This window comes from Mytilus californianus, unplaced genomic scaffold (assembly GCF_021869535.1).
Source record: "Mytilus californianus isolate M0D057914Y unplaced genomic scaffold, xbMytCali1.0.p SCAF_4, whole genome shotgun sequence".
NCBI lineage: Eukaryota > Metazoa > Mollusca > Bivalvia > Mytilida > Mytilidae > Mytilus > Mytilus californianus.
In genome coordinates, this window is record NW_026262690.1 from 102,336,359 (window position 1) to 102,600,576 (window position 264,218).

At 32.4% G+C, this 264,218-nt stretch overlaps 6 protein-coding genes and 2 long non-coding RNA genes across 8 annotated transcripts; 4 read left to right on the forward strand and 4 right to left on the reverse strand.

Annotated features, from left to right (window-relative positions):
* Positions 1–26,317: 26,317 nt before the first annotated feature.
* On the reverse strand, positions 26,318–50,598 carry LOC127698946 (E3 ubiquitin-protein ligase synoviolin B-like). The gene is made up of 14 exons (XM_052202723.1): positions 50,417–50,598; positions 48,741–48,833; positions 48,074–48,226; positions 46,760–46,808; positions 44,543–44,646; positions 43,385–43,511; positions 42,377–42,476; positions 41,844–41,909; positions 40,368–40,627; positions 39,204–39,275; positions 35,828–36,013; positions 35,039–35,216; positions 32,207–32,331; positions 26,318–31,158 (listed from the first exon to the last, which is right to left on the reverse strand). The coding sequence occupies exons 1-14, from the start codon at positions 50,567–50,569 to the stop codon at positions 30,965–30,967; spliced, it is 1,860 nt and encodes a 619-aa protein (XP_052058683.1). The 5' UTR covers positions 50,570–50,598; the 3' UTR covers positions 26,318–30,964.
* Positions 50,599–70,682: 20,084 nt separating this feature from the next.
* LOC127699041 (uncharacterized) lies at positions 70,683–76,023 on the reverse strand. The gene is made up of 4 exons (XR_007981038.1): positions 75,948–76,023; positions 75,471–75,560; positions 72,682–72,844; positions 70,683–71,002 (listed from the first exon to the last, which is right to left on the reverse strand). It is a non-coding gene; the product is annotated as an uncharacterized LOC127699041 (long non-coding RNA).
* Positions 76,024–92,845: 16,822 nt separating this feature from the next.
* LOC127698992 (speedy protein 1-B-like) lies at positions 92,846–98,630 on the forward strand. The gene is made up of 3 exons (XM_052202787.1): positions 92,846–93,634; positions 96,336–96,603; positions 97,082–98,630. Exons 1-3 carry the CDS (start codon positions 93,479–93,481, stop codon positions 97,135–97,137), a joined length of 480 nt encoding a protein of 159 aa, XP_052058747.1. The 5' UTR covers positions 92,846–93,478; the 3' UTR covers positions 97,138–98,630.
* LOC127699035 (uncharacterized) lies at positions 96,262–100,401 on the reverse strand. The gene is made up of 2 exons (XR_007981030.1): positions 99,225–100,401; positions 96,262–96,576 (listed from the first exon to the last, which is right to left on the reverse strand). It is a non-coding gene; the product is annotated as an uncharacterized LOC127699035 (long non-coding RNA).
* Positions 100,402–102,669: 2,268 nt separating this feature from the next.
* On the forward strand, positions 102,670–130,772 carry LOC127698965 (carboxypeptidase O-like). The gene is made up of 7 exons (XM_052202750.1): positions 102,670–102,726; positions 109,990–110,691; positions 115,024–115,125; positions 119,519–119,691; positions 120,835–120,927; positions 127,738–127,833; positions 130,538–130,772. The coding sequence occupies exons 2-7, from the start codon at positions 110,001–110,003 to the stop codon at positions 130,700–130,702; spliced, it is 1,320 nt and encodes a 439-aa protein (XP_052058710.1). The 5' UTR covers positions 102,670–102,726; positions 109,990–110,000; the 3' UTR covers positions 130,703–130,772.
* A 16,414-nt stretch (positions 130,773–147,186) lies between these two features.
* LOC127698942 (E3 ubiquitin-protein ligase TRIM71-like) lies at positions 147,187–151,177 on the forward strand. The gene is made up of 2 exons (XM_052202713.1): positions 147,187–147,303; positions 148,609–151,177. Exon 2 carries the CDS (start codon positions 148,640–148,642, stop codon positions 150,656–150,658), a length of 2,019 nt encoding a protein of 672 aa, XP_052058673.1. The 5' UTR covers positions 147,187–147,303; positions 148,609–148,639; the 3' UTR covers positions 150,659–151,177.
* Positions 151,178–169,192: 18,015 nt separating this feature from the next.
* On the reverse strand, positions 169,193–225,480 carry LOC127698993 (protein stum homolog). Its single transcript, XM_052202788.1, has 3 exons — positions 225,082–225,480; positions 178,392–178,565; positions 169,193–170,168 (listed from the first exon to the last, which is right to left on the reverse strand). Exons 1-3 carry the CDS (start codon positions 225,257–225,259, stop codon positions 170,098–170,100), a joined length of 423 nt encoding a protein of 140 aa, XP_052058748.1. The 5' UTR covers positions 225,260–225,480; the 3' UTR covers positions 169,193–170,097.
* LOC127698980 (retinol dehydrogenase 16-like) lies at positions 205,444–213,689 on the forward strand. Its single transcript, XM_052202767.1, has 4 exons — positions 205,444–205,777; positions 209,181–209,442; positions 212,312–212,475; positions 213,330–213,689. The coding sequence occupies exons 1-4, from the start codon at positions 205,450–205,452 to the stop codon at positions 213,539–213,541; spliced, it is 966 nt and encodes a 321-aa protein (XP_052058727.1). The 5' UTR covers positions 205,444–205,449; the 3' UTR covers positions 213,542–213,689.
* Positions 225,481–264,218: the final 38,738 nt, after the last annotated feature.

Below are 264,218 nucleotides of genomic sequence, written 5' to 3' on the forward strand. Positions count from 1 at the left end.
GGTTGTAACTTGACAATAAACACCCTATGAAGGAACTTTGAATGAAAAATTATTTTACGCCAACTCTAATAATGTTGGTATAATAAAATGACATTTATAAACATAAAATTAAAATATGGTAAGAACATGTCTTATTTTTAGATTTTATAAGTATACAATTCTGAAAGCTGATATGAAAAAAAATCAAGTTTGTTTTGTATTTTACAAAAGATAAATTGGATGAATTAAGTTTTATTTGTATGAGATAAGCCAACAAACATATTTAACAAGTTAGTGAGACACTTTTTGATCATATCAGACTTATTACTTATTGCATGAGGTCTTAATCAAAGACATTGTAGATGTAGTTTTTTTCGCATAAGCTTGCATTTCTCCGTCAAGATATCTTTCTTAAGCTCAGTCCCACTTTACGCGCAAACAACATTTAGTTGGGGTTTATTCTACTATGAAATCAGTGTATGTTTTGGTATGGAAATGCAATCAAGTCTAAAAAAATACAAATAAAAGAAATAAACTTGAAATGTTATTAACCGAACTTACTTATATTTCGGTACCCATGCACACTTAAAGCATTTTCAATTTTGCTTTCCGAAAATACAGAAACATAAGATTGACATAACAGCTGCAGTCTTGTAGTTGATAGCTCCATACCTATATCAGTGTATATAAAGTGCGAATCCAGTTAGTTCATTTTCACTGTTGTATGCGAGTATGTCTATTGTAGAATAAAGGATGATGGGAAAAACTGCGTTTGTTTACTTTTTGAAAATACAAAATAATTAATTTGCATATATGTTTTAACAGAATTTCAATAGAATATAAATTTTTAATTTATAATAACAGGATTAAAGTCCAAAAAGTGTAATTTAAGCAGCAGAATCCATAATATTAATTTCTGAATGCGATTCATTTTAACTATAGATGCGATGAATTATCACTGTAAGTGCAATCATTTCTGATGTGGAATTTTTGGAGGTGCGATGAATTTTCATTGTCGCTTTACATGATAATTCGACATGCAACGACTGAAAATAGTTTTTAAATGACTTTAATATTGGTGATATTTACAATTTAAAATGCAAGCTAGTCGTAGATGCTTACTTGAATATACACGGGTATAACCACGTTCATATCATGCATATTCAAAAATTGTTGGTGTGTTTGTTATTAGCTTGTCATGGATCCGAAAATTTACTGGAGCAGAACATCCATGAATATAACGTATTTCTACGATGAAAAGTTAAAGAACTCGCTTAAAAAAAGCTTTGAAAATTTGTCACGCCGTGTCATACATATTTCACCCATATTGATATCTACAACGAACCGTATTAAAGAAAGTTAACAAAATACAAAGAGAATGAATCGTACAGTGCCAAAATTTTGAGGTCAGTTTTTGTATATGTCTTCAAATAAAATTAAAACAATGGATTTTTCATTCGTGTTATGTATTTTTAACAACAACAAAGCACAAAATACACGGTCGCATTCAGTGTAAGAGCCAACCAACTATGCTCTATTTGTAATTTAATCAAGTTTGAGTTCCACATAGTGTTTGTTTCGCGATGTTTGTAATTCACAGATCTGTCTATTTAAAATAGTCACATGGTGTTCATGTAAAATAAATGATATACAATGCTGCTGTTTTCATAAACATTGAATACTTAACTGAACAGTACATCAATTAGTCTTTGGTGAAAATATAAGAACGGTCTATCTACCAACATCGCTTCGCGATGTAGCGATTAACGTACGGAATCAACTGTACGGCGGTAATACCCCGTGGTATAAAACCATATAAACATGTAACAATAAACTGTTTTCAATATTTCTTTGTATTCTTACTTTGCGTATTTGCTTATTTGTAACACCGACTTATAAGAAATTCAAACATATTTAAGGTGACTCGACTGTTGCCAGTGGCGTAGCCAGGTTCTTCGTGCAGTGCACGCAAAATCTGTCGACAAGGGGTCTTGGGCAAAGCCCTGGTAAGTGGCAGGGGGCGAAGCCCCCCGGAAGCTCAGAGAATTAAGTAAACACCAAGAAGAATTTTGTTGTTGGAAATTTATCAGTTCTGTCTAATTTTCTTTAGAATTATGTGTAATGACAGGGTCTAGTTATACCTCGATAAACGGACAAGAGTGTTCAACTGATTCATTGACGACAATTTATTTATAAACCAGTATAATGCTGATCTACTAATTTTCCTATTGAATATGCAAAAGAAATCGACGGAGACAATCAACCTTCAAAGAGTGATGCAAACAATAGGATTATATGTAGGCTGTAACATAATAATAAAGTAACTATGAAATAGATAATATCATTGGCTTAGTCATAGGCCCGATACTGGTTTTGGCCGTTATGACGAGACCAAAGCTGTCAGCTGATCACGAAAAAGTCAATACAAAAAGGTGCACCAATAAAACCAATAGTTATGCATTTTTAAGATTGATTCGTATGCGGAAAAGGGAGTCTGAAGAACAAATTATACCGACTCAAAACAATCCAATTATTAAAGTTTGCTTGACATGCCGATAAATGGGAATAAAAGGAAATGGTTACACGCAAACGAGACAGCATTCCATCGACATAGATGGATAAAAAGGTCAAACGATATTAACAAACGTCCTTCAACAATGGACAAGTGTCTAAATAATATATACGTAACCGGCCAGAGCAACAAAGGTGTGAATAAAATTTGCAGAGACTATAAAAGATCTGTCATTGACACCAAATTTCGAAAATGCCAATATTATAAAGATAGAGTGACTTGCTCACTTCATCTTGGTTAAAGCACATAATCATGAAGCGATGTGAAACGAACATTTGAAACCTGTATCTTCCATTTTTTTTAATGTGAATTAACGAAATTGTGGTGTATATATAAGACACAAAAAAATAATAAAAGACGTCTAGGGGTCAACATCTGTTTTTTAACTTGTTAACTGATAAGTGATTTGCAAATAACAACAATTTACTGGTTTCATTTATGCAAGCAACATTTTTCTTTGTTTGGTATTATCAAATATGTCAACAACTTCTTTCAAATCAATTTCAAAATCAGCATGAATGTGCAATAGTGTTGGAGAAAATAGCCGTTCTTGTCCCATTGTATATCTAAGATAGGTTTTAACCCGTTTCAGTTGCAGTTGTTGATGGCATCGTAGGAAGAATATTACAGTATCTTTGTTTGTCGTTTGTCGTTTCCAATGTTTCACATAGTTGATCTGGTATCTCTGAGGGATAAATATTCCAACGATTAACATTTCTTTGGAACTCGAGATGCTCATTGGCGTGATATATATACGCAACTGATCTTAACGTTTTAACTCTTTATCATTCTGTGGAATTAGAAGGTGGGCGAGAAACCTTTCCTCTGAATTAACCGGTCAATCGATCTCTAAATTCGTTTAGAAGATGATAAAATAACTGATATAACTGATGGTAAAATATGGAAAAGTCCGGATATTCTTATAAGTACCGATGAATAAATTGTATTTATCAATACTCCCCCCCTCTCACACTCTTTCTCAATCATTCTTTAAAAAAATCTATAATTTTTTTTGGGCTTGTTTGTTAGTGTACGCAAGTGCGTCGTTGCGTCAATAGTAGCTACGCCACTGGAACTTGCTCGAACTTCATTTACTGTATACACAATGGCATGATAAATATGAATTATCCAGTCATCTAAGCGTCAACTGTTTGTACAAAATGAAAACGTTTCCATTCATTCAATCGTGAAATGAAGATCGTTTTGTGTTTGCTCAATCTTAATTACAATGCTAAGGGCAACATTTACATAATGAAAGCAAGCAAGCCAACCACACCTTTAAAACTTTAGTATTAGTATGCGATGTACATTTAGACCGAAACAGAAACTTTGCTTTTTCGGTGACGTGGATTGGATTAACTGTCCAAGATATATGTATTTAATGATGGCGTGTCATAGGAAAGGATAAATTTTATCCTACATATAGATCTGGATCTGGACAAATTATTCGAGAAAATAAAATTGACTATATTAATAATTAGCAATATATACCATTTTAAAGGAATTTATTGATATATTACCTCAGACTTTCACTCACTAAGTTTCCATATATAAGCAATCCTTCTGACTTCATAAATTTTGTAAGAGAGTCGGCTGAATTAAGAACGAAAGCCTATTAGGGTCACAAAAAAAATATTTTTATCTCGTAATTACGAGAAAACTATCGCTATCGCGTAATTACGAGATAATCATTGTTTTATCTCGTAATTACGAGATAATTATCGCGTAATTACGAGATGAGATTTTTATCTCGTAATTACGAGATAATCATAGTTTTATCTCGCAATTACGAGATAATTATCGCGTAATTACGAGATAATTATAGTGTAATTACGAGAAACTATCGCGCAATTACGAGATAAGAAGCTGTTTTATCTCGTAATTACAAGATAATTATCGCGTAATTACGAGAAAACTATCGCGTAATTACGAGATAATTATCGCTTAGTTACGAGAAAACTATCGCGTAATTACGAGATAAGAAGTTTTTTTTATCTCGTAATTACGAGGTAATTATCGCGTAGTTACGAGAAAACTATCTCGTAATTACGATATAAAAATTCATTTGGCCAAGTAGATTAAGAGGAGAATGATTTTTGTAAAAGATTAGAAAAATTTACTTTAATTGCAGAAATGACTTTAAAGGGCAATAACTCCTTAAGGGGTCAATTGACAATTTTGGTCATTTGACTTATTTGAAGTTCTTTCTTGGCTAAACATTTTTGCTGCTACAGTTTATATCTTTCTATTATAATATTCAAGATAATAACAAAAAACTGAAAAATAATCATTAAAATTACCAATTCAGGGGCAGCATCCCAACAACGGGAAGTCTGATTCGTCTGAAAATTGTTACCCTGTCATATTTGCTCTAAATGCTTTAGTTTCAGAGATATAAACCACAAACTACAATTCCCCCCCCCAAAACCCCATGTTCTATTTTTAGCCATGGTGGCTATCTTGGTTGGTGGGCGGGGTCTTTGGATACTTTTTTTTTATACTAGAAACCCTAAGGATGATTAAGGCCAAGTTTGGTTCAATTTGGCCAAGTGGTTTCAGAGGAGAAGATTTTTGTAAAAGTTAACGGACGACGACGGACGACGGACGCCATGTGATGGGAAAAGATCACTTGACCCTTTGGGTCAGTTGAGCTAATAAAAAACGGCGTTTTATCAGGTGCCCCAGAAGGGTAATCATGATCTGTATATCATATATATAAATATATATATATATATATATAATATATATATATATATGTGTGTAATTTTATCTCGTAATTACGAGATAGTTTTCTCGTAATTACGAGATAATTTTCTCGTAATTACGCGATAGATATCTCGTAATTACGCGATAATTATCTCGTAATTACGAGATAAAAAATGATTATCTAGTAATTACGCGATAGTTTTCTCGTAATTACGCGATAATTATCTCGTAATTACGCGATAGTTTTCTCGTTATTACGAGATATTTATCTCGTAATTACGAGATAAATTATTTTTTTTGTGACCCTAATAGGCTTTCGTAATCAAGACTTTATATAACGAAAATTATTTAATTTCCTTCTCTGAAAATGCATCGCATGTACAATAGAAATGAATCGCCCTACAGTGAAAATGAAAGTCTAGTATCATTATTCGATAGTAAACATGAATCGCATAATTAAAACAGCATAGTGGAATTTGTTTCAATACCAACAAGCTGAATAACAAAACAATTTAACAACAATAATAATTATGTTAAAAGGTATGGCATGGTATTGGTTGCAAAAATTAAATATTTTTCATTTAAATGCAATATTTTTTTATTTGAATGGTATATTTTTTTCATTTAAATGCAATATTTTTTATTCAAATGGTATAATTTGTCATAATAATGCAATATTTTTTATTCAATTGGTATAGTAGTTTTTTATTTATATGCAATAATTGCATTATGGGAATTTTTTTGACGTCACAAGGTCAAATTTGCAACAACGTTTGTGATTGGTCGGTAATTGTTTGGATTTCTCCACTTTCTTTCTAAACATGAGTGACCAAGTATTAAATAAACGCGTCGGAATATCGCCCCTCTAACTAAATTTGGCGTTCATGCGAGTTCGTGCACTGGCTGTTAATGCCAATAATAATTATTAATTTGAAAAGTAATAATAATTAATTTGACACACAACCTGTTCATGGATAGAAAGAGATGCCTGCGTGCATGGCAAAAACGCCTCAAATGAAAACCCTTTCTGAAGAAACTCCCCTCAGTCTACACATTGAAATGAACAATTAAAAAAAAACAGCTAGCAGGCAAGGCGTTTTTTTAAAACATATTAATAGGGCGCGTTTGTTTGTTCTTCGGTAGTGAGCCAGAAGAAGTCCATTTCTGTTTTTTTTTGCATTGGGAAGATCTTCTGCTCTCTTCCAACTCTTCTTTTTTTATAGGTTGTTTAGAAGGCAGAGGCACATAACAAATATGGCGTCGTTTAGTCTAAATGACATTAATAAATTTATGAATGCAGATATATTAGAATGTGAGCTGTGTTATAAACGTTTTTATGGTATGTCAGCCTTAGTAGGACATCCCTGTCAGTGGCGTAGCTACTATTGACGCAACGACGCACTTGCGTACACTAACAAACAAGCCAAAAACAAATTATAGATTTTTTTAAAGAATGATTGAGAAAGAGTGTGAGAGGGGGGGAGTATCGATAAATACAATTTATTCATCGGTACTTATAAGAATATATATCCGGACTTTTCCATATTTTACCATCAGTTATATCAGTTATTTTATCATCTTCTAAACGAATTTAGAGATCGATTGACTGGTTAATTCAGAGGAAAGGTTTCTCGCCCACCTTCTAATTCCACAGAATGATAAAGAGTTAAAACGTTAAGATCAGTTGCGTATATATATCACGCCAATGAGCATCTCGAGTTCCAAAGAAATGTTGCTCGTTGGAATATTTATCCCTCAGAGATACCAGATCAACTATGTGAAACATTGGAAACGACAAACGACAAACTGCAACTGAAACGGGTTAAAACCTATCTTAGATTTACAATGGGACAAGAACGGCTATTTTCTCCAACACTATTGCACATTCATGCTGATTTTGAAATTGATTTGAAAGAAGTTGTTGACATATTTGATAATACCAAACAAAGAAAAATGTTGCTTGCATAAATGAAACCAGTAAATTGTTGTTATTTGCAAATCACTTATCAGCTAACAAGTTAAAAAACAGATGTTGACCCCTAGACGTCTTTTATTATTTTTTTGTGTCTTATATATACACCACAATTTCGTTAATTCACATTAAAAAAAATGGAAGATACAGGTTTCAAATGTTCGTTTCACATCGCTTCATGATTATGTGCTTTAACCAAGATGAAGTGAGCAAGTCACTCTATCTTTATAATATTGGCATTTTCGAAATTTGGTGTCAATGACAGATCTTTTATAGTCTCTGCAAATTTTATTCACAACTTTGTTGCTCTGGCCGGTTACGTATATATTATTTAGACACTTGTCCATTGTTGAAGGACGTTTGTTAATATCGTTTGACCTTTTTATCCATCTATGTCGATGGAATGCTGTCTCGTTTGCGTGTAACCATTTCCTTTTATTCCCATTTATCGGCATGTCAAGCAAACTTTAATAATTGGATTGTTTTGAGTCGGTATAATTTGTTCTTCAGACTCCCTTTTCCGCATACGAATCAATCTTAAAAATGCATAACTATTGGTTTTATTGGTGCACCTTTTTGTATTGACTTTTTCGTGATCAGCTGACAGCTTTGGTCTCGTCATAACGGCCAAAACCAGTATCGGGCCTATGACTAAGCCAATGATATTATCTATTTCATAGTTACTATATTATTATGTTACAGCCTACATATAATCCTATTGTTTGCATCACTCTTTGAAGGTTGATTGTCTCCGTCGAGTTCTTTTGCATATTCAATAGGAAAATTAGTAGATCAGCATTATACTGGTTTATAAATAAATTGTCGTCAATGAATCAGTTGAACACTCTTGTCCGTTTATCGAGGTATAACTAGACCCTGTCATTACACATAATTCTAAAGAAAATTAGACAGAACTGATAAATTTCCAACAACAAAATTCTTCTTGGTGTTTACTTAATTCTCTGAGCTTCCGGGGGGCTTCGCCCCCTGCCCCTTACCAGGGCTTTGCCCAAGACCCCTTGTCGACAGATTTTGCGTGCACTGCACGAAGAACCTGGCTACGCCACTGCCTGTAGGACGATAAGCTGGATAAATATAAGAACTACACGGACAATAACAGTTAAGGGACTATTATTTGATATTCTAGGGATGGGATTTTGATTGATTGGTGTTTAACGCTACTTTCAACACTTGGGCTATACCGTGGTGGTCAGTTTAATTTATAGATGAAGGATGGGGAAGGGAAGAGAGGGCATTATTATTCATTTTAATCTGTCGCTAATCATGCCTATTTTTCAGCTCTTATACCAGGCAACCATATTCATATATGAAATCCTTCTGTCCCCCACCCCAACAAATAAATAAATATCAAATGGTTTTCCTCTTATTTAACACAAGTTTAAATTGATTGATTGTTTGTTGCTAATTTTTAACGCCCAGTGACAAATATTTCATGCTTGTTCAGGAAAACACGAGTTTAGAAGTCAGGTATATAATATAAAAACGAAGAGGTGGGATATGATTGCTAATAAGGTTACTATCCACCGGAGTTCAAATATGAAGTGGATGTAAGCAATTGTAGACAATCGTAATGCCTTCAACAAGGACAAAAACCTATTACTGTAAAGTCGTCTTTAAAAAGCCCGACATGAAAAGTGTGAACAATTGAAACGAAAAACTAAAGGCCTAATTATACATAAGTCGAAACATGAACCAACGACAACCACCAAACTACAGGCTCCTGACCTGGGACAGGCAAATGAAGAATATGGCAGGGTTAATATAAAAACGAAGATGTGGTATGATTGCATATGAGACAACTCTCCAAATTACACAGAAATCAACAGCTATAAGTCACCGTACGGCCTTCGACAATAAGCAAAGCCTACACCTCATAGTCAGCTATAAAAGGCCCCGAAATCACAAATGTAAAATAATGCAAACGAGAAAATTAACGGCCGAATTAATGTACAATAAAATGAACGAAACACAAATATGTATAACACAGCGACAAACGGCAACCACTGAATTACAGGCTCCTGACTTGGGACAAGCACATACATACAGAATGTGGCGGGGTTAAACATGTTAGCGGGATCCCAATCCTCCCCCTAACCTGGGACAGTAGTGTAACAGTACAACAACATGTTTGTGAGCACTCAACCCATCCCGAAGCTCTGACAGTGGTGTAACAGTCCAATAAAAGAATAACCTGCACTAATCAGTTGCAATTAGATTAACTCAAAAGATCGGTAGGAGACACACAAAAAAACCCTAATATTAAGACAATAGATACAAAGGACCGGTATAAGAGTATTTGCAATTACTGGAAGTTTGCTCAAAGCTAATTACAACTAGTACTGAAATAAATCTTGTTCTCCCAGACTGAAGTATCAATCAGTACACAACGCGCGGCAAAGGATTTATCAAAAAAAGGAAAACAGTCTGAGAAACGTCTGGTTTACGTTGTATATAGATAAAAGAAGATCATCCAAGTCATAATATGTACATGTAAACCATTATAGGTCAAAGTACGGTCTTCAACACGTAGTCTTTGCTCACACCGAACAACAAGATATAAAGGGCCCCCCAAAAATGACTAGTGTAAAACCATTCAAACGGGAAAACCAACGGTGTTTAATCTATTTAAAAATAAACGTTATACATGCATATAGATCCATAAATAATGAAAGTTTTTGAAAAGTGGTGGTCCGAACGTTTTGACCATCGAAATTTTGAAATAGAAATAATAGTTAGGACCAGAAGATTTTAACAGCCAGTGCAGAACTCGCACGAACGCCAGATTTAGTTAGAGGGGCGATATTCTGACGCGTTTTTTAATTCTTGGTCACTCATGTTTAGAAAGAAATGGAAGAAATCCAAATAATTACAGACCAATCACAAACGTTGTTGCAAATTTGACCTCATGACGTCAAAGAATTTCCCATAATGCAATTAATGCATATAAATGAAAAACTACTTTACCAATTGAATAAAAAATATTGTATTTGAATGACAAATTATACCATTTGAATAAATAATATTGCATTTAAATGAAAAAAATATACCATTCAAATAAAAAAAAATGCATTTGAATGACGTATTAAACCATTTGAATAAAAAATATTGCATTTAAATGAAAAATTATACCATTCAAATAAAAAAATATTGCATTTAAATAAAGAAATATACCAATTAAAATAAAAATATTGCATTTCAATGAAAAATATCAAATTTTTGCAACCAATACCATGCCATAAAAAGGTACATTTTTCTGCAAATGCAACGTAACTGCTACTTTGAAATCTCTTGCACGCTCTGTTCGTGAACTATTCTTAATATTTATCTATTTGTGTATCAATTTTGCACCTGGATGGCTGTAGGCGCGATGAAAACCCGTCCGCATTTCATACCTATATCATGAATTTATAAAAACAGTACACAATATATATTATTTCTTATTTTTTTCAAATTTCACGGATTTGTCGTCTGTTTATTTATCATTCTACATCAGAAATTCATCACGGATACAGTAAAAATGACATTTCAGGATTCGCACATTACATACACTGTATATATGCTTGCAAGTATAACAGCGAAATTTTCAAACAATTTTAAATATAAAGTAAGCTGTATTTAAATACGTTTTCTGAGGGGCTAATCGTTCATCAGTTTAATAATCCTTATCTCTAAAAGACCTTTCTTATTTCTTTTGCTGTGTCTCATTGTTCTTCAACATTTGCGGAAATATAATACCTTTTTTGAATGTTGGACCGAAATTTTCATTTTGATTTTGCCGCTCATTTTATTTTTTATTGTGGCATATCATATTTTATTCATTTCTAAGTAGATGAACAAGAAGGATTTAAATAAAGTGAAGGGTCCAATTTTCACCAAAGTTATACGATTAGGTACGATTTGTATTCTTCGATTATCAAAAGAAAATTATTTTTTTATAGGCCTGTCTGACTATCTTCCCGTTTGCCTCTTTGCTAGATAAGCAGTGTCTTCTGAATTCCCCGTTTTTCATGTTTGTTGCAGTCGTTGATTGCTACATGTACATAATATTCTATCTTAACGTATCCATTTTTAAAATGCGGATCCAGGATTTTGAAAAGGAGGCTCTGATAAGCCAACGTTTGGAGTGATACTTGAAAAAAGTCTATGCATACACCATATAATCATATAAGAAGCTCAATAAAGGGCCCCATTCCCTGGGTCCCCATAAATCCGCCTCTGACGTTTCATTGGTTTACAATATTGTCCATACCTAGGATTGATTAGTATCTTGTATTCCCATACAAAAATCTTCCTTATCTTGTATTTTCATTCTGAATTGTTCCTTATTTGATATTCCCATAAAATATTATTCATTATTTTTGAATGCGGACGAAGAACAGTGTCTTTTCTCATCTCTTTAAACACAGTTTTGTTCATTACCTTATATTTCCATGTAGATTTGTTCCCTTCCTACATATTGTTTCTTAACTTGTTTGCCCTTACGAAATAGGTATTGATATTGTAATCCCAAGACAAAAATGTTCATAGCCTTAATGTCATATTTATGATTGTTCAATACCTTTCATTCCCATACAATATTATATTTATACCTTGTATTCCCATACACTAATAGTATATTGCTCCTTATACTGTATTCAAATTCTCTATTGTTCCTTACCTTGTATTTACAATATTGTGCCTTGTTTTCCCATTCATTATTGTTCCTTACCTTGGATTCCCATTCACTATTGTTCCTTACCTTGTATTTACAATATTGTGCCTTGTTTTCCCATTCATTATTGTTCCTTACCTTGGATTCCCATTCACTATTGTTCCTTACCTTGTATTTACAATATTGTGCCTTGTTTTCCCATTCATTATTGTTCCTTACCTTGGATTCCCATTCCGTATTGTTCCTTACCTTGTATTTACAATATTGTGCCTTGTTTTCCCATTCATTATTGTTCCTTACCTTGGATTCCCATTCACTATTGTTCCTTACCTTGTATTTACAATATTGTGCCTTGTTTTCCCATTCATTATTGTTCCTTATCTTGGATTCCCATTCCGTATTGTTCCTTACCTTGTATACATATATTTACAATATTTTGTGCCTTGTTTTCCCATTCATTATTGTTCCTTACCTTGGATTCCCATTCACTATTGTTCCTTACCTTGTATTTACAATATGGTGCCTTGTTTTCCCATTCATTATTGTTCCTTACCTTGGATTCCCATTCCGTATTGTTCCTTACCTTGTATTTACAATATTGTGCCTTGTTTTCCCATTCATTATTGTTCCTTACCTTGGATTCCCATTCACTATTGTTCCTTACCTTGTATTTACAATATTGTGCCTTGTTTTCCCATTCATTATTGTTCCTTACCTTGGATTCCCATTCACTATTGTTCCTTACTTTGTATTTACAATATTGTGTCTTGTTTTCCCATTCATTATTGTTCTTTACCTTGGATTCCCATTCACTATTGTTCCTTACCATGTATTTACAATATTGTGCCTTGTTTCCCCATTCATTATTGATCCTTACCTTGGATTCCCATTCACTATTGTTCCTTACCTTGTATTTACAATATTGTGTCTTGTTTTCCCATTCATTATTGTTCTTTACCTTGTATTTGCAATATTGTTCCTTGCTTTGTTTCCTATTCACTATTGTTCCTTGTCTTGTATGTGCGATGCGCCATTATTAATAACAGCAGTTGTTGAGGGGTTTGAAATGCATGTGGAAAGGGATGAATGTGAATTTTGATCAAAGAAATAGTAACACAATATTTCAATGACGCGTATTTTTTATCATTTGATAAGTGGCTTCCCATGTATTTTTGTTTTATCCTGGACTGTTCGCCATTTTTAGAAACCGTATTTCATATAAATAGATTTTTTTCCAAAGTCCATCCCATTTGAAGCCAACTGGTTGGTTTAATAATAGAAGTATACACCACACACAAATTTTTTCTCGAGAATTCTCTATAAAGTTTAAAGAAACGCGTCTATTGCAAATCAGAACTTATATCACAGTTTGTCGTGTTGGAAATGCAGCATATTTCATGCCTAAACCCATGGATGGATTGGATCTAAGCATTCCACACTGACGTTTTGGTTGTTTTTGTTGGTCTTCCAAACAGGAATATACTTACACCAATATACATGAAATTTATACACACATATCCATACTATAATTATGTGTGTATTAACAGTACATGCAAATGGTACCGCAAACCAAGAACACAATAAGAAAAAAAGAAGCAAAGAGGTCAACAAAAATTAAGAACTCAATAAATTTGACTCTAAATCGGAAGGTAAGCCATATTTGCTCTCATTAAGAAGAATTATGACAATCGTATTTAAAAAAAAATCGTATTTAAAAAAAAATAAATAATGCAACAGGTCAGTTCTGTATAATCATTTTTCATTATTATAGTGTTTGTGTGTGTGTATTCGGCAATAAAACGTTATTTACTTCCGAAGCATGTTTGCTTAGTTCAAGAAAATGTATATCAACTGATCAAATGGAGTGCGTGTATTTCTAGTAATACTTAAACAAACTACCATGGGTTATTACTTTGTCTTTAACACAATGCAATACGTTTTTTTTCCAAATTGTACCAACCTATATATGACAGTGAAAAGGACTGCGATGTGATTTAATGTTGTGAATTCTTTGATATGCATTTTAATTTGACTGGCAAATTGGTGGTCATTTGACGGTCAAGGTTCTACTCATTCGTTCTCCTACCTATTGAATTACTTTTTAAATTACTATTTATTGTTCAAATAACAAAACAAAGGTTTAGGAAAATCGCATTAAAGTTTTCCATGGTATTATTTGATAAAAAAAAATGTACAAAGTATATGGTATAGTTTTCATTGATTCACGCTTTTTGTGTGAAATTTCACACTGTATGACAGTTAACACCCTGTTTAACGATTGAAACTGATCGAAATGTACAAAATACGGACACTAATTCAACGATTAAGGTTTTATATATTCTTTGTACCTCTTTTTCTACAGTTCGTTTCATAGTTTTTAATTATCTCAGCGAAAAAAAACTCGCTTCATTAAATGTATATCGAAACATTGAACTAAGATATAAGGGAAAACTATGTACGATATCGACATTAGATACTATTATTTTGATTACTTAAAAAAATGATTAGTCTTTTTAACATTTTCACAGCAGATCTAAGCATGATATTACACACAACTTGATCGATTCTGTTTAGATGTGGGTTGTACATACATGTAGGATGAAGAAAGTTCTGTCAGTAAGACTATTCGCAATAAGAATATTAAAGAAAGTAAAAAAACCCAGATATAATCATGGCTTACAGTACGAACAACCAAGAGAGAAACTTGATCATAGAAACGTCAAAGCATCGAAAACACTTAGAGCTGCTGTGACATTTATAAAACAGTAACTTAAAATAAACGTAAGAGACGATTAAAGCATTAGTAATTTGTTCCATTACGTAAAATCTCAAACACTGATAACTCTTTCATGATTTAATTCAGGTTTGAAAATCCAAGATTAGGATAAATTGCTTTGACTAAAAAAGGAAATTCCCTTATAGTCAGATTTTAGAGTACTACGCTTTAAGATAGATATACCATGGACTGTTGGAAGACAACACGCAGTGCAGAAAGACATTTTACACAAGATATATATATCGATTAAGAAAACATAGTGCATCGGGAGGATGGGGGCAATTGTTACGATCAGATGGGGGCAAAGATAACGAAAGGGATGGATTGAAACAACTCAAATAAAACAGGCTTAGTCTCCAGATGCCATTTGGTTTATGTGTCGTTGGGTGGCTTCTTCATTGACCCATATTTCCTTTTACAAATATTAGAGTGTTGGGAGAAGCTGCGTCAACTTGTTGTCAAAATAATAGGAGAGACTGCTATTTAAAGATTATCGACACCTTGTCTGACCGGCATGTATATAAGTTCCAACTGTGAGAATCACTATAACGCAATGAAGATTCATAGCAGAGAATCATAACCAGAAGGCAACAGAGAAGTCTATGGAAGAATACATCACAGAATCGGTCACAGAGGGAAACAGAGTAGTCTATAGCAGAACACATCACAGAATCAGTTTGTAGAAGGAAACAGAGTGGTCAATGACAGAACACACCACAAAGGAAACAGAGTGGTCAATGGCAGAACACATCACAAAATCGGTTACAAGAAGGTAACAGAGTTGCATATACTAGTACTAGTAGCAGAAAACACCACAGAATCAGTTACCAGAAGGAAACAGAGTAGTCTATGACAAAACACAGAACACAATCAGTTACCAGAAAGAAACAGAGTAGTGTATGGCTAAACACATCACAAAATCAGTTACCAAAGGCAACAGAGTAGTCTATTTGCAGAACACAAAACCAGTTAACAGAAAGAAACAGAGTAGTTTATGTACTCGTTTGAAGCAGAATTTTACTCGTATGAAGCAGAATTCATTCAAAACCTTCTAAAAGACAAAAAGAAAAAGCACCTTGCAAAATTCCTTAATTTTACTTTCAGATATATTGATGATGTCCTATCACTGAATAACCAATATTTCAGTCAGTACTTACATCTCATATATCCCAGTGAACTTGAAATTAAGGATACTACTGATACTAGAAGGACTGCTTCATACCTTGATCTTTTCCTCAATATTGACACAGATGGACGACTTCACACTAAAATCTATGACAAACGGGATGATTTCAACTTCCCAATTATCAATTTCCCATTTCTCAGCAGTAATATACCCTCTGCTCCGTCGTATGGTGTTTACATATCTCAATTGATACTTTAAGCTCGTGCATGTTCACACTATACGGACTTCATATACATGAGTGTGCTCCTTACGCAGAAACTGCTCCAACAGAGTTATGAGGAGGAAAGATTAAAAATGACACTCCGTAAATTTTATGGACACCATCGCGAATTGGTTGATCTATACGATGTGTCTGTGTCTAAACTAACTTATTACATTTTTACCACGTCTTAGATTGTGGCTTAACATTTATGTCGTCTGTCTTCTAAGTACCGAACGTGACCTAATCCCGAATATGACTATTTTGCCGAGTGTGAATTTGCATTGCTATACGGCGTGTCTCGGTATTTATACATCCAACATTCATGTATTTATTTATGATGTTTCTGTTGTGGTTTCGGTTGGATATTGTGTTATGTCTTATCGATTTCACATATGTCTTATTTGTCAGTATAGTCGAGTTAATTTCCATTTTCCATGGATACAGCATTGTGTTAGTCCAAATAATTATAACGTCGTCACAGCATTTATTTAAAATAGCCTTTCAATACCGTCATAGTCATGATAATTGTTTGGACTAGTATTGTGAAAATAATTTTTTGAATTTCAAGATTATACATTCGTTACAAAAATACGTCACTGTTTGTGATGTCCTGTGCTGTCGTTAATGGAAGAAGTTCGTTGAGATTCTGCGGTTTACATTTGTAACGACTATTATATTATTTATTTGTGCGTTTCTCTGTGCTGAGTGTTCTTGCGTTTGTTTGTGCTGTATTTCTGTCACCTAGTGTTGTCATTTTAGCGATATTTTTTAACATTGCCATATAAGCGGGAGGTTTGTCTAGCCATAAAACCAGGTTCAACCCACCATTTTTTCTTAAAATGTCCTGTACCAAGTCAGGAATATGGCAGTTGTTATCAAATAGTTCGTTTCTATGTATGTTGGCGTATGTTTTTGTTGCACTTCAGTGTTTCTGTTGTTCCATTGTTTTCCTCTTATTGTTGATGTGTTTCCCTCGGTTTTAGTTTGTAACCCGGATTTGTTTTCTCTCAATCGATTTATGACTTTTGAACAGCGGTATACTACTGTTGCCTTTATTTATGGCAGAACACATCACAGAATCAGTGTCCGGAAAGAAACAGAGCAGATTTTGGGAGAGTACATCACATAATCGGTTACCAGAAGGAAACAGAGTAGGTTATGGCTGAATACAACATAAAATTAGTTATTAAAAGGAAACAGAACACATCACAATATCAGCGAAACCTTTCGAGATGACATGATCTCTATATGATTTAACACGGACTGTTTCTTGCCATTAGAAAAACGACGGGTTCTACAAATGCAACAGAACAGTTTACCTTTTTTTGGCCCAAACTCATTTATAGTACCCTTAATTAAAACAATGAACAACATATACGATACAGGTGACGATGATTTGGCTTGGTTTATAAGAAAGATATGAAAATCATTAAAAAGATCAAGTAGTAGAGTATATGTTACGAATCAGAAGACGAATACACATAGAACTTGGTGATTTGGTATAGAAATATGGTCAAATTAGTCTCACCGACTGGGAGTAAAACCCTTGCCAAAGTGGAGTGTCCGTTTTACTGTGCAGGATATATACATCTGCAGCCACGTCAGGACAGAATGAGGACGTAAAATCTAATCCCTCTTATATAGAGAGTGCCACGCTCTCAGCAGTTAAAGGACCATTGCAGCAACTCTTTGAGGGGTCCTTTGAGAGGTTACTTGTTGCGAGGCAAAATTTCTGCCCCTATCCAACATGTCATTGCTCTCAACTGGCAGTCCAAATTTACCCTCCTCTATCCATGTCCCACCTTGCAGAAACTACCAATAGTTTGAATTCTTCATAGTTTCTCGTGCTGAATATCATGAATAATTGTCACTGGACACTAAGCAAGCATATAACTTATTACTTTGAGAAGTTAAAACAAATGCTACAAATGAATTGTTTTATTTGTCTAATATTTTGTTTTTGCAATTGAACCAAACATATTTATCCGATAGAAGTTCATTATTCTTGAGTGACGAAAAAAGATTTTTTTTTATCCTTTTGTGTTAGTACTTGTCGTGTCTTGTCTCATAAATTCTGTATGTGTCAAAGCATGAATACAATTCTTGCAACTCTATTAAACGAATTGACGATTTAATTGAAGTTTTACTTTTCTATATTGTTAATTCAATAAACTAAAGAAATAGAAATTGAAAAAGGTTAATTATGATGCAACACTTCAGTTGGAAAATTACCAACGTCTATAAATACGATAGCTGATTTATGCAATTGAATTGTTCATTTAAATTAATAGTGACATATCATGCAAGGAGGTAATTGTGGTGTTTGCGTTCATTTCTTTATTGCACTTTAACGTGCAAAAAAATGAAAATTACTTTAATTGCTGAACTAGTAATTTTGTCGTGTTAACACTTTAACCATCACTTTTGTTGTAATATATCTAAAACTGACATTTTAGCTTAGCGAAGGCAGACATGTTGACGTTTTCATTATATGTTTTAATCTGATAGATTTGTTTGTTGCAAATGAAATTATATGATAACAGGAATAAAACTGTTTACTTATAACAGAAAAAATAAGTTAACTTTAATGGGATTTTTTTTATAATTTAAATGAAATTACCCTAATCGTTTACTTTAGGTAATTTTATGTCCTCAGACCGATTCTATTCAATGTAATATAAGTACCTGATTTACATTTTAGTAAACTCTTGCAGTCTGATCAGAACCAAAATCGGAAAAAGACTTCCATTGACCGCCCAAACGAAACAAACAGGAACGTGAAATAAAGTAAAGAGTTAATAGTCAAAAATATAATAATAATATAGAATAATATTCATCAGGTACGCTCGAGACCAGATGTATAAAATAGCAAGAAAATACAGTGGTAGTAAAAAAACATGTATAATGATTTTTGTGTGGACAAATGTGTTTCTGAAATAACCGCCATCAGGCACGTTCGAAAGAGAGTTTGGAAAGTCAGTTGTAGAGCGCAAAATCAAACAAGAGAATCAAGAGAGACTTTGTCGCTCACGTGTATCGTTTAACAGTAGCCACTTTCTGGTAAGAATCATCATTAAAGGATATTAACCCTGTACAGAGTTAACTGGCAATTTTAGCCATGTTGACTTATTTGTAGATCTTGTTTTGCTGTTTATTTTTGCTCTTTACATCTCTATCTATCTAGTATAGTTTTCAACATAAATGGCAAAAACACATACAATTGGTAAAACTCGTCATTTAAGGGCCACAACTCCCAAAATAATATATTGACGATTTCAGCAATATGACTAAGAGTAGATCATGTCTTGCTGATCATTTTTGCTATTTAAAGTCTCTATCTGTCTATCTATTATAGTTTTCAAGATAATAGACACAAACGCATTTTTGCTTTTAAAGTTTCTTTTTATCTATTAAAGTTTTCAAGATAAAAGTTAAAAAGCGAAAAAATGGTAAAATTCGTCATTTAAGAGCAATAACTCCAGTTTTGATGTAACCGGATAGAAGATAGATCTCAACATTTTAAACATTTCCACCCCTGTTAGATTTTTTCTATTGTGGTTTTCAAGATAGTTGACAAAACTTGCATTTAACCCTTATGTTCTATTTTTAGCCATTTGTTTCATATTGGTTGGAAAGGTAATAGGACATAGTTTTTACACTAGATACCCAAAGGATGATTGAGACCAAGTTTGGTTCCAATTGGCAAAGTAGTTTCAGAGTAAAGAGTAGAGGATTTTTGTAAAGGTTGACGACGGATGTCAAGTGATGAGAATAGCTCACTTGGCCCTCTGTGCCAGAGGAGCTGAAAAAAGGCCTACACTTTACACCCAAAACTCCACAATGACAACTTTGCCACCTTAGCTTTAGCCCAATTACGTTATATAAAACTGTATGATTAGCGATTGATAACAGACTGATGCCAGCAAGAAAATTGACTTTTTGATGATTTTTTTATTTCTGATCTTTGAAATAAGATTTGGACAAGCAGGACCACCATGGATAGAGATACGTATGAGAACAAGAAGGCATATAATGTGTATAGACCAACATAAATAGATACATATGTGTAAAAACAGCTATATTTTATATCATTATTCTCGTGTCTTGGCCAAGGCAGCTCTTTTCATTGACAAGAGAGCGCATGCTGAAATGTCTCATCTGCTTTACTTGTCATGATTAAATTTATGTTGAATGTCTGTAATATAAGGGTTTTACTTCCAGTATCACATAAACTTAACATTATCAATGATCCATGTAATTGAGGTCAAGGTCAGATGAAACCTGTCATCTAAGAAACATGCAACCCATGAAAATTAACATTGACCAATGAATCATGAAAATAAAGTCAAGGTCAGATGAAACCTGCCAGACAGACATGTACACCTCACAATCATACCAAAAACCAATTTTAGTTTATCTTTTGCTTATAATATCTGAAAAAAAACCACCCGAACAAAACCATGAAAACTTAACATTGACCAATGGACATTAAAAATTAGATTAAGGTCAGATGAAACCTGCCAGACAGACATGTACACCTTTGACACATCATTCCAAATATTGTGGCCCTATTGCTTTTAGTATCTAGGATAGACCAATTGGAAAAAATTAACATTGACCAATGAACGGTAAAAATGAAGCCAAGTTCAGATGAAACCTGCCAGTTGGACATGTACACCCTACAGTCATCCCATACGCCAAATATAGTTCACCTATTGCTGATAATATCTGAGATACAAACTTGAATACAAAGGTAAACCTTGATCACTGATCCATGTGGTCGAGGTCAGGTAAACCCTATCCGATGGACATGTAGACCTTGCAAGGATCCCATATACCAACTATAACTATCCTATTACTCATGATAAGTGAGTATTTCACATAACGAAAAAAACTAGTTTTTTTAATAAGCAGCTACTGAACCATGAAAATGAGGTCAAAGACAGTGGACATGTGAAAAACACAAACTTTATAACATAAGGCATCTGCATACAAGGTATGAAGCATCCAGGTCTTCTACCATCTGAACTAAAAAGCTTTATACGCCACCACCGTTTAGTAGTCACTACATTGTATGTCTCTCAATGACAAGACAAAAATCTTGAGTTAATTGATCTTAAGTTATACTGAAATAAAATTGAGAATGGAAATGGGGAATGTGTCAAAGAGACAACAACCCGACCAAAGAGTAGAAAACAGCCCAAGGCCACCAATGGGTCTTCAACACAGCGAGAAAATCCCGCACCAGGAGGCGGCCTTAGGCTGGCCCCTAAACAAAAATGTGTACTAGTTCAGTTAAAATGGTCGTCACACTAAGCTTCGAGAGTTCCAATGTCCCCCGCGTTGCACATATTTTATATTTCCAGGGGCAATAACTAAAAAAAACATACTTTTTTTTGTTGTTTTTTAAAACAAGTTATAAATAAAAAGAGTGCGCGGGGGACAAACAAGTTTTTTTTATTGTATACTCAATATTTTAAACAGACTTTCAAGGGCATTACTTATCGTATACTAAAAGTTTTATAAAAAAAAATTGTACCCTTGAGAGCACCAAAGAGGCCATTTTCCATTTAATATTTCCAAGGGTTATATATCTTTTTAAAAAAGTCGATCGTCCACCATTATAGAACTTGTCCGAGTCATTGCTGATATTAACCTATAGTATAAGTTTTATAAAAAAAAACTGGCAAGAATTGGACCCGTGAGAGCGCTAATGAGGTCATTTTCCATAAATTTAATATTTGCAAGGGTCATAACTCTTAAAAAAAGTCGATCGTCCACCATTATAGGTACGAGATATTGCTGATATTAACCTTTGATATAAGTTTTATAAAAATCCGGCAAGAATTGTACCCGTGAGAGCGCTAACGAGGCCATTTTCCTTAAATTCAATATTTCCAAGGTGCATAACTCTTTTAAAAAAGTCGATCGGCCACCATTATAGAACTTGTCCGAGACATTGCTGATATTACCCTATAGTATAAATTTTATAAAAATCTTGCAAGGATTGTACCTGTGAAAGCGCTAACAAGACCGGTCCAACGGACGGACGCCTGGTATTTCCATGTCCCCCGCAACGTGTTACGCGGGGGACGAGAAACATAGAAGACTAACAAAGGCCAGAGGCTCCTGACTTGGGACAGGCGCAAAAATGCAGCGGGGTTTAACATGTTTTGTGAGATCTCAACCCTCCCCTTATACCTCTAGCCAATGTAGAATAAACAAACGCACAGCAATACGCACAGTAAAACTCAGTTTAAAAGAAGTCCGAGTCCGATGTCAGAATAGGTAACAGAAGAAACTAAGCAAAATGACAATGATACATAAAATAACAAAGGACTACTAGAAGTTACTGACATGCCAGCTCCAGACCTCAATTAAACAGATTGAAAGATTATGTCTTCATCATATGAAAATCAAGCACAATCCCTCCCGTTAGGGGTTTAGTATCATACCATCATAAAATATATGAGAGGAACATAACCCGTATCATGCCAACAACTGGTTTTAGAACAAATGTATTTATGTCCGATGCAAAGACCCTATGAGTGAATCAATATTAATTCCAAAATATGTCATCTTTAATGACCTGACAACAGTATCGTTTACTATATCCCTTCTGAATAAGTCTGTTTAAAGGTTTGGTTAGCTTTTGAGGTGAATGACGACATTTTTGTGCTTTGTATAGAATATTACCATGAAAGATTGGATGTGAAGTACCTGAACGTATAAGATGTCTGCATGTTGATTTATATTTATGAATGATGTCCTTGTACCGATGATAAAATTTAGTAAATGTTTAGGCTAGTTTGTGATATCGAAAACCCTGGTGTAATAATTTTCAGTAATACAGAGATTTCTTTCGTCAAAATCAAATACGTTGTAACATACACGAGCGAATCGAACAAGTTGAGATACTAGTATATAAACACCATAAGGTGGTGACAAGGCAACGTCACCATCTACAATGGATAATTAACAATAGGAAATGAAAAATCATCTCTGTTATCGTAAATTTTGGTATTAAGCTTCCCGCTAAAGAAAAAAGATATCAAGATCCAGGAAAGGGCAGTGTTCATTGTTAGTATTGGCTTTTTTTTAAAGAGCCAATATATCATCCAAATATCTGAAAGTGTTATTAAATTTATGTATCAGATGTTGTTTCGATGGGTCTTTGCTGATTTTAGTCATAAATTATAACTCATAACAATACAGAAACAGGTCCGCAATAAGTGGTGAAGTTAGTCCCCATTGGAATTCCGATAACTTGACGATGTACGGAATCTCCAGAGCAAACAAAAATGTTATCTAGTAAAAATTCAAGTTCAGTTATCGTATCAAAGCAGGTCCAATTGACATAGTTCCTTTGTTTGTTGTCACTAAAAAATGACCAAAAGAGTTTGAACATATATATTTGCATTCTGACTTTTTAAATGCCCATTTAATTAGTTGTGTGATTTTTTTCTTAGTGAGATTATGAGACAAAGTGGTATATAGGGTAGAAAAATCAAAACTCTGAATAGATTCGAAATCACCAATATAAGCATGCAATTTATCAAGTACATACAACGATTTTTTGACACTCCAAAAGTAATTAAATCCACTATTTTCAAAGGCCTTATTTGAACAATTTATTACAAGGTTTTTGATTGTACCAAGTGTACTAGTAAGTAGAATAGACAGATTATTAGTGGAACAATGGCTTGAAGACGAAATAAATCTATATTTGTAAGGTGTTTTGTGCAGCTTCGGATGTAAGTACATAGTTGGAACATTCAGTGTATTTGGTTCTGCTTGTAAAGAGGTAGCTTGCGTTTGTTACAGATGTCAATTTCCGAAAATGGAGTCAGTTGGAATGTTGGTGAATTCGTGATTTCCTTTTGCAGAACCTCAATGTAAAATTTACGTCAAACAATAATGATATTATTGGCAGCCTTATCAGCCGGGACAAAAACAAATTCCTTGGCGAGTTCTTTTAGCTTATGTTTGATACGAGAAATAGGGCTATTATGGTTGTTGTTAGGAGTAAAATGTTCTTTAAAATGTTTAATACGAATATCATCTATGTTCATTACTGTATTAAAAAAAGAATCTAAGGATTTTTTGTCAGCTTTTTCTCGTTTTTTGAAATGTTTATTATTTGGTTCCTAATTTTAACCATCTAACATAAACATGGTCAGTACATTACCACCAATTGGACTTAGTGATCACGACATCGTCTATGTAGAATCTGACATCTGGTTACGCACGGTGAGAGAAAAACCTAGAAAAATACTAAAATACAACAAAGGCAACTGGAGTAACATCAAGTCAGATCTAGAAAAAAATCAGTGGAAAACAACATCCCACACAAGTTTCTAACATACAAAAACAGACTACCTTGGATTCATAACAATCTCAGGAAAATGATAAATAGAAAAAATAAATTATACTTTAAGATGAAACAAAACATCAAGTATGCTGACAAGTACAAACATCTTCAAAAAACCAAGTACAAACAGAACAGAGGGCAGCATACTGGGGTTATATTGAAAAAATGATATTGGACCTATCCATAAATGAACCCGACCAACAGTGTAACAGTCAGTCAAAACCTATTCTTCATAAAAACAATGTCGCTCCCCTGAAAAAAGGACAGTTAATTACAAACACAAAGCAAAAGGCAGACATCCTCAACACACAGTTCCAATCAGTTTTTACAACTGAATCAAATAACAGCATTCCAGACAAAGGTCCAAGCTCACACCCCGCGATAACACCACTAGAAATATCATTACCTGGTGTCAAGAAACTTCTACATAACATAAACCCACATAAGGCAAGTGGCCCAGATAACATCAGTGGCAGAATATTAAAAGAACTCAAAGATCAATCTGCTATTCTCATACCATCAGACAGTAGAACCCACAAAAATCATAATTTCACTTTCAGACACATTTCAACCAAAAAAGATACATATAAATTTTCATTTTTTCCATATACCATAACTCAGTAGAATTTACTGCCAATCCATACAGTCGCTGTCACTACAGTCGACACTTTCAAACATTCATTTAATTTATTTTTAGCCTATGTACATAGTTTTAATCTCAATTTTAAAATATTTATGCACTCAAAATTCATTTTCAATTATTTTTGTGTTCTTGTAAATATATTATTATGTAGGCCACGCTGCGCAAAACAGTACATAATCTTCAGATCAATGAAGGACTACAGAAGACCTAAAGAAGAAGAATTTTTATGGTGATGTTGTTTACCAAGCCCGGAAATTTAGATACGATCTGGGTAATCTTATCAATCCTTTAAATAAACTTATTCTAAAAGGTTATCAATTCAACACTGTAATTATATCTTTTAATATTCACGTTACTACAATCTGTCTATATCTATTTTTTGGCATTTCACAAGGTCAAGTTTTTCTCTGAAGGTTAATGACATCTTTACACAAAATTCACTGGATGTTGAATGTGTACTGATTGATATTTTAGTCTTAGACAGATGATTTTTATATTAGTTGTTATTGGCTTTGAACTAGCTGTCAGTTACTGTGATTACTCTCAGATCTGTACTTTGTGTTTTAAGCCATTTTCAACTGATCTTTATAGTGTGTTCTTATGTTGTACTGTTACACCACTGTCCCAGGTAAGGGGGAGGGGTTGGCACCTTCAAACCTGTTTAATCCCCCACATTCTATATGTGCCAGTCCAAAGTCAGGAGCCTGTAATCTAGTGGTTGTCATTTTTTGCTGTTTCTCCTATTTGTTTATAATTTATAGTTTGTTATGGTGTTGTGCCATTGCACCATTAGCCCAGGTTAGGGGAGGGTTGCCGCCTTCAAACATGTTTAACCCTGCCACATTCTATATGTGCCTGTCCCAAGCCAGGAGCCTGTAGTTTAGTGGTTGTCTTTGGTTATGTCTGTCCTATTTGTTTTACGTAAAAATTTTGGTTATAAATTAGGCCATAAGTTTTCTCATATTTTTCATGTTGGGGCCTTTTATAGCCCATTATAGGGTATGAATTTTTCTCGTTGTTGAAGGCCGTACGGTTGCCTATAATTGCTTGCATCCACTTCATTTGAACTTTGTTGGATAGTTGTCTCATTGGCAATCATACCTCATCTCCTTATTTTTATATGAATTACAAGTAGTTTTTCTCCTAAGATGTATTAGTAAAGATGGTTAAGAAGCAAAACCTTCATCAACCAAATGCATGCTACATAATTTTCAGCATGTGGCAAAAATTACCAAAAGTTATATCTAAATTTTCCTTTTATTCAGCAATATACTTCATATCTTTACATTCATAAATTATCAGAAACAACTGACTACCTTATAGATCCAGCATGATAATAATGAGATGATCACAAGCCCTGACCATCACCTTTAAAATACAGGTAAAACCATAACTATCATCCAATCCAATCATTCAATAATGACTATTACAGTTTGTCTGGTTTATAGAATTACTTTGAAAGTAAAATTATTTAATTGGTAAAAATTGTGGCTTTTATTTGTTAATGAAACCACCACAACATTTCTTATGTAATACATCATCTCTATTAAAACTGTTTTGGAATAATTTTTAAATCACAAAGAACTCAAAATATATTCCACACAATAAACAACTACTAGCAAACTCTCATTTATAACAAACTTTATATATATAATAATAAAGGAACCTCTATTTCACACACACACACACACACACACATATATATATAATGTCACACATACATGAACATTCTATAATGGAATGATAAATGACTAGCACCTCAATGATCAGCTATACATGAACACTCATTTAAAAGATCAGAGATACAGTACAGTGCATGGGTGCAAGTATAAATGAAACGGAGATCTGAAAATAAAGGAATAACTAAATGTTTGTAAAGAAAGAATTATACAGAGATAAAATTTAAAAAAACCAGGAAAATCTTGCATATAACAGAAAAGACAGGATAGTTTTGACCTTTTGTTTTTTGTTTCTCAATTTCTTATTAAGCAATTACCTTCATTATCTGACATGTTTAAACCCAAAAATTTGAAAAGCTAAGATATATAAGTACTCTGTATATTGTCAAATATATATAGAATTCAAAAAAGCATACCGTATCTGGCAATAAATTATTCACACAAAAAAAAATTTCAAAATATTTCATATAACACACAATTCTCTTTAGAAAACTTTATATAGGTAGGACAAACTGTATATCTGCCTATACAATCCTTATGGGCATGTTTTGATAGTTTTGATGTACTTCAGCTTTTTAAAAATTTTTTTAATATCTTTTGGTAATCACTTATTTCGCAATTCCATTTTTACCACAAATGTTGAATGTACTTACGAAGTAAAAATTACAGTCAGATCCCACACAACACTTTTAACTTTTAAAAAAATGAGATCATGATGAGTAATACAATAAAAAGATTGAAGAAATAGTAACCGAAAAATGTATGTCACACTTATTTTGCTGACATTTTGGAAACCAATACTCTATTCAAATAATAATAGTCTGCAATAGTATATGAAATACATATGACATGTGCTTTAATATGATATACAATAAATAATTATGAAATGTAACCATTGTCAGATACTATTAAAATGATATCTTAATAAGAGATTTAAGGTTTATAGTGAAATTTAAGTAAGTATTGACTTAAATTTCACCTGATATGCTACTGAGGAACAGAGAAGACACAAATAAAACCAACCAGTATCACACTAGGTATGTAATCAATATCTACCAGCAATTGGCAAAGTGTTATTACATTAATTGCACTAGATTTGTTTCTATATTAACAAGGAATCGAACACACCTTACCTAAAACTCATAATTATAAAATAAACTTTGACACTATGGTACGAAAACTTGAGCATATATATTTCTATGCAAAATATAGTTAAAAGAGTTCTTGACTGATCAAACATTAATGGTAATGGTTACTAGTCATTAATTCTCTCTTTGACAAAGTTTGTTTGAAATAATGAAAACAAATATAGTTGTATACAAATGAAATGACAAAATTCATTCCTTACACTATCACTTTTAACATTTGCACCCATTCATCAACAAGTCCCTTGTACAACATGTGTAATTAAATGTGAAGGAACTTATTTGAAAAAAAAAGTACAACTTTTGACGCAAAAACTGTACCATTCAACACAAACAAGTGTATCAAAAGGGTTTTAAAAAATGTTAAATTTTTAGTATGAAGGACTTTAAATAAAATGTGCTATGGTTAATATGATTCCAGTATTAATTAATTAAAATTTCATTACAATCACCAAGGATTTATATAGTCTCACTATACAATTCCATGCAATCTCCAAGCAATAGGATTGGATAAAAGATATTGCAACTTATATTAAGTCGTCTCCTTACATATACAATACACATATATGATAACAGTAAAACTAAAAAATAATAAAGCTTAATTTATAGAAAGCAAAGAAAAAGAAGTCACGCACTGATACAACCAAAGAAAATCAAAGTAAGAAAAAAAACCCAAACAAGACAAAAGACAAAACTGCTGACTTGTTAAACGGAATGTTTAAATCGTTTTGACTGTTTACTGAAACAACGAACTTTTAAATTTTTTTTAGAGTTAGTTATGTAATTATATGTGCATCTTTTCCAAACAATTGCATTACAAAATCAATGTGTATGTTCATATTCATAAGATCATTGACCAGAGATATTCTATGGTTGTAGTATAATGATCAGAATGGTTAACCCTTAATTTTTTGTTTTAATTGTGAGATAGTTTGTACATGTCTTGTAGTTGGAATTAAAATATTTCATATTCTGACAGTAGATGGTATAAATAACTTTTCAGTTATTTGTAGTCTATGTCTGGATTACAGTATATATGTGGACATTTCATCAAATTATCTTATACATTATTTTGTTAACTCTTATTCAATGTGGTTTATCTAAAAATTGCTGTTAGTAAGTTGTTGATTTTCCCCATGTTTGTTAATTTGCTTAAACATGTTTCTGTTTTAAATCTGTTACATCCAAAGGTGGCGGACACTTATAAAAATTGTTTGTCAATCACTTTTAAATTAGACCAAATGTTATGTATGATAAAACCTACTATGAAATTTGTTTTTATTTTCTGAATACCGTTTACCTAAGTCTAGTTAAGACAATGTAAGATTAATATTGCAGTAATATTTGGGACAAATAAGGGTCTTATTGCCCCATCTCCTTTATTAAAACACTGCAACAAGAGTGCATGATACACCCTAATTGTGAATATTGAACTTATTGCAAAAATAAAATGGGATATTTAGACAACATTTAATCCAAAGTAAACAAAATGGCTCAGTAGAAAAATGTGCATGAGGATACCCTAAGGTGTACAAATATTATGTCAAATATGACTGTTGAAAGTTCCATAAACTCTGGAATGACAAACCAGAAAATTTTCAAAATCTTTAGCAATTCTATATTTACCAATCCCAACAAGTGTTGAGTTTGTAGTAATTTGTTCCAAGCATGAAATTAAAAAAATGCCTTTTATCTATCTGACGGTCAAAGTCCCATAACTCTGGAATGATCTATTGGAAATTTGTTTAAATCAAATGGTTTATCATTTTCACCAATTCCAACAATTAAGTTGTCAGTAAATCAATTCCAGCAAACTAAAGTCATGGTACAACATGTAAACAATTTACTTTTAATCTGACAAATTCTTGTAAATCTAGAACGACAAACCCGAAAACTTTAAAAAATTGAATGGAGCTTTTTTTTATCAATCTAAAAAATAATGTAAAGTTTTAAGGAAATCAATCCAGGCATACTTGAGATAGTGAGTGATATGTGAAAAATCAAAAGGGAGCTTTCTTCCATCAATCTGAGTTATTGAACAAAGTGATGGTGGAAGAACAGATGGACTAACATTGGTAAACCATATAACATCCTGTCTTAAACTGGTGTATAAAATTCCTTTGTGGACACTTTTTATTGGGGAAACTCAACTCTCACTCAAATTTCTACCATGTAAACAAAGATATAATGATATCATCATAAGTACACTAAATCATACACACATGCAAATGTAGGTAAAGGTAGGTAACTAAAATATTTTCAAATCAATGTTATATACATAAGGAGATTAGAGAGGTGAATGGTTTTTAAGAAATGGTCTTGTCAGTCATTTCCAACTGATTTTTACAGTTTGTTCTTGTGTTGTGTTGTTATACCTTTGTACCAGGTTAGTGGAAGGGTTAAGAGCTCTTAAAATATATGTTTAACCCTACAACATTCATGTGCCTGTTCCAGTTCAGGAGAGGAGCCTGTAATTAAGAAGTTATTGTTGGTTGCTGTCTGTTATATCTGGTTTTTTTTCGTGTCTTGGTTTGTCAAAAATTAGGCTGTTGGTTTTTTCATTTGAATTGTTTCATATTTAGTCTAGTGGTTTTTTTTAATAACGGACTATACAGTATGGGTTTTGCTTATTGTTGAAGGCTGTGAGATGACCTATAATCCCTTCAATCCACGTCATTTGGACCCTGTTGGATAGTTGACTCATTGACAATCATACCACATCTCAATATTTTTACATTGTCTGCACAATTATACTAAATCCAGAGAGACATACAAATAAGGATAAATCTATGCGCCAAGCAACATTCATGACAGAGCAAAACAATATGCTAATTAGATGTACAGAGATCAAGATAAGCATCTGCATTTTACAAAATATCAATGCACTTTTAGCATAAAGAAAATTTCTGCTAAAATTTTGGTAATTCAAATAATTTCTGTTGTATTCAATATTTGCACAACTTAAACATAGCAAAATAGCTTTTTCAGATGGATAGTTTTTTGTCATTTCAGGCAAGGTGTGTTCCTGGTGCATGGATTAACATTGAAGCTAGTCATTGTTTTAGTCTGTGGCTGCCTTCTCTTTTACAATATGATTATTAGGACTAGGTTGTGAAAACTTTTCTAATCGTCTTCGTCGCACTTCATGTTGTTCATCCTCATGTTCTTCTTGTGAAGGATCCTCCCAGCTGGGTATCATTTCTTCTGTTGGTGGAGTGTAGCCTGTAGCTCCTTCTAAATCAGATAAATCTTTATCTGAAACAAAAACAAACTTGAATTGTGACAGATATTACAAAAGGATACCCCTTGCCCTACAATACTATTAGTATATTGAAGTATAAAGTAAATTCAATTATCCCTCCTTTAACACGGGAGACAGATTATTTTCCTTCACATCTTCAGGTAGTGATCCCCAACTATGTAAAATTTATCAAAATTCTAGATGTTTAAGAGGCATTGCGCTGGACAATGATAATTTCAACTTTTATGTCAAGAACAGAACAAGCTTTTATCATAATTTATCTTCACATAGATAGTTCAAGTAAATTTGGGTATTTTGATTCATAATATGAAGATTTAACAGTTAATGAAGATAGTTAGGGACATTTTTCTTCACTTCTCAAAATCAAAAGTTTTTTCAATTGTTTCTTTGTTGGTAAATTCATTTCTGTTACTGGTTTTATTGCCCTTTTCAATAATATACTTTTTTTGTTAATACTTGTAATCATTTTACTATGTCAAATTGTTTATTTCTAGTGCTTTTTAATATGTCATTACCTCACAGGCCACTTGTTTTTAACATGTATTTGCAAGTCACTTTATAAGATTTTGTAATGAATGCAACAGTTAAAAATCAAAATGATGTTAATGACCTAAAATTGCAAAAACCACAGGAATTGACAATGCTATATTCCATTTTGAGAAAAGAAACATAACCTGAAATTGAAAAGTGTTTTTAAATCAAGAAAAAACATGGGTATACCATCCAGGTTTTTAGATACAAGTCTGAAAACTTTAAAATTAATTTGTTTGGATATTTTCACTGTGCACATTTCATCAGAGCTGCTCGTTTTAGACTTGTTTTCAGTCCTTTTTGCTACTGATATTGTTGCCTGCTGCCTGGATTAAGAAGTGTCTGCTATATGAACAAAAATTTTATAGAGATATGTGTTGAGGAGTCCTGGACTCACATTATGAGCAGGTGCACATTTTATGGAGATGCAGTTAGACAAGGTTTGACTGTATCAATATATTTCTCATTAACTTTACTTACATTTAATAAATAGTTAAAATCTGATCTTACCTAAATCCCTATCATTATTTACTACTGGTGATGATTCTTTAGATTTCTCTCTACTAGATGAAGCTTTATTTGTATCTGTTGGTGTATTATTACTGGGTGTACCAGATAAATTAATATTTGGTATGCTGAAAGAAAAGAGAATTTTTCTTTAAATACAAGTGTTTCATTTGCAAATCAGAAACATACAGCTACTAGATTGTTATAAGAGAACAGTGGTCCAAAGAATGTTTCAATCAGCATTCATTTTTGATTTCAATCCAAATATTTTTAAGATAACTTATTAATATCCATTTTGAACTGCATGAATGAAGGTGCTTAAGAGACAAGTCAATTTCTTAAAAAAATAATTTTAAGGCATATAAGGCCAATTAAAATTAATTGATAGATTTTCATCCCCGCCCGCCCCTCTGAAATCGTCCTGCCCCGATTTTTTTTATTTTACGATTTCCGGACTTTGTTCATTTCCGTTACAGATAACCGGCGATAACTTCACTTCATTCAAAACTTCCTGTTTCAAATTTGGTTTTCGTATTTCTTCGAGGAATATAAGTCTACATATTCGTATGCTCAATGATGACAACATTATCTTCTGAGAATATAGATTGATTACTAGAAGGGCATGAAATATTTGGGTTACGAGTAATAGGCAGTGCCCTTAAGAACGCTAATCGCGGTATGTCACAAATTTCAGTGAATAGAAAACCGTGGATATTTTTTATTTATACAATGACTTTGTGTCAGATAATTTGGACTGTGAATGATATCCAAAGCCCAAGAATCGTGGAACGCATTGGTACAAAAACATGACTGGAATAAAGTTATTGACACAAGCACGAACAAGTGCAATTTATGACCGTATATTGAAAACAAAGAGTCAACCAACGTACAAAATGTATTATAGCAAGCCCTTAGATTAACCCCAAGGCTGTCATTTTTGTTGACAAACAGCAAACAGCCTCTGTCCCCAGCCCTTCAATAGAGTCATTAAACAACTTTTTCTTTTTGGTTCAGTTCATGATTTGAATTGTAATTACCATGATTATATTTTCACCTTGCAAAATAATCTTAAAAGCATCAACCCTAGTATTTTCAACACAGTTTGAGTTTTCATTTCACTCTGTACTCATGATATTTGATTGATTGTTGATTGTTGGTTGCTTAATGTCCAGTGGCAAATATTTCATGCATTTTCAGGACGAGAACAAATTAACAATAAATACAATAGGTATGTCCTGTAATAGAGGCCTTTCGGAATGAAGGTCGGGGTAAATTTGGACTGCCAATGGAAAATGAGGGTATAATGGATAGGGGTAGAAATTTACCCTTGCAACAGGCCACCTACGAACCCCTCAAAGAGTTGTTGCAAGGGTTCTTAACGTGCAGAGAGCATGGCACTCTCTCAACAGGAAGCATCAGATTTAACATTCTCATTCTGACCGGACGTGGCTGCGTATTTGATACATCCTGCACAGCCAAACGGACGCCCCACTTTGGCAAGGCTTTTACTGCCAGTTGGAAGAAGACCTGTAGTGACCATATTTCTATTCCCCAGTCACCCTTGGGGATCATATTTGTGTTGCATACCAGTGCATATGCTTCATTAAATGAGCACTACAAATCATAGCTTAGAAAGCAAAACAAATTTGATCTAGATAGCCTAAAAGAGAACATTTCTCCATGTTTTTGCTATTTACTAAAAATAGGTTTCTAAAGCGGCAATTACATGTAGAACAGTGGTTGCCAATCAGAAATATTAATTTAAGTATTTGAAAAATAATGTAGAATTCCATTACATTATATACATGATATAAGCTCATTATTATCCTTGTACATGAACAACACGTCACAAAAAGGTTTAGAGGGAAATAAAAATTAAAAAATATTATTCTCCCACCCGCCCCGTTTTTTCAAAAATCTGGATGAAAATCTACTAATTAATTTTAGTTGGCCTAACTTCCATAAAATTTTTCAATAGGGTTCAATATTTCATATGATTGATAAAAGAGAGAAAGTGCTTACATGCAATTTTCATATGATTTATATTTACAAAGAACATAACTATCATAAAAATATTCAGTCAGCACTGGTTTTAGGAACTCCATCAATATATTGGTAATAAAAATATACACATAAATTTGATCAAAACCTATAAGGTATTGAAAGTGTTAAAGCACCTTTGATTTAGTTTAAACGTATTTTATTTGCTAAATATCAGCAAAATGGATGAGGCACATGATACTTATGAAGTCTTCTGCATTATAACTTTTGCTCACAAATTTTTCACAATTTGTTCTATATAAAAAAAAATTCTTCAACACTGGATTGTAATTTAATCTATATTTTGTTGTGTCTTCGTTAAAATTATCCAAGAACAATTATTCACATGAAATAATATTTTTTCAAAGGCTTTCATAAACATTTTGATTGACATATGTTTGTTGAACTCATGTAAAATATTGTTAATAATAACATTTATAAATTTTTAATTATCAAAATCAATCAATGTTAGTTTGAGAGAAGGTTAGAAAACTAGAACCAATAAATTTTGTTATTAGAGTTATGTCCTTATGAAAGGCTGACAGACTCGATGCCTCATCAAGGACTAAAATTCTGTGTTATCTCTATAATTAAGTGTGCTTAAAGAGACCGAATCCATGCTGATATCTATGCACCTACACATAAAATATTTTTCACTTAATATCATACCAAACTGACCAAAATAACAAAAAATATTTGGTAATCTAATGTTCATTTTAAAATTTTTTGAAGATCTTGTCCAAGCTACTTATTACATAACTACATGTATGTCTGCAGACATGTAAAGAACTGTACCTAGACTGTGATGCTACTGTATTATATTGTTGTATCAGAATCATAGCACCATCTAAAAGACACTGTATATCTCTAAGCCATTGTATTCTGGCTTCAACGTTTTGTCTTTCTTGGCCTTCCATAACTTTTAATTCTTCATCTGTTAAACCTTCAGGTCTTGTAGGTGGTAAAGGCATTCCTGAAAAAAATTATGCAAGATATTTAAATAAACTAACATAAAAAGATGTAATCCACATAATTGTTCAACAAAACAATGAATATTTCCCAAAAGGTAATTAATAACAATTAAATGAAATCAGACAAAACTAGTTGGTTTTTGCATGAATTTTGAAAACAAAAATAAAATCAGCCTTATGTGTGAGATATTATTTTACAAATCCAAAAAAACAAGTTTGAAAAGAGCAGGATACAAGGAACTTGGTGCAAACAAAATATTTTAAAAATTTTGACAAAAATTTAATGCTTGCTATTTTTCTGGATGCAATATTTTTTAGCTTACTGTATTGTCAGCATGACGTGATTTGAATTTCAGCCAATAAAATATTAGTGTTTATATGAATTGAACACCTACTGTTAATATATAAATGTAAATGCAATATAGCTGTAAACAATAGTGTATCAAATCAAATCAAGTGTCAAATGATACCTGTTAGTTGTACAGTGTGAATAGCAGCATGATTGATCTGTATTCATAGTTTTCAACTGACTTCAACCTTTTATAAGAGACGTTGATGATTTTGTATTTTTACTGTAGAGAAAAACATCAATATTGCTAGTTTGACATATTACCTTGACCACTATATGGCATAAAAAATGGAAACATTGGTGGCATGAAGGGTGGCATATTTGGTACTGATGTGGGTGGTGTTGTGGAGGGATGTGTTCCAGTGGCTGATACTGTAGAAGTTCCACTCCCTGGAGTGTTAGGTGTGGTTGGTGTAGCTGGGGTGCCAGTTGTGGATGCTCCAGAAGTACCTATAAAAATTAATTTATCTGCTTATAACAGTAACAAAATTTGACCAGCACATTTAATCTGTACAAATTTTTATTTATGATATTATTCCAATATCAAGAATTGAAATATGTTTGCATTGAAGCATCATCTAATGTGGACTGATACATTGATTATACAATTTAATGGAATAAATAAACTGTTAACACAGATATATGTCTCGCCTTTTTGTACTTTTGATAATGCAAATGTTGAAATTAAAATAGCAATACTTTAACATGTAAGTTATGCAAATATTCAAAGTCAATGAACCATGACTGAAGGTACATGTCAAAACAATCTCCATGGAAATGAGATGTGCCAATGCTAACACAACTGCATACCAAATACCATAGACTTATCATAAGTCGTTCTCTTTCAAGAAGCCTAAACACAAACATTGACTTGTGAACTATGTAAAAATTTCAAAGTCAATGAACCATGATGAGGGGGTGGGGCTATATAATCTCCATGGAAACGAGACTTGCAAATGCCAATAATTTTGCATACCAAATATCATTGACTTAACATTAGCAGTTCATCTTAAACTGGCCTAATCACAAACTAATACATGTAAACTAAGCAAAAGTTTCAAAGTCAATAGACCATGACTGAGGGGGCAGGGCCATATAATCTCCATGGAAATGAGATGTGCCAGTGCTAATACAACTGCATACCAAATATCATTGACCAACCACTAGTGGTTCACCTTAAACTAGACCTAATCACATTGTTGACGCCAGAAACAGCATACCTATGTTTTGCTTTTTGACTCTGTCAAGGCGAGACAAAAAAAATGTTAATAGTTTAAAAACACTACATGCTTTTTTTAACTACCAGCCATGTTGGTTAAACAGCAAATATCTTCAGACTTTATGGTAAAAGTATTTATACACACTAATTTTGTTTCATAACTAACTTTAAGAAATGAAACGTTTATGGTCCCATCTTTTTTTTATCTTTAATAAGTGTTTGCCATCCTTTTTAATGCACATATAGTGTAACAATGTTACTGCCCTATTTAGGTTTATTCACACCCTAAGTTTCAATATTTGTAGCTTTTAAAACTTGGCATTCAGCATACAACAGTTTAATACATGTGTTGTGCGTTCCCAATAGGGATCTTCCTGTTACTTCTGTCAATGGTATGAAACAATTCTTGGTTGATTGCCTACCCATTTGTCACTACTTAACATTGGCAGAATATGGAATTTTTTGTGTGACAAACTCATTACGGTTCTTTTCTAGTATCTGCTGTGTTTATTTTAAATTATGGGTCGATCAGATCATGCATAATGCTTGATAAACTCCCTTTAATATGTCACTTTCTTTAAGAATTGCTATTTTAGAGTTACCAAACCTTGGGTTTAAAGCATGTCTGCTTGATCAAACTTTAAGAAAAAAATAATGATTATTTAAAAAAAAAAACATTTGCTGTCCACACTAAAACTAGAACTGCCTTGGAGCAAGGTAAATATCCCTGCTAGCCCCAAATATCTATTTTATTCAATATGTTTTTTAAAACTATGTTAGGATCCTACTTATACAAGTTCAGGAACATCTAAGGGAACATGTAGGAGGAGTTGCATATAAAATGTGCATATTGAATAGTATCAAAAATTTATATGTACAAAGGAATATAATTCTGGAATTTATCAACAATTCAGGATGTCTTACTAATAGGCACATCTTACTATTAAGATCTTTCAATCTGCAAAGTTTTGTGTTCATCTGGTGAAGCTTGTAGTAGCAGCTGCTTCCATTTAGCGCATACCAAATACTATTAAAAATTCGTAAGGGTTCCGCGGAACCCAGTGTCTCGCCTACTTTTGCTGTTAATAGCAGGCTCAACAAAAATGAGGAAAAAAAATAATAACAATATTACATTCGATACAATCTTTTGATTGTAAGAAGCTTCTGTCCCAATTTGGTAAAAATCCAGGATAGTTTATGAATCTAATAAATGTTTTAAATCTTTAACTGCAGACTGTATGTAATGTTAACTGGAAGAAAAACTAAGTCCATTTATAAGTAAAATACTGATAAACAGGTACAAAATTTTTAAAAATTTCCTTCAAGATACTAGCTTTTGATCATAAACAAGCTTCTAACCAAATTTGGTACAAATCCAGGATAGTTTAAGAAAGTTATTAAAATTTTAAAAACTTTAACCACAGAGTGAATGTAATGTTAACTGGCAGAAAAACTAAGTCCATTTATAAGTTAAATACGGAAAAAATGGAATTTTGTTTTTTACAAATTTACTTCTGGATACTATCTTATGATCATAAACAAGCTTCTGTCCAAGTTTGGTAGAAATCCAGGATAGTTTAAGAAAGTTATTAAAATTTTAAAAACTTTAACCACAGAGTGAATGTCATGTTAACTGGCAGAAAAACTAAGTCCATTTATAAGTTAAATACGGAAAAACAGGATTTTTTTTTTACAAAATTTAATTCTGGATACTATCTTATGATCATAAACAAGCTTCTGTCCAAGTTTGGTAGAAATCCAGGATAGTTTAAGAAAGTTATTAAAATTTCAAAAACTTTAACCACAGAGTGAATATTTGTGGACGCCGCCGATGACTACGACGCCGACGGAATGTAGGATCGCTATGTCTCGCTTTTTCGACAAAAGTCGAAGGCTCGACAAAAATGGCTAATAGTAAAGGGGCATAACTCTGGGATTTGTCAACAGAGCCGGATGCACTACTTCATGTTCTTTATAATGTGTAAAGTTCCATGAACATTTAATGAAGCATATAGGAAGAGTTGAGTTAATAATATTAAATTTTCTAAGTTCAGGTGGTATATTCCATATAGTCTAGGGAGAAAAATCCTTCATGCTTTAAAGTTGACATACCATTATCTGTAATTGTACAAAGTTGATTTGGTCAGAAGATTCGAGCGGTAGTTTGGAGATAGGGACAGACAGACAGGACACTTCCTGAATACCCTAATCTTTGTTTGCAGGAGTTTAATAACCATATTTTCATATTAATCCCCATCAATGTCATGAAATGGTTCAAAAATGCACTCATGTTTCAAAATTATTGAACAGTAATTTAACATATTTAAATTAACTTTGAAATGTTGATGAATGAACTAGAAAAAATATGAGTTCTTAGCCTAAAATAGATTTTATTAATGTTAATGACGAGACATATTTTACCTGGTTGTTGTACAGGCTGTTGCTGTGGTGGCCATCCTGGTATAGGTGGCATACCTGCAAATCCTTGAAATACTGTAAATACAAAGTCATATTTTCGTCACTCAAATGGTCAGTTGCCATATACATGTATATAAATACACTAAATAACAATTAAAAAATATTCATAGAGAAAATAATAGGGAGACCCTTGTAAGGCCAATTAAAATTAATTGATAGATTTTCATCCCCGCCCGCCCCTCTGAAATCGTTCCGCCCCAATTTTTTTTATTTTGAAAAATTTACGATTTCCGGATTTTGTTCATTTTCGTTACCGGTAACTGTCGATAATTTCGTTTCATTAATAACATCCTGTTTCAAATTTTGGTTTTTGCATTTCTTTGTATGTTTGATTCGTTATACATGTATATACATGATAGAACCTTATTATTAAACTTGCATATATGAAGAACACGTCACAAGAGCGTTTCATATCTAATAAAAAATAAAAAATAAAATCCTCCCACCCACCCCATTTTTTTCAAAAATTTGGATGAAAATCTACTAATTAAATTTACTTGGCCTAACAAGTATTTCATTATTAATGAAACAATTTTAATTCATTATTATTCATTTAATTCATTTTTTGGATGAAATTCAATAAGACAGAACCCAATATTAAATGCTTTCTATATATAGATACCAAATTCAGTACTATCCCAATATTAAATAATAACCAAAAAAAAGTTGAACTAGATCACTAACGATAACCCATTATGAGTATTCTGTTAACAGGCAGTTAACGAATGATGGTTACAAAAACACATTACAATGTGAAGCATGCTGTCATGAAGATAAATACTACATGTTAGAAAGCTCTGATTCATAGCTTTTGAAAAAATATGACAAAAAATTCATACATCGCCATTACGAGTAAGAAAAAAATCTTTCCGTAAAAAGATAATAATGACGTCAGAAACAGAAGATGAATGAAGCACAGACAATGAAATCATAGTAAAAAATAATCTCTGGATTAGTTTATACATAATTGCTTAACAAATATTATGAAAAAAATCCAGGTAAAAATTGCTCATTCAGAAATGTAAATGTGTGAATTGTTTACTGCCCAAGCAAAACTGATAATAACAAATGAAGATTTCAAAGGATAACAATAATAACAATCCTTACAGTTTTGTGGCATTTGTGGTTGTTGAGGTTGCTGTTGTTGTGGTGGTGGTGTTTGTGGCACTTGCTGTGGTCTTGGAGCTTGTAGAACATCCATTCTACATGTTGGACATGTCTGTTGTCGTTGGAACCATGATCGTAAACAGCTAGTATGAAAGATATGGTTACATGGAAGTTTCTTGCTGAATTCAATCATGTCCTCTCTACATATAATACAAGTATGATCTCCAGCTTGTAGTTCCTCTGCTGTGGCATCTGGATAACTGAATTAAAAGGACATTTTAAGCATTTAAAGACCATTCCTATATAGCTTGCAAAATGAATATATATTTCATAAAGGGTTCCATGGAACCATGTGTTTCATTTGTGATTACTGCTATCAGTGTCAAAGTGTAATGCTGATTGACAAAATAAGTCCATTTATCAGTAAAATATAACAGAAGGGATAAAAAAGCAATTGCCCCGGGTGCTATCTCTTGATTACGAAGAATCTTCTGTAAAAGTTTTGTAAAATTCAAAAGAGGTATGAAAAGTTATTCAAGTTTTAAAATCTTTTTCAGACTGTACCTTAATGGTGACCAAAAAAAAACAACTAAGTCCATTTATTTGTTGTACAATACGTAAAATTACAAAAAAATTAGTCAAAATTTTACTCTAGATTGTTATGATGAAGTTTCTGTCAAAGTTTCCTCCAAGTTGAAAAATGGTTTGAAAATGGTTATCAATTATTTACATTGTTTTCAACCCTAGACAGAATCTTTATGTTAAGTCCATATATCTGAAAGTGAAATATGAATGAAAAAAATAATGCAAAAGTTTGATCTTGATGCAAACAAATTTGTCTATACAAGATATAAAAGGTATAACAGACCAGGGCTGCCAAAAAATCTTTGAGCCAGCCGGACATTTTTTTGGGTCTTATCCCGATGTTAATCCCTTAAGACTTAGTAACAACAGGCAACCATAGTAATCAGTTGGGCATCATATAGATTATGTTTGTCACAAAAATGATATTTAAATTGATTTTTTATTTAAATTGGATGTTCTGGCGTTAACTGTTAAATTGACAGTGCACCATTCAAAGTATCCAACATCAGCGTACTAATTTCTGCCTTAGACTCTTTATTTGTGCAAAATTACGCTGTCAATAACTTCACTTTTGTTTTTAAAAAGTACATTTTCCTAATACCTGATGTTGACTTGACAATGGTAAAACACGGCCCAGAAATGGATACGCAGAATCCGTGTACGTTTACAAAGCACGACTGAGTTTAAGTAGCTCTTTCCACGTTATTTCTTCAGGAAAATACTTGAAATGAACGTTAGATAAAGGCATCAATGATATTTTTAGCATTTTTGAAAATTCAGATGCATAACTAAATCTCACACCTGCGCACATGCGCACGAGTGTACTAGTTCAAACAACATGGTTCTATTTCTGATTAAACTTCAACAGTGAGTGATTTTTGTGTGACTTACAGTGTGTTCATATTTCTTATGGCTCTCCTCGACATAATCACATCATGTAAAGCTTTCTTAAATCCCCTGAAAAAAAGTACATTCAGTTTCAAAATTCATCCATATAATGTATGAAATAAAATACTGTCACATTTTTTTTTGGCTAAAACACAACCTTTATGAGGTAAGTCAAATAACATCCCTTACATAAGAGTTTATATCTTTCTTTTTAAAACATAATGTATATAGACATTTAATTTTTCGTTTTGTCATAAATCAGGCTGTCGGTTTTCTTGTTTGAATTTTGTTTCACATTTTGTCATGTAATGGCCATTTATAGATGACTATATTGTATGGGCTTTGCTCAGTGTTTAAGGTTGTAAGGTGACCTATAGTTTTGACATCCACTTTTTTGGACTCTGGTGGATAGTTGTCTCATTAGCAATCATACTGCATCTCCTTATTTTAAAATAGTTCCTTCATCAATATGAATCACTTACAAATATAACTCTAGATGGCAATACTAATTAAAACAGCAGATAATGTTAGCTTACCTAAGTGATAAATACATTGGTCTGATAGCAAACAATGGGAAAGTATGCACTTTTATCATGATCATCATAAATGCCATGTACAATACAACTTTAATAAAACCTAGAATAGACAATAAAGCTTATTTAAAATGTTTACATTATTATTCAAAACTTCATTAAATTTGTATATCTATTATTATTTCATCAGTAAAGATCATTTCGCTATCAATGCCTTTCTTCAAACTAATTACTATAGAAACTGAATAACCATCCTTTCCAGATTACGAGGTGTCGTTCTCCCTTAAAGTAAAAAACTATTAAGTTTTCTGTTGCTTTTGATTAAAAATTGTTTTGTCATCATATTACAATAGTATTGCTTATCTTTCTAATTTGTTCATATCAAATGTAAAATATCTATAACCAGAAATGCTCAAATTCATTTTATTTTTTTAGACAGATGATCCAACACAGAAGTTGAAACTTGTATGTTATATTGATTGCTGGATAAATTGGAACAATTAATCAATTTATATGTTTTCAACAAGAATTAATGCAATATTGCACATAGCACTGATACTGATGTCCTTCAGAGAATTAAAACGATTATCTATTAGTTGATTATATCTTTTTTTCTAATCTTACTTACTCCTCTTTACATTACGTCTTCATTATAGATATCACTTCATCTATTATATTAGCTGATAATCTTTGATTATCTCATCTCGGTTCTTAAAGTTCTCCTTTGTTCATGAGAGAGGTCAATGGAAGATTTTATATATTGTTGCAATATCATTTACTTTAAGCATACAGTACTATTCTATTCAATTTTGTTTAAACATTTTGATTATTTTCACTCTACATCTAGTAAATGTTTTTGTAAAAGGTCTCTTACAAATTTCATTAAAGGTTCAAGATATCAGAACTGCACAATCTTAACACACTGCATTACTAGACTGTTTGTAATATCCATCCACTGCCTTACAAGACAGTACATAGTAAAGTGAGCAATAGAGTGTTAACAATATTTACCTAATACAAGTTCTGTATACAACAAATAAACAGCTTTATTTTCCCATGGGTTCTCATTCTGTGCATCTAATGTGTGTAATATATACTTCACAAAAGCCATAAATAATACTGTCAGAAGTATAGCATACTGAAATTGAAATATGAGTACATTATGTATCACAGTTACATGCATTATTCATAAAAGCTGCAAAGAGAACTACATAATGTACTATCATCATAATTTATAAATTATTTAAAGATCTATTAATTTGATTGAATTATAGGTTATGATTATTGAAGGAGTACATACATGTATTTCATTCTTGTTGACTTTTGTCATGGACTATATTTTTTACATCTACATCATTGAAAATAAAATCAATCAACTTTTTTTACATGAAGGCCACTTTTAAAACTGAATTCTGTAAATTAGTAAATTATTGCAGGGTTTTTATTAATGCGAATAATGCGACTGATTGAGTATAGCAATAATATGAACACACATTCTGATATCTGATACATATATCTGTACCGGTATGCAGATTGTATTGAAATCACATTAATTAATCTTGCATTTTTGTCCATTCTTCAAAAATCGCAATAATAAATGCACGCAATAATTTGTGAATTGACAGTAATAAGGAACATTTTATGAAAAGAACTTTAATCATTTGGAAGCTACTCACATGACTTTTTTTACTGTTGAAAGTGTATCGTATGACAAACAACAGTTAGCTTACAGATTGTATTAATTTATATTAAACAGCACAGCAATTGGGTTTTTCAGACCCAATAGCTTTAGGAAAACCTTGGCTGCTACTCACAATCCAAATGTTCTGCAACCAAAAGGTGCCAATCTTTATATATAATTCCTCAGAACAAAAATTTTCTGGATCAGGGATGGTGGCCAAAATTAATTATGCTAAAAACTGGAAAAAGTGAACCAAAACTGACGTTACAACACATAATGCATAATCATAATAATCTGAGGTGTCAAAAAGATATTTTTTGTGTATTAATAGTAATATCACAACTATATTTGAGTGAAACTTGTAGTAGTTTGGCCTGAATAAAAAAATATAAAAATCTAAGGACCAATTTTTAGCCTTTCATGAACCTCCTTTAACATGTTTAAACCCTTGTACAGAATTCAAAGACTAATTTCATATGAACTATTACCTCAAATCCAAACACAAGTTGGACAGAAGCTCCTTTCAATAGAGTACTATAGTATGCATGGTTGATAAAATACAGATCTAATATCCCCAGCAATGTAATTAAAGCTGAAAAGAAAAGACGATTGTTTATAAATGAAAGTCCAATGACTTAATACAGTTGCTATACATATTCTCCACTCTATTAATTTCTATAGATCAGAAATCACTTCTACCCTGACTGAACAGATCGATGTTCTGTTAAACAAAAGGTAGAGAATGATATTGGTTTCGATTCATCTTATTAATATCTCAATACTAACATTTAACGATTAGTTATGAATGATGATCTCAGAGATTATCCTTTTTAAATAGAGCCTTTCTTATTGACATCAGCATTTAAGCATGACTGATCAGATGAAATTTATTTCTGTTCAGTAGATTCTGAGAAAAGTGCGACAAAAAAAGTTTGAAGTTCATTGAACATATTGAAAAGATCAATATATCGGCAAACAGGAAGTAGGTATCTGACAATAAAATGACCAAAATATTAAATTTGTATGATTTTATATCTTATGTTGAGAAATAAATATAGAATAATGGCATTTTTGTTTTTGATACTGACTTTATCAGCAAGAATATCAAGCGAGCCTGCTAGGGAGAGCTGATATTCCAGCTACGAAGTCAGTATCAAAAAATAAAATGCCATTATTCTTTTTATCAGCAATTTGTCTTAACTGTATGCTTTTTTGGTTAAGAATATGAAGTAAAATGAAATAATAAATAAAAATACTTTTACGCATACAAAAAGTTGGAATAGTTGTTCGGTTGTATGAATGAAGTCGTGTGCATTTCATTGATAAATTGATGCAGATGGACTTGAGCACATAACCTTACTGAACTGATACATGACGTCATTGCCTTATATTTTCGAGTATCAAGTCCTGTCCATGATCTTTAAATATTAGGCAGTAAGATCAATGGGAAAATATACAAATTGCCGATAATATAAAACACAACCCTTTTCCAAAGAATTATTCACATAGTAAGTTTATTTAGTGTGTATCTATAAGCTTGTTAAATTGTTATTGGCACTGCATGTAGTGTTTGTCAAATTAGTTTAAATCTTCCTGAAATCTGCATATTTTTGCTGAAAAAATCTGAAACCGTCCTTACGATGTCACTTAAAGGACATCAAATTTAATTTTGGGTTTACAAACCTAAGCTGATGTCCATATTTTCTGAAAGCCATTACTCTGAATAGTCAAGTAAAACTAGAGTGTACAGACTCCTTTCTGTGAATGATTTAAACAAGGTTTTTTTATAGGTAGTTTTCCTCCTAAGGAATATTGCATTTGTCCAATATAAAATTTATTTAAAGTTTGATTTATTCTTTCAAAATTATATACTCATATAGCTGACAACCACTAAGGTTTATGGTTCGCATACACTAATTTCTACTGCAGCTGTTAAATGAGTTGAAAGTATACATGTATTTATTAAAGTTGAGCATACACGTGTTTTCTATTATGTAAACAATCACACGTGATTGTGTGTCCGCATAGTGGCCATCTATTGGTGTTTATATTGGATAAACAGGTTTGTGTTTTAAATATATGATATTTCGGATTGGTCAATATTTGTCGCGTTGCGTAAATATATTGAGTATGATATTTGTTATGTAAATAGCACGGGATTTTTAAAGCGCGAATAGTTGTCTTGTTTAAGTAATTTAAGATATATGGTCATTCGAAGCTCGTATACCGTTCAGTAAGGCAGCTTAGTTTAGGTTAAGACCCCTCTCCCCCCCACCCGGATTAAGATGCTTGTATATTTGAAATGTTTTCACGCATAGATAGATAGATATTTATACTATCAGTAGGACATTGTTTGTTTGATTATTAAGATTTATATGTATATATGATTTCTGATTTTGTTTTTCTATTTTGTAGGCTGTTGTGTACTACGCAGCGGTGTTGCCGATATCATGACATCGGGACTCAATATTTTGTTTTAATAAAATTTAACAGTAAGCTGCACATGCTGGCGAGCTATTCCTATGTAACAAGTGTTTGTTTTTATTTTATAAATACTTTATATGCGTTTGAGGTGACGAATTAGAATATAAACATAATTACATTTACAAGTATGGCTTTGGAACTTGATAAAACAAACTGAAATAGTATTGTCAAAGAATGTGTAATTACTTTCATTTAAAATCAACTTTCAGCTCAATACTTACTTATTGCCCTCAAATGAAACAACAACGAAATAACAGGACTTCTTTCCATCTGTAAATATATATTAGAAGTAATCATTTCATGAATAAAATAAGTGACAGTGAAATAGAACAGATTTATTTGGTGAGCTAGAGTCTGTAGGTGGCCTTTAGCAAGACTATATAGATTTATTTGGTGAGCTAAGAGTCTGTAGGTGGCCTGTAGCAAGACTATATAGATTTACTTGGTGAGCTAAAGAGTCTGTAGGTGGCCTGTAGCAAGACTATACAGATTTATTTGGTGAGCTAAAGTCTGTAGGTGGCCTGTAGCAAGACTATACAGATTTAATTGGTGAGCTAAAGTCTGTAGGTGGCCTGTAGCAAGACTATACAGATTTATTTGGTGAGCTAAAGTCTGTAGGTGGCCTGTAGCAAGACTATACAGATTTATTTGGTGAGCTAAAGTCTGTAGGTGGCCTGTAGCAAGACTATACAGATTTATTTGGTGAGCTAAAGTCTGTAGGTGGCCTGTAGCAAGACTACTGTACACCAACTTATTTTCGCGAGCGATTTATTTTCGCGAGTAGAAAAATAACGCAAATATAAATCGTCGCGAATATGCAAGACTTGGATCCTTCCTTCAAGGAAATTAGAAAATCGTGAAATTAAATAGTCGCGAAGTATTCTAGAAAGGGTAAAACGCGAAAAAAAGTATCCGCGAAAATAAGTTGGTTTACAGTATATAGATTTATTTGGTGAGCTAGAGTCTGTAGGTGGCCTGTGGCAAGACTATATAGATTTATTTGGTGAGCTAAAAGTCAGTAGGTGGCCTGTAGCTAAGAGTCTGTAGGTGGCCTGTAGCTAGAGTCTGTAGGTGGCCTGTAGCAACACTATATGTATATGTTTGCTCTTATAAAACATATCCTTTTTTCAAGTGGAAGTCCATATTTGTGTGCCTTCCAGTCTGGTACATCCACTGTTCGATGTAAATTATTCTCGTCCTAAATTTGCATGACTTATCTCCAACTGGACAATAACCAAATAACAATCAATCCGTCAACCAATGAGATTGAATAAACAATTGATTAAAATTTATTAAACTCCAATGAACTTTTTACAAATACAATACTGTTATACTGTTATTTCTAAATATAACTGTGAAATATTGAAAGAATTAAAAATTACATTTCAAAATTTTGAACATTGTTGTCATCAGAGATTGATTTAATTAACTGTTATGTATATAATGTCATGTTTGCTACCAATTCCATTTATATGTTATGTATAAATTATTTATATAGTTTTATAGTAATCTGACTTTTCCACTGTGATACTTACATAATCTATTCTGTCCTCTGCTAGCCAATGGAAACACTTAAGAAAAAGAAGTATGGTAAAAAGAGCTACAAATCTGGGACTAAAGTCATCTCTAAATACTGTGAAGGCTAGACAGGTTTCTGTTACAGCATACCATGACCTCTCAATTAAATGCTGAAAATAGATAAACAAACATTGTCAATGCCTAGCACTGATAATGCCTAATCTATGAAAAGTCAAATAAGAGTATAATAAATTGCTTTGCTGAGCGCAGCTGGATACGACCGCAGAGGTCCAACCCTGAACAGATGGGGCAAAAATGGACACAATATTCGCGCTTGATACAGGTCTGAATTTGGATTGTAATTAAATATTTGACACATAAAAGGTTTCTGACACAGAATAACTGTAGTCAAAGAACTTAGAATTGGTTATATGATTTGAATTTATATTCAATTTTTTGCTTTTGTGCAATGTGCAATACACTTTGCTGTTGCGAATTGACCCCCCCTCCCCCCACACAAAAAAAAAATGCGTTTTAGAAATTTTTCTCTATTCTTTTTAAGGCATTTTGGTTATAAAGCTTCCAATCTACATGAATTTTATCCACTCTGATTGACTTGACTTTTGGCAATGATTGCTTAGTTCAGAAAACCTCAGAGTTTTACTTCAATGATTTAATTATTACCTCCATTTCAGCAGGTCTAAGCTGACCAAAGAATACTTTCCTCATCAGTTTACCCATCAGTATTACAAAGACAAAGGCCTGAATATACAACATCTGCAAAACAAATAAATGCTCTATTATTAGTATTTACAGGGTATCAAGCTCAGGAAATTTAAAAATTGTATATATATATGTGTGTCTAGAAAAGCATGCATATCAGCATCCTGAATATAATTGGAAACAACACTTGTCTAAATGTTTTTATCAATTCATTTTTTCTGTATTGAATTCAACCATTTTGTCAACATTCTGTACAAAAACTTTAGGCATTGCACAAGATCATGTCTTCCTGCACTTTTCATGATTTTGCTGCAATTGATACATGCTAGGTTGTACAATGGCATGAGGTTTATATATCACCAGGTAAAGTAATTTAGCTTGCTAGCAGAAATTGCAAGCATTCTTTGATATGGTACATGTAGTGACCTGCATTTTTGTTGCCTTGCTTATTACCAGTTCAGTGGTTTTTTTTTAACTTTAAACAGGTTTTTTCTCTTGGTCTTTAAATGTACTGTTTGTATACTCAACTGATTGAGGTTGCTGCTGCATTTGCAAACAGGCAGGACAGAATTATTTATTGCTCAATAACTAGTTTTACTTTGCCTGTTTCAAGTCAGGAACCCAAATAGATAGTTTTCGATTGATATAATTTCAGTAAAAGTTGTTTCCCTTTGCAGCCATGATGGGAGGTCAACAAGCACAAATTCTTTAAAAAATCAACAAAATTCTTCTTAAGCTGACCACCATGACCACTAGACATTAGTAAGTTGTTTTTCTGAACAATCATTATTTGTTTAAAACTTGAATAACTAATAATAACGATCTAGCAAGAATCTGTTATCCGAGCTTGTGCCACAGGTTTTAATTCAGATAGTTAAAACAGAAATGAACCAGTTTGCACTCCAAACTGGAAGCCAAGGATAAAATTCAATTTATGTCATATTGAATAAATGTGCTTCGCCGAGCGCAGCTGGATACGACCGCAGATAAGTGAAAAATATCATCTTGAATGAATGAGATTGATAGTTTAAAAATATTTGACCAAATACTGCTACCTATTTTACATGATGGAGACTACATATACATGTATATAGAGTCTCTTTAATTTTTGGCATCATCATATGTTTCAATAGACAAAAGAAGGCCCTGAAACCCCAATGGTGTGTGATATCATACCTCTAATTTGCTTCTACAGATTCTCATACTTTTATACACAGTGTTAGTGGTTGAACTGATTAAACAAATAAGACACTGTCTCTTTTTAGGTATTGTTTGGATTGTTTTCCCCATTAACCTACATCCCTTATCTCCTAAAATATACCACGGTTTGTATTCATTACAGATTTTATTTTTAGTTTCTTTCTCCATTAACAGTTCATACATTACATGTTTATAATACTAATAGACATATTTATCAAATTTAAAGGATATTATCTGGACTCTGTGGTTGACGTTGCTACTGGAACGAACATATGTCATATCCATTTTAGGCAGTGCCTTGTTCATCCAAAACGACAAAAGGTACATTGCCTTTTCGAGATTATAAAGAAACTGAGAGGGAAGTGTACAGTGAAGTGTCAATTCAGGTCGACTTTCAACAGATACATATCAAAAAGAGAGGTTACAGTTTCACTTACAGCCATGCTTGGGTTCGATTTGGTAATGTAAACAACAGAAGGATAAAACTGTTTCTTTTGATAGTAGGCATTTCCAATTACTGCTCCTGTAAGAACAAAACTTAACCCCGTCAACAAAACCGTTCTCATTTTCAAAACATTTAGGTTTGACATCTCATCACAAAATGGCGTTTGAAATTAGAGTAAACTCTAGATGTACTCCAAACAATATGAACAATTCCGAAGATATATGAATTAAGTCCCTTTGACAGAAAGGCTGATTTATCAGCTTTTTAAAGTTACTTCCCATTAGTGTGTCGTGGCTATAAATTATTGGATTTGTAACAATATGTATTAAATGAAATTGGATTGCCACGTTCGTAACGCGATGTTTTGTATTATACTTAATATGCTCTGATGTGATAAAATTGAGATGACACGTGCAACGTGACATCACGACTGTACAAACTAGAGCAGCTTGAGGAAATCCATGTGGGAAATAATAAAAATGATTTGTCTTTGATATATAACTTTTAGTTATAAATTATGAAATTTAGCAAATTAGATAACTGGATATAAGAAAAATTGTAAAATTATACTAGTAGGCTCCTATAACAGTGACCAAGGACATATAACTAACATCTAGACTAATATACGTCCTTGTGTAAGCGTACTTTCATTCCGCCGTGTGTTTATTCCGGGTAACTGTTTTTCACTAGAGAATATTTGATGTAAATAGTATGAAAGCGTCTATCTTGATATCGTTGTTTTGTTTGTATTAGATCGGTGTATTGTTTACATAAATAAATGGGTTAAAATTAAAATGATTTTCAAGGAACTTGGCCAGTTTTATTAATCTGAGTCAATCTAGTAAATAATATTGATGATGATGAGGAGGATATTTTTATAACTCAAAATACTTTATCAATGATCAGGACATTGAACTTGATTCAAACCAATTAATTTAAAGAGCAGATTTGTTCTTGCATAAAGTTTCAATTACAGAAGCATCTTTTGATATTGACATAGAAGATATGATTTAATATCCAAGTCGACCGAAAAGCAAATACATAGAAAAACTTCGGCAATCCAATAAATATAAATATTACAATTAGTGACAATTTAAAAGCATATGATTTTATAGATTTGCATAGAAAGATTGTTTAAAACTCATTCTTTAATAAGCATTATTGTGTTATCGTGTGTTCAAAATCGGAGTACTACTGAATCACTTCATCAGAGACATAGTATTATATGTCTCTGACTTCATCAATGAATGGATCTAAAGCACTAGTGTAAGTAATCCCGCCGGGTATAAAAATAACTAGTGCAATCATTCCGGTACAAAATCACTAGTGTAATCATTCCTGGTTCAAAAACACTAGTGTGAACATTCCTTGGATGAAAACTCTCCACTTTTTACAAAAATCAACTATGCAATTTTCAAATACACTAACTGAAAAACTATTAAGCCACATTTTATATATATTTCCCTTCAAAAAAAACTTTTTAGAACCTTATAATGACTGGTGGATGTTTTACACTGGACCCGGATAGAAAACCCTAGTGATGTTTTGTTGGTGGATAAAAATCACTGGGGATTTTCTTCCTCCAGATAAAGTACACTGGCGGAATCAAACCACTGTTACACTTGCAGTGACGTTACGTACGGTATTTGCCGCGGCGGTCTTTTTTTTTCATTTGACCACATCTTAATTCTACGCATTATGAATAGTAAATTTTCTTGATTCATCATTTGAATCGAAATGAAATAAAACCTGATTTTAATAAAAGGAGTAGAGTCAGGAACCCCAATAAACGGCCCTGTAAAGGTGTTTTTTTTTAAACTTTAATTATCAAACGGTAAATCTAATATATGTACATGTATGTATTGCTAAAAGTATGATATTTGAAAGTATATAATAAGAAAAAGTTATGTACCTGCTTCATATTTATATAGATATCAGCCTAAAAAGGAACAGATTTCATTTTCATCACTTTTCTTAGAAATTTTCAACTTTTTCAACCTTATTTCATGATTTTATATGTGGCTCCAACCCTCGCCCATTGACATTTTTGTTGAAAAGTAAAGAATATGGTATATAATGAATATTTCAGCAAAAAGATTTGTGGGCGAAGGGTGGCGCCACTGTAAATTTTGCAGAAAACTGTCATAAATTTTGCATTTTGCTTTTAACATGTGTTTTCATCAAATTTTCAACACATTTTCGTAGTGAAAAAATTTCAGATTTTAAGGGCCAATATTATGAGTTAGTGAACCGACTCTTTTAATGTTATGTTTTATTGTATAATCAGAAACGCATGTGTATATCTCTGATATAATTTAGCAATGATTCTGCGCTCATAATGCCATTTTTGCTGTGTAAGACGAAACAACAAGAACCAGCCATCCAAATCAAAACGAAGAAAAAAATCCAAACTGCTGAATGGATTTCGATAACATTTGAATAGGTTGGATATAATATGATCATATTAATGCTGTTAAATGGTCACGATAAATATCATGTCAGTTCGTAGTCTAGCGGCCATTTTCGAAATTCCGTAGAGCTGCAAGATTTGAAAATTCGAGTCAGACACAAAAATGAAAGCAAGCACTTCGATATTATCATATTTTCACATAAATTAAAGAAAAGATATATCACCTCAACATTAAAATGTGATTTTATTAGATTTTACGAACACATTTTATATTTTAAACATAACTTATATCTTTGGTTTTTTTCCACATTTTCCGTGTCTCCCTTAAATCATTTTACCATAGAGCCATTATTCAAGATTTTTCAGTACCATGATAATTTAGGGTATTTCAAATTTTTGACAGACAAATGAAATATGTAAACAATTGTTATTACTGAAATGTGATTATTTAAAGATTTTTTTAAGCCTTCTATTTTAAGGAAACGCTCAATTTTTCTTCAATTTCCATCAAGTTGTCCGTGTCTCCCCAAAATGTTACCAAGTCCAAACTGAACGTTTTTGCACGGAACTCAATGTATAACGTTATCTATGTAATTATATTTCCATTGACTGAAAGTGTTGCATGTATATGTCTTTTCCGTTTGACACGATCCTGCACAATGCAATTATTTTGGGAGATAAATTTTGATAATTTCTTTTAAAAGGTTATAAATCAACATGAAAAATTTGACTAACATCAAAGTTTTGTAAACCATGCGCTGATCTTAAAGGCGTCGAAGTTTTCGGATAAATAATAATATATCATGCAAAAGCTTATTTATTTCTATTGCAAAAAACTTTCATTTTAGGGTTATAGTATGTTTGAAAAAGTACCTGGCACGATTCTCAGGGCGGATCCAGCCATTTTTAAAAGGGGGGGTCCCAACCCAGGATAAAGGGGGGGGGGGGGTCCAACTATATGTCCCCATTCAAATGCATTGATCGTCAAAAAAAGGGGGGTTCCAACACCCGGACCCCCCCCCTGGATCCGCCACTGATTCTCCTAAAATAATCATACGATTTTCTTGTTTTAATTTACGCGTAAAATTATTCCGTAATTAACCCGAAATTTTCGGATAATCGTATACGTAGCAAATGCTTTAATTAATAATTAATACCGAAGCATTGGTTTTCGGAAACTTGTAGAGACATATGTCTCTGCTATAGTGCCTAACAAGATTTTGTGAGGTAGACGAAATTGACCTTAAAACGATCGTATTGAATTCATAAATTCATAAAGTTTCTACCCGGACACATTATTCTTACTCCACACCGACCAGTCTTTTCTGATTCTTCTAAATGCAGCGTGCTTAGCAAAGAAGCAACATATACCAATTTTAAAGTCTAGTTCGACTTTTCTGGGCTTCAAACACCGAGAACCTCCTTCACCGAGGCGAACACTCTACCACAGGACCACCGAGACGGTTTAAATCTAGGCTTGAATATACCATAATGCATGCCAATAGAATGTCTTAGTGGCCCATTTTTACATCGCGATGACCGTGAGGGCATTCCGATGTATTGCTATCGCCTAGATTTCCATTACGTAACTTTCGTTTTGGGTTTATAACCGATCTATAAACATGATAAATACGCGGATATTAACGAGTGCAAACTAACATTCCTAATCGTTTGTTATAGATACATCTCTTCAATGAATACTGATAAAAATATTTTTGTTTAGAATATAAATTAATAATATGAAAATGTTTTGTGTTAAAGCATGCGGAAGAATATCTCAAGAACGTTTTGCGACAATCCCGGCAAGGACCGGTAACTCTGTAATTGTTTTTGCGGGAAAATATGAATGCTTACTCATATCCAATCTTTTAGAAAAATCGAACTTTTACAGAAGAGTGTCCACCATGCACTTGCAATGCACTTTTATTAGAATAGTATAATAGAATGATATACAAATGGATGAAAATTATATATACATGTAACTGTTATATTAATATAATATATAACAACAAACCAGTGTTTACTGATTTGTATCACTACAATATAATAGTTATTACGGTGAGGTTGAATTTCCTATCATTTATTCATCATCCACGCACGAACTTGTCTCAGAAAAAAATATATCTCTGTACATTAACCTCAGTTTCAGGTATAGAGATGTGATTTTTTTCTGTGACTAGTGCTTTTGACCATCCACAAGAACTTGCGGTCATCCGATGTTCAGTTCTTCAGTACTTTGATTTATTCTCCTTGTAACTGGTTAGATTTTTTTAGACTTAACTTTACTATTGAAGTTGACTTAATATATACAGCATTTTAAGACTGATATAAAACCCATATGACGAGAATGAATAATAAACTTGACAGCAAAAATGCACAAGAAAAATTTAGACCAAGAAAATAAAAAAACGATGCTGAGCATGCATTTGAAAAGACTAGAAAGCAACATTTCTCAGAATGAAAAAAACATTCATAAAGTGTAGGAGTTTATATCACTGCATATATAATTTCTCCCTATTGAACATACATCTTTACATACCCATCTCATTATTTACCCTCACCCTCTCAATGCTTCCTATTACTCCCTCCCTCCATTTCTGTCTTATCCATACCAACCATAGCCACCTATATTAGCATACTCTATGTGTTAGATGCCCTATGTAAAGTTTGTTAGTTGATGAAAAGATTTTTAATCATAAAGTACCGGTGTCATTTGGTATGTTGAACCCTCTGAAAAGTGAACCCGAGGTCAAAATACCATATAGTAAATTGACCCCGGGGTCATTATACCGCATGGTATTTTGACCCCGGAGTCATTTTTCCCATATGGTATTTTGAACCCCACCATGGAAAATTGAACCCCCCTGTTTTAGAAAAATAATATTGCAGATTATCTAATATACATATGTTAGCTATATGATATTTTTTGTAAAGTGGAGGTGTATAGGAGGGGGCTCAATATACCATGGCCCCCATGGCAAGGGGGGGGGGGGGGGGTCAAAATACCATGGCTAAGTAAAATTTTCCAAACATCTTTTCAAGCATGTTAAATACATACCAACTACTTATTGGAGTATTATAACTATGAAAGGAGTTAGAATAGCTAGATTTTATGTAATTGGAGGTGTATAAAGGGAGGGGGTCAATATACCATGGCAGGGGGATCAAAATACCATGGTTAGTTAAATTTTCCATACATCTTTTCCAGCATGTTAAATACATACCAACTACTTATTGGAGTATTATTACTATGTAAAGGAGTTTGTATAGCTAGAATTTTTGTAATTGGAGGTGTATTAAGGGGGGGGGGGTCAATATACCATAGCTAAGTCAAATCTTTCAAACATCTTTTCCAGTATGTTAAATACATACCATACCAACTACTTATTGGAGTATCATTACTATGTAAAGGAGTTAGATTAGCTAGATTTTTTGTAATTGGAGGTGTATGAGGGGTGGGTGGGGTGGGTGGGTAGGTGGGGGGGGGGGGGGGGGTTTGGGGGGGGGGGGGGGGGTTTGGGGGGGGGGGTGAGTATAACCATGGCTAAGTAAAATTTTCCAAACATCTTTTCGAGTATGTTAAATATATACCAACTACAACGTAAACAAATGATTACTTGACTTTTCTAATTACCTTTTGAATTATCAAAATGAAGTTTTCTTTTGTTTAATACAAGTGTTTTATATAGTTTTCAACACCTCCAATGTGTCCAATGCACTAATGGTTCATGATGATATCGCCTTATTCACTTATTATTAAAGTCACATTTCACATGTAATTTTAAAAATTGTTTAAACTTATCATATAAAATTATATCTATATGTTGTTTCTGAACCCTTAAATTTCATTCCTTGTAATGTGATCAAAGAAACAACTTATTTGTTCTTATGGGTATATTACTACCTGATAAATTCAATATTGTAGAATGGTCTACAACAACTCTGTTTACAGTGTATTTTGATCTGTTGTAGAATTATGAATTTTTAAACTTCATAGAATTTCAACTTAATATTTATCTTATTATAAAACTCAAATTTTAATTGATGATAGAATTATAATATTGTACACTAATAAAATAATTAGGATGCTTCAAAAAGTGTCTTGAATGAAAAACATTATGTAAATAAATAATTTAAAACACTTTTGCTAAACCATGTTATATTGAACCCCCTAGCTACCATGAAAAATTTACCCCCTTTAAATGTCATAAAAATTTCTTAAAGCATTTAAGCAACATAATCATGTTAGACTGCTTCAATAGATATCTGAAAAAAAAAAAATGTTGGAAAAGATTGATTTAAGATATTTTTTCTTTGCCATGGTAGTTTGACCCCCTTACCATTGAAATTTGACCCTTCCCCCTTTTAGGTGCCAGGATTTCAAAAAATGAAAGTATTTAAGCAACATGGTTTTTATAATTTGTTCATAAGTATCTTCAATGAAAGAGTGTTGGAAACGATTTTAGAATACTTTTTCTTAGCTATGTATTTTGACCTTCCTTACTATGGAAAAAAGAACGCCCTTTACATGTCAGAATATTAATTCATTAAAGCATTTCAACTACATGATCTAGTTTAAATGCTTCAATAAGTATCTTTAATGAAAATTATGTTGGTAAAGACTTTATAGCACTAATTGCCCTTCTAATATGGAAAATTAACCCTCCCCCTTTTTAGATGTCTACATTTCAATCTATAATCAAGTGTTTAAAGATATTTAATGTTAAAATAATAAATTGGTATGAACAAAACATGAAGGAAAGATGATTCAGCAATTTTTCTTAGCTATGGTATTTTGACCCCCCCTGTCATGGTAAATTGAACCCCCTTCCTATACACCTCTTTATTTCAAAAATAATATTATTTCAAACTCCTTTTCAAAGTTTTAAAACTGTAATTAGTATAGAGTATATATAAACAAGAGTACACACGCTGAAATGTCTCGCCTTCTTGACTAACCATTGATTTTATGTTGATAGTCCTAAATATAAAGCTTTATTACAACTATCACATAAACTTAACATGATCCAAGAATATGAGGTCAAGGTCAGATAAACCAAACTTGAAATACATGTACACCTTACAATCATTCCATACACCTAATATACTTTAAATAAAGTTGACCTATTGCTAATAGTATCTGAGAAACAAACTTAACCAGGAAAACTTAACATTGACCAATAAACCATGAAAATGAGGTCACGGTCAGATGAACCCTGCCAGACAGACATGTACACCTTACAATCATTACATGCTTTAAATATAATTGACCTATTGCATATAGTATCTAAGAAACAAACTTAACAAGGAAAACTTTAGATTGACCAATGAACCATGAAAATGAGGTCATGGTCAGATGATAATTTCCAGACAGACATAAAATTATACACCTTACATTCATCCCGTACACCAAATATAGTTGACCTATTGTTTATAGTATTAGAAAAACAGAAAAAAAACCAAAACCTTAACATTGAGCAATGAACCGTAAAAATGAGGTCAAGGTCAAATAAAACATGCCAGACTGACATGTACATGGTAAAATATTTTCATACACCAAATATAGTTGACCTACTGCATACAGTGTTAAAAAAAACAGACCAAAACACAAAAACTTAACTTTAACCACTGAACCATGAAACTGAGGTCAAGGTCAGATGACACCTGCCAGTTGGACATGTACACCTTACAATCATTCGATACACCAAATATAGTAGACCTATTGCTTATAGTATCTGAGATATGGACTTGACCACGAAAACTTAACCTTGTTCACTGATCCATGAAATTAGGTCGAGGTCAAGTGAAAACTGTCTGACGGGCATGAGGACCTTGCAAGGTACGCACATACCAAATATAGTTATCCTATTACTCATAATAAGAGAGAAATTAAGACTATTAAAAATCTTAACTTTTTTTTTCAAGTAGTCACTGAACCATGAAAATGAGGTCAAGGACAATGGACATATGACAGACGGAAACTTCGTAACATAAGGCATCTATATACATAGTATGAAGGATCCAGGTCTTCTACCTTCTGAAATATTAAGCTTTTAAGAAGTTAGCTAACACGGCCGCCGCCGGATCACTATCCCTATGTCGAGCTTTCTGCGACAGAAGTTGCAGGCTCGACAAAAATGTTGTAAAAGTATCTTCAAATTTTTTACTTAGCATGGTATTTGGATCCCATACTGTCATGGTATATTGAACCCCTCCTATACATCTCAAATTTCAAAAATCATATCTATTCAAACTATTTTACATAGTTATAATACTGTAACTAGTATTTGGTATATATGAAACATGTCGGACATTTTTTTTAAATTATTTTTCTTAGTCATGGTATTTTGACCCCCCTGCCATGGTAAATTGAACCCCCTTGTCTAGACACCTCCAATTTCAAAAATCAAATTATTTTCAAACTACTTTTCAAAGTTTGAATACTCAAATAAATATATGGTACATATAAAACATACTGTAAAGATGTTTTGACTATTTAAATGAGCCATGGTAATTTGACCCCTCCCCCTTTTTACCATGGAAAATTAAAACTCCCTTTATATGTTATGATTTCAAATAATTAAAGCATTCAAGCTACATGGTCTAGTTATATAAATGCTTCAATAAGTATTTTGAATGAAATTTTGTTAGTAAAGACTTATACTAAGCCATGGTATTTTTTTTAACCAATCATGGAAAATTGACCTCCCCTTCTTGTATGTCTGATTTTCAATCTACAATAAGCTTTAAAATTATGTATAATGTTCTAATAATTATCTAGAATGAAAATTACAGGGGGTTTCAATTTACCATAGCGGTATTTTGACCCCGGGGTCAATTTATCATGGGGTTCAAAATGCCATATGACACCGGGCATGGACGAAAACAAATGTCAACACTAAAAAAAAGACCAAAACTGTTTGACATGAAACATGGATTTTTTTTAGTATTGAGCCAATTTTGAAGTTGTAGTTTTTATTTTCAATATCAAATGGTTATCATATCATTTCTTGAAATGTAAGGTAACAACCAAAGTTACAAATAAGCCAAAATATGTGATGTAAATTTTATAAAAAGAAATTATCCTTGGATAACCATTATGCAGCCAAAATATGTATTTAACTGAAAGGTGTTAAAAATATTTTAAAAGATAAAAAAATATAAAAAGAATAGAAAAGGTGAAAGTCCAAAAGTAAAAATTGCCAAAAGTTTTTAAAAATGCCAAATGGTACAAAAGTACCTGTCTGCTTGTAGGCTAGCCAGCTGGCCTGTGGGTTATATGGACTTTAAGGTGCTAGTTCACCAAGACAAACGCCCACAGTAAGACACCTGCCTCTTCCTTTCGGAGTACAAGATGAAACAGCAAATAACCCCTTTAAATTCTACAAAACAATAAAATGATCCATTTAAAATTTGGATTAGACAGAAAAACATCACCAATTAAAATTTTGTTAAAACAGTAAAACATCCCCAATTAAAATTTTGATAAAATAGCTATAACATCCCTAATTAAAATTTTAATAAAAAAAAAGATAAATATCCTATTTAAAATTTATATAAAAACAGTAAAACAATCCCTATTAAAATTTTGATAGTACAGTAAAATTTCCCATTTAAAATTTCGATAAAAACAGTAAAACATTCCCAATTAAGATTTGGATAAAAACAGTAAAACATTCCCAATTAAGATTTGGATAAAAACAGTAAAACATTCCCTATTAAGATTTGGATAAAACGGAAAATTTCCCTTTTAAAATTGGGATAAAAACAGTAAAACATCGCAATTAAAATTTTGATAAAAACAGTAAAACATCCCAATTAAAATTTTGATAAAACCAGTTAAACATCCCCATTTAAAATTTGGATAAAACCAGTAAAACATACCCAATTAAAATTTGGATAAAACAGTAAAATTTCCCATTTAAACTTCGATATAAACAGTAAAACATTCCTAATTAAAATTAGGATAAAACGGGAAATTTCCCATTTAATATTGGGATAAAAACAGTTAAACATCCCAATTAAAATTTTTATAAAACCAGTAAAACATCCACATTTAAAATTTGGATAAAAACCAGTAAAACATACCCAATTAAAATTTGGATAAAAATAGTAAAACACCCCCATTAAAATTTGGATAAAAACAGTAAAACATCCCAATTAAATTTGGATAAAAACCAGTAAAACATCTCCAATTAAGATTTGGATGAAATAGTAAAACATCCCAAATTAAAATTTGGATAAAAATAGTAAAACATCCCTACTAAAATTTGGATAAAACCAGTAAAACATCTCCAATTAAAATTTGGATGAAATAGTAAAACATCCCAAATTAAAATTTGGATAAAAATAGTAAAACATCCCTACTAAAATTTGGATAAAACCAGTAAAACATCCCCAATTAAAATTTGGTTAAAACCTTTAAAACATCCCCCATTAAAATTTGGATAAAAATAGTAAAACATCCCCAATTACAATTCAGATAAAAACAGTAAAACATCAATTAAAATTTGGATAAAACAGTAAAACATCCTAAATTAAAATTTGAATAAAAACAGTAAAACATCCCCAATTAAAATTTGGATAAAAACAGTAAAACATCCCCAATTAAAATTTGATAAAAACAAATAAAATACCGCCCCTTTAAAACAGAATAAAATGACCCATTTAAAATTTGGATAAAAACATTAAAACATCCCCATCTAAAATTTGGATCAAATCAGTAAAACATACCCAATTAAATTTGAATAAAAACAGTAAAACATCCCATATTACAATTTAGATAAAATAGTAAAACATCCAAATTAAAATTTGGATAAAAACAATAAAACATCCCCAATTAAAATTCGGATAAAAACAGTAACCCCCCCGGTTAAAATTTGAATAAAAATAGTAAAATATCCCCATTTAAAGTTTGATAAAATAAAATGAAATATCCCTTCCCAGTTAAAAACATATTTTACATATGCTTACTGAGCCACCCCACTCAGTTTGTACCAGTTATAGCGGATACTTGGTACGTATGGTAGATAAAATATCCCCACCCACCAAAAGTTTTTTGATCGAGCCGTCTCACGCGGTCAAACTGAGGCGCCTCACTGGAGATGAAGTTTGTACCAGTAATAACGAATACTTGGTACGTATGGTAGGCGACGTTACTATACCTAAAAGGGGGTATAGAATTTGTGAACCCTAAACACAGAAAGCATGTGGATCAGGATCTGCTTATCCTTTCGGAGCACCTGAGATCATCCCCGGTTTTTGGTTTGGTTCGTGTTGCTCAGTCTTTATAGTTTCCAATGTTGTGTTTTGTATAGTTGTTTGTCTTTTGGTCGATTTTCGTTTTTTTGCCATGACATTGTCAGTTCGTTTTCGACTTATGAGTTTGATTATCCATTTTGTATCTTTTCTCTCTTTTGCTACGCGTGCTTAATTTTCCCGTGGCTTCGACACAGGAACATTTATTTACGCTTTTATACACAACTGTTTCCTACATTATTTGTGTTAGACTATTCATTGTCATTCTGACTTCTGCAAGTTTATTTATTTGCAGCCCTTTCAAGATAAGGAGATGTGGTATGATTGCCAATGAGACAAATATCCACCAAAGTTAAAATAAAGTGGATGTAATCAATTATAGGCAACCGTGCGGCCTTCAACAATGAGAAAACCCATACTGTATAGTCGGCTATAAAGGTCCCGACATGAAAAATATGAAACAATTCAATTGAGAAAACTAACGGCCTAATTTATAACAAAACAATTTACGAAAAACAAATATGACAGACGTGAACCAAAACACAACCACTGAACAACAGGCTCCTGACTTGGGTCAGGCACATAAAAAATGTGGCGGGGTTAAACATGTTTGTGAGCGCTCAACCCTCCCCTAACCTGGGACAGTGGTGTAACAGCACAACATAAGAACACACTATAAAAATCATTTGAAAAAGGTTCAACTCATCAGATCGATACAAAGAAAAACATCAAACAAAAACACAGACAGGATGTGACATGCAGGTTATATATCCATCCCTAATCCCTAACAACAAAAGACACTCGCAGTTACTGACAGCTAGTTTAAAGCCAATAACAACTAATAAAATCAAAGTACTGAAGTACTGCACATCGGATGACCGCAAGTTCTGGTGGATGGTCACAAGCACTTGTCTCAGAAAAAAAAATCTCTATACCTGAAAGATCGTATGTGGATGAAGAATAAATGACAGGGAATTCAACCTCACCGTAATAACTATTATATTGTAGTGATATAATCATTTGTTATCAGTAAACTCTGGTTTGTATACCAGTTATATATATTATTTTCATTCATTTGTATATCATTCTTATCTACTTTTCTAATGACAGTGCAGTGCAAGTGCATGGTGGACACTCTTCTGTAATAATTCGTTTTTCTAATAGATTTGATTTGAGTAGGCATTCATATTTTCCCGCGTTTGTTGCAAAACGTTCTTGAGATATTCTTCCGCATGCATGAACACAAATTTTCGGTATTCTTGATTTGTTATTGATCGATATATATATATTTCTCACGCCAAAACATTTTCATATCATTTATCTATGTTCTTAAAATTTATTTTCATGAATATCGATTGATGAAATTAATATATAACAAGCGATAAGGAATGTTATTTTGCACTCGATAATATCCGCGTAATTATATGAAATACGTTCTGTGGCACCATAACACCGGAATGCCCTTACGGTCATCCACTGTAAAAATAATTTATCCAAGAATAAGATATCAATCAGTACACATCCAATATCCAATGGATTTAGTGTAAAGACGTCAATGCCTGTCATTTATATTCTTAAACAGAGAAGATCTAATGTCGCTCACCTGGGACCTTTGTGCAATCTCATGATTTGATAACAATAATTCAATTCATGACCTCTTTTAATTATTGCTGATAATTATTTTCTTTTTTTAGTTTCTCTGTCTAATATAGTTTTTCGCACAAGATATGGGTAAAAATCGTCATGCAAAGGCAATATCTTCTTTAAGAAGAGAGCTTACAATTTTACCGTTGTTGAAATGTTTGTAGAAATTGTTTTGCTGATAATTTTGTACCTGTTGTCCTGCTGATAATTTTTTCTATGAAAAGTTTCTCTTAAAAACCTATTTTGTTCTAGACTAACATGCTAGTTCACAAGGTAACACGATCCGCATGAAAATATGTCACCCTACCCGGACACATTATTCTGACTCCATATACTGACCGACCACTCTTTGCTGTTTCTTCTTAATCAGTTAATGCAGTGTGGTTATCGAAGAAGTAGCATATACCTATTTTAAGTCTAGTTCGATTCTGCTGGGCTTCAAACACTGAGAACCTCCTTCACGGAGGCGAACACACTGCAGAGGCGGTTTAAAAGAGGATTGAATATATTACCAGGATGCATGTCAATAGAATGTCTTAGCGACTTACAGACTTAATTTTACTATTGGAAGTAGACCATGAAACATCTGCCAAAAAAAATTAAGACTGATATAAACCCATATGATGATAAACTTGACAGCAAAGATGCACAAAGAAGAATTAAGACCAAGTAAGTTATAAAAAGACGCTTAGCATGCATTTGAAAAGACTAGAAAGCAAAGTTTCTCAGAATGAAAGAAAGATTAATAAAGTGTAAGTGTTAACTAGAATATCACTGAAATTCCATATAGACCTATTGGAGGATGCTGTTAAATTTGACGAAAAGCTGCAACCCTATCTAGCCACTGAGAAGTGCTACACTGTTTATATAAAAGCAGCACATAATCAGTAACAAAAAAGGCTGTTAACTTTAATTTTTAGACAGCAGTAATTTTGGAAGTTAAAATGTTATCAGATTTCTGAAGAAAATAGAAACTACACGAAAGAAAAGAGAAAACTACATTTCCATTAGACCAGTTCATCAAGCCCTTACAAAGAAATTAACATTCTCCCACTCTTTCACTCCCTCTCAAAAACTTGCTTCTTTACATACCACTTTTAATGTTTATCCTCATCCTCTCAATTCTTCTTTTTTCTCTATAGAACATACATCTTTACTAACACTCTTAAATGTTTAGCCTCATCCTCCCAATTCTTCCTATTTCTCCCTCCCTCCATTTCTCTCTAATCCATACTTACCATAACCATCTATAAATGTCTACTCTGTGAGTTTAGATTACCCTAGATAAAGTTTGTTAGCTGATGAAGATTTTTAAGCATGAAGTACCGGGCATGGAAGAATAAATATTTCAAAGAATAAATATTTCAACCCCGAAAAGAAGATCAAAACTTTGACATGAAACATGGAAATTTTTGTTAGTCTTGTGCCAATTTTGAAGATGTTGTTTTTATTTTCAATATTAAATAGTTATCCTGGAATTTCTTGAAATCTAAGGTAACAGCCAAAGTTACAATAAGCCAAAATGTGTGATGTAAATTTTACAAAAAGAAATTATCATTGGATAACCATTATGCAGCCAACTAAAATGTGTATTCAAGTGAAAGGTGTTAAAAATATTTGAAAACAATTAAAAAAAAATAGAAAAAAGGTAAAAGTCCTAAAGTAAAAATTGCCAAAAGTTTAAAAATGCCAAATGGTACACAAAGACCTGTCTGCTTGTACTAGCCAGCTGGCCTGTGGGTTATCTGGACTTTAAGGTGCTAGTTCACCAAGACAAATGGCCGCAGTAAGACACCTGCCTCTTCCTTTCGGAGTACCAGTTGTAAAGTCTCTGATTTGACTTTGGCATGGCTTAAGCAGCCAAGTTTTTTAAAATATTAAAATGAAGGTAATTAAAATCTTGATAAAAAAGGTAAATATTTTATTTAAAATTTTGATAAAACAATAAAATCTCCCTAATCAAAATTCTGTAAAAAATATAAAATATAACACTAGTAAAACATTATGAATTAAAATAATAGAATTACCCATTTGAAATTTTAATAGAACAGTGAAACCTCCCAATTAAAATTTCGATAAAAAACAGTAAAACTCCATCCGGTTAAAATTTGATAAAATCAGTAAAATTCCACACAGTTAAAATTTGATAAAAAAAAGTAAAATTCCCATTAAAATTTGATAAAACAGTAAAACATCCCCAATTAAAATTTGATAAAATCAGTAAAACATTCTGTTAAAATTTGATAAAAGCAGAAAAACATCCCGTTAAAATTTGATAAAAACAGTAAAACATCCCCAATTAAAATTTGATAAAAGCAGTAAAACATCCCGTTAAAATTTGATAAAAGTAGTAAAACATCCCGTTAAAATTTTATAAAAACAGTAAAACCTCCCGTTAAAATTTGATAAAAACAGTAAAACATCCCCAATTAAAATTTGATAAAAGCAAAAAATATCCCGTTAAAATTTTATAAAAGTAGTAAAACATGCCGTTAAAATTTGATAAAAGCAGTAAAACATCCCGTTAAAATTTGATAAAAACAGTAAATCATCCCCAATTAAAATTTGATAAAAGTAGTAAAACATCCCGTTACAATTTGATAAAAGTAGTAAAACATCCCGTTAAAATTTGATAAAAGCAGTAAAACATCCCATTAAAATCTGATAAAAACAGTAAAACATCCCCAATTAAAAACATCCCTTTAAAATTTGATAAAAGTAGTAAAACATCCCGTTAAATTTGATAAAAACAGTAAAACATCCCCAATTAAAATTAGATAAAAGCAAAAATACATCCCGTTAAAATTTGATAAAAGTAGTAAAACATCCCGTTAAAATTTGATAAAAGTAGTAAAACATCCCGTTAAAATTTGATAAATTCAGTAAAACATCCCATTAAAATTTGATAAAAGTAGTAAAACATCCCGTTAAAATTTGATAAAAGTAGTAAAACATCCCGTTAAAATTTGATAAAAGCAGTAAAACATCCCGTTAAAATTTGATAAATGCAGTAAAACATCCCATTAATATTTGATAAAAACAGTAAAACATCCCCAATTAAAATTTGATAAAACAGTAAAATTTCCCAAATTAAAATTTGATAAAAACAGTAAAACATCCCGTTAAAATTTGATAAAACAGTAAAACATCCCCAATTAAAATTTGATAAAAGCAGTAAAACATCCCGTTAAAATTTGACAAAACCATTTAAAACATCCCGTTAAAATTAGATAAAAACAGTAAAACATCCCGTTAAAATTTGATAAAAACAGTAAAACATCCCCAATTAAAATTTGATAAAACAGTAAAATTTCCCTAATTAAAATTTGATAAAAGCAGTAAAACATCCCCAATTAAAATTTGATAAAAGTAGTAAAACATCCCGTTAAAATTTGATAAAAACAGTAAATCATCCCCAATTAAAATTTGATAAAAGTAGTAAAACATCCCGTTACAATTTGATAAAAGTAGTAAAACATCCCGTTAAAATTTGACAAAACCATTTAAAACATCCCGTTAAAATTAGATAAAAACAGTAAAACATCCCGTTAAAATTTGATAAAAACAGTAAAACATCCCTAATTAAAATTTGATAAAACAGTAAAATTTCCCTAATTAAAATTTGATAAAAGCAGTAAAACATCCCCAATTAAAATTTGATAAAAGTAGTAAAACATCCCGTTAAAATTTGATAAAAACAGTAAATCATCCCCAATTAAAATTTGATAAAAGTAGTAAAACATCCCGTTACAATTTGATAAAAGTAGTAAAACATCCCGTTAAAATTTGATAAAAGCAGTAAAACATCCAATTAAAATTTGATAAAAACAGTAAAACATCCCCAATTAAAAACATCCCGTTAAAATTTGATAAACGCAGTAAAACATCCCGTTAAAATTTGATATAAACAGTAAAACATCACCAATTAAAATTTGATAAAAGCAATGAGACATTCTGTTAAAATTTGATAAAAGTAGTAAAACATCCCGTTAAAATTTGATAAAAGCAGTAAAACATCCCGTTAAAATTTGATAAAAGCAGTAAAACATCCCTAATTAAAATTTGATAAAAGCAGTAAAACATCCCCAATTAAAATTTGATAAAAGTAGTAAAACATCCCGTTAAAATTTGATAAAAACAGTAAATCATCCCCAATAAAAATTTGATAAAAGTAGTAAAACATCCCGTTACAATTTGATAAAAGTAGTAAAACATCCCGTTACAATTTGATAAAAGTAGAAAAACATCCCGTTAAAATTTGATAAAAGCAGTAAAACATCCAATTAAAATTTGATAAAAACAGTAAAACATCCCCAATTAAAAACATCCCGTTAAAATTTGATAAAAGCAGTAAAACATCCCGTTAAAATTGTAAAGCATCCCGTTAAAATTTGATAAAAACAGTAAAACATCCCCAATTAAAATTTGATAAAAGTAGTAAAACATCCCGTTAAAATTTGATAAAAGCAGTAAAACATCCAATTAAAAATTTGATAAAAACAGTAAAACATCCCCAATTAAAAACATCCCGTTAAAATTTGATAAAAGCAGTAAAACATCCCGTTAAAATTTGATATAAACAGTAAAACATCACCAATTAAAATTTGATAAAAGCAATAAAACATTCCGTTAAAATTTGATAAAAGTAGTAAAACATCCCGTTAAAATTTGATAAAAGCAGTAAAACATCCCGTTCAAATTTGATAAAAGCAGTAAAACATCCCTTTAAAATTTGATAAAAACAGTAAAACATCCCAAATTAAAATTTGATAAAAGCAGTAAAACATCCCATTAAAATTTGATAAAAACAGTAAAACATCCCTAATTAAAAACATCCCGTTAAAATTTGATAAAAGCAATAAAACATCCCGTTAAAATTTGATAAAAGCGGTAAAACATCCCGTTAAAATTTGATAAAAGCAGTAAAACATCCTGTTAAAATTTGACAAAACCAGTTAAAACACCCCTTTAAAATTTGATAAAAACAGTAAAGCATCCCGTTAAAATTTGATAAAAACAGTAAAACATCCCCAATTAAAATTTGATAAAACAGTAAAATTTCCCCAATTAAAATTTGATAAAAGCAGTAAAACATCCCCAATTAAAATTTGATAAAAACAGTAAAACATCCTGTTAAAATTTGATAAAAGTAGTAAAACATCCCGTTAAAATTTGATAAAAGCAGTAAAACATCCCATTAAAATTTGATAAAAACAGTAAAACATCCCCAATTAAAAACATCCCGTTAAAATTTGTAAAAGCAGTAAAACATCCCGTTAAAATTTGATAAAAACAGTAAAACATCCCCAATTAAAATTAGATAAAAGCAAAAAAACATCCCGTTAAAATTTGATAAAAGTAGGAAAACATCCCATTAAAATTTGATAAAAGCAGTAAAACATCCCGTTAAAATTTGATAAAAGCAGTAAAACATCCCGTTAAAATTTGATAAAAGCAGTAAAACATTCTGTTAAAATTTGATAAAAAAAAGTATAACATCCCGTTTAAATTTGATAAAAACAGTAAAACATCCCGTTAAAATTTGATAAAAACAGTAAAACATCCCCAATTAAAATTTGATAAAACAGTAAAATTTCCCCAATTAAAATTTGATTAAAGCAGTAAAACATCCCCAATTAAAATTTGATAAAAGTAGTAAAACATCCCATTAAAATTTGATAAAAACAGTAAAACATCCCCAATTAAAATTTGATAAAAGTAGTAAAACATCCCGTTAAAATTTGATAAAAACAGTAAAACATCCCGTTAAAATTTGATAAAAGCAGTAAAACATCCCCAATTAAAATTTGATAAAAGCAGTAAAACATCCCCAATTAAAATTTGATAAAAGCAGTAAAACATCCCATTAAAATTTGATAAAAGTAGTAAAACATCCCGTTAAAATTTGATAAAAACAGTAAAATTCCCCCGGTTAAAATTTGATAAAAACAGTAAAACATCCCCAGTTAAAATTCGATAAAAACAAATAAAATCATGTTACAGAGCTTCACATGCTGACTGAGCCACCTCACTCTCAGTCTGTACCAGGAATAGCAAATACTTGGTACGGGAGATAAAATATCCCCAAAAGTTTTTTGACTGAGCCACCTCTCTCTCAGCCAGACCGAGCCGCCTCACTCTCAGCCAAACCGAGCCTCCTCACTCTCAGTTTGTACCAGTAAACATGGATACTTGGTACGTATGGTAGGGGACGTTACTATACCCAGAGCAGAGGTTTAGCATCTGTGAACCCTAAACACAGAGAGCGGCTTAACTTCCCATACGTGTATACAAGTATCCAATGCTTACTGGTAAGTTACATTATCATGTCAGTCACTGAAAATAATTTATAAAATGAAACTCCTGAAGAACTTACTGCAATAATAACATAAAAACCTTGATTCTAAGTTTCCTGTGGTCAACTATGAGGCATCAAGTAGTCTGGGTTTGATTTTCTTGAAGGTTTTCATAAGGATTGTAGATGTAGCCTTTGGGAAAACAGTGTGACAGTAACTCAACAATAGAGTAAAACCAGAAAGATATTAATATGTCAAACAGTCTTTAACAATAAACTATTATAATTAATAGTACCTAATGGTATTTGAATGTTATATGGTGATCTTTCTTTGTATTGAAATCCATGATAAGCTATAATTTATTCATTATCTTTGATCTTTGGCCTTAAGGGATAGTTGTCTCATTAGCAATCCAACCACTTCTCCTTATTTATATATGGCTGAGAGTTGAATGTACTTTTCTGTGTTGATAACCCATTGAGTTACAATTTCAGGCTATCAAAAAGATTTGCAAAATACACCTTATGTGGAATTTTTCAAAGCACATCCATCAAGAATAAGTATATAAGAATTAATTCTGTAAAAGTGCCATGAAATAAGAAAGAAATTTGTCTATCTTTTATGTTGTTTTTATAAAATCAAGGTAGAAACATATTTTTATAATTCATTTAATGAGCACAAATTCTTCATTTCATACAATGAATTTACTGACATAAACAAATACTCCTGAAATCTGCAGAAGACCGTAAAAGTTCTTCAAGTCTTTAAATGCATACAAATTTTTGTCACATCCAATTCTTTGCCTTGTAAGTCTGCATATTAAAAATGCCACATTTAAGTCATACAAATGCTAGTCAGACTACATCCACATGGTTGTATAATACAATTCACTTTATTCAAAGATAGTCTTGACAACTGTGATTCCTCATCAAAGAAATTAAAAAGCTTGTTCTGATTTTTTCTCAACATACTGAAAAGTAAAAACAACATTTATAATCTAAAAATTTAAAAGAATTTGAGATATCTTCTTAACTTCAAATTAAATGAGATATCACATAAAGAAAACTGCGTATCTTATTCACTTTGCAAGATATATTATTCAATTTATAAGATATTGTTTTTAGTTTACAAGTTATCTTATTTAGTTTATAAGATATATTTTATTTAGTTTACAAGATATATTTTATTTAGTTTATAAGATATATTTTATTTAGTTTACTGTCTCAACTGTGGTGTAAGTCGCAATGTCCGTCACATGTCCATTGTCCTTGACCTCATTTTCATGGTTCAGTTACTGCTTGAAAAAAAATTACACCTGACCTCAACCTTAATCCTTGGATCAGTGATCCGTGAAGTTTAAAGTTACATGGTCAAGTCCACATCACCGATACTGTAGGCAATAGGTCAACTATATTTAGTGTGTGGATTGATGGTAAGGTATACATGTCCAACTGACAGGTTTCATCTGACCTTGACCTTAATTTCATGGGTCATTTGACAATTTTTAGTTTTCGAGGTTTGGTCTATTTCTCAGATATTAAAGGCAATAGGTCAATTATATTTGGTGTATGGAAAGATTGTAAGGTGTACATGTCTGTCTGGCAGGGTTCATTTGACTTTGACCTGGTTCATTGGTCAATGTTAAGATTTTGTGGTTTGATCTGTTTCTCAGGTACTATTAGCAATAGAACCGCTATTACTTGAAATGGCACACATCTAGAGAAAATGGAACAACTTCTTCCAAAGAACTATATTTTTATTTTGGGCTTTTAAAAAGTAAGTAGCCTTGAAAATTATCAATTTTTCAAAGTTTCCATAGGCTTGTAACTTCTCAGTAAATCAGGTTAGGGCTATTCATCTTTTGGAAAATTTGCTGCATTTTTTATGAATATGTGCCATAAGTAAAAAGACTCGGTTATAAAAATTTAGTTTTCACTATCAAATAATTACTCAAATGAGGGATTGTTACTCATTTGGGGAATAGTTCCCCATTTGGCGGATTGTCCCCAACCTGTTTAAACTGGACAAAATACAAACTTTGATATATAAGATCATATAAGCAATACAAACATTTCAAAGTCAATGAACCATGATGATGGAACAGGACTATATAATCTCCATAGAAATGAGACTAGAAAATGCTATTAGGATTGCATACCAATATATTCTAACAGAAAAATTCTGATCTGATAAAAGATTTTGAGGGAAATTACTAATGAAAATGTTCTCTATTTCTATTTAATAGTCTACTGTGTAACAACTCTTTACATGAAGAATATGCAGATGGTTTGTTGCAAAGAAAAATTTTACGGCCATCACCAACAAATCCTATTTTTCAGTGATAGTTCCTTCCCTCTCCACCAATTTTTTAAAAAATTTGCAGAAACTACTTCAGTGATCTATTATTTTTTGTATCATCTTGAATATGTATGAAACATTTGCCACAGTGAACAAGCAATGTCGGGGCAGCTGTATAACTGACTATATGGTATGGGTTGGGCTCATTGTTGAAAGCAGTATAGTAATTTAACTTCTATAGTTGCTTTAATCTGCATTATTTGGACTCTGGTGGATGATTGTCTCATTGGAAATCATACCACATCTCAAATTTATGACAATTGATAAAAATCAACCAATCAAGTATCCTACCTTAAGTCTTCTCTGATTGTGACCTCTTTTTTATACCCATTTCAAAATTCATAACTGCTTCTCCTTATGACATGCATTTACTATATTCATTTTCCTTTCCATGCATTCAACTCAGAAGATTCTTCATTTGATTCATGATCAGTTGCTATTTTAAAATCATTTCCTGCAAAATATAAAAACTGAATTAGGATTAACGAATAGGCATAATTTTTGAAAATATTTATATAAAATAAACTGTTGACACAGAGATATGTCTCACCTTTTTGTACTTTCGGTAGTATAATGCAAATATTGAATCCAAATGGCAATATTTAAGCAAAACATTCGAGGTCAATGAACCATGACTTAATGTGTAGGACCAAATAACTTCCATGTAAATTAGAAATAACAATGCTTATAAAACTACAAACCAAATAGCATTGACTTATCTTAAGTGGTGCCACTTACACAAACCACAACACAAAATTTAACTTGCACACTATGTAAAAGTTTCAAAGTCAATGAACCGTGATGAGGGGATGGGGCAATATAATCTCCATAGAAAAGAGTCTTGCAAATGCTAATACAACTGTATACCAAATGTCATTGACTTAAAAATTAACATAAGTGGTTCCTCTTTATAGACTTATCTAATAACAAACTTAACATGTAAACTATGCAAAACATTCAAAGTCAATAGACCATGACAGAGAGGGTGTAGCCAAATAATTTCCATGCAAATGAGATGTGCCAATGCTAATGCATCTTACATATCATATACCATTGACCTACCACTAGTGGTCCTCCTTAAACTGATGATGATGTTAAATAAGCAAAAGTTTCAAAGTAAATAGACCATGACTGAGGGGGTAGGGCCAATTAATCAATATGGAAATGAGATGTGCCAATGCTAATACAACTGCATACCAAATATCATAGACCTACCACTGGTGGTCCCCTTAAACTGACCTAATCACAAACTAATACATTGTTGACGCCGCCGACGCTGTCAACGCCATCAGAAACAGCATATCTAAGTCTCGCTTTTTGACGACATCAAGGCGAGACAACTAGGTAGTTTTGGCAGTTTAATAAAAAATATATATGTATATATCTCAGGTCAATAATTTTTATAATGACCTTGCAATACAAATAATCAGTACAAAGAAAGATAACTGTGTTCATTTTAGATGGCAATATCAAAAATACAGTGCTCAAATATTTCCTACTGGGAAACTGGTTTTGTTGTTTTGGACTTTTATGTATAAAAAATGTAAACCGTGAATATTTTTGAACTCATCATAAATTATACATCTTAATATTTAACATATTAAATTCTACCTAATATTCTACTGATTTTTCAGGTCATTCTAATAAAATCTAAAACATCATTGTATAAGTACACTTATATACCTATATGGAGTTATTTTCTTTCAGAACGATAGGTCATTCTTTCGAAGAGTCAACTCGGACGATGCCATGTTTCAATGAAATATGCTCCAAGGCATGAAATAATGACCTGTGTGAGGTCATTATTTTCCTTGATAAACATGCAAACTATAATTTACTTCAAAATCAGTATATTCGTCTGATATTTTTTGTTGCCGATTTGGGAATTTATTTTTTAAAGTTCAATCTATGATAGGTGTAAAAAAAATCATTGCCCGCATTTTAATTTTAGAAACAAATAATGTGAAGTTTTGTTAATTTATCGCTACAATACAGAAACATTATCATATATATGTGTGATGAATTTTAATGTACAACTTTCATAACACTTAGAAAAAAAACCCAGATTTAACATATTCGTGTGCAAGATTTTGAAAATCATATTGATTTTGATTCACACAGAATAGGATATCTTACTGTGACCTACATGTATTGATATTCGTTTTCGCGTTACATGTACATGTATCACGATTTCGTGCTCCCTTCGTGTCAGTTCTTAACTTTTTTACATTTATGTATACCTTCTACTCTATCAAATGATCAACTAATAAAATATTATTATATTCTATTGAATAACATCCATGTACCTCACAATGGGGTCGGTTGCGGAAGGTACAGAATTATATCCTGAATATCTGTTAAAAAATTGTATTGCTATTCAAAAGAAAATCATTCTGAATATATCATTCGATTCAATTAAATTTGTTGAAAAATAATCACTCTTCCGCGATAGAAATGTCATTACAAATAGAAAGAAAAAAAAAACACAACTCAGCACCCCCCCCCTTTTTCCATAAACTTAAGTTGGTACAATAAATTACTTACAAAGTGTCTTGTATTTTTTATACACCGTTATCGGATGGTAACAATTAATTTGTGTATTACTTCATGCAGTTACAGTAATATTTTTATTGTGTATGGATAATAATTTCTAAGGTTTATATCTAGATTAATTAGTGAGTTTTATTTCACATTCTAAATGAGCCGTAGGGCGTATTAAAGCCTGAACGCATTTGAAAGGAATATCCCACTTTAGTGTGGTCGGCCACTTTAGTGTGGTCGGTACAATATGATGCTAAATTTTGCAAATCTGTATAAAAAATAATATTTTTTTGACGGTATATAAGTCAGATAATGCATATTTCAAGGTAGGTCTTTCATTTGGTCAATCCTGACACCCCTCGGTGTGTTCTACGACAAGAAAAACCTTAAAATATGCATTATCTATAACATAAAGCAAAGCATACTGCAAACATAACACAATAACTACCTTGCTAAAACCTTGCTAAAAAATATTATAGCAGAGCTTAAGACACATGTTAAGGACAAAAACACACATGTTAAAAGAATACAAAACTTACCATGTATGAATTCAGAGGTCATGTATACACAAAACTCTGGAACCTATGGCACTACATCGTGTACAATATTGAAACAGTATGTTTGAGAATCTGTAATAAAAACATAATCATAACTGTTGTTTATAGTTTCTGTATATACAAAAATATGTCTTACATACAAATTATTATTTTTGATACCAAAAACTATTTTATCTATTTACTTTTACATTACTACTATTAATTGCTTCTTTTTACTAAAACTGGGATATTCATATAATTTGGCTTAAATACTTTCACAAAAAAAGACAATGATTATTTTGACTATGTCGATTAGTTTATCTGATTTAACCAATATTTTTATACCTTGTATGTTTATGGGTTTTAATTTTTCATATGCACCTTTTATTCTGAAATCACTCATTTTTACCATTCATACAAAATACCATACATTCATATCAGTATATTAGAAGAATGTGATACTAATTAGAGAAGACTGACCTTATTTGATGAAATCAAAGATGTCCACCAAATAACAATACAATAATCAAGTAACAGCACAGCACCATGCATTCAGTTCAAAATATAAGCAAATTCCAATCAAACAAAAGATTTTCCCTCCAAAAAAGACATATGACTTAATTAACCAATTATCATAAAGAAGGGATAGTTTTCATAACACAAACTAGTAAAATCTAGAGAGTAAACAAATACCCAATCTATCAAAACTCACTGAGCCATGAAGAAGTCTTACAATAAATATAACCACTGATACAGGACTAGAAACTACTCAAAAAGTACTTTGAATTAAAAATATTAACTCATCAGATATATAATATCAAAATATCAAAGTACGATACAAAAAAACAAAAGTATCCAAATTAACATATACATCATGATGAGATTGATAGTTTCTTGTTTGATTTCAGTGGCAATTAAGCATTTCATGCATTTTAAAAATTATCTAATAAACCATTGCAAAATTTTCTAATTAAGTTGAACCAACTCCTTTTGAATTCATTTCACACACCAGTCATTTTTTAAAAGTTTTCCAAACTTCACTAAAATCACAGTGTGACAGATTCATATGCATACTTTGAGGTTGCAACAACATAACCGAGTATACGTACTTCTGAAATGTTTCCAAATTATAGATGCCAAAGAAAGCTCAAAACTGCAGTTTGGTAGATTTTGGCAATTTTTAGCCGTAATCACAAAAATGAGACATAAGACATGAAGCTTCATATAAAGTTGGTATATGCAAAACAATTACAAACATTAGCTCTGTTAAACTTTCGGAGCTTTAATTAGAACCGACAAAACAAAACACAACAAACAAAACAAAAGCACAACAAACAAAACATACATATCAAGTCATGCCAACATACAATTAAACATAGAAAGCAAGAGTTCATATAAGGGAGCTACCATTTGATTTTTATGGGGGAATGGGACTAGGATGAAAAATTTTGTCCTGCATTTTTTTTAGTTGTAATCTCTGTCCTGCCTTTTTATATTTCACTCTATTCGGTCCTGCCTTTTTTTATTAGTTTATCCTGACTTTTATTACATAAATTGTCATCCTGTCTTTTTTTTACTCAAAACTCCTGTCCTGCCTTTTTTTCAAATTTCATCCTAGCCCCCCATGAAAATCAAATAGTAGCTCCCTAATGCAAACATAAACACACAAACTGTTGCATGCACTTATGGGGTAAAAACACAAGAGCAAAGGTAAAATATAAAAAGCCTCAGCGGTCATATATTAGGGATTTATGTTAAGTTAAGACAGCGTGATGATGAATTGAGTAATTAAAATGCTAACTTTAAATTACAATATACTAAGTTGAATCCGTGTTATGTTGACTTGCAATTGCAAAAGCTTTAGTTGTGATAGTATATTGATAAGTCACAATGTTGTGATGATATGCCAATTACACGTTATGTTGAGTTTAAAGTACATGATATGAAGTTGACATTACATGATGGTAACTTGCAACTGGGTAATGCTTAGTCATCTACTTCGATTGCTATGATAACAAATAAAACAAGAAATGATTGTAACAGGATGCTGTTACGAAGTCTCCCAAACGAAGCTCCCATAATTCGTAATTCCCAGTGTAGCCTGACATTGGACAAAGTCCAGTGAAAATTGGTTTGGTCCAGTAAATTTAGTGCATTAGTGATGCCTGGGGACTAACCCTGTAAATCATTCAAATCATCTTGGCATGACAAACCAGAATATATATGGTTGAGGGGTGGGGATCTCGACCATTTACAAGATACTAGAACATTGGGGGTGGGGGGAACCCCTGGGGACTGACCCTATACATCATTCAAATGTTCGAGAAACGACGAACAGGAATATATATGGTCTAGGGGTGGGGATCTCGACCATTTACAAGATATTAGAACATTGGGGGTGGGGGGAACCCAGTGGGGACTGACTGTATACGTCATTCAAATGTTCGAGACATGATGAACAGGAATATATATGGTTTAGGGGTGGGGATCTCGACCATTTACAAGATATTAGAACATTCTCAAATGGCAGGAGGTCGGGATGACCCCTGGGGACTAACCCTGTATATCATTCAAACCATCTTGGTATGACAAACCAGAATATATATGGTTTAGGGGTGGGGATCTTGACCACTTACAAGATATTAGAACTTTCTTAAATAGCAGGGGGTGGGGGTGACCCCTGGGGACTAACCCTGTATATCATTCAAACCATCTTGGTATGACAAACCAGAATATATATGGTTTAGGGGTGGGGATCTTGACCACTTACAAGATATTAGAACTTTCTTAAATAGAAGGGGCTGGGGGTGACCCCTGGGGACTAACCCTGTATATCATTCAAACCATCTTAGCATGACAAACCAGAATATATATGGTTTAGGGGTGGGGATCTTGACCACTTACAAGATATTAGAACTTTCTTAAATGGCATGGGGTGGGGGTGAACCCTGGGGACTAACCCTGTATTTCATTTCATGTGCTTTATCATGACAAACCAGAATATATATGGTTTAGGGGTGGGGATCTCGACCATTTACAAGATATTAGAACTTTCTCAAATGGCAGGGGGTCGGGATGACCCCTAGGGACTAACCCTGTATATCATTCAAACCATCTTAGCATGACAAACCAGAATATATATGGTTTAGGGGTGGGGATCTCGACCATTTACAAGATATTAGAACTTTCTCAAATGGCAGGGGGTGGGGACGACCCCTGGGGACTAACCCTGTATATCATTCAAACCATCTTAGCATGACAAACCAGAATATATATGGTTTAGGTGTGGGGATCTTGACCACTTACAAGATATTAGAACTTTCTTAAATGGCATGGGGTGGGGGTGACCCCTGGGGACTAACCCTGTATTTCATTTCATGTGCTTTATCATGACAAACCAGAATATATATGGTTTAGTGGTGGGGATCTCGACCATTTACAAGATATTAGAACTTTCTCAAATGGCAGGGGGTTGGGATGACCCCTGGGGACTAACCCTGTATATCATTCAAACCATCTTAGCATGACAAACCAGAATATATATGGTTTAGGGGTGGGGATCTCGACCATTTTCAAGATATTAGAACTTTCTCAAATGGCAGGGGGTCAGGATGACCCCTGGGGACTAACCCTGTATATCATTCAAACCATCTTAGCATGACAAACCAGAATATATATGGTTTAGGGGTGGGGATCTTGACCACTTACAAGGTATTAGAACTTTCTTAAATGGCAGGGGGTGGGGATGACCCCTGGGGACTAACCCTGTATTTCATTTAATGGGTTTTATCATTTAAAACATTTTCAATTAAAAAGATTGTGTCTATCACAAACGGTTTTCAATTTATAATCATTTGAAAATTTAAAAAAATAAAATCCCATAGGGTTCTATAGTAAAACCCTCTTTTCTTTTTGCCCCTCAAATTACCCCTTTATAAACCCCATTGCACAAACAAAACCCTGATTGCACCACTAGACATGTTAGTCTAACATATTGTGAAACCCTAAGTTAATCTGACAAGCGGTTTTGGAGAACGGGTGCGGACAAGTTCAAATTTAAAAGCGGCGGAAGAGGAAGAGGAAGAGGAAGAATAATAATAATAATAATAAGAACTGAGCAAAAACAATAAGTCCTCCCAAACTTCGTTTGGGAGACTTAATTAAGAGCTAAACTTTATGATACTGACTTGTTATAAATAAATGTTGAGCTGACATAGAACGAAATTTGGGCCAGGTGAGCTTTTCTCATTATCGCACTTGGCTCCGGCATCCGTTAACTTTTACAAAAATCTTCTTGGCCTTGCTGATCATATTAGTGATTCAAAGTGTCTATTTATCTATTATATTTTTTATCATATAAGACAAAAACGCAAAAAAATGGTAAAATCGTCATCAAAGGGCAATAACTCTAATAAGGAGTCGACTGATGATTTCGACCATCAGACTTATTGGTAGAACTTGTCTTGCTGATCGTTTTTGCAAATTAAAGTTTCTCTCTATCTATTACAGTTTTCGAGATAATAGGCAAAAATGGAAAAAAAATTGGTAAAATTTGTCATTTAAGGGCAATAACTCCTTTAAGAAGTCGTCTGACAGTTTTGACGTGTATGGACAATTGGTATAGCTCAACATTCTGAACCTTTGTGCTCCTCTCAGATTTTCTCTATTTATAACGGTTTTCCAAATAATAGACAAAACTTGTATTTTACCCCTATGTTCTATATTTAGCCATGTCGACCATCATCAGACACATTTTTAAACTAGATACCCCAATGATGATTAATTGTGGCCAAGTTTGGTTTAATTTGGCCCAGTAGTTTCGGAGAAGATTTTTGTTAAAGTTAACAGACGATGACGGACGACGACGACGGACGATGGACGCCAAGTGATGAGAAAAGCTCACTTGGCCCTTCGGGCGAGGTATCATGCCTGATAACGTCACATAGAAAGAACACATCTTTGATCATCTTTTTGCAGATCATACGAAAAGAATAATTGATTCTGTATGAAATTTCATATTTTGCCGGAAAATTTTGCCAAAATTCAGGATTTCAAAGTCTTTCCAGGAATAGAGAGGATATTTATTTCTTTTAATTTTGTCTCTTTACCATTGCTATAGGTTTATTTACAAAATATAAAACAAATTGCTGTCGGCAAATGAATTTGTCTCCATGAATTGTATTCATCTTTCAGTCATAGTTATGGATTTGGGCGATTTTTATAAATATTTCACTTGGTCACAGCAAATTCTCAAGTCAGGTTATAAAACCGTTAAAAACATGAAACAGTTGACAGCATAAAATTTTTTAATGAATTTTATACGTTTTTAAAATTTTGAGATAAAATTCTTTTCAAAATAAAGGGGAGATAATTATAAATTGAATTTAATGGGCAAATTTATATTTTCTTCATTTTTCAAGAAAATAAGGTCTGTGAACCTTTTAAATTTTGGAATTATTCATGAAAAGCCATTATCTCCTTGAAATTGATCTGCTTCAATAGTTTCAATCCTCAAATAGAGATTTTTTTTTTTTTTTCGTTTTACAACCTATATAGGATAAAGAGCTCCGCAAGAGCGCATAATACGCCCGTCGTTTTTTCAACGAATAAAGTTCCATATTTCCTCAATGTCATATCAGAAATTATGAAAAAAAAAAAAGAAAAAAAAGAAACCAAAACTAAAGGGAGCTTGTTTATATAGATATAAGCCAGTCACCAAAGTTTCATGAAAACTACTCAAAGCATTTTAGAGTTATTGTCCGAAAACTCGAAAATCCCCCCTTTTTATGAATGAAATCCCATAACTCGGAAACATACAATCTAACCCATTGGTGGGTGGCCTTGGCCTGTTTTCTGCTCTTTGGTCGGGTTGTTGTCTCTTTGACACATTCCCCGTTTCAACTCTCTTTTCTATTTGAAACCTATTGAAATATGAGCTAAAGGCTTCCAAGAGCCTAAATCGCCAACTTTCTAAAAGTACACAATTAAAATTATTAGCAGCAGTGACAACTCTTTCCGACATTGAGTAAGATAGTGCCCAGGTTTATCCGTATATATCCACTTGGAGAAGATTTTATTATTTGAAATGGTGAATCATTTCAGGACAACGACCCTATAGCTTATAATAATGAGTCAATTGATGATTTCCGTCATTTATTTTGTTGTCTTTGTGATTATCTTTGCAGTTCCCTCTCTATCTATATTTGTTTTCAAAATAATAGAAAAAATGAAAAAAATCTATGAATATTGTCATTTAAGATTTTATTTAAGCGCAATAACACCTATAAGAAGTATAAGATATAGTGTATAAAAAAATGTCTCTCAAAAATTCAAGCTACAGGTCGTGCAAAATTATCAGATTTTGTATAAATTAAACATGGAAAACCCATTTGAAATTGTGTGATAAAAGAAAACTAAACGATAGGATGTTAAGAAAAGTTATGAAAATATTATTCTTATAATGTGCTTGCCTGAGAAATTAAAATACTTTTGACAGAGATATGTCTAGTCTTGTCGGCATAAAATTCAGAAAAAGACATTCGGATGGACAGCAACATTTCTAATTAATTCAAAGTCAAAAATGGTCAACAAACTGAGATGTACAGTTAGTAATGTAACTCTATAGAAAATAGTATTGCCTGTTTTAAGTAGTTCCTATCAAACTAACAAAAGCAGAAAACTTAACATTGAAAATTGGTAATTAATTGAAAGTCATTAGACCATGACCTACTGATATGTACTAATAGTAATGCAACTTTACAGAAAATATCATTGAACTATCACTGGGACTATTATTTAAGGGTTTATTTATTTAGGGTTAATTCCCTTTTAGGCAGTCAGAAACGTTTAATATACACTGGGATTTAGTCCCGGTATGTAGTCGGGTATTTAGTATCCTATAATAGTCCCAGATATCAAGGATTTGTATACTATACAAATCCTTGCAGATATACAGCTATTTGAAATGTTTTTTTTTCCAATCTTTGTCAAAGCTTAGTTTTTTTTCATCTTTCCAATGAATTTAACCAAGTCGGAGGTTCAAGTTTGGACATGTCATCTTTTTTTCAAAGGGACACAACTGTAAATTCAGTACTGCTACTCGGAAAGTATCTGGAATCATTCAATACGATTCATTAACTCTCAAGAAACCCGAGTATCTATTTACATTTTGCAGACGACAAAGTTGCAGGTGCGACCGAAACAGCTGATTTGTAATAGACATTGGAAATTTTTGCTCGCCGATCACAGATGCTTCCAAATTTCACACATTCGTTTCTTAAGCCAAAACTTAAACGCCACAAGTCATTTTCAACTAACAGTTGTCAAGTATTGCATTCAGACAGGAACGAAGAATTTATGGATGTAGTTGATTATGCAGAACACGAAACTGCAAATCTTCCAAAAAAGCATAGACCGAATGAACGTGTTCAAGTCATACAAATACCACCGATGGAACACGCAAATGAACTCACAGAGTATCACCATCGCTGTCATTATGAAGCAAATCGAGGACACGAGGTAATAACACAACCAAGATCAATGCCAATAATAACTGAAACAAATGGACAATATAGTTTGGTTACCGCAAGAACAAGCAACTTTTCGTTATTCCAAAGACATGAGACATCTAGAAAACAAAGTTTTATTGTCAAAGGAAAAGAAATGAGAGCATTTTTTCGACTTCTAGGTTAGTAAACTAAGATAAACTTCTAGGTAAGGCAACATCTTGCAACCAATGATTCAACAATGGGGGGGGGGGGGGAGTCGGACCTTTAATAGCTTTATCGGGACTCCGGGATTGATCCTTTTGGGATCCGGGAATTCTTTTTTCAAATTTCGGGATGTCGGGGTTTAAATTTCTTTAAATTTGGGACCTCGGGATTTCATGTTTTTAAGCCCGGGATTTCCACCCCCCCCACCAATGCACAAACAAATTTGTGTTGACCTACCGTAATCTTCAGTTAAATTAACTTTATAGGGTTATCAAATGTCTTTATATTCCTTAAAAAAGGGCCCATATGATACAGGGCATATAAATCAATACAAATCACAAAGTTCATACAATATCCACAAACAACACATGCAAATTCTAGCATACATACTGATTGTTAATAATTTAAAATGATAAAGAACAAATATGGAAACATGATTAACAAGAGGCTGTCAGAGTGACAGCAAACCGGATTTTCCTGCAGAGGTCGAACCCTAAACAGTTGAGCAAGTATCGACGCTACATTTAAGCTTAAAACAGCTCTGAATTTGGATTGTGATTGAATATTTGACACAGCATAGGTTTGTGACATAAAATGAATGTGGTTTAAGAACTGAAATACTTGAAATTGGACATTTAAATACCTATTATGGTCCAATATAAAAAATCTAAGTACATATTAGAATCAGCATATCAAAGAACCCCAAGAATTCAATTTTTGATGAAATCAGACAAAAGTTTAATTTAAGACCCTTTGGACCTCAATGTGGACCAATTTGATAAAGGAGCCCACAATCCAAAATCTCTCAATACATGGTTAGATTCAGCATTTCAAAGAACCCCATAAATAATTTTTTTGTTGAATCAAACAAAGTTTAATTTTGGACCCTGATTTGGACCAACTTGAAAACTGGGCCCAAAAATCTAATATTTAAATACAGGTTTAGATTCAGCATTTGAAAGAACCCTATATATATTTAATTTATGTTGAAATGAAACACAGGTTAATTTTATCCATAATATTTTCTGTGCAAAGGGAAATAACTCAAACTGGATAAATAGTTCTCTAAAATAAGATATGATGCAATTTTTCCTATTATAATCAATATTATAATAACAACAACCAGTGATGACTAAGTTCTCTAAAATTAGATATGATTTAACACTCAAACATTGCTAGAATCAGCATATCAAAGAACCAAAGAATTCAATTTTTGATGAAATTAATCAAAAGTGTAATTTAGGACCCTTTGGACCTCAATGTGGTATTATCTTATAAATAACGAAAAGAAATACAGGGGACTCTCCCTTTTTTTCATATGATTTGTTTTTTTGTCCTGTACAAGAATATATATGATTTAGGGGTAGGGATCTTGACCGTTTACAAGTTCTTAAACAGGAGGCGGTGGGGGTGACCCCAGGGGACTCGCCTTATATTTCATTTGATTTGTTTTATGGTCCCATACAAGAATATATATGGTTTCCGCATGGGGATCTTGACCGTTTACAAGTTTTCAAAAAGAAGGGGGGTGGGGGTTACCCCAGGGGATTTCCCCTTAATTTCATTTGATTTGTTTTATTGTCCCATTCAAGAATATATATGGTTTAGGGGGTGGGGATCTAGACCGTTTACAAGTTATCAAAAAGAAGGGGGGTGGGGGTGACCCCCATGGACTTCCCCTATACCTCATTTGATTTGTTTTATTGCATACAAGAATATATATGGTTTAGGGGTGGGGATCTCAACTGTTTACAAGTTCTCAAACAGGAGGGGGTGGGGGTGACCCCAGGGGACTCACCTTGTATTTCATTTGATTATTTTGATTGTCCCATACAAGAATATATATGGTTTCGGGGTGAAGATTTTGACCGTTTACAAGTTTTCAAAAAAAAGGGGGGTGGGGGTGACCCCAGGGGACTCCCCCTCAATTTCATTTGATTTGTTTTATTGTCCCATTCAAGAATATATATGGTTTAGCGGTGGGGATCTCGACGGTTTACAAGTTCTTAAACAGGATGGGGTGGGGTGACCCCAGGGGACTCGCCTTTTATTTCATTAGATTTGTTTTATTGTCCCATACAACAATATATATGGTTTCGGGGTGGGGATCTTGACCGTTTACAAGTTTTCAAAAAGAAGGGGGGTGGGGTGACCCCCATGGACTTCCCCTATATTTCATTTGATTTGTGTTATTGTCCCGTACAAGAATATATATGGTTTAGGGGTGGGGATCTCGACCGTTTACAAGTTCTCAAACAGGAGGGGGTGGGGGTGACCCCAGGGGACTCGCCTTTTATTTCATTTGATTTGTTTTGTTGTCACATACAAGAATATATATGGTTTCAGGGTTGGGGTCTTGACTGTTTACAAGTTTTCAAAAAGTAGGGGGGTGGGGGTGAACCCGGGGACTCCCCAAATATTTCATTTGATTTGTTTTATTGTCCCATACAAGAATATATATGGTTGAGGGGTGGGGATCTCAACCGTTTACAAGACAAAAGCACATTCTCAAATTGAAAGGGGGTGGGGGTAAGAATATATATGGTTTAGGGAGACTTAATTATCTACAAAATGTCTATTAATGAACAGTAAATTTCAAATTTCATTTATACTGTCCTACTAGTAAATTTCAAACTTTATATATACAGTCCTACAGATCTTATCAGGAAACAGAAAATTTTCAAATAAATCTGTCACTCCAATGATATCATATGCTAAGATATTGTAACCCAGTTATATGCTAAGATATAACCCAGATCTAATTAATAATTAATAATGTAATTAACTTCAAAATGTCTAATAATATAGCTTATAATCATTACCACTTAGGAAATAGATAATTTTCAAATAAATCTGTCACTCCAATTTTTATTGTTAGATAAGACATTATGCTTAGTCATAAAAAAGATAACAAGAGTAAAACATTTAAAAATTCCACTTTTGGATATTAAAAATGGTGATAACTCACAAAGGAGATATACTAATATCTTGAAAATTGAACTACACCTTCATTAAGTCCCAGGAAACAACATATTTAAATTTGAAAAAAATTTGATAAAGTGTTTTCATGTTATTGTGCTGACACTGTTTGGCAGCCGCCCTTAGATCCGCCCAGCCACCCGCCGTACATCACCATTTCAATAACCGATATTTCCTTCGAAATCCGGTTAAAAACTTATATATGTTAGCGGCAATAAGTAAAATTAGGCATTAAGCTTAAACCATAGGCAATAAGCTAACCCCTAGGCATTAAGTTATTGCCGGAAATTTTCAGGCATTAAGCTTATTTCCTGAAATATGATGATGACTTTTCAACCTATTGCCAAACATCATTTCAGGCAATAAGTGAACTTTGAGATTTTTGTTTTATCTTCCAAGTACATGTACATTTGGTGAAATATTCATATATTATAATAAACATTGATTTAAGTTACAGATCTTTAAATTTTAGTATTTTCCATATTTATAGCAGAATTAACTTGTATTTCTTTGTGGTACTACAAAAATTAATATATTTCAAACAAGTGATTATATCTTATGAAAGGAGGGAGGATTGAAGATTCTTTCTGCAAATTATTTGAAGAAAATTCACACTTCAATGTTCGAGCAGGTTTTGGTCTGGTCAAAAGTAGACAAATGTAGATACGAATTTTTGCTCACATTATCTTTCCATAATTGATTTTTCACTTCTTCATCTGGATTATTATCATTGAAGTGACATGCTACTGAAGACAAATTTCTTGAATATTTGAATCCAGGAAAACAAGGAGCATAAAGACAGTACATGTACAATGATCTTTTGGCAATTGAAATATTCAACTTTTAACTTTTATAATCCCCAGAAAAGACGGCAACTTTAGACTACTACATTTAAAAATAAAATGCTCTGCTGGGTGCAGCTTGATACGACCGCAGAGGTCGAACCCTGGACAGTTGGGGCAAATATGGACACAACATTAAAGCTTGATACAGCTCTGAATTTGGATTGTGATTAAATATTTGACACAGCATAGGTTTGTGACACAGAATGAATGTGGTCTAAGAACTTTTTTTCTTTAATTTTTAATTTTATACCTATTCAAACCATATTATAATTATTTGCTTTTATATATAAATCAGAAATAACCAATTTAAAATGGAAAATTTTAAAGAAAAAAAGAGGGAAAAAAAATCACCCCCCCCCCAGAAAGAATGTGGTCTAAGAACTTAAAAATTTTTAATTTTTCCTATAAGGCTATTATGGTCCAATATCAAAAATCTAAATTTATACATACACGGTTAGATTCAGCATATCAAAGAACCCCAAGAATTCAATTTTTGTTAAAATCAAACTAAATTTAATTTTGGACCCTTTGGACCTTAATATAGACCAATTTGAAAACGGGACCAAAAATTAAGAATCTAAATACACGGTTAGATTCAGCATATCAAAGAACCCCAATATTTAAATTTTTGATGAAATCAAACCATATCATTATTATTTGCTTTTATATATAAATCAAAAATAACCAACTTAAAATGGAAAATTTTAAAGAAAAAAAAAAAAACAAAAAAAAAGGAAACCCCCCCCACCCCACAATTTTTTTGAACCCCCCTTATGATTCACAAACCCCAAACTCAATCCCAGCTTTCCCTTTGTGGTATGGTACCTTGCAGTACAATTTCAGAGAGATCCATACACTTGAACACAAGTTATTGTCTGGAAACTGTAAAAATGCTTGTTTTTTGGCCCCTTTTTAGCCCCAAATTCCTAAACGTTTAGGGCAATTACCCCCAAACTCAAACCCAGTTTTTCCTTTGTGATATGGAACCTTGTAGTACAATTTCATAAAGATCCATACACTTACACACAAGTTATTGTCCTGAAACTAGAAAAATGCTTGTTTTTTACCCTTTTTGGCCCCTAATTCCTAAAATTTTGAGGCAATTACCCCCAAAATCAATCCCAGCCTTCCCTTTGAGGTATGGTACCTTGCAGTACAATTTCAGAGAGATCCATACACTTGAACACAAGTTATTGTCTGGAAACTAGATAAATGCTTATTTTTGGCCCCTTAATCCTAAACGTTTTTGGCAATTACCCCCAAACTCAATTCCAGCTTTCCCTTTGTGATATGGAACATTGTAGTACAATTTCAGAAAGATCCATACACTTACACACAAGTTATTGTCCTGAGACGAGAAAAATGCTTGTTTTTTGCCCCTAATTACTTAAATTTTGAGGCAATTACCCCCAAAATCAATCCCAGCCTTTCCTTTGTGGTATGGTACCTTGCAGTACAATTTCAGAGAGATCCAAACACTTGAACACAAGTTTTTGTCTGGAAACTAGAAAAATGCTTATTTTTGGCCCCTTTTCGGCCCCTTATTCCTAAACGTTTTGGGCAATTACCCCCAAACTCAATTCCAGCTTTCTCTTTGTGATATGGAACCTTGTAGTACAATTTCAGAAAGATCCATACACTTACACACAAGTTATTGTCATAAAACTAGAAAAATGCTTGTTTTTTTCCCCTTTTTTTTGCCCCTAATTCCTAAAATTTTGAGGCAATTACCCCCAAAATCAATCCCAGCATTCCCTTTGTGATATGAAACCTTGTGGTACAATGTCAGAGAGATCCATACTCTAACTCTAACACACATTTTATTGTCTGGAAGTTACAAAAAAATGCTTATTTTTGGCCCCTTTTTGGCCCCTAATTCCTTAACTGTTGGTACCATAACCCCCAATATCAATCCCAACCTTCCTTTTGTGGTATTGAACCTTATGGTAAAATTTCATAGAGATCCATTCACTTAAACTAAAGTTATTGTGCGAAAACTAATGTGTCTTCCGACGACGACAACACCGGCTGATGACGACGACGCCAACGTCATAACAATATAAGACCGCAAAAATATTTTGCTGTCGTATAAAAAGGTATGACATTTTTACCTTTGGGGCTTTGAAAGGTTGATAAGTAAAGCAAAGGAGAATGATGAGAAAAATTTCATAATAGTGTTTTTCTGGAGGAACTGTCTGGTACTTTGGAAAAGGCACATAAAAAGGTCATGATGACAGAGACCATATGAATAAACAACTTATTAATGAATATGCAAATATTTTTTGTAATTCCATCAAACTATTTCTTCCACCTTGGGGAAAATCGTAACATGAAAAAAAGTATTTAGGGGAGGGAGTAGTAGTGAAACCCATTTTATCCAAAGAGTTCAACAGTAGAGGACAGGCTGATATAATGGATTTCCTATCAAACCAAGATGGAAACTATAAATTTCTTATGATGTACCAAAATCACCAATACGCCAATTATGCTTCAGAGGTGACTTTGGATTTTATTGATGTTTTCACAATTTTTGGTGTGCCTGATAAACTGCAAAATGACAATGGTCTTGAATTTACAGCTTTAGTTATATCAGAGTTAAAAACTAAAGTGGTCAGAACTTTCGACTTTATTTCAGGTAGTTGACGTTCTTATCATGTTATTATGTACCAAATGTATCTTAACTTTGAATAAATGTCTTTTTATTTACTTGCATTTACATTTTAGGCATTAAGATTAATGCCTTGACAACATTTTTCAGGATTTAAGCTTAAGGATGTATTCTTCTGACGTTTCAGTCTCGTTGAAATCTCGTTCTGGATTATTATTTCCAAAACATGTGATACAAGTGGAAAATATCAATGAATTTAAAAAATATTATAATCAAACTTAACTCTGAAAAAATTGTGTATTTACAATAAGTAGTTTTTGAGTAATAAAATTTTCAAATTTTATAACCAATCAAGTCAGTCTCATTAGCCAAAATGTTGAAAAAATGGGTGAGGGGTACAAGAAATGATTTTACCAGATACATGTACATCCCATATCAACTTTTTCTTTTCAAATTTCTTAGATACATATTTTTTCAATCATTTATAACAAAGAAGTTGAAATAATATGCTTTTTGTTCTAAAAAAAGAGAAAATCCCAAATTTACAAAAAAAGCAACAAAATTTTATAAAACTTTCTCATGCTAACACCTACCCATAGTTTTTTAAGTTAAATTTATTCAGATTGGTCCACTTAGTGAAAGTATGAAATAAAGTTTAATTGTGAAACTGTGATTTTTTTCATGATAATACCCCAAAAATGGGTAAAAATTGATGAAAAATGGGAAAATCATTAAAATTGGGTACTTTCAAATGGCTGTAGCAAAAAAAAAAAAGTGCACCACCATATGATTTTTTCTTCACCAATTATTTTACGGTCATTTAAACCCAAAAATCAGGTTAAGAATAAAAGTTTAATTCTAGAAATTTTTGTCTCCTCAGAGGTGTACATCCTTAAATCCTAGGAATTAAGAATAATGCCTAGCATCATTCAGGCAATAGACTTACTGCCTAAGTGTTAGCTTATTGCCTAGGTTTTAAGCTTAATGCCTAATTTCACTTATTGCCGCTAACATATACATGATGGGAGAGGAATAGACAACATGAAAACTTAACATGACCATATGCCACATGTCAGAATGGAAACAATTAAAGGATTTTAATTTTAATTAGATTGGCCTATTTTTGTATTTAATAGGAAAATTACACATGGATTTACATTAAAATTGACTCTACAACACAAATAGGTCTTGCTAATTTTCTGGTAACTTAATTGACTTCAATCATGTCTTCTTTTTTCCAGAAGATGAAGTAGTACAAGACTTTTTGGAGGCTGACAGTTGCATTAAAATATCTGACAAGGTATTATTTGTTCAGTGCTGTCTTATTGAAATAAAACTGTGCATTATTAAAGCTGGGCAGACACTTGTCTAATGCTGAAGACTGTCTGCTGCACTACCTGTTCTAAATGTATCTGCTATTTGAAATTCAATTGGGTTGTTCCTAATTAAAAAATTGTAAATTTAGAGAAAGATGTGTAAAACTTTGGCAAGAATTTGTCTATCAGAGTAATATTATTGTCCATGAATAAGCAACATAACAATTAGGTAATGTTTTATTCAAATGCATGTCTTGTGAAGTTAACTATAAAATTTTAGAAATTTAACTATTACAAGAATCACAGTTATGATAAGACATTTTGTATATTTCAATCTTTTTCATTTAGTATCTCATAGCCATGGTTTTTGCATACTTCAAAAGGGCTGATCTGAAAATCAGAGAATATACAAGAACAAACTTTTTTGTGGCATTGTAAGTACCATCAGTAGCATAAGTCATGTGTAATTAATTGTTTTAATTTTGATAATTCTGCTTCATTAGTAATAATTGTTCCATAATTTATTTTTTGCTTCTAGGTAAAATTGAATTGGATATTGATATTCTACAAGCCATATCAGAATTTTGTTCATACAGATGTAGCTTAATGCTAACATTGGACATGATTTTTTTCTTATATTAATGTTCCTTTTTGTTCAAATCTTATAAAAACCAGAAAAGAAAATCCAGATTTATTATTTATTTTGTATAAAGCCTTTCACTTTACTTCTGTACAACTGATTTTGATTTGCAAATTAAAAAAAAAAATGGCAAAAGGTTTGAAAAATTGCTAACAGTGCCATTTGGCAATTCATATGCTTGTATAAAAGAGTAAATATAAAAATAAGAAGATGTGGTATAATTGCCAATGAGACAACTCTTAACCAGAGACCAAATGACATAGAAGTTAACAGCTATAGGTCACCATACAGTCTTCAACAATGAGCAAAACCAATACCGCATAGTCAACTATAAAATTCCCAGAAAAGGCCACTTATATCAAATCCAGAATAATCTGCAGGGCTTTGAAAGCACTTGTAAGGTCTTAGTTGTATGTACATTTCTATGGGCCTAAACATAATATATAACATTAACGTAATTTAGCATTATGAAAGTGGTAAAAAGTTCTTTAAGTAGTTGTGCTTCTCAAAAAGTGGTCAGACACATAATGAATTCCTGTCAAGCCAAACAAGAATTTAAAATTGAGAATGGAAATGGGGAATATTTCAAAGAGACAACAACTCGACCAAAGAACATACAACAGCGGAAGGCCACCAATGGGTCTTCAACACAGCGAGAAAATCCCGCACCCGGAGGTGGTCCTCAGCTGGCCCCTAAATAAAATTGTGTACTAGTTCAGTGAAAATGGACGTCACACTAAACTCCAAAACATATAATTGAACTAAAATTAAAAAAACATACAAGACTAACAAAGTCCAGAGGCTCCTGACTTGGGACAGGCCCAAAAATGCGGCAGGGTTAAACATGTTTTGTTAGATTTCAACCCTCCCCCTATACCTCTAGCCAATGTATTATAAAGAAACACATAGTAATACACAAAGTAAAACTCAGTTCAAAAGAAGTCTGAGTCCGATGTCAGAATAGGTAACAAAAGAAACCAAGCAAAATTACAATGATACATAAATGAACAAATGCCTGGCAAATCAAACAGCCGGATTTCAATACCTCTAGAATAAGGAGTAAGGCATTTCTAATTTCCTTTAAAATAAAAGTTAAGAATCCAATGGTGAATGCAACAACAGTTCAAATATTAAAGGTCTATCAAGTATCATAATCAATTCTTTATAAACACATATACAGTAATCAGAACAAGAGTGCACACACTGAAATGTCTTACTTGTTTTACCGACCATTGATATTATGTTGAAAGTCTTAAAGATAAAGGTTTTACTATGAGTATCACATTTTTAAAGATCAATCACTATAAGGTCAAGGTCAGATAAAACCTGCCATACAGACATTTTACCTCACAATTATTCCATACACCAAAGATAGTTAACCTATGGCTTATGGTAATTGAAAAACAGACAAAAACACAAAAATTTAAAATTGACCAATGAACCATGAAAATGAGGTCAAGGTCAGATTATACCTGCCAGACAGATGTAAACCTTACAATCATTCCATACATCAAATATAGTTGACCAACTGCTTATGAAAAACAGACCAATACACAAAAACTTAACATTGACCACAGAACTAAAATAAATATTACATCATAACCTAGCAAGTCATTACGGCAAGCTTGCAAAATAGGATAAACTATTCTTTACAGCTGACACTAAAATGAACACAATATGAATAAAAAACTGGTTTTGGGTATTTGTTAATAGACTACAACCTAACAACAAAATAAAACCCCAAAAGACATTTAGATATCAAGATATGACTGAACATTAGACAAGTCTGTCAATCTGTTTATCAGCCCAAGTTAATAACTTGACAAGTCACATATAAACTTGACAGAGACTACAAAAGATGTGCCATCAAGACAAATTTCTTTTAAATATTAAAGGTATTTAGGTAATGACATGGAAGAAGATGAAGAAGAAGACAAGTACGAGATATTTCCTTGGGCACTTGGTCAAAAATGGCAGGACAAATTTCCACGATTTCTCAGAAAGCGAGATAATCTTTGGGCAAAGATTAACTATATGGCACTTGTTAGTAAACGATGCTGTGAAGAGGTAGGCTGCTTTTTATAAAAATGATAAGTCTACTTTTCAGCATTTGTGTTCACTTAGTAATTAAACATTAGGTACATTTCTTAAAAGTAATAACTGGAACATTTATTGCAAAGTTCTGATTTAGTACTTTCTTTTTTTTTTTTTTTTGTTCATTCAAGCAATGTTGAATCAAATCATAAGTCATAAAACATTTTGCAAAGCAATATATGTTGCTGGAACTTGGACCTTCACATAAGATATGGGATTGACCTGTTTTGGTTTGAAAAAAAAAAAAAAATTCTAATGACATTCATGATAATATTTGTGTTATGCATAATTTCACCTCAGGTTTTTCTTATCTTGAAACCTTTTAACCTTACACCTTACAATAAACTCATATTCATATATTTTTTATCATAATTAAATTTAAAAAATAAGTTTAATATAGATAATGCATATTTTAAGGTTTTGGCAATCCTGAAACCCTTTGGTGTGATATACAACAAGAAAAACCTTAAAACAGTGTAGGTATAACATTGCCCAATGGCTCAATTATATGGTGAAATGAAACTCACTATAACATAGTCTAAGATAGAAATGTTAGTTAACCACTGTCCAGTTAAATAAAAATTTTACTGTAATTGCATGAAGCAAGAAATATAAGAATTATTTTGGTATATGAAAAATACAAGTAACCTGGAAAGTAATATATGTTGTTAACTTTTTAAAAAGGGGGTGTTATGTCTTTTTTCTCTAGTTTTATGACATTTTTACAGCTAATTATTTTTTCAACAATTTAAAGGGAACTTATTCAGAAGAATTGTTTTCTCTCTTTAGCTCGGCAATGCATTTTTTCTTAAAAAAGAGAATCAGGATAGACTATTATTTAAATTTATCTCACATAATTGTGCATTAAAGACATGCTCTGGCACTAGTATTTCAAACTGATATATGGAGTAAAGGATTGTTTTTCACTTAAACCTTTAAGGAATATTCAAGATAGAAAATTGTATAGAATACCCCCAATTAGCAACATCAAAAGATGTTTTAACAAAGAAGAATGCATTATAATCTGGGTAAATAATAACCTGACACAGGTCATTATTTTAGGCCTAGAAGCACTTTTCATTGAAACTTGGTATTGTCTGGGTTGTCAAAAGAATGACCTATCGTTCTGAAAGCAAATGACTCCATATAGGTATATAAGTACTGGATAAGACCTTTCTACAGATTTATAGCTAACATATTTCGTCTTTATTTACATGTAACCCTGCCTCAATTTATAAAACACCTATTTCTCTTACATATTTAAAACACTAATTCTCTTAAATATTTGAAAACACTGTTTCTCTTATATTCAAAAACACTAATTCTGTTAAATATTTGAAAACACTGTTTCTCTTATATTTGAAAACACTGTTTCTCTTATATTTGAAAATACCTAATTCTCTTATTAGGTCACACTGCTACACCTTAGTAGCCCTTTTCATAAAATATCTTATGAATTGTTCATGACTTGCAAGTTATTTTTCTTTCCAATTTTTTTGATGAAAATGACACAGAATTGTTTGAAAAACGTGTTTACTTTTCTTATATTTAAAGTGACAAGGCTGAAGGAAGCTAAGAAATTCAATCAATGAGAAAACATTCCAATCAGGCTTACCAAGATTAAAACCTCAAAAAATTATGTAATCATGCCACTACCATAGCTCAGCTCAAGGCCTCCTCTGAACATTTGAAGGTCCCCACTATGTATTGGTTACCTAAACTACACAAAAAACCCGTAAAATATCGTCTCATCTCGGCCTATAGTAAGTGTTCTACTACTAATCTTTCAGGACTTTTAACAAGTTTCTTAACTACTATCAAAGAACTTAGTAATTTTTGTAATAAAACATATGAAAATGGTGGAATTAATCATTTTTGGAATGTAAAAAATTCTTTAGATGTTTTAGATGAATACATGCTTTTGATGATCCGTTTGATTCGGTTGAGTTTTGACTTTTCCACTCTTTATACTATACTTCCACAACAATCTTATCAAACAAAAGCTTTCTTATTTAATTGTATGATAGTTTGATAAATCTGATTGCAAGTTTATTTTTTGCAACTCATATAAAGCCTTTTTCTCAAATGAGAAAGGTATATATGCTAGATATACCTACTGGAGGTGTGATTCGCTGATTAAAGCCATAAATTTTCTCCTTGGCAACATTTATGTAGCAAACTTGTTTAACCCCACCACATTCTTTATGTGCCTGTCCAAAGTCAGAAGTCTGTAGTTCAGTGGTTGTTGTTGGTTCATGTCTGTCATATTGGTTTTTCATAAATTGTTTTGTTATAAATTAGAGAGTTTAGTTTTCTAAATTGCGTTGTTTCATATTTTTCATGTTGGGGCCTTTTATAGCAGACTATACGGTATGGGTTTTTCTCATTGTTGAAGGCCGATTGGTTGCCTATAATTGCTTACTTCCACTTCATTTGAAGTTTGGCAATCATACCACATCTCCTTATTTTTATATTGTAGGGGTGCATAATTTAATAATATCTTCATATAGTGGGAGCACTTAAATCATTTTCTCTTCGTGTCAGTTTGGAGACATAATTATTCCAGGAATGAATTTCACCAAAATATAAAAGATATCAAATTACCTTGGAATATTTATATAAGTGAAGTATGTACAAGACCACAACTTTTTCATAATTGTAATAAAAATTTCAGATTATGGCAATAGATATCAGTCATCCAGTTTGGAAACGTAGCAGAGCTTTACATCATGCTGGAGCTATTAGAGGTTACATGAAGGATCCTGATGATGATGGATATCCTAGAGGTCCTCATGCTTCTCCAAAACGTTGTGAAGAGTGTGATCATGACAGCCAGTATGATTCTGCTAGTCCTGCTAGTGCATCATGGTACATTTCTTCAGGTGACAACTCGCCTGATGAAATCTTTGATGAACCTAGAAAATCAAGATTTGATATGAATAGTAAGTTCTGTAAACTTCTGGAGGAGGACCATGTTATCAATTTATTTTTTTTTTTATTATCTTAGTCCAATGTAACATACCTACTAACTTACTGGATTAGATATGAACTACAAATATTTTTACCCTTAAAATTGCCCAAAAATAACTTGAGTTTGCCTCAACCAAATGTTATGAAACTTATTCGCATTGCTTATTACCACATAACACAGACCAAGTTTGAATTTGAGATGCATCACTATTACCGTTCTTGAGTGATGTCTCTTTATAACGTTATATGCAAGTGGGGGCATCATTTGAGTCCTATGGACAATTTCTCCATTTATTTATTTCCTCAAAACTTTATCAGTTATTTTTTATTTGCAATAATTATAAAACTAAAGAGCATAGTCACTTTTTTACATATCAACAACCAAACAACCTATTAATATTTGTATGATTTTTTCTCTATACTATTCTAAATGCATATATTACTTTGTAGGACTGAAGAAAACATTACAAGAAGATAATGATGCATGGCCATCTGTTGAAGAGTAAACATAAACTTCAAATAGTACCATAATGTCATACTTTTAAAATATGGACAATATTGTATAAAAATGTTCTTGTAGTGAAAAATCTGTGATACTTTCTGAGTTCATTACATTATTCATTTGAAAATAAGACTTGCTTTTAGAGATATGTGGATTGCGTCCATTGCATCAGTCTTCACACTTAACCCATTGAGGCCCAACAGCCAAGGTTTGTAAAATTGCTTTCGGGCCTATAAAAATCATCTCTGCAGGCCAATAGAATCAAAATAAATATTTTGTTATGGGCCTGTATATTAAAATTTTATTGTGAAGACTGTTGCATTTATAGAAGAATCATCATTTATGTATAATATAATTTCTATGAACAATGATAATCGATAAATAACTTTAAATGAGATCAATTTATAAACATTAATTGCAAATACTTACATTGTGGTAAATTTGTCTACAGTCTTATTGTTAAAAAGTTGACACTAGTATATAAGTTTTATTGTAAAGCTCTTATGCAGCTTAAAGAAGAATATTTCCTGATCAATTAAGTTACTTTTTATAACAGAACAAATTTTACAAATAGTCCATGAAGAATATAAAACTATGTCTCCACATGAAACAAACACTAAAAACCCTAAGCTAATGGACAGTGCCTTAATCTAGATATAATTATTCAGTAAAATACAATATCTCTGCCCAAAAATTAGGAAGTGCAATAAATGTATAACTGTATTTTCATATAAAGTTTATTTTGTTTCTTGTGATAATTAAATGACATAATTTCAATCTTGATGAAAAAATTACATTTATAATGTAAAATAATATAAAAAATGTTAGAAACCATTCCTTTTACTTTATACATGATTTTTTATCAATAACAGCAAAATTTTGACAGCTCCTGCTGACAATGTCTATGTTAATCAATTAACTTCAAACTAAAATCTTGAAGATTGTATTTCAAGAAACAGTTTATGATTTAGCTTTAAATTGTCTAAATTGCAGAACAATATGACAACCCAAAACATGTGCCAGTACATAAAATCACCAAAAATAGAGAGAAAAATGACCTGTTATTACAGCTCTACAGTTTTATTCAAGAAATGCTAAATAATCATGAAATGGAGTGGAGTAATTGTTGGTATTGGATTGGTAATGATAGCCTTATTATCAGCAGGAAAACACATTTTATTTAAGGAAAAATTGTTCCGTTAGGTTTCCCCTACTGTCTTTTAATGTCAGCTTCCAAGTTTAAACCATTTATATCATTGTTATTAAACTATGAAATATATAGATTTGATTTGATTTTTGGTGTTTCAAAGCCACTTTTAAGCACAGCTTTTGGGCTATTTCGTGGCGGCCAGTTTTTATTGGTGGAGGAAGCCGGAGTGCCCGGAGAAAACCACTGACCTTCGATAGGAAAACTGACAAACCTAGTCAATTAAGATTGGAGTCGAGAGCACCCGCACAAGTGGGGTTAGAACTCACAACCTCAGTGTTGACTGGCTAGTGATTACAGTAGTAACTACTAAGACCACTCTGCCACCGAGGCCCCCATGACATATATAGCCTTATGTTTGTTTACCCCATATCCCTATATAAATTTTCCTTCATCCTTATGATAATTTGTTATACATGTACATTAAGCATGATGGGTTGAAGTAAATATGTCATACCAGATACCATGTCCTTAGGCTTTATTTACTTTAGCTTGTGCAAAATCAGGATTAAGATAAATAAAATGACCTGCTAATGACATCCCAAAACCATGTTAAACTCTAAATGTCTTTTGATTATTTTTGTTGTGTTCTTAATGTCTCATTATCAAGTACTCTTTATCTCATTTGGTTCATCATTATTTCCATTTAGTGCTATTCCAGGGGAAAATTGTATGCTGGTTGGACAACACATTTTTTATGCAGACCACCCATAATTCTATTTTCAATGTTAACAAAATTGAATTTGCTTCCACCCCTATTTTCCACAGAAAAAATATCATGTGGAGTTCAACCCTCCCATACATTTTTTCCAGGAATAGCCCTATATTGAAAATGGAGTGCAATAATTTATTTTTATACAATACATGTGTACATGCATATATACCTTAATTATTATAATATCATTTGTCTTTATTCAGGTTTTTCATCATTTGTATATGTTGACAGCTGGTCATTAACTCTATCATACACTGAGAACTTCTTCACTGGTCTTTTCTTTGTTATGCATTCTACATGTACTTTATTTTTATTGTCAGTCTTATTGGTTGGCTTTTGTAGTTCTTCAACTTGAAACTGTTCTGGCAACAATGAATTCAGACGCTGTAGTGGTGAAAGAGATGACCTTGATGGAAGGCGTCTTTGATTTTTAATTTGTGGTTTCCCCAGTTCATGGTTTGGTTTTCCATTACTTGCAAATCTTAGGTCCAGAAAAATTTGACTTTGGTAAGACCTAAACTTAAACCATCCTTGTCTCACAAACATAGTCATTTTACTGCAAGTATGTGTATACATTCCTACAAAAATGTCCTAAATAGATCTGCAAAAGAAGCAAATATGTAAACCTACAGTAACTAGAAAAATCCAGGTCCTTAAATAGGTTTGCATTGCAGATCTGGTACTCAAAATTTTTACATCTTTCAAAATTCCAAAATTTAAATACGTATAACGAAGTGGAAGCTAAAGTAATTTGGATGTTATAGATTAATTTACAGTTTCTACAGTAATTTTTTTTATTTTGTTACATGCAAGTAGAAACAACTTCAGTGAATGCATTTCTCTGTTTGCTTTCTGACAGCGATCTTCTTGTATATATTCTATTTAAAATTCTATTGATCAGTTCTCCTACAAGCTTAGCAACGTATGCATATAGTTTTTACTATATTTTTGATTATAATTTTTACTACTACATTGTGATTTATTACAGATATGAGCAAATGTTGATTGAGAAATGTAATTTATTTTGAAGGTCTAGGTCTATTCATTTAAGTGGAGGAAATCATTGGATTTTAAACAGAACCTTTTTTAAATTCAAAATTCAAATGTTTTGCTTTGTAAGGGGAGATCACTTATATGATTTATTGTTATACCTTAAAGAAAATTTTGAAATATATTTTGTAGATAAAATATGAGAAGATATAACCGGAATAATTCAGTCCCTCCCCAAAATCGATCTCTCCTACTTACGAGGGCCTGAATTCCTAACACACTAAAATCTATTGATCTAGTCACTATGGCAAAATGTATTAAAACTTATAAATGGTTATTACTTTTTTAACAGTATATACATATATGGTATTTGTATATCTAAATACAGAAAATGGATGTTTTCAATAAGGAATGAGTGTTCTTTTCAATAACATAAAAAATACACCTTTTAAAATTAAAGTTTTTCGAGTAATTTGCCAAGAAAAGGAAAATTTTGCATGAAATGAAATTGAAAACTATTCTTAGTTTCATGTCTCTTTATCTTTTGGTCTCAGTTTGTTATATAGGTGTCTTACCACCACTTCAAAACCCATCTATAATCGACCTGGGAATATATTATACTTTTTTTATAATAGTTCCAGAAATTCCACTAAATGTTTCAATTTTCAGTTATTATACAACAAAGATAAGAAAATATTTCTTTCTAGAATGAAAAACTCCCAATCCTCCCACAAAAGATGAATGGTTGTTATCAAAATACATTTTAAGGGTTTGTTGTTAAAACGTCACAGTACCCAAATTGCACCTATTCAACAAAAATCGCTGCGGAAATCTTACAAGTTTTCTTTGAGACTAAATAATTTGTATTTTTGTGATTTGACATTATACACGTCTTTCAACAAAGGTAAATATATTCAAATATACACAAAACGTTCACAGTTTATAACAACAGATGAAGCATTCACTGGAAAAAGTAAATCTACGAAAAACGTCGCCATGTGACGTTCACAAAAAGTAATCTTTTAATCAAATCCTCCGCTGGGCGCAGCTTGATACGACCGCAGAGGTCAAACCCTGAACAGTTGGGGCAAGTATGGACACAACATTCAAGCTTGATACAGCTCTGAATTTGGATTGTGATTAAATATTTGACACAGCATAGGTTTCTGACACAGAATGAATGTTGTCTAAGAACTTAAAATATTTTAATTTACCTATTCAAACCATATCATTATTATTTGCTTTTATATATGATCAGAAATAACCAATTTAAAATGGAAAATTTTAAAGAAAAAAAAAAGGAAAAAAAGGAGCCCCCCCCCCCCATTTTTTGAACACCCTTATGATTCATCACCCCCAAACTCAATCCCAGCCTTCCCTTTGTGGTATGGTACCTTGCAGTACAATTTCAGAGAGATCCATACACTTGAACACAAGTTATTGTCTGGAAACTAGAAAAATGCTTGTTTTTGGCCCCTAATTCCTAAAATTTTGAGGCAATTACCCCCAAAATCAATCCCAGCATTCCCTTTGTGCTATCATCATGAACCTTGTGGTACAATGTCAGAGAGATCCATACACTAACACACAAGTTATGTCTGGAAGTTACAAAAATGCTTATTGTTGGCCCCTTTTTGGCCCCTAATTCCTTAACTGTTGGTACCATAACCCCCAAAATCAATCCCAACCTTCCTTTTGTGGTATTGAACCTTATGGTAAAATTTCATAGAGATCCATTTACTTAAACTAAGGGAGCTACAATTTGATTTTATGGGGGGGGGGTTTTGTGAAAAGAGTCGCTGCCTTTTTTTTTTAAATTTCATCCTAGCCCCCCCCCCCCCCATAAAAATCAAATGGTAGCTCCCTAAAGACAGTAAAGTTATTGTGCGAAAACCAATGTGTTTTCGGACGTCGACGAGGACGACGCCAACGTCATACCAATATACGACCGCAAATTTTTTTTCGGGTCGTATAAAAATGAGCAAATTAAATTTGTTACAAGCATCCATTTCGTAAAAAATAATTATTAAGCATATACTATTACTCAGTGCTGCAGCCATAGACTAACGACCGTACTAACGTCAAATTGTTCTAAATATTTGAAGAAATAAAACAAAACATCTGTTATTCGATTTTTAAGGATGTGAATTTAAGCATGGATGCAATTTGGGTACTCCTGATTACAGAATCATGGATCGTTTGGAGGTCGGTTCAAACCCATTTTTCTATGATCCAATATGGATTCAAAAATAAATTGGTGGAACCATATAAATGAATGACACATCTACAAAATAAACACAGAATGGAAACTTTTGTCTGGATCATAAATAAACGTGGGTGAAAAAACTGTCAAAATATGTGCAATTTGGGTACCGTCACGTTAGTTGTACAGATGGAATTTTAAATAGAAATGTTTTATTCAAAGAAAAAAAGTAATTCGGAGTTACCTTCCCTGAAAATGCTAAATGTTTATTTCGTATCTGTGTACAGTGTAAGGAATACACGTTGTGTAAACTTTAATATTGAGACACATACATTGATAAAAAGTACTGAAATGACTTTAAAAAACATGAGTATGTAAGTATTCATTGAACCACACCAACATACGAAAACAAAATGTCAACAAACACAAACAAAATTTGCCACAGTTACACGTGCGTGGAAACAAATTATACGTCCAGGTACATATATCATGTGAAATTATAATATATTGAACATGGGTTAGAATTTCTCCATTCATTTACGTACAGGCAATTACAGCACTTGACACTGTCCTATAATTCACATTTTTTCGATAATATACCTGTTATTTAAGGTTCATCATAACAAATGGAAAAACAATCGCTGTATTTACACCTCATAAAACAACTCTTGAGTACAGACTAACCTGTGCAATCAGAAAGTTAAAATCTTTTTTGGATTTTGATGGGCATTTTTTTTCGTTCCTGCAGAAGGTGTAAAAATAAACAAACACCTGAACTGCATTTGATACTGTCCACGCAGTTACACCCTTTAACTCACCTACAGTTGTGTAGATATCTATTGTCCATGCCAATCAAGGACAATCAATGCAGCAATACAGTTGTTACCTGAGAGGGAGCATCTCAAAGTTGTATCCCAACTAAATTTTTACACCTTCTGCAGGAACGAAAAAAAAAATGCCCATCAAAATCCAAAAAATATTTTATCTTTCTAAAACACAAAATGCATTTAACTTTTATATATCTAGTGGCTACCAGTCCTTAAAACTTTTCCAACTGCACAGGTTAGTCTGTACTCAGAGTAGTTTTTGAGGTCTAAACACAGCCATTTTTGTCCATTTGTTATGATGAACCTTAATTTAATTATTATACTAGTTACATATACATTTTTATCGCACCGCCGGTAAATTATCACGTTGTGATTGGTTTAACGACCTCACTATGGATCCGTAGGGGGTTAGTAAATTTCATACGGGGTTCATGACGTCACGTCTACTGTTAATAGTGACGTCATCTATTAATGTTGTTGTGTTTAATTGTTTATTTCTCTACAAAACACAGCGGAAAAAAGTCTCGCTGGCGATAAATTCGTTATAGGGTTAACTACTGACCCCCTACGGACCAAAGAGGGTGAATAAAATCCATAGGAGATTCGGCCTTCGGCCTCACCCCCTATGGATTTTACTTACCCTCTATGGATCCATAGGGGGTCAGGAGCGAACCATATAACTTATAGTAGTATAATAGTCCCAGAATATAGATATAAGAAGATGTGGTATGAGTGCCAATGAGACAACTCTCCATCCAAGTCAAAATTTAAAAAAGTAAACCATTATAGGTCAAAGTACAGTCTTCAACACGGAGCCTTGGCTCACAACGAACAGTAAGCTATAAAGGGCCCCAAAAATTACTAGTGTAAAACCATTCAAACGGGAAAACCAACAGTCTAATCTATATAAAAAACGAGAAACGAGAAACACTTATGAACCACATCAACAAACAACTACTGAACATCAGATTCCTGACTTAGGACAGGTGCAAACAAATGCAGCGGGTTTAAACGTTTTAATGGTACCAAACCTTCACCTTTTTTCTGAAACAATAGTGTAACATCACAACATAGAAAGACACACTATAAAATATACCTACACAAATCCTTGTTTGTCATTATATTTTACAAAGAATGTGTTAGTATATTGTCTTTACGTATTGTATATATTGAGTATTGTATTAGGGAGCTACCATTTGATTTTTATGGGGGGCAAGGATGAAAAATTTTGTCCTGCATTTTTTTTTAGTTGTAATCTCTGTCCTGCATTTTTATTTTTCACTCTATTCGGTCTTGCCTTTTTTTTATTAGTTTATCCTGACTTTTTATACATAAATTGTCATCCTGCCTGTTTTTTATGCCAAGTTGTTCATCCTGCCTTTTTTTTTTACTCAAAACTCCTGTCCTGCCTTTTTTTTCAAATTTCATCCTAGCAGACATGGGGTAATTGAAATATGTAATTGTAATTGGCTGTAATTAATTACAATTTCTCAAGTAATTGAATGTAATGTGTAATTGAGCATTTTTTCAATTACAAGTAATTGAAAGTAATGAATCACAAAGCCAAAAATGTCTGTAATTGACAATTACTTTTCAATTACAACTCAATTACATTTGAAATTTGGGATCAGAAAGATTGAATCTTGTGTTTTCTCACAAAAATTATGAAAAGCCATGACCTTAGCAAATGTAGTAAGCTGACAAATCAAAGCCTACACAGTATACATGTACCTTCTGTAATTACACAACCATGGAAGATTCTTTATTTTGTAATGAATGAACAAAAAATTATAAAAAAAAAATATTGTAGAAACATGCCATAATTTGTGTTTAAAAGAAACCATTAGTAAGTCATTGTCTTATACCTTAATTAGCTTGTTACCTACATGTATATTTTTCTAAGTACCTGAATATACATCAATATTCTGCTATCAAATCAATGAAAATGTTCAAAAGTTTTAATATAGTTTTTATCAGGAAAATGTATTGAATTTGACAATAAATTCTAACAAATAGAATAAAAATGCAACTGTTCAGTAGCCAAGCTTTACAAATGAAATAATTTGAACAGTAATCTGTATCCAAGCTAGCATTTTCTTCTTTAAAAAAAACTCAACAGATTGTTATTTTACCATAGTGCTCTATTTATTTCCTTATGCAATGCATTTATAAACTTGATTCATATACTAGGTGACGACCATTGGATATAGTAGGGGGGATTTTGAAAATAAATAACTCAGCCTTGATAATAAGAAAAAAATAATGGTTTGTCCTGTAGTAGTTTGAAAATAAATAAACTGACTTAAAATGTATTGAAAATAAATAACTCGGCAGGTCTTTTAAGCCATTTTTGAAAATGCTATTCTAAAGTATGAGATGGCATCAGATTCTTCCAAAATTCGTCTTTTTTCATTTTTTTTAGGGAAAAACTTCCAAAATCTTTAAATAATATAATGTATAAATATTAATTTACTTGAATTAAATGTCTGAAAATGGGTTTCATTTAACTTAGGAAATTGATTCAGGAACATTTACTTTATTCTCATAGTGTTGCTTTCCATTTGTAATTTAGTAAAAAAAAAATTTAACTTGACTTTTATTTTTTTTAAGGATTTTTTATCTAAAAAAAAAAAAATAGCAGCCACATCCATAAAACCATATGTGAACTACATGTTTTTGATTTATCCTACATATTGGTCCTTTGATGTCCCTAAAAACTAAAAGTCTTACACTGAAACTATATATTTTGCCTTAAGACCAAAATAGCTTCTTCGGGCCTTCAGCGGCCCCAAAACCCTGCGCATGAAATTTGTTTATTTTTTTTAATATACTTTATATTACTTTTAAAGCAGGCTAGTGGCATTGTTTTACATGTGTGTTAAATTATTGAGAGAAAAAAATATATGATTTGTTTATAATTTATCTATACATTTATGAAAATGGAATTACAAAATAAAAATTACCTGAATATATATAGAAAACACTGATAAACTGTATACCTAAGTTGGAATAGACTATATGATTGTATGCTCATTAAACCTTTTGTCTTTTTTGTTTTCTTTACTAATAGATAATTGGTGTAATTAAAAGTGGGCAAACTAGGAGTAAACCATTCAGATTGATATTGTTAGACATTGATTTAGCATAATCAATTTGAAAGGTCATCAGTCAATCAATAAATATAACCTCTGGCTATTTGTTTTATCATAAACTATATAATGACTGTTTTTACAACAGTTATGTTAACATGCTAAACAGGTGTTAAGCCAATTAGAGAGAGATAAATATACCCCTAGGTACGTGATTCTTTTTAAATTAATTAATTGTGATTAAAACTACATTATATTTTTAAAAAAGTCAGACTTTCTAAATCATTTCTTTAGGGAAAATAATTTTATTAAGTTGTGTGATCAAAATAAAAAAATAAAATTTTATCTATAGGGCTCTCTTCTTGTATCATTTTCAATGAAATACATTAAAACATAAAATTTCAATAGATAATTAAACAAAATTTAATATTTTCCAAATATTGAATAAGGCTTTTTATCATTTTGCACATTAAATTAAACCAGACATCTAGTCCTAACGATTCCTGATAGACAAAGTATTATGTGCACTTCACATTTATGTTTGTTTTTTCTTTATTCCCGTAACACAGCAGATATTTAACTTTTACTCTTCTTTGATACTGGCTGAATTTGAAAATAGTCACTGTAGATCTCATTTGTTATTACTATAAAGCAATGTATGATAATTATGTACATAATGATAGAATAAATGCATGTTCTAAATTTTCCTTTCAAAAGTAATTGAAGTAATTAATTACATTTGCCAAGTAATTGGAAAGTAATTAATTACATTGTCAAAAAAAGTCAATTGTAATGGGTAATTTAATTGAAGATTTTGTAATTGTAATTGAATGTAATTAATTACTTTCAAAAGTAATTGACCCCATGTCTGCATCCTAGCCCCTCCATAAAAATCAAATGGTAGCTCCCTTAACTCGTATGCTTGATATTTTATTGAATAAAATATTATTATTATTATTACTTGTAGAAATCTGAGATTATCTCAGCTTCGAACTGTTACCGGTCTGACTTATAGTTTAATAGAATAATCATGACATCTTGAGAGGCTTTTAATTTTCTTTTCAAAACGTTATATTATTTGGACTAAAACCTATCACCTGTTACATGTACCTATACTGAAAATTTCGCCTTTGTCAGATGAACCACTTCTTGAAGTGAAGATACCCTAACCTTCATGAACCTTTGAGTCAATATGTCACTAGTTAAGCATCCTGAATGTTTGAATGGTCAAAATCGAAATCTTCTTTTTTGTTTATACATATCACACCACCACCACGTACATTTCTATCCAAAACGAAAGTTATTCACTCATTTTAAACTTTCCAATCCCATAAGTAAAAATTATTATGTAAAATACAGGTGTAATAAATGTCTCACTCCACCTGTCCATTTGTCTGTCATTCCAATTATTTGTCTCAACTACATGTACATGGAGGCAGAGACATATATACACAGAGTATATGTCTCTGATGGAGGGTACCTAGGTTGTGTTATTAGTAGTTCCAACAGTTTTCTTTCAACTTATTTTCATGGACATTAATTAGCAAACAACAATCAATAAACATTATCAAACTTTTGATGTGTCCCCTTTTTGGACAAATTTTTAATATATTTTCTCAGATTTCCCATGTATGCAACTTTGTCATTTTTGTTATTGAATGGACATGATAGATGGTACCTAGTTTTTGGCATGTGGTTTTCCTCCAAAAAAAATTCAAACTATGCACACTGTGACAGATTGAAGAAGTGCACCTCCTAAAGGGAGCTACCATTTGATTTTTATGGGGGGGGCTAGGATGAAATTTGAAAAAAATAGGCAGGACAGGAGTTTTGAGTAAAAAAAAAGACAGGATGAGATTATTTGCAAAAAAAAAGTCCGGATAAAGTAAAAAAAAAAAAGGCAGGACCGAGTAGAGTGAAAAATAAAAAGGCAGGACCGAATAGAGGGAAAAATAAATAGGCAGGACAAAATTTTTCATCCTAGCCCCCCATAAAATCAAATGGTAGCTCCCTTAATCCTATTTTTTCCTGGACTTGCACTACTTTTCCACTGGTTTCCCACATATATATCGAAATTTATTTTCTTTTCATGATATAGATGGGAATTTTTGTAATTTTTCCAAGATATTGAAGATTTATTACTTCACATATTGTTTTGTTAGGTCAATTGTAGTGAGAAAAAAAAATGGTGGTCTGCTAGTCTTCCCATCGAATCAATTGAGTAAGACAGAGGTATATATCTGCAGATCACCCGATTTATTCCACGAACTATATAATATAGTTTTTCCTTGAACATTTGTTGAACACAGTTTGAAAAAGAGTTTAAAATCTATAAAATTGAACTATACAAGTGGGTCTGGATGGGGTTTGCAGAATAGAGGATAATGGACAAAAGGTGCAGAATAAAGAGGGGAAAAATAATAAAGTAGAGAAAAATTGGCAAAAAAAGTAAAAAATAGAGAGTAATGGAGTGTTGAAATATACAGAATAGAGAATAATGGACAAAAAACATTCTAAAAAATTAAGAAATAAAGAAATGAAGGACCCCCATCCAGACCCTCATACCAACAAACAATAACAATCACTATATCATACATAAATCATGTACCGTAAGTTAAGATTATATGTTAAAATAAGGAGATGTGGTATGATCAAAATGAGATAACTATATCCATAAAGACGGAAGGAACTGAACATTACATCAACTCTTTGAGGTGTCTGAAGGTGGCATGTTATAAGGCAAAAGTTCTGCCCATATTCAACATGCCCTCCTCCCTTCATCCCATCAACTTCTAAACAGAACTACCTACATGTAGTATATTTTAACTGGACTTGTTTTTCCTGAATATACATGAAGTATTTGGAAGTTAATTAAACAAGCAACAATCAGTCAATCAATAATTTATGAAAAATAATTGAGAAAATGATATTCAATATTATAGGTAAAAACTTGATAAAAGAAATGTTACTAAATATTACCATATCATTACAACAAGTATGTGCATACAAAAAAAGAGACAAACCCTACACAATTGACAACTCATGCTTTAAATACTTGTATCTTGCTTCAATGGCTTAGTGATATAAAGATAAAACATTTTTTAGTCTGAGTATATACAATGATCTTTTACGACAGATAATTTAGCTAATCTGCAGTCAATTCCATCTTCATGCCTAATATATCATATACTGTGTTACAACTCTAGATTCTACTGACGAGGAAAGGTAACACTAGGCCACCGAAAACTGAATTTTAGTTCAGTCTAGGTGGCCAAGCGGTCTAGAGCGCTGGACACAGTGCAGGCGGTGTTGTCTCGATATCCTAATAGCATGAGTTCGAATCCCGGCGAGGTTTTAACATTGTTGTGCTGATATTTAGAGTAACAATGATATTTATATATTTATATTGGTCTTATCTCTGAAGTTTTTTAATTTTTAGAATATTTTGTTTTCTTAGCAACTGGCAGTGTTTTTTTGTTTTCAATAGTAAAAACCTTTATAATACAAAATTTTCAAAGATAAAAAAGTATTGACATTTTACATGAGAATTTTTCAGTAAAACCTTAAATCAACAAGAATGATACAACAACAACTTAACAATACAATGTATTCTCTCATTTTTGTGTATGTTTTATTATGATGTAGCTGACAATAGTATACAAAAGTTCACTGTGTTTTAATCATGAAAAGCTGAATTCCTGACAAGTACAATGTAGATGTAACATGTTATAATGCTTAAAACTATACAAAGTCATTGTGAAAAAATGAACATTTAATTATTGTTTTCTGTTTCTGTTTTCAGTCATTAAATCCTGTATATTGTAGAGTATCACAGTATGAAATTTCCATTATTCCTGAAGATATGCCCACCAAAAGCTGCTGTCATGTACACATTTATTACTAAGTCTGAACTGTTTTGTTTTATGTCTGTGATACTGTTTTTCCTGGACTTTTGTTCTACAATAGATGTGAAAGCTCAAAGAGAAAAGTACATTCCAGATTATAGTGTTTATCATAATTTTTCTATGTTTCAAAGGGAAATAACTCAGATTGTTAAAAGAAATCCAAACTTTATGAGAATTGAGAAAGAATATGAATCAAGAAAAAAAAATTCACAACTAGTTCTCCATATAACAAACTTCACAGGAAGTTTCAATACCCAAATCTCAAAATATACAGAGAATTCCAGACTTAAAATTTTATTTTCATTTGGTGTTCATGCAAGGGAATTTTTACCAACTGAAAGCTTGTTATACCTATTGAAAAATTTAACCAGAGGACTTACATTTCCATATGGAAGTTTTGAGGAACAGTTTTCACGGTACATTTTATCTCATATAGATATTTATATAATATCTGTAGCTAATCCTGATGGAAGGCTTTATATTGAATCTACAAACAATTATTGTTGGAGAGGAACTGAGACTGGCGTAGATCTGGATAGAAATTTTGACTGGGAGTACGGAAGAAAAGGAAGTTCATCAGATCCTAAAGATGAAGAATACAGAGGTCTCCATAAATTTTCAGGTAATTTCTGTATATATGGTTACATAGAACATTCAACAAGACATTGTATTTATTATGATGATAAATTTTCACTTCTGTACTCATACTGTGAACAACAAATTAATTTTTTTTGTAAAAAATATTTCCGTACTAACAACAAAATTATTATATTTAAATTTACCTGTGTACGTTATTTTATTTAACGCCATTTTGTCCTAGGTTAGAGTTGTCTTTTTGACATTGTTTTTCATCTTTTTTATTAATATTGTGTTTATATTGTGTCATAGATTGTCATAGATCAAATTTATTTGTTCAGTGTATGTTTACTTGTTTTTGTTTACCGGTATATGTCTTTTTGATCGAGTTAAGCCATTTCAATTGATATTTTATAGTATGTCTTTTTATGTTGTAATGTTACACTACTGTTTCAGGTTAGGGTGAAGGTTGGCGCCTGTTAAAACATTTAAATCAGCTGCATTTGTATGTACCTGTCCTAAGTCAGGATCCTGTTGTTCAGTGGTTGTCGTTTGTTGATGTGGTTCATAAGTGTTTCTAGTTTCTCGTTTTTTTATATAGATTAGACTGTTGATTTTCCTGTTTGAATTGTTTTACACTACCGGTAGTCATTTTGGGGCCCTTTAAAGCCTGCTGTTCAGTGTACATGTGAGCCAAGGCTCCCTGTTGAAGGCCATATTTTAACCTATAATTGTTTACCTTTTACACATTGTGACTTGGATGGAGAGTTGTCTCATTGGCACCCATACCACATCTTCTTATTTATATTGATATATATATTCACATGGCATCTACAGTACAGTACAAGTCGAAATCAAGGGTTGAGATTGTTTAAGGGTAGATACATGTACATGTACCAATAAAAGCATTGTCTTTTTGGGAATGTGTTATGATCTGTGATCTCTGGCTTATTTTAACAACAGCACCTACAGTGTATTAGACCACATCTTTCCTTTAATTCATAAATTTTATGGTGACCATGTCCATTTTAGCATTCTCATCTCTTCTTTGTCATGTTTGTGTGTAATTGTCAGTTTTGTACAAACAAAAAAAAGAAGAGATTAACCTTTTCAACTAAGAACACTTAACATATTGGAACTAAACTTGGTCTAAATCTTCCTTAGGATTCTAGTTTCAAAACTTTTATCACAGCAACCAACATGATTGTAATCATGGCAAACAACATCAAATAAAACACAATTTTACTCATTTTCAAGACTTAATTGGAGGGGTCAGCTAGCTCTTTGGTGGTCCGTTTTCAAATTTTCTTGAATGACCCTTACCATCAAACTAAAATTCTATCAATAGAAATAGACACTTGAAAAAAAATCAAAGCCTTTTGATTTTAAGAAAAAGACACATGATAGAATTTAATTATCTTCCAATGATTATTATACAATTCTAATATGACGTTCTTTAAACGCCTTGAGTACACACCAATGCTAAAATATGTGAATATATTGTTTGGGCTGTTCCGATCATACTCTCACCTCATATGTTTTTATGTCCCCGCCGTAGAGGTGGGGGCATTAAGTTTTACCCTTGTTCGTCTGTACGTACGTACGTCCATACGTCCCAAAATTGGTTTCCGTTCTCTAACTTAAGTTTGCCTCAACCAAATGTTATGACACTTATACACAATGCTTATTACCACAAAACACAGATCAAGTTTGAATTTTGGTGGTGTCACTTTAACCGTTCTAGAGTAATGCCCCTTTATAAATGGAAAAATTGCAAAATTTTTAGTTTCCGTTCTCTAACTTAAGTTTGCCTCAACCAAATGTTATGAAACTTATACACAATGCTTATTACTACAAAACACAGATCAAGTTTGAATTTTGGTGGCGTCACTTTAATTTATGAATGAGCTACCCAACGTCATTGAACAATGACGTAAGAATATAAGCATTTTACGGGAAAATGCACGATTGTAAAACCGAAAGTCATCAAAACAAGGAAACATAAACAATCGATGATAAAATGTGTTATAAGCCCTTTTTTTTTACATATAAGTGAAATTATCATTTAAATTCATCCAAACCTATCTAAATATGTTATTGTAAATAGTTTAAGTATGTCACTAGTTCAGTTCTTATACTTCAATATAATAGTGTGTTTATTTACGGGAACAGCAAATAATTAATAATAATAATAATAATAATAATCTTTATTTCAAGAAGGTATGCTCAATTAGTACAAACACTATTCTCCCTTGAGGCCCTCACATTAATTGCATTTACCTAGAGCGCTTTAATCCAAAAGAATTGCCATATTTGTCCTATTAGAATAGAAATAGTTCATGGAGGCTTGAATTATTTCTTAAGTGTTGAAGGTTGGATGGAGAAATACAAGGACACCATTGAATGAATATGTGAAGGGACAGCTTTAACTTGACCACCCTCAATCAACTTTTCTTTTTGTATTTCTATATCAACCAGCAAAAGATTGATGCAAGCATTCAGAATAAATCTTGTATAAATAGAGCACATAAAAGAGCAACCTATCATTTGTTATGTATATTGTATCAGTTTGTTGTTGGTAAAAAAGTGGGTAATGGGAACGAACAATTAATGATTTATTAAATTTTCAAAATAAATCATATTAATATTATAAAATGATAGATTAAAATTTATATGTATTAAACTCATGTCATATTATTTTTTATGTTGACAGTATACGAAGCATTGGTTATAACATTTAGTTTCATGACTTTCCAATAGATAAATCATTATATATGATATGGCAATTATCTTTATCTTACCTGTACGAAGTACAAAAATGAGATTTAGATGTGCTGTTTCATGCGGCGCGGGCAACAATGAATCAGTTTGTGATTAGGTCAGTTTAAGAGGAACCATTAGTGGTAGATAATGATATTTAGTATGCAGTTATATAAGCATTGGCACATCCTTTTTCCATAGAGATTATTTAGCCTGCCCCTCATCATGATTTATTGACACAGTTTGTGTTTAGGCCAGTTTAAAGGGCTTATGATAAGTCAGTGGTATTTGGTATGCATTAGCATTAGCATTAGCATTTGTGTAAGAGATTGTTTTGCCCTGCACCTTTAGTCAAGGGTCCATTGACTTTTAATGTTTTGCATAGTGTTAGAGTATATCTGTGGCATAACGTCACAGTACCCAAATTGCATCCATTTAGTAAAAATAGCAGCGGAAATCTAACAAGTTTTCTTCAAGACTAAACAATTTGTATTTTTATGATTTGACATTATGCACGTCTTTTAACATAGCTAAATATATTTAAATGTACACAAAATGTTCACAGTATGTATCAACAGGTGAAATGTTTACAGGAAAAAGTAAAATCTATGGAAATGTTGCATGGTGACGTTCACAAAAAGTCAACTTTTAAATATGAATAATTAAAATATGTTACAGGCATCCAATTCTTAAAAAGTGAATAGTAAGCATGGACTATTGTCAAAATGTTCTAAATATTTCGAGAAATAAAACAAAACATCAGTTATTCGATTTTTACAGATGTGAATTTAAGCATGGATGCAATTTGGGTACTCCTTCTTACAGAATCATGGATTGTTTGGAGGTTGGTTCAACCCCATTTTTGTATGATTCAATATCAATTCAAAATTAAATTGGTGGGACTATATAGTAAATAAGGATACATCTACAAAATAAACACAGAATGGAAACTCTTGTCAGGGTCATAAATAAATGTAGGACAAAAAACTGTCAAAATAGGTGCCATTTGGGTACCCTCACATTATATAGTTTATATGTTCAAATTGAATGTCAACAACTAACTGTATTATACTGTCAAAATAATGGTGAGACAGTTTGTGGAAACATTTATCTGATTAAAGAATTTACTGGAAAGAATTTTAACCTTTTTTTGGGGTAGGTAGGTCAAACTGACTTGATTTATCTATGAATAGCAATATTTCAAGCCTCATCTCCATTAACATAGTTTTTTTAAGATCCTATCCAAGCAATTTATTTATGATGTACTAAAAAGTGTACTCAATTACTCTAATTACAAAATGATGTGTATGAGTATAACCATAATTGTCAATAAATGTACATGGTTTTTTATTAAAAATTACATACAATGTAAGTTTTAGAAAGTAATGCATGGTGTAAGAATCTGGCCATTCTTCCTACAATTATGGAAAAAGGAAAATAACTAACAATCTAAAATGAAAGCAATCTTTTTAGTGGAGTCAGTGCTCATGCACTTTGATTAATTTCTCATGGACAGGCTCTTAAATGAACTAATCATTATTATTTATTTTGTATCATTTCTTTTTTGTGTAATTCAGTTTGATTTCACTGATAAGACTTAATTTTTTTCTAATTTCAGAGCCTGAATCTTTAGCATTTACAGACTTGACAGAAAAGATTAAATTTGATCTGTTTGTTTCTTTTCATTCTGGTATTAAACATATATACATTCCATTTGCAGGTGAGTGATAATTAGTGCAAACTTTACATTGAATTTTCCCCTTTTTTGTAAACATGTGTACAATACCATATCATTGTATGTGTCTTTACTAGTCCTTGTGAATACACAATGTTTTTTCTCACAGTATCCTGAGATGTCGTTTCCACACAGTGCTGCAGCCATTTGTGTCTTAGATTAATTTTTATACGACCGCAAAAATTAAAAATTTTTTGGTCGTATATTGGTATCACGTTGTCGTCGTCGTCAGCGTCGTCCAAAGACAGATGGTTTCCGGATAATAACTTTAGTATAGATGAATAGAAAACAATAAAATTTTAACACAAGGTTTATAACCACAAAAGGAAGGTTGGAATTGATTTTTGGGGTTATGGTCCCAAAGGTTTAGGAATTAGGGGCCAAAAAAGGGGCCCAAATAAGCATTTTTGCAGTTTCCAGACAATAACTTGTGTTTAAGTGTATGAATCTCTCTGAAATTATACCACAAGTTTCAATACAACAAAGGGATGGTTATGGGGGTTATGGCTCAAACCATTTAGCAATTAGGGGCAAAAAAGGGGGAAAAACAAGGGTTTTTATGGTTAAAGGACAATTTAGACAATTTAAAAGCAGTGTAAGGGAGGTAATCCAATCCATTTAAAGAATACTGTAGTATATATGTTTGATTACCTCCCTTACACTGCTTGTAAATTATGTATTAAGAAATAATGATTGTCTTGAGATGATTAGCTGTAAATTTATTTTAGAAGTTACTATTAATTAATATTAATTTTAACCATGACTGTATGTCATTTTATATTTTAATATTTTATGATGTATTTAAATGAGTAGTTATGGTTGCAAACTCTATTAGAAATTTGAATTGAGATTATTTTTTGAATAAGGGAAAGGGGGGTTTGAAAAATTTTGTGTGTGTGGGGGGGGGGGGGGGGGGGGTAAATAAGAATTTGTGGGGGGCTACAATTTTTCTGATTTCAGATTTCAGAAATTAAAAAGAAAATTTCTTCAAATATTTTTTTTTGGGGGGGGGGGTTAATATTCAACAGCATAGTGTATTGCACAAAAGCAATAACCAATTTTAAGTTCTTTGACTACAGTTATTCTGTGTCAGAAACCTATTATGTGTCAAATATTTAATTACAATCCAAATTCAGACCTGTATCAAGTGCGAATATTGTGTCCATTTTTGCCCCAACTGTTCAGGGTTGGACCTCTGCGGTCGTATCCTGCTGCGCTCAGCGAAGCATTTTATTATAGTTGTAAATACATACATTTTGTACAAATTAAATATAAATTTATCGTAATTGATTAACTTTTGACTGTATTACATATATTATAGCCTTTGAATAAAGAAAAATATTATTCAGATAATAGTTTTTATACGACTGCAAAAACATTTTTGTGGTCGTATATTGGTATGACGTTGGCGTCGTCGTCGTCGTCCGGCGTTGTCGGCGTCGTCAGAAGACAGATTGGTTTTCGCACTCTAACTTTAGTTTAAGTGAATGGATCTCTATGAAATTTTACCACAAGGTTCAATACCACAAAAGGAAGGTTGGGATTGATTTTGGGGGTGATGGTCCCAACCGTACAGATAATAGGAGCCAAAAAGGGGCCAAAACAAGCATTTTTCAAGTTTCAGGACAATAACTTGTGTATAAGTATTTTGATTGCTCTGAAATTGAACCACAAGTCGAAGGTTGGGATTGATTTTGGGGGTAATTGCCCAAACCATTCAGGAATTAGGGGCCAAAAAGGGTCTAAAACAAGCATTTTTCTAACTTCAAGACATAACTTGTGTGTTAGTGTATGGATCTCTCTGACATTGTACCACAAGGTTCCATATCACAAAAGGAATGCTGGGATTGATTTTGGGGGTAATTGCCTCCAAGTTTTAGGAATTGGGGGCCAAAAAAGGGTAAAAAAACAAGCATTTTTTCAAGTTTTAGGACAATAACTTGTGTGTAAGTGTATGGATCTTTTTGAAATTGTACTACAAGGTTCCATATCACAAAGGGAAAGCTGGAATTGAGTTTGGGGGTAATTGTCCAAAACGTTTAGGAATAAGGGGCCAAAAGGGGGCCAAAAATAAGCATTTTTCTAGTTTCCAGACAATAACTTGTGTTCAAGTGTATGGATCTCTCTGAAATTGTACTGCAAGGTACTATACCACAAAGGAAAGGCTGGGATTGATTTTGGGGGTAATTGCCTCAAAATTTTAGGTATAAGGGGACAAAAAGGGGAAAAAAAAAAAGCATTTTCCTAGTTTCAGGACAATAACTTGTGTGTAAGTGTATGGATCTTTATGAAATTGTACAACAAGGTTCCATATCACAAAGGGAAAGCTGGGTTTGAGTTTGGGGGTAATTGCCCTAAACGTTTAGGAATTTGGGGCCAAAAAGGGGCAAAAAAACGCATTTTTCTAGTTTCCAGACAATAACTTGTGTTCAAGTGTATGGATCTCTCAGAAATTGTACTGCAAGGTACCATACATTGTAACACAAAGGGAAGGCTGGGATTGAGTTTGGGGGTTCAAAAAATTTGAGGGGTGATTTTTTTTTCATTTTTTTTCTTTAAAATTTTCCATTTTAAATTGGTTATTTCTGATTTATATATAAAAGAAAATAATAATGATATGGTTTGAATAGGTAAATTAAAAAAAAATTAAGTTCTTAGACCACATTCATTCTGTGTCAGAAACCTATGCTGTGTCAAATATTTAATCACAATCCAAATTCAGTGCTGTATCAAGCTTGAATGTTGTGTCCATACTTGCCCCAACAGTTCAGGGTTCGACCTCTGCGGTCGTATCAAGCTTCGCCCAGCGGAGCATTTTATCTCTTCTGTTATCAGCCTTTTATGCAGATTTGAACTGATATTTGGTGAATAATTGTAAAATGAGTAGATACAATTCATATACAAGTTTTTGTCTTGCCTTGACAGTCAAAAAACGAGTCATAGGTATGCTGTTTCCGGCGTTGGTGGCAACATCATCAACAATATATTAGTTTGAGATTAGTTTAGTTTCTGGGGAACCACTAATGATAGGTCAATGATATTTGGTATGTAGCTGTATTATCATTGGAACATCTCATTTCCATAGAGATTATTTGACCTGCCCCCTCAATCATGATGTATTGACTTTGAAACTTTTGTTCAGTTTACATGTATAAGTTTGTGATAAGGTCAGTTTATGGGGAACAAAAATAGTGGTAGGTCAATTATATTTGGTATGCAGCTGTATTATCATTGGAACATCTCATTTCCATAGAGATTATTTGACCTGCCCCCTCAATCATGATGTATTGACTTTGAAACTTTTGTTCAGTTTACATGTATAAGTTTGTGATAAGGTCAGTTTATTAGGAACCACTGGTGGTAGGTCATGATATTTGGTATGCAGCTGTATTATCATTGGAACATCTCATTTCCATAGAGATTATTTGACCTGCCCCCTCAATCATGATCTCTTGACTGAAACTTTTGTTCAGTTTACATGTATTAGTTTGTGATTAGGTCAGTTTATTAGGAACCACTGGTGGTAGGTCATGATATTTGGTATGCAGCTGTATTAGCATTGGCATATCTCATGTCCATGGAGATTTTGATTTATACATGTAGTAAAAGCTATCAAATTCGTCTATGGTTTAAACACTTCAATTTCTAAGTATTCTTGTGTTTTACTTAATATAGATATACAACAGCTACAAAAATACCAATATGACTGAAACAATGGAATTACTCCTAACAGAAGTGATTGCATTTAATTAATGATTTTTGTCCAATTTTTAGTGTGTTTTCATAATATTTTGAAAACTATAGTAGATACACAGAGAAATAGCAAAAAATAATCTTGAAAAACAATTAATTCTTGCATCCAACATGGCCAATACGACTCAAAATAGACTATCAGGGTAAATTTTAATTATATATAAATAACCATTTTTCTGATGATGAGATTACTAGTCAATGTTGACATACTCCTAAACATTATGTACGCCATAAAGAAACAGCAAACAACAACTTAAAAATCTCTGATCCAGTTTTTGTTTGACCTCTTCATGTCCTGTATTCAAGGCAAGCAGAATACCTACCACAATAGCACAAGAGCAGTATATATTTCTTAAGGTATTCATTAAGTCAAGAGAAAAACTTTATGACAATGGGTATATACATGTACACATGTGTGTGTGTGTGCAAGTTTCAACAATTAGAAAAACATGTATAACTTTTGTATTTCTGGATGGTCCCTGTATTTAAACTGTATGTTAACATACCTTTATTTTGGATTCTGATGGATAGTTGTCTTATTGGCAATCATACGACATCTCATTATTGTTGTATAGATATAAAGTATATTTTCGTAACTAGTCTAATACTGTTTACATGTTCATAGATACAAAGTCAAAGAAGATCGGAAGACAAGTTGATAACCTTGATGATATGTTAGATTTAGCTATGGAGCTATCCCATTGTACAAAGTATACATATAAATATGGTCAAGCATATAAGTTAAATGATTATACGGCTGATGGAACTATATTTGATTTTATGGCTGGAGTTAGAAAGGCAAGTTTATACTCTAATAATATCACATGTACTACCTACAATTTATGATCATTTATGATATTACATGAAAATGAACACACAATTCCCAGACATGACCCAATCATTGGTTATGGCAGTTAAATTAAAATGGTTCCTCATTATTGTACTAGAACCAATTTTTTTACTGAGGTCATGTGAGCTAAATACTGTGAAATTTTGTAGAATTAGATTAAGTGTTTATTTGACAAAAGGAAACATGTCTATGACAATAGCCAAAAGGAGAAACATGCATGCTCTTTATTAGATTCATTTTATAAGTTTAATTAATGGGAGATTTTGGATAAAGTTAGCTAAACAGAAACCAAACAATACAAGTTGATTTATCAGCTTTATTTTTATAACAAAAGTAGTATTTTGATTATGCTTTTGATACATACACAGAGATGCTGGCTAATGCTGCATTGACTGTAACAGTATTGAACAAGTTTTACCATTTTGATCTTTGGTTGCAGGTACTTGTTGAAATTTTTATTTGTGAAAAAAACGTACAAAAGGAATGCAAAAGGATCTTTTCTCCTGTATTGAAAATATAAAATTACACTACTGAGCCTTGTTCAGAATAATGTAATATTAACATTGAAAATTTAGCTTAGTACTTTTAAAAATGGAAATTTCAAAGATTATTGTGATGACTATCTTTTTTAAGTATCCAGAAATGATGGTTTGATTCTAATTATGCCAATGTGATTGGCAAGTTTAATATTAGTTTTGTGCCGGGTGTTAATATATCATGCCATTGTCAGACATAGCTCTATAGTGTATTAAAAAGTTATATCTAAAAACAGTCGATAGAAGATATAACAATATAAGCCATGGAAGAATATTCTTAACAAATCTTTATGTTATATTTTATTTTTCCATCTTGAGTTCTGTCCCACATAGGACTAATACTTGCATATTTAATGTATTATAATATTGATAATAGAATTACATGATGTAACATCACAATTTCTATATTTTAAAGATTTTGATAATACAGTTGAGGTAGATGTGCTGCATTTATCTTGATGCCCACATTTAGTTAAAAATGAAGAACTATACATAGTGAAGGTTACAATTTTCATACATGAAAAAGTTCCCCAATTTAGTCTCTCTTGTTTTCAGATTCCTTTCTCATATACAGTGGAACTATGGGGGCAAAATCACAAAGGATCCAGCTGTTTTGATTTGTTTAATCCACCAAATGAACATTTGAAGGTTTGTTCTGTTAAAAATAAGTGCGGGAATATAGTATAGAAGACCAGACAAAATGTAATACAATTCAAACAAGAAAACCAATGGCCTGATTTATGTGAAAAACAACAAATGAAAAACAAGTATGATATATAGCAAGGAACAACAATCACTGAATTACCGTCTCCTGAATTGGGACAGGCACATACAGAATGTGGCTGGCGAAACATATTTTAGGATGCCCAACCCTCCCCTGACCTGGGACAGTGGTGTGTGTAGCAGCACAGCATAAGAACAAACTGTAAAAATCTGTTGATAATGGATCAACTCATCAGGTCAACACAAAACAAACATAAAACAACTAATAAAAGGACTTAAAACACAAAGTGCAGATCTAAAAGTATTAACAGTTACTGAAAGGTGGTTCAGAGCCAATAACAATCTGTTAAAATCATTTATCTAAACTAAAAGATTAATCAGTAAACATCTAATGGATTTAGATATTTAGATCAACGACACCATAAACAGACCTTGTGCATCCCAAAATATCAGTATCAACAGAATGTAGGACTGTAAATGTTCATAGCTGTATTGCAATAATATTTAGCTATATAGAAATAAGAAGATGTTTTATGAGTGCCAATGAGACAACTCTCCATCCAAGTCACAATGTGTAAAAAGTAAACAATTATAGGTCAAAGTACGGTCTTCATGCAGCCTTGGCTCACACTGAACAGCAAGCTATAAAGGGCCCCAAAAAGACTAGTGTTAAACAATTCAAACAGGAAAACCATTGGTCTAATCTATATAAAAAACGAGAAATGAGAAACACTTATGAACCACGTCAACAAACAACAACCGAATAACAGGTTCCTATGTTTTGATTTATTGATTACAAAATTATTGTTTATACCCATAAAAACAATATTCAAAGATTTTATTTTAGTGTTAAATAGATAGCTTTTTAGAATAAGTTTATTTAAAGATTGTTAAGTTAACCAGTGATAAATGGATCAAATCTTAATTTACGAGCTTTGTAAGCAACATCGCTGTAAAAGTTGGATGTGATATCCTGCTTTTAATAAGTTTTCTACAGATAGAGCTTAACGACAAAACCAAATCTTTGTAACTTTGAATGAATATAGTAAAGGTTTTAAGTAGTTCATGGTAAAGAAATCTCTGATTTAATTATTTACCAGCGATACATACTGTAAGTTCAGAAATTATTGCGTGCATTTATTTTTGCGATTATTGTAGAATAGACAAAAATGTGAGATTAATAATTGCGATTTCAGGAAAATCTGCATACAGATATATGCATCACATTTCATAATACAAGTTTTTCTTATTGCGATATTCACCCAGTATCATTATCCCCAATAATAAAAACCTCGCAATAATTTCTGAATTTACAGTAGATGAGGTTCATTTAAATCTACAACTTCACTACAGACACAGTCATAGTAAACGAGTTGGGTATATATAAACGTAGTAAGATCAAAGGACATTACCATCTGAATAAGGAAAATTAATAATAAGGAACTTTTGTGAAATTTTGTGAAACTGAAATATCTAAATCTAGGAAAGGAAAGTTATTGCTCTTTATATTTAATTTATTTAAAGTAAGTTTCTTTGGGTAAATTTCGGCAGTATATTTAGGGAATTCTTGATTATTTATCGAAAAATATCATCAAGATAAAGGTAGACGTTGTGAAATATGGCCATAAACTGTGATTAATAAATATACAGGAACATGTCTGCTATTAAAAGGATGCAATTGGTGACCATAGGAATATCTTAAACCTGTAAATAAACTTTATTGCCCAAACTACATTATGTGACCAAAATGGCAATAATTTGAAATAATTTTTCATATTTTGTCATAATTAAACTGCTTGTAAAACCAATCTGCACTATCAATTTCAGTATTGTTGGCACCTAATGACATCTTATTCTAACTTTTTTGTAGTAGGAGAAATATCATTAAATAGTAACATTTAAAAAGAAACTACATTGTACTTATTAAATAAGAAATTCAATAGAAACAAGATATTGCACATGTGCTACTCTAAAAAGATATATCCACAGAAAAATGGGTCTTTCCCAATTGAAATATATGTGGAAGGCATATAGCATTGCTTTAATTTATTCTCAATGTAAGTACAATACAATAATGCATTATTCAAAAACACTCTGTCACATACAACATATGTGAAATTAGAGGTAAACATATACAAAATACAGTCACATTTTTACCAGGAGATTATAAAAGAGAGAAATAAAACTCTTTAACGAAATATTAATAATTACTACCGGTATATGAAATAATACTTTAACTAGCTTTGAAACCAATAAAGTATCATGCATTTTGTGCATTTGTATTGAGCCTTGGAACATGGTTTAAACTGTATTACTTCCCTTTAACCAGAAAAAAAATCTGTTTAAAATTAACTCCAAATATGTTTCATTGCTCTTTTATGCATGTCTGATAAATCAGACACTATATTAAGTTATAGCTTATATTGCTGGTCCAAAAACTTTGAATTTAGTGAGGACTGTGTGCTATGATAATGCAGCTAGATTGAAAGTGGCAGTATTTCTTAAATTCTATTGCCTTCACAAGGTTAGCTACAAATAATAAAATCATAGTAAAGTGCAATGTCATCATCAACAATTGGCATGCACAATTTTTTTAGCACTTAAATTTGTTTCCAAAATATAATTGTATACTATTTTTAATTTTTATATGCCCTTTTACGGGACGTATTATGTTATGCAGTTGTTCGTCTGTCAGTCTGTCCGTCCGTCTGTCCGTTGTCAACATGTCATACAATAACTCAAAAACACTTAAACCAATTTTCACGAAACTTTGATGAATTGTTTATATTTATTGTCATAAGCTCCCTTTAGTTTTTTTATAAATTTCTGATATGACATTGAGGAGTTATGGAACTTTATTGGTTGAAAAAGCAACGGATGTATCATGCGCTCATGGTGCAGCTCTTTATTACTAATTTCAGGTCCAAATACATTCCTGTATATTTTTTAGGGGAAATCATTTCAACAAAAATATATGCTATATATGATACATGTGAAAAATTGAGAGTATATCAGTGAGACAAGCAATCAAAACAAGCACCAAGAATGTCAAATACTATACATCAAACTTTGACAGTACATGATCTTGTGAAAACTGTACTTCCACAATCATGACAATATAGAGAATGTTCTAAGTTGTCCTTAGTCTTAATAGAAGGCACTTAAATTCAACAGAAACTCAAAAATTTGAAACAAGCACCAAATTCAACAAATTGATGGATATGATTTTGAATGTACAGTTTTTGTTGTTGTTGCTATTACCGGTATCCCAATTTGAGTGCTCTTAATATAAAACTAGAGGCTCTCAAGAGCCTGTGTCGCTCACCTGATTCTACTTTGGTTTTGGAAATCATGTAAAAATAGATTAAAATCATAACAGATACCCTAATAATGAGTGAGGCCAAATTTGGTTTAATATTGGTCCTGTAATTTAATAAAAAATCCTGGTGGCCATCTTGAACAGTAAATCAGCAACAAAGTAGCAACACTTAATCAGCACCTCATAAGAAACATTTATGCCATGTTTTGGTTTCATTCCATTCAGTGCACCTCTAGAAGAAGCATTTGTATGTATTTCCCATAGGGTCTTATGTTAAAGGAAGTCCCCCTATTGGCGGCCATCATGGATGAAGGATCAGCTTCAAAGTAACAAAACTTAGTCAGCACCTCATAAGGAACATTCATGCCATGTTTGGTTTCAATCCATTCAGTATGTGGTTCTCTAAAAGAAGACATTTGTATGTATCATCCATAGGGTCCTTTGTTAAACATTGTCCCCATCTGGCAGCCATCATGGATGAAGGATCAGCTTCAAAGTAACAACACTTGGTCAGCACCTCAAAAGGAACATGCATGCCATGTTTGGTTTCATTCCATTCAATGGTTCTCTAAAAGAAAACATTTGTACGTATTTCTCATAGGGTCCTATGTTAAACTAAGTCCTCCGCAGGCGGCCATCTTAGATTATGGATCGGCTTCATAGTAACAACACTTGGTCAGCACCTCATAAGGAACATTCATGCCATGTTTGGTTTCATTGCATTCAGTGGTTCTCTAAAAGAAGACATTTGTATGTATTTCCTATAGGGTCCTATGTTAAACTAAGTCCCCCGCTGGCTGCCATCTTGGATGATGGATCAGCTTCAAAGTAACAACACTTGGTCAGCACCTCATAAGGAACATTCATGCCATGTTTGGTTTCATTGCATTCAGTGGTTCTCTAAAAGAAGACATTTGTATGTATTTCCCATAGGGTCCTATGTTAAACTAAGTCCCTCTCTGGCGGCCATCTTGGATGATAGATCGGCTTCAAAGTAACAACACTTAGTCAAGACCTCATAAGGAACATTCATGCCATGTTTGGTTTCATTGCATTCAGTGGTTCTCTAAAAGAAGACATTTGTATGTATTTCCCATAGGGTCCCATGTTAAACTAAGTCCCCCGCTGGCATCCATCTTGGATTATGGATTGGCTTCAAAGTAACAACACTCGGTCAGCACCTCATAAAGAACATTCATACCATGTTTGGTTTCATTCCATTCAGTGGTTCTCTAAAAGAAGACATTTATATGTATTTCCCATAGGGTGGTATGTTAAACTAAGTTCCCCGCTGGCGGCCATCTTGGATTATGGATCGGCTTCAAAGTAACAACACTCGGTCAGCACCTCATAAGAAACATTCATGCTATGTTTGGTTTCATTCCATTCAGTGGTTCTCTAAAAGAAGACATTTGTATGTATTTCCCATAGGGTCCTATGTTAAACTAAGTCCCCCGCTGGCGGCCATCTTGGATTATGGATCGGCTTCAAAGTAACAACACTCAGTCAGCACCTCATAAGGAACATTCATACCATGTTTGGTTTTATTCCATTCAGTGGTTCTCTAAAAGAAGACATTTGTATGTATTTCCCATAGGGTCCTATGTTAAACTAAGTCCCCCGCTGGCGGCCATCTTGGATTATGGATCGGCTTCAAAGTAACAACACTCAGTCAGCACCTCATAAGGAACATTCATACCATGTTTGGTTTCATTCCGTTCAGTGGTTCTATAAAAGAAGACATTTGTATGTATTTCCCATAGGGTCCTATGTTAAACTAAGTCCCTCACTGGTGGCCATTTTGGATGATGGAACAGCTACAAAGTAACAACACTTGGTCAGCACCTTGTAAGGAACATTCATGCTATGTTTTGTTACATTCCATTCAGTGGTTCTCTAAAAGAAGTCATTTGTATGCATTTCCCATAGGGTCCTATGTTAAACTAAGTCCCCTGCTGGTGGCCATCTTGGATGATGGATTGGCTACAAAGTAACAACACTTGGTCAGCACCTCCTAATGAACATTCATGCTATGTTTTGTTTCATTCCATTCAGTGGTTCTCTAAAAGAAGTCATTTGTATGCATTTCCCATAGGGTCCTATGTTAAACTAAGTCCCTCACTGGCGGTCATTTTGGATGATGGAACAGCTACAAAGTAACAACACTTGGTCAGCACCTTGTAAGGAACATTCATGCTATGTTTTGTTTCATTCTATTCAGTGGTTCTCTAAAAGAAGTCATTTGTATGCATTTCCCATAGGGTCCTATGTTAAACTAAGTCCTCCGCTGGCGGCCATCTTGGATGATGGATCAGCTACAAAGTAACAACACTTGGTCAGCACCTCCTAATGAACATTCATGCTATGTTTTGTTTCATTCCATTCAGTGGTTCTCTAAAAGAAGTCATTTGTATGCATTTCCCATAGGGTCCTATGTTAAACTAAGTCCCTCACTGGTGGCCATTTTGGATGATGGAACAGCTACAAAGTAACAACACTTGGTCAGCACCTTGTAAGGAACATTCATGCTATGTTTTGTTACATTCCATTCAGTGGTTCTCTAAAAGAAGTCATTTGTATGCATTTCCCATAGGGTCCTATGTTAAACTAAGTCCCCCGCTGGCGGCCATCTTGGATGATGGATCGGCTACAAAGTAACAACACTTGGTCAGCACCTCATAAGGAACATTCATGCCATGTTTGGTTTCATTCCATTCAGTGGTTCTCTAGAAGAAGTTCAAAATGTAAAAAGTTAACGCCGACGACGGACGACGACGCCGGACGACGACGGACGACGGACGCCAAGTGATGAGAAAAGCTCACTTGGCCCTTCGGGCCAGGTGAGCTAAAAAGTGTCAGTTTATGTAATATTATCTATGCATTACTCAGAATCTTTACTGTTTGTTTTGCAAATTCAACTGAAATATCAGCCAGAAAAAAACTGTAAGAAAATAAAAAAAAAGAATATGGCACTCTTGTAAAAGTAACTACAATGTTCATCTAATATATAGTTATAAAATGAATTGTAGGAGTAGTTGTTGGGTATATGTCAATGAGACAGCAACCAAAATAACACAAATAAATAATTTAATTGTTGTAAAAAATAAAGACCAATAACAGTTTAACTGTTGAACATTTATTTCAAAAGAAAAAGTCTAGAAAGTATCATTTTGTCTAATATCAGCATCAAGCTTTGAATGTATTACAAAATATTATTCATATAGAGAGAGAAACTGTACACTTTAAAAATGATCATTAAGACACAATCAACAAATATGTCAACAACACCAAAATTGTCAGTCCAATTCTTATAGGCATGCAAGATGATTTTTAAGAAAATTTTTTTAAAGAAATTGAGAAAAATTTTAAATGTAAAACTATAAATTTTATTATATTTTTTTCATTTCTGTTTGCAGGATGTTTTAGAAACTATTCACCCATTATATGTTCAACTGTTTAAATACATGATAAATTGGAAATCAAGTCAAGTTAGACATATAACAGAAGATTTTGTAAGTACAGCCCTTCTTAAGATATAACACAGTTAACCTATTCACCCTCATTGCAGTGTAGACTCATGATTGCAACAGCCATTCTTTTATAGCTCATATGACCCTCCATACTTTTTTAAAACTTCCCCAGCTGAACTGTGTTGACAGCTAGGGTTCGGTCTTGCAATTCATGGTTCATATACTCTGTCCAGATTTGTTATGAAAAAATGACAACCTTAATGCCCTTCTCGGAGATGAAAATTAGAAACTGTGAAAAGTAGCCAAAATCATTTAGGGGTGGGAGTCATTTGGTTGTCACTATGTAAATGGTATAGGCCATTGGTATTTAGTATTATCATAAATGCATTCATAGGAAGTACAGAAATACAAGGAGGTATTAATTGGCCAGAAAAATTATGGTCTGTAAAAACTAGGTCAGTTTTGCCAGTCTGTAAAAACTGACACTTTTTTAGAGCAAGACAATGAAGTCAAATTTACTTCCAGTCAGCATGGATGAGTTGCTGTAACTTCAAGATAATAATTGAAAGACAAAGAAACACAGTTTTGTCAATGTTCAACTATCAAAGTGGTTCATGTATTAGAATAGAAAAAATAGACTGTAAATGACCATTTTTCAGTTGGGGTGGGTTTATTATTGTCATATTTAGTTCATTCTATAGAATTCATTCTATATAACACAGATGATATACACAACATCATTTACTTTTGATTTCTGAAAAAAATATTAAAATAAGAATGTATGCTTTCCTACCATCATGACTATAAATCACCTTCTGTCTTACTCTTTGATAGAGTGTCACACTAAAGTCAATTGTTTAGTGAACAAATACTTCTAAAAGATATATAAGATCTTCGTTTCTTGGTTTAAGGTAATGCAAGATTTTTCTATCACTTGCATCCTTCATCAATACCACTTCTGACTGTAAACATTTTACTTTTTACACCGATTATTTTGCAAGGTAAAAAGTTATCGTTGTGATTCTGTCTTAATTTCAACTTAACTTTCAGAAAGTGTTCTGTATTGAGTTGCACTTTTGACTTTTTTTTAAAAGCCATTGGGCATATTGTATCCATAATTTTTCCTAAACCACTGACAGGGTTTTAATGAATCTCTTACAAAATATATTTTTACATGATTTCTTTGTGCACCTCCTTTTCAGATTTTATCAAAATAATTTTGGTGTTTTCCATAGCAAAACAATAACTACCATATCTCTCCATCTGGAGGGAGTGAAGATATGAATTTATTGGCTTAGATAACAGTGTTTTAGTTCTCTTATGTAAAATTTTGAACAAATTGAAATAAAACTTGAAAGACAAGCTCCTTACAAGGTTCTAACCATGAATGTATACTTTGGTGCTGATCTGCAAGAGACCTTCTTTATGGGAACCTATCAACCACCTGAAACCAAATTCAACATATGTTTGAATAAAGGTGATGTGGGCCCTTATGGGGTATAGGTGATGTGACAGCAATCCAAATGAATGTTCTTCAAGGTACTGTTGGAAAATTAATGCTTCAGTGGTTATTAGTCAACTTATATGGCCACCAGTCATGTTTAGTTTTTCATTGGAAAATGTATACATTGGAACTTTAAACCTGCTTTACCAAGTATACTTGACAGATTCTTTGTAAGGTGCTGCAGAAGAGTACTATTTATGCCCATTTGACTTTAAGGCTCACATAATGTATTTGGTCTCAAAGAGTTATAACGGTAGTCTTGTTTGTACTGGATGGAGATAATTCAAGAAACAAGTGTCATGTACACTGAAATTGGCGTCATGTACACTGAAATTGGTGTAATGTACACTAAAATTGGTATCAGTCATTTTTAATATGATTTCAGTAGTCAGCACTTCAGTTTTGACATGAATATCAATTATATGGTCATTTTTATAAATTTCCTGTTACAAAACTTTGAATTTTTTGGAAAACTAAGGATTTTCTTATCCCAGGAATAGATTACCTTAGCCGTATTTGGCACAACTTTTTGGAATTTTGGGTCCTCAATGCTCTTCAACTTTGTACTTGTTTGGCTTTATAACTATTTTGATCTGAGCGTCACTGATGAGTCTTATGTAGACGAAACGCGCGTCTGGCGTATTAAATTATGATCCTGGTACCTTTGATAACTATTCCGAAGGAAAAATCAGTTATTGATTTGGGGATGTACAGCAGGCGAGCAGCTGCCAACCAGTGTCCGTGCATTTACTCATGAACCGTTCAACCAAAGTTTTTCAAATTGTTGTTACTGATGACAAAATGGAGATCAATTTCAATATTGATGATTTTCACTTTCACTGTTCAGGAGTTATGGTTCTTGAAATATTGAAAAATGGTATTTCCAGTCGTATCCGTGCTTTAACTCATGAACCGTTCAACTAAAGCTTTTAAAATTTTAATATGTTATTACTGATGACAAAATGGAGGTCAAGTTCAATATTGATGATTGTCACTTTGACCATTCAGGAGTTATGGTCCTTGTGATATTGAAAAATGCCAGGACACAAATAAATGTTAAAACATCTGGTTTGCTGTCGCTCTGACAGCCTCTTGTTATAAAATCATAGCAAATGTGAAATCAGACATAAAGTGAACTGAAACTTAGAAGTCAGGAAACCAATACAGGTTTATCAGTAGTTATGAATTTGGAAGCCAATATAAATATAAATTATTTAACTACAAAGTCTTAATTTTTTTCAGAATGAAGAATCATCACTGAATTTTGGTTACATTCTAGTAATGCTTTCTGCCTGTTTGACATTTTTTGTGTGTTTATCTGGTAAAAATAGATTTCATCACAGAAGGAGGATTGTTAGCCTTAAATCATTAGGGTCCTCATTTTCAGCTTCGTTTATGAAAGCATAATATATAGTTATACATGTATCATTAAATAAATTATTTATAGTATTGTTAATAAAAATTATTAAAACTGAAATGTGATAAAGCAGTATGTATACTTCAAGTAGGGCCATATGAAATTTAATCTCCAAACAAAGGGCTATTAGAGATGTTGCCATCGCTGTGATAATCTGGCCTAAACAAATTATTTACAATTATATCCACAGAACCTGCCTATCAACCAATTATAAATAGAACAAATCTTCTTCTTACCAATTTTTGGGGAAATAGTTTTGGATACCCTTTAATTTATTTTATACTGCCAGCTACTACACATTATTGTAGCATTTTTTAGCTGCAGTATAAAAACAATATTAGGTCAATGTCAGATACATATCAAATGCTTTGTATTTGGCATGAAAATGTTGAAGGCTAGGTTAACCTCTCCCTTCCCCTTTTTCTAAGCCTCATATAAAAAAATTGATATTTTTCTGACATTGAACTAATATTGTATATTTTTTCCAACAACATGGCAACAGTTACTGAACATATTTTGTTTAAATGATATGCAGCTAAGGTATAAAAATAAGTCAGAAGATGTGAAGTGATTGCCAATGAGACAACTCTCCACCAGAGACCAAAGGACCTAGATGTCAGAAGGAATATAGTTACGATACTGTTGTCAGGTCATTAAAGATGGCATCAGAAATAAACACATTTATTCTAAAACCAGTTGTTGGCATGATATGGGTTATGTTCTTCTGGTATATTTTATGATGGTATGATACTAAACCCCTTACGGAGGGGATTGTGCTTGATTTTCATATGATGAAGACAATATCTTTCGATCAGTTTAATTGAGGTCTGGAGCTGGCATGTCAGTTAAATACTGCTAGTAGTCCTTTGTTAATTTATGATGACCATTGCCATTTTGCTTAGTTTCTTCTGTTACCTATTCTAACATCGGACTCAGACTTCTTTTGAACTGTGCATAGTGATTTATGTTTGTTTATTCCACATTGGCTAGAGGTATAGGGGGATTTGGGGATGTATGGTGGGCAGGCGGCTGCCAACCAGTGTCCGTGCATTTACTCATGAACCATTCAACCAAAGTTTTTCAAATTTTAATATGTTGTTACTGAGGACAAAATGGAGATCAGTTAAAATATTGATGATATTCACTTTCACCATTTAGGAGTTATGGTTCTTGAAATATTGAAAATGGTCTTTCCAGTAGTGTCCGTGCTTTAACTCATGAATCGTTCAACCAAAGCTTTTAAAATTTTAATATGCTGTTACTGATGACAAAATGGAGGTCAAGTTCAATATTGATGATTGTCACTTTGACCATTCAGGAGTTATGGCCCTTGTGATATTGAAAAATGCCAGGACACAAATAAATGTTAAAACATCCGGTTTGCTGTCGCTCTGACAGACTCTTGTTATAAAATCACAGCAAATGTGAAATCAGACATAAAGTGAACTGAAACTTAGAAGTATAAAAATAAGTCAGAAGATCTGGTGTGATTGCCAATGAGACAACTCTCCACCAGAGACCAAAGGACCTAGATGTCAGAAGGAATATAGTTACGATACTGTTGTCAGGTCATTAAAGATGGCATCGGAAATAAACACATTTATTCTAAAACCAGTTGTTGGCATGATACGGGTTATGTTCTTCTGGTATATTTTATGAAGGTATGATACTAATCCCCTTACGGGAGGGATTGTGCTTGATTTTCATATGATGAAGACAATATCTTTCGATCAGTTTAATTGAGGTCTGGAGCTGGCATGTCAGTTAAATACTGCTAGTAGTCCTTTGTTAATTTATGATGACCCTTGTCATTTTGCTTGGTTTCTTCTGTTACCTATTCTAACATCGGACTCAGACTTCTTTTGAAATGTGCATAGTGATTTGTGTTTGTTTATTCCACATTGGCTAGAGGTATAGGGGGAGCGTTGAGATCTCACAATACCTGTTTAACCCCACCACATTTTTGCACCTGTCCCAAGTTAGGAACCTCTGGCCTTTGCTTGTCTTGTATGTTTTTTTTAATTTTGGTTCATTAAAATGTTTCAGAGTTTTGTGTTGTGTCCATTTTCCCTGAACTTGTATACATTATGGTTTTTGTGTGCAGGATTTTTCACGCTGTGTTGAAGACCCATTGGTGGCCTTGGGCTGTTTTCTGCTCTTTGGTCAGGTGGTTGTCTCTTTGACACATTCCCTGTTTCCATTCTCAATTCTATTAATATTTTTTTTAAATATCTGTGTAACAAACTTCTGATGCATTTTTGTTGATAAATAATGAAAACAAGGCAACAAGCTACAATGTATATCTCAATTTACATAGTTGAACTGAAAATATTTTTAAAACGTATGGTTGTTATTTAAAAAAAACTTTTTTATTGGTAAGGTTACCGACTGAAACAAACTAGTAATTTTATTACCCAAGAATTATTATTTTATTATTTTATCACACACTGTTTAAAATTGAAACACAAACACCACTCAATAAAACAAAAAATGATTGTAACTGGTCAGCAAATCCAGAAAATACCACTCAAATATCAATACTTACTCTCATATTAACAGTGATTGAGTAGATAATACAAACAAATACATATTGTGAAAAGGTGGATGCTTGACAGGTTCAATTTTTAGCTGACCTGGCCCCAAAGGTCCAGTGTGACGTTTTGCCATCATTTGGCATCCTTTGTCTGTCTTCCTTCATCTTTATCCATCGTCTGTTAACTTTTACAAAGATCATCTCTGAAACTGCTGGGTAAAAGTTAACTTGGCCACAATCATTAATGGGGTATCTAGTTTAAAATGTGTCCAATGCACCCACCTGCCAATTAACATTGGCCAACATGGCTGTAAATATAACATAGGGGTAAAATGCAATTTTTGCTTATTATCATAAAAACAGCTATAGGAAAAATCCAAAAGGGGCAAACATGTTCATAATGATCAGATCTTTTGACATCAAAACTGTCAGACAACTTCTTATAGGAGTTATTGCCCTTTAACATGGAATTTACCAACTTATTTTAAAATTTTTGGCTCATTATCTCAACAATTATAATAGAAAGACATTTACCGGGGTAGGCCTATTATTTTGAAAAATATGATAGATATATAGAAACTTTTAATGGCAAAGTTATCAGATAGACAAGATCTACAAATAAGCCACTAATGCATAAATCTTCAGTTAACTGGTTATTGGAGTTATTGCCCTTTAATGATAATTTTTTACAATTTTTGTGCGTACTTTGCCTTGAGAACTATAATAGATAAGTAGAAACTTTAAAAAGGAAAATAAGAATACCAGGATAAAATCTAAATACGTCAACATGACTAAAATTGTCAATTAACTCTTAATAGAGTTATTCCCCTTTCATGATGAATTTTACTAAAAAGTGGCCATTGTTAAAGATGCTAGTGAGCGACTTTAATCATTCTTTGGATAAAGTTTTAGGGGAATTCTTTTAAGTCTTATTTTTTTGAAAGATAATACTTGAAATCAACAATTTTGACATACGATTCTTGTACGCAACTTTTATAAGTAGAAAAGCATATTTGTTAATATAAAAATTAAAGAACCTTAGTGAGCGTGCTCACATACCCTATGTCCCCACATTGTCATTGGAGAAATAAAATAAGTGTAAAAAAAAAAAAATTGTATAAGAAAAAAAAATTGAATCATAATATCCTGTCAATATGCACTTCTACATAGTATGTCCTTCATGTCCTTATTATCTACAAAGTTTCATGAAATTCTGTTGTGTGGTTTCAGAGGAGTTGCGATGACAAACTGTTGCAGAAGTACATTGATGCAAATAAGTTCTAAGGGGCGTAACTCCTAGAAAAAGAATTGAATCGTTATTTCCTGTCAATATGCACATCTAAATAGTATGTCCTTATTATCTAAAACGATTTCATGAAATTCTGTTGTGTTGTCTCAGAGGAGTTGTGATGACAAACTGTTGCAGTAGTACATTAAAGCAAATAAGTTCAAAGGGGTGTAACTCCTAGAAAAAAAATTGAATCGTAATTTCCTGTCGATATGCACATCTACATAGTATGTCCTTATTATCTAAAAAGGATTCATGAAATTCTGTTGTGTGGTTTCAGAGGAGTTGCGATGAAAAACTGTTGCAGTAGTACATTGAAGCAAATAAGTTCAAAGGGGCGTAACTCCTAGAAAAAAAATTGAATCGTAATTTCCTGTCGATATGCACAAATACATAGTATGTCCTTATTATCTAAAAAGGTTTCATGAAATTCTGTTGTGTGGTTTCAGAGGAGTTGCGATGACAAGAAACAGGACTGACGGACGGACGGACGGACGGGTCAAAAACATTATACCCTCCTTGCGTGGGGTATAATAAAGTAAGAAAATCGCAAAAAAATCGCTGCAAAGTAAACTGAAGAAGAATAAATGCATTTAAAATATGCAAGTTTACAGTCAATTAGGAACACATGACATCCCGGTAGTCAACCTATATTTTCTGAAGAATTTGATGAGAATTTAGCAGGTCTACCATAGAAATGTAATGCAAAACCACAGGAAAGTAAATTTCGGCTCGTAGTCGTGCAAATATATTTATATCTTTCAGCAAATGAAAAAATGAACTTGTCCGTCCTTGACCTTTTATCTTGATTCGACCGTAATTGCACCGTACAAATTTTTACAACTGGAAAAAAATGAAGGTACAGATGATGACCTTTTGAATGATATATAATTTAGCCGTGTTTAAGGTGGTGCTTATAAAATTTGATTTGATGTTTAATGTTACTCCGTTGTAGGTGTCGCAATAATAAAAAATCGCATTTAATTTATGATATCATAATTTGTATGTAGCATTTCCTGAATAACAAAAATCGCTTTTGTGTAGAATGTCCAACAATCGCGATGATAAATGCACGCAACAATTTCTTAATTCACAGTTTTAATCTTCTAGCATGTGCATGCCACTTTGTCAATAACGGTAGAAACAAGTTACTTTAAAAAAAAAAAAAAAGACAATACGTGAACCTTAGATATTTTTTATTCTAATTATTAATTCAACTGAATAAGAAATTATATATCAGTGGTATCTTAGCCATGTGTGTGGAGGATAATATTTTCTTTTTATTGTAAATCATTACAATTTTGGCATGTTGAGAGAATTGTTAAATATAAAGCAAGGAGAGAGAAAAAAAAAAGACGTATAATTTCTTAAAGAATAATAATAATTCAAAACATGGAGGACACATGTACCTTCTTTCAAAAATTCATAAAATTAATCTAGAAATAAGTAATGAGGCATTGCGAACTGGTCAGCTAGCAGGACACATCAATGTTCGTTATCGACCAATCATCAATAAGTGTAACTCACCCGCGAGAGTTACTTACTTGATCTAATTATAAATATAAAAAAGAAGATGTGGTATGATTGCCAATGAGACAACTCTCCACAAGAGACCAAATGACACAGAAATTAACAACTATAGGTCACCGTACGGCCTCCAACAATGAGCAAAGCCCATACCGCATAGTCAGCTATAAAAGGCCCCGAAATGACAAATGTAAAACAATTCAAACGAGAAAACTAACGGCCTAATTTATGTACAAAAAATGAACGAAAAACAAATATGTAACACATCAACAAAAGACAATCACTGAATTACAGGCTCCTGACTTGGGACAGGCACATACATACAGAATATGGCGGGGTTAAACATGTTAGCGGGATCCCAACCCTCCCCTAACCTGGGACAGTGGTGTAACAGTACAACATAAGAACGAACTATAAATATCAGTTGAAAAAGGCTTAACTCATCAGATGGATACAAAGAGAAATATACACAGAGTGGACGTGGCCGGGTACTTGTATATACCAACAACAAATAGACACTAAGTACAGATCTGAGAGTACTCGCAGTTACTGACAGCTAGTTCAAAGCCACTAACAACTAATTAAAAAAATCATGCATCTAAGACTAAATTATCAATTAATACACATCCAACATCCAATTATTGAAGAGGCAAAACTTTTACATTCAAGATACAAAAAATGTCATTAATAAAATAGTCACATGAGGTAAAAAAAAGTGCATTCTTATTGCCTATGAAGTACGTCAATGTACACAAATATGATCATTGATAATTTAGAAGAAACTGTTATCAATGCATTAGAATTTATTGACACACAGGAGAATATACTTTAAAGATTCTCAACAAAATAGATTTAACTGCATTTGTTAAATTAATTCTTAGATACAATCAATTTGAGTTTAATGGACTGTTATACAAACACATTATAGGAGAGCCCATTGTCACCAACATGCACAGAGCTGCATCTGTCTACCCTATTCATTAAAATATTAGATAAGTTCCAATGGAGAGAAAACATCAAATTACACTGTCAATAGGGATGACGGTTTTATGGTCTTCACAGGCAAATAAGAGCAAGTTGAAGATTTCTTTAACCTTGCAAACGAAATTGATCATCTACTTAAGTTCTAATATGAGGTGTCGACATCTAGTATGGCCTATTTAGAGGGTGGTAAAGGGTTATTTTCGTGCAACGTTTTCGGCCTTTTTATTTCACGTGTTTCCGTGTTTCGACGTTATATTTCTCGTTTTCTCGTGTTTGGTTCTATGTACGTGTTTCGTGTTTTCCCCTAATTATTTTCCGTGTTTCGTGTCGGTACTCTTAATTGCTCGTGCTTGTCCCGCATTTGATTAAAAAGTAAACCGGGACTAATTCAAAGTCAGCCAAAATATTGTTTTAAATTATAAACTAATTAACTGGTCCCAAGATATTTATTAAAAGCCTATTGTATTACTATGATAAATCGGATGCAACTAACGGACGCTAAAAGGTGACCACATGCAGTGTCGCCATGCCCATTTATAATGACTGCATGATCTCCAAGAACGGCTGAGTAATAACTTTTTGTACTTTTTCCCTTAATATTTACGATTTTATTCCTTGGCTTCGTTTTTCCAGAGTGTTTTTTTTCCGTGCAACGTTTTTGCGATTTGTTATTTCACGTGTTTCCGTGTTCAGACCCTCCCTTTTACCACCCTCTATTTAGATACCGAAGTGTACAAAAGTGAACGATTCCATAATAATGGAATTCTTGATGTTAAGTCACATATATTAAAACACAGAAACGTATCAATATTTACCAATCACTAGTGCACATTCAAAACACACATAAATTTAAGAGCATTACAGTGTGTGGATAATATAAGAAATTTCTACTTCAAACACTAAGTGACCACCGTCATTTGGTTGACTATCCTGTCACTGTTTGGTGTGCGCTTGCATACTTAACCAGTCCAAAAATAATTTGAACAAAAAGGAAATAATTTGTGCTGTACATAACATTTATACATGGTGCAAATAAAAACACGGGACTTGGAATTTAATGGGCAATAAGCCGCATGCAGTAGTCTCTTGAACGAGTCAAGACTTTCTGCAGCGGTCACTGAAATAGTATAGTGACATCAATGAATTAAATAAACATTTAATTAACTTACAAGATAACTTAATTGATAGAGAATACTGTAAAAAGGAAACAGTAAAAGTTGTAAAAATGTATATTAACGAACAGTCTTTATTTTACTTGTTTTATTTTCATTTGAAACAGATTTTGTTTTATCTGATTTGTCAAAATGACAAGTGTGCATAATGATTTTATTGTTACAAATCAAATCCCAAAGCCCACTATATAACTCATTATGTAGAAACAACAGCACTCTCTGTGAATATCTAGACACAGATGTTTGATACTATAGGTCGTTATAATTAAATTTTGACCATTTAACTTTCACTTGTTTATCAAAGGGTACAACTGTCAACTTTGCTCAAGTCAGTAAACCCTTGCACTGCATAAAATGTAGCTTTACAATAAATATACATGTTTGAAAAGGATCTATAGATTGTTTATTATCATATATCAGATAAGTGAAATAGCGATATGTGAAAATTCTTTATTGCCATGTTTTAAATATCTTAGATACACCGTATGGAGGTGCTCTTAATTGCAGGAAGTTAATACAGATAAGATGAATATGTGTTCCGAATGAACAATAATTTAGCTTCCGAATATTCCTCCATAGACTATATTTCTAACTAAAAAATATGCGTGAACCCTCAGGGGTTCACGCAATTAACCGATGGACAAATGATTTAGAATACGGATCACACCTAGTTTTATTAATCGCTTATAACAATATATGTGAAATTACAATACGTTGTTAGAAAGTGTCCATGGGAGATAATCAATTTTTCTTTCGAAAAGTCTTCTATATTAAAAAAAAATAATGATTTTAGATTATCTCCCATGGAAAGTTCCTAACAACGTATTGTAATTTCACAAATTCACATATATTTTACTGAATATAAGTATGTTTTAATTCAAATGATGTCTGATTCTTATGAATATAGAAGACTTTTCGCAAGAAAAATTGTATGAAAGCTTAGTTTGGACATTTTTATAGCAATTCAAAATTTCTACCTATCACCTTTAGCATGACAATTACAATAAAATTTGTATATACAAAATTGTTAGATTGATTTATCATTGAAGTGGAAGTCTTATAGGATTGTAAATATGCTTTATTTTATCACCTTGCACTTTTACGACTTGACCGTAGATTTCTACAGCAGTTTGTTCAAATTTCTGACCAGTTGAGAGATTCACTTGTTGTCGAGTATTGAGTTGCAAGTTACAAAAGTCGAGTGCGAGTTACGAAAGTCGAGTTGCGAGTTACGAAAGTCGAGTTGCGAGTTACAAATATCGAGTTGCGAGTTACAAAATTCTAGTTGCAAGTTACGAAAGTCGAGTTGTGAGTTACGAAAGTCAAGTTGCGAGTTACGAAAGTCGAGTTGCGAGTTACGAAAGTCGAGTTGCGAGTTACGAAAGTCGAGTTACGAGTTACGAAAGTCGAGTTGCGAGTTACAAATATCGAGTTGCGAGTTACAAAAGTCGAGTTGCGAGTTACAAAAGTCGAGTTGCCAGTTACGAAAGTCGAGTTGCGAGTTACGAAAGTCGAGTTGTGAGTTACGAAAATCGAGTTGCGAGTTACAAAATTAGATTTGCGTGAAAATGGGGAAAACTATTTTAATTTTTTGGTGTACCTCTTTAACATTTTTGAATGATGATTGCTTATAGAATTGTATATAGTATTGTTGATTCTTTTTGTTGTTTGGACTTCATCTGAGTCTCGTGTAAAAAAAATGAATGGATTGCTTAGATAATCACTACGCAAAGTATGGTTATTTTCTGAAGAAACAGATAGCCTTTTGAAATACAGCGGATGGCTTGTATTCTAATTATTATTAAATTTCATAGCTAGCACCGTCATATTAAACGTAAAGGGAGATAGCAACTAAACTATAGTACATATATGTAAAAGACCCGTTCTGCAGATTTCGTTAAGAGTGGACTCTTTGCGGCAGCTGCAGAGGCAATATTTGTTAGGGACCCCAAAATTTATTCTTTGCCTTTTTTGGCAGTGACACTCAAAATTGTGGAGGTTTAAGGTTCATCATGACAAATGGACAAAAATTTCTGTATTTCCACCTCTAAAACTACTCTGAGTACAGACTTACCTGTCCAGTTGGAAAAGTTTTAATGTCTGGCATCCACTAGATATATAAAAGTTAAATGCATTATATGTTTCAGAAAGATTTATTCTATACATGTAGCTGTCAAAGATACTTTTGTAAAAGAGACAAAAGAAGCAGTATTGGAATATGTAACTTCTTTCTAAAAAAACGGGTTAATCATGACCAAATCAATCAAGTTAATTTAGGAATACCATGATGACAAATATAACTCTTTTGACTTTTTTAAAACTTTTTTTTTATATGATGCACAATGGCTATTTAATTCATTTTTTTGGGATGCATGCGTCCTTTAAGGATACATTTTTTCAAATATTTCCAGAAACATCATTAAAATCCGAACAATTTATTAGAAACTTAAGGTTCATCATAACAAATGGACAAAAATGGCTGTATTTACACCTCAAAAACTACTCTGTGTACAGACTTACCTTTCCAGTTTGGAAAGTTTTAAGGCCTAGCATCCACTATCTATATAAAAGTTAAATGCATTTTTTGTTTCAGAAAGATATAATCACTTTTGGATTTTGATGCCTTTCCAAAATATGGATGCGTCAAAGTACATAATTGAGGGGGCGGACAGGGGGGTACCTTTCTCCTTTCTCCCGCCCCTTTTCTCCTTTCTCCCACCCCTTTCTCTTGTCTCCCGACCTCAAACATGAAAAACTAATGTATAGAAATCTCGTTTTAATAAAAATCGATCAAATTTGTTGCTTTTTTTGATAGCTAGTCCCTGTCTTGTCCTTTCACAAGATAGAAGTGTTGCTTCTTCTGCTTCAAGAACCTCAATATTATTTTCACTGACTGTTAAGCTGTCTGTTTGCATTGAATTTGCAACTGAGTTTGATGCACGCCGTTTCCCGATGATTTTTTTGATGAAGTAGAAATCCAAATGCTGCTAAATAAGAAGAAAAAAATATCTGTTATTGGACTGTTTAGAAGAAATTCGATATGATTTCGGAAATATACCTCATGAGGATAGGCCTACGTATACATGACCATAACCGAAACACCTCGTTTAGTATAAGAAACACAGACGAGATCTGGATTTCTATTCTAAAAATGCACACACACAATAATTATACTATACTACAAGCATGGAAATGTGAATGTCTTAAAAAATATGAAAATAAATTCTGAAAAATGTATTCCACAACAAGAAATATGTATCATATGCTGAGTATACCAGCTCCAAATTACTCTAAATATATGCACATAGAAAATGGAATTAATTACGAAGGATTATAATAAGATATACTGGATTGGTCCTGGACCTGATTGATTTTAATATAGGTTCAAGTTAATTAACGCTTCGGTGTACAGGAATGGTTGTATTTTTTTGTTTGAGCTGGACATGCTGTACAGGTACAGATGATGAAAAATGCACCATTTCATAAAACGGTGAGTCAAAACGATTCATAAATGATTAACAAAGGTGTCTTTTTGGGGAGGGACACATTGCTGACATGACTCCATGAGCGTCGGAAAAAGTCAGAGGGTATTTACGATCTTTAAAAGAGATTTTATAACAAGTACATATACAAGTATGTATGTTATTAAATAAAAGTGTTGTAAATGGAGATATGGGAGATTCAATAAGACTGCAACTGGCCAATTAACGACACACATCTAGATAACACAGGACAAATGCAGGATGGACGAGAATTTTTATACTGCTAATTTGTAGACAGGGGCGTAGCTGGCCTAAAATAAAGTGCAAGCATAAATCTTGTATCGCCGAGCAGAGCGAGGCGAAAAATATTTTGGGACCTTTTTATGCAGAAAATGATAATTTTTCGGTCATTTTCCAGGTATGCCATGCTTATGAAATTCACATTACTCCTTATTAACATGGTTGTTTTCAAATATAAAATAAATTTTATAAAACGGGAAGATCAGTCGACAAGTCAACCGAAGCGTTTATCAATAGAAGGGCAATCAATGGACACATGACCAACCCGGGAACAGATAAGACACAAAAGAACAAACAAAAACATTCAATATTGAAAACTAAATACAGATAAAAAAAACACGAACCCCGAAAAAAAATGTGGCGACCTCCAGTGCTCCGGAAGGGTAGGCAGGTCCTGCTTCTTGCAAGACACCCGACCGTTTCTCACTAAGGTCATTTTCGAATCAAAGGAGCCTGAGGTTTCTACGACAACGGTAGAAGGTCACTTGGGACACAGATACCCAAGGTGAATTAATAGTCTTTTGGACGAACGGACAATGGGAATACGAAATCAAACGGCGACTTTTAAGTCTTGACTTATAAGTGAGGGATATAAATCTTAGATGTTTTCAAGGTTATTGTATTGAGCCTGTATTATTAAATGTTAATACTCATGTAAGACTTAAAGTAAAGTTAATATCCAAAGTCCATATATCTATTTTTTGCCAAGGCAAAAGATCGCAGAACTCTCTCGGTGTCGATATTCATTTCTCTGTGAACATGTATGAGCGCCAACGAAGATAGTCTGTCCTATACCATGGTTGAACGGGGATAAGTTTTAAGTCGCCATAATGCACTAAATGACCGTTCAGTAGTTGATGTAGTTACTTGCATTGTAACTAAGATTGACACGATTGCAAACTATTGAAGGATATAGTTTCTTTTTAGTCACTGCTAGAGACGACATCAGAGATTTGGGCTACTCTATAACATCTGGACCCGACCAGCGTCTCTGCCATCTCTTTACCTCAGAGTTGAAGGTTTCTTGATTGTCCGTCAAGTCGTGTCTAAATGTTTCGTATATTTTGTCTATACACTCTGCTGTCAAAGATTCCAAACGTGCAGGTATTTAATTGAAATTAAGGTTCTGGCCTTGAAAACGATCAGAATTATCCAGTAAACGTCCTGTGAGTTCTTCAATGAAATAGTCAAGAAAGGAGAAATACAAGGCTCGCTTCCAATATTGACTTGGAGTGTCAGCTGGATAGTTAGCCCGGTTGACCTGTCTTCCTACTCATTCGTAATTTAATTTCAGAATTATTTTTTTTTGTGAAAAAAATGTGCAAGCAAATGATTTTTTGCGTAAAGGCAGCTACGCGCCTGGTAGATTAAGAAAAGATAATTTGGTCCCTTGAATTTGAAAGTTAATAAGTATATTTACTATAGTAAGTATAAAATCTATCAAATGATAACAACACACGTTCACAACTGTTAAATTAGCCAAAATTGGTTAGTATATACACGGGTTTCTAATTTTCAATATGACTTGAGCATTAATGAATTTCTTTTCTCCCTATTCTTTATATAAACAAAGAAAAGGAAAGGAAAAAAAGAGTAAATATTTAAAGTGAAAGTTCTGCATCTGGGGAAAATTCGAGTTACTTCCCTTTGCCCAGTAAATTTCATTGATATCTTGCTTTACACCAGAAATTGATTTAAAAATGAAAACAAATTTGTCGATTGGTAGTTGGAATATTCAGGGCCTGGAAGGTAAATTAGAAGATGACTATTTTTATCTAGTCTAAAATATGACATTAATATTTTAATGGAAACTTGGAAGGGTGGTGATTCTAGTACAAACATTATAAATTTTAATTATGTTCAGAAATCAAGAAAAAAGAAATTAAGATCCAAAAGATACAGTGGAGGTATCATTGTATATTATAAATCTACCTTACATAAAGGAATATCAGAAGTTTTAAATGTAACAAAATCTGAAAACAGGCTATGGTTAAAGCTTGATAAATTTTTCTTTGGTTTAAAAAAATATATATATGTGTGTGCATCTTATATTCCACCATTGTCATCTACATACTTTAATGATGACTTTATATTACTTGAAAATGAAATCTCAAAGCTGTGTTATCCAAAGGTAATATTCTTATTATTGCAGATCTTAACGCTAGAGTCAGTAATCATTTAGATTTTATTTCTGATGAAAATAATATTCATGATGATCTTTTAAATTTATTGCCAGATGACTATCTGGGTGATTCACATATATATAGAAATTATTTAGACAAAGTATTAAATTCTCATGGAAAACAACTAATTGATCTATGTATTGCCTCCAGGCTCAGAATACTTGATGGTAGATTTGTAGGTGATCTTTTCGGTAATGTAACATGTTATAAGCATAACGGCTCAAGCACTGTTGATTATGCCTTGTCTGACATGGATTTGATGTCCTCTATCGAATATTTTTATATTGGCGAACCAACATATTTGTCAGATCATGTCCCTATATCTGTAATATTGAAATGTAATTATATGTCATACAGACCGTAAAAGTCACAAAAACTTTACTCAGATGGGAGTGAAATATAGATGGGAGAATACATCAAGAGACAAAATGATTGAAGTACTAGGGGAAAATTTTATTATACAACAAATTAGAGATTTTGAAGACTCACAGTTTGAACAAACTTTTTCAGGAATTGATAAGGCAACTTCTAATATAAAAAATATTTTTGAGAGCCTAGCAAATCAATCTTGTAAAATTGTAAGATATAAAAAATTTAAACAAAAAATACTAAACAGAAAACCATGGGTAGACCATGAAGTATGTGATCTTAAGCTGAAAAATATGATAACTCTTTTAAAGAAAAAGTTAAAAAAAGATTTAAATATGCTTGAGAGTACTTTAGAACATAATATTTGTACTGATAATCCATTTTCAATATTAGAAGTAACGAACTGTATAATAGAATTGAAATCAGGGAAAAGCGCTGGACCTGACTCAATATCTAATGAAATAATAAAATGTAGTAGCATTGTAACAGTTACAGCCATAGTTAAACTTTTTAATCTTATTTTGTCATCTGGTATTTACCCCACCAGCTGGGGGAAAGCTTTTATTGTTTTAATCCATAAGTCTAGAGATAAAGAAGACATATGTTACTATAGAGGTATTTCTATTTTAAACTGTCTAGCAAAATTATATAGCTCTATTTTAATTAAAAGACTAATAAAGCATTATGAAAATAAGTTCTCCAGTCATCAATTTGGATTCCGTTCAAATCATAGAACGTCTGATAGCATATTTATTTTAAAAACTCTTGTCACCAAATACTTGAAAAAAAAATAAGACAAAGCTGTTTGCTTGTTTTGTAGATTTGCGTGGTGCTTTTGACTCTGCTTGGCATAATGGCCTGTTGTATAAATTGATAAATGATGGTGTTGGTGTAAAATTTTATACTACTTTGAAAAATATGTATAGCTTATCTTAGTCTGCACTGCAGATTGGTAATGAACACTCTTTGTTTTTTTCCAATTATTAGAGGTGTAAGACAAGGGGACAGTTTAAGTCCTACTTTGTTTAATTGTTATATTAATGATTTACATTCAAATTTGATGAAACTTGTAACCCTCCAGTTCTTGATACTTCAAGTATCCAAATTCTCAGTTACGCAGATGATTTAGTGTTACTGTCTGAGACACACCAGGGGCTTCAAAATGCGCTAGACAAACTAAATAAATATTGCATTAAATGGCAGTTGAGTGTAAATACAAACAAGACTAAAATTCTAGTTTTTCAGAATATTTATAAACAATCCCCACCCCTCTTGTTCAATGATAAATTTTTGACTGAAGTTAAGGACTTTAAATTTCTAGGGAATATTATTAACTATAGGAGAAATTTTACAAAAACTACTGAAGAGTTGTCTTATAAAGGTAATAAAGTTTTATTTTTATATATGTCCAATTTTAATTTTGTTTCCACTAATTTGTCATGTAAATTATTTGATACTCTTATAAGACCTATTTTAACATACAACTCTGAAATTTGGTTTATGGATAATTTTCAGTCAGCTTTTAGGGCATCTAAAAGAGCTGCTGTAAATAATACTTTTTGTTATACTCTTGCATTAGCAGGAAAATGTATTTTTATAGAATAAACTGTAATGATATTAATCCCTTGGTTAAAGAATCTCTACAAACAAACATAAATTTACATTCCGCAGGAATTTATTCTTGGTACTCATTTGCAGATAAAATTTTTAAAGATATGAAAATAAACCCAGAAAATTACTCTAATATTAATGTACCTTTTAAACAATCAAAAAACGTGATTAAATGTAATATTAAAAAGTGTGTTTCAGAGGAATATGAAAAAACTACTTTAAATAAACTTTCAAAATTGGATTCCTCATCCAAACTTTGTCTTTATGGGAAATTAAAAACTAATTGTCAGTCTATGGAATATTTAAATTGCAATAATTTTATACATAGGCAGTTACTCTCAAAATTTGGACTTATTGATCATTCGTTAGGCATTGAATTGAGAAGGTACAGAAACATTTCAAGAGCACAAAGATTATGTAAAAAATGTTGAGTCCTTGATGACGAATTTCATTTCTTTTTGTATTGTGACATTAACATATCATTGCGTTCTAATTTTTTTGCTTATCTAAAAGACTATGTACCATTATTTTAACATCTTGATGCTTTTAATAAACTAAAACACATTTGTTATATTGGAGTCTTTATTAAGCAGTCTTTAGAACTGAGGGGGTCAGACCCATGTCAGACAAGCTTATGATTGTGTTTTTCACATAAATTTACAATTGAACTCTTAAAATATGTTCTATTATGTTGTATTGTATTACATTGTATTGCATTGTATTTAAAATGTATAATTGTTTGTTTGTATTGCTTGACCCTTATGGGTGTAATTTTGCAATAAAGATTTATATATATAGGTTTTAATTTCAATTCACATAGATGAATAATAAGGATTTCAACAATGTTTAAAAAAAACAACAAAAAGTTAAAAACGTCTTCATGCTAAAACTTGTTGAAACACCGTAGATTCACAAATGTAATATTATACTATTGTCTTTATTTAACTTCATCAAACCGTATTTAACCCTTCTGTTTTACTTTTAACTTTTTACATTAAGTACGCGATTCGACCGACTGATCGTTTAGGTATTTCATTTAAATTTATTTCTTTAAAAGTTATTGTCTTTACAACACTAAGAACTTTGCACCTAAATGATCCAAAGAGAATAAATTTTGGAAATGGATTCATTACATGTATTAAGTAAGTTTTATTGTACATTACTTTCATTACTTTTTTTTTCTTAATGCAAAACAACATTCTTTCACTTGAAACAAGAAAATAAACGTTGAAAAATGGAAAGAAACACTTTTCTCTCTAAATAACGTAGGTATGTAATGTCCAAAGCTGTTTGGGAGCAACCATTTAACTTCAAGGGGGAGGGGGGGGGGGGGGTATGGTTGTTATTCTGAGTCAGAAATTTTTTGATTCAGAATATTTTTTTTGTCATCTGCTTGACTAGAATATTTTTTTCCATCAAATTGGGGATCAGAATATTTTTTATGGAAAAAACCATAACCCCCACTTGAAGTTAAATGGTCGTTCCCTTATACATATACCGGCAAATTTATGTTCACCAAGCATTGTAATATAAATTCATTACTTTATTAATTTGAATACAATGTATCTGATCATGGGCAAAATATCCAGTTAAACTTGATCAAACTAATAAACAGGAAGGGGCTTGGGTAACAAAATCGCACTATTCATATATTAGACTATTCCTTTACAGGGTTATAGTTTTGTGCAATCTTTTGTTACAGTAGCTGAGTTGATATTTGTTTTTAACTTGTCGATACTGAATAAATCGTACGTATCAAAGGGATATATATCTTACTAAGGATATGTAGATATTTGACCAATATGGACCTCATTTTCGCAACTCCGTGGATTGCTTTATATAGCCCACAGCAATAGACAAAATATCTTTATTGGGATCTAAAATAGTGTTAAGTTTAGTGTTTGAGTCGAGCTGGTTTAAATTAGGATAATGGATTTTAATTGCATTTATAAGGGGATTTCTAATATAACTGCCGATTTGGCGATGAAGAAAAAAGTGTTCCTCATCATCTAAAATTTTACAAACTTTACACACTCTATGTTCTCTTGAAATTTTCTTGTATCGACATATTTCAATTTCCGAGTTATGGTCACTTATACGGAAATTTGTTAAAAGTTGATGACTATTATTTTTTTTTTAGATTGTACAAGTAGTCTTCTAATTTAATTCCCTTTTTTAAGGTTTACTATAAAGGTAAAGTTTTGAACTGTTATATATATTTGAAAGTTTTACAAGAGTGAATTTATCATACTTTTCTTTGACAATATGTTTAATAGTTTTTTTAAGTGATTTTTTAATATTCTTTTTATTAGTTTAAAAGTTCATCAAAATATATATGACAGTATAATGATTTTATCATGTCAGTAATTCTTTTCTTTTTGATTTTTATCGTTTTAAATACAATTTTACAATATGAAGGCTTTCAAATGTATACTATTGTTTTCAAGGCAAATACTGAATCTACAACTTACCTAAACCATGGCTGATGAGGACAATAGTGATCAGCCAGTTCGGAAGTCCAGAAACGTAAAATTCATGGAGAGGATAGATAGTTCAGAAGAAGTCATTAACACCGACAGGGAAGGTTACAAAACTCCAACACCAAATGAACGTCCTAATATAAAAACAAAAGAAAGTGAGGACAAATTTGATTGGTGTGGTCTGTGTTATGAAGATTTCCAGGACCCTAGAATATTGCCGTGTATGCATACGTTCTGTTTTAAGTGCCTTGATGAATTTGTTGAACAGACTTTAGAAGACAATAAATTCCCTTGTCCACTCTGTAAAATCAATACTAGCATTCCAAACGGTGGCGTTACTGCATTTAAGTCTAACATTTATGTTAGTGCAATGCAAGCCTCTCTCCAGATGGAAGCAAAGAAGTCAGCCTGCGAAACATGTGAAGAGGCACTGGAAGCACAAACTTACTGCCTTGAATGTAAGCAGAATTTTTGCAACAAATGTGGAAACATTCACTTAAAGATGAAACTTTCAAAAGAACACCATTTAGTTAATTCCCTACAAATGGCTGAAAAAGATGGCCATAGAATGAAGTCCTACACTTTTTGTGATGACCACCGACAAGAAATCACATTATATTGCTGTGATTGTTCTATTCCTCTTTGTGATGCTTGTCAAATAGACAGTCATGAGGAGCATGATCTTCAGAACATTGTTGAATATGCAAGGGAAACTAAACAAGATTTGCAGAATTCAATTGATTTATTGAATAATTATCTCCCTTCCCTAAAAGATAGACTAACTGATGTACAGCTTTATGAGAAAGAGTTTGTTACAGCGAAACAGCACCTAGCAGGTGTAATTAAGGCACGTGCTGTCGCTTTGCATAAAGAAATCGATGATGTATCAGACAAGTTTCTCGAAGAAATTGAGAAAGAAATTCAGGTCGAAGAAGATCGTGCAAAAATTTTCAAATCTCGTGTTTCGGAAGCTGTTAGATTTGCAAGTCAACAAATAACAGCAGCTAACCACTACATATCATTTGGATCGAACCCAGATGTTGCAGCAGGAAAAGACACTTTACGCCGTCATCTTCATGCCGCATTTAAACTTCTTCCTGTCGGATTCATACCGAGAGTTAACGTCATATTTTCATCTTCGAATTCAGGAGATACTTTTTCCAGAGAAATGTTCGGTAACATTTCGAAGAGAGGCAAATTAAACATGGATCTTAAACAGGAAGCATCCTATAAAGTACCAGGGCAGCACCTAATTCGCGGAATAGCACCTGTCTCTGGAGGGAAAGCATGGGTTGCATGTGGCTTCGATCAAAGGTTGCATCTAATAAACCGTCTGGGAAGTCGTATACGAACAATCCGCCTTGGAAAGGAGATTGACATTGATTATGTTACTTCTGACAGCAATGACAGTGTCTATATTTCTTGTCGCAAAAATAGATGTGTAAAAGTTTTAAATCGGGACGTGAGAATTCGAGATCTGGCAATTTTGAACGATTACCCTCGCGGGATCGCCTTATCTCACACTAGTGACTTGTTAGTATGTGCGACCAAATCAAGCACATATGACAATTATAAGCATTCTGACAAAAACGTTGTGATGAAATACACCCACAACGGAAAGGTCATAACGGAGTTTGAAAGGTCGAAACAACACATGAAATATCCTAGGCGAATAGCAGAAAATATAAATGGTGATATCTACGTTTCAGACCATAAAGAATCATGTGTTCATGTTTTGACTTTAGAGGGACGTCATAAAAGAAAATACATTGGGACAGAAGGTAATCTAATAGGGGAACCATGTGGCTTGACTTGTGATAGATATGGACACGTTCTAGTTACGGACTACAAAAACCACCGCGTTCATTTGCTAGATCAACAGGGTCAACATTTATGTAATATCTTAACCGAAAAAGACGGCATTAAGAATCCGTTTTCCGTTGCCGTTGATGACGACGGATTTTTGTGGTTAGGTTGTAGCTTGGGTATGGTTCATATATTTCAGTATTTACTGTAAAATTGTGATACATTGCTAATTAAGAATACATTGTAAAGCTCTGCTTTCCTCCCGAGGGTATCACCAGCCCAATAGTCGTAGCATTTCTGTGTTGACATGAAATCATAATCGAAAAATGACTGCATACTAAATTTTTTCGAAATACTAAGGATTTTCTAACCCAGGAATACTTGGTAACTCTTTTGATTCGAATGTCACTGATAGTCTTTAATAGACGTATGAAACGCGCGTCTGGCGTACAAAATTTGAATCCTGGTACCTATGATGAATTTATATACAGCATTAAAGCATACAGGGAATACGCATACCCTTCCGAAACAACTGTCAAAACTTCAATTTGTTTGTGAAATGTTCATTATATTTGTTTGATAACTTTCGCTCAAGTTTAAAGACATATTGTGTGTGGTACTTTTTCCGTATAGAAACATTAGCTAGTTCATATTGACTTTCACTAATTGTACAACGTTTTGTATACTTTATGTATGTAGATATCAATTATAATTTTTCATGTAAACGTCATTTGTGTCGTATCATTGCATCGGACATGTGACTTGTGCAGGGTGTATTACAATGTAATTCCTGGAACACAATATCGATACATACTCTTGACAAAAGTACAGTGAAGTTTTCAAAACAGTTAACCCTCAAAATTTGAACCACTCGTATCCTCACTTCAAATTTGTTTTAGCTCACAACATATACACATGAATGAAATGGTAAGCCCAGTGACGTAGCTTGATCCTTGTTTGGTGTGGGGTAAAGGAATTCCAGGTCGAAACACGGGTCAAAGACTATGAAGCTCGTGTCAAACAAGAGTTTTTATCATTTATAGATGCAAAAAAGACGATCCTTGTTAACGGTCAATGGTAAATATTTCATGCATATTCAGGACTAGAATAAATCAACAATAAATCATCAAGTAGTAGGTAGGTTCTGAAAAAATGGTGGAGTGAGATGAAGGGCGGGTAATTTCTGAATATACCACTGAAAGGATGAGATGTTTGATAGTGAGAGAAATGTTGCCCTGCAACAGGTCATCTACGGACCTTAAAATTAGCTGTTACAGTGGTTTGTAACGCAGAGAGCGTGGCACACTCCCTACATGAGACATTGGATTTAATGTCCCTTCCATTCTGATAAGAGGTATCTGCATATTTATTAGTTCATGTCGCATGGCTAAGCAGACGCAACCACTTGCCATGTGTTCCGAAGAATTCAAGGTTACTATATCTGATACCCTACTTTACCCTATATATCAATATGTTAACTAGTCATTTTCATGGAAAACTTAATTTTTGCAACTGTATAATATTATTTATTTACAAGGAGAAGTTTTCAGACTTTAACGTAGAGTATAAATTTCAACTTCATGCAGTTGGAATCATGATTTCTATCTTAAGATCGTGTTTGTCATGTCGTTTTCTCTTTTCTTTTTGCCCTTTTGATTTGCAACACACTCCACCAATTTTTCAGAACCTACCTACTACTCGATTTATTGTTGATCTTGATATGGACAAAAGATTTGTAGAACTTTTACCGTTGTACGGAAGTTTCGCACTTGTATTTTTAAGGTAAGATTATGAATAAGCTGTTTACTGAAGTTATTTTATATAATAAGTTATATGGACATGAAGATTCGTATATTGCAAATACAAAAAAGAGGCGATACCAAGGGGCATTCAAAAACCATAAGTCGAAGAGAAACAGACTAACACCAGAAACCAAAAGAAAAACCACGCACACCAGACAGACAATTATCCAACAAATAGAACAAAATAAATTATTCAACAACACGAACAATACCAAAAAAAAAAATAAACCCATGGGATCAAGCAGATGCATCGGTAGGGTAATCAATTCCTGATCCAGTAGAGGAACCCATCTTGTTGCCCAAGGTAATACATATAATTCGTGGATGCCACAAACTTGGAAAAGAAGACAGATTATGTTTACGGTAATTTAAACATTATCGGGCACAAGTGACCAAATCATGATGGCGTAAGTAAAACAAGCGATGACTGAAACTTAACCAGTGAGAGTCCTTAGTCCAGCAGCTTCCTCATTTGTAGCATGAAAGAATTCTTTTTAACGATAATCCTAAAGAATGTTTCAATATAAAAATGCAAGGTTTACAATGGGAAAATTAAAATCTTCTCTTTTGTCGTAAAGTTAAGTTCTCAACAGGTCAGTCAATTTATAGATGTAATTCAAGATATGAAGTAGACCAACAGGTTTATAAAGTTTCCTTTACTTAAAGTTCAAAGGAATAGATACGCTCAACATCGTTACCAGACTTTATTCAGTGAGATAACAGCTTATAATCATAAGGGGACGTGACTTCAGGATGATACAAGCTTCTTTTTTCATTCTTATCGAGAAGCCTCTGTATGAAGTCTGCGTCATACGAATAAAAGAACAAGTCGGTGAGATAAGGAGAACAGTTGTTCCCATAGGAACGCCACATTTCTTCAATAAAGCGTGCATCTAAAGATAAATATGTGTTGCTAATAAAAAAAAACAGCATCTGAATGATGTCAGTTTACTGAACTTCTTGATCGATAGGTTTTGTAACGTTGTTGCTCCTTGCTACAACAAAATATCTACTTTGTTCTTGTATTAAAAAAGTTGAAAAAGTTCTTTCAATCCGTCAAATGTTTAGAACCATCGTATCAACTGTTTAACCCCGCCACATTCTATATGTGCCTGTTCCAAACTAAAAGCCTGTAATGGAGTGGTTATCGTTTGTTACTGTTTGTCATATTTGTTTTTTGTTACTATTTTGTACAGTTAGTACTTGTGTTGTGCTGTTGCACCACTGTCCCGGGTTAGAGTTGATTGCCCGCTAGCATGTTTAACCCCGCCACATTCTGATGTGTCTGTGAAATTATCAGTCCCAGCTGGTACCGTCCGCTCAGTAGACAGTTCTTCGATATGGCATAATAGATAATAGTCAAGTAGAAACAGGAAAGACATAAACAGAACCGTTAAAACTGCCTAAGGTCAACTTTGCCAGAGAAAGTTACAATCTAAGCTTTAGAACAATACCATAATTATGTAAATTTCCTTGAATTCTACAGACAAAATATGTCAATTAATACCAATTCTCTGTATCCATCAACCCAAGTTGGGCACGGATGGTCACCAATTTTGTTTAAATTTTCTGACAACAAAAATTGATTTAAAATATGAAAAAAAAATGTTTATGCCACACTGTATGTTGTTTGGTTACCATGGCAACAAGGATTTAATTTTAGAAAAAGGAAGATTTTTGGGATTCTCTGCCAAGTTACAGTCACTAATAAATCATATAAAATGTTTGTTTACATCGTTTTTCAAAATTGACAAATACTAGTTCAATAACTTTTATTAACTATTTTTTTCATATTTTAAACCAATTGTATCTTTTAAGTAGGTTAACAGTATGAATTTGGGCATATTTTTAAGCCATAATATGTACTAACTTTCTTCACCATTGATGCAAAAACGCAGCCATTCCTGTTTAAAGTAAACATTACCTTTTATTTGTATTGATTTATATTTCTCAAAGATGTAAAACATTTTTGGGGCTATTTAGATCTCTTTTGGAAATTAGTAATGAACATGCTTTAAATAGGCTTGAATTTCGCAAGAGTTACTTCCCTTTGCATAACTCTAAGTAAAGTAAAAGTCATCTGTTACATATACACAACGGAGACAGACGCCTGCTAACTCTGCTACAACCTTTTGCTACTCCTTATTAAATTTTGTATACACATTTTATCTTGTTTTTATATCTTTATACATGCTCCATGATGGTATGTCAGGTTTTTTTTACAAAGTGAGAGACCATAACTTTGAAACTGGGACATAATATATTTACAGTCCCAGTTTGAAGCAATAGTTGCTGTCTTTACGGAATGTGGCTTTCTTCCTTCAACATTATGTAACTTTATTATTTGTTCAATCCACTTTTCGTTATTTTTGGATGTGAACAATAAAAGAAAAATAAGAAAATTTTGTGAAGTTCCTTTTTTGATAAATTCACATGAACAGTGTGACGTGAAGAGAAAATCAGACAGATGATTAACACTAGCTACATGCAATGTGGAGACGATAAATGAACATTATGGTGTTGTCCTTCCAGTTTGGACAGGTAAGGATATTTCTTCTTAATTATGAATTTCATCTATTCTTTTCTATTGCAAAGAAGTATGTTCCTTTTGGTATAAGGGGAGCTCACTTCTTTGCATATTCTTTCTTTGTCCAAACTTAAATCCTTGGTGAATATATAGGAAGGTGGTAAAAAGCATTTTTTGGTTGACATGCAGTCCAAATTTATAAATGTCTGGCCTTAGTTTTTTTCAGTAAAGTTTTCAACCCTTGCCATGAATAAAGTGGTTTATTCAAAATTTATACATTTTCTTTGAAGGCTTGTGCATTTTCTTCCCAAATAATGCACCCTATACAAATAAGTCAGAACTTTAGATACATGGCAATTTCAAATCTTAATTAGTCTAGTCAGAGATTGATAATTCAGAAATGAGGGAATTATATTGTGCTTCATTATTTTGTACATGTATACCCTGTATGGATGAATTCAAATTGAAGAATTAAAAATTTAGTGTCGTACAAGATGATTTAGTTATATATAATGTGTATGTGAAAATGTGACTCCCCTTTTAATCATTGTTATGAAATGTGAAGTTGTATCATGTTGTTTTCTGTTGTTGTTTAAAGATGAAGGAGTAGATATATGTAACTTTATACCTGTCAATTAAAGAGGCCATGTCAATAAGCATTGATCTTCATATTGTACAAACAAACCCTTTTTTATTAGTTGTTATTGGCTTTGAATTAGCTGTCAGTAACTGCGAGTACTCTCAGATCTGCACTTGGTGTAATTTGTTGTGGTGATGTATAAGTACCCATCCACGTTCACTCTGTGTTTTTGTTAGATGTGTTTCTATATCCATCTGATGAGTTAAGCCTTTTTCAACTGATTTTTATAGTTTGTTCTTATGTTATACTGTTACACCACTGTCCCAGGTTAGGGGGAGGGTTAGCGCATTCAAACTAGTTTAGTCCCGCCACATTCTGTATGTGCCTGTCCAAAGTCAGGAGCCTGTTATTCTGTGGTTATCGTTTGTTGCTGTGTAACATATTTGTTTTTCGTTCATTATTTTGTACATAAATTAAGCCATTAGTTTTCTCGTTTTAATTGTTTTACATTTGTCATTTTGGGGGCCTTTTATAGCTGACTATGCGGTATAGGCTTTGCTCATTGTTAAAGGCCGTACGGTGATCTATAGTTGTTAATTTCTGCGTCATTTGGTCTCTTGTGGACAGTTGTCTCATTGGCAATCATAACACATCTTCTTTTTATACTTGAATGTGCAAAAATAATATTCAGTTTAAAAGTTCTTAAATGATTTGCTATGTCGTAGAGAATGTTTTAAAGAGACAAATTTTCTTTTTAATCATGTCCTTTCGTTACTAGTCCAAAGAGAGTACCAAAAATAAACAAAAATAAACACATTTGTAGGCCACTCAGACAAATGTTAGAGCAAAAGTGTGACTAGGAAATTATTCTTCGTTTCAAATGCAAAGTTATGTCACCGTTGCCAATCATATAAAACATTTTTATCAGTGATGACGATTTTGTAATATGTTGCTATGGCAACGCAACCGGAAAATATAAAGGAATTTGAATTGGGCATATTAAAGAATAAGATTTTTATCATATGTATACAGAAATCCGGAGTAACAGTGATATAATGAATATTGGATTCTTGATATCAAAGTTCTATACGGTCAATTAAAAATATATAATTGGGTAAGCATTTAAGAGATTTTTTTTTGCTAATGGCTTCAAAAGTGCCTCTTTTTTTTGTATTTTTGCTGAAGGCTGCCTGAAATGGTCTGTGGACTGAGATTGTGACTGTATATTTGTTCCGCATAATATATGTTCCACATGGAACAAAATGGTATATTACAAAAGTTCCTGAAAACACTAAAATTTATTCCTTTTTCATAGAATAAATTCCTGGAACATCAAGCCCTATAAAATTTGTTCCTAGAATGACTGGAAATAATACAATAGAGTGATTTTTAAAGGTCATAATAAAAGAAAAATGTGAGTGTATTTTGAACAGATGTATCATGTTAAGGAGGGGTATTTGCGAAAAATACCAGTCGAGAGAATGTTAAATTTCGCGAGCCGTAAGGCGAGGGAAATTCATTCTCAAGACTGGTATTTTTCGCAAATACCCCTCAAGAACATGCTATAACTGTTTAATTACACCAGAGACATATATATATATATATATATATATTAGATTCTACCACTGCATCGAGTGTGATACGATATTTATCCACTCGAGACAGTTAAATATTTAAAATTTAACTGTCGAGAGTGGATAAATATCGTATTACACGAGATTTGGTGGTGGAATCTGTTTCTCTAATGATTTTCAAACTATATGCAGGCAAACTTATTCCTTCTTTTTGAATGATCTGCAAAAAGATGTGTTCTTTCTATGTGACGTCATCAGGCATGGTCGCCTTTTTTCATGCCGTCATGTTTGCACAATAGAAAATTCAGAGGAAAGCAAGAAAATTCGACGTCATAATCAGAGTTTAACCAATGAAGAACTGAGATCAAACGAACCACACGTTGATTAAATTTTTTTTTATACAATAGGTGCAGAAAGGGATAAATTAACGAAGAATTAGAGAAACACATGTATATATGTCTCTGATTACACCGAATGTTAACGTTCAAAAACGCATTGATGATCGTGACGTTACAAGCGTCCAGTCGGAAAGAGTATTTTTGGCAAATACCATGGCAGAGAGGGTAAAAAAGGCATATCCTTTTTGCATATACCCCGGCGGCGTTAAAAAATGAACGATATTCATTTGATAACAGTAAATTGGTGAAAAATACACTGGCTATCAACTAATCAAAACCCAGGATTCTTACATAAGGTGTAATTATAAAAAGTAATCACCTGTATATGTAGTTTTATACGTGCGTGATATTTTTCAAAAGTTAACATGCAGTCTGTTGAATACAATAAGTTAATATATATAAATGATGGTACTTCCACAAATGAAGGTAAGAACCAATTTTTTATTAATAATAATTTATGGCATATAGTTTTTGAATGGAAAATGTCTTGTTTCTTCAAACTTACATTAATTATTCTAAGAACTTTCCATTGTTTGATTTAAACATTCTATTTTTATTCACATGGGAATTACTCATGGAAATGCCTTACAAAATAAATTTTCCTTGAATATCTGTTAAAATAAATATTCCTGGTAATTCAAAAACAATACAATAGAGAATGACAGGATATGGAGTAATGTACATGGGACAAAATCGCACACAATACATAGAAAACATAGAAAATTGTCAATGAACAGGGCTTTTATTCCTGTTCTTCATCTTAACAGTTGATGTAGGGTCTTCAACAATGAACGGATCATTCATACCCTACAACAAGTTCAAAATTTCTCATGGTTGACATTCTTCATAACTGATTTTTAAAGTCCAAAACATGGAAAACCACAGCTTTTCAGTAGGAAATATTCTAGTAATGTACCGGTATGTTTGATATTGTCATTTGAAATTAACAGAGTTATCTTTCTTTGTACTGATTATTTGTATTTTTATTGCAGGGTCATTATAAAAGGTGTTTATTTTTATGTTTATACTACCGAAACTACATAATTTTATAAAAATATGTTCTAAGATTATGCCTATTTGTTAATCCTAATTCAAGTTTTTATGTTTTGCAGGAAATGATCAATAGCGACTGAATTAAACGAAGAATCTTCAGAGTTAACTGTATAGAAAGGAAATATGAAGATAGACAATGTATGCCATGAGGAGAAGCAGTTATGAATTTCAAAATTGGTATAATGGAGAGGTCATACATCAGAGGAGACTTGAAGCACAGTTGAAAGGTAGGAGACTTGATTGGTTGATTTTAGAAATAGAAACATTTTTCATTGGTAAATTCCCTCAAAATCTTTTATCAGATTAGACTTTTTCTGTTAAAACACATTGATATGCAATCCTATTAGCATTTGCTCATCTCATTCCTATTCTATGAAGATTATATGGTTCTGTTCCCTCATCATGGTTCATTGACTTTGAAACGTTTGTATAATTTGTGTTTTGCCCAGTTTAAAGGGAACCACTTATAATAAGTCAATGGTGTTTGGTTTTAAGTTGTATCAGCTTGGTTTTAAGTTGTATCAGCTTGGCATTTCTTGTCTCCACAAAAATTATTTGACCCTACGTCTCATTTTTGGGAAAATGACGCTATCAGCGGCATGTTTCCGATACCATTGACCAGAACTTACGGAAGTCGATTATTGCCTCCGCCTACCGCACTCGGTTTCATATTTACTATTTTACATACTAACTGGAATCTGCTTGTATTACGCTACACTCGAACAAAGTGTTGTGCACAGTCGGACGGGAACCAGTTTACATACTTTATTTTATTTACCAACAAGATATCTTTGGTTCATTGGCTTCGGATTGTTTGCATTGTCAGAGACATATATATATACACACAATGGTTGTATGCTTCTTTTAATAGCATAGTTTACATGTTAAAGAATTGCTATTTTAATTTCAGGAATAAAGTCTAAGATTTAAAATATTTGCTTATTTTCCATATTTTTTTACCTTGGACTAATATCTATTGATTGCATGGTTTACCTGGTACTATTATACTAATTATATCTAAGGTCACACACCATTTAATTTGTATTTTACTCATAGATATTGGCATGGTTTTTTGCAGTCAATATTTTGGTACAGATTGTGATTATAAAGATCTCAAAACTTGAATTACTTTGAAAAAAAACCTCCATGGAATTTTTATGGCCCCACAAGTTGTCAGGGCCATATAGTTTTACCCTTATCCATCATTCCGTCATTGTATCTTTCTATCATTCCGCAACACACAGTTATACAGACTTTTTTTTCTAAAAGCCTTCACATATTGAGTTGATTTTTAGTATGTGAGTCTATTATAATGAGGTACAGATCGAGTTTATGTTTGGTTGCGTTCCACTGATTTTTGCCAGGCTTTTGACTTTGAAAATTTCGGGAAAATAGCAGTTATACGGACTTTTCTAAAATCCTTCACATATCGAGCTGATTTTAAGTAATTGAGTCAACTATGATGAATTACAGATCGAGTTTACGTTTGGTTCCGCTCTGCTTATTTTTGCCAAAACAATAGGCTTTTGACTTTTAACATTGTGTGAAAATAACAGTTATACAGGTTTTTTTTTAAAAGCCTTCACAAATTGAGCTGATTTTTAGTATGAGAGTCTTCTATGATGAGTTACAGATCAAGTTTACGTTTGGTTCTACTCCATTGAATTTTGATAAAATTACGGATTTTGGACTTTGAATATTTTGTTTCCACTCCACTGATTTGTGCCGAAATTACGGGCTTTGGACTTTGAAAATTTTGTTAAAAAATAACAGTTATACGGAGTTTCATTTTCAAATTTCTACTCCTAAAGTTGGCTTAAAGCTTGATTAGTTTACATTATTAGTTTGTGACTAAGTTTTAAGGGGAACCATTAGTGGTAGATCAATGATATTTGTATGCAGATGTATTAACATTTGCACATTTCATTTCCATGGAGATTATTTAGACCTGCCCCTTCAGTTATGGTCTATTGACTTTTTTTGCATAGTTTACATGTATTAGTTTTTGATTAGATCAGTTTAAGATGAACCATTAATGTTAAGTCAATGATATTTGGCATTTGCACATCTCATTTCCATGGAAATTGTTTGGCCGTGTACCTTCAGTCATGGTTCATTGACTTTGAATATTTTGCATAACTTGCATGTTAAAGTATTGTAATTTTAATTTCAACAGTTGCATTATCAAAATAACAAAAAGGCCAGACAAATCTCTGTGTTAAGTTAATTTTTGTCAAGTGAAAAACTCACTTATTATGAGTAATATAGTATATGAATTTCCTGCAACATCTGCATGTCCGTCAGGTAGGGATAACCTGACCTCAACCCCATTTCATGGTTCAGTGATCAAGGTCAAAGTTACATGGTCAAGTCCGTATCTCAGATACTATATTTGGTGTATGGAATGGTTGTAAGGTGTACATATCAGACTGGCAGATTTTATCTGACCTTGACCTCAATTTCATGGTTCATTGGACAATGTTTATTTTTTGTAGTTTGGTCTATTTTTCTCAGATATTATAAGCAATTTGGTCACTATATTTGGTGTATGGAATAATTGTAAGGTTTACATGTCTGTCTGGCAGGGTTTATATGACCTTGACCTAATTTTCATGGTTTGTTGGTCAATGTTAAGATTCTTATTTCTGTTGGTTTATTCTGTTTCTCAGGTACTATTAGTGATAGGATCACTTTATTTGGTGTATGGAGTGATTGTAAGGTGTACATGTCTGTCTTACAGTGACTTCATTTTCATAGAACATTGATAAGTTTATGTAATACTTGAAGTAAAACCTTCATATTACTTACTTTCATCATGAATTCAATGATAAGTAAAACATGCGAGACATTTCCGCGTGCACAGTCTTTGTTTTATAAAATATTTTTCATTTTGTCTTTAGTTTCTATGTACATATGTTTACCGTATGACCTCCCCCTTATTCTCCTTTTGCATTTATTTGAAATTATATTTTGTATTTTGCATAATTTAACAATCAGTTGGCATTTAATAAAGTTTCATGTTCGTTTACGTATTCAAGTTTTTCAAAATGAACTTTTCATATGAATGTTTGATTTGAGGCTGATTAAACTCCAACAAGCAGCATACTTTAGGATTATAAATGTTGTTTTTACTTTCAGTATGTTGAGAGTAGTTCAGAACAAGCTATTTTGTTTGAAGAGGAATCACAGTGGTCAGGACTTCATCTTTGGATAGAGTTTATTGTTACTGTATTAGAAGTGAAGCCTTAATAGTCATGAGACAATAATCAATATCTAATTGTTATTTCAAAGACTATGTGGATGTAATCTGACTAGCATTTGTATGACTTAAATGTGACATTTTTCATATGAAGACTTACAATGCAAAGGATTGGATGTGACAAATATTTGTATGCATTTAAGGACTAGGAACTGTCTTCTTCAGATTTCAGGAGAATTTGTTTAAGACGGCATATTCTGTGTATGAAATAAAGAATGTGTGCTCACTAAAAGAATTATAAAAATATATTTTCTACCTTGAATTTATTAAAAAAAACATCATAAAAGATAGACAAAATTTCTTTCTTTTTTCATAACACTTATTACAGAATTAATACTTATATACTTATTCTTGATAGATGTGCTTCGAGAAATTCCACACAACAATTTGATAACCAGAAAGTGTAACTCAATGGGTTATCAACACAGAAAGCTACATCATATAAAAATAAAGAGATGTGGTGGGATTGCTAATTAGACAACTATCCGCAAAGGCCAAAGATCAAAGATAATGAATAAATTATAGCTTATCATGAATTTCAATACAAAAGAAAGATCACCATGTAACATTCAAATACCATTAGGTACTATTAGTTATATTTGTTTATTGTTAAAGACTGTATTTTTACATTTTAATATCTTTCTGGTTTTACTTGATTAATGAGTTACTGTCACACTGTGTTTAACCAAAGGCCACATCTTCTTAAATCCTTATGAAAACCTTTAAAAATTTCAAACCTAGACTTCGTACCACAAGAAACTAAGAATCAAGGTTTTTTTGTTATTATTGCAGGTTCTTCAGTATCTACATTTTATAAATTATTTTCAGCGACTGACATGAAAACATATCGTTACTTATCAGTAAGCATTGGATACTTGTATACACGTATGGGAAGTTAAGCCGCTTTCTGTGTTTAGGGTTCAGAGATGCTATACCTCCCTTTTAGGTATAGTAACGTCCCCTACCATACGTTTCAAGTATCCCTTATTACTGGTACAAACTGGGTCAGGTGGCTCAGCTTGACCGAGTGAGGCGGCTCGGTCAAAAACTTTTTGGGGATGGGGATATTTTATCTACCATACGTACCAAGTAACCGCTATAACTGGTACAAACTGAGTGAGGTGGCTCAGTTAGCATATGAAAAATATGGGTTTTTTTACAGGTAAAGGGTATTTTATTTTATTTTATCAAATTTTAATTGGGGATGTTTTACTGTCTTTATCCAAATTTTAATTGAGGATGTTTTACTTTTTTTATCCAAATTTTAATTTGGAATGTTTTACTGTTTTTATCCACATTTTAATTGTGGATGTTTTACTGTTTTTATCCAAATTTTAATATGGGATGTTTTACTGTTTTTATCCAAATTTTAATTGGAAATGTTTAACTGTTTTTATCTACATTTTAATTGGGGATGTTTTACTGTTTTTATCTACATTTTAATTGGAGATGTTTTACTGTTTTAATCCAAATTTTAATTGGGGATGTTTTACTGTTTTTATCCACATTCTAATAGGGGATATTTTACTGTTTTCATCCACATTTCAATTGGGGATGTAAACTGTTTTCATCCACATTTAAATTGGGGATGTTTTACTGTTTTCATCCACATATTAATTGGGGATGTTTTACTGTTTTCATCCACATTTTAGATGGGGATGTTTTACTGTTTTTATCCACATTTTAATTGGGTATGTTTTACTGTTTTTATCTACATTTTAATTGGGATGTTTTACTGTTTTTATCTACATTTTAATTGGGATGTTTTACTGTTTTCATCCACATTTTAATTGGGGATGTTTTACTGCTTTTATCCAAATTTTAAATGGGGATGTTTTACTGTTTTTATCCAAATTTTAAATGCGAAATTTTACTAATTTTATCCAAATTCTAAATGGGAAATTTTTTCTGTTTTATCCAATTTCAATACGGGATGTTTTACTGTTTTTATCCAAATTTTAAATGGGAAATTTGACTGTTTTATCTAAATTTTAAATGAGATTTTTTTTTATTGTGTTTTTAAAAAGACGGTATTTTTGTTTGTTTTAAATAGGTCAATTTATTGTTTTTTTAACAGGGACAAGGTATTTTATATGTTGTATCTAATTTTAATTGGGACTGTTTTACTGTTTATATCATTTTATATTGGATATTTCTCTTTTTATTTTATCAAAATTTTAATTTGGGATGTTTTAGTATTTTTATCAAAATTTTCAATGTGGTATTTTATTGTTTCTATCAAATGTTTAAAAGGATTATTTTATTGTTTTATCAAAATTTTAAATAGGATTGTTTTAAAATATTTTTTAACACATTTCAGTTGAATACACATTTTTGCTTTCATAATGGTAATCCAAGGATAATTTCTTTTTATAAAATTTACATCACACATTTCGGCTTATTGTAACTTTGGCTGTTACCTTAGATTTCAAGAAATATGATATCCATTTAATATTGAAAATAAAAACTACAACTTCAAAATTGGCTCAATACTAAAAATTAATTTCCATTATTCTTTTCAAGGTAGAATTTTTTGTTTTTCCATGCCCGGTACTTCATGATTAAAAATCTTTTCATCAACTAACAAACTTTACTAAAGGGTGTCTAACACACAGAGTACTAGGCTAATATAGGTGGCTAAGGTTGGTATGGATTCGAGAGAAATGGAGGGAGGTAGAAATAGGAAGAATTGAGAGGGTGAGGGTAAATATTGAGAGGGGTATGTACAGATGTATGTTCTATAGGGAGAACAAGTAAAGAAATGAATTTGAGAGGGAGTGAAAGAGCGAGAGAATGTTAATTTCTTTGTAAGGTCTTGATGAACTGGTCTAATGGAAGTGCAGTTTTCTCTTTTCTCTCGTGTAGTTTATATTCTCTCCAGAAATCTGTTAACATTTTAACTTCTGAAATTACTGCTGTCTAAAAATGTACAAGTTATCAGCCTTTCGTGTTACTGATTATGTGCTGCTTTTTATATAAGTATTGTAGCACTTCTCAGTGACTAGATAGGGTTGCAACTTATCATCCATTTTAACAGCATCCTCAACAGTTATATATGCAGTGAATAAAACACTTACAATTTATGAATGTTTCTTTAATTCTGAGAAATGTTGCTTTCCAATCTTTTGAAATGCATGCTAAGCATCATTTTAATTCTTTTTTGTGCATTTTTGCTGTCAAGTTTATTATTCATTCTCATCATATATATGGGTTTTATATGAGTCTTAAAATGCTGTAATTTTTGCAGTTATCTTATATTTCATGGTCAACTTCCAATAGCAAAATTAAGTCTAAATAAATTCTACCAATTACAAAGAGAATACAGATTAATATAAGCACTTGTTGCTTCTTTCTGAATCCTATTTGTGAATGAGAATATATATTGTAATAAAATGTATTACATTTCATAATAAAATATTATTTACACTAAGGAGAATACAAAATGGGTCACTAAGGCATGTTGTAAAAAATAGTATTGTAATAAATATTAACATTTTTTTTTTCTCAATTCTACATGTTTGTATTGTTTTCTGTCTATCGTTTTGTTATTTATATGTTTTTCTTTAGTAACAATCCTATTGTTTGGATTTTAAAATAATACAATTGTTATTCCTATTCTATCCTAAGACATTCCATTGACATGCAGCGTGGTATATTCAAGCCTCTTGAAAGCCGCCTATATGGTCCTTTGGTAGTCTGTTCGCCTCGATGAAGGAGGATATCGAAGTTTGGAGCCCAGCAGAGTCGAACTAGACTTTACAATTGGTATATGCTGCTTCTTCGCTAACCACATTGCAATAAAAAGAAACAGTAAAGACTTGTCAGAATAACTTGTCCGTGTAGGGCGACACATTTTCTGCGGACTGCTACCTTTTGAACTAGCATGTTAAAAAATCCAACTCAGCGTGTTGGTCTAGAACAAAGAAGGGTTTTAAGAGACACAAAATGATCAGCAAAACAATATCTACAAATATTTCATCATAGACAAAATTGTAAGTTCTCTTCTAATAAAAGTCATTTCCTATGAATGACGATTTTTACCCATATCTTGTATTTTATGCGAAAAAAACTGTATTAGACAAGAGAAACTAAAATTAGAAAAAATTATAAGCAATACAAAATCCACAAAAAGAGGTCATACATTATGGTCTCCAATGTTGAAAATGCACATTGATCCGAGGTGAACAGAAAACAGGGTTTTCTTCATGACCAATCACAAACACAATTATTTTTTCAGCATATATTCAAACATTTTTTTTTACACTTTTATATTTTTATGTTGTAATATTTTAACATGAATTTATATGTGTTTGCTTTATTTGATACATGTAACTGTATATACCAAGCCAAGTCAGTCTATATCTTGTTTCTCACCTGACTATTTGAAAGGCCAGGAGAGTTTTGGTCATCCATGATTTGTCTGTCGTCTTTGATAGATCATGTTGACTAGCTGTCTAAATAAAGTTGTGATGAGGATATATACAGTAACCGGCATATCCAAATAATGTTCCCTGAAGTCACAAACAACTTCCCCCACTTGAAGCTCTAAATATCACTACTGATGTAATATTCTATTTATCAATAATAATATAAATAGAGATTGTATGCATGTATTTTTGTTGAAATTTTTAATACACAATTGCTCAAATCTTGTAAAAAAATGTCGATGCCCCATCTTACTTCTTAAGCACATCAGAGCACTGTCAGCAAACTGTTTTTTACACTTTATGCTATTCACAATTTATTTTTTGTCAGATATTCAAAACATTCTTCTTTTTGTTCAATTCTAGGTGCAAACTATTTATTTTATGTTTTCAATTTTCACAAGCAGACTTTTTTTCTCGAAAATTCCCCCAGAGAATCAAATGGTTACTCCCTTAGATCCCTTGATTATGAATATAGATGACAAGCATTGTGCCGAATTTTTTTTGCCAGTGAACATAAAAAAACACTTCATGTGGAAATATGTTTTTGACGGCGATTGTGACATATATTATTTCTATACCTATTTTTTTATATAGATTAGACCGTTGGTTTTCCCGTTTGAATGGTTTTACACTAGTAATTTTTGGGGCCCTTTATAGCTTGCTGTTCGGTGTGAGCCAAGGCTCCGTGTTGAAGACCGTACTTTGACCTATATTGGTTTACTTTTATAAATTTTGACTTGGATGGAGAGTTGTCTCATTGGCACTCATACAAACTCTTCTTTTATCAATATCAGACATATTGGAGTCAAACAGTCAAGAGTCTGTCGAATTTTGTCAATCTTCTCTCATTTTATTACTGCAATATCCAAAGATATGGAAAGATTATATCTAAAACTTAAACTGTAATGTTTATTGTACTAGTATATATAGAATCAAAGTTTAATTTTTCGAATCAGGGACAGTTTTAAATACAAATAATGTTTGATCCAATGATGTCCCATATCATACCTTCTGCTGTGATCTCCCTTATATCTGATGAATTAACTAAACATAACATCGAACTATGATAGAAATATATTTGTATAGAATAAAATCTGTTCATTCAATTTTGTTACTATTTATCGAAGTAACCTTGAAAGAACATTGATCAAATTTTGCAAGACAAGGTGATGCAGAGATTTACCTCAAAATAAATTACAAATATTATGAAATTTTCCCAAGATTAACCATAAAAAGGTAAAAAGGTGATAATACCAAACTTTTAATATTCGACTTAATGAAAGTTAATTGACATTTGCCTCATTGGCAATCTTACCATATCTCCTTTTTTCATCTTGAGAGCTGCAAATAATCAAATTTGCAGAAGTCAGAATGATAATGAATAGTCTGACACACAAAATGCACGAAACAATTGTGTACAAAAGCGAAAATAAATTTTCCTGCGTCAAAGCCACGGAAAAACTAAGCATGAGTAACAAAAGAGAGATAAAGATGCACAAGGGATAATCAAACTTGTAAGTCGAAAACGAACCGACAATGCCATGGCAGAAAACGAAAAACGACCAAAACACAAACAACAGTACACAAAATACAACATTGAAAACTAAAGACTGAGAAACACAAACTCCACAAAAAAATGGGGGTGATATCAGGTGATCCGGACGGGTAAGCAGATCCTGCGCCTCATGCGACAACCATCGTGTTACTCCTATGAAATACGTTGTTAATTATATCAATCTGATTAGCAATCACACAAAAGCGTATTGGTAATTGGCTCATAGCAACACATGAAAATCATTAGTCAATCAGCAAAAAATCCTCCTCCCCCCACCATTCGAATATCAAATGGTCGTCCCCTAATATATCTGAATATTAATGACAAGCTATTTTGGCAGTGTTTGCAGTTTTGCAAAAAAATGCAAGAAGTTTGAAACCCTATAATGTAACTATGTAAGACAAAATATAAGGATACAAATACTGATGGTTGAAAGTTAGATAGTCTAATGTCCTGTAGACATTTAAAGGTGGTTATTTGATTTATATTAATTTTTGCTTTTCGAATTCAGAGGACCAAAATTGGCCGTATATAATAACCTCTATTATAATTCAAAAAGACAAAATTTTCTTCAATGATTTAAAGCTGAGTCTTTTTGAGTTATCGTAGAAAACAATTAAATTGAATTACCACAAGCGTAATGTGAGGACTGACTCATATCATTATGTACATCTTTTTCTTGAAATTGATACTAATGAAGAAATGTTAACTAGGATATATCGTGGAGCTTTTAAATTGTTTGCATATTTAGAAAAAGTCTGAATAAATTTTAATGTCTAGAAGAGAATTTTTTAAATCTTACATTTAAACAATGGTTAATTCGTGACTATGGAACTTTCGTTTGAAAGTCTTAACATTTGAAATTACTTTTGTAATATGGAATTTGCAAATAAATATTAAAGAAATGGTACAATTTAAAAAATTAAAACGACCAAGTTTCTAAATACATTTTACAAATGGCTACATACCAAGTCTTGATCGTTAAATTAAAATAAAACATCGATTTGGCATCCATAATGTTTGGTAATTAATATTGAATGGAAAATCTTAAAAATGATAATAAGTATGATAATAATAGAAGAAATAAAAAACGTTCGAAAAAGAGACGGAAGATACTAAACCGAGAATCATAACTCGGGTTATCCCAATCACGAGAATTAACATTTATATACATATTTCCTGCTATGTTCTAGACCGACACGCTAAGTCGATTGTAACTTTGTAACGGTCTAGATGAAAACACATCACCCTACTCTGAATCCGATCCGACCAGTCTTTGTTTTTATTGCTAAAAGCCACGCGATAAGCGGAGAGACAACAAATACTAAATTGAAAGTCCTTGAGACAACGATCCTGGGTTTGAACCCACGTCTTTCCCAACAAGAGGCGGTCGAATATATAACACAAAGAATGCCCTGTTATTGACAAATCTGGAGGAGTTTGGGTTTTCAACAATACAGATACTGATTACTGATTACTTGCTCCCCAGTAACATCGCAGAACTCTGTTACTACTGATATATTTCAGCATTTTCTGTATTACCAATGCAATTCATACTTGTAACAAAACAAAATATTTGAACGTTTATTCTAGTAATATGTTATATTTCAAAATATACATAATGTAAAAATACAAAAGCCTAAGCTAAACTTCAAACTAAGTTAAATATATGTATATATTGAGACGTAAAACTTTTACTATCTTCACGACAGCTCACTGCAACTTAAGTGTGCAAAGTTTTATACCTGCATGCCAAATTTGATGGAAAACGTTACACTGTCAATGACAAATGTGACCGTATAAACAAAAAAATCAGGTCTTGAAAAAAAAAATGCCGACGTTGTATCATGCTCGAGAGATTTTTTTGATCATGCCATCAAAATTGTTTTTGCACACTTTAAAGTCTGGAGCGTATAAAAGAAAACATACGGACTTTTGTATTAGTCTACAACTTATTATTAAAATGAGCATATTACAATATCTACCACTTAGAATTCAATGACTTTTAGAACATTGATGGTTTAATCATCGGCTTGTTGAGTTCTAATACTATGCAGGAAATTAGTATAAAAAAGTGAAAGAAAACTTCGATTAAACATTTAGAAAAGTTGTTTAACTACTCTCGATCGCACACAAAGAAGTATTAAATGTTGAAACAGACTAAGGATGGAGTCTAGCAATGATGCTTGTCAAAATTAAACCTGTAATAGAGGCTAACATAATAAAAGTTCTGCCAAATAAAATAAAAAAAACAACAGCATTTGTTGTGTAGATTTGATTTTCACAAAATATGACAGTTGTTAATTTATCTATTATACCCAACTTGGGAATATTCAGCCTATGAATAATGCACAATATCCAAAATGAAACAGAAAACAAAATGTTTCTTCGGTAATTTCACTACACATACCAGTCCGTTCAATGTACAGGAATGAACACTTCGATAAATAATCTGCATAACAATAATAATATCAATCAAGTAAGAAAATCCACACTACTTTGTCGGCGGGCATAATATGGAATTTTAACATCGTCATCCTTCTTCACTAAAAAGAAAAGAAACAATTTTTTAATTAATATGATCAGTGTTCTCAATAAGAGCCGACAACCGGCAAAATCCGCACCCTATTGCGTGTTTTGTGCCGGCTATTAATTTATTGACAAAAATATGACATATGCGAAAATCCCATAGACGAGACCTGTCGTACATCTTTTTTCTGTTAACTGGTTCCGAGTCGTCCGCCAGGCGTAAATAATACAATAGTAAACGTAAACCAGTTTTTTAAAAATCATTTGAGCGTTTGAAACAAAGCGATAAATCTGTACAAATCGAAATTGATGTCGACGAGGATATTTTAGACAGCTCGTTGCAAACTCAAACATGAAGAGAACGATCGGTGATTACTTTAAGCGTGAGCCGGATTTACAGTAAAGTAAAGATAAGAAAGCTCGCTTAGTGTATCTTACATGGATTTTAACTTGTGTGTATTTAAGTATTTTATTGTATAATTGCCGGAGTGCAAAGTAAAATAAAACACGGTGAAATCAGTCCACATCTGACGAATTCTAGTCACTTCGGAATGTGGTTAAATCGGCACCTGGTATACTCAATTCGGTACCTAGTCAAATATACGTTGACTATATATTGGTTTTAGTATTAGGAAAGAGTTCCATATGACACCCCACGGAATAAACTGTAATACATTATTGTGTTCTTTTAGTATGACGGGGGTGCCATATGGAACTCTTGCCGTATTTTAAGCAAAAAAATAATAAAACAAGAAATGATTGTAACAGGATGCTGTTACGAAGTCTCCCAAACGAAGCTCCCATAATTCGTAATTCCCAGGGTCGTCTGACATTAGGCAAAGTCCAGTGAAAATTGGTTTGGTAAAGTTATATGCATTAGTGATGCCTGGGGACTAACCCTGTATATCATTCAAATCATCTTGGCATGACAAACCAGAATATATATGGTTTAGGGGTGGAGATCTCGACAACTTACAAGATACTAGAACATTGTGGTTGGGGGGAACCCATGGGGACTGACCCTATACGTCATTCAAATGTTCGAGACATGACGAACAGGAATATATATATGGTTTAGGGGTGGGGATCTCGACCATTTACAAGATATTAGAATATTGGGGGTGGGGGGAACCCCTGGGGACTGACCCTATACGTCATTCAAATGTTCGAGACATGACAAACAGGAATATATATGGTTTAGGGGTGGGGATCTCGACCATTTACAAGATATTAGAACTTTCTAAAATGGCAGGGGGTGGGGGATGACCCCTGGGGACTAACCCTGTAAATCATTCAAACCATCTTTGCATGACAAACCAGAATATATATGGTTTAGGGGTGGGGATCTTGACCACTTACAAGATATTAGAACTTTTTAAATGGCAGGGGGTGGGTGTGACCCCTGGGGACTAACCCTGTATATCATTCAAACCATCTTTGCATGACAAATCAGAATATATATGGTTAAGGGGTTGGGATCTTGACCACTTACAAGAAATTAGAACTTTCTTAAATGGCAGGGGGTGAGTGGTGACCCCTGGGGACTAACCCTGTATATCATTCAAACCATCTTTGCATGACAAACCAGAATATATATGGTTTAGGGGTTGGAATCTTGACCACTTACAAGATATTAGGTTTTTCTTAAATGGCAGAGGGTGGGGGTAACCCTGGGGACTAATCCTGTATTTCATTTGATTTGCTTTATAATGAAAAACTAGAATAAATATGGTTTAGGGGTGGGGATCTCGACCATTTACAAGATATTAGAACTTTCTCAAATGGCAGGGGGTCGGGATGACCCCTGGGGACTAACCCTGTATATCATTCAAACTATCTCAGCATGACCAACCAGAATATATATGGTTTAGGGGTGGGGATCTTGACCACTTACAAGATATTAGGTTTTTCTTAAATGGCAGGGGGTGGGGGTGACCCCTGGGGACTAACCCTGTATATCATTCAAACCATCTTTGCATGACAAACCAAAATATATATGGTTTAGGGGTGGGGATTTTGACCACTTACAAGATATTAGAACTTTCTTAAATGGCAGGGGGTGGGGTGACCCCTGGGGACTAACCCTGTATATCATTCAAACCATCTTTGCATGACAAACCAGAATATATATGGTTTAGGGGTGGGGATCTTGACCACTTACAAGATATTAGGTTTTTCTTAAATGGCAGGGGGTGGGGGTGACCCCTGGGGACTAACCCTGTATTTCATTAAATGTGCTTTATCATTTAGAAATTTTTCAATTAAAAAGATTGTGTCTATCACAAACGGTTTTCAATTTATAATCATTTGAAAATTTAAAAAAATAAAATCCCATAGGGTTCTATAGTAAAACCCTCCTTTCTTTTCGCCCCTCAAAGTACCCCTTTATAAACCCTATTGCACAAACAAAACCCTGATTGCACCACTGGACATGTTAGTCTAACATATTGTGAAACCCTAAGTTAATCTGACTAGCGGTTTTGGAGAACGGGTGCGGACAAGTTCAAATTTAAAAGCGGCGGAAGAGGAAGAAGAAGAAGAATAATAATAACAAGTAATCCTGTGTTAGGATGCTAACACAAAAGTCGCCAAAACGGCCCCCAACCATTGTTCTGCTGTTTGCATGGTAACGGCAGCCATTTTGAAATTTCAAAGTCGGATATCACATCTTCATCTTCACGTGACAGGTCACATTACTTACAAGTTTCATAAAAATTGGACCAATTTTCAAATTTAGGCATTCGTGTTTCCATGGTTACGGGGGCCATTTTGGAAATTCCAAAGTCAAATGCCACATCTACATAAGACAGTCAACATTTGTGTAAAGTTTCATTAAGTTTGAAGCATTTTGAATTTTTTGACATTTTTGCAGTTTCCATGGTAACGGCAGCCATTTTGAAAAGTCGGATGCCACATCTACACATGACAGGTCACATTACTGTCAAGTTTCATAAAGATTGGACCAAATCTAGATTTTTCGCATGTTTGTTGTTTCCATGGCAACGGCGGCCATTTTGGAAATTCCAAAGTCAAATTCCAAATCTACATATACTCGTTAACATCTCTGTAAAATTTCATTAAATTTGAAGCATTTACAAAAAATTTCACATTTTTGCAGTTTCCATGGTAACGGCGGCCATTTTAAAAATTCCAAAGTCGAACTACAGCTACATATGGTGCTACCTGTAATAATCTATCATTATATAACATATAAAGTACATAGGAATAATTCAACACTATCACATGACAAATCACATGACTATTGTTCTAGAATGTTCCATGAAAATTGACCCCCTAAAATAATGCCAAGATGACCCCGGGCTGAAATAAAAAATATTGAATGGACACCTGGACATTGGTCTCTTGTATTACACAAAACTTAAAGATTCTACCAGTAGTGAATCAATAGTCGAAAAATGACCCCACCCATGTTCCGGCCCCCAAAAAGTGCGAAGTTGACCCCCATTTGCAATAAAAAAAATAGCGAATGCACCCCTAGGGATACTACCCCAACATCATACCAAATATAAAGTTTCCATCATTTAAGGCTTGGAAGAAAATGGTCGGACAAATTAGGGTTAAGAAGAATAATAATAACTAGATTTGCCATTGCAAGCAATAGCGGATGTCACCCTTCCCCCCATTGCCACTAAGTGGCAGCCATTTTAAAAATTTTAAACAGTGAATGCACATATATGCATGGCAATACATTTTTCTATAAATTTTCAGAACATTTGGAGCATTTTGAAATTTTCACATATTTGCTGTTTCCATGGCAACGGCGACCATTTTGGAAATTCCAAAGTCAAAAGTCTTATCTATACATGCCAGTTAGCATTAATATAAAGTTATATTAAGTTTGGTGCATTTTGAAATTTTTGACATTTTTGCTGGTTTTCATGGTAACAAAGACCATTCCCAAAATTGTAATGACAGATGCCACATTGGTACATGGGAGGGAACAAACCATCAAAGTTTCAATGGATTTGACCTACCATTTTAAGAGAGAAAATGCTACTTTAAGGTTTTTCCCATAGGGTTATAATGGGAAACCTTTCCCTAGTTTCCATGGCAATACAGTAGTTCCGATGATTCTCAAAATCATCCAAAACCTGTATATAGTGGATACCTATGTTTTATAAAAATTTGATGATTTTTAGTTCAGGCATTATCAAATTAGTCATCAAAAACAAAAACAAAATATTTTTCACATTTTTGCTGTTTCCATGGAAACGGCCGCCATTTTAAAGTTCCAAAGTTTCACTGCAACTCCACTGATGGTGGTCCTCATTATGCTCAACAATCATGAAGATTGGTTCCATTGCCTCCGAGAAAACTGCCGGACAAAATTAGGTGGAAGAAAAATAATAATAATAGGGAAAAAGAAACAGAGGAAAAGCAATATGTCACCCGACATTGTCGATCGGGTGACATAATAATAATAATAATAGGGAAAAAGAAACAGAGGAAAAGCAATATGTCACCCGACATTGTCGATCGGGTGACATAATAAAAAGAAACGTAGAATAACAATACGTCACCCCAACTCCGTTGAGGGTGACATAATAAGAACTGAGCAAAAACAATAAGTCTTCCCAAACTTCGTTTGGAAGACTTAATAAAGAAGGGGGATAGCCAGAATTAATTGTTGTATATAATCAAGTTCTTTTTGTTTCTTTGTGTATTTCCTTCGGTCAACTATATGTGTATTCAAGGTATTGTTTATTTATTATGCATGTTTTAACCAGTTGATATTGATTAAGGGACTCATATTTTGCCCTTTCATTGCATCTTATTTTTTCATGATTAAACAACAGCTTGGGTAATGGCTTCGTTGGTTTTTATTTAAGTTTTTGAAGAATAATTAAAAAGCAGAAAACAGATGAAAATTATTATTTGGTGCCGAACTGACCAACTAAATGCCGAAATGACTTTAAAATAGGTGCCTATTTGATCATATGCCGATTTGACTTTTTTGATAGGTGCCAATTAAACTTGTACCCTCTGACCAACAGAGAGAATTGAGTATAACCTGATAAACTGTTGACACTATACATAGTTCCTATTTCCTGGATTTAAAATTTATTATTTTTCTAGCCATATTTTGTCAGTTTGCTTACTGCAGGTTGACAGTTTCCAAAGGCAACTCTGGTTTCCTCTAAATATAAATCTTACCAGTTTTTGAATGACTGAATAAAGCATAAATTAATGTTCTCAATGAATTCTATTTAAAACTATAATACAAGACACTAAGAAATAATATGAGGTGAAGACACAATTATAAGAAATGTCTGTATGGGGAGGGGGACGGCACATTAATAAAAATAAAATTGTATGGGCTACTTCACATATTTTCCCAATCAAAACTTACAATTAAGGAAAAATTAACTAAAATTTTATTCAAATAAAAAGTGCTTTTCCCTCCCCATAAAATCAATTCTGGAATAGCCCTTAGTGATAAAGACTTGCAATAAGAAGAACATTGAACATGGAAAGGGGTGAAGCAAGCCATGTCATATAAAATCTGCAAAAAAAATCACATTAATTTTCAATTTTTGAGGAAAAATTTAAATGAGCTACTTAAAATTGACAAATTAACATGAAGAATAAGAGGTCAAAATTTTCTAAGAACAGCCCAGATGCCAATCTAGATTTTCAAAATTTTCTCGGGGGAAATCCCCCCGAACCCCCGGCTTTACGAGAAGAGGGATATCCCCCTCTCGAACTCACCCCCTCTTGCGCCTGCGACGCTCGGTTCGGGTCTTGTGGCCCTCATGATTGCCTGCTACTTTTATTTTCTTCCTCTTATTCAAAAACTTATTGAGAACACTGATGATGATAAAGACGTAAGGAGTAACTTAAAAACAAATGTGTTAAAAAATGCGATATCATACACCATTTCAAAACTTATGGCTGTTATTAGTAATCAAAATGGGACTCAAAAAACAAACAATACAATGGCAAGAAAAAACAAACGACGACAAGACAAACAACAGTCTACAAAACAATAGAGGAGACGGATTTGTATAAGTTCTTCCGAATCCCTGTATTCCTATTGTACAATTGTAATTTGTGCACTTTTGAAAAAAAATAATTATTTAAACTAAAACACTAAACAGACTAAAACTGGTCAAAACGAACTCCGCCAGATATGGGGAGTTCAGGTAAACCGGAAAGAAAACTGGTCCAGCTCTACTAGTGGCACGAGTCGTGTTGATCATGACAACGGAAAACGGGATTTTGACTACGACAATTGGAACATATCCGTGGTCATCTGTGACACAGAAATATCAGTACCTAAAATTTTATTTGTTGGCTTGTTATACCTTTCTTTTCAGTATCAGGTTTGCTAATTATTGAAGGCCATACGGTGACATATAGTGACTAACTTCTACGTCGTTTATACTCTGGTGTATCGTTGTCTTATACACCTTAGCGCTATATAGTCCAATCCGGAAAAAAAAACAGTCACTTAAACAACTTCCTGTTTGGGTCAAGTCTTGCAAAATCAAAGTTCATCAGTAACGAGTTCAGGAACGAAAAGGTTTAGAAAGCAAACATTTTGAAACTTTGATAGATTATGATCCATCTTTTTAAAACACACATTAAAGTAATAAAAATGCTGTGTTTGAAGTGTTTACGATGGTTTAAACATTTCTCTTTGAAAAGTTTTATGCATAATACATTGTTTCAACAGGGCCCAGATAGCTTCAACTGGATGAAAAAGTTGTGTGATTTTAGAACTAATCAAGATTTGAATAACTAGCGATAATTTGTATTGGCAATCATACCCCATCTTATTTCTATCTCGTTAATAACCAAGGTAAAAGACGAGTTTGTAAAGAGGTATAGCATATTTTCCGTAAATTTATTTCACACCTGTGCCATTTAAAATTAGAAATACCTAAAAACTGCTCAAAAATTGCAATTTTGACAGCTTTTGGTAAAATTTTAGTATTCTTCTAAAAACGTCAAAGAAGTACTTTCTTAACCAAAAACAAAATTTGATTGGAAGTTATTCTATATATTTTGTCATTCAAATACAAATTAATTAATTTTAGTTAAAGGTGTCGTTAAAGGTGTCATTTGATGCAAAGTTTTACAAATACTTGAAAACCGCAACAGCGCCAAATCACGTTTTTAGTCTATGGAAATAAGTATTTTTTTTTATAACTTTTAAGTCTATTATGAGGACTGTAAAATATTTAATTACAGTAGGTTTGGCTAACTTTCTTATTTTGGTCCTGTGAAAAAATATAGGAGAAATTGGTCCTACCCATTTTTACTTCATCATAAACATTTTCTTCCCCGTAATTTACTTACATAATATATGTGTTATAGGGAAAATTAACATGGGATAATGTTCCCAAAATATATATAAAGTAAAACTATACAAACAACTGAGGATCCCTTTACGGCTTCAGAAATTAAAGCACATACGAGTGTAAGCGACGAGAAAATCACCGGCTCATGATTTCAAAGCGCATGAAACATGTTCTTTAAATAATATTTATTCATACCACAAGTTTTGGAAGACATTCAACCCGAATACGGCATAAACTGAAGTTTCGGAGCATTAAAACCTAACAGGTCTGAAACAGAAGTTTGGGAGCATTAAAACTAACAGGACATATATGGAAGTTTGGGAGCATTAAAACTTAATAGGACATAAATAGAAGAAAAAAACGAAATCGTCGTGTAAGGTCTTCAAAAGAGAAAGTTAACCAAACCTTAGTTTCAAGTAGAATTACATGAGAAAGTTGAACCCTTCGTTTCAAGTAGAATTACATGAGAAAATTAAGCCCTTAGTTTCAAGTAGGATTACATTATGAACAAATCAATTTACCCAGAACCAAAACACTTAATTGCTGTTGGATTTTGTTGCCTACATAGACTTAATAAAACTATATCTTTTTGAAATGTATAGAATAGAGAAAAAGGAATGATACCGATTTAAAAGACCATGACATGTTTATCAGGGATAAAAAAAAGAGAGGCGAAAGATACCAAAGGGACATTCAAACTCATAAGCCGAAATTAAACTGACAACGCCATGACTAAAAAAGAAAAAGCCCAACAGACAAACAGACAAACAATAGTACACAAAACACAATAACTTGCATCAGGTACACTTGAGACCAAACCAAATACAACCCAGAATGTAAATGTTCCCTGCTCTTACGAATTTATTGCGCATTTTAAATAAGTTTTTCTTTTTACTTTTAACCATTTGTACTTACATGCAATCTGTACGAAATTCATTCCCCATAAAATGCTCCATATCCACCCAACAATAACAAGAAACGTCACCATTTGTAGAAAAGCGGCCAGTAGATTTAACAGGAAGGCATTCCTTCGTTTACTTATCTTAGTCTGAGCTCCACAAAAAACGGTAAAGGAAGATATAAATGTACCTGAAATAAGAACGTAAATAGACGAGTTCACATGATAATAAATAAAGCTACGAAATTATTTTTGTTAGTTTGAAACTTAATTTTGTTAAATTATAACCCCCCCCCCCCCCCCCCCCCCAAAAAAAAAATAATGCAACGGCCTTTTGAGATGTAGAAGTAAAACATTTTTGCAGATAGTTTTTCACTAACCTCTCATTTCAACAGCATTATAAGCTTCATATGAATACTACGTTTTCAGATTTTTGTAATATTTGCTATTTTGTTGCATTTATAAGATCTTCTTTTAAAAAATAGTCACACCATCGGAGAACACCATTTGTAGTTCTCGCCAGAAAGTGACATATTTATTTATAATCTATTTCTTTTTTCATTTCGTACGTTTTTTATTATGATTTTGTAACTTTTACAAAGCGGAAGATGAAGGGATATTCAAGTCGATGACAAACTGACAACGCCATTCATTTGTTACTCATTTGTTACTAGCATGTTCATTTTACTTGTTACTAGCATGTTCATTTTACTTGTTACTAGCATGTTTATTTTGCTTGTAATGTTACTAGCATGTTCATTTACTTGTTACTAGCATGTTCATTTTACTTGTTACTAGCATGTTCAGTTTTGTGGAACAAATTCGTGTTCCACCTGCCAACACCATTGACCGTGTTCATATTCCTGCGAATTATTTACTAGTTTTTAAATTACTCTGTTACTGCTTCATTTCATACCAATTTAGTATGTAAATTCTAAAGTGAAATTGTAATTTTTGACATACATCTACTCATTGTTTTATTTCTCCCTTTAACCGAGGTTAGCCGCTCGTTTCCATCTACTCATCTAAATGCTCTTACATGAGTGTTAATTTAGTACTACTAGCAACAAGAAAATAACAATTGTTCAACACAGTTTGATCCACCTCCGAAAACCAGGGGTTCTGCAACGATCCACAATTGATACTGTTATAGCCGGGTAAAATGGCGTTCCGGCTAAATGGAAATCAAGAAGGAATATTTCGCTCCTTAAACTTTTATTTTAGCAGTCCGGCAAGACCGAACAACAAGCTCTAAACCAAATGTAAAGTAACGTACAAACAATAACAATATATATAAGCACAAGCAATTAAAGGATTAAGAAGATTAGCATATGGCAAATAGAAATAACAATAGATTAGAAGAGTAATTAATGTCCGACACGTATAAGTAAATTATTGTCTAAACTGTTACAGAGAATGTATAATTAAATGAATAGAGTAAATGAATTTAAGTCCTTTGTCCAAGATTATGACACATAATCCGTGTAAAACACTTATGCCTAAATTTACGACAAAGTTCAGAATAATAAAATAAATGCAAAACCTAAATATACATTAAAACAATTGAATAAATAAAATGTTGTTTAAAACTTTTTTCACACTGCACAGTCCAAATAGTCCGGTCATATATTCCCGCGGCCCTTGAAGACACGACCCGGGTCTTAATGTTCATCTAAAATTGTTCCGAAAGTTTCTTCTGTGATTGTGGCGTCCTCTGTAACGATAATTTTGGTTTGGATGATTATCTTCTCTTGTATTATTTCGAAAATTGTCCAATTCGTCTTCTAGTTTAGTGATTCGATCCCGCATATGTTCTTTGTCGCGTTGTAATTGGTATTGCTGGTCGATTGCTTCGCATCTTTGATCGTAAATCCGAAAATTAGCTTCTTCAAGATCAGTAATACGTTCCCGTAATTTTTCCATATCTTTCTTATCATCTGCACTTTGTTTTTGAAGTTTTTCTAGATTGCTAACAACACTGGTATGCTTTTGATTTAGCTCTTTAAATTTCTTTTCATAGTGTACACTTTTAATTTTGAATTTAACTCTCTCGGAATTCACTCGGTCGTGCCTGAGTCTTACGTTATCTATGAATTCCTTGTTATATTCTAAGGTTGGAAAGAAGTCCATCAGTTCTATAGTATTGAGTTCCGCACAAGGAAAAATTGACATAGCTTTCTGTTCTTTGAATTTTATCATTCTTTCTGCGTCACGACGTAACTTGGATTTCGATTTAACCTTAACAACTTTCACGTCCGGTTGTCTGTGAAAATTACACATTCTGGCGTAATGTCCAAAATTTCTGCACTTATAGCAAAATGACGTTTTTGCTATACATTGTCTAAAATGAAATTGATTGTTCACAGTCTTTCCACAAAACTTACATAGGTAGTTGTCCATATGTTGAAAATTTCTTGTCTGAAAGGTAGTTCCATGATCAGACATCTGGTATCTCCAGTCTCGGCCAAAATTTCTGGTTCTCCGCGTATCCATTTTTCTGTTTGCTGGGGGTTCAGCTTCTAAAGTAGAACAAGGTATCCGCTAGATGCGTTGCCCGGGTCCTCCACCAGATATAGCCGGGTAAAATGGCGTTCCGGCTAAATGGAAATCAAGAAGGAATATTTCGCTCCTTAAACTTTTATTTTAGCAGTCCGGCAAGACCGAACAACAAGCTCTAAACCAAATGTAAAGTAACGTACAAACAATAACAATATATATAAGCACAAGCAATTAAAGGATTAAGAAGATTAGCATATGGCAAATAGAAATAACAATAGATTAGAAGAGTAATTAATGTCCGACACGTATAAGTAAATTATTGTCTAAACTGTTACAGAGAATGTATAATTAAATGAATAGAGTAAATGAATTTAAGTCCTTTGTCCAAGATTATGACACATAATCCGTGTAAAACACTTATGCCTAAATTTACGACAAAGTTCAGAATAATAAAATAAATGCAAAACCTAAATATACATTAAAACAATTGAATAAATAAAATGTTGTTTAAAACTTTTTTCACACTGCACAGTCCAAATAGTCCGGTCATACTGTTATCAACGGGGCTATACTTTTTAATTGTTCGGTGTTCCCAGCTTTGTTCTCGAAATGTTTAAGTATAAAATTAATGCAATCTTCAACCGCAATGGGTTTTTTTATGTTGCGCACATGTTTATTAAATATAGCACTGCATGCAGACATAACAAAATATACTGCTGTTGATTTCAAAATCAAATTAAATGTAGGGATTACAATTTGAAATAAATCTGAAAGCATGATGGGCGTACTTCCTAAAATACATCTTATAAATATACTTGTGTCAATTATGATTACAAAAATCATCATTCTGGCTTTAATTTTACACTTTACCGACTTTCCTAGCAACGTTTTACACTTACCAACATATAGAAAAAGGGAGTTTCATTATAAAATATATTCAAATGCACTTGTTTCAAACATATCAACAACCGTCATTTATTGTTAAATTTATCATTTATATATTTGATAAATCTGCTAGAACGTTACCTGTTGATTGGATGCAAGTGCGTTTAATTTGCATGAAAAAGGCACATGTTTCCTTTTCATTAATACAGTTTTGCAACCGATTAAACTGCTTTGCACAAAGCTATCAATTGTATACATTTGAAATTTTTGTTGGAGTTACGACATCCTGCTATCTTTACCGGACTAATTAAAGTATTGATAATTGAATCCACCTGAAGAAAGCTTCAAAATTTTTCAAATAACTTTATTATCAGATTTATAAACTTCAAAACACAAAGAAACTCCAGTACTAAACGTTGATTACTGAAAGTTTCGCTAATGGAATCATATATCACATATTTATTCATCACTAACGGAATCATATACCACATATTTATTCACCAGACAGGGATAGTTGTATAAGAATACAGTAAAGTTTACCGATTTATCCATCACTAATGGAATGATATACCACAATATTTATTCATCAGGCAGGGATAGTTGGATAAGAATAGAGTATCTTTATTATATACTTAGTAGTAAATACAGATAAATTATATGTGTAATACAATCAATGACAATCATGCTGTATCAACCATCCGTGATGATATCGATATCAGTCACGGTTACAAAAGCTTTATCAAACCCCTAAACTCTATGACTTCACGTCATCGGTATCAGTCACTATTGTAAAGAATCAAACCCCTCATCTGAATTACATCATCTCACGTGAAAAAAACATCTGCTTGAAGTATGTAATAAAGTGTATATGATATGGCTTTTTCAATATCACACCCCGTATCAACCCTCAACCAATATAATCCCTCGAGCAGAGCTCTTGGGATTATACTGGTGTCTCGGGTGATGCAGGTATGATATTGAAAAAGCCATATGATATTCTCTATTTATTTATCTTTTTTCTTCACAATGTCTACATCACGGGGTAATTCATACGTTCATGAGTTTCAATACAACGTTCATGAGTTTTCATTCAGAATATAATTGATTAAATATAAATGGTAGATGAGGGGCTGTCATGGTACCGGCTTCAATTCAACAGAATTTTAGTTTTCCATCAACGTTAGTGTGCAATAACTGTAACTGTACAAATGGTTAATTTAGAAAAAAAAATGAGCTAGGAAGATGATACCAAAGGGATATCAAAAGCCATCGAGTAAAGCAGACCTTTCCACATAACACTACAAAGAAAACTAAAGATTGAGCTATTCGAAATTCACCATAAACCGGAGGTCAAATCAGATACTTCGAAAGGGTCAGCAGTTCCCGATCACCGGTGAAATTTGCCATGCTACTCCTATCAAAATACTTTAAAGAGTCATTGTATACCTTGACTATAGCCATCATAAAATTGCAGAATGATAGATGCTGATTGATAGAATTTTCCAAGGAAACTAGTAGGTCCTGTTTAAACTTAGTTACTACATGACTATTCTAAATACCAAAGTCTTTTTTTTCATACTTATGATTGATTATGATCATGATTATATTGTCTGTTGATTTGTATAAGGATAATTATCATTTAAGTATGTCTAAGTGTAATCAGATGGAAAAATTCAGCTGTCACAATTTAGAAAGTGTATGAGTATACATATCAACCTATGGGACGACTGAACAAATAGTTTCGAAAATGTTGTTGATTTGGTATTTGGACTTTCCAAAGGAAAGAGATGGATGATAACTGGTAGTAGGATGCCACTTGTATTCCACTCTTAAAATGTGTCTTGAAACCCATACTAACATTGATAGGAACCAGACAGAACACTTTGTTTTTGAGACGTCCAATGTGCATTTACAAATAAACTTTCTTGTACAACTATATACCTATATAGCGATCATAAAAATAGACTTGATAACCCTAAGGTCAATTAAGGACTTGCAACATTAGTTTTGGTTAAATTTACAAAACTGATCGGCCAAATTTTATTTAATATCCCCGCGGTAAATGTTGTCATTGCCAAAAATATCGACTATACAAGGAAAATATTACTATACTCTGAGTTTATGCTATACTCTTGGATAAACAGTCAACCGACAGCTGCATCAACTAAGTGGTAGTATGGTAGGTTTTGCTGAGTTAGATGCGATTTATAAAGTTCATGAACTCAGATTCTTGAAAAAAACAGTCAAACCGGAAAAAAATACTTTAACTTGACGCGTAAGTCTGATTTATTACTAAAGCCAATTAATACAATGCCGTGAAATAATTGTGCTGAAAACTGAAAACCAAGTTATTGACTTGCAAGTTGATCATACATCTACGATATTTTTCAGCTTATTTATACACGTTTTATCATTTAACTCAATGCTTTTTAACGGATATCATTTCTCTATTTGTAAAGGGTTTTCCTCAAATTAGAGTTATACCCCTTTCCCATCCTCTTTTCCTAAATTGTGACATCACTGAATGACACTAACCGCCGGATTTATACTTGCATAAGAAACACGACGGGTGTCACGTGTGGATCAGGAACTGCTTACCGTTTGGGAACACCTGAATTCATCCCGGTTTTTGATCGGGTTCGTTCAGTCTTTAGTTTTCTATGTAGTGTTTTGCTGGCATGCTGGTCGATGTGATTTTTGCCATGGCGTTATCAGATATTTTTTGATTTATGAGTTTGAATGTCTCCTTGGTACCTTCCGGCTTTGTTTCTTGAACTTTGTACATTTTAATGTTATTTAAAAAAAATCAGTTTACTACAATGTAAAAAAGTTTAATATTATTCGAAATGTACTATAAGTCTTAATACGTGACTGACTGACAGTCTAATCTATGAAAAATATCAAGAATTAAAGGGAGTTTCTGTTGTATTTATCACTTGTTTCACTTAGACACAGAGTTTATGTCTACCATTATATCTACATTATATATGTACTTCGAAACATAAAAAAGTGTATTGTGCATTCATCATAAATTTATAGCTAAAGTTACTCTGCTACCTGATCTTTATTATTCGTGATTATTATTTGGTAGATGCATACTTAATAATTGCTGACTCTTCTGTTGGGGAGATAGGTATGTGTAGATGTTTCGTAAATAAAAGATGCATGAATGAAGCCTACAATCGTCTTTTCTACTGTACAAATACAGGGTTGTAGTTACGTACATAGTCTACTGGTGTCCTGTTTCTGTTGCAAACAAGTGGTTATATTCAAATTCCTGTTTAAGTCACCATTTCTAGAATGTTTTATGTTTCATAAGCTGAACAAAGCTTCTAAAAACATCTTGTCGATTCTTTTGCGAATAAAATTGGTCAACTTTGTATAAGAGTGATATATAATCTGTGGAAATAAGTACAGGTTGACACAGAACCTAAGTCTTAAAGACAGATACACCCGTATTAGCACAGGTTTCAAATTGTTATTATCAGTGATGCAATAATGTGTTTATATTGTATATACCATAGTTAAGTGACATCTGATATAAATATACTCTTGATAAAAGAAGTGTTTGGCAAACATTCACCCGTCATATAAAAATGTATGTCATGTTACAACATAATTTCTGTAAACATAAAATGACAGCAAAAAAGCTTGTCCTTATAAAAACTTCTTTTTCAAATAACAAATGTAATAAGATATTGAGCTACTTCTCTTTCTATTTTTCCATTACCATGAATTCTACAACAGACATATAAGTCTTAAAATAAAAGTACACAAAGTACAAAGCGTGACTAGAATAGATGTTTTACGCATCACTGACTTTCAACTGTTCAAGTTTGATGAATGTAAATCCAGACAAGTGCTTCTGACACAAGAAATGTATAAAGTGTTAATTTCACATTTACTAGCACTGGTTCGATATAACTGCTGGAAGACTGTTAGTTCCGGGGGATATTATCAACTCAGAAGTCAGTGTGCTTCGATACTGACATGATCCATAGTATATACTTTATGTCCCCTATTTAAAATTCCCCGTTCATAATATAAATTATAAAATTATTTTAGAAACAAAGACTACAACTCCCTCAGTCAAGGTTGACCTTAAAATAATTTGGTTACACTGCTAAGGTCCTTTTTGGTCATATAGCTCCTAACGTTGCAGCGTATTTACACATCCCTGAATTTCAAATGAAATCAGTCTTCTAGTTGCTGCCTTCCCTGGTTTTACTTTTTCAGCTGTCATTCGTTCAATCATTGTTCAAACTGACTGTTATAAGCGAAATATTTTTTTTTTATATTCCGCTTTTAAAAATATTTGAAATAAAAAAATCATATCTGATTGTTTTTTTCTAGATCGTAGCTAATGCCCCTATAAAGAATTTTGAAATCATTTTAAATTATTAGTTCAGTCTGATATTCACATCTGAAATGTTTTAATTTCTGAAAAGATTTTTTTCTATTAAATATTTGTATGGTATACACATATTTTGTCTGCATTATCTTGTTTTCAATAGTCGTGGAGTTTTATTTCCGTGTTTAAACTCTTACTGCGAGCATACACTGTAGGTAGGAATAAAACCGCAGCTAAAATTTCCCGGATTACAGTTAACATTGAGTACGAGTTACAGACACATTAATAAAAAATAAGTGACTTCATCATAATTGAAAATGTTCTGTATATAAAATTCCATATGGCAATACAAGAACCCAAAACATTAACAACAAAAAATCATACAAAACGCGCACGAGTGATATCCAAAGGGCAAAAGCGAAAGCCCCGGTGGTACATTGTAAAGGGTTACATTCTGGTTTGCCTACTTTTAGTTACCCCAATTATCAAATGGTTATATAAACAAAAAATACAAAAGGTTTACTGATTGAAAATTGTATAGTCTGTTCCAGTTACTGGTTTGTTGCTATTTTATATGTACAAATTCTATATGATAAGTTGTATGCAATTGATGCATATTAAAATGTAATTTTTTCTTTATATATTTGGTTTTGAAATTTTCATTGAATTGATTCTTTGAAGGAGATAAATGAAGATAAATAATAAATCGATTTTGATATTATTTTTTTATTGCACTAAAACACTTAACATTGTCAATATTACATAAATATCATTAGCACTGAAATTTATCATTCAGAATGCATTTAAAGCATCAAACATAATATGCAAACATAACATTGGAAACAATTACAAATTTCATGTACAAGAATGTCTTTAATTTAAGTGCAGAAGGTGTGATGCTGCATCTGCGTATTCTAACACATCCACAGGTCCTTGTTCATATTTAGCTTTCAGTCCCTGAAGTCTTGCATGGATTTCTTTGTACCTGCGTCTTTTTGGTTGACGGGCCCCTCCTGCAGCATACTGTATAATGGTACACACAGTGAAAGCTTGAGTTTTTCTGAAGCACCTCAATTATCTCATAAATATTTGGGTGTGCGTGTTGGACCATCATCTTGATTTTATATTATGCCAGCCTTCCAAGTGTTTGGTAGTGCATGGTCCCTCAGTCAGGTAGTAGTTCCAGAGGAAGCAGTGTCCTTCAACCCAATATTCTGTAAAAGTGGTTGTGTCAGGAATATTCTCTGCTTCAGCAATTTCTTCTAATGTTTATAGTTTTTATTATAATAGTTTGTCCTTTTCAAATCTCAATATTAATATTCCTATAACATTTATCTCTTTTTAAATTATATTTATAGCTTTTGTTTTAATATTTTTCCTTTTTAAATCTAAATATTGAATCAATTTTCAATCAAAATTATATATTTATAAGATTTTACAGGTAAATTACAGGTAAATAATATGCCTAAATTTAAGAAACATACTTTAATTGTTAAAACAATTCCCCCTATGTTTATTAATGCATGTAATTAAAAGACAAACCAGGATGACACCATTGTAAAGGGTTCAATTTGATAATAATGATATTCAAAAAACTTATATCTATAATTTGCCAATTGCTTTGTCAGTGTGATCAGTTGAAGCAGAGCCAAAATGCACAGCACAAGCGTGATCAACTGCCGAGAATGCACTCTTACTGTCAGTTTCACTGTTAATTGTGAAACTGATGATGCCCCTTGTAAATCAGAATTGACATCATTGATAGTTTGAAAGTTATTGTAACAGCATAATTACTGTTTTTTTTTCTGGTGCATCCCGTATTATGTACACGTGCAAACTGTCTAATGATGATATAGACATTATGAGACATTATATGTTTTTCCTATCATTTAGTCGTTTGCAAAATATTACTTCCTGCCAAAAATGCCAACTACAATTGAACAAACTCCAATTTCTTGTACACAAGGAGAAGATTGACGAATTTTAACAAATCCAATTAGATTTTGAAGTCTCTGCTGTATTTCAGACAATTGATTCGATAATTGTGTATCTAACCATCCCGGAAATAGTTGTAGAATTGATCAATTACTTGTGCCAAAAACAAGAGGTTTGAACATGACTAGGAGCCTTATCAATCAGCAATATTTATCTTAACAACTATTTCCTATTCGATTATAGTTGTGTAAACTATTTTCCATTGATGAAATACATACATTACCAAAAAATAAAATCGGAACAAAATGAAAGACACATTGCAGAAACAGATGTTTTATGCTGAATTTCAGGTTAAGTATCGTTAATCAGTGAAGCGAAAGCAAAGCATAAATTAAGATCAATTCTACGTTTATGTACCAAATGTGTTCTGATGTCCATTACTAGAACATTTGCATGTTTTGAACATTTTCAAAACATGTTAAAACCCGCAATTAATTTGTTGGGAACTGGGTGAACCTCAAGTATGCACACACGGCGTCGTGTGTTATTGAAGTGATTGGATTCACATTTTTCAAAATGTTAGTAACCGAATATAAAGTTGCAAGCACCAGACCATTAACATTTGTTTGAAAGTTATGAAGGAATCGAATGTATGGACTTGAATGGCAACTCTTTGTTCACGTGTATTTTGAATAAGCAAGCCCCTAATATTAAAAAAAGCACATCCCCTTTTTCTGGATATGGAATACAACAGACATTTGTTTTTAGAATTGTTTTTCTATGTTTCTATTGAGGATGCATGTATGTATATATAAATCATGGATTTTGGAGTTATATGATTTTCTCCGATTCTGCAATTCATGGTTTTCTAATGGATTGGAATCAAATCATGCACACAACTTAAGCATAGTTATACTAAGACAATTGGATAACAATAGAAGAGAAAATATATCTGAAAAATATTGAAGAAAGATACAAAACTATCACAACAGTTTTCTCTGAACTTATGGTATCAAAGAACGTAGAAATCTCGTGTTATACATCATATAGCGAGCTAGACACCTCATATATAAGACATCTTTATTTTTATCAAAAGTGGACGTACAACATATGGATTCAAACAAGGACGTTTTTATTTTTATTCACCTGAAATTTTGACGAATATCAAACTGATAGAATATAAGTATCCAGTAATACTTAAAGTGATATCTGTGTGTTATATATAATGTCTAGATAACTCTTACGAAGGCAGCGGGTCGTCATGAAAAAAAGACACACTCCCAAAGGCATTTGTCTCTAAAAAAATACCTATATACTTTTATATAACACATAAAGGTATGCAGGTAAAGAAAATTTCATCAACCATATTTACCGCATCTCAAACAAAGATGTCGCAATTTTCTGTACAGGTATCGCACTTACCGCTTGAAGCCTTTCTAGGGTGGATGGTACGCAGCGCGGAAAAAGAAAAAAGCTCAAGAGTGTAGTGTAATTTGAGGTATAAAGGATGCCTAATCGTCTGATTTAGAGAAGATCTTCTTGAGCTAAGTTGGTTAGAGCGCTGCTTTAGTCATAGGGGTTGCAAGTTACTTCTGATCCTTATAAATACTAAGCGTTCATACTCTTGCCATGGCAAAACATTATATATGTTTTTAATAGATTGGACCCTGATTGGGCCCTTATGATGCAAGCAATTATGCTATGAACGGTAAAAACGGACTCATAAAAACAGGAAAACGTATCAAAGACGTTGCTTTATCAATATTGGGAGTTAGTTACCTCTATAACACGTACTAAATCACAATCAGTTAGTTTGTCGTTACCTCTATAACACGTACTGAATCACCATCAGTTAGTTTGTCGTTACCTCTATAACACGTACTGAATCACCATCAGTTAGTTTGTCGTTACCTCTATAACACGTGCTGAATCACCATCAGTTAGTTTGTCGTTACCTCTATAACACGTACTGAATCACCATCAGTTAGTTTGTCGTTACCTCTATAGCACGTACTGAATCACCATCAGTTAGTTTGTCGTTACCTCTATAACACGTACTGAATCACCATCAGTTAGTTCGTCGTTAACTCTATAACACGTTATGAATCACCATCAGTTAGTTTGTCGTTACCTCTATAACACGTACTGAATCACCATCAGTTAGTTTGTCGTTACCTCTATAACACATACTGAATCACTATCAATTAGTTTGTCCATCAACACTATATTAAAACAACAAACGGCTCATTATCTTAATTGACCTAAAGATTAATGACTTGTACTTATTGGGTACAGTTTGATACAATTAAATGGCTATACGATGCGGCAAATCAATCATATGGTATATTTATTCAATGATACTAGTAAGCAACATGATTATTTTTCAGGTAGAGATAAATGAGCAACAAATAAAAACCCCAAACAACTACAATCTATACTACTAAAGGAAGAAACCGATTTCATTGCGCCGCAACTCCTCTGAAACCATACAAAGTCGGAAATATTTGTGATGTGAAGTATAAATGTAGTTTTTTTTACTTCCTAAATTTGTCTTTGAATCAATATTTTTTCCACAGAAAACGCCAATTTTTGAGAAAAATATCCAAATTCGGAGACCGTTATCGATCCGTGTCTTATACGCTTTCGCGCGTGCTCAGTCTACGTACTGCCCGCGAAATCCAAGTGAAAGTAAAAAGAAAGGATAGAAAATAGGACAGTTATGCCTATAAGGATCCTGTATTGTATTGTAAGTGCATCATTTTGCTAAATTAAACGACATCCACCCTTTTTACTCAGGTGCAGAACTGTTCAAAAATGAAATGGGCGTTGAACGTGTCTAAGTGATCCTCCCCCTTTTTATGTGTAAACACAGGCACCCGACGTCCGGACCCTCCCCCTTTTTATGTGTAAACAGAGGCCCCTTGACACTCTTTGTTTCAACACTTGCCCAATTGTACCGCGATTTCGTTGGCATCTTCTAGTGAACCTATATAATGATAGTCTTTGTCCCTTTGCTTTTTATACCATCAGCATGTATTTGTTGTATCTGTTCAATCGGTCACAACTTGTCAAAGATCTTTTGAGTTCCAGCTTTCCATGTGGTATGGACACCTGTTTATCGTTTAACATCGTATGGTGCAGTAATTGCAACTGGTATCTTTTGTATACATATATATTTACAATATTTATCAGCTGAGCATTTAAAATCTATCTATTACTACATGTTGCTATCAGCTTTAAGCCTACGCAAAGTTATCTTTTCTTTATAAGAAAACAAATTTTAAAGAAAAACAATAATTTATGATACCGATAGCACACGACACAGCGTTTCATCAGGTATGCCTGAGACAAAAACATTAGAAAATACAAAACGTTTGAAAGCATAAAAACCCAATCGGCGTACACAGAACAAACTAAAATCGTCTAATGTTTATACTTCGCATCAAGAAGTTGCAACCTTAGTTTTAGTACAATTACATCTTAACTGTATTCTACAGTGGAGAAAAGTAGCATGTAAATCATGCCAATAATGGAGTCGAAATGGTAGTCAGCATATAGCGGAACAGACAAAGTGGTAATAAAATCACGTGTGATACCGATGCGCACGGTAGTGTTTCTGCTCTAACCGTAATCAGTTCGACGCATGTAAAACGTTTGAGAATTCAAAGAGACAATTCAGCTAGAACAGCTTAAAATCGTTTACGGTCTTTTTTGCCGTAGCTTTAATACAATTGCACTATTTATATATATATATATGTATACTGGAAACCGTTATAGTAGTAGTAAAAAAAACCATCAGAATACAGAACGAAGTATGTGACAAGTGGCAAATAACTATGTAATATACTAGTAGGCCAGTTGTCTATCCATTACATTCAAACACGTTTTAATTAAAAAAGTTCAATCTCATAGCAATAGCGATGTAAAGGGTAAAGTTGCTTTTTTAATCAGCATGGTTTTTTATATTTTCCTCTTTCCTAAACCCGCAATTGCATATATTGAAGCGGTATCTTTTTAAAGAGCATGTGGTATGATTGCCAATTAGACAACTCTGCACCAGACACCAAATGACGTAGAAGTTAACAACTATAGGTCACCGTACGGCCTTAAACAATGAGCAAAACCAATATCATATAGTGGTAAGCTATAAAAGAACCCGACATGACCGAATGTAAAAGAATTCAAAAGAAGAAAAACAATGGCCCGATTTATGTACAAAACATAAAACGAAAATATAATACTATTATAATAGACAGCAACCAACGACAACCATTGAATTACAGACTCCTAACTTGGGACAGGCACATATGAATATTATAGAGAATTTGATGGGATTAAACGAGCGCTCAACCCGCCCCTAACATGGGACAGTGGTGTAACAGCAAGAGATCAAACTGTAAAAATCAGTTGAAAAGGGCTTGACTTATCAGATCGACACAAAGCACAAAAACAACTAACAAAAAGACTAAAAACACAAAGTAACGACCTAAGAGAACTCGAAGTTACTTAAACTTGTTCAATGCCCATTTCAATAATTAAATAAATTGTGTTTCTCAGACTAAAATATCAACCCGAACACATCCAACGAATTTAGTGTAAAGACGTCATAAACAGTCTAAAAAAAAACATGACCAAAGTTAACTATAAGCATGGATCTTTATTATAAATTCACTATTTGAAAGGAGACGATCATTTTTTTAAAATGAGACCATTGTTGTAACTTCGTCGACAGTTTTGTGATTTTCAAGTATTTCCTCTTATGTGTTGTCGGCGTAAACCAAGGATTTCCAAGTGTATACACTAAGCCTTATATTTATATGAATTAAATAAAAATATTGATTCATTAAACAAATTCAATTGTAGATAAGTTATGAAATCTAAATGGTTATACGTCATTATTCTTCTGAAACAAACCTTCTAAATTAAAATCGAACCTCTTAAAATTAACGCAAATGAAATTCTTCACCTTAATCAAGGCAATTGTTATTGATGAAAAATTATAAGCATGTCCGATAATGTTAATCATGATAAACAAACTGTTCCAAGTTAAGAATATTGAAGTGGTTGATACGTAGCATGAAACTAAACAATAGTATTTAATGCAAAAGAAGAGGAATCAACTAAGATATTCGTCGTGTTTTTCTATTTCAATTGGATGATCTAACCAAACGATAATTGCATTACTTCGTTTGCATTTCTTTAAACACGAGTTGATCATTTTCTTGTGGATCGGTCGGGAAAATATTGCTTTGGTCAACAAAATGTTCCTCTGAATATCTTTGCACACTGAGCATAGTGCTAAAACGGTATACGTATGAAACCTATATTTTAAAGTGCATGACACGTGTTTCTAAAATAAATTCATCATGTTCGCTCCAGACCAAATGTTTTGGTAGCAAATCAAAAAATCAACCATGTAATTTGTATGTTAAACAAATACCAACAATTAATTCATCAGTTATAACTTTTTCATTTATGAAATAGATCCATGCATGAAGGAATACTTTTTGAAGAAAATGAGCATTCAAATAAGACTTTTGAAGGTGTTCATAGTGTGTTAAAAATGAAAACAACACGTTATAAACGTGATCAAGTGATTTTCTGGGTTTACCTTCACCAGGAACACCCAAAGCCAAATATTTGAAAGCCAAGGATATAAATAAGAAGATGTAGTATGAGTGCCAATGAGACAACTCTCCATCCAAGTCTCAATGTATAAAAAGTAAATAATTATAGGTCAAATTACGGCCTTCAACACGGAGCCTATGCTCACACCAAACAGCTATAAATGACTATGTATAAGAACCGAAACAGATGAAGAGCTATAAAACCAAAAAGGACCTAAATAAATAGCCAAATCCTTCTGAGGTCAACTTTTTCTGAGGGAGTTGAAACCGTAAGTTTCTTTATAATTTCAAAATTTATAAACGGACAATTTTAGAAACTTTAAGGATTGTTATAAATCATGTCAGTACCGAAGTACTGACCACTTCAAGCTGATGATACCCTCGAGGACTGATAATCCACCATCAGAGGTATCATCCCAGTGCTGTAATAAAACGAAAACAACACGTTATAAATTTCATGCGTCCGAAGCGAGCGATGTATATAACCGGTTTAAGCCAAAAAAGACATTTTTAATTTTTTCTCAGAAGTGTATTTTTAATGAAATATTTCAAATTTTTTGTCAAACTTTGGGTCTAGGTCCAAATGAAGTATTTTATGTCCCTTATACTTGTTTATCCCTTCTATACTTGTTTATCTAACTGGGATTTGTGTTATTGATACACCCTTTATTCTGTGAAATATTCCCTTTCTGGTTTTTTTTCATGCAAATTTCCGGCTAGACCCTTTCTGAAATGAATTACATGTATATATTTAAATCTTGATGATTTATTACTATTCTGTACATTTTAAAAATAGTAAACATATTTTTAAGAATAAACCAAAATAAGTCTTTTTATGAGAAAAATCGGAGAACCGATTTCCATGACATTTGTGTATTTCAATGCATGTAAATTAAAACGACCAAATCTAAATTTCGAAAACTTGACATATTAAGAAATAAATTTCTCGTTTATGTACCAATTTTCCAAGTTTTTATCGTCAGAAGTGTATGGGAAAGTTGTATCTAATTTGATTCAATACATGGCTTGCTCACCAGAAAATTCTTTCAAATGGGAGCTCTAGTTCACGTTATTGTTATAAAAATAAGATGTGACGGTATGCTTGCCAATGAGACAACTCTCCACAAGAGACCAAATGCCACAGAATTTAGTTTGTTTATTCTGTAATTTCGGATTTTAAAGCTTTTCCAACACCTGTCATGGCTATATCATGATATTGAGTTTATTCATAATGTATATATAGTACAAGCAGGATTTCCGATATCTAAATTCCTTTCCATCTGTTAACAAAGTTATTTCGTCATGCGTTCAATAGCACAGCTAGATAAACATTTGACGATATCTCTTATCGGAGAGCTCTTTGAAATAAAACCTTTAGCGCTAGCTTTGATAAGTTCAATAACACAACTAGAACTAAGCATCGCATATATTTTCTCAGAAAAGTTTAACACTTTTTCAATTTCTGTTGATTTTTTACGTTCATTATATCTTGGCTAGTTTATTCTGTCGTACCAGTTACATATGTATATCTATATGTGTCTCTGGTTGTACATTGCAGAAGGAAACATTTTTCATTCAGCTTACATATGTAGAAGTAATTTATCTCTTCAGATGTTTAGTTCTTTTAAATCCTAGGCTTTCATATATGTTTTGGTTTGAGCTTTCCTGATGATGGTAACCCAGAAAATCGCTTCGGACACACGAAATTAATTATTGTTATTTTCGGTTATTCAAGCAGAGTTAACTGTCAAGTTTCTAGTGACTATACTAGAATCTGATGTTGAATGCAAAACAAAGATTTACATATTATAAAAATTATGTTTTTGTCAATCATTTGACTTTTACTTATTTAGCGATTTTGTAAACATTTCAGGTGTTTTTACGTTGATTTTAACATATGTTGATTTATATATCTTTAGTGAGAAGGTGTATTTAATCGGTGTTAAGTACAGAACTGAATTCTTTGTAATCCTGCTGAAAAGTTGTTACCGTATATTACTGTAGCTGCCAAACAGAAACACGTGCAATGCTCCCGGTTGGAATGTAAACAACTTTTCAGATGAATTTAACATGATCTTAATGGAGTTTAAAAACTTCTGAAAGAATAAACAGACAACGGACATGATTTAGTACTTTGTATAAAAATTCATTGGCATAAGATAAATTCTTCACAACAAGATTATATCTAATCTACATAGTATATAGTACTTTTAACATTCCAGAATTATTGCTCTTTGTATTGGTATATTTTAAAATATGGACAATTGTTTGTTTTCTCTAAATCATATTTCTTTGATTATGAAAGTTATTTTAACAGCCAGTGCCACAAACCACGTTAGATTGCCATACAAAATAAACCTTATTTCATACATAATGACTTTGAAATCGTCCTTTTGACTGGTAGGCTTATTGTTGTATATTTAGTATATATATAGTACAGTATATAATTGTTGGAAATACTTTGGAGTAAACTATCAGTAAATGTATCTTCCGTATCCAAACAGAGAAATTACAAATTAGCTTCACAATCAAGAAGTATAATAAAACGTTCAAAATTATTAACTAAAATGAAATGGCCATATTTATTCCTCACGACTACAATATCTTGTAAAATTTCTAGAAACTCTTGATTTTTACGCCTGAGTTTTATACCGTTTTTGTTTTTATATTAATTGTCGCACACATTATCAAAAATCTCCGGGATATGTTATCTCCGAGTGTCTCTCATATATCATATGTATGTAGCTACAAACTTATGTGGGTTGATCTATTGTGCAGGTGATTCGGACACACCAAATTTATACAGTACCATAACACCAGTACAAATAGTCGAATTAAAATGGCGGTATAATATGGATAACTATACACTATACATCATTACATGTTGGATAGCAATCCTACCAAGTACGAACGCTTTAGTTTCTGTAAAACGGGCTCAGAGAAGTTGCGTTCACAAGGTGTTATTGTCACAATACAAAAAAAAATGTCAAAGTCCAATAGATCCTGTTAAAATGGTCGAATCAAAATGGCGGTATAATATGTTCAAATACACAACATTGCAAACAATCCCCAAATGTGAGAACCTTCTGTAAAACGGATTCAGATGAGTTGCGTACACATGGTGTCATTATTAGAATATTAAAAAAATTGTCGAAGTCCAATTACTCCTGTAGAAACTCAAATCAAACTATATCGACATGGTAAAAAAATTTGACGACAAATAATCCTATCAAGAATGAAGGCTGTATGTCAAATGATCACTGGGTAGTGATGTGTTTCGGACGGATGAACGAACAGAGACCATGCATCACCATATCATCCGCGTTGCGACGCCCGGGGGACAATGACGAACTTCCGAGATCGAGAGTTATTTCACGAAAATGCAAGTTGAGGACCTTGTGTTATATAAAGGTTGCAAAAAATCAGAGACAAGTGCCTGTGTCACAACCGTATCCACCAGGGACATCAATATAAACACAAGAGCTTTGCTCGATGGTTTATATTGGTTGAGGGTCGTTAGGGTATCTTTTTAATTCGAGCGTTGTGAGGATATCTTTGCATGAAGTAGTTTGAAGCTTAGTGTTACCGTCAAATAAGTTTTCAAAATGCGGGTTTAATGTCAGGACCGAGGCATTGACTACTGGCTGGGACTACCATTGAGGCGGATTTCACATATACCAATTCTGTAGCATTCCAAACGTGTTTTCTTCTATCTTAAGAAACAAAAGTCGTGCGCACGGAAGCCAGAACTATAACGTTACCGTGAATGTTTGAATTCCAGATCCAACCAAGATCATAAATTATATAACTGCAGGGGCGGATTCAGGCAGGGGCGTGGCGGGCGTGCGCCCCCTTAAAATTGACAAAGCATGGGTTGCCCTCAGCTAAAAAATAAAAAATATTTCGATAATTTTACCCCCCCCCCCCCCCCAAAAAAAAATAAGTTTGCGCCCCCTAACCTAAAATCCTTGATCCGCCCCTGAATTGTACGAAACTTAAGGTTTCAATTTCCTTAAAGAAGGTTGGTATTAGACACGCACAGCTATTCTTTATTAGTTTAAATGCTTTCAAAATATTTTGTTAACAGTTTTTATCAAAAATATATGGTATTACTTTTTGCTGATTGATTATAAGAATTTAAAAAGTAATCTAAACTTTAATTTTAACTCTAGTTAGATTTCATCATTTAATAGTAAATTCCCTTCAAAATTAATACGTCAGACACTCAATTTGATCATGTCAATTGTGTCCAACAACACTTAAGTTGCTCTATTGATCCAATGACACAGGATAGCACTATTAACTTATATATTCGCCTTTGAGTATGCACATAGCAATGAACTACTCTTTACTTTACACTATGCCAAAACAGACACCAACAGAAGCTTATCTGTACATTTAAATAAAATCTACATGTACAGCTACTTATTACTATAGACAAGAGGAGTATAAAAACTAGAAATGTCATTAATGATAACTAATCACGGGTTGTTACAGATAAAAATTGAAGGAATACCGTAATTTATATCTTGGGTTAACGGTAGTATTCAAGTGTTTCAAACGGTATATACTGTTAGCACTTGAAACCATGCGCATCAATTTTGACATGTTTTTAAGTGTGTTTTTGTTTTAGAATCTCATTTAGGTAATGCTAAATTTACAAATTAAATATCATAAACTCCCTAGGATAATCAGTGAAATAGCAGTGAGAAATGAGCATGTTTGGGGAAGTCAGAAGAAAATGTTTTGCAACAAACATAAGGAGATATTTGACTGGACGTTTTCTGAAAACACCATGCTTTTAGAATCTGATTGAAATACAGATTTTGTGTCCATGGGTTTCGTGCCTCTGGATGTTAAGCAACCAACAATTAATCAATCAATCCATAGGTTTCGCTTACTAAGACCAAAGGACTCCGAAAGAACTTTAAACAGAAAAAAGCGTTGTCAGATCCCTGTAAGTGTTTTGGGATTTGAAACATTTATTAGCCATTTTTATTAAATCATAATTATTGAAACATGCAAAATGTTTAATATCGAGGCTTGTTTCTAAGACTCATATATTTGAATATATTGATATAATGTAGAGGATTTCCGAAATGTGTCTATTTTTAGTTATTGCAGCTTTTGGAATTTTTAAATTTCGCCTCGAGTATATATAAGATGTAAGATAAGGGGCAAATTAATGATAGATCTATTTTAATTTAAGATTTTTCGTGTTTTTCTTTTCAATATTTTTGTTCAGAATTTTTTATAAATTATTTCGAAGTACGGCAGCCGATATCAGAAAGATTGATTAAGTGAGTTGAGTTTGCTTTCAGTAACTCCAAACATCCTTTGGTATTGTCAAGTGCATTTTTCTTACAGCTGTCTGAGTTGAATTAAGATGTCGTTTCCGACATATCTTTGGTTTTTCAAAACATTGAAAAGGCCGGGTACTCATAAAAAATACATGTTTATGTACTGTTCACGTTAGTGGTTGTCGATTTTTTGTAGAGGATTAGATGGGTTCTTGATATGACAGTGCATGTATATAAATATCATTTTATTTCGCCTCGTTGGGAAGGTAAGTAATGACTGTCGCTAGATTAACGTCAAGTGGCAAATAATATTAATTAAAGTCTCGTCAAATAACTGATTTTATCCTGCAATTGGGTGTCTTATCATACATTAACAGCCCTACAGATATCGCTAGCCTGTATTTGTATACTATACAGATATCGCTTTAAAGCTCCGCCCACTGCCGGACTATTTTTGTGTATTGCAGTTGACAAGTGTTGTATGAACTTTCGTGACCTCAGAATGTGTATTGCAATCGCATTCCAATGACGTATTGTTCCGTCTATGAGTGTTCCAGTCTCCGATCCGCAACCCACCTTCTGCTCATAGACAAACATGAACAGCAGGATTAACTCCATTTTCTACGGCGCCAATCTTCAAGTTCAAAACTTTAAATGTGTAAATCACAAAATCAACGCCATGCAACAATCAGTGAATGCACTGACAGTTCGAAATTCTGAAGCGTAGGACAAATCAAACACTTTTGTCTTAAATCGGACATTGTTTTGTCATTTCTTTTTAGTGTTGAAATTAGTTGTTATTTTATAACATATAATTATTAACTTTGAGCGATATATTGTTGACTATGCGAGATTCTTTTCGGCGTACCTTTGTGGACCGTTGTGTGATTATGTAATAGTTATACACTGAGGGATAGGTGTGTCTGGATAAGAAATACAGATACACCGTATCCCGAAGTGTATAAATAACTTACACCCGATGCTAAACCCTATATTTGTTTACATTGAATATTAAATGACAAAGAATGGAGAGCATTTTTATTGACAATACCAAACCATTAATGATTAATAAGAAAAGAATATATTTTTTTTGGAGAAACCCCGGCACTAGTAACCTTACTTTGACGATCTTCATTCAGACTTTGACAAGTGAGTAGATTTTACAAATTTCAAAGTTGCCGTTTTGCATATGCCCGTTAAATCCATGTGCTAATATGGATCAGCAGGTCAAGGTGGACCGTATCGTGCATTTTTATTACAAAAAAATAAATACATCATGCTCCTTGTATGCAGTTGTCAATATGGACGGGTATAAGACGGACGACATTTAGTCAGGCGTTGGATTTGGCAGAAGAGACTGAAGATAACGCAATATTTATAACCAAAAGTACTTACATGTATCAGTTTAATGAAGGTAATCATAAATGTATTTTATATGTTTCGGTTTTATGAAGAAAAAAAATACCCCCCTCCACCCTCTTCTTAACTTTAAACAAACATTCATATTCGAATATATATGACAAAGGGATAGGTGTGTCTTGATTAGAAACCCGACGACAGGACACGCTTAACATACAAAAATACAGATTGCATATGTAGGACCCCCCTTTTTGGGACCATCCAGGGGAGGGGGGACCGGAGGTTGGAACCCCCCTTTTTTTACGATCAAAGATTTAGAATGAGGATATATGGCTAGAACCCTCCCCCCGTTTTTATCCTAGGTTGTCATCCCCTTTCAAAAATGGCTGGATCTGCCCCTGGGTGTCATCATTAGTCTTCAACAATCCAAACATTAGGCCACACCAATTTGATTTGTAGTTCTTCGGACAAAACTCCAAAAAATATGGGGCGAGCGAGCGAAATTTTTTTAATTGTATTTTTTTCTTGAAAATGAGTTTTTATGAGGCGGGTGCTCTGCAAGTGAAGCGAGCGGTATAATTTTTTTTTTAAATTGTGCGATTTAAAATTTATGTACATGCTAAAACTGGGTTACTTCATAGAAAAAGGAGAAGAAACATGCTCTAATGCATATAATTTGATGAATTGGTGCATGAACCATACCAAACTTTCTTGTCTCGCTGTGGTTTAGTTAATTTCGATTATTTTCGTCAAATTAGCTTTGTCTGCGTGAATTTGCATTAAAATTCATGCATGTGTATATATTAAGGAAGCATAGCAGATGCAGTATAACAAGAGGAATGATGTTAGTTAGGTAAATGACATATGTTGAATAAATTTAAATATGTGTATGTATATCTAAAAAAAATGCCCCTGGAAAATATTAAATATTTTTTTATATATAGTTGTTTTCATTATATCAATATATGGTAATGATTGTTTATTGGCTGCTTGATGTCCACTTGGAACTATTTATCCATACCTACTAATGATCAACATAATGAGTGAGGTGAATATTTCAACAACATTATGAGTAAGATAGTTATATTGTTATGCATGTAGATCTCAATGTATCAAAATATTCCCTTAAAATACGTATACCTGTCACCACATTCACATGCATTATTCTGACAGCAAAATACTCTTTCATTTTGCTCCTAAAGGCTGCAATGCATTTTAAACTCTTTAGCTTGACTAGAAGTGGTTGAACCAATTACACATCCCTAATTATTATGAGCATGCCAATCACAATACCACCTATTTGGTCTCGAACGTTGGAACTGTTAAATTTTCCCTTACAAAAGAGTTCTGCTTGCATACCAATAGACTAACAAGGACATATGGCCATGGGGTTTCATCAAAATAAGATAAATCTGTGAGTTTTTTTCTAAAATTCATGGGAATTCAATATTATTTTCATCAAAGATAGATACGTCTATAGAATAACAAACATTGTAGATACATTTGTACATAATAGCAGCCCGTGTTTCAAAATTCCACGTAGCAAATCTGAACAACACAGAGTCAATATAAACAGTCATTCTTTGTAAGAACAATGTTTTATTGGAATAGACTACCAAACAATCTCGTGTGTGCCAAGACAATTGATAGCTGTAAAACTTCGGTTGCTCTCACATCTTGGGACTAATTTTCCATCGCCTTTTTTCCGTTGCCATTGATGCCATATCATGGCCTTGCAACGTACTTATTCAGATTCAGGTCTATGTCTGTTGAAACAATGATTGGGGATGACGATGGTTCTAACAAACATTGATATATCGTGCATGGTCATCTAAAGACAGATTTTTAATATTTGTCTCCTAGAACAGGTCTTCATAGATAAAACGAGATGCATTTCGGATAACTGTTTGTTCAGTAACTACCTCTCCACGGCAATGAGCTGACACAACTGCATGTTGGCATCCCGATTTTTTACCTTTTATTTGCAATTTGATTTATCACACGTGCGTTTGAATCGATCGGAGCAATAAAAACGTCTAGCCTATGAGAAAAAAAAAATTCAAAGAGAAACTAAATTTGGAGCGGCATGCGGCCCAAAAATTTGCGGAAGCGGTAATTATTTTTTTTATTGAAAAGTCAATTTCTCCAGAACAGGAGCGGGAAAATCCAAAGAACTATTAATCAAATTGGTGTGGCCTTAATATTTATTTTATGATCAAGACTTAGTCCAAATGAAAACTATATGTTTTTAATGTATAATTGAAATCAAAGTTCTTTACATGTATATTCATTGCCATATTGGATTAAAATTTTAGCTTCAAGCAAAAGAGTATTTAAATGACTTTTTTTTATTCAAAATTGATGCTAAAATATTTTTACGCTATTGGAATTTCCTGAAATATGTTGTTTTAATATGTCTTGAAACAACTTGTAGTGAACAATATTAGTAATCTCTTTTGTTCATGCAAAAAAAAAACACGATTTCTATTGTTATGAATAACAGTTGACTGCGTTTTCGGGATGTAGAAGCAGGGGTTTCCAGAAACCCCGCTCGTCACACCCTGTGGTCAAAATTGTTATTCGTAATAATAGATCTATTCAATTTACACGTGTTTCAGAAATAGAAACTATGAAGTATAACAATAGAACTGGGGTGTAATTTTTAATATTACTACGCGGGCCTCAAAGGATTTTAAATCGAACATAAATACAATTAATTTAATTTTTTTTCTGTCTTTCAAAGCAAGAACAATGCACAAAAATTATTTGCAGGATAAAGACAATAACTGTTTAGTGTTTTTAAATATCAGCTGTATTTGTACGAGGCTAAGAAACAGGTGTAATGCGAGCTTTAGCGAGCTATTACTCCTGTTTCGAGCCGAGTACAAATACAGCTGATATTTAAAGATGCTAAACAGTTATTGTCTATGAAGCTCTCTATGCTTAGCTAAAACTGGTATTAAAAGGAAACTATATTTTCCATTCGTGTTATAAACGTTTACATAGATATGCACAACGCTGCATTTTAAAATATCAGTTTTCAAAATTGTCTAATAAACATGCATACAATTCACATTTACTAAAACATTCGCCGTGTTTTATGATAAGATATCATAGCGAAGAATGATTTAAACTTTGAGCATTTGAATTATTGCACCTTTGCAAATTATTTCACCCTGATATTTTCTAAAATTCGTGTGATGGAGTATACATATATCTAAAATTATACAACAAATTGTTAAAAATGTGTAAATTTTGTGAGGCTGAAAAGAAAAATAAACGAACTTCAAGACTCGATGTTTGAACTCAGATTGGCCCGAGTAAGTAATAAATGATGTGTCGTAATGACAATTACAAATATATTTCCAACATTGAATTATTACTCCTAGACAACCTTTGTCGCCATTAGAGCTTTATTTATGGAGAAGTCCGTGTATCTCGTTAGTACATAATTAGTTATCAGTAATAACTAGATTGCATAATCTCAGTTGTACCATTAAAAGGCATTCACAGTCATTAATCAGTTTAAAAAAATATTAATCTAATGGTAGTATTTAGATACAATTTATCATTATACGCATTAATTTATTGACTCTTTTACAAAGCAGACAATATAAATATTCAGATTTTAACGATTCATAAAAATTCAAATGGCAAATATCATATACAGACAGTTGAAATATTATATGATGAAATTCCATGAGTTTTACGAGGGAAGAGCTCCCAAAAGTTTGACATATCCTTTGATACGTCTCATCAAATTGCAGTGGATTTATATAATGAGACAATTTTATTTTGTTTTGAAGGATAAGAATAACTATAATCTATAAAATGTTACAACTAAGGTAGGGCTACAAAAGCATACCCCTCCCCAAAAAGAAAAAAAAATAATTAAAAAAAAAAACAACAAAAAACTAACAAAAATCCGAGAAAGAAAACAATAAAACAGAAAAAAATGCACGGTAAAGGAATATAATATAATTAGAGATTGAAGTAAAAGCTTCCGAAAATTAGATATAGATAGTGAATGTAATGGTTTAGATATGAATATAAGATGGCGATTTGCATTTATTTATTTGGTATGATAAAAAAGAAGGAAGAGTTGGATCACCTAATTAGTAATCAGTTCCAACCACTGTTATGTTATGTTTAAAATCATTGTGGATTGTTTTCTGATTGACATTATTTATAAAAATGTTGAAGTGTGTTTTACCCCCTAAACAACATGCATGATATACGAATGATTTAGGTTGTGGCGACCTTGTTCAACTGGATTTTTCTTGATCATCATGTCAGCATGTACAATTGATTTTATGAATGATATGGGTAAGGCACATAAAGGGCACATAAAGCCCTGATATAAAAGTCTTCTTTTTCAAACTTATTTGGAAACAAGGTTGTCTTTTGAAAAATTGATTTTATGCCCATTTATATAAATGTGTAACTAATATTCAATGTATGCATGCACTTATACATTTATATTGTATTGTAAAATATGTTAAGAAGAGAAGACATCATATGAGTCTGTTTGAATTTTGTCGTATCCAATTTGTATTGGAACAAAAACAATATGTTTAAACTAACAAGTCGTGAATTTCAGGGCAGTACACCAAAATAAATTATCTGTATGTAGATGTTTATATGGGCAGCTGGAAGACGGAAGAATAAAGATGGCTTATAAAATATTGGTTTTTAGAATAAAAAAAGAAATTGCCAACTCGTCCATTTGTGTATCTTTAAATATCTCCGTATACACAAAAGACTATCCATAGACTATCCATAGACTATACATAGTTAGGCTAAGCGACCATATTTTGCCCCAAGGATGATTGCTGTCAAATTTGGTTCCTATTGACTATAGGAGTTTCAGAGAAGAATATTTTTGTAAAGCTCAGTAGAAAAACAGACGACAGACGTCGAGTGATGATAGAAGCTCACCTACCCCTGTTTGTCAGGTGAGCTTATAATAGGAAAGGCAAAATAATGTGTCACCGAGCAATACAAAAAGTCTACAAACTTTACACATACACGTGTACTTATCAATGAAGCATGCCACATATCAACATTTAGATTAGCCGTGTCTACTATCAGTACTTACAGGTAAATACACAAAGTGACAATGGTGTGTGGCATTCTTATTGCGTTTATTTTAGTGACTATTTTACTAAAAATAGCTGAGCTTTATCTAAGAAAACTTAGGTTGCGCAATATTTTACAAAAGCATGTACTAATTACTGGTTGCGACTCTGGATTTGGAAACTCACTTGCAAAATATTTAGATCAAATTGGAGTTCCCGTTTTGGCTGCATGTTTGACTGAAAGTGGGCAGAAAAATCTAAAAGCTAGCTGTTCTTCGCGTTTAGTGACACTGAATCTTGATGTAACAGACGAGAAGTCAATTGCTGATGCTGTCCAGTTTGTACGGTCAAAACTAGAAAAAGGTCAAGGTAATAAACAAATTATTTTTCGGTTAACGTTCAGAATTGTCCACACGAAAGTGGTTGTCATTGAATTTAATATGACTATATAGAAATAAATTATATTGGGATATCAGCCTAGAGCAAAGGGTTTCGGCCTGCTTCCAAGCTGGGGGCTGTAAAGTAAATGGTATTGTTGATGTCTCACACATACATACGGTTCACAATTGATTCTAACAAAATTTATGTCAAATGGTACAGCAGTTATTTCTCTTGACGAGTTCGAAAATCAAGGTCGATCGATTATTTTTTGTTTATCTACGTCCCTTGAAAATTTAAATAATATTAAAATCGACATTGTAAGCGTTCTCGTGCCAAAATTCCTAATTGAAAATTAATGAAATTTAATTCAAAGATTTACATTAGCCATATCTCAGATGGTTTCGAAAATTAGGACGATTTGCATACTGTTTGGGCTTGTGTCATGGAAATTAGAAGAAGAAAATTGGAGAATCAACACTGTAAGGCTCTCACGCCTACAATTCACTTTGGATTACGATGATATTTATACGAAAGATTTACATCAGTAATATCTTGAACGAATTCGAAAAATCAGCGCTGATCGAAACTAATCGTTACAACCCTTTGTGCAAAGTGGATACAACTTGTGTCAGAGGTTACGGCAACAATATACCTGATATGTTCAAAAATCTCATTCACTCAGCTATTTTACACTCATGTAACATCGTATTCCTTATGATGAATGTTCACGACCGGGAAACAACATTTTGTTATCCTAGTGACGTCATATCTGCAGGGTTATTGATAACGTTGTTGCCCTCGGGTAATTATTTCAAACTTCAACGTTGATTTTTTAGTCACATGGTTTCTTTCAATAGGATTGGTTTTAAGAAAAAACTATAAGGAAAATTTAATAAAATATGTTAAACGAGGCAGCTTAACAAATAGTTTTTTTTGCGGGAGAAAGAATAACTTACTTGAAACTGTTTGTTTTACAACAATATTAGTTCCAGAACTAAGCTTAAATATCATCTTTGTGTGTTAACCTGACTTGGAATGTCAACACGAAAGCTTGAAGTTATATTTATACAGTCTATTTATATTGTCTGATAGAAGAAAACATATGACAACTGGTTTACCGATCACTAGATAATTACTGCAATAGTTCAGTGACTATAAAGTATATAAACGCCAAACGCTAATGAGACAGAAACCAAACAAACACAAGGTAACCCAGAAAACAGAAAGACGATGAAAACCAACTGTACAAAATTCAACTTTGACTGTTGCGTTCCGATGTCCCGATTGATTATATATCATGAGTCAACTTTTAAACAAGTAAAACGAGAATGAAAACAATGCAACGACAAGAATACCGGTGCGAGACCGACCATAAAACTTTACTCAGTTCTCGGGTTACAATATTTACGTTCGTAACACAAAATCAAGTATTTTGTTTTGTTGATCTGAGTCTGAGTGCAACATAGTTATCCAGTAGACTTAGTTTCCATTCTCAATTTTATTAGTAAGTCTCAAATTCAGGAATAGACATAACCGATAATAATGTAAGATAGACTAAAGTACCCATGTTGGATCTATGACAGAGTTATAATAGGATAATTGAGTATCACTAGTAAGTTGAGAAGCTGTGACTTCCTAAAGACAAAATAATTCTTGATAGCGACCATATGGAAATAGTTTGTCTTCCTCGTAACCTTTATAAGTAGTTTTTTTTTTTTTAGAGTTAGAAGTATAAGTTAGTGAAATCATAAAGAACTTGCTGATTATTTAAAGAAAATATTTTTATGGAAAAAATGTTTATCAATTTGAAATGAAGATGAAAGACGACTGCTCGCTATAAGTTCAGAGTCAGTGCAAATAAATAAGAAATAGGAAGAGGCAGATATACAGGATTCCGAGTGGAGGATAGAAAATGTAAATTATGCAACACTGAAGTTAAGGATGAAATTCATATTTTTCTTAAATGTCCTGTTTTAGAAAATAAAAGATCAGATTATACAACTTACTTAAAAAGTGTCAAAAAAACTTAGGAAACCTCCCAAATAAATCCAAATTGATATGGTTAATGTCATCTGAAGATAATGTTATTATTTAAAAAGTTAGTTCATCATTGTGTATTTTATTTACAGAGAGAAATTCACTTCTCAGTAAAATATAGAATATAGTGTAGTCACCGATAGGTTGTCTATCTATGTATATATTATTTTATCTGCAGAAACTGTTTTTGTATAGGGACGCTTGCTTTTGAATTTGAATTTGAACTTTTATTTAATTGTCATAATAATCAATATAACTTGATTGTACTGTTCAATATTGGGAGTTGTATTGTGATAAACGAAAAAACAAATTCTAGCCTATCGCATCGTTGAGATATGTAAACACCACATAAAGATTAGAGCAGAGGGCAGTTTCCAATATGACAACAGGAAATCTGAAGTCATCGCTCTTGTTATTTTTACTAATTTTGAGTTTTTCATGAGCGTCAATTAAAAAAAGAGAAGAGAAAATCAAGATATGAAGCTGACACGTAGGTGTGTAAGTAGGATGCCGGAAGTATTGTTGATTACAAGCACATTACAAAGGTATTTAAGACAGTGTTGTTAGCATATGAAAAAGTATTGTTCTAGACTTTATCTACTTAAAACACCATTATTTATCATACAGGGTCATTAAACGTAAGTGAACCTTTGGTGTTCATCTAACCTTGTAATTTATGCAAAGCATTCGGGTTTTTTAATGAATGATCGAATTGTACATATCCCATCAGACAAAGTGTTTGCTTCCACTTGGTCGAACTTCATCATTTTTTCTAGTGTCGTGCTTATTGGAGTCCACCAACAACATGAAGTTATTTTTAGAGTTGATGGGATAAGGGACATTTCCCGGGACTTTGGTCAACCATTTTTCTACTCCGGAGAAAGACCATGTTCGTTGACAGAGTACACATCTTCTGCATCTTCATGCATCATGTGATTATCAAATTTGCGTAGTAAGCGTCAAAGTCAAAAGTTAAACTTTAAGTAAATTTAGCTTGAAGATGTCAAGGCCAAACCAAGATTTTTTTAAAACATTTATGGCGAGGAAAGAAATTATGTCTTGCAACGAGTCAAGTTGGACCTTTATAAGTTTGAAAAGCTTCTCTTGTGTGCTGATTGATTGATTGGTTGGTTTTTGGTGTTCAACGGGGTTCGAACTCACAACCTCAGTGTTGACAAGCTGTTGATACAGCAGACGAACTACTTAGACTACTTGGCCACCTAGGTCCCTCTAGTGTGCTGAAGGCGTATTACTCTCCCACTACAAAACCAAGGCGGCTGTCATATTGACTAAAAGGTCAAATATAAGTTTTGAATTTGAATAAAATAATTATAGTTGTTTTAATTCTTTGTAGAACTTTGGGGACTTGTAAACAATGCAGGACTTCAAGTTATCAGTGCGCCATTAGAACTACATTCAAAATCTGCAATCGAGAAAACATTGCAGGTAAATCTTCTTGGAGTAATGTACGTTACCAAGGCATTTTTACCTTTACTACGCCAAAGTAAAGGAAGAATAGTTAGTGTTTCAAGTGACGCTGCCCTTATAGCCTGGCCATGTAGAGTGGCCTATAACATAAGCAAATGTGGAGTGGAATCAATGTCAAGTTGTTTGAGGCAAGTGTTAGTAAATGTCTATAAGAAAAGAAAATTTTCAAGGAATTAGGGTAAATGCATCATGTATTTATGGAGTGGGAACCATATCTGATTGTATGTGTCAAGTATAAGATAGTATAAAAGAATCTTACATTATAATAAATATAAAATCAGAGAAGAAACAGTCTGATAAACAAACAAAAACACCCATTCAAGAATTAAATCTAATTCAGCTCTTGTCATGTTTATCCTCGAAAAAGTAAATTTATCATAAAATTATAGATGTCAAAAAATGAGATGAGAAAACTTTTATCTTTTTAATTTATCACGGTAGGTATGGTGTCCGGCTAGGATCGTGGTTTTTCGAGTGAATCGGTCCATTTTTTTCGAGTGTAGATCGGGCTTTTTCGAGTGATAAAACATGCGATAAGATCAATTAACTGCTATTTCGTAATTATAATAGTTTTTTACATGACTACCCATCTTATTTTGAACACTATACATGTTTTGAGGAACAAAGAAGCACAATTTCCTTGTATATATATAAACAATTCAATGTTTGTTATTGTACGGGCTTTTTCGAGAGCAACTGTGAAACTGTCCGGGTTTTTCGACAAATGGTCCGGGTTTTTTAAAGAAAATTTAAATAAGAAAAAATGTATTCTTGACTTTAAAAAATGACCTTTTCTAGTTTATAACTTTAATTTAGTGAAGGACAATATCATGTATTCCCAACAAATCGCCAAAACATATTAATGCAAATTTTCTGATCGGAAAACGTTCTACATCAACTTTCTAATGTTGAATTAGAAATTACTGGATCCTTTATAAACCGGTCTTAAAAGTGCAGGGAACTTTTAATCTTAAACTTCATTTCATGCTACTTTTGTTTTTACAGTTAATGATATTTAAAAAAAAGGAGTAAGAAATCTACTGGACAGCAGTAAAAAATCAGAAAAATGCTATGTAATAAAAAAATATTCTACTAAATAAGACCTGCCCCCGATCCACAAAAACAAATCCATCAATTGAAAAAGACACACACACACATCCACCCAATTTTATGCCCATCGACAATAAAATTTGAATTAAATTTAATATATAACTAACAATGAAATGAATCGTTCATCAGCTTAACACACTACATGTATGTACGTCTCAACCCAAATTGTCTATGCTAACATTAGATTGTTGACATCACGAATAAATACTGTACATGTAATTTATAAGATGTGACAAAAAGACAATATAAACAATGTGAACGATACTTGTTTATAAAATGTAAGTGTTATAAAAAAGAAGATGTGTTATGATTGCCAATGAGACAACTCTCCACAAGAGACCAAATGACACAGAAATTAACAACTGTAGGTCATCGTACGGCCTTCAACAATGAGCAAAGCCCATACCGCATAGTCAGCTATAAAAGGCCTCGAAATGACAAATGTAAAACAATTCAAACGAGAAAACTAACGGCCTAATTTATGTGCAAAGAAATGAACGAAAAACAAATATGTAACACATCAACCATCGACAACCACTGAATTACAGGCTCCTGACTTGGGACAGGCACATACATACAGAATGTGGCGGGGTTAAACATGTTAGCGGGATCTAAACCCTCCCCCTAACCTGGGACAGTGGTGTAACAGTACAACATAAGAACGAACTATCAAAATCAGTTGAAAAAGGCTTAACTCATCAGATGGATACAAATAGAAATACATCTAACATAAAAACACATAGTGGACGTGGCCGGGTACTTGTATATCCCAACAACAAAAAGACACTATTATACAGATCTGAGAAAACTCGCAGTTACTGAGAGCTAGTTCAAAGCCAGTTAGTACACCATTATCAAACGGATGATTGCATTGATTTCGTGCCTTGAAAAGGACTTATTTTGATCCTTTTTTTATTTTTTTTTAAATGTAAATACACTGACACATAACATTTTAAGCTATGTGAAATTTGTATAATCACTCGATAAACCACGGACGCTCTCGAAAAAAACCGGACTGCTCTCGAAAAAACCCGAACATATAAAAAATGAATTTAGTCTCATAATGTAATTTCCAATGCAATAACAAGAATTTAAGTAAAATGTCTGTATATCTAAGGATATATAGATTCCGTGTGTGCATTTCCTTCGACATTTGCATTGGTATACGTGTATAAAAATAGCTTAATTTTGTATTTTGGAATAAAAGCATTGTAAGGCTTAATTTAACTTTTTCAACAAAAAATAATGTCGGATTGATAATATCTTTTTATCTTAAATACTAACATGCCTTGTATAACCTTGTATATTAAACTCGAGCTCCTATATCAAGTCTTGTCAGAAAAGAAGTATGTTTGTTTCCATTTTTGATCATATTCACTCGAAAAAAAGTGGTCACACTCGAAAAACCCCGATCAAATCACTCGAAAAACCACGATCCTAGCCGGACACTATACCTACCGGTACCGTGTTTATCCTCCATGCAATTGAGTTGTATTGTAGTGATTACTTGTTGATTAATTTCGTTTGAATGCGGACAATTTAACTTAAAATGAAATTGACCTAGCCTTCAACAATTAATAAAAGAAAAATAGTAAAAAAAATTCGTACATGCATCAATTAAGGGTACCTCTTCGATCCGGAGTACTTACTATCACCTCCAGTTTTATGGTGTGGTATACAATGACCAAGCTTTGGATTTCAGAGTTTGTGAGTTTGTATGTATCTGCGTGTATCCGTTGTTTTCTGTATTTGTCCCGGTGGAATCTCTGTTGCTTAGTCGTGTATTTTATTTGTGTTTTTTTAACACGGTCTAAACTAAAAAAAAGGTTTAAATGCATTAACATATATTCACTACATTTTCACTTCGTAAATGTTTATTATTTTTAGAAAAGAGATGTATCATGTTGGTGTGTCAGCTCACTGTGTTGAACCTGGTGCTTTCAAAACAAACATTGTGTATCCTGACGAAATGGGGTCTAAACTACAACAGGCTTATAATGCTACAGACCCAGAAATAAGAACATTTTATGGACCAAACTGGTTAGAAAAATGTAAGTTTGTTCAAAAATGAAGTACAACAACTATAATTAACACGAGAAATTAGGCTGAAGTCTTAATATTATCTGTAAAAAGTACCCTTCGCTAACTTGAGTCTAGACCGTACCTAATGAAGATTATTAAAAAAAAAAAGGTGTGTACTGGCCTAAGTATAGTATGTTTGTGCATTCGTGATTATGATTGTCCAATTTTCACACAAATATCTCTCCTCTGAAACTGCCAAGGCCAAATAATTTCAAACATAATAATGGTCGGGAGACCCTATACAAAGTTTCCCTTTTTGTGACGATTGATGAATTGTCTATATACATACATAGGCTATCACTTAAACATATGGAAAATAACATTTAAATCGTCAGTTTTCTCGAAAAGTACTGGACAATCTGTACCAATTTTTTCCATATATTGAAAGTCTTTATGGTTTTTATTCGTTCAAAATGGTAAGAAATCCCTGAAGTCGAATACATACTACGGCTAACAAATTATTTAAAAAAAAATGTTATATGAGCCCAATATCCCACATAAGTCATTATATAAACCAAGACAACAATAAGTACTCATTAAGATTAAATGTTTAAAATCAGTAATACCTATTCCACTAGAGTTAGTTCTTGATTTATTTTGGAGAACAAAAGTGAAATGACATTATTATAACAAGCAAAACACAATAAAACAAACAAAAACAAACAAAACAAAATATTACTCAAACAAAGACATTTTTCCAGGGAAAAGAAAAAAGAAAATAAACACTGATGTGATATAAAGTAAAGAGATCAACACTGCTACCATTATATATCTATGTAATACAGAAAAAAAAAGGATTAAAATGCATTATTTTGCTACACAGGGAAGCAAACATACAAGAATATCCCACCTATACAGAATCCAGACTTGTCCCCTGTAACAGATGCCATCGAACATGCACTTTTTGCCAAGTTTCCAAAAGCTCGTTACCGGTGTGGAAGAGATTGTCAATATGAATTTTGGCCAATGTCGCTACTTCCAGACTGGTTTTCTGACTGGTACTACGCTATGCCAGCTCCTGATGGAGCTAAGTAAGAAAAGACATAGAATATTTTATCCAATTATTTCTGGCATTAATATTTATGTTTTAACATTTGTTTTGACCATGTTGCCTATTGGATGGTAAATTTACATTGAATTGTATGATACAAAATTATTTTAGATATTTAAATATTATAGATTATATGGTCTTTTATCTGTCTACCCTGTGCCTGAATCATTCTCCTCCACAAAATATGTAGCCTTTTCAAATCGTACGCTACGCTCATTCGACATAAAAGTTTCATAGTGTGACTTGTAGTTGATATTGTACAGTATTGATATGCAGAGAAACTTGTTCATCGGTACATATCACAGAAACTTTTGGTAATCACTATTTATTTATGTGTACAGATTTGTACAAGAACAGCATGTTCATCTAGCTTTTTAAGTGCTAGTAACCGAAATTAAAGTATTCAATAGTAAGACATATTGACAAACCATGACAAACTTGTCTGTCTCAAATAATGCAAAAGGAGCTGAATGTAGAGTACTCAGCGAAAAGCAGCGACTACCATTCAATGATTAAACCCAGATGATCTACCACAGTCGATACAAGCACAGAAATACTAATATCACGTTTACTCGAGACGGAACTTTTACACGCGCTAAGTCTGACTTCGAGTTGAACACTTCAACACACATGACCTATTGCGTTTCAGAGCAACAAAGAAACGCACATTATCCCCGACATTCGAAATCAGCACTAACGTACATTATCTTTTCGTTACGAGAACGCTAGCTATAACTATTCAATATTTTGGTAGTCATTTGGCTTATTTTTGAATATTTTTCTATCCAAAGTAGTTATCAGCGAAAAAAGTTTGTTACGTTGCATAATGTTAACTAAATTTGTTATACAGTCTTTTGTTATATATGTGCATAAATCGAGCGATTTTATCAAAAAAGACAGTATTCAATGAAATTCAAGATTAATCCCAGCGTATAACCCAAGCCAAATAAGCACTTTAAATTCTATACTTTCCACTTTCCAATAAATCTAAAAGCATGTGGACGGATAGGGAAATCATTATTTTGTAAAAGAGATGCTATTAGTTATGCATTGAGAACGTTCTATGAAAAATCTTATCTTAAAGATAGTCTATCCATTATTTTTTACACTTCATTTGCGTTTTCTATAGACAAAAATAAGGGTTTTGTTACGATTCTAGTGAATCACATTGTCGTCAAGTTTTGGGTTTGTTTCTCAAGTAATTGTTTATAAAGCAATTATATTCTCTCTCATTTCTTCGATATTCAGTTCCTATTCAAAGTTGGATAAAAATATAGCTTACTAATGGCACTCAGCGGTCTACTTTATCTATGCCCACTTTCTGTCTTGAGTTCTTTACAAATATGGTAATGTTATCGTACTTTTAAAAGGGAATTTCGACATCTAACAAAATATAATTTTGCATGAAGTATGAAACCTTCAAGGCTTTCCGCGTCTTGTTTTTGCATGAAAATTGAAACGATTGATTGTTGTTTGCTTAACGTCCGGAGACAAATGGTTTATGCATATCCAGGAAGACAAAAAAAATATTTAAAAATTATGAAAGTGCTCTGATAATATAAAATATAAGGTATGTGCTTGTGAGACGGGAATAATGAAATAGACATTCATCAATCGTTTTACATTTTTATTCCCGTACATCGCTTAAACAAACTCAAACAAAACTATTGGAATAACCAGGAATAACCCGACTTCGAATCGAATTCAACCAATTTACAGAAAATAAAATGACGGGGAAAATTTCGACGTGAGTGCTGTTCACCATCAAGATTGTTACTGCAAGATGTAAAAAAAACTCGAGCTAGTTATTGTCAGTTAACGTAGAAAAGTTGAAGATAATTAAACTTAACCAAAGACATTCACCTTTGTAGAAAACTTAATGGTTGCATAAAACCTTTGACGGAGTGATAAAGATTACAGTTCATGTAGATAAAACGCGCGTCTGAATCTCATGTAGACGAAATGCGCGTCTGGCGTACCAAATTATAAGTCTGGTATCTTTGATGAGTTTTTCATTAAGGTACAAAATGCTGAAATTTACTTGTCGAAAGTTGTATTTCGGTCAATTTTCTGAAATAATGTAAATAACTATTAAATGCAAGTGCATTTGATGATAGATGTACATATTTGTATATCAGTAACCCTTGTTCGTCCGTAGATTTGCTTGGTTACATTTTCCTTAGTCTTTAGTTTTTGTGTTCCTGTTTTGCAGACTTTTTTTCTGTTCGTGTTTAAATGGTGCAAAATTATGATGAGATGAGATGAGCTTTCTTGTTTTGCGTTTTTGTTCAAGGGTATTATATCTAGTGCGAATTTAATCAAAGACAACATACCATTATTTATTCTGATATTTCCTTATTAATGTATACACAGTTTCTGTTTTAAAAAGTGACTATATCTTTTAACTTCATCATTAAATGTGAAGCAGATGCTGATTTTATAACTTCTTAAAGAATATTGTTGATGAAAGGTGGCAATTATATGCTTCACCTGAAGTTATTTTATGTGAAAAACCGATAATGCTAAAAATTTGTATACTGATGATCATTTTCCCCAAACATTAATGATAAATCGTGAAGAAAAAAGGTGTATGCATTTTTAGAGACATTTGTTAAAACAGTGGCAACTGTACAAAAATTAGCGGCTGTTATTTTGAAACCACTGGTTAAAAAGTTAACAGCGTTATTGTGGTGGCTTCTAAAGATTCTAGGTACCGAATTCGCTGCATTGGAAAGACTTTTCAGCGGTGAAAAAAAAACTAAACAGAAAACTAGCGCTTAAAAAAGACTAAACAGAAAACTTAAACTTAGACACAAAACAATACCACATCTTATTTTTATAAATCAAATATTTAGTATTCGATAAATTGTAAAATGCTTCATTTTGCATTGACAAATCTCTATAGAGATATTAGTTATAATGGTAATTATCAGCATGGTTACTTTTCTGTATTAACCCATTTCACCGACAAATAGCATTGATTATATTTCAGGCTGTCAAGACCAAATTACGACCAAACTAAAATTGATTGCCTTACAACTTCAAGACATTTAAACATGTAAACAATTCAAACTTAACATTCATTTTAAAGAATGTAAGCTCTGATTTCATCAAAGAAAATTACCCATAAATTGGTTACTTTATTGATCAGTGATTTACAGAAATTTAAATTCAGAGAAAAGTTTACAGCTGAGAAAACAAGAAATTGGCAGTTCCTGTTATGTTGTTCGTTTTATTCGATATTCATTTCCTATTTTAAGGCATATTACCTAGTTCAATAGCGTTTCAATCTGTTTACATTATTATGGAAACTTCCACGAAAAGTTGTCTCTAAAGAAATACAATATGTCGCCAGTAAAATTACATGAACTAATAGCAGTTATTTCATGTAATCGGAAAATAATTTTCATAAATGTGACAACGAGTTTAACATATAGGAAAAAAGTATTTTTGTCTTTCTTTGTATGTATTATTTTAAATCGAGCTCACGTGCATATCATATTACTATCAAACTTCGCGTGGGGTGACAGATATAATTTTCTTTCGTGATTTCACTTTTACAGTTTTGCGATTCTATCCATATTCACTACATAGTTTCAACTATGAAATGAACTGTTTACAATGGATATCATTATCGCTTTTAGAAAGGTCTACATCACTATTACCAACATGAAGCTGAAAAAAACTCGGATATACATACCCTGCCTCAGTGTACAGACCATTGAGATTACCATAAAATATATGATGATATCCCATTCAGATGTTGTAGGTGATTTATTAAAAATAACAATAATTTCTATAAGTATACGCTTTTACCCGTTTTTAGCTCCGAGTGGGCTTTTGCAGTCACTTGGTGTCCGTTGTCGTCGTAAACTTTTAATCAGAAATACAAGATCTACAAAAATGCCGATAGAACAGAAACAATTAGACATGTATACACTAGATCTCTATTTAACGACAAGCAACTATATAAATATCTGAATCTTACCGTTCATCTCTTTCTTTTTTCTCATTTTTTTTTTATTTTTGCAGGAATATACACATTGTAAGATATACTGTTCCTCGATTTGGGGGGAGGGGGGGGGGGGGGGGGGGGGGGATGGTGGTGGTCTGAGGTCATGTCTATCTATCTATGATTAACCTTGACATTTCCGGGTATAACAGAGCTACTTGTATATTACCTGAATGTGGTTAGGTGACGTCCCATGAGGTCTTACGTATGTATGTTCATATTTATAATGGTTTCTGATATAACAATTAGGTTTTATAATATTCACACTTCTGCATGTTCTGTATACCAAATTCGAATATTTTTTTCAGACCGAATGAGGATGTGAATATTTTCCAGGATCAAATTAATTTCGGGATTTTTTTTATTTCTTTGTATTAAATCTCAGAAATTTACAGAATATACTGCTTGTCCGCTATAGGAGTTTTCTTGTCAGTTTAAACAGACGTATATATGTCTCTGGTTTAGAGTGGGTTTATGAATGAATGATAAGTCTTACAAAGGTACAAGATATCAAGCACATTGAAAATTGATTTCGCCGTTCTGTCTCCATTTAAAAAAGGAAAGTTGACGTTAGATTGATTCTGTTAATTTTTTTAAACATCGTTGGTCAAATAGCTTAAGAATTATATAAATACGTTGTGAGATTTGTAATATTTTAATAAGGGCATTCCTGATTAGGTAAATGAAGATCGCTTTGGACGACAAAACTATATTTTCGTAACTGATAATTTTCTCTGCACATTTAAATATTCAAGGTTACCGATGATAATTTTAAATAGTACTGTTTTGATTTATACGCTCGTTTTCGTGGGCCATTTATAATATTTTTATAATTATTTTATTGAAAGTGATTCAGAATTTCGATGTTACAACAAAATACTCACCTATTTATTTAAAAACTGAGCAAATGCAAAATGTTAAAAAAAATATATATATAACGGCGATTAAGGTATTTTGCCACCATATTCCTCCCTTAATAATTAAAAAAAATCTGTCTCATACCTGCAACGGTGAATCCTTGAGGACAAACACCACTCTAGTGAAGATCAAAGGATTAAAATTACATAATGCTAATCTTTTAATTACCGTGAATTTAACCACACCTTTACCAGGTGGTGTCAGCATAATACACATGCATTGTATTTACACAGTGCTAGACAGAAGCAAGGATTTGTATAGTAAGACAAATCCTCGACTGAAGTAATAGGGGAGAATACAAACGTGAATTTCTATTATACTATCAGTTATATATGTTGTTCAACATATCCGTCGAAAAAAAAATCATAAAAAAATTCGATTGTATGATTTGCTTTTATTACTATAATCATATCAGAAATCCTTAAAATATAAATCGTAAATTTTAATTTAAAAAAATGCACGGCTGATCACTTTTCTTTCTGAATTGTTAGTTGGTTAATAGCTACACCAAAAGTCGTTGATGCGCTTTAAATCGCGTTATTAGATGATTAACGAACAAGACTTTAAATGAGATTAATCCACTCCCGGCATGCAAAAAGACTTAAACTACGTCACATAAGTCAGGAAGTTTGAATAAATAGAATTAATAATTCCCAATTTTCTTCTTTATTAGTTTTCATATCCAGATAAAACTTGGTGAATATGTTTTTAATGGTATTATGAACATAATAAGATGATAAGTAAAAAATCGCGAATTTTCCCTTTCAGGAGTTATAGCATTAAACGACGATTTTTGGCTCATTAACATGTCGATAGTGTACTTTTTCAAAGCTATTCTCTAAAATTACTGTACCAATTTCAATCATTAAACGACAACTTTTGACTCATTTTCTTGTCCGTCGTATACTTTTCAAAGATCTTGTACTCTGAAAGAGAGGCGAAAGATACCAAAGGGACATTCAAAGGCATAAGTCAAAATAAACTGACAACGCTATGGCAAAAAAAAAGGAAAAGGCCAAAAGACAAACAACAGTACACAAAACCCAACATAGAAAACTAAAGACTGAGCAACACGAACCCCACTAATAATCGGGGGCGATCTCAAGTGCTCCGGAAGGATCCTGCGACACATGTGGCACCCGTCGTGTTACTCGTGTAAGTACAAACCTGGTGATAAGTCTAATTCGGTAGGTCACATTCGAGGAAAAGAGGACGGGTTACCATAATTGTGACATATCCGTCGTCATCTGTGAAACAGATACTTCCTAACGGTTAACCAACTAGTGATGGTGTCCGTAAGTTACGAAGGGATGATTTCAACTTCACCAGTTTGAACTCTTGGTTTAATAGCTTCCTTGTGTGTAGCAACCCTCTATCAAGGAAATAATGATAGGGAATGAAACTTCTAAATCACTTTCAACAAAATTTGATGTAAATGATCCTTAGGGTAGGTAGGATAAAGTTTGCGTTTCCCCCTGGTCAGTCAATAAACAAGACATCCATGGTTTAAAATAGAACATAAGGCAAAGATGTATTAATTGTCTTATATATATTGGAAACCATAATATGTAAGCAAAAATTCTGACAGGGCAAAATCCTTAAGGGTGTCAAGATCAACCAAACAATCTCGTTGCATTGTATCAATTAATTTTTTGCAATAATGCCAGGTGAGCGACACAAGCTCCTGGGGGCCTCTTGTTTAGTTTTTAAGATATTAAACTGATTTTTGGTATGCAGCTTTTAATGATAAGCTTCGTTTCGTTCTACTTTTGATTGAATAACAACCCGATGAGTTTTTGTCTTATTTGTAATTCTATACTTCATAGTTACAGGTGTAAATTGAGAAAAAACTCATAGAGGAAAAACCTCAATCATAAATCTTTTCATACATGCGCAGGCCGTTAAAGTGTGTTTTCTTTTCTAACAGTTAAAGGGGCATTTATATCACCAGTGCTTCTTTCTAAAATTTATAGGGGATTTTAATAAGTGTTCTCCTTTCTAACATTTAGAGGGGCTTTAAATCATGTGTTCTCCTTTCTAACATTTAGAGGGGCTTTTAATCATGCGTTTTCCTTTCTAACATTTAGAGGGGCTTTTAATCATGCGTTTTCCTTTCTAACATTAAGAGGGGCTTTTAATCACGTGTTCTCCTTTCTAACATTTAGAGCTTTTTTTTAAATCATGTGTGCTCCTTTCTAACATTAAGAGGGACATTTAAATCATGTGTGCTCCTTTCTACCATTAAGACGGACATTTAAATCATATGTTCTCCTTTCTAACATTAAGAGGGACATTTAAATCATATGTTCTCCTTTCTAACCATTATAGGGTCAATAAGATCATCAACAAAAGATTAAGAAAACCTAGTAAATTTGGGACAAAAAGGAATTTTTATGACAGAATTGGTCAACAGCGCAAACGATGAACGCGAAATTATCCCCCCCCCCAAAAAAAAAAAATCCACCACCACCACCCCACCCCGGTGGTTGGTCGTCAATCTCTTTTCACGGTTACATGTTAAGCGTTCCAATAAGATCAGGTCATTTGTTAGTTTCTGTCGGTTTTTTGATAGTATTAAAATGATTTCTTTATTAGTTTCTTAGATTCCTCATACGTTCTGCGATATTTGAATTCAAATTATGCATTATGCTACAACTATCCCTCATTCTAGTGTGGATCATAAATGTTAGTTTCTGTTTTGTAAATCAAATTACATTTTCGTTCACCGTTAAATATGAAAAATGTGTTATTTCTATAAATTAGATTGATAACATTGTCTATCTGCTCTACATCAAATGATGTTTTATAAATCTTCCTTGAGATTTTTTCTCTTGCTGTAGGTTAAATACGATTAAGTTTGCAACTTCAAACTGATCTCTTTGCACAAAATGAATGCTAAAGTCATCATAACATATTCAGGAGATAATGATTACAGGTCCTTAAAATACCTTTCCTCATAGATTGTAGATCTATTTTACTATAGTGTCTTATTATTCAAGACATGTAGATCTATTTTACTATAGTGTCTTATTATTCAAGACAAAGTCACGTCAAATATGAATAATGTTCAACATCTGTAGAAAGAATTTTGTTAATACCACTTGTAAATTACAATTTTTCTTACATTTCTTATATACTGAGTATAAACTACAGTTTGAAATTCCAAGACGTCAAATTTGACTACAAGATATTTCAAAACAGTTTTATTATTGCAGCAAATTGTATTGTAGTATAACGATGGGTGTCAGCCGACAAGCAGGAACGTCTGACCATTCCGGAGCACCTGAGTTTATCCCCCTTATTTGGTGGAGTTAACATGTTGTTTAGTTTTTAGGTTTCTGTGTTTTTTTCATTACTTAGATTAGCCTGTTCGTGGTTTTTCTATTATCTTTTGTCGACTTATGGTTTTTGATTGTCCCCTTAGTATATTCTCCTTTTTGATGACGTTCTGGAAATTTAAAACGTGGACACATACCCTGACAAAAACCGATCTACAATTTGTATATATCGAAGTTTTATAATGTCGACAAAGTTGATATTTCTAGAAGTACTAATCCGCAAAATTTCAAATAACTAAACACTTTCAACTAGTGACCAAACAACTAATTGATTCACTAATGCGAGTAGCGCATGAGTGAATCGGTGCTTTGCTTTTGCGCCAATTCACATTTCATTTGAGCCAACAAATCTTTCATTTGCGCCACAAGCTATATTTCACTTGCGCCAAAATAATTCATTTCATTTCGCCAATAATACAAGATAAATAGTAGAAATAATAGATCTATATAATAGATACTTTTAATAATAATATTACAACATAGTTTTAATACCATAAATAACATATTCATCATAAATCACACAGTAAAATTCAGTTCAAAAGAAGTCCGAGTCCGATGTTAGAATAGGTAATAGAAGAAACTTCTCAACATGAATTAACAAAGGATTAATAGAAGTTACTGACAATCACATGACAGCTCCAGACTTCAATTAAACTGATTGAAAGATTATGTCTTCATCATATGAAATCAAGCACACTCCCTCCCGTTAGGGGTTCAGTATCATACCATCATAAAATATACGATATATAAGAACATAACCCGTATCATGCCAACAACTGGTTTTAGAATAAATGTGTTTATTTCCGATGCAAAGACCATATATGAGTGAATCAATATTAATTCCAATAAACGCCATCTTTAATGACCTGACAACAGTATCGTAACTATATCCCTTCTGAATAAGTCTGTTTAAAGGTTTGGTTAGCTTTTGAGGTGAATGGCGACATTTTGTGCTTAGTATAGAATATTACCATAAAAGATTGAAAGTGTAATACCTGAAGGTATAATATGTCAGCACGTTGATTTATATTTACGAATGATGTCCTTGTACCGATGATAAAATTAAGTAAATGTTTTTTAACAAGTTTGCGATATTGAAAAACCTGGTGTAATTTTTCAGTAATACAGAGATTTCTTTCGTTAAAATCAAATACATTTACATACACGAGTGAAGAACACTATACAATTGTATATGAATATGAAGATGTGGTACATGTATGAGTGCCAATGAGACAACTCTCCATCCAAGTCACAATGTATAAAAAATTAACAATTATATGTCAAAGTACGGCCTTCAAGACGGAGACTTGGCTCACACCGAACAGCAAGATATAAAGGGCTCCAAAATGACTAGTGTAAAACAATTCAAACAGGAAAACCAACGGTCTAATCTATATAAATAACGTGAAACGAGAAAATCCTATGAACAACACCAACAAACGACAACCACTGAACAGCAGGCTCCTGACTTAGGACAGTTACCTTTAAGTGACTCTAGTTGAGTGTAAGAAATGAGTATGAACTCACTTACTTATTCAATGGGTGGGTGGTTACTTTACAACATTTCTTATGCAAGCCTCGTATTCAGGATACAACTTATATTAAAATGTTTCCATTATATTTGACCTGTAAATTGGCACAAAAGCAAAATTTATTTTTGGCGCAATTGAAATACTATACCTTGTGGTGCAAATGAAATACTGCATTTTTCAAAATTTGGCGCAAATGCAGTGCGCTCGAGTGAATTATCACTTTTTTTTGTGTTAGTTGAATACTAAATTTACTATATTTGAATTCTTGGATAAGTTATTCTTTTTGTTACAATGACTTGTATCCCACATCTATTTGTATTCATAACTGAACTTTAAAAAAAGGTTAATAACTAAAACAACATATATTAAAACGATGAAAACGATGGAGCATATAAGCAGCGAATGTTTTCTAGGAATTGAAAGGTCCAGTTTGAGTATATCAACTCTACCATCTTCACAAGGTCAAGAAAAAAAATATTCATCTCCTGGGGTATCTTTTTGAAATACATTTTCCATCATTTCAAAGATAACATTGATATAACTGCTATTATGTAAATAAAATACTTCTCAGACTTTTCTATAATACAACTTATTTTTTGGTCAAGGTTTTAAGAAGGTAAAGTAGGACCTGAGAAGCTATGAATTGTTTGTATTTATTTTTACTTGGCCTTTACACTTGTAGCTTTACGAAGGTCTGTATTACCATGACACGAGCAACTGCATTTTGATATTACTTTCTATGCATTTCATCTGCGGTTAATTTCCGGAATACTTCTCATGCATATCTATGCAGGCGTATCCTTGAAAGATCGTATGTAATTGTCGCCTTGAATATAAATAAAGCATTTAACAGCAAAGGAGATCTGCGTGTTTTATCTACGTCTCTACGTAATACCTGGGAAACAGTTATTCAAAATGACAACTGACGTATTCCTGCCAAAAAAACTGACAGAAGATATCTTTATTGGTAAATTGTAAGAAAAAATCTGTATTCCTTTTCATCCTCAATATATATCCCTAACCCCAGTATACAATTTTACATCTTAAGTATTTTATCAAAATATCAGTTACACATTTGCTGAGTAGGAGAGATATCGATATGAAATATTATACGATAGAGTGAGTAAATTCTGATAGAATTTTATACGATAGAGTGAGTAAATTCTGATAGAATTTTATACGATAGAATGAGTAAATTCTGATAGAATTTTTTACGATAGAGTGAGTAAATTCTGATAGAGTTTTATACGATAGAGTGAGTAAATTTCTGATAGAATTTTATACGATAGAGCGAGTAAACTTCTGATAGAATTGTATATGTACTGTTGAAGATATTGTTAACGCAGAAAGAAAACATATGATGCTGGATAAAACTTTGAAGAGAAATGAGGAAAGGTCGGACATTCGCAAAATGTCGATCTTTAACAATCTACTAGCCTTTTTAAAAATATTAAACTGTAAACTGAATAATTTACAAGATGAAATGTAAGCAACAGCTTCTATAACAGTTGCGGTTGCATCAAAATATATGTATCGAAGTAATAACTCTTATATCTTCTTAGTTAAACTTTCAGCACTAAGCAATGTATGAATGTTATCTTATTTTTAAAAGAATATGCATGACGAACAGTAACGCCTTACGTACGTCAAACTCGCGCAAACACAATTGATTACCTACTTTCAACTGAAAACAAACAGAAAAGTACATTATTTACAATACTTACCAAAACCTGGGGCACAGATATTTAGTAAACACAATATAATAGCTGCAGCAGGATGCATCCGTGGAATAGCATTATACAGAGGTCCATGTTTTTCGTTGATTTCAACAATGTCACTATCTCTATGAACGTTTTTCTTTTTATCGTTAGTTGTGGATCCATCAGCATTAGATGATCCCATGATGACTGAGTTTTCTTTTCAAACTTTTATTCCAAAAAAAATCACTCAATAGAAACTCATAACAGGAAATTGATTGCAGTTTTAGCTAATTAAGTTGTCATCCTGTTAATAGTTAATGCAAATCTGTATTATAATGTGTATATAGTAGATTAGAGCTTACTCCTTAGTTTTTGTATTGATAGATATAATATGCTGTCTGTGAATACACTCGCTAAGGCATTCCTGTAAAAGAAGGCACTGTATAAATTATTGACGTGTCTGTAATGAGATTTACAGTCAGTTACCAAATAGTGGTCTAATTGATTTTAACCGTTATTCACTTGAAGTGTTATAACGGAGAAACAACACATTACAGAAGTTTTGAGTGCTATTTATGGTCCTTATGTGGACATTTTATTTCATTTAGTTTACTTTGATATTAAATGGTAAAAGTGTATATATGAGAGAAGAAAACGGATCTTTATTTAGCTAGACAGGAAAACAGATGTAGAAAACCTCTGAACCAACTTCTAGTGTCTTAGAAAGAGGTCTCATTTAGTTGCCAGTTTGGATTTTAACTAAATATAACTTTATGTATGAAAAGAATTAATAGGGACCAGTCTCACTATATTGCATTTGCAGACACTATAAACATTCCAGTGAAATAAAATATTGTAGGAAAATCATACATAAAAGAACCAGCAAATTTTGATTAAAGTGGAGGGATAATAAGAGCCCTTATTCGGTCCTAAAATTGAAAACAAGAGTTAAATTTTTCAAACCTTTCAAAACTATGGTAATGCTATTGATAAATGAATTTGATAATGTAATCTTGATCATTTTCAGACAGAAAATGACATGTTTTGGGGTCACCATTACGTCATATACCTGAAATGATTGACAATATATTGCCATTTTGTTTCTAATTCTTGTAAATTAAATATAAGAAACTACCTTACTTATAAAGATATTTCACTTGCATCAGCATATTGTGTTAGACATTTTGTGGCAAACCAATCTCCTTGGATAAAGTTGTTGTTTATATCTAAAAATAACTTAAAAGATCTGAAAATGAAAGATATTCGACAGTTTTATGTAGCATTCCCATAAATGCAAGAAGTTTGAAGGTCTCAAGCAAATATGTAAGACAAAACTTAAATATTTTATTACTTGTATATGATGTTCTGCTAGTTATGTCCCATAAAAGTCTTGTGGGCGTTGTTGGATTTTTATAGTACTTTTGATATTCCGATTCAAAGGGTAAAGGGTGGCCTTATAATACCTTCTCCTTTATGAGAAATACACAGCAAGAGAAGGTAACATTTTTAAATACCAATCATCTAATTTACTTACACTCTACAGTAAAATAAACATAAGTAATGATGCTGTAGTTATATAATAACAATACCTGACGATTTCTGACTCGAAAACATTGCAAGATTTAAATTGCAAGCTAACTTGAAGGTCGACGAATGTTTTGACTGCTTATTGTTGTTTAAAAAGAATTATATGGTTAAATTTTTACAAAGGTATGTTTTTATTTGTGCGTTGATGCAGTCTGTCTCACTATTATGTCCGTTAACAAGTGACTTGGTCAGTTTAGGTCTTTTATTATTTTTCAGCTTAAGCTCTAGTTCTTCATTACTAATTACAAGACGTCACATGTTCCCATAATGGTTTTTCGTTTTACATTATTACAACATTTGGGCCATTCTTTAGTATACATTATTTCACATTATTTTTCGCTAGATTATTATCTAAAAATACGTTAAACGCACCTTTCTATATACTATTTATGATGGCATGTTTGCACAATATATTTGGAATACATTTAAATTTAACGAAACATGTTTTTTTTTATTTCTTAGCTAATAAATCCTTATCCTTTCCCCGAATGGTTGATTATTTTTTACAATCAACTTGTCGGGTTTGCGTTTTCTGAGTTAGTCATTGGTCAAAATTCAATTATCATATTTTCTTACTTTCCTCTGATTTCGCTATTGTGGCGTCACGAATAAAGGCATAAGAGCAACAAATTCCACTACCTTAGCCCAAATTATACAACATGTCTGTACGGTCGACAGTTATTTCAAATAACTAAAATTTTAAAATCTAACTGTCTTGAGAATAGAAATATCGTATCATAATCGATGCAGTAGTGTAATCTTTATAAAACATCTGGCCTTGCGATCATAACACTTTCGTGCACGGATTATCGTACTCAGATTCCGAAGTCAACTAATCAGAGTACTGGAATTGGTATTTCGAGCACACATTTTGTACTCCGATTACTGAGTTTACGGTCATAACACTTTCGAGCACGATTATCGTACATAAACTCCAAAATAAACCAATCAAAATACTGAGCACAAATTTTGTACACCGAGTACTCTGTTTAAAATTATGAGTGATATATGGGACCACTTCGCTAAAAGAGTAAATGATAAATTAAGAATAAGAAGAACTTTCGGTTGAGCATTATACTAGGCTAAGTGAAAAGCAGGGCAAATTCAGAAAACAACCATAAACAGGACTAATACAGAATTCAAACTAACAGTTTAAATATTTCAAAATAGTTGGGGTGATTCCGGGACACTCCCTTGTACACAATCATTTCATCCTTATAGGAGTTTATATCATGCAATTCCAAAAATAATTTCCCTCATTCTAATCTAATGCAAAATTTTCTTTATTGTAAAGACATATATAAGGCGGGGTAGATATTCATCAGCATTTGATTACCGAAATTAGCTATGAAGGTGTTTATTCGGACAGCTGTGTTGGTTTTGCTCATACTGTCGTAGTTTATATATATATATATATATAAAGTCAGTCGTCTCAAATTTAGCCCAACAATGTTAGATCTTCAAATTTGCGTTTGCAAATGTTTGTTCTTCCCTCAGCGGGAATCGAACGCTTGCCTCTGTGACATTGTGGCAACACTGCACCGTGTCCAGCGCCCTAAACCACTCAACCACCTAGGCTACATAAAAATATAGCTTTCGGTGGTCGATGTAATACAAGGTTGGGCGGTATTTACCACCCCCGGTATTTACCAGTGGTATTTACCGGTATTTACCGCCCCGGACAATACTCCCCAAGTGGTCAATACTGGCAAATACTGGTCAATTGAAATTTTCATGCTTCTTTTGACTGGCTTATCTATCAATTCTAGTAAAAAAAATGGTTGAGGAGGGAAAACTTTATTCCTTTGTCATGATTCAGTTTATAAAAATGAATGATATTGGTATGTTATTATTTATTAAAACATTAAAAATGACTAATTTAGTTCTTAGGGGTAATTATATTGCATACTTTTGGTATACATATAAAATTGAGCAGCTATATCAGTTATTTTAACATGTATAAATCAAGATATATTTTTCTTGAAAAGGTTTGAATTTTACAGGTAAATAGAATTACAAGTGACTAGCAATATAGATTATCAGAGCATTACCTATTATATGGCTAACAGGTGTCAAAAGTTTAATTACTATAACAACTGTCCCCTAATAAATGATGACATAACAGGAAAAAAGTCATAAAAGTGATTTCTAAAGATTGTTTTAAACAATGAATTAATTCCTGGCTATTCAACAGCATGATAAAATTGTTCTAAATGCAGGAAATGTTTTTTTTTAATAAATATATAACATATATATATATAAAACAATTTTTTTTAATTTTTTAATTGCATCTTTCAAAATAACTGTTAAGAAAACCAGATGTTATATAGTCTCTCTTAAGTGACTGACTTCATGGTGTTAATGACTATATCTGTTGTATGATTAAATCAATATTTGATAAATCTTCATTAAACCATGTTCATGAACTAATTAATTGTGACTTTTTGTCCTATTACAATGTAGTAAATAAGTGACTTTCTGCCTTGTGACTATATCTATCCATTTACCAAGTAATTGACCTGAGGTAGGGACTAGTTTTATAGTAAAGTCCTATCAAAATTTCAATTGACCAGTATTTGCCAGTATTGACCAGTATTTGCCAGTATTTCCCGGTATTTACCGGTATTTACCGCCGGCATGGTCAATACTAGTATTGACCGCTTTTTTGCCATCCTTGATGTAATACCTTTCCTCGTCGGCTTTATATAGGGTTGTAACACAGTACATGATGTACAGTGGCAAGTAGATGGTGTACTTTTCAGATCAGCTATGTTGTCTGTCGTAAAGGATAATAATTTTAATTACCATGCCGCCACATCAAATTCTAATTCTATTATACATATATATATATATGTTATATATGTTGACAAATATTGTCTCTTCGGGGATGTTCTAGGACATTAATTTGAAAAATCAAAAACGTAATATACAAACATTTAATAACCGAAAAAGAAAAACTACGAAGTGCTAACCGGCTTACATTCCCCATATCCTTTGTTTTCTTTTTATAGTATGGCACTCTCAGGCGAGCGGCTGGGAAAATGGGTATTTATTTTGTGTAATCAACTCATACAAATCTCAACATAAATCCCGAATCTTCACAGTATGATTTACATACTAGTATATTTCATTGAACCTAATCACCTATTGTTTTAGGTTTTTCCCAAAAGCTCAAAAAGTAAAAATACACATTATTTCAACACTAGAAGGATTTAGAAGGCAATTGAAACCTTGTGTCACGGTTCCATGTGTTCATATGAAAATGCCTGTTCTATAAATCGTCATGATGTTAAATGGGATAAATTTGAGACGAATTATGTATATGTGTTTGGAACCCTGTTGCGTATCCCTTATACCAGAATCTCAGGCTGGATTTAGAAAAGGATTTTCAACTACCGATAATATTTTTGTGTTGCATTCAATTTTATCTATATTTTTTTCGAAGGGCAAAAAATTATTTTGCACTTTTGTGGATTTCAAGAGAGCATTTGACACTGTTTGGAGAACAGGGTTAAGGCAAGAACTACAAACATCTCTATCTACAATATGTATCAAAATATAAAGACATGTTTTCGATATGGTAACCAAAGTTATTCAATTGTGTTGGTGTTAGGCAGGGTGAAAATCTTACAAACGAAAGGTACGACAAAAATTTTATTTTCATGTATACGGTAATGTAATAGAAGTTGTAGATTCTTACAATTATTTAGGAATATCTTTTAGTTACAACGGTATTTTTTTTGTACTGCTAGAAAAGGGATTTTTGACAAAGCACAAAAAGAAATGTTTGCTCTCTACAGAAAGATGAAACATATATCATTGCCTTTTGATATTCAGTTACAACTTTCGATGCTGTAATCGCACCTATATTATTGTATTCATCAGAGGTTTGGGGGTTTGAAAAAAAAATTGAGAAAATGCATCTGCAATTCTGTAAAAATATTCTCGGTGTTCTGAATAGTACACCAAATTTTATGGTTTACGGGGAATTGGGTCGGGTTCCTTTGGATATCGCTATGAAACTTAGGATGGCGTCATTCTGGGGCAGAACTATTAAAGCAGAGAGCAAAACGTCAATATCCTTCTTAGACTTATGATTAAATTACATGGAAATAATCCTACCAAATTCAAGTGGATTCAATATGTAAAATCTATTTTTGATGATACAGGTCTTAGTTTTATATGGAACAATCAATTAGTTGTAAATAATGATTGGTTAAAGAGTATAGTTAAACAACGGTCAGTACTATCAGCATTGGTTCTCACAGATACATAATACATCCAGGGGTGAATACGTAATAGTTATACACCGAGGGATAGGTGTGTCTGGATAAGAAACCCCGACGGCAGGAGGCCGGAGGGGTTTCTTATCCAGACACACCGTATCCCGAGTTGTATAACTAACTTACACCCAATGCTGAACCCTATATTTGTTAACATTGATTATTAAATGAAAAAGAATGGATAGCATATTTATTGACAAAATCGAACCATGAATTATAAGAAAAATGTTTTTTTTTTACATGAAACCCCACTAGTAACCTTACTTTGGCTATGTTCTTTCAAACTTTGACAAGTGAGTAGATTTTACAAATGTTGCTGTTTTGCATATTCCCGTTAAATCCTGGTGCTAATATGGATCAGAAGTTCAAGGTTGACCGTTTCGTGCATTCTTATCACAAACAAAAAATGCATCATGCTCCTTGTATGCAGTTGTCAATATGGACGGGTATAAGACGGACGACATTTTGGGTCAAGCGTTGGATTTGGTAGAAGAGACTAAAGATAAAGGCAATATTATAACACAAAGTACTTACCTGTATCAGTTAAATGAAGGTAATCATAAATGTATTTTTTATGTAACGGTTAAAAAAAAGACCCCCCCCCCTTCTCGAGAATAGACAAACATTCATATTCGGACACACTGAGGGATAGGTGTGTCTGGATTAGAAACCCGACGACCGGGATCCAGGGGGGGGAGTTAGAATCCCTGTTTTTTTTTAAGATCAATGCTTTAGAATAGAGATATATGACTGGGATCAAACATTTTACCTTCAAGCAAAGAAGTATTTAGGGAGCAACCATTTTAACTTCAAAGGGGTTTGAGGGGGGGGGGGGGGGTTATGGTTTTTTGTCGGAGTCAGGAATTTTTTTTCTTGCAAATCGCGAACAATTTTATTTAGTTTTTCAACGCTATCAATCAAATTATTTTTCCCTTGGAAGGATTTTTTTTATTCAAACTGTTTTTCGCTATTGAAATTTCCTAAAATGTGGTTTTTAATATCTTGAAACAACTTGAAGTGAACACTATTAGTAATTTTTTATGTTCATGCTATTTAAAAAAATAATCAATTTCTATTGTAATGAATAACAATGGACTTTTTTTTCCGGAATGTAGAAGCAGGGGTTTCTGGAACCCCGCTCGTCACACCCTGTGGTCAAAATCCATTGTTATTCGTAACAATAGATCTATTCAATTTACACTTGTTTCAGAAATAAAAACTATGAAGTATAACAATAGAACTGGGGTGTAATATTCTTTAGAATATAGCAAAGTACTCTCGACCAATGAAATTGTAGAATTGGATGCCTCTTAATAGAAGTGGGACATTTAAAGACGTATCGTATCCGTATCTGATACGTTGACGTATCTGAACGTATCTATGGGTTATTGTTTAAATGATCATTTACGTGTTTAAATAGTACATGTATATGTGTTTTTTCTATGTTAAATATCTTTCGGTCATTAATACACTCTTTTTATGACATGATAGTTTTTAATTTATGAATAATCGTATATATCTAAACAAAAGATATTTAAACCGTCATCATTTTCAGGCGTGAATTTTAATAATAATGCAAATGTAGTTAATGATCGAGTCAAAATCGTGGTAGAGATTTCGAGAATAGGGAAAAGCGGGGAAATATAAGGAAAGGGTGATGCAGATTTTTTCGGTCTGTTTCAGTTTAAATATTTGGGAAAAAAAGTATTGCCTGCCAATTTACAAATTTATTATTATTGGTATAAGTAATAAATCCGACACAATCCTCATTTACAAGCAATAAAGTATGTGTATAAATATTGTTCACGTACGGTTTATAACCGCTTCTGTAGTCCTGTGTAGTACGAAATGTATAAGATGAAATAATAGCAAAACAGCGAAGATAACGAATAAAAGAGATCTGTCATTTCGTACATATACCAGTAGGAAATTGATTCAAAAAAATATTATCTATGTTTTATTGTATTTTATAGAAAATAGTGATTTTGTAGCAAATAAAGCAAAGATTTTTGCAGAAAACCTACAGACTTCAATACAGAGATTTTCGTTATAAAATTATAAACGTAGATTACTTACTTGTTTGTCCATGATGTGCTAGCGTTTGTTTTTAACAAAAAATCATAAACAACCTTTATATTCCAAAACTCATCGTGCTGAGTCACTAAAGTCGAGCGCACCCTACAGGAGGTGTATTTGAATTGGTCCATATTTTTATTTGTTTTAAGGTTCATCTATACACTTAAACAAAAATGGCTGTGTTTACACCATGAAATTTTCTCTGAGTACAGACCAAACTGTGTAATTTTGAAAGTTTTAATGCCTGGCAGCACCTAGATAAATTAATGTTACATCCAATTTATGTTTTAAAAAGTTAAAACTCTTTATGGATTTTGATGAACATTTTCTTTCCTTGCCACAGAAGATGGTGAAATGAACAAACACCTGAGTTTTTTTTTGATACAGTCCACTCATTTACACTATTTAAATCACCTTTGTTGTGAGTAGATTTCTATTGTCCATCTATTGTCCATATCAATCAATATGATACAATACAATCATTACCTGAGGGGGACCATCTCAAAGGTTTCACATGACTTTGTTTATTTTTACACCACCTGTGGCAAGGAAAAAAAATGTTGAGCAAAATCCACAAAAGTTTTTTTCTTTTTAAAACACAAAATGAATACAACTTGTATATATCTAGGTGCTGCCAGGATTTAAAACTATTAGAATTACACAGTTTTGTCTGCATTCAGAGAAAATTTCATGGTGTAAACACAGCCATTTTTGTTGAAGTGTATAGATGAACCTTAACCAATATCTTTATTGATAAACTTGTTTAAAGTAAACCATTGCTAGCACGACATGTAATAATCCTCTATATAACACGCACCGAATTGTCAAATTTAAGAGCCTGAGGACAAGGTGAAAGGCTGTGGATTTCTATAAAATGTCCATATGTTTAGCATTGAAACAACAAAAGGGTACACAATCCTTAACTTTATTTATTTTGTAATTGAACTTCACGCCTGGGTAGTTCTAATGATTCAAATATCGAGTGCTAAAATTTATACAAGTATACAGATTGACACGAAAATCACGTGATTGTTAAATGTGTGTAAATGTTAGCTTCTGGTGTCGTCCATGTAATGTTTTTATAATTGTATTATAGGTACTGTAAATATATATCGTAGATACATCACTTTAAGGGCAATAAATGTGATTAAGACAGAATTTTGACATACATAAAGCAAGTATGTAAACATAATACATGCAGATACGTCAACGTATCAGATACGGATACGATACGTCTTTAAATGTCCCACTTCTAATTGTGAAGAATGAATGTAAATCATGTTCTTAGAAAGGGATTATCCTATTATTTGGGTCTATTTACAGTTCAAAACAAAGAGTTTCTATAAATGAGTTACAACTGCCCCGAAGCACATTTATCAGATTGAAAGGTTTTATCACAAAGTGATTGAAACTGACTAAAAGTTGAATTGTGAACATTTCGACACGTGGTGATATGGGATGGCTTTCTTGTCTCAGTAAGCAACGCATTTCTTGTATAAGACTTTTATGTAAATTAACACGGATAGACCAAAACAGGAAAATATTTAAGGTTTGGCGTTGGGCATCGAGACGGAAAAAAGGATGGAATTATGAAGTGAATAAAACTGTAAATTTATTAAATGTAAACGATGAAGTGGGTAATGTTACTTTGAATACTAAATATGTTGTGAAAACTGTAACCGAGAAGATCAACCTTCTTGACAATGATGAATGGTATAACGAACTTTTTAATGACCGTGGACACCAAAACGGTAATAAACTACGTACTTATAGACAATTTAAACAGGAACGAAATACTGAACTATATGTTGCAATGTTAATACCTAGACAACATAAACGCGTTATGGCTCTGTTCCGCGCCGGATCGCTACCGCTAGCCATCGAAACCGGAAGGTATGCCAGGCCGCCAATTCCAGTTCATAACAGACTTTGTGTGCTTTGTACGAACAATTGTGTTGAAACTGAAAAACACTTCCTTTTAAATTGTTCTCTTTATGATGACTTGAGATGGCTTTTATTTTCTGAATATTCAAATTATATTGAAAATTTTGCTATTTTAGACTATGATCAGAAATTAGTTGAAATGATGAATTGTCCTGAAATTCAAGCATTTTTAAGCAAGAGTATTTTTAACTTTTTTATGAGACGAAAGTTATTTTTAGTTTGAGATACTAATTTTTATAGTTTTAGTAACCTTTAAATTTTACTACTTTTAAAGTCATGTGATATTTAAATGAAATAAATAATAATTTTTATCTATATAATTTATAATTTAATTTATTAAATGAATTTTTAATTGAATTTGTAATTATTTAAATGATAAATCTTTTTGAAATTGTACAAAAAACAAATTTTAGGAAATGTTATATTTACATATATTTAAATGTGAAATGTTTTGTAGATATGTTTCTCATAAGCCAATCTTATGGCTGGGTACTGATTGTTTTAATGTATATTTTTATTATGTCATTGTATAATGTTCAATCAGTATGTGACACAATAATAAAATAAAATTTATTATTTTATTTATGTGAAACAAACAAAAATCTCAAAATAAGTTGAAGTTTACTGGTGCAGTAAAATTGGTACCGTGAATTTTATTATGAAAATATTAATAACTTCAAATTACTATAAAATTAAACATTACCAAAGCAATGCAAAAAAAAAGAAAAAAAATCTTTCAGATAAAAAAATAACCTAAATCTTTAGCTTTCCAAAACTTTGATTTCTTGATCAGAGATTGGGGAGAATAGTTATTTCCAATACAATTATTCCGATAAAAAACAGGAATTAAATTTTAAACATATTAAAAACTTTTAAGGGCATTATTTTTGAGCATTTCCCTGACATAATGAAACAGTATTTGATGTAAAAAGCCGGACCAAATTATTGGCTGTGAAATAAAATGTAGTTGTAACTCTAATGTATTAATTGATTTAAACTGTAAATAAAACAGGATAATTCCTCACTAAAATATTACATGATTTACATTCATACTCACAATCAGGAAACATACAATTCATACCTTTTCTTTCTACTGTGTGTCACCTAATATCTATAACGCATTTTTTTTTTAATATTTCCCAAATGATAAGAAAGTCCTCACATCACTAAAACTTATCCATAAATGACATGCCGAAAAAGGAAGTCATGCATCAATTATAAACATTGCACTGACAATGAAACTAATTCTTGAATAGATCATTTGAGCCTTGAGCACTTTACAATATTCTAAGTTTGTAAGTCTATGGAAAGGTATATACTATGAAATTTAGAGCGAGGGGCTTGCCCCAAGCTCTTAATTTCATAGTATATACCTTTCCATAGACTATCCAATTTAGCACATATTTACAACTCGAGTAATCTTTTAATTGGTCTATTGATAGTTTATTTTGGCTGACTACTTGTATCACAGGTGTTTGTAAAACGGAGCTCATTAACGAATTTTGTAAATCTACTCACCAGTATCATTGTAAAATATGTGATTTCAAAAGGCCCTTCACTCCAGAATGAAAAGATGGTAGCTGCTGGTGTAAGTATGTATACTGATATAAAGCGATGTTTTACTATACATGTTCTTCTTAGGTAAGATGACAAAATGAATTGACCAAAAGCAGGTAATAATGAAATTGCAGTGGAAGCTTTACATGTTTTGAAAACATTTTTTAATTTCACAGTAAAACTAAAGCTATAATAAATTTGAAACATATAGATAGTTTGTCCCCAAAGATATAGTCTAGCAGATATAGGCATTAAAAAGCAACGTCAAATAGATCAGAGATTATAGGTTTTGTGTTTTTTTTTTTTATTAGTTCAAAGTAAAAACTAAAAGATTTATCAGAATATGTTTATATATATATATATATAGGTGGCACATTATCTTCAGACATAATCACCGTTTTTCAATTCATGACATCGTCCTGAACATGCAGGAAATATTTGCCACTGGACATTAAGCAACCAATAATCAATAAATCAATCAATTCATGACGAAATAGATCACTTTCCTTAAGAAAGTTTAAAAAATTATTACCAAGTTGCTTTAATTTTCCTTCACAAGTTTTCATAGTACACACTTTTCTGTGTACAAAGTAATTGCATGGATGATACATTATCATAATTTTAAGATATCGTTGTACTCTAATCAAGGTATAAAGAACCATATGTATTACCCTTTATTTTAATGATAAAATTTGCAATTGTCAAAAACATTTTTTAGATCCAAAGATTTTAATAGCAGGATATTTAAAAATCAATGTGAAAACTAATTACAAACTATTTAATTTAATGTCTTTAATTTGGAACACAGCATTTTATTTCAAAATAGCCAGTGGCAATTTTTGTTTTAAATATCTTGATTACGATACAATGAAATCCTACCCTTGTGGTCATTCATGCGTAGTTACTTAGTACACTGGAAAAGTATGTACTATGAAAATTAGAAGGCAAATATAAGCAATTTGATTGGACGAGAAGTTGTAAGTATGTGCTAAGAGAATGATAATCCCTTACTTCATGATAAGTACTCGCTAACGCTCGTACTTATTCATGAAGAAAGGGATTATCATTCTCTTACATATACTTATTTAAACTTGAGTTTTGTTTGGAACCATATTTATTTCGATTATTACCTAGGGACAGATATTATATTTCTAAACTTCGATGTTCGAACTTGAAGTTACCTATTGAGACGGGTAGTTGGGCAGGAATTACGCGAGAAAATAAAATATGTACTTGATGTAATGAGTTTCATATATTGTTTACCTGTAAAAATGCTGATATTTCTGCTCTTATATCTTATCAATGGAATCAGTAAAACTCCAGATCAAATTTGCGAAAAGTCTTCTTAATGTTAATTCAAAGGCAGTAAATACAGCTGTATTAGCTGAATTGGGAATGTACCCTATTGGTATACAGGCCCTTAAGTCTTCTGTAGGATTTTGGTTACATATTTTAAATTCAAATGAAAATGAGTCTTTATATAATTATATAATGTTTATAAAGTTAACAAGCAGTTAAATGATGGATTTGCTTCAAAAATTAAAATGCTACTATCAAAATTGAATTTCACTCATGTTAGGGAAAATCAATGTACCTTTTCTAAAAAACGATTACTTTTAGCCCTCGTGAAGAAGCTCAATGAAAATTACATTATATTTTGGAAAAATTGTCTCTTTAATGATGATAATTCAATAAATGGAAATAAACTAAGAACCTACAGAAAATTTAAAGTAAAGTATGAACTAGAAAAGTACCTTTTATTGAATTTAGATAAAAATGTTACAAAAAATTATGCCAAAATAAGAATAAGTAATAGTATGCTGGCTGTTGAACGCGGTAGATACAACAAAACAGCCTTGGAAAATACAATTTGTCCTTTATGCCATAAAGAGGCGGAAGATGAATACCATTTTATCATAACATGTACAGAAATTAATAAAACTAGGATCAAAATGTTTAATGAAATTTCTAGTATTGTTCCCAGTTTTAATTCAATGAGTAAAGAAAACAAATTTGATTTTATATTTTCTTGTGAAGAATGTGATATTTTACTTATCATTGTTAACAATATAAGTGAAATGTATAATGAGAGAAATAATATAATATGAACTGTGTGTGATTGGTGGCTTAACTTATAATGTTATATATAATCATAATATTTGAGTTGATAATTTTATAGAGCAGGCATGCTGTCAAAATAGTATTATACTTAATATTAGTAATCTTTATTTTATTTTTTTTCAATGCTACATGTTTGTATTGTTTAATGTCTATCGTTTTGTCATTAATATGCCTGTCTGTCTGTCTGTTTGTTTGTTTTGTTTTGGTTTTGTATTGGTTTGTTTATTTAGTAACAATCCTATTGTTTGGATTTTAAACTAATAAAATTCTTATTCTTATTCTTATTCTTATATCAAAGTTTATACCATATCATTAAGTAATTAATTCAAGCATGAACAAATTAACTGGTCTGCTGTCTATATGTAACGTACAAATGCAAAAGAAATTATCAATTTTCGTAAAGAAAATTATGAAATACTTTAATTAATTATATCAAATGTCTTATATGACATACTATGTATTTGTGTTTTGTCTGTCCTGTCTCGCTATGTATTATCTTATGTTTGTAATTATAGTATCCTCTTGTCCACCTGTATGTGTCTGAGGTTATGAATAAAATCTTAAAATCTAGAATCTTGAATCTTAAACAAATAAAAGTAATCACCACCCATTAAAATTATCGTCAATTTGTTTGATCTATTTTTTGTCATCAGTAACAACATACACCATTTGAAATATATTGCTTGAACGAAGCTCAAGTTATTGTACGGAAACAGCTGGTGCCGCCCTACCGCCGTACTACCCAAAAGTGATAACTAGATTTTAGGTAAGAACAACTTCATCATGGCGATTCTGGATATTGATAAGAATTCTATTATAAAAAGACTATGACTGTTTCCCCTGAAAATGTTTCATTCGGTCACGGTGGCAAATCTCTCAAAAGTTGTTGGCACCTAGTAAAATTTGAATACAGGGAAAGTCCAAACACTTTTTTAAAGAATTCAGCAACAATTTCCTCATATATCCGTATCATAAAAATGTAGAAAATGATTGCTGAACATTGAACTTGAAGACAATTTTGAGACAAAAATGGAAAATTGTATATTATATATATATATATATATATAATAACATTAACGGTACCAATTTTTCTGCACCAGTTACGCATTTCGACATTACATTTCTCTTCAGTGCTGCTCGAGGCCGACATATATGAAAATCAAAAACTTATTAAAACATTAATATATGTTTCACCAAAATGTCAATCGCAGGATTGATTGATTGACGTTTTCTAAATATCAAGTGACAAATATCTCATGCATAGTCAGGACGAGCATTTATGACATCTTCGAATATAATTGTATCTCAACGAGACTATACCGAGTTTGTGGCCAAACATCTTTGCAATGAAATGTTCTTACCTTCCGAGCAATATTCTTTTTTGTCAAATTTGTTCGGTTTAATCAAACCTAAAAAGTAAATCCAACAGCTTTCCCTCGTCTATCATGTTCGAGAGGTATTTTAACTATGTGCAGATCTTTCGATAAAGGAAAAATCTTAGGAATTTTAGCACGGGCTACTAGAAGAACTTCATGAATATGCATATGACAAAAATTACTTACAGTGCAATAAAATTCATAAGACGTAACCTTTAACAGGAGACGAAGCACAGAAACATCGTTCTGTGCCGAGAAGGTAGGATGACAGTAATAAGATTTTTGTATAAAAACTGTTACGGCCGTTTTTATATTTTTGATGATTAAAGCTGATAATGCTGGCCTAGTCTTATCATGTCGGTAGATATTCTGTAAATGAAAATACTACTTTATAAATGTCGCGTGTATGAAGCGCTTTATGGAATTTCTTCATCGGGAACGCCCAAACCACCAGGGGGTTTATAAAAACGTAGAAACATTGGTAGGAATATGACCGAAAGGGAGATCAAATGAATTCTAGTAGCTAAATTCAATTAAAGTCAACTTTGCTTGAGGGTCTGGTACATTAGTTAGTAATAGTTACTTAGTAAATCCTACATTTATCAACGAAAGAATTTTAGAAAAATACGTGATTAATCATGGCAGTACTGAAGCACCAACATCTGAGCTGATTATACACTCTGGGAATAATAGTCCATCAGCAGTGGTATCGACCAAGTGCTAGTAAATAAAGAAAACAACTTAAAAATTTCATGCATTTGAGTAATTGTATACTTAAAATTTGATATCATACCTTATCAATTAAAATCGAGATGATGTCTAGACTTAAATGATCCCTAAGAAATAGGTAATGATCGTAAGGTTTTGCTGGTCGATTTATGCAAGTGCCACCAGTGTAACTTATAGTTTAAATATCCTTCCTGCTCCAACTTGAGCATGTAATACATAAAATGCAAACTCTTTCAAAATACAATAACAAATACCGGTACAGTCCATTTGTATTTTAGACATCTTCGCAAATAAATTAAAAAAAGATTCCAATTTCATGTGCTGCAGAAAATTTTATATCATCGAGTCCATCTGTTTTAACTGATATACAAATTTGACCATTTTGTCTATCAATTATTACTTAAAGTTGCCCATTACGTAACTATAGTTAATATGTTTTTCGCAATTCATCCAATGTACTTTTATTTAATGATTATAACAGCCATGCAATTGGCATCAACAGTATCATGTATTAAAATTAAAATAATAAACAATGATGAAATCATTAATACTAAAATGACATTGCATAGACATGTAAGCATAACACCTGACCAGATCATTATTACCTTTTTACATTAGACGTAATTGAGAAAATGAATCTGAAGTACATAAACTTTGAAGAAAAAATTACACTGTAAAATCAGTAACTTAATTCAAAAATCTGATTTTAATGATCTATTTGTGATGATTTATAGTAGCCAAATAAACTGTTAGTAGATAGTTTTAAGCGATAGAGTTATCTCTCTTATATTGAAAAGTATGTCCCTGCTTTATAATGATAAACATACTTGAAGTACTGGGGCCTGGTTTTCGAAAGTATCTTATGACTAAGAAATGTCTAACGATGGTCTTACGACATATACAGTCATAAGATATGTGTTTGAAAGTGTCCCAAGTTGTGAAAGGTCACAACTTTTATCGTAAACATAAGACACATCGGGACATGACTTATGATGGTCTTATGATTATCATAAAAGTTACGTTCTATCTTCCACTGTTCTGAGGTGATCAATGCCAGTTGATTTTTGCACATGCAGCCTCCAATGCACTCTTTTTTACACTGTTTGTTGTTGTGCTGCTCAGTCTGCTAAATAGTAAAGATTTATTTATTTTCTCCACTTCGTCAATTCAAATTTGAATCTCCTATGACGTAAAATCTGGGGCCTGGTTTTCGAAAGTATCCTTATATCTTAGGACAAATTTTATGACCATCTTATGACTATCATATGATATGTCATAGAATGTAAATCAAAGCTGTCCTAAGATAGTCATACCTATGATGCTCTTATGGCTGTCATAACTGAATATATTTTCTTTTATTTTAAATAACGATTAAAAATGATAAAAATAACTATAAAAATAATAAGTATGAAGATAATTATTATTACCGTTCTTATTATTTTTTTTCATTATAATGAACATGAAAATATATATGAAAAGGAATAAAAATCTGAGTTGATGATTTGTTTACATTTAGTTTAATTTGTATATAACAAATTTAAGAACATACCCGTTCATGTATAATTATACATGAAGTGTTATTTAGTTGTGAATACTTTTAAGATTTAGTATATCGAGTACCGTCCCGCTTAAGGTTCATCATAACAAATGGGCAAAAATGGCTGTATTTACACATCAAAAACTACTCTGAGTACAGACTAATCTGTGCAGTTGGAAAAATTTTAAGGCCTGGCATCTACCAGATATATAAAAGTTAAATGCATTTTGTTTTTCAGAAAGATAATATCTTTTTTGGATTTTGATGGGCATTTTTTTTTTCGTTCCTGCAGAAGGTGTAAAAATAAACAAACACCTCAATTGCTTTTGATACTGTCCACTCAGTTACACCCTTTAACTCACCTATAGTTGTGTAGATATCTATGGCACGCCTGAACCACTTTTATAGATAATCTAGATTGTGACGATCAATGCATTTGAATGGGGATATTTAGTTGGAACTGACCCTTTATCTTGGGTAAGGTTCCTCTTTTTAAAAATAGCTGTATCCGACCCTGCTAGTCTAGTCAGAACTGAAGAAGATGTACAGCATATTACAACAAAAATTGTCCGGGAAAAGGGGGGGATCGGGTCTGTTCGCAACATGCTCGTAATAGGTCCGTTCGCCCTGATTACATGCTCGCCCTAGGTTTGTTCGCCCTAGGATCGTTCGCCCTATTTTTATTTAGGATATATGTATATGTTACATTTATGAACTGGAAAAGGGGGGAGGGGAAAGGGATTAATCTGTCTCTGGTCATATGAATTCGTACTACTTGCTATGCTATGCATGCTTTTTCAGTGGAAAATATCACATCACTGCATTCTTAATAGTACTTAAACCCACGAGACGAGTGTAACGTGAAACCGGACAGGGCGTTTTAATGTGTTTATCCTCGAGTTTATGATGCGTACCAGTTTCCTGGGATTTGAAGCGCAATGCAAAATTTCTAAAGTCAATTAAATACTATTTAAAGTGAATTTCAACACCTATCAACTTAACCAAAACTGTTTAAAACCATTTCAGTCTGATATTCGTTCAAACCAAATGTTTGGAAATAGGCAGAAACCTAAATGTATGAGACTGGGCTGAAACCTTAATGTATAGAACCTATTAAAAAAAATGTATGGAAACTATTTGAAGTGGTATGAAACTTTATTTAAATATATGTCTATAACTGTCGGAACAACAGGGTAGTACAAAGGTATGGTTTAACAGCAAACACTCACTGCAATAGTGAGAGATGTGTAACGTTAAACCCTATAGCTAGCACCAGTTTGGAAAGTTGTACCGAATCAACTGTTTCAGCCTTTCTATATCCTGTCAGCAGGTTTCAAACACTTCACTATTTAACTAATCCTGCTTTTAACTCTTCACTTTCCTGCTTTCCTGATCTTCTTCCTTCAACGTCTTCGGTACAAATGACAACTTTAATGACGATGGAAGTTTTTAAAGACCTTGACTGGCTTTGCAGCCCTTGCAAGGTCAGTAACAACTTAAACTGTATAGCTACCCAGTATTTATACTACGAACGCAGACCTCAAAGAGCTCCCTAGCAACAACTGTTCAGGTAAAGCGCCATATTATAGCAACCAAGGATAAAGGGATGATTTTTTATCCCGTTATCAATAATAAAAAGATCAAATGGGAAAATTCATAAAGATACCAGAAAATTCTTCAGTATTATCTATAATTTATATAGAAATATTATTACATTCATAAACTGTAAATTTGTAACATGAGGTTAATACAATAATGTATTGTATGTCTATATCAACCAACAAATAAAACTGAATTACTGTTTACACTTCAACTGTCTAATAGACCTTTGTGTACATGTATGTATATTTAATCTCATTTCTGTCCATTCAACTGATAAAATCAACGGAATCTGTGTAAATTTCGTGAATTCTACGTCTTTCACCTATAAAGGCTTTATAAAAATCGCTATAGAGGATTTTATATACATTATCCTCGTCTCAATGGGTTTTTGTTCTATTAAGAATGCATTATGACGTCACGATTTCCATTGAAAAAGCATGCATAGTACGAAAACATATGACATAAGTAAACATGATCTGACCATATATTTTAGGGGTTGTTTACATTCCGAGTCGAGTTATTAAGTAACATACATGTACAATTAAGGTATGTTACTAAGTTTGATTTACTTATGGCATGGTATTGGTTGCAAAAATTTGATATTTTTCATTTAAATGCAATATTTCTTATTTAATTGGTATATTTCTTCATTTAAATGCAATATTTTGTTATTTGAATGGTATACACCTCCAATGAAAACCTTTTCTGAAGAAACTCTCCTACAGTCTACACATTGAAATAAAAAAAAATACATAGCTAGCCCCCCTCCCCCTTCTAAGTCCAGAAACATGTAATCATGACGTTCTTTAGTGCTATATCATTTTTTACTTTTCTTGATCCTCAGAGACGTTGCAGGAAGGCACACATGAAAAAAGAATAAAAAGCATCCAGGACGTTACAATTATTTGGACTAAGCCCCCTCTTTTTTACTACATGTAGAAAAAAAATCACCTAACTACGACAGCAGAACCAGAAACCCACAAGTAGAGACATAAGCTGTTATACTCCGGAACTAATTCTTTAATAAAGACAATTCAGGATAAATGGAACCAGTAACTAACCCATGTTACAACAATAGTCCTATGACATAGGACTTCACTATATGAGGCGTGAACTTCATATTTAATACTATCTATAATATGTGCTCTCATGTCTTATGCTGCAAATCATTTTACATTTAGGATTCGTTGCTGAGCTTTTTTTACCTGTTCTCGTCTCCGAATCCCTTAAATAGATTTTTTTTTCAAGCCCCACAGTAGTTCAATAATTACTATATGTCTTTGCATAAATAAGTATGCAGGGCATATTTCAAAATATATTTTATCTTCAGGATTTTTAAATGATTTACTTTTCAATACTGCATTGGGAAGGGGGGTATACAAGTTTATTTTGTGACACATTATATAATATAATTAGGTATCCAACAAATTATATGATTGTACGTTTAGCTATTATCTAGACCCGTACACAATGTATATAATTAGACACATTTAACAGGGGCGGATCCAAAACCTCGGTGTCTAGAGGGGGGGGAGTAGGTTCAAATTTAGATATTTGTATAGAGATGTTATATGCGAGTATTGGCAGTAATTGTTATGGTGTGTGTGTGTGTGTGTGTGTGTGTGTGTGTGTGTGAGGGTAGGGGTTTCAGATCAAAGATCGTTTCTATAATTCCATATCTTTTAGTTTTTACCATTTCACTCTATTCTTTATCCTTTGATCACTATTATATTTGTTCTAAACATGCGTGACATATTTGCCACTGGACATAAGGCAACCAAAAGTCAATCAACGTATTCTGTATATTTCATCATTTCTTTATTATGTTTTCTATAGGTTTGGTTCGGACATCAAAAGTTCAATGTAGGAAAAAAAAAACTTAATTCATATAGTTTTTTTCACTGACCCCCCCCCCCCTCTTAACTTAATTTGGGAAAAATTGATTGACCAATAAGGAAATATATAAAATCGATGTTAATTAAACAAAACTTCAGCAATTTTGATCCCCCCCCCAAAAAAAAACTATTTGAATTAAGTTTTTTATCCTTCATTGATTTTCTGATGTCGTCCCTTATCCTCTCTATGTAAACCCAATTCATGTCCTGATAAATGGTGACTCATTCATAGCATCATATGTGGTTATTAAAACAAGAAACATATTCATATTATAATAATTAATGTATGCTAGGACTTATAGATAGATGTCATTAGTCCCAGGTCATGTAATAAAGTAGGTCTTATAAAAATACAATAGCATTTTAATTTTGATGATTATATATATGTTTATATATTTAATAATGCCATTTTTTTGGAAAAAAGGGTAGGGGCAAGGCGTTTTTAAAACATATCAAAGGGGCGCGTTTTGTTTTGTTTTTTTGTTCTTCGGAAGTGAGCCAGAAGAAGTCCATTTCTGTTTTTTTTGCATTGGGAAGATCTTCTTGCTCTCTTCCACCTCTTCTTTTTTGATAGGTTGACGGCAGAGGCACATAACAAAAATGCAGTTATATTAGAATGTGAGCTGTTTTATAAACGTTTTTATGGTATGACAGCCTTAGTAGGACATCCCTGTAGGACGATAAGCTGGATAAATATAAGAACTACACGGACAATAACAGTTAAGGGACGATTATTTGATATTCTATGGAAGGGATTTTGATTGATTGGTGTTTAACGCTACTTTCAACACTATTGGGCTATTCCGTGGTGGTCAGTTTAAATTTATAGATGAAGGATGGGGAAGGGAAGAGAGGGCATTATTATTCATTTCAATCTGTCGCTAATCATGCCTATTTTTCAGCTCTTACTAGGCAACCATATTCATATATGAAATCCTTCTGTCCCCCACCCCAACAAATAAATAAATATCAAATGGTTTTCCTCTTATTTAACACAAGTTTAAATTGATTGATTGTTTGTTGCTAATTTTAACGCCCAGTGAAAATTATTTCATGCTTGTTCAGGAAAACACGAGTTTAGAAGTCACGTATATAATATAAAAATGAAGAGATGGAATATGATTGCTAATAAGGCAACTATCCACCGGAGTTCAAATATGAAGTGTATGTAAGCAATTATAGATAAGATAAGATAAGATAAGAAAAAATTATTTTAAGTCGGGTTACATGAAATACTACAAACATAAGCCCTGTAGAGCTTTTTGCCGTCATGTAGACAAATGCTTTTTGTAGACAATCGTAAGGCCTTCAACAATGACAAAAACCTGATACTGTAAAGTCGTCTATAAAAGGCCCGACATGAAAAGTGTGAACAATTCAAACGAAAAAACTAACAGCCTAATTATACATAAAAAAACAATTTACAAAATATCAAATATGAGTCGAGACAGGAACCAACGACAACCATTAAACTACAGGCTCCATCCCTGGGACAGGCAGATAAAGAATATGGCAGGGTGGATATAAAAACGAAGATGTGGTATGATTGCAAATGAGACAACTCTCCACAAGAGATCAAATGACACAGAAATCAACAGCTATAAGTCACCGTACGGCCTTCGACAATAAGCAAAGCCTACACCGCATAGTCAGCTATAAAAGGCCACGAAATCAAAAATGTAAAACAATTCAATCGAGAAAACTAACGGCCGAACTAATGTACAAAAAAATGAACGAAACACAAATATGTATAACAAAGCAACCACTGAATTACAAGCTCCTGACTTGGGACAAGCACATACATACAGAATGTGGCGGGGTTAAACATGTTAGCGGGATCCCAATCCTCCTCCTAATCTGGGACAGCGGTGTAACAGTACAACAACATGTTTGTGAGCAACCCATCCCGAAGCTGGGACAGTGGTGTAACAGTACAATAAAATAACAACCTGCACAATTCAGCAAATTAACTCAACTGATCGGTACGAGACACACAAAAAAACTAACATTAAGACAATAGACACAAAGCACCGACATAAGAGTATTTGCAATTACTGGAAGTTTGTTCAAACCTAATTACAACTGGTACTGAAATAAATCTTGTTCTCCCAGACTGAGTTATCAATCAGTACACAACGCGCGGCAAAGGATTTATTAAAATAAGAAAACAGTCTGAGAAAAGTCTGGTTTACGTTGTATATAGATATAAGAAGATGTGGTATGAGTGCCGATGAGACAACTCTCCATCCAAGTCATAATTTGTAAATGTAAACCATTAAAGGTCAACGTACGGTCTTCAACACGGAGCCTTGGCTCAAACCGAACAGCAAGCTATAAAGGGCCCCAAAAAAATAGTAGTGTAAAACCATTCAAACGGGAAAACCAACGGTGTCTAATCTATTTAAAAAAAAACCCGATATACTTGCATATAAATCCATATACAATGAAACGGTTTTTGAAAAGTGGACCGAACGTTTTGACCATCGAAATTTTGCAATAGAAATACTAGTTATGACCACAAGATTTTAACAGCCAGTGCAGGACTCGCACGAACGTTAGATTTAGTTAGAGGGGCGATATTCTGGCGCGTTTTTTAATTCTTGGTAACCCAAGTTTAGAAAGAAAGGGGAGAAATCAAAACAATTTCCGACCAATCACAAACGTTGTTGCAAATTTGACCTTATGACGTCAAAGAATTTCCCATAATGCAATTATTGCATATTAATAAAAAACTACTATACCAATTGAATAAAAAATATTGCATTCAAATGACATTTTATACCAATTGAATAAAAACTATTGCATTTGAATGAAAATTATACCATTTGAATGAAAAATTATACCATTTGAATGAAAAATTATACCATTTGAATGTAAAATTATACCATTTGAATAAAAAATATTGCATTTAAATAAAAAAATATACCATTCAAATAAAAAAATATTGCATTTAAATGAAGAAATATACCAATTAAATTAGAAATATTGCATTTAAATGAAAAATATCAAATTTTTGCAACCAATACCATGCCATATTTACTGATAAACTTCCTTTAATAAAGAAACATTATATAAAGTAAACATGTTCTTTATATTTTGCTGTGTGCAATTGGCCTAAATATGGAGGACAGTACAGCCCTAAAAATGGTATATCCCATTTTACACATACATGTAACATGTACATGATGTACGCAGGAAAGACCTATTAGATTGTATCACCTTTGCGACAATTAATTCGTCTCTGCATTGTAATTTACTGACTGTCTTTTAATTTGATATCCTATCATAGAACATTATCAACATTTGATGTAAATCCCCCGTCCTCTACACCTCTACTAGTTAAAAAGGCTACATTTTCTTTTTTTCCTTTTTAGAACACATGTATATGCAATCAGGAACAGATGTATCCACGAAATTATAATAACATTTTATGAACTTGCCTGCTTTAATAAATCATTTTTAAGTTATAACATACACTTTTAATGTAATATTTTTTTATAAATCAATGTTTAAAAGTCACCAATATGTGCTTAGATTAAAACTTCATGTAACATTGTAATACTTTATTCTTGTAAAATTTTTCATTAATAAATACTGTATAAGCTTAGATTTAAATTTCATGTGTCATTCGGTCATTCCATGTATCATTCGGTCATTCGTGTTACGTATCTGCAGCACTTCTCTATGGATAAGAGCTAACACTACCAAGCTTATACTCTCATTACCAACTTATGTAGCAGATGTTACTATCAACATCCTAAACGGAATACTACCAATAGAAGCCCAACTACATATCCGAGTACTTGGACTACTAGTATTGAACAACATCTGTAATCAGCCCGAAGAAAGCATAGAAAAATTGCTAGCTGACGACAACTTAAACTGAAAATTAGCCAAAGTTCTAGTTGCTTGTCGCTATAAAACATATGCTCAAGAAGTATGATCTACAAAATGGTACATGGACAACACCGTCAAAAAATCTTATGGACCTCCAACATCAAGAAAACGGTACAGAACTACTAGAGTAAATTCAGTAAATATCAGCATTGTATTATAGCTTTGAAGGCCGTACGGTGACCTATAGTTGTTAGTTTAAACATATTTTATTGTTCAAAAATGACAAATGGATAAGACACAAGTTTTTCAACTTAGTAACGTCTTCTCCTATAGTTGTTAATTTCTGTGTCATTTGGTCTCTTGTAGAGAGTTATCTCATTGGCAATCATACCACATCTTCTTTTTTATATCCAAAACGACAAGTGCAAAAAAAAAAGCAAATATGCAAACAAACAGCCTTATTTATATTTATAACAAAAACAAAATGAAATACAGGAACAAAGACAACCACTCAATGACACTATATGTCCTGACGGAGGGAAGGCACCGGCATTATTGGAAGGGGCTAAACAAGGGTCTAGTGCCAAACCCTACCTTAAACTGAAAGTGTACACATGGGATAAGACCGAAGTCAGAACTTAAAGTAAAAATTTGTTGAAAAAGGTTGAGATCAACACAATACAGATAAAAAAATACCAATAAATAGGACACAAAAGAACGATCTGATAGTACTAGCAGTTTATAACCTAGTTAAACATGTTCAAAGCCAGTAAACTTTATAGATTTATTAAGTGTCTGGTAGTTGTTTTCAACAATATTTAAAATCTAATTAAATTGCATTAAATATGTGACTTTTTATTGGACATCAGCAAAATAAATTGTGATTAATTATCTAAATTGGGATTTTTATGGGGGTAACTTTTAGCTATATTTGAAATGATGGAAACTCTCTCACTTAAATATGAACACTTAGTAGATAGTGGAGTACGTCTTCCACTTTTTTCAAAGATCCACAAATTCTATCTATTGCCTGAAGCCCCCTGTATCGACCTCTCTTTATTTCAAGATTATGGTTACTTATTCCAAATTGTTTCATTTGAATTCTCTGATTCCTATTGCCTATAGTCAAATAGGGTTCGAAACTTTTAAAAAGTCTATATATTAATTCTTTGTTTATTTCCAAATGACATATTTTTCTGTCACCGTTTAACAATGAATACCACAACTGATTATACTTAAATTTAGTCTGTTCATGATAAATCTTTTCAAATTGAATATATTACAGGTTAAGGGTCATATGGTTTGAGATTCATCATCTATGACCTTGGAACTTAAGTCTAGATTAAAGGTCAAGTTAATAATCCAGATTTGGAACTTTGATATTACTTCATACTGGAATATGATTCAGCCATTGCATCTTTTTGCAAGTCGAAAATCACATAATCTTAATAAATGTAAATAGGCAGCCATCTAGTACAACCAGAAGTGGCCAATTATATTGCACTTACAATATCTAGAAACCATATACTTTGGGATTCTTTTTAACGTTAGATATCTGAAGATCTGAAGACACAAAGATAGAAGGATTTTCTTTGTCTCGCAATTGATCAATTATCTCCCTTGTTTACAAAAAATGTACTTCGAAACCATATATTTTTGGAAAGTATAAATTTTTCTATTGAGACTGGAGTGAAATTTTCTAAACTGGTGATAGATGTACATAGTTGTGATTGATATTCAGAGTGGTGATTGATATACATATTGGTGATAGATATACAGAATGGTGATAGATATTCAAGAAAGTGACAAATATACAGAGTGTGGTGATAGATATACAAACGAGCGATATATATATAGTTTAGATAGATATACAGAGTGGTGGTAGATATACAGAGTGGTGATAGATATACAGAGTGGTGATAGATATCAACACGTAGTGGTAGATATACAAAGTGGTGGTAGATATACAGAGTGGTGATAGACATACAGAATGGTGATAGATATTCAAGGAAGTGACAAATATACAGAGTGTGGTGATACATATACAAACGAACGATATATATATAGTGATGATAGATATACAGAGTGGTGGTAGATATACAGAGTGGTGGTAGATATACAGAGTGGTGGTAGATATAAAGAGGGGTGGTAGATATACAGAGTGGTGATAGATATACAGTTGTGATAGATATAAACACGTAGTGGTAGATATATAAAGTGGTGATAGATATACAGAATGGTGGTAGATATTCAGAATGGTGGTAGATATACATAGTGGTGATAGATATAAACTAGTAGTGGTAGATATACAAAGTGGTGGTAGATATACAGAGTGGTGGTAGATATACAGAGTGGTGATAGATATACAGAGTGGTGATAGATATACAAAATGGTGGTAGATATACAGAGTGGTGGTAGATATACAGAGTGGTGATAGATATACAGAGTGGTGGTAGATATAAACTAGTAGTAGTAGATATACAAAGTGGTAATAGATATACATAGTGGTGATAGATATACAGAGTGGTGATAGATATACAGAGTGGTGATAGATATACAGAGTGGTGGTAGATATACAGAGTGGTGATAAATATACAGAATGGTGGTAGATATACAGAGTGGTGATAAATATACAGAATGGTGGTAGATATACAGAGTGGTGATAGATATACAGAGTGGTGATAGATATACAGAGTGGTGATAAATATAAACTAGTAGTAGTAGATATACAAAGTGGTAATATATATACATAGTGGTGATATATATACAGAGTGGTGATAGATATACAGAGTGGTGATAGATATACAGAGTGGTGATAAATATACAGAATGTTGGTAGATATACAGAGTGGTGATAGATATACAGAGTGGTGATCGATATACATAGTGGTGATAAATATAAACATGTAGTGATAGATATACAGAGTGGTGGTAGATATACAGAGTGATGATAGATATACAGAATGGTGATAGATATTCAAGGAAGTGACAAATATACAGAGTGTGGTGATCAATATACAAACGAGCGATATATATATAGTGGAGATGGATATACAGAATGGTGGTAGATATACAGAGGGGTGGTAGATATACAGACTGGTGATAGATATACAGAGTGGTGATAGATATACAGAGTGTAGGTAGATATACAGAGTGCTGGTACAGAGTGGTGGTAGATATAAAGAGTGGTGATTGATATAAACACGTAGTGGTAGATATACAAAGTGGTGGTAGATATACCGAGTGGTGGTAGATATACATAGTGGTGGTAGATATACAATATTTGTATTAACTCTGCATCTCAAACACACTGAGATCCAGTGGGTATATATATTGTTTGGTTGTTATCTTATACGGTATATAAAAATTGTTCAGTTAGATTGCTGACAAATAAAAAATACATTGTGTATAAAATGATAATATAACATCTTCGCACGCTTAAAAAACACATGTCTTATGTCTATCTCTAGATTCGCCTTCCGTGACAAGGTAACACTACGACTATTGAAGTATAGTGTATCAAAGGTGTGAGTTCGATTCCCGCTGAGGGACGGACAAAAATTTGTCATCATAAAAATCTAATTTTAATACTGTTGGGTGTAATTTTCAGAATAATATACATAGATATAGCAATTACGTGTTGAATTCATATTGCTATAGTAAAAACTTGTTGAATGTCCTATAGTCATAGATGGTAAACGATGAATGTCCTATAGTTATAGCAGGCACTTGTTGAATGTCATGTAGTTAAACCAGGTACTTGTTGAATGTTCAATAGTATTACTAAGTAGTTGATTAATGTTCTTTACAAATATCAGGTACTTGTTGAATGTCATATAGCTATAACAGTAAATTGTTGAATATCCTATTGGTATAGTAGGTTCTTGTTGAATGTCCTATATCTATATCAGGTACATGTTAAATACCTATTGTTATAGAAGGAACTTGTTGAATGCCCTATAGTTATATCAGGTACTTGCTGAATTACTAATGTTATAGAAGGTACTTGTTGAATGCCTGTTGTTATAGTAGGAACTTGGTGAATTCCTATAGTTATAGCAGGTACTTGATGAATGTCCTATAGCTATAACAGGTACGTGTTGAATTCCTATTGTTATAGTAGCAACTTGTTGAATGTGCTATAGTAATAGCAGGTACTTGTTGAATGTCCTATAGTTATCATAGGTTCATAATAAAAGTCTTAACATATAGAAGGTACTTGTTAAATGTCTCATAGTTAAAACGGTTACTTGATGAATGTTCTATTGGTATAGTACGTACTTGTTGAATGTCCTATGGATAAAACAGGTACGTGTTGAATTTCCTATTGTTATAGTAGGAACTTGTTGAATGTTCTATAGTTATAGCAGGTATTTGTTGAATGTTCTGTGGTCATATTTGGTTTTGGCTGAATGTCCTATAGCTATCATAGGTGCATAATGAAAGTCCTATACATAAAGCAGGTACTTGTTGAATGTCCCATAGTGAAAGCAGTTACTTGATGAATGTCCTATAGTCATAGATGATATTTGATGAATGTCCTATAGTGAAATAAGGTACTTTTTGAATGTCCTTTTGCTATACCGCTAGTAGGTAATTGTTAAAAGTCCTACAGTCATATGTGGTACTTGTTGTATAGTTCGTTCTTGTTGATTGTCCTATGGATAAAATAGGTACATGTTGAATTTCCTAATGGTTAAGTAAGAACTTGTAGAATGTCTTATTGATAAAGCAGGTACGTGTTGAATTTCTTAATGGTTTAGTAGGTACTTGTTGATTGTCCTATAGATATAACAGGTACGTGTTGAATTCCTATTGTTATACTAGGAACTGTTGAATGTCTTATGAATAAAGCAGGTACGTGTTGAATTTCCTATAATAGTAGGAACTTGTTTAATGTCATATAGTTATAGCAAGTACTTGTTGAATGTCCAATATCTAAAGCAGGTACTTGTTTATTTTCGTTAATTTCTGAATTTGTGTGAAATAATGCAGTAAATGTTAATTACAGCACTGTTCACTTTCATACCACTATTGTTTGCTGCAGGATGTTTTGGCATGGTATGGCGCCATGCCCATTTTCCGTCGTAATTCAGAACGCCCCGCCGTAATTTAATATCGGTTCTGTAATTCATATTTTAGCAAGACCATGTAAGTTATTTCCCTCGGAATGAAAATCAAAATTTAATTTTAATGGCCGACATTTTATTGAAAGTAATTGAACAGTTTTGAGCGACAGAGTACAAATACGATTTAAGAATTTAGATCTAATAGGGACAACATCAATTGTACCTCTACATGTAGACAATTTGAAAAGGGAACCAGGCGATTGTTTGAGTTATAATTTTACGATAACATTACCACTGATAAATTTTACGTAAACATGATGTTTGTTTATATTTCCTGTTTATACTATAAGGTTGGTCGAGACATCGGATTGGGTGTGAATTTACCACGGCTTTCAAACTGTTGTTATCTTAATAAAAATAAAGTTAGGAATATAGCTGCTATATATAGATTTGAATTGTACAAAAAAAATCAACGTTTCAATAAATAAAATAAATAACACAGGTGGAAACAGACGAACAGCAGAAGACTAATTGTATAGAATGTCTTGCTATACAAATCTTTGAATATCCTAAAACTATTTGTACAGTTATGGTATAAAACCACTAATTTATAGCCCCATTGCTTTCTATGTTAAATTCTGCAATTTCAAGCATAAATGGCTACTTTATCTTAAGTTCAAATAAAGTGGCATCTATTTCATGTCAAAACTGTACCTTATGCTGACTTGTGCTGAAAAAATCAACATACCTTTAATTGCATATTAGAGCGTACTGGTTCCCGGAAGTTTGATAGTACAAAAACAGGAACTTCTGATCTGAACAACAGGCCAAATGAGCCCTCCTATTAAAATTTCCTATACTTCTTTATTATTCAAATAAAACTTTCAACAAGGGTTCTACAGTGACCCCAAGTCCCCAAGCTTTCATTTGATACTAAAACTACCCAAATATTCCCACTATTGACAAAGATACAGCTATGCGTAGGAACTATTTTGTTTAAAATATGTACTATTTTCTTGTATGTTCTTTCCGACCTGGCCTGAATTAGTGGTTCTATACCTATAACAGCACCAAACTTGTTATATTGACTTCTGCTTGACTTAATTTCCTTCTATGATCTATTTCTAGCTTAGAAAAACACATAAAGCTTTTGTCAAAACACTATATCACTGAATTCAAGCTCAAATTGGACTGGTAGTAACATATGCGTTAAACAAAGAAAACTACATATAGATACTAATAGTGACAGATATGACACTTTTTCAATTTTTACCAGTTCTGATTTGTTAATATCTACTCAAATAACAGTGTTCTTACCTATATGTCTTATTTTTATCAGAGATTCTTCCTTGAATACAAATACAGTGGTCCGAACATAGAATATAATTGATAATTTTGTCCCCCCTTTTTTCTACATGTTGGAAAAGGAGAGTGATTAGGTAAAAAAAACATACTTTTATGTATAAACATGGATCAACAAAGCAATTTATGTATCTCCAAGCTAGACAACTTGCTAAAATGATTATAAAATGCATTTCAAGTGAGATTTTGGAATTCCTATATAAGTATACACCAATTTTCCTTGAAATAAATAATTCACCAAGAAACACAATAAAACATGAACACTCACTAGATAATTTGACCAAAATCAATATTTATACTATAAATTAGTCATAATATACAAGTTTCATTGGTTTCAGTGTTAGATAATCCAAAAATTTAAATTTCAGGTAAAATCTTAACTGTGTGCATGCTAAATGACCAAAAAAGGCTAAAATACCTTATTGTAGCAATTTGAGGGCTGTAATTTGACACTAACATAATTGTTACATAAAAAAAATAATGTAACATGATTTCTGACAACAAATGTGACCAATTTTCACTGTAAAGGGTATGATTTCTAATAATAGAATTTCTCATGCCTGTCAGTAATAGGTATAAAACCACTAATTTATAGCCCCATTGCTTTCTATGTTAAATTCTGCAATTTCAAGCATAAATGGCTACTTTATCTTAAGTTCAAATAAAGTGGCATCTATTTCATGTCAAAACTGTACCTTATGCTGACTTGTGCTGAAAAAATCAACATACCTTTAATTGCATATTAGAGCGTACTGGTTCCCGGAAGTTTGATAGTACAAAAACAGGAACTTCTGATCTGAACAACAGGCCAAATGAGCCCTCCTATTAAAATTTCCTATACTTCTTTATTATTCAAATAAAACTTTCAACAAGGGTTCTACAGTGACCCCAAGTCCCCAAGCTTTCATTTGATACTAAAACTACCCAAATATTCCCACTATTGACAAAGATACAGCTATGCGTAGGAACTATTTTGTTTAAAATATGTACTATTTTCTTGTATGTTCTTTCCGACCTGGCCTGAATTAGTGGTTCTATACCTATAACAGCACCAAACTTGTTATATTGACTTCTGCTTGACTTAATTTCCTTCTATGATCTATTTCTAGCTTAGAAAAACACATAAAGCTTTTGTCAAAACACTATATCACTGAATTCAAGCTCAAATTGGACTGGTAGTAACATATGCGTTAAACAAAGAAAACTACATATAGATACTAATAGTGACAGATATGACACTTTTTCAATTTTTACCAGTTCTGATTTGTTAATATCTACTCAAATAACAGTGTTCTTACCTATATGTCTTATTTTTATCAGAGATTCTTCCTTGAATACAAATACAGTGGTCCGAACATAGAATATAATTGATAATTTTGTCCCCCCTTTTTTCTACATGTTGGAAAAGGAGAGTGATTAGGTAAAAAAAACATACTTTTATGTATAAACATGGATCAACAAAGCAATTTATGTATCTCCAAGCTAGACAACTTGCTAAAATGATTATAAAATGCATTTCAAGTGAGATTTTGGAATTCCTATATAAGTATACACCAATTTTCCTTGAAATAAATAATTCACCAAGAAACACAATAAAACATGAACACTCACTAGATAATTTGACCAAAATCAATATTTATACTATAAATTAGTCATAATATACAAGTTTCATTGGTTTCAGTGTTAGATAATCCAAAAATTTAAATTTCAGGTAAAATCTTAACTGTGTGCATGCTAAATGACCAAAAAAGGCTAAAATACCTTATTGTAGCAATTTGAGGGCTGTAATTTGACACTAACATAATTGTTACATAAAAAAAATAATGTAACATGATTTCTGACAACAAATGTGACCAATTTTCACTGTAAAGGGTATGATTTCTAATAATAGAATTTCTCATGCCTGTCAGTAATAGGTATAAAACCACTAATTTATAGCCCCATTGCTTTCTATGTTAAATTCTGCAATTTCAAGCATAAATGGCTACTTTATCTTAAGTTCAAATAAAGTGGCATCTATTTCATGTCAAAACTGTACCTTATGCTGACTTGTGCTGAAAAAATCAACATACCTTTAATTGCATATTAGAGCGTACTGGTTCCCGGAAGTTTGATAGTACAAAAACAGGAACTTCTGATCTGAACAACAGGCCAAATGAGCCCTCCTATTAAAATTTCCTATACTTCTTTATTATTCAAATAAAACTTTCAACAAGGGTTCTACAGTGACCCCAAGTCCCCAAGCTTTCATTTGATACTAAAACTACCCAAATATTCCCACTATTGACAAAGATACAGCTATGCGTAGGAACTATTTTGTTTAAAATATGTACTATTTTCTTGTATGTTCTTTCCGACCTGGCCTGAATTAGTGGTTCTATACCTATAACAGCACCAAACTTGTTATATTGACTTCTGCTTGACTTAATTTCCTTCTATGATCTATTTCTAGCTTAGAAAAACACATAAAGCTTTTGTCAAAACACTATATCACTGAATTCAAGCTCAAATTGGACTGGTAGTAACATATGCGTTAAACAAAGAAAACTACATATAGATACTAATAGTGACAGATATGACACTTTTTCAATTTTTACCAGTTCTGATTTGTTAATATCTACTCAAATAACAGTGTTCTTACCTATATGTCTTATTTTTATCAGAGATTCTTCCTTGAATACAAATACAGTGGTCCGAACATAGAATATAATTGATAATTTTGTCCCCCCTTTTTTCTACATGTTGGAAAAGGAGAGTGATTAGGTAAAAAAAACATACTTTTATGTATAAACATGGATCAACAAAGCAATTTATGTATCTCCAAGCTAGACAACTTGCTAAAATGATTATAAAATGCATTTCAAGTGAGATTTTGGAATTCCTATATAAGTATACACCAATTTTCCTTGAAATAAATAATTCACCAAGAAACACAATAAAACATGAACACTCACTAGATAATTTGACCAAAATCAATATTTATACTATAAATTAGTCATAATATACAAGTTTCATTGGTTTCAGTGTTAGATAATCCAAAAATTTAAATTTCAGGTAAAATCTTAACTGTGTGCATGCTAAATGACCAAAAAAGGCTAAAATACCTTATTGTAGCAATTTGAGGGCTGTAATTTGACACTAACATAATTGTTACATAAAAAAAATAATGTAACATGATTTCTGACAACAAATGTGACCAATTTTCACTGTAAAGGGTATGATTTCTAATAATAGAATTTCTCATGCCTGTCAGTAATAGGTATAAAACCACTAATTTATAGCCCCATTGCTTTCTATGTTAAATTCTGCAATTTCAAGCATAAATGGCTACTTTATCTTAAGTTCAAATAAAGTGGCATCTATTTCATGTCAAAACTGTACCTTATGCTGACTTGTGCTGAAAAAATCAACATACCTTTAATTGCATATTAGAGCGTACTGGTTCCCGGAAGTTTGATAGTACAAAAACAGGAACTTCTGATCTGAACAACAGGCCAAATGAGCCCTCCTATTAAAATTTCCTATACTTCTTTATTATTCAAATAAAACTTTCAACAAGGGTTCTACAGTGACCCCAAGTCCCCAAGCTTTCATTTGATACTAAAACTACCCAAATATTCCCACTATTGACAAAGATACAGCTATGCGTAGGAACTATTTTGTTTAAAATATGTACTATTTTCTTGTATGTTCTTTCCGACCTGGCCTGAATTAGTGGTTCTATACCTATAACAGCACCAAACTTGTTATATTGACTTCTGCTTGACTTAATTTCCTTCTATGATCTATTTCTAGCTTAGAAAAACACATAAAGCTTTTGTCAAAACACTATATCACTGAATTCAAGCTCAAATTGGACTGGTAGTAACATATGCGTTAAACAAAGAAAACTACATATAGATACTAATAGTGACAGATATGACACTTTTTCAATTTTTACCAGTTCTGATTTGTTAATATCTACTCAAATAACAGTGTTCTTACCTATATGTCTTATTTTTATCAGAGATTCTTCCTTGAATACAAATACAGTGGTCCGAACATAGAATATAATTGATAATTTTGTCCCCCCTTTTTTCTACATGTTGGAAAAGGAGAGTGATTAGGTAAAAAAAACATACTTTTATGTATAAACATGGATCAACAAAGCAATTTATGTATCTCCAAGCTAGACAACTTGCTAAAATGATTATAAAATGCATTTCAAGTGAGATTTTGGAATTCCTATATAAGTATACACCAATTTTCCTTGAAATAAATAATTCACCAAGAAACACAATAAAACATGAACACTCACTAGATAATTTGACCAAAATCAATATTTATACTATAAATTAGTCATAATATACAAGTTTCATTGGTTTCAGTGTTAGATAATCCAAAAATTTAAATTTCAGGTAAAATCTTAACTGTGTGCATGCTAAATGACCAAAAAAGGCTAAAATACCTTATTGTAGCAATTTGAGGGCTGTAATTTGACACTAACATAATTGTTACATAAAAAAAATAATGTAACATGATTTCTGACAACAAATGTGACCAATTTTCACTGTAAAGGGTATGATTTCTAATAATAGAATTTCTCATGCCTGTCAGTAATAGGTATAAAACCACTAATTTATAGCCCCATTGCTTTCTATGTTAAATTCTGCAATTTCAAGCATAAATGGCTACTTTATCTTAAGTTCAAATAAAGTGGCATCTATTTCATGTCAAAACTGTACCTTATGCTGACTTGTGCTGAAAAAATCAACATACCTTTAATTGCATATTAGAGCGTACTGGTTCCCGGAAGTTTGATAGTACAAAAACAGGAACTTCTGATCTGAACAACAGGCCAAATGAGCCCTCCTATTAAAATTTCCTATACTTCTTTATTATTCAAATAAAACTTTCAACAAGGGTTCTACAGTGACCCCAAGTCCCCAAGCTTTCATTTGATACTAAAACTACCCAAATATTCCCACTATTGACAAAGATACAGCTATGCGTAGGAACTATTTTGTTTAAAATATGTACTATTTTCTTGTATGTTCTTTCCGACCTGGCCTGAATTAGTGGTTCTATACCTATAACAGCACCAAACTTGTTATATTGACTTCTGCTTGACTTAATTTCCTTCTATGATCTATTTCTAGCTTAGAAAAACACATAAAGCTTTTGTCAAAACACTATATCACTGAATTCAAGCTCAAATTGGACTGGTAGTAACATATGCGTTAAACAAAGAAAACTACATATAGATACTAATAGTGACAGATATGACACTTTTTCAATTTTTACCAGTTCTGATTTGTTAATATCTACTCAAATAACAGTGTTCTTACCTATATGTCTTATTTTTATCAGAGATTCTTCCTTGAATACAAATACAGTGGTCCGAACATAGAATATAATTGATAATTTTGTCCCCCCTTTTTTCTACATGTTGGAAAAGGAGAGTGATTAGGTAAAAAAAACATACTTTTATGTATAAACATGGATCAACAAAGCAATTTATGTATCTCCAAGCTAGACAACTTGCTAAAATGATTATAAAATGCATTTCAAGTGAGATTTTGGAATTCCTATATAAGTATACACCAATTTTCCTTGAAATAAATAATTCACCAAGAAACACAATAAAACATGAACACTCACTAGATAATTTGACCAAAATCAATATTTATACTATAAATTAGTCATAATATACAAGTTTCATTGGTTTCAGTGTTAGATAATCCAAAAATTTAAATTTCAGGTAAAATCTTAACTGTGTGCATGCTAAATGACCAAAAAAGGCTAAAATACCTTATTGTAGCAATTTGAGGGCTGTAATTTGACACTAACATAATTGTTACATAAAAAAAATAATGTAACATGATTTCTGACAACAAATGTGACCAATTTTCACTGTAAAGGGTATGATTTCTAATAATAGAATTTCTCATGCCTGTCAGTAATAGGTATAAAACCACTAATTTATAGCCCCATTGCTTTCTATGTTAAATTCTGCAATTTCAAGCATAAATGGCTACTTTATCTTAAGTTCAAATAAAGTGGCATCTATTTCATGTCAAAACTGTACCTTATGCTGACTTGTGCTGAAAAAATCAACATACCTTTAATTGCATATTAGAGCGTACTGGTTCCCGGAAGTTTGATAGTACAAAAACAGGAACTTCTGATCTGAACAACAGGCCAAATGAGCCCTCCTATTAAAATTTCCTATACTTCTTTATTATTCAAATAAAACTTTCAACAAGGGTTCTACAGTGACCCCAAGTCCCCAAGCTTTCATTTGATACTAAAACTACCCAAATATTCCCACTATTGACAAAGATACAGCTATGCGTAGGAACTATTTTGTTTAAAATATGTACTATTTTCTTGTATGTTCTTTCCGACCTGGCCTGAATTAGTGGTTCTATACCTTATGAGCCACAGTAGCTTTGATTGGCATAAACATGCGAGATCCAAAAGGTATTTTGCACTTCTTTTGTGCATCTAAAAAGCAAAGCATTGGCCATTGCATATGCTCTTGGTAATGCAAAGTCCACTTTCACACATCCTTCAACAATCTGGATCACTTTTAACTGGAGTTATTGATTGAAGTGAGGCAGTTGCACAATGAACATGATCAAGATTCTATTAGCTGTGTCTAGAAGTGATAAATTTTATTACAAAAGAGGAATTAAATTAACACCCTAATACACATGTCTTTATTTCTTACCAATAAATTTGAAACAATGATATATTCAATTAAATCCCTATCCATTACTTTACCTTTATATCAATGTAAAAGTGCCCTAAAGTGTAGTCCTCTGTGCGAAGGGTGCCCTTAAAGTGTATTCAATCACGCTAAGTGTGCCCTTTGAGAAAAAAAATTATCCTGCCCTTTTGAAAAGCTGCAGGAAACACTATACCACAACAAAACTAGCTCACTGTACGGGTATCGCTTACATTTGTATCCGTATAACAAAATAATCTTGAAACCAGAATATTTTGGCAGTACCTTTTTCATTTTGAATACTAGAACTTTTTAGATAATTAGAACATTTTAAGTAGATGTTCATATCCACTAGAAATCTCCATCAGTTGACATTTGCAGCAATTATGAGTCTTTGAAGCATGTCACAAAGGGTCTTTTGTTGATATCATTTGCATACTGGTCAAAACTTTTTTTATTTTGACCAGGCTTTGGAGAAGACATTTTCGAAGAACTAATAAAAAATAAGACAGAAGTTTACTTTCTAGCTCATCTAGACCCAAGCATCATTCAAGGCATTGTCATTACTTAAAACCATTAAATATTTTCAAATCGGAGAAACAATTTAGACATTTAAATGAAATATATTTTACTATAATGATACTGGGAAGATCAACAACAAAGTAACATAAATAGAACCATGCAAATAGTACATGCATGTATATGCATGTTCTCAGATACCATCCCCCATACAAAAAAATCACATCATGCAGAAAGAAACCTAATGTGTTCCTCTTCTAGCTACAAATGTATCCAAAATCAAAGATGTGGAACATATTTTATCATGATTATTTGGAAATCAATGCAATTAGTTTCTCCTCCATGACAGTCTTGAACATTAAAACTAGATATTAAATTAAAAACACTGCTAATGTTTAGTATTTGGCTCAGGTTGGCTGTCATTGTGCAACACAGTTTAATGTAGAACCCTGCAGAAAAAAATACCAGAGAAGTTTCTTGGTCAGAAAACGCTGTCAAACATTCAAACATACTATCCAAACTGATCTGTGTCCACACTTGTTCATGTTGATAAAAAAAAAACAACTTCAGAACAATCCTCAAAAATAAGATATTAAATTTTGAAAAAGTTTTAAAGCATTTTTTAGTTCTATAAAACTTCGAAAAGCTGGGTTTATATTGAGCAGTATGTCCATATTATTTTTTCTTTCATTTGTGATGAAGATTTGTTGACAAAGAATTACACTACTTTTGAAAAAAGATATATGAGTAAAAGTTAATGCGAAAGAAACAAAAACAACGCAATAAATAAAACACGACGTATAGAGTCAGCATGATAGGCCATTTTATATTTACGTTATGTTCTGAACATCCCCTTATCTATGTAAAGTGTGAATGATTTCATTAGCGACAACCTAAGGTATGACATCAACACCAAATTCTAAAATATTGAATACGGAATAACTAGGTCTGCTATATAG

Bases quoted from the DNA above. Each gene is read 5' to 3' on its own strand.
- LOC127698946 (XM_052202723.1), bottom strand. From the start codon at position 50,569: ATGTCAAACCTAAATGTTTTGAAAATGAGAACGGTTTTGTTGACGGGG. The intron at 43,512-44,542 runs GTAATAGTTCAT...TTTCAATTTCAG, and splicing joins AACTTGTGTTTGGATTTGAG to TATGCTATACTTCTGACAGT. The intron at 42,477-43,384 runs GTAAATATTGTT...TGTCTATTCTAG, and splicing joins GTATACAGAACTTGTATTAG to GTTTTATTAAAGTTGTATTG.
- LOC127698992 (XM_052202787.1), top strand. From the start codon at position 93,479: ATGGAAGAAGATGAAGAAGAAGACAAGTACGAGATATTTCCTTGGGCA. The intron at 93,635-96,335 runs GTAGGCTGCTTT...TAAAAATTTCAG, and splicing joins GTAAACGATGCTGTGAAGAG to ATTATGGCAATAGATATCAG. The intron at 96,604-97,081 runs GTAAGTTCTGTA...ATTACTTTGTAG, and splicing joins ATCAAGATTTGATATGAATA to GACTGAAGAAAACATTACAA.
- LOC127698965 (XM_052202750.1), top strand. From the start codon at position 110,001: ATGAAATTTCCATTATTCCTGAAGATATGCCCACCAAAAGCTGCTGTC. The intron at 110,692-115,023 runs GTAATTTCTGTA...TTCTAATTTCAG, and splicing joins AGGTCTCCATAAATTTTCAG to AGCCTGAATCTTTAGCATTT. The intron at 119,692-120,834 runs GCAAGTTTATAC...TCTTGTTTTCAG, and splicing joins TTATGGCTGGAGTTAGAAAG to ATTCCTTTCTCATATACAGT.
- LOC127698942 (XM_052202713.1), top strand. From the start codon at position 148,640: ATGGCTGATGAGGACAATAGTGATCAGCCAGTTCGGAAGTCCAGAAAC.
- LOC127698980 (XM_052202767.1), top strand. From the start codon at position 205,450: ATGGTGTGTGGCATTCTTATTGCGTTTATTTTAGTGACTATTTTACTA. The intron at 205,778-209,180 runs GTAATAAACAAA...AATTCTTTGTAG, and splicing joins AAAACTAGAAAAAGGTCAAG to AACTTTGGGGACTTGTAAAC. The intron at 209,443-212,311 runs GCAAGTGTTAGT...TATTATTTTTAG, and splicing joins TCAATGTCAAGTTGTTTGAG to AAAAGAGATGTATCATGTTG.
- LOC127698993 (XM_052202788.1), bottom strand. From the start codon at position 225,259: ATGGGATCATCTAATGCTGATGGATCCACAACTAACGATAAAAAGAAA. The intron at 178,566-225,081 runs GTAAGTATTGTA...TTCTTATTTCAG, and splicing joins TATCTGTGCCCCAGGTTTTG to GTACATTTATATCTTCCTTT. The intron at 170,169-178,391 runs GTAAGTACAAAT...TTTTCTTTTTAG, and splicing joins GAATTTCGTACAGATTGCAT to TGAAGAAGGATGACGATGTT.